The sequence below is a fragment of the Onychostoma macrolepis genome, chromosome 10, assembly GCF_012432095.1.
Source record: "Onychostoma macrolepis isolate SWU-2019 chromosome 10, ASM1243209v1, whole genome shotgun sequence".
NCBI lineage: Eukaryota > Metazoa > Chordata > Actinopteri > Cypriniformes > Cyprinidae > Onychostoma > Onychostoma macrolepis.
Genome location: NC_081164.1, coordinates 19905512 through 20140605, shown reverse-complemented (window position 1 = coordinate 20140605; position 235094 = coordinate 19905512). Strand labels below are relative to the sequence as shown.

Below are 235094 nucleotides of genomic sequence, written 5' to 3'. Positions count from 1 at the left end.
CTGATTGGAGGAGAATTGCTTGAAGGGAAAACCAAATGCACTTAACTCAGAAGCCACGCTTGTATAAACCTGCACTGCGATATGCATATTTACATGTTAGAGAAGAGTTTTTGACATTGATGAGACATCTGTGTTGTTTTGGAGAATAAAGGTTTCCTCACAGCTGTGTGGGTGTAACAGTCATCATGAAAACAGTAGATGCAGGTTTATGTTGCTCATCTTCACCTGTGCGAGTGTCTGGGGTTTCCTGGGAAACTTGGAAATCCAATCTGATAAATTGTTTAGTGGCCTATGTGAAACCTGTCACTGCAGAAATACTGAAGGAAGATGCTTTAAAGACAGCTTTGCTACATGACTCATGATTATTTCATACTGTAACATGCTCTAGGGTCATTCTGAGCATTGCTTAATACTCCAAACATCATATTCTAGGGTGTTTAAGTCAGTAAAAATCAATGATGCCATTGACCGAACAACCTGATCTTTTTGATCTTTTGCTTTAAGTACCATTAGAGAACCTGGGGAAGAACTATAAAAATGTTGTTTGGCTAAGACATATCGCCTTCAGCTTCCTTATAGCTTAATATATAATATATAAGGAATTTGGGCTTGCAGAACTCCACAGAACATTTCCACAGAAACATGTGACATTCATTCAATTCTACAAATCTGTTGCATGTTTATTTATTATGCTATATATATATATATATATATATATATATATATATATATATAGTGAATAGTTCTTAAAATAACTTTTTTTTCTTTTTTCTTTTTAGTATAAAGATCTAAAGATGCTTTTTTCACTATAAAGAACCTTTTGTGAAATGGAAAGATATATATATGTCAGCTCAATAACACTATATTGCTCTCAGCTCTATTTATTTAATCATATTTAAATCAATTTAACATAATTCCACAAATTTCCCCCAAATCAGCACAAAAACTACTAATAATGCTCTGCAAATTAAGCAGCCAGCAGACACATTTATCCAAACTGACGTGCAGCACATGTATTACAGGAAGAGTCGCCTTGGAAGGTGTTTTATAATATATGAAGAAAGCTGGCTGTTAGTGGTCACATTAATTTGCAGTTTTTCATATGGCACAGGAATTATGCAAAGTGCCTTGCTCAAAGGCTCATGATGGCTCACTCCATATGAGGCTCGAACAAACAACCTTCCAGTTGCCAGTCCTAATCTGTAGCCACACCATGGTGGAACATACGGCCAGAAGTACTATAATCCACTTAGATGCACAATTAAACCCATGTTTAACCCAACAGTGTGACCATGACCCACTGAACAAACAGACTCTCTTGGCTTGCACTGACACACACACACACACACAGACTGACCCGGAGCACATACTGACATTCACACGGGCTGAGACAAAATCTGGATTAGCTCTTGAGGAAACAACACAAGTTACAGAAACCCAACGTGTTATGGGAATGAATAATTCTTTTGAAATGGTTCTTTTGAATGATTGAGTTGAACTGATTCAAATGACTTAAATGAACGATCCAAACAAACCAAGTGAATGTGAGTCAGGCAATTTAACTGGGTGTTTTTTACTGTTATCTCGAACTGTAGTCACCAGTTTGTAGCATTGGAAACCAATTTGATTCATTCTGCACTTCCAGACATCTGATTAGAAATTAATTTGAAATCGACTTTTCCACTACGTTTTAGAAATGCTGAAGCAGTTTTGCCATTGCACAACCAATCTTTGGCATTAGACGCCAGCGGCCCAGGTAATTTCCTTTTCAAAGAATTCCGTTTCAAGACAAGAGTACATCTGTGCAGACAATGAGGAAATTCTTTCACCTCAGTCCATTAAAAAAATATAAGCCATGAACACAGCACTCATTCCTAGAAGCACTGCTCTTACCCTGGCTTTTAAAAGCTAAACCTTCATTTTAAAAGGCCTCATACCCTTTACTTTAATTAAAACCCAAAAACCCAAAGGCACAGGAGAACAGCACCTAAATCAATGGGGAATTTAAAAGGTTGAACCTTTTTATTTAGAAGATTTTTAAAAGTCAGCATGATAGAGGATCGTTCTGAGATTTGGTGCTCTGTTTTCATCATGTCGGGGAAATGCCACTCTTTTATCTGCGCAATCATTGACATCTCTGTTTCAGTCTGACGATTTCCAAATGAATCCATGTAAATCCCTCAGCTGAAATGAAACTGTAAAACACGCTCGAGAGGAACTGGATTAGGAAGAACACAGTTTTGTATGCCGCCAACGTGCAGGTCGACCCGTGCCGGCATTTTCCAAATGTCAATAAGCACACGGTGATTTATCTTTAAGTCTAGTTGCAAAGTGCCCCGTGTCAATAACAGCTGTTGATGGAGCGTCTGCTCGTGTGCTTTCTCAATGGCTGATAATTTATGTAGAACATAAAATACACAAACAGACCACAGCTGATCTGTGGGTCAGCAGAACCACAGGCCGTGTCAAAGATGTAATTGAGACCTTTGAGATTGATGTCTCATATATTTCTCCATATATAAGGCCAGTGAATTTTATAAGCCACCATATTTCTCTGCATTTGCATTGATTGTAATTTTATCATTTTGGCCAGCTGGAACAAATTATCATATTTGTACATGTCTGCACAGGACCTACATCATAGTCTGACTCTGACATACATACACCTCTCCAAAAAGTAACTTCTGATGAAAGTGGTGTGGCTGATTTCTAATGATGGAGAAACTAAGCTTTTCGAAACTCTGATTCACTGTTTCGAACTGCTCAAAACATTGCATGCTAGCAACACATGCTGGTCTAAACAATGCAACAAAAACTCAGTCCATGTATATTACACAAATATTTTCCCAAATAATTAAATAAGTTAAGTATGAAGGTTCTGTAAAATTAGTATTCTTTTATTAATGTGTAGTGATTGATTTGAGTTAACAATGAAATCTCCACAACAAAACAAAATATCCACAACGCAACAGAAACAAACCAACGGAAATAACTTGCAACAAAACGAAATTAGCACAACACAACGAGAACAAGCCACAACACAACAAAATTGGCACAACACAACAGAAACAAGTCGCAACAAAACTAAATTAGCACAATACAAAGGAAAAAAAGCAAACAAGTCGCAAAACAACAAGAACAAGCTGCAACACAAAATTAGCACAACACAATGGAAACAAGCCACAACACAATGAAATTAGTCCTGTGCGTTATGTTGTGACGATTTCATTATGTTGTGCACTACTGGGCCACCGTAGTAAATAGGTCAATTAGAAGCAATGAAATATAATTTTTTACATTAATTAAACCCATTTTACATTAATTAAAAATGAACCTACATTAGAAAACCGAGATCACTTAAAACCTTCAGATGGGTTCCATCTACACCATTTAGCGGCAAAATAAGCTAAGGTTCGAAACAGTATGACGTAACAAAGTTAGCTGAGATCACATGACTTTGATTCAAGCTCCAAACCACTGATTCAAAACAAAATGAGACTGCTTTTCCCCATAAATGAACCTAGCGATCCCAATTTGAACCTTACACTGTAAGTTGATGAGTTGATTTATCCACATTTAAATATGACTCTGATTATAGAGATTTTAGATCTATGGCTTTTTAGGTCTGGTAAAATCTGCGATCTCTCACTCAGTTCATATGCTGTCTTCCATGGATGCAGCATGCTGTGTTTCTGGCATCTGACAACCCAGGGTGATGGAATACTATTGGGTAAATTAGCAAAATTATTCCGACACATACCAAAAAAAACAGGCATTCCGACATGAAACACACATTTAAAATTAGTAGTAACTAATCTTTAATCGACCAGAAGAGGCTTGGTTGACCAAAATTGTATTAGTCGCAAAAAATTTTTTTTTTAAAAATACACACAGGCGAGGTCACGCAGTCCGTGACGAACGGATCGTTAACGGCTGCTTTTTGTGGTAATACAGTACATCAGGCTGGACATCCAAACGCTCGCCTATCATCCATCGACCTCAAATATGGCTTATCATACGAAATATGTAAGTATAGCAACTTTACATGGCCGCTCAATGTAATGTTAACCTAAAGAAATGCGCGCTGTTCAATCTGCGGGACAGATGGAGGCGCCGGTGCGTTCACTTGCTCTTAAAATACTGGTCATTTTTGGTCATACAGATAAGAGAAATACATCTTTAAAATCTGTAATGATTCTATGTTTATTTGTGTGCACTCACAATAAAAACAAGCTTTATGGTGTGCTTGAGTGCTTATTAGGCTATGTAGGCAATTAAAGGCTCATAATAATGATTTAAATGGTTTATTAATAAACGTGCGATTAGTCAACTAATGCTTAAAATGAACGACTAGTCGACCAGAAAAATCTTAGTCGAGGACAGCCCTAAAAATTTGAATAAATGTTAAATAAAAATTTTCAGAGAAACAAGTATGTTCAATATCAGTGTGTGTGTGTGTGTGTGTGTGTGTGTGTGTATTATTTATTTATATATAGCCACATAAACAAGTGTCTGCTTCTGTGAGCAACAGCGCCACTTAGCGGGTTTGACATGTAATTTCAGAACTATAAATGCAAACGTTATTTTCGGCAGCCCTGCTCAGAACACCCCAGGAACTTGTGCCATAACTTACAGGTGCATCTCAATAAATTAGAATGTCGTGGAAAAGTTCATTTATTTCAGTTATTCAACTCAAATTGTGAAACTCATGTATTAAATAAATTCAATGCACACAGACTGAAGTAGTTTAAGTCCTTGGTTCTTTTAATTGTGATGATTTTGGCTCACATTTATCAAAAACCCACCAATTCACTATCTCAACAAATTAGAATATGGTGACAATCATGGGGAAGACTGCTGATCTGACAGTTGTCCAGAAGACAATCATTGACACCCTTCACAAGGAGGGTAAGCCACAAACATTTATTGCCAAAGAAGCTGGCTGTTCACAGAGTGCTGTATCCAAGCATGTTAACAGAATGTTGAGTGGAAGGAAAAAGTGTGGAAGAAAAAGATGCACAACCAGGGCTGGACTGGTAATCGGGCATACCGGGCATTTTCCCGTGGGCCGACAGAATTATTATTTTTTTTTGCCAAGGACCATCACGCAGGGACCACGAGCATCCAGTGGCCCATTGGTTTGTCTCCTGTATTGACAGCGTAAACCACCCAATCACAATGCGCTATAGACGGAGCCATGAAGTGTTTTGCTCTGCCTATATAACGCTTCACCCCAACTTCTTCCTCGTCGGCTTTTCCCACGTTTTCACAGCAGCTTTATCAAGAACAGGCTTGCTCTGTGGTGAGTGATGCGGCGTAAAGAGCCAGGCAGGAGGAGGAGAGGAGAGCAGTTGAATCGGTAAAGTGCTTGATAGGAACTCGCAACGGAGGCAGGCATCTATCCTGTGTGCGCTCGCCATTAGTGCAGAATACGCAAACACTTTTTAATAAAACATAAATTCGTCCACCGCGATTTTTTGGCCAAGTCATGTCAAGTGTGTTCATAGAGGTTTCCATGGGCCAATGCGAATAAATTTAAATTCGAAAAGACACGATATTGTCAGACCTGACGTTTTTTTATTCAAAACAACTAGACTACCAGTCAAAAGTTATTGAACAGTAAGATTTTCAATGCTTTTTAAAAGAATTCTCTTCTGCTCACCAAGCCTGCATTTATTTATATATATATATATATATATATGTATGTATATATTGTGACGAGCGTCCCGAGGACTCATCAGCGTTGCCCTGGAGATGGACACGAATCACCTGCACCAGCTCATCACGGCTGGATCGGCCACACCTGTCGCTCGTTGCCCGCGGCTAGATAAGCCGCGTGAGGCCGGGGAATGGGGAGAGTCGAATCTCATAGATGCTGAGAACTAACGTGCTACCTCGCCTTTATTTCCAGAAACAAGCGTGTGACTGTCCCAGCCCTGCCACAGGCACAGCACCGATTCACCACGCACCGGAACTCACTTGGAGAGCACCAGAGCAGCGAGCCTACCTTCACTTCCCCACACTGCATTTGTGAATAAATCCACCCTCCGGGGTATTTATTTGAGCTCTCCTTGTCGTGTGATCCTTCCACCCTGCCACACTATATATATACATATATGTATGTATGGTGGTGGGCCACCAGGACCAAAAAATGCCAGGGCCGATTTTTTTGTCCCAGTCCAGCCCTGTGCACAACCAACCGAGAGAACCGCAGCCTTATGAGGATTGTCAAGCAAAATCGATTCAAGAATTTGGGTGAACTTCACAAGGAATGGACTGAGGCTGGGGTCAAGGCATCAAGAGCCACCACACACAGATGTGTCAAGGAATTTGGCTACAGTTGTCGTATTCTTCTTGTTAAGCCACTCCTGAACCACAGACAACGTCAGAGGCGTCTTACCTGGGCTAAGGAGAAGAAGAACTGGACTGTTGCCCAGTGGTCCAAAGTCTTCTTTTCAGATGAGAGCAAGTTTTGTATTTCATTTGGAAACCAAGGTCCTAGAGTCTGGAGGAAGGGTGGAGAAGCTCATAGCCCAAGTTGCTCGAAGTCCAGTGTTAAGTTTCCACAGTCTGTGATGTTTTGGGGTGCAATGTCATCTGCTGGTGTTGGTCCATTGTGTTTTTTTGAAAACCAAAGTCACTGCACCCGTTTACCAAGAAATTTTGAAGCACTTCATGCTTCCTTCTGCTGACCAGCTTTTTAAAGATGCTGATTTCATTTTCTGCCCACACTGCCAAAAGCACCAAAAGTTGGTTAAATGACCATGGTGTTGGTGTGCTTGACTGTCCAGCAAACTCACCAGACCTGAACCCCATAGAATCTATGGGGTATTGTCAAGAGGAAAATGAGAAACAAGAGACCAAAAAATGCAGATGAGCTGAAGGCCACTGTCAAAGAAACCTGGGCTTCCATACCACCTCAGCAGTGCCACAAACTGATCGGCTCCATGCCACGCCGAATTGAGGCAGTAATTAAAGCAAAAGGAGCCCCTACCAAGTATTGAGTACATATACAGTAAATGAACATACTTTCCAGAAGGCCAGCAATTCACTAAAAATGTTTTTTTTTTTATTGGTCTTATGAAGTATTCTAATTTGTTGAGAGCCAAATGTGAGCCAAAATCATCACAATTAAAAGAACCAAAGACTTAAACTACTTCAGTCTGTGTGCATTGAATTTATTTAATAAATGAGTTTCACAATTTGAGTTGAATTACTGAAATAAATGAACTTTTCCATAGCTTTCTAATTTATTGAGATGCACCTGTACATTAATATCATAGAGACTTTACAACACCTTAGCAACTTGCAACACAAAAGCAAAAATGTTGAAATATAGTTAGTTAAACTGCTTCTCAGTTGTTATTATGAGTCCTATAACTTCCAGAAGGTGATGAAAAAACACCCACTTATTCTCTCTCTCCGTCTCTTCTTTTTTTTTAATGCTGATAAAGTCAACCTAATTAGTCTGTGATTGTGCAATCATGAACGATTATTGGACCGTCCTCATGTGCATAATACAAATGACAATTAATTACAGATGGTAATTGTCAACGTTTGGTAAGCGAGCAGGTATCATGCCGTGAGGTATGTCAGACCTCATCAGGAGAAGGAGACGGGGATTTGCAGCTCATCGGCTTTCATCACGCGTGATCAAGCCGTCCATCAGGGGACGTGGGTGTTTGGCTGCTTGAGCTCTGTAAAGTTTGTTTTTGTTGTGTTTTTTTTCCCTCTCTGTTGACATTTTGTGGTGCTATTTAATAATAATTTATCATACTGCAACTATTTGACTCGTATGCTAGTATTAGGTTTGTCCTGAGGGAGAGAACATTTGAATTTAAATCTCATAATATGAATTATACAGTCAAATAAAGGTTTAAAAGATTTATGCTCTGCAAACAGTGCTGCAAAAATACATTTAATTTAAAGAAAACTCTTTAATTTTTCAAGATCAATTCACCACATCTGAAAGAGTGGATAACCTTAAACATCCATCTTTAAATAAATCATTATACCAGCATCAACCACGCAGGTATGAGATTGAGAGAAATTTTATTGATCACCAACAGGGCAGTTAATGCAAAGGTGTTTGTTTCCCAAACAGAAATGAAACCTGTTCCTGATTCCCCAAAAGACGTTACAGAAGGACAGACTCATTCAAAAAGCAATCAAGCTCTAAAGCAGAGCAAGCCAATTAAAACTGAAGTTTTACAAAAACATCTGTGTGTAGACCATTATGGTCATTATCTGTGAATAATGATCAATCCTCTTTCAGCTGGAACGAATGACTCCTTTATGAGTAATTTTAGCTGTGTAAAAAGGCTGGATGGGGAATATTTGTGATTCCTCAGGTCAACAGGGAGAACAACAGCAGCTAAAAAAGAAAAATTGACATGCATATTGATTTGTGAGTGTTCTTTGGAGACCTCAGAGACAAAATGTCAGAAGTTAGTTTGCCATCGACCGGTTCAGCTGCCTCTGATATTAATTACACAAGGCAAATAGTTAAAGCAATACTGAGCCTGTCCATCATCCTAAATGTCTCTCTTGAATAGGGGTAAAATCATTAGCCCATGTATGGGTTTCCTTTGTTTCCGCCAAAACCCGGATGACTGAGTGTTTGCCAAAACAGGCCCAAAACAACACACAGGAACTCACAGTGTTATGACATTTTTACGCAAAATTAGATTAAAAATGCTAAATACATTTAGTTGTGAACAGGAAGCCAGTCACTGAAAAGCCGACATGATGAACAAAGCAGTACACTGTCATCACATGACCAGTTATTTTATTTATTTATCATTTATATACGATTATAGTTTTAGTAATTTTGTGTTTAGTAAAAGTTGTGTTTTTCCTAAATTGTATTATGATTATTTAAATATTGTTATTTGCATTCTATTTTGTGTTTTAAAAAAAGTCAGATGCACTGCACCACACAATTTATTTATTTTATTTTTTTATACTGACATTTTGCCTTTTTATTAGATATTGGAAAAGTCATGGAAATTTTTTAATAGTCCATATACTTTTTTTTCTAGACAGGACATTAGATAGGACATCTAGGACATACGATAGGTCCCAAAAGAACCTGACAAGCGCAAGCACTCTGCATATGACAGGGCAATGCACACATTTCAGAAATATAACTTTTTAAATAATTAGATAGATTGCACTCACAAAAAGTCATTTCTAGCAGACTGCAAGCATAACTAGAAAAAACCCACTGACCATAGAAATTTCGAATTTCCATAACTTCTCTGTGACCTTTTAACATTTCAGAAATTTCCATGGCTTTCCCAGGAGTGAAAATAACACACTTGATATTCCCGGATATTGTAAATCCTGATTGTGGGACACAGTTTTTCACAGTCATCCAGGCATTTCAAGGATCCAGAAAACGTGCATATACTGTTCACAGTATATACAGCAAAAATAGCATAACATAACATATGGATCAATGGATCACTTTTTCCATGCGACACTCTTTGTGTGACATACAAAGACTATGCCTTGAATGTTGAAGGCAAATGATTTCTATTTTAACTGTGTGTGAACTGTGAATCTTCAGAAAGGCCCCACTTATTTGTTCATCCTTGAGTTTTCTTTGAAAGGAAATGATGAATGAACCAAGCTGAGTTCCTCTGTCACCTGATCTGTCTCTTCTTTTTTCCTGTTTTCCAAGAGCTCCACAATGTTTCTATTTGCCCTGCTCTCAAAAAGGTTAAGCAGGAAAGTCAAGCATTCTCGTTTGACAGCTCCGACACCATCAGCGGCTCAGAGGTCCCTTAACCTCGTTCAGAACAGTTTAGCGGAGAGATGATCTTGAAGAAATCACCTTATTCTGCTGTCATGTGATGCTCTGTGTTCCTGAACTCATCTCATATAAAGGTTGCATAGTGATTTCTTTCCATTTTGTGACTTCCTCTTGCCATATGTGCAGTAGAGAAATGCAATTTTGAATTGATTCGTTTTTTAATATTTTGTGTTGTGCTTCTAATTGCTTTGTGCTGTTGTTGAGCAGCAGGTTGATTCTAAATGACACTTCACTGCTTCATTACACACTCGCACAAAAAAAAGTTTTGTTTTCTATTTAATCATCAAGATGTTCTCAAGAAAAAATAATCAGTCAAAAACAGGGTTATTATTGTTTTGCAAATGTAATTTTTAAAATTAGTAAGTTTTAATTGGGCATAAATAGTTCTTATATCTTTTGTACTTTTTGAAAATTATTTATCTTGTTTTTATTTACTGTAGCGTAAGTATAGTTGTCGTGTTCATCACCAGCACCACAAACTGATCCATCTGCCTATGACATATACTAAAATATACACCAGAAACCCAAAAACGGTATATACACAGGTTTAAGTTAAAAGCTTAATTTGTCAAATTCATAATGCTTAACACTGAAAATACGCTGTAAACACGTTAGTTTTGGATCAACTAAATGGGATTGTTTTTTCAATGTTTAACGGCAGTGCTAAAACTTGCTAGAACTACTTTGTTGAACGCTTATTTATTTGGACAGAAAAAAAAAATGCTGAATTCGGAACCTCACACTAGCATACTGCTCTTACTATTTTTTAATAATTAAATAGCAGAAATAGTAAGAGTGGCATGTGGTTCTGAAATAGCGTAATGGGTCACAGCTTATGAGTCAGAGGTCAGTCAAGAAGCCGGGAACTCGATTCTCTTGCAAACGCACATACGGCCATTGCCAGAAGTTTATCATTTTAAAATTAGAAATATTTTTGTTACAAAAACCCATTGATCTGCTTCGCTTTTTGGAGCTTCAAAATAATAGCCACTATCCACCACCATTACCAAGCTTGGAAGAGCCAGGATCAATTTTAAAACAACTCCGACTGTGTTCGTCTGAAAGAAGAAAGTCATGTACACCTAGGATAGCTTGGGGGTGAGTAAATTATGGGGTAATTTTCATTTTTGGGTCAACTATTCCTTTAAAAGTGTGAAATAGACATATTTTTTCTCTGTCTTGCATGCCTTTCACAGCTCAGTGTAGATGAAAATACTTTTTTTTTTTTTTTTTAAATAGGATATGCTATTTTAGTTAACAAAATTAATTTTCACAGCGAGTTCACACTGACTTTCGCAGTTACTTCATTATTCAGAACATTTTTTTACAGCATTCATTAAGTTAAATTAGCAATGTTTATTTTTATTATAGCCTACATTAATGTTAATTTAGAACTTGAATGTTAATTTCAAACCTATTATTACAGGAATTAACATTAAAACAATAAGCACTGTAAAAGTGTGGTTTATTATCTTTCATAATGGCTTGGCTAATGATAACATATTCCTTTTTGGTCTTAACTGTAAAGTGTCTTAGTTAACCATAATAACCTTGGGACAGAAATACAATAAATCACGAGCATTCCTCATCTTCCTCTCAGATTGTTTCTGTTATGAATTTTCAGAACGGTTAAGCACCCAGATGCACCGTGTCGTTGGGGAGGATGGAGTGCAGATAAGCGCCCGGATGAAGCTCGGGTTTGTGTAGATGTTTCATCATACATTCATAGGCTCGAATCATTTTCCTGCAGGTTTCGCAGAGCACAGGATGAGGAATGACGACGTTTATTTAGGGCTTCATATGTCATATTTCCGAGGCTCGGTGCATGCTGTGATCATCAGTTTCAGAGCGTTTGGAGGGATATAAATGTGCATACTTGTATCTTAATTTACATAAACATACCAGCGTCTGCTGTAAATTTTGTCATCGCGAGCGCGCGCACAGACTCATAGGCCGCTGCACCCGTGTCCGCAACCTCACGTGGGGAGCGGCGATAAAGTTCAAGGCGCGAGCTAAGAAGTTGTGTGCAGAGTGTGGATTGAGGTAAATTGAAGCATTAAGCCGCCATCACTTCTGGCCGTGTGCAGAATCAATAGATGCATCCTGAAAGTGGCTGCAGAAGTAATTTACTCAGCGCTGGTCACAACAGATAGGCAAATTCAGCTCCAGCACTCAGGGCTCCCACACACACAGCGCGGCCTACTGAAGAATGTGCTGATGAAGGCTTTTCCAAATAGCTGCACTTACCAAGTGTGTGACTAGACTTTCGATTAAGATGACAAAGCCGGAAGCAACAAGGACTGTAATTTAATCCAGTGCAAATACGAGGCTCTGTACCTCGAGTAAGATCCTCCTTTGAAGTCCATTTAGTTTCAAGATGGATCCGTCGTGGTCGGGCCAACCTTTAAAAGCCAAGATGATGGATTAAAGCCACAGCAGAACTCATTTGTATAAAGATGTTTGGAGAGTTTATGAAATATCACTAATGCTATCGCGGAGAGATTATATCAGGTTTGCATTTCCTCAACCTTGTATCGACTTCTGCTTTATTCAAGGAGGGCTTATTCAGATCAGATGTAAATAGGATGATCTCAACAGTCCTTAGGATTTAATGTGTTGCATTTAAAGACTCTAAAGTGGGCATTTTCTACACTTATGTATGTATTAGCCGTATCATGAACTGACAATGAACAACATTGTATAGTGTTTTTTATTTTTATGTAAGGGTAGTTGAATTACAAATACAAGCTATACTTTCTACCCTTTAACTCAGTTCCAGTTTTCAGTTCCACTCGTGGTTTCAGTTACAACCCAGAAAGTCTTCAAAATAACTGAATTATTACAAGCAGGGTTTTTGATTAGGGTTATAAATAAAATCTGCTGGTCCTGGCCCTCCAGTAACCATATTGCATAGCCCTGTTAATGAAAATATCGGCTCATTAGTCATTCGCTTGGGAATCAGACAATCCTGGCCGCTCTATGGTTTTGATTCTAAAAGAACCGGTTCATGCAAGACATTCATTCAGAAATCAAACTACCCTCGCTGAGCTATATTCACTAAAAGGAACCAGAGCATGAGAGCCATTTGCTTGGGGATCAGACTTTCGTAGCTGCGCTTTATGTTGTTGATTCACTAAAAATAACTCATGAGAGTCATTTATTTGTGAATCAGCATACCCTGGCCATGTTGTATGTTTTTGACTCGCTAATAAGGACCAGGGCATGATAGTCATTTGGCTGCCCTTTATGTTGTTGATTCACTAAAAAGAACCGACTCATGAAAGTCAATCATTTGGGAATCTAACTATGCCCTGGCTGCACTGCAAGTTTTTGATTCACTAAAAAGAGTCATTTGCTCATGATTTGGACTACACTAGGTGTCAAAGGCTATGCTTCATGTTAAGCGTATAGCTTTCGAGGACAACTTAGTAGAATTTTAAGGGAATTGTAGCTAGCTGCTTTGTTATTATTCCTCATTGCACAGTCTTTTCATTGAATTTTTATTGAATTCCCTTAGTTGTGACCCTGAAGATTCAGCAGTGAGTGCAGCTCCTGGTAAGGTAGTGAGAAACATTGTTCATCAGTAATTTATGTTCATGCATAATACATCAAAAATGTATGTAGAAATGAACTTTAACCAAGATTAATGAAGGCATTAAAATCGATATTCATCATTGATATAAAATACATAATATTAGCAAAATGAACATTATAAATTGCTAGATATTTTAAAAACTCATAATTTATATAGTCATTGTCCATCCTATCACTCATTGTACTGTTACTTCTTTACATACGAAATGCAATGAAGTGAATAAAATCCATCTGTTCAAATCTAACATTGTCTTAACCAGTTGCATAGAGTGAAAAGAAATTTGGTCACTCATGCTTTTATTTCTGTGCCATTGTGGAAGCTAAATCGAGCTGCACATAACTATATATTCTTATTATTGTGTTATATCTTGCTGTGTTTTTGCAGTCAGTACTTGGTGTTGCTTAAATAGTACATCGTTTCTTTTAAAAGAGCAAGGAAAATCTGATATGTCCTCCCACTGATTAGTTATTAAAACTCCAAATTCAACATTGAAATAAGAAATAATGCATTGTATCAACTTAAAATATGTTCATGCATGACTTAAAATTATAAGTTTAGTTAACTTTAGGTAAGTTGGATATTTAACTAATTGCAGGAAGAATTAGTTAAAACTTTCATAACCTATTCATTTTACAGCATGCATATTTCAGTTGGTACATTTGAGGTGACCTGCTGTTGACATAATCCGACTTGACAGGAAGTCCCTTCTTTCATAAATAAGGTTAGATGAACCAAAAAAAAAAAAAAATAGACGCCGCCTCAGCTTTAATGACCACACAGCTTTCTCACACACTGTTTTATTAAACACTTATTTTGTAATCATGATTATTTGATCAGTATAATTGCTCTGATGCACAGCTCGAGTTAAAAGTTTCACTCTGAATGTTCTGCAGGCTCATCCGTCGACGGGAGGCACTTCCTGAACCAATTAAGCGATGTAAACGTTTACGCCAGACATTCAGGGGGGCTGCGGGAAAGAGAAGCTTACTTAAAACAGTGAGCTTAAACATATGGCAGCCTTAAAATAAACAGAACATCAGAACAAAAAGAATTCAGTCATACTCCCACCAGAATGTGGAGTTTATGCGCAATGATGTATAGAACAACAACAACAACAACTACTACAACAACACATTGTTGGAGGTATAAAAGAAGCTTCTAACAAGAGAGCGACTGAATTCACAGGACATGTACGTACGTAAACGCATTTATTATCCATGAATTGTTGAAATGATCAGCTCACATTTAATACGCATTGAGAAAATAAAGTATTGGGATTTACATTCTGGTCTCTGGCATGTAAACACTATGCTGTCCACGTTAGCAAAGCTCCTGAAGAACTCTCCACACATGCAGTTTGGCTGTGTGTGTTTTTACACATTCGCATTTGCGTTGGAAAAAAAACACAAAGCATGAAATCGTAAAGACGAGAGACCACATAAGGAGAACAGAGATGTAATTAAAAAACAGTTTAGTGCACACAAGTGAAATCTATCTTACAGAGTCCTTAGAAAAGCACAGAATGATAATTTTGAGCGACGACCTCCGGAGGATAATTCATCCTCGTTTAGATCTCTTTATCAGCAGAGAAACACTGCGGTTGGCATTGAACAGACACTTTTGTGCTTTGGGCCACAGTAGACGAACTGCTAAGCAGCCCAAGTTTGGCTTCTCGTTAAAAAAAAAAAAAAACGAACACAACCCTCAAGGTTCTCCCACAGTTCCAAGTTCCTGCATGGAACAGATTAGATCGGCTCACCGTGATAGTCAATGGTGGCTGTGTGGATGGACTCCTGATTGTCATGTTATGAAACGACGTCCAAGGGTTGGCTTCCCTCGTTTTCAGTTTTCAAACTCGCAAGTCTTCCACAAAGAACATGAGATCTAAAAAACACGTTACTTTTCAAAATATACAGAAAAATGAGCTTGAGATGTCGGTATAGTCTTTCCAAGCTTGCGACGTTTGGTTTTGTTCACAAATGATGCATGAAACACAGGTGACTCACCTTTAGTGTTCGTCCAAAAGCACGTTATGACATTCAGTCCTTTAGTTAAACGTGCGTTTGCATTCGTTTCTGTAGTGGTCGAGTCAGGTCCGAGTTCTGGGATGATGACTGTGAGTAGTGGGACGAAGACGACACCGAGGCTTTGCTAGCTTTGTCGAACTGCACGTATGCATCCTGCTTGCTGTAGCTGCTGACGCTGCTGTCGCACTGCGTGTCCTGGAACGAGCTGGAATCGCTGAGCGATCCCCTTTGAAACTCACGTTCGCACAACTCGATGGAGCTGCTGCCCATTCCCAAAACGAAACGTTGACTGTAGTCATATAGGCGGTTGGGACCGGCGCCCAGTGTGTTGTAAATGTTGGTGTAAGACATGCCGGTGGGGACGCGGTGTTTTCCGAGGGTCGCTGTGGCAGGATTTCGGACCTCTGTGTTCTGGTTGGCTGTCAGGGATATGGTCGGGGTCGGCTGTTCTTTGAAGGTGTTCACACTGTAGTAACCGTTGGTTGGATCCTAATAAAAATAAATACATTTCATCAACCTTTGAATTATTTGCACAATTCGTATGCAAGGAAAAAGAGTGACAATGACTTAATTTACATGACACAGCATTTTGCCAGCACATATAGTCTAATGGAAGCTTATTTCAACCAGGTTTTTTTTCACAATTCAGATTTTTTTCCCACAATTCTGAGAAAAAGTCTGAAATGCGACATACATTTGCAATTTAGGGAAAAAGTCTGAATTGCAAGCTATAAACTTGCAATTCTGAGAAGAAAAGTCTAAATTGTGAGATATAAACTCACACTTGCAGAAAAAAAACCTTGTTTTTTATCCACAAAAATTGTGACTTTTAGACTCGCAAATCTAAGTTTATAACTCATAATTCTGACTTTTCTCAGAATTGCAAGAAAGAAGTCAGAATCGTGAGATATAAACTGAGAATTTTAAGAAAAAAGCTTTTTTAAAAAACCTGAATTGCGAGATAAGAATTCACAATTGTCTTTTTCATTCTGTGGGGGAAACGAGACAAAACAGGCGTTTTGCACTCAAATGCCATGCTAAATAAACCATTTAATGAATTCTCGCCTCGAAGTAGTCAATGAATCATTAACACATCAAATGAATCTCCTTCTCTTTTTGTTTTTCTCATTGTTTGTGGGCATTTCGATGGATGTTTCCATGAAGCTTGTCATCAAATGAATCTATTTATCCAAAGTCTGTTAGCACAATTATTCATTTTAACAAACAATTATTTATATATTACAGGACTATTATAGTATATAATTTCAGCTTGAATTAAAAGCAAAATGAGGGAAAGAGTAAAAGGAAACTGTAATTTTCCTCTCATGTATTTGTAAGCTGTAAAAAGCCAAGGTCAAGTTCAGCTCACACTAATTATAGGCAGCGTGACATGGAAATTAGGGAACAGACTGATAACTGTCCCACGCTAAGAAGATTACATGGTTTAGTGGTGTGAAACAGTCATCTCCAGCATAAACAGTCAAATCCTGTTATCAGCTAATTAAATGGGCCTTGACGATTCATGTCGGCATTAAATATGCGAAATAATCTCCATAAAATTCACTCACATTTTATTTTTGGCCAGTTTCTATATAGATAACGTATATCTCTCGCTCTCTCTTTTTAATCCTAGCGGTCCTGTGGGAACGCTGAGGTGAAATAACTCAGGGATTCCTGGAAAAAAAAAATAGTATGGTGTGCACTTTCACTGCTGTCAGAGTCAAGGCTGAACATCTCTGAATCTCGAATGAGGGCCAATGGCTTAATCATACGGGATCGAATGGAATATTTGAAGACTGAGAGATGATGGTGGTTTTGCCATGGAGAGATTGTTAAGGCAGGTTTGGTTGTTGGGCAGAAAACAAGATGACCGAATCGATTTTTACATTTTCTGAAGAAAATCTGACTGGTGCCAGTGCAAAACTCAACTGAACTGAGCCTGTTTCCAAGTCTCTATGATATTCTAGTTTGTAAACAGGAATCGTATTTAGTTCTCTCGCACAAGTTTTGCATTCCCTAAGAAACTTTGTTCTTTTTGCAAAATGTTGTGTTTGTTTTGCAGATGTTTTGCGTTTCCCTGATAAATGTTGCATTCTGTTCACAAAAGTTTTGCATTCCCTTAAGTAACACTGCGTTCCTTTTGCATTCCCTTAAGTAACACTGCGTTCCTTTTGCGAAAGTTTTGCGTTCCCTTAAGTAACACTGCGTTCCTTTTGCGAAAGTTTTGCGTTCCCTTAAGTAACACTGCGTTCCTTTTGCGAAAGTTTTGCGTTCCCTTAAGTAACACTGCGTTCCCTTTGTCTTTGCAAAAGTTTTGTGTTCCCCTACGAAAATTAGTGCTCTCTTCGCAAAAGTTTTGTGTTCCCCTGAGAAACTTTGCGTTCTTTTTGCTAAAGTTTTGTATTCCCATGAGAAACTTTGCATTCCCTTTGGAAAAGATCTTTATTTCCCTAAGAAACTGTCATCTTTTTGCAAAAGTTCCTCCAAGGAACTGTGTGTTCAGCAAGCCCACGACTCACCATTTATGTAAATTAAATAATTTTTTTTTTTCTAAATGATGTAGATTAGTTTTACAAACCCTGTTGCAAGACAGTCCATTTCAAATATAGTATCTCAAGATATTCTTTTTATTGTAAGTCATACTTATCTAAAGGAAAGTAGATGATGTTTTGGCTTTGATAAATGTGTTTCTCTCTGTAAATGTGACTCAGTAGGCAGTCACAAAGCAAAGTTTCCATTTCTGGTTAGATAGAATTGTCTTGGCAACTGTGAGTAATGATGGATGCTTTGACTTAAATGTGCAATTTGCAAAGATCCTAACAAGTCCTTGAAATATTGAGCTTTTGAAATGGTCTGAAAGGCTGAAAAGTTCTAGACAAAATATCCAGACTGAAGTCTAGCCAAACAGCATTCATTAAACGAATTAGCATGCACATTCTACCAAAGGCCTCAGTACTTCTCAATTACCAGAGGATATAATGAAAACTTGGGCTCTGGAGATCTGACATGCAGTCAGTCAGTATGACAACACGTCCATTTGGGAACATTTCTATAATGGACTCTGTAAAGAAAAAGAACATGGCAAGGAATTCTGAAAAAGTCAGAGAGCGAGAGTTCCCACAACTCTGCTTTATTAGATTCCGTGAGATTACGCGGCTGTTCTATTAAATCTGTTTTTTATGAGTATGATGGAGAAATGACTCTCTGGGGTTCTTTAATGGTGACAGATGTGAGTCCTGCAGAGTTCTCCCCCCTTCTCTCCATCCCTCTGTTCATCACCTTAATGTGCTGTAGCTCCCTCTCCTCCTCCTGCAGGACCTCCAACTGTTTCAACACCGACTCTTGCTGAAACTCGGATCGCTCCATCTGAAAGCAGAAAGAGAGAAAGCGAGATGATGCAGTAGACATGTGCTGAAGCACCAGTGACTGGTATTGATTTCAGCCCGTAAGCATGTACACGAGAATTTCAGCATCCAGCAAGAACAGAAATTCCCTCAAAGCTCAGGTCTGATCCGAACCCGGTCAAAGTTCAAGGATGCTGCAGTGCTGCACTGTGATTTGAGTGCTGCAGGGGAAGAGGCGAAGGAAGACTGTTCATGTTCACACTTAGGGTATCACATTAGGTCCATTGTATAACAGCTCACACTACACTCACTTTAAAACAGAGCAGTATTCTGTAGTTCAAATGACCAACTTGAAAACGAGCAAAATCAGTTTGGGAAAATTTTTCGCCCCGACACAAAACTCCCTATCATGCGGATTCCTTTTGGAATGACTCAATTTCACCAAGCAAACATAAATGCGACTAAATACCTTTACAGCAATAATGTGATCGGAATTTGTCAAATGTGACAGTATACTACAGGTTGAGAAAAGTGTAGCTTTATACAAATGAGCCGTGATTCTTCATGCGAAAGATTCAGCGACTACCAATAGTAGTGAAGACATGATCCTTCCTCTTTGAGATCTAGTCAATAGGCAGGCACAAGATAAAATATGATGTGTGGGTAAGTTTCATGTATGCACCGCTAATCGTTCTTCTTGCTAGTGAGATGGTGTATTATGCACTGCTATAATTTATATGCAAACACTTCCTTTACCAGAACTAATAGTAGGAAAACATTACTTTTCAAAATAGAATTAAATCTTATTTTTATTGGCAATGCATCTCATTTGTGAGCAGTTGCATAGCTCACTAATAATGCGAGGGCATCTAGGGAACATCTACTAGCAACCAGCATTACAGCAACAAAAAATGAGGCAAACGACAGCAAGATACACTATCATATCTTGCATCTTCAAGATGAAAAGTTTGCATGCACGCAAACTCGTCTAGCTTGACTTTAAAGGGATAGTTCACCCAAAAATGAAAATTTGATGTTTATCTGCTTACCCCCAGGGTATCCAAGATGTAGGTGACTTTGTTTCTTCAGTAGAACACAAACAAAGATTTTTAACTCAAACCGTTGCAGTCTGTCAGTCCTATAATGCCCATCAATGGGCACAGAATCTTTGGGAGAAAAAAAAAAACATGCACAGACAAATTCAAATTAAACCTTGCAGCTGGTGACGATACATTGTTTTGTGTGAGAAACTGAACAGTATTTATATAATTTTTTACCTCTGATAAACCTCAATGTCCGACTGTCACAACATCTGGCGCGTGACGCATCAACCTGCTTTGGCACATAGATATATATACATAGATGCCTCATTAGCGATGGTTCCTATGGACCGCGATACGTAAGGATCAACGTATATATCTATGTATATATATATATATATCTATGTTCCTGAGTCGTTGACGCGTCACACGCCGGATGTTGTGGATGAGCTCAGGATGGTTGGACATTGCGGTGTATCAGAGGTAAAAAATTATATAAATACTGTTCAGTTTCTCGCACAAACCGATTGTTTCGTGTCTTAGGACATCAGTGTATCGTCACGAGCTGCAAGGTTTATGATCGTGTGCCCATTGACTGGCATTATAGGACTGACAGACTGCAACGGTTTGAGTTAAAAATCTTCGTTTGTGTTCTACTGAAGAAACAAAGTCACCTACATCTTGGATGCCCTGGGGGTAAGCAGATAGTTCACCCATTTTGGGTGAACTATCCCTTTAATACTCTATAGGAGCCAATTTACACTTGCAGTCAGAGCTGTTAACATCAGATTATCCGAGACGGATGCTTAAACCAGATGTAAGTCAGAAGTCAGAGAGAAGAGTGATAAGGGGGGGTTCGGAGTGCCAACTCACCATCATTTGCTTCATGTTGCCGTGGTCTTCCGGTTCTCTGGCTGCGTTATGGTCCTTATGGACAATCTCCACTCGGATGTCGTTTTTAGCAGATACAACCCCTTTGAGATCTGGCGGAAATCGTTCTGATTAGCCACGGTAATGCAAACCACACTACATCCTACAGCTTCCGCTGAGCTTTGACATGATTCTGAATAATCCTTCACACACTCGTGAACATGCAGCAATCGCTCGTGAACAACATGCATGTCTATATTTTCCCAGAACCTGGCCTCCAAGAGGTGATAAAAGGGCTTACTTTCGCTTTTTAACGTGCCGGAGAGCTCTCGCTGCCGAGAGGAGAGGGACACTGGGAGTGATGACATCACCAGGTGCATGTCCTCTGTGGTGCACGGTCACAACATACAAAGAAAGAAATATCACTTGTTAAAAACTGAGGTCTTTACAGTCCTGGCCAGATAAAGGCTGCTGCTGGTAAGGAGCAGGAGCTCACCGCTAATGGAGGCAATTTGCGAAAGGCAAGATAAGACAATAAAGACCTCAGATAGACTAAGACGTGAGTGAGGTGCAGCTGTGCTCTTATCACTCCGTGGTACAGTGTTGGAGAAGCTACTTGGAAAATGTGGCTCGCCGGGCTACAAGCTACACGGGTACCTTGATATAGTTAAACTACTGTCAAGTCTCCCTTTTGAACACATGCACACTGCTGATTTTTAATGCTTTTTAACGGAGTCCCTTATGCTCATCGAGGCTGTATTTATTTGATCAAAAATACAGAAAAAAACAGTAATATTGTGAAATATTATTGCAATTTCTAATATTGGTTTCCTATTTTAATATGCTTTAAAATATAATTTATTTCTGTGATGCAGCACTGAATTTTCATCAGTATCACATGATCCTTCAGAAATCATTCTAATATGCTGATTTATTATCAGTGTTGTGCTGCTTAATATTTTTTGGAACCTGTGTGATACTTTTTTCTTTGATTCTTTGATGAATAAAAAGTTAAGAAAACAGCATTTATTCAAAATAAAAATCTTTTCTAACAATATAAGCCTTTACTATTCCCTTTTTATCCATTTAACACATCCTTGCTGAATAAAAGTATTAATTAAAAAAATTACTGACCCCAAATTTTGGAATAGTATAGTGTATATTGTAACAAAAAAAAAATCTATTTTGAATAAACGCTGTTCTTCTTAACTTTTTATTTATCAAAGAATCCTGAAAAACGTATCACAGGTCAAAAAAATTAAGCAGCACCACTGTTTTCTACCTTGATTATAATCGGCATATTAAAATAATTTCTGAAGGATCATGTGACACTGAAGACTGGAGTAATGAAGATGAAAATTAAGCGTTGATATCACAGGAATAAATTACATTTGAAAAGATATTAAAATAGAAAACAGTTATTTTAATAACTTTAATATTTGTGTGTGTGCGTGTAAATATGTATGTACAAACTTTTTATGTAATTCTTTTGGTTAAAAATCAGATCAGAATTTATATAGCAAAATTAAAATGAGGATTCTCAGTTATGGTGACAGACAACTACTAAACAACTATTAAAACTAAAAGACTACATTATTTATATAACTGAATAAAAATACAATGATGAATGGCAAAATTGTTTTGTAATTATTTATTTAATATTTAATTAGATTTACTTTCCACCTCACTTTCCTAGAGATTTTGCTCAGCTGTAAGTGTCTGTACAATCGAATACAAAAAGAGTTATGTAGTGTTTTGTCATGCTACACTGCTAATTGTTGGAAAAAACAACTTCTTATTGGAAAAAAACACTAATTTGACAACATCTGAGTTGCCGTCATGCTACAGAGAAAAAAGCGGTTATGCGGCGCTCCTCTTAATTAGCTATACTCCAACACTTTTGTGCATGTGTGGATAAAGTCGTGCTACATTGTGCAACACAGCGTCACAAGTTGAGTCTAAAAACGGTGGGTGTCTCAGTGAACGTGCGGTGCGAGTCGCCTCTGTGTTTTGGTCTCTGTAGAAACAACGAGCTCACTTACTCCTCTGCAGTCGAGCGCAGCAGAAAGCCCCCAGGGTCCCAATGAGGACGATGAGAGCCAGGAAAGCTCCCACTGCAACCCCGATGATGACGGCCAAGCGCAAAGACCCTGAGGAGAACACAGAACCGCTGGGATCATCAGACAACCAGTGACAGAACGTAGAAGCGAAGCAACGTGCACAGTCCTGATCAGGAGCTTGTTTGTCACTTGAGGAGACATAATGAAGTCGTGTTCCAAGAGTCTTCCATTAAATCCTATGGGAATGAGCTGACCTCTTTGAATAACTCAGCTGTGCTCTTGGGAGTCGGCTTTACTAGAGGAAAATGGGCCAGTATTTGAATAAAAAATACCATCTAATTTCATTTAAATATTTCAAAGAAATCATAAAGGCGAGTAAAAAGGATTAAGGGCTGTTTAAATTAGATTACAAATGGAAGTTCTGAATATGTCAGAATTCCATTACGGAAATCCACGGATTTAAGTAGGTGACATTTACCTGAATAAACAGACTATGATCCAGTATTTGCCCTAATGCTCTGAAAAATCAAGTCGGGGTACTTAATCACTGCGAGACGTGAGTAAAACCAGACCCAACACAACATGCAATAAAAGCTATCTTTTCCAAGTTAATCAGAATTTTTGTCCTAACTAGCCATGAGGGCGATACACAATGAGCGACAAAATATATTTTAGAAACAGTTTCTATTTCTGCAATGTTGTGGCCAGAAAAAAAGCATACAAACTATGGAAATAATAATCTCAGAACTGATTATGTGCTTTGTTCAATGTTAAAAGTGTCTAATGTGAGTTTGAATATCATTTTGTGTAACCTATCCCCCTTATTCCTACGCCCCATGATGCTTTGCACAAATTATGGGTGTAACCTCCGTTAAGCTGTAAGCAATCAGTGAAAGGTTCGCTCTATGAACGCAATAATGCGTTTTTTTTTTTTTTTGGGTACAATGAGATGACATTATTCCACTCACCTTTCAACCATCAAACATTAAAATGACATTTAAAAGTGTAAAAGCATAAAAAAGGTACTTTTAACAGACCACGAATAACACCAAAAGCGTGATTCAATAAAGATTTTCAATGTTCAATTCTTTCCACAGCAATAACGGACAAGTGATATATCACTGTAGTAGTAAATCTGTATTATGTAACATACGTTGCCTTAATCAAAAATGTTCATTCACTTCCTCATTGCGTTATACTATTTCAAAGTGATTTCCGTCATTTTGACAGATAATAAATTGTATTTACCTATGAAAACAAACAAACCTGGAAAGAGACGTGAGGATTCGAGGAGAAAAACGAGAGATTCTTTGTGCATTCCAGTGAATTATTAATGGTATATATCATAAGTTAAACAGGATAACAGACCACAAATATGCGGTATATGTTGTCCTCACAGCGGAATGCAAAGGGAAAAATGAAAATCGTGAGGAAAGGAATGCAGCAACTGAAAAGAGCTCTTGCCATAGATATTCTTGTTATAACGTGATGTTAAAATACTAAGTGTTACGTTATACTCATGATGTCTGAAAAAATAAAACATGAAAAAAAAATCGACAGCTCATTCAGTCAAACAGACGGATCAGCTTTATTTGTAGGGCAACCTTATGATTTAAAATGATTTGTTTCAGTCGTTTTGAATGGAAGCTCCCCAAACCCATAATTCAAAATGCAGCAGGCTCGTCAGGAATAAGGTAGATAGCTATACGGAAAGTGACATTGAATAATTTACCTCAGATTTTCAAAAATAAATGAAAGGAAACATGAACGTTAAAACTGTGAACTCAATGTGAACGAACATCTTTGTATTCCATGACAAAGATTGCATCAGTCACTCGGTATGTACTTTTAATAATATTGAAATGGTGTAATATTAATGAATTAGATTACAGAGAGCAGAGAGAGCCCACCCATAAGCTCTTCTGATTGATTTTTGAATAATTCCGTCACGTCTCTTAGCTGTGTCATGGCTGGTCCGAACAGACAAATTGCTTGTGGCTGGAATCTGAATCTGTTGCAGTGCGATGCAGTGTAACTCGATTGTTACCTTGCTCTTTAAGGCGAATGATCTCCGTGTCAGAGCCGAAACTGTTCCATGCGGTGCAGTTGTAGATGGTTTGGAAGTCAGCAGGAACGATGTTGCTCATGGTGAGGGTGGAGATGACGCCATCCTCTGTGCTCACGGTCTCCACGGTATAACGGCCCGATGTTCCTGATTCTAGCACTGTTTCTTTCCATGACCATGCCTGCATAAAATATAAGCATAAACAATAAGTAAATAATGGGGGGAGGGGGATTACTTACCATTGCAAAGTTCAGAAACACAAGTAAAGAAACTCAGTGCTGTTTTACTATTATGACTTACTCTGTTTTTTTAAAAGTCGAACACACAAGCACAGCAGGTCAGTTGGATTAATGCACTTTTTAGTTCAAACAGGCCTAGGCTGAAAAAATGCTTTTGCGGTTCAGTCCATTCAGCCTCTTCCCAGCATGCATCGGGACATGAATAATTAATACGGTTGCACTGTCTGACGGTTTGCCAATTTGATTTACACTCGTTGTCCTGTGATGTCAGGAGGAGTTTGTTCCTCTATTTAAAGTGATGGATCATTTTATATGCCAAGTGTTGAAGGTCTGTGTGTGGTGGTATTTCACAAGAGTGAAATTTTTGCTTTGTGAGTGATCATGTGCTGTTGTCAATAGTTTAGGATAATGAGCACTTTAGTCTCCATAATGTACATTTCCCGTAGAAAACACGAGATCGGGCATATATTTGAATGAACAATTTGTAACCATGTAAATACAGGAAACAATTTCCACTGAACTCTTCTTTGAGCTGCTTGTTGTAATTATGTGAGGTAAAATTACAGCAGGAGTCATGGCAACTTGACATTTTAAGTTCAGTCAAGAAAAAAGAAAATGAATTCAACTTAAAAAAACACAATACATACCTTTATTAAAGTTTTATTTGTTATTATTATATATATATATATTTTTTTTTTTACAGTGCACACATCTACAAATTGCACACACACCCTCACATACACTGTGTGAGACAGAGTTAAGAGACTCAATTCACTCAAATAAACCCAAACACTCAAGTGATAAATCCTTTTTAATAGATCTTCAAATGCTTTAAAAGATCTGTTTAATGCACTGAAGTCTAAAAGCATTAAACCCATTTCATGGAGCCATATTTTGCACCTCTAGTGTTTATCAGCTAAACTAGGACTAGTTTTGTTCACTTATTTTGGCTCAGACCTCACCATTTAGACAAAAAGGAACCTTGTGACCAACATGTAAAGTGATCGACCACGGTTCATTTTTGACGATTAGGAACAGATAATATATAAATATAAAATGATTTTACAATGACATTATTACACCATTTATAAAATATTATAATATATTTATAAAATAGCCTACTATACAAGTAAATGGAACTGAAATACTGATTTAAATAGCACTGACATGATTCAGAATAAATGATCATGGAATATAGGTAGTTGGATGGATACATAGGACTCACAATGCGGTCTGGAGGAGGGGTGCTGCGGATGAAACACTTGATCTGGCCCTTCTCCCCGTACAGAGCCTGCTGCGTCTGTGTGCTGGAGATGGTGGGAGGTCCTGAAACAAACAACAGACTGTCAAGCTTCCTGTCTGACAGCTGAACTGCCTGCACACCACGTCAGCACACATCCTTCCTGAGAACATACGCTTCTGTTTTCATGATCTCCAATGTGGTTCTGATGATCTATCTTGGAATAACTTTTGCATGCGGTATTTTACTGCTTCTTATTCACTGACTGCTCGCAATCAAGTTTACAACCAGCCGGCGAGTTTTGAAATTAAGTCATTGTTATTCTTTTCATCACAAACATGCTTCTATTCTATGTAAATTAGGCTCATTATAGATTGTGCCTTATTCACAAAACTCAGTGCTATTTGACTGGCACAGTTTTCATCATTAAAGTAAATGCAATTTCCTTTAAAAGAGATGTTCATGTACATTTTCCCACTTTCCATTGATCACTGCAGCCGCAATTCATCAAATGACCGAAAAGAGTGTTATAACCAGGCACACATCCAGAAAAAAAACAAGATTCAGGTGTCTGAATTGTGAGATTTTGTCGCAGCATTCACAACCCAATTTGCATATTTTGTTCAGTGAATCAGGCACTTTAACAAAAAGAGAGTATGTGCAAATTAACACACAAATACAGCAGCCCCAAATTCATTCTTTGTGAACTGAATCATCAAACACTTGACACTTTACTGTTTTGTATTGTGATTTGTGTGAAACGGATTGTTGAAAAAGAAATAGGAAAAAAAAAACAAAAAAACAGGGTGTGGACTAAATGATTGGAGAAGTTTGATGTTTCACAGACAGATCATGATGATTTTTTATTAACAAACAGTTTTTCATGTCACAAGACGTTAAGTGATGGACTGGAGTGGTGTGGATTACTTGTGGATTATTGTGATGTTTTTATCAACTGTTTGGACTCTCATTCTGATGGCACCCATTCACTGCAGAGGATCCATTGGTGAGCAAGTGATGGAATGCAAAATTTCTCTAAATCTGTTCTGATGACTCATCTACATATTGGATAGCCTGAGGCCGAGTTAATTTTCAACAAATTATTCTTTAAAAATGTAATGTTAAGAATGCATGAAAAAACATATGCATGGATAAATAAGATGTTTTTAAAAAAGATAGATGGGATATTTTCATAGATATTTTGTCATAGCTACTTTTTTTCACAAATGCACCAAAGAGAGCTAAGGAGGGGCTAAGAGATTTGTTATTCACTGAATAACAACTTAAATTTCGGTCTGTTCCTCACTCGAAGCTATCATATGACTTCAAAAGACTTGAACACGGATTGTATGGACCACTTTTATGGTGCTTTTTTTGCCATTTTGGAGCTTGACAGTTCCAGTGCTCATTAAATTGAAAAGTGGCAAGATATTCTCCAACAATTTACATTTTGTGCTCCACTGAAGAAAGGCATACAAGGTTGGAATGACATGAGGGTGAGTAAACAATGACTGAATTCTCGTTTTTGGATGAGCTAGTCATTTAACTCTTCCCATTGCATCTTATTCAACAATAATGCTTAGAGTAAACTTCATAATTTCATAAATAATTAAAAGTGAAAGAGAAAAGGGAGAGATAAAATCATAATAAATACAATCATAACTTTTCCATTTTTCCTTCCACAGCAGATTGAGGTTCATTATGTGTCTCTATACGAAAACAGATTTTCATTTTAATTGGAATTCGGGTGTCTCAGTGTGCGAGTACTATCCCATCAATTACAGATCCCAGCAGCGTGCAGGAGTCTTCTGTACACACCGAAGCTCTGTCTCTCTAGAGAGAGCGAGACAATGCTCTCGCTTTCCCCGGCACCCTCTTAATCACACGCACGCTCAAAGGCTGCAGTCGGGCAGAGGGGTGGGATGCCTTTTCCGTGCTCTTCCAGCGGCAGTCTGTTCAGATCGTGTCCTCTGGGGGAGCCAAACAAATCTGACAGGGGATCATGGCCATAAATGAGGGCTGTAATTAAACAGCTTTATCTCTCGGGCTCAGACGGGAAATGAGTGGAGAAAGGAGAGAGAGCGGGATGTAAGACCGAACTGCTCGAGGAAAGCGCAGTCACACATCTCGATCCGTGCCTGGCTCTCAACGATGCTCTGCATGTATGGTGGGAGAAAAAAAGGCCTGATCATCTACTACAACTGACTCACATCACATCTCATGGAGGGTCATGCGTATAATACTGTAAAAACCAATAAATGACTGTTTAAAAAATGAAATTTATAGTCAAGAATACATATTAAATAATACAATAAATGAACAAAAACCAGGAGTGAGAGGGGTGACAGGTTGCGAGTAGTTCTCGGACACAATTTGTTTTCAGTGAGCATGAAAAATATCTTATAATGGTCCATAACAGGCTTCTGAAACTGCATTCTGATCGGTTAATCAGTGTTTGTTTTCCTGTTGATTTTAAAGAGAACAAACTGAGGTTAAAAATCATTGTTAAATTCACTCTTGCAGACAGCGAACTGATCTTTTCATTTTTAACATCACTATGAAAGCCAAGCCTGAACCAGAAGCCGTGACCCATTAGAGCAGAGTGTATTTCATTTCTTTGAATTTTTTTTGGAGATGAAGGGCGCAAAAATTGGAGTACATTTTGAAGAAGTTTAAAAGCACCTTTTTTTTCTCAGATGAGGGTCATAAGCAGCATTGATATCGATCTGTTTTCATAAGGCGTCTCATTCACGCACGTCTTTAAGGGGTCTCTTTATCAAAGACACAAAATCATCTGTGCTCTTGCAGCCTAATGGACTCTAATGTGGTTATTCATTAATGATCTATTATAATATCAGTAATCGTATTTCCCGTTCATCATCTGCCTAATCCATCTAATTTCTGGTATTTAAGCACTAATGTGTCTCCTGTTTATTAGCATATGGCTGCACATTTCTTAAAGAGACAGTTCACTCAAAAATGAAAGTTCTCTAAGGCTACGTTCACACTGCAGGCAAATGTAGCCCAAATCCGTTTTTTTTTTTGCTCACATGTGACTCAGATCTGTTTTTATCATGACAGTGTGAACAGCACAAACCACATGGAATCTGATCTTTACGATTCCAATTTGTGTCACTTCCATATGTGGTACTAAATCTGATACAGGTCAGATGTTTTGCAATGCGACTACATTGTGAACAGTCATGTCAGATTTCATACAGCCTTTACGTCACTCTAGATCACCATTCAACATTATTCCACGATGACGAGAGACACTTCAAAGATTTTACATACCCAAAGTTATCAGGAGATTTGTGAAAGGTAATCAGTGGAAGTGTGATGTGTTAGAACCAGGGCTGGACTGGGACAAAAAATCAGCCCTGGCAAGTGTCGGCCCCTTAAGTGCGTCAGCCCACCGGGAAAATGGCCGGTACGCCCGATTACCAATCCAGCCCTTCCATATGGCAGCATGCTGCACAAGTGTTGCCAAATCCACAGTTTCCCCATGGAATTAGGCTACTTTTTAGGTTGTTTTTCAACTTCGTGGGTTGACACGACCCCACTAATACGATATTTACCCCCCAGAACATAGTTGGGCTAGTTTTGGACTAGTTTTGAGAAGCAATTGGGCGGATTTTGTTGTGAAAACCTGGAAATCCTGTTCGTATCGTTCTTTTGCGCACGCAGATCAGTTCAGAACCATGATCTGTTCACACTGTAAATCTGATATTGGCCACATTTAAAACAACAATGTGAACAGCTATACAAAAAATAAATCGAGCACTAAGGCTCGCAGTGTGAACGTAGCTTTATTTACTCACTCTTATGTCATTCCAAACCTGTATAAATTTCTTTCTTCTGTAGAATGTACAATTTGAAATTCTGAAGAATGCCTTTGGCTTTTGGAGTAAACCATGACAGAATATTCATGTTGAGGTGAACTTTAGGGAAACAGCGTCAAATAAAATTCTGCCATTTACTTAACCTTGTAACCTGGTTAATCTAAAGCCAGCACAACAATCAAATGGCTTGATCATCACAGATGAACTGGTGTCTAAGAGTTGGTGCTGTTGCATTATTTGCATATTCACTTCCTAAACAAAAGGTCATTGATTATAGAATAGGAGCAGATATGGGTCTATTTCTGACAATGAGATGACTAAGCTACATTATCATATAGACTTTAACTTTTAGGATTCTTGATTTGCATCAGGAACAGAACTTCATTTACATTGTGGGCGGTTTTACAGAGTGCATAAAATATTTGGGTTTTAAATGTTCAATCTGATTGAATCCAAAGTATTTGTCAGTGCTAGATTGTGATAAAGACCTCAAGAGTAACCTTACACTCTTGTGTTATTCCAAACCTGTCTTACTTTGATTCTGTGGATCACAAAAGGCGATGTTTGGAATATTACAGTATACAATATTTTGTACTGCTTTCTCCAGTACATTTAAAAAAAAAAAAATAGTGATGATTGCTTTTCAAGTTTCAAAAAAGGCCATTGAAGGGTTAGTTCACCCAAAAATGAAAATTAGTCCATGTTTTACTCACCCTCAATGTATCCAAGGTGTATATGACTTTCTTCTTTCAGATGAATCCAGTTGGAGTTATATTAAAAATGATCCTTACTCTTCCAAGCTTTATAATGGCATCCATATTAAAATGTGCCTCACACGGCTCTGGCCTCCTGAAGCGAATCGATGTGTTTTTGTAAAAAAAATACGCACACGCAAAAATGAGTTGGGAAAGCCATTTGATTGTATTCTAGTAAAAACGAAAGAATTGCCATGCTCGGGTAAACCGCTATAGAGCTGCTGCCGCTATAGAACCGGTGAATGCGGTTTACAGGTTTCATATAAAGAGAACGATGAGCGGCAAATGAGTCGCTGTAGAAACCGAATATTTCAATGGTTGCGGACTAAGTAGCTCAAATCGAGAGCCAACGCGATGACATGTGAAATAAAATGTTCTCATGTATTAAAGAAGAGTGGCTTGATTAAGTGGTGGAAATAGCGGACGATGGGCACAGAACGGTAACAAAACTCTTGAGACCTTTACAGTCACACACAAGTGTATTGTGCAGACTGTACTTTAGGGATGTTTAGATAGCTATAGAAGAATTCACGTTCACGTTGTTTGTTTTTAGTATTTAACTTACAGATCTCAGTTTAAATGCTTCAGTTTGTTTTCTATTCTCTTCTATCAGTTTAAATGCTTAAGTTGTTTTGATATTATTAGGCCTATATTATAAACCTAATAAATAATTGACCTTGTTTTTTTTTTTAATGAAGTCACTTATGCTCATCAAGGCTGTATTTATTTGATCAAAATACAGAAAAAAAATCCCCAGTAATATTGTGAACTCTTAGGCTATTGCAATTTCTAATATTGGTTTTCTATTTTAATATATTTTAAAATATAGTGTATTCCTGTAAAGCAGAGCTGAATTTTCAGCATCATTACTCCAATCTTCAGTGTCACATGAACCTTCAGAAATCATTCTAATATTCTGATTTATTATCAGTGTTGAAACTGTTGTGCTGCTTAATATTTTTTGGAACTTTTTTTTCTTTGATTCTTTGATTAGGCTAATAAAAAGTTAAAAAGAACAGCATTAATTAAAAATATAAATATTTTCTAACAATATAAGTCTTTACTATCACTTTTGATCCATTTAACACATCCTTGCTGAATAAAAGTATTAATAAAAAATAAAAAAAATGAGAAAGAAAAAAATTTACTGACCCCAGACTTTTGAATAGTAGTGTATATTGTAACACAAAATTTCTATTTTGAATAAACACTGTTCTTTTTAACTTTTTATTTCTCAAAGAATCCTGAAAAATATCACAGGTCCCATAAAATATTAAGTAGCACAACCTTTTTAAACATTGATTATAAATTAGCACATTAGAATGATTTCTGAAGGATCATGTGACACTGAAAATTCAGCTTTGATTCACAGGAATAAATTATATTTTACAGTATATTAAAATAGAAAACTTTTATTTTAAATTGTAATAATATTTCACAATATTATTTTGTGAAATAATATTCCGTATTTTTTATCAAACAGATACAGCCTTGATGAGCCTAAGAAACTTCTTTTAAAAAAAAATTTACTGAGCCCAAACTTTTGAACGGCATGTATTGTACTGTAAAAATGTTTTCTCAGATAACCTAAAATGTGCATCATTTATAAATCAAATATAAATAGCACATTAAAGTTAAAAGTTACACACGCGCGGTATAAAGAATATTTTTGCTCAGGTGCCCGAAATGTCCGCCCAATAGAGAAAAATTTTGCTCAGCAAGAAAAAAATTAAAGGGAACATTGATCCTACGTCATCTACCGGAAAGGCTTCCACCTACGATAGTTAGGAGAAGTGAAAGAAAGGTGTTTATAACGTTTTAAATATGGATATTTTTCTTACAAAAACACATCGATTTGCTACAGAAGGCCTTTATTCACCCCCCAGAGTTGTGTGAGGCATGTTTTAATATGGATGGAAGCACTTTATTTGACTACTTTTGGACCGTTGAACAAAAACACCCGCCCACTCCATTATAAAGCTTGGAAGAGCAAAGAAAATTTTTTATATAACTCAGACTGGATTTGTCTAAAAGAAGTCAGTCATATACACCTAGGATGCCTTGAGGGTGAGTAAAACATGGACTAATTTTCATTTTTGGGTGAACTAACCCTTTAAAGTACACTGCCCTGCATCACATTTGCCAAGTAATATTCAATACTTGTTTCTAACTAATTTTTGGTGCTGATTCCAAAAATAGTGTCTGTTTTGCTCAAGCATGTCACACTCCCTCATAATAAAATTACATGCACTTAATGGCATTTTTGCTTTAGACAACTATTTATGAGGTAAAGAAAGATTTTATTATCAACAAAAAACTGCCACAAAGACATGACTATTTGTTTAATTCTTAGCCAATTTGCACATGTATTAATAATTATGAAGAAATTTTCACTTGTTCCATTTTCTGTCATTTTTAAGCTTAACATCCTTTAAACATCTCTTTTTGTGTTTAAAAAGAAAACACAAAGTCATACAGGTCTGAAACAGCATGAGGGCGAGTAATTGATGACAGATTTTTCATTTTTGGCTGAACCGTGCCTTTAAGACTGGATTAGACACAAGGAGGCCCACGGTCACACACGCTGACCCGGCCCAGATCTCAACCTTGTAACACCACAAGAGGAAAAACAGCAAAGATTAAGAATTCATAGAGCGTTGAACAGGCTTATTGCCTCACAGGAGCAGGCCGGTGTTATTGCAAAGCCCTTAGGACTTAAAAGTTTCCATCAAAACAAATGGATAAAGCATACAAAGCTCCGTAACACTTTTTCATGAGCTCCTCTGGAGAGAGAATAACCAATAAAATTATGCCTACAGCAAGACAAAGCAAAACAACCAAAACACATATGTATATGGTCTTTGCTGGTATAGTATTCGAGCTGCCCAGAATGGCCTGTGATATTTTTTTTGATTACATTTCAGGGAAAGACACTTCTTGAAGCGTGAGGTTAATCAATATGCCCGTATTGATTCAGAAACCTGGTAGAGTCCTTAAAGCAAATCACACGAGCTCATGTGCCCTGAGTCTGTCATCTATTGATGAGAGAGAAAAAATGATGAGAGCGATTCAAGATCATCTCTCCTGATTACGACGCCCATATCTCCGAGGGTCATAGAGCATGTCTCGGTTATTGCAAAGCTAAACAGTGTAGAAAACATCCCCTTTAGCCTGAGTGAAATGTGGCCTGATCCTGCTTTTGAGAGCCTCTTCCAGCTCTTGTGAGTCAAAGCAATCAAAAGTCGTAGCAAATGAGAATTCGCTGAAGGGTCTTGATCAGACCGACAGACTGAATATAAACAAACAAAGCGTTAAAAATATTTACCATTGACAGTAAGCGTGACCTCCTTCTCTCCCACTCCCACTCGCGGCACCACAGCTCGGCATACATATTTCCCAGCGTCCTCCTGTCTCACTGCCTTCAGTGTCAAGGTGTTTTCATTGCTTAGTACCTGCAAGGTAACAGATGTTTGAAAAAAAAAACAGAAAAAAAACAACGCCACAGTCTGAGTAAACTTTGTAGACATCATTAAAAAGTTCTCACTTGCTCGTCTTTTATATGAATACATGAAGCAGAACTGCATCTATAATTAGCTATCATTGTAGTCACAAATACAGCTTCTTTCTTGAGTTTTGACATCGGTTGCACGATCCTAACAGATGACGACCCAAACAAACACAATGTGCTCTACTGAGGGTCCATTAGCCCTTGAAACTCAACTGTCACAGCTGTTATCATCATCAAAAACAGATCACTCACATGTGTGTGTCTGATACATTAATCACACCCAGATGGAGAACTGAATAAAATTCTATAAGTCAGGGTTGTGTGCCATTCAGAATTTAAGTGAGAATGCATTTTAAATTTCAATAAATTCCTGAACTTGAATTGATGTAGCAAATAGAATGCAGAATTGAAATTTGAATTAAAATAGGAAGGGAGTAGATTTAAATGAACATTTTAAATTATTATATATATTTTTTAATATAACTATAATTTTTGGTTCGACAAAGCCTTGTTTGAAAGTTTTGGAAATAGTTAGAAAACTTGCAGATTTCAGAATATTTCAGGAGTTTTTTATTGTTAACTAAAAATACATTTATATATAAAATACAAATATTAGATGAAAAAATTTCTAAATGTTGCACCTGTTTAATGAGTGGGTAGATGACATGAAGTGGGCTGTGTTTAGTTGCACTGTAAATAAATGAGCGTGAGCCAATAAAAGAGAGTCAATTTTTGCAAATCCCTGGTTTATGAGCAGTGCAGAGCAAAGTACATACAACTCCATGGCCCCTTTTCATCCAGACGATGGTGAGCGAAGGGTTTCCAATCCAAGCGCAACTGAACACGGCATCAGATCCCCGATCCACCTGAAGGCTCTGGGGTTCAGCAGCCAGACGGGGCCCGACTACAACAAAAATACAAACACAAATTCATTCACTTTTGGTATATGCAAAAGAACATTCATGAAAGAAAGTCATAAGAGTTTGAAATGACAAAACATCCTTGAATTAATCATTTTTCAATAAACTATTCCTTTAAGATATCAAAAAAAAAGAAATCTATCTACGTATATGCAGCATTTAGACTCACAGTAAACATCCACATTACGGCTGATGTTGGTGCTGCCCAGGGCATTGGTCACCTCACAGGATACTGGCTCGGTGAAGAAGGAATGATCAACCAGCACCTCATAAGTATCTCCCGTTACGTCTGTGATCATGCTTCCCCCCTTCGCCCATCTAATTATCCATCAGAGACAAAAACAGAGCAAGAAAATGAACAACCCTGATGGACGTTGCCAAGGCTTTTTTCCCAGATCTCATCTAAAGATCAAAGGCGACAAGAGAGGTGTTTTTTCACAGGCAAATAACTGAGATCATGTCTTATTTGCATGGTGTACTGAAACAACAAAAGCATCCTTCAGAGAGTCTAACGTAATTTTCAGGACACCACATGTGTTTTGTTTTTTTTGTTTTTTTTCTCGAGCCTTTTCATTTTCGTGCTGTCGGCAGGCCTTGTCTTCTTTGGCGGAAGAATAACAGGAACACATTAAGAGGTTTTTAGATGCTGCCTCTCTCATTGGCACCCTTTGATGTTGCGGTCATTATAGTGAAATGTGAAGAGGAAAGTGAGAAACCACGGACTACGCAAGCGAACGCTGCTGCTCCAGATACAGACAAGAAGATCAAGCACTGAGCAGATGGACTTTTGTTTGCATCTGTGAAGCTAAAGTGGACAGTGTTACATAAATAAAAAGAATTTGGCATAATAAATGTACTCGACACATCTGTGTGTATTTTTTATCTCTTTCATTGGCAGTTGGCAGAGTGTAACAAAAAGTTTAAAAAAAATCTTGCAAACTGTCTTTGCAATATTTTCTAAATAAATGAGGTGTCAAATGCAAAGTATATCTTTATTATCATTATAATATCTTACCTAATATATATTCATGATTCTTTGATAAATATAAAGTTCAAAAGAACAGCATTTATCTGAAACAAATATTTTTTTCACTTTTGATCAATTTAATGGATCCCTGCTAAATTTTACTGTAAAAATATTACTTCTGAAGTTGTGATGTTTCCATGCAAAAATCAATAGAAAATAAGACATACATTGGTTGCCCTGACAACAGCAAATTTTAAGAATTGTATTTTAACTGCTGGTCCAATGGATGTCTTTTGCTCATTGTTTTCTCTGAGTCTCATGCAATCACCGTTTCATTTTTAAAGTGACCTGTCTAAATAAAACTAGTTCTAAAAATGCATCTCAAGATGCATTCAGTTCCATTTCGCTGCACTTCGCCTAGTTGCTTTGGAACGGAAGAACAAGTCCTTTGCGAATGCCACCTCACTCATTCACGCATCTGTTCTCACCAGCAGCTCTACATGTGCACTTAAATAGAACCAAGACTCAAACTCACACTGCCTAAATGCACACCAAGGCTCAATGTGTTTCTGTTCTGACCCGCAAACTTTCTTTTCTACAGAGTTTCCTCTGGGTTCCTTTTGGGGACGGCAGCCTCCACGTGAACTCAAACACATGAGAGAGATCCACACTCAGGACAGAGCTGATGGCTTCTCCTGTCAGTCTCAGGTGAAAACAGTCTGACCAACTGAAAATATGGCAAGAATTGGAGAGGGGGAAAAAAGAGGTCAGGAGACATATTCTATCCGCAGAGATGGACAGATATCCTTGTCATTCAAATGTATGGGAATGTAAATGTGTAGCTAATCCAGTGGCAATTGATTAACCATCAAAAGCGTCAAACATGAAGAGATTACTCCGGATCACAGCAGGTCTCACACAGATTCAAACGAACACCGGAAAAGGCTTATTACATCCTGTTAGGAAAATTCAATTTCATCAATTCCAATGGTGCCAATAGTCAGCGTAAGCTGTTTATGAAATTATTTTAATCCTGTATTTGGTGCTAAAATAGGAAAATTGCTGTGAACAATTTCCATGGATCTTTGACATTTAAGTGATTAACTGTCTTACTTTAATTTAATCAAGACCCAGAGCAGTTTGAGAAATTACAGCGTCCTCCTGCCAGGGAGACACTTTTTTGGCTCAGACGAGGGTTGAATCTTGACACATTCAAAGATAAAAACATTGTGTTATACGCAGAGCTGTGACAACTTTATCTCGGAAAGGGACATGAGAATAAAACAGTAAAGTAACCACAAATAAAACATCAGAAAAAGACGTCAAAACCTCAGCCAGAAAGACAAACCGGGCTCTCAAGCCTTCACTATACACAGATCAAATCCATGTGCTTGTTGCTTTCTTTACATTATTCAACAGCAATAGTATATGTACAAACCCTAGAATACAAAAAGAATCCTCTGAAGGTGTAAGCCGATACAACACCCGTGGAAAAGAAATTGTTTGTTTTTTAAGATTCCGCAGGAGGGCTGTCTGTGATCGGCCGCATTTTGAATTAAAACACTGGGTGGTACAAACCGTCTCCGCCAAAACAAGCAATCAGCCACGTGGACACTGATGCCCACCGATGCTAAGCTGCAAAGCCACATGTTCACATCAAACATTTGACACGCCCAACAGAGCGTCTTCCATTAGACACTTCAGAGGTGACAAATGAGGATAAGACAAGACAAATCACCTACGCCAGAACAAAGCCGCCAACACCAGCGCTGACAGAAAGCCCCCGGAGGGACACGAAGCACATACTTTATTCACAGGCAGAAAAGCGACGTGTCTGATTCCATCCATTCACGCCCCACTTTTCCGCTCTGAGAGTTCAAGAAGAAAACAAACAATCGCGGCCAGAATTAAAAGACGCATTCTCTCTTGCTCTTTTCTATAGCAAGGTTGTGGCTACACTTTTGAGCGCGGTGGCTTTTATTGAACTCTTTATGACGGCTTCACATTTCAGGGTGTTATTTGGTGGAGAGAAGTCTAGGTTTAGGATAAACGAAAGGCCACATCCTTTGAAAAGAAAGAACGGAAGTCTTAATGCGATTTCACTGTCACTGTGAATTTCACACGCACTACATCACATACAGATACACTGCATCACTGCAACAATGCGGTGCTTTCTCTACTGAGTTCAGCTTACTGGAATCATAAATGGCAGTTACAGTACTCTCAGCAATTTTATATATGTAGTGATGCTTAAGCAATATCATATGAGCAAGACAATTACAATTTATTACAACAGTTCAATAAACAAAAAGTTAATTAAAGTTACATTTCTTACAAGTTGTTCATTACTTTCTCTATTTTTGCTCCACAAATGAAATTAATTTTAATCAAAGCCACAACAGAATTGTGATCAACACACTGTTTTGAACAGTGAATGATTCAACGACTTGTTTTATTCCTGAATGAATCAGTGTTTGAATGAATAGGTTGACTGAATTATTGAATGACTCGCTCATTAAGATGATCACTTATTGCCACCTACTGGTGTAACAATGTAAATGCACATTTGTAAAATACTTTTGTTAATAAATAATAGTTATATAAATATTAAATAATATTTAAATAGTAACTACTATGTAAAACAAGTGTCCATTTAATGCCAGGATATTTATATCCATATCATCAAAAGTCTGAGTCTACACTGAAAATATGTGATTTAAAACACTGAATTTAAATATTGGAAAAAGTTGTGACTTACATGTTTTAAATAGTAGTCTACACTATTTGTAGATCACCAATCGAATCAGGAAATATACGACACTGATCATGAGTTTTTCATTGAAACACAAGATGTTCTGAAATCATTAGGTTCTACACACAAAAAAAGTGCTGTTGTCATTAAAGCAAAAGGGGGACATATTAAATGCTAAGTCATTCAAATAGGACATACAAATTCAAGTCCATTCTGTTCACTCAAATTAAGCTTATAATATAATTTAAAATGAAAAAATGGGTAAAAAGCTACTTTTGCACCCCACTGTATTGGCATCAGCCACTGAAAAATCCATACGAGCTGATCACTAGTGGAGCTGAGATCACGTCACGCCAGATTCCATTAGACATGAAAACTGCTCTGCGAAATTATGAAAAGCAATGAATGAAAAATACTCAGGGTCTTAAATGGCCATCATGACCGCCGAACATAAAGGCTTTATTTCTGCTAATTAATTTACAGCTTCACTAATCACATTTCAAATGCCACAGGAGGACAGTGATGTGTTTTATTTCTGCGAGCGGCTGGACTGGATGCCTCCAATAAGAAATGTTACATTTTGTCTTACAAAAAAACAAAACAAAACAAAGTTAAATTAATTTCCATATTTATGTAAACAAAATGAACATGAATAAAATATTGGCTAATGAAAATAATCCTTCCTCTTTCTAGTGAGGCAGCTCTAATCCTCTCAGAGGAACGGTGTAATGCCCACAGGAAATCTCCCGCAATCAGTAATGACTTTCTTCGTAATTAGTTGGGCTTCTGTGTTCCTGCAGTGTGAATTCAAATTCTGTGTTTCTCCAAGAAGCCAGTCTCCGTGTGGAGACGTTCCTCGCGCTTGATTGATGATTTCATGACATTACATTTGGCCGAGGGTTCGGTCTGTGGCACAGCGTGCGTCTGAAGCCTGCTGCAGTGGGTCAAGGGACAGGAGACACACAGTGTCCTCTGAGCTTTGGAGATTCTTTGTCCAGCTGGCTGAGGGCACAGGCACAAGAGTCTGGTGTGTGCTTCTTTAGACCTCTCTGGCATGAATAATGTATGAAACTCTGATGGGGCGGCTGGTGAGATCATCTCTCGCTCTACGCTGATTAAAAAGATGTTATGTGTGACACTGTCTCTCTCTATATGCTGAAGACTTTTCAGAGAAATCACAAAACAAAACGTAAAAAAATAAAATAAAAAACGTGTTCCTGACCAACAGATTACGTCTGAAACAGTGGAAGTTTTCAGGATGAAATGATCAAAAACAAATGAGCACTTGAATGATTCCCTTAATAATTATATCATATTATTAATAAATATAATTATTAATTTCATATATTAAAATATTAAATGATTTTTTAAAATAAATATATAACTATTAAATTGTTATAATATATTATATATAATATACAATATATTATTAAAAGTTTTTACTTTGGGGCCAGTAAGATTTTATTTTATTTTTAATTTTTTTTGATGTTTGGAAGAAGTCTGTTCAAGTAAAAATGAATTTTAATATATTTTAAAATGTATTTATTCCTTTAATCAAGCTGAAGTTTCAGCATCATTACAACAGTCTTCACACTTCAGTCTTACATGATTCTTCAGAAATCATTCTAATATGCTGATTTGCAGCTCAAAAAATATTTCTTGCTCAAGAGACATAAAAAAAACATACTGAGTCCAAACTTTTGAACAGTAGTGCATATGAAGTTTATTTGCACAAAAAGATAAACGCCACAAAAAAAAAAAAACTGAGTGTCGTGCATTATTCTCAACATATAGCGCGATCTGAACACTAAAGACTAAACACGTTTCGTCAAAAAGCCGGTATTGTCCACTTTCAAGGCATTGCGATTTCACGTTTTACTGCAGAAGCCAAGTCCAGGCCAAGTCCATAAATCAATTTTAGCGAATCAGCGCGCTGTATTCAAGTCAGGTGACAAGGCTACTTTCACTTTGAAAAGACACGCTAGCTAAGAGGAGTTTTGTCAAAGCTGACTAAAAGTGATTGAGGATGGATAATTTCGACGAATTTAATGAACCGGTGATATCTTCTTCAGGGCGTAAAGGCAAATAAAAGAAACTTTTTCACAGAACCTTGCAAAAGCAGCAAGCATACCATACAGTATATGATCACAACAACAACAACAACAACAACGTTTGTCAGGCATCTACATTGTCATCTGAAGAGATTACAAAGATTAAACAAGTGTTCTAAAACATGAAATGTGGAGTTATCTGCTTTTGCCAAAAAACGACTGTTGGAGTTATCTGCTTTTGCTATAAAATAAACTTTTAATATGTAAAAAAATCATACTTTCAATTAACTTTAATTCTGTAAATTACCTGTATTTGTTTAAGTATATTATTACTTAATCAAAACAACCCAACTGCAGTTTGATTGATATTGACTGCAGTTTGATTGATATTGATTGAAAAATAAAAAATAAAATAATAAAAAAACGTGATTTCTGAAAATAAATAAAAATGGAGTTATCGGGTTTTGCAAATTAACTCTTCATATGTATCAAAACATACGCATTCATTTAATAAAAATTGATAAAATAACTAAAAAAGTTCATTATAATCAAATAAAAATACTGGATCACAATTGAATTATTATTCATAAACTAAGCTTTCACCACATTGTGATGCTACAAACCAGAAAAGAGCCACTGCCCACACCATTTTTTTTTTTTAAACAAAGTAATGTAAAAGTAAAGTGTACAGAAACAAACAGGAATTTTAAATTACAACATTTGCATTTTTGGGCGGTTTTAGAGCACAAGCTCTCAATGTGTCACATCATGCCTCAGTTGCTATTTCCATACAATCACGTGTTTAAGCAAAAACACATTAATTTATCATGCTGCTTTGCATGCATACGTGATGAACATGTGTTCGCATGTGAAATTCATGTGGTTTTTCTGTGAAGGCATCAGGAGAAAAACATCAGGAGAGTGAAAGAATGAGGTTCCGAGAAAGAAAACCAGTTTTTGGTCTATGTGTGTGTGTGTGTGTGAGAGAGAGCTCTCACCTGTAATGAGTGACAGGGGGATTCGCTTTAGCAGCACAGTGGAACTTGACCAGATTTCCTTCCAGAACAGGCTGCGGTTCCACAGAGAGGTTCACCAGTGGGAAATCTGGAGGAGCAGAGAGGGCCGGTCAACTTCATCTTACCCACAAAACACTCATTAATAAACACTCGTCAGAAAGATTAATTGCGGATTAAAGAACAAACTAAAAATACTCTAAAAAGTGGGAACGGCTTGATTATTCTTTTTCTCGGTAATGGGAGCTACTTTGCATTAAGATTAATTGGCGCTGTAACTTGCCTTCTAATTGCTGAATTAGAATTTAAACCACTTTTAAAATGAGCATGATTAAAGAGAGTTTTCGGCGAAATGAACAAATAGATTGATTACACGAATTAAACAAACAGCGGCTAAATTCACATTAAGCAAAAGCGATATTTACCCCCAGACTTTTTATCGAGCCATTTCAGACGACAATTACATTTTATTTAGTTGAGTTTAATGCGGTGCTGGAATTCTCGTTAAAAACTGGCAGTGTCAATTAAAACTAAAGAAAGTTTGAAATATGCTTGAAATTTATAGGATGGACCAAGGCTATCCCACTTTGCTAGAGTTGGCTTCCGTTCACTCCTTCCCAATTACACACACCCAAACCCGAACAGACAGACAGGACTGACAGCAGATAGACAGGAAGTGACAGCGGACAGACAGGCGCTGACACGCTCAGAGCCGAAGGAACTGTCTGTGAAAGCAGGATTGTGCCGTGTGTTTGTTTGGACACAGGGCATGTTGGACATTAACTAGGCCAGCGGTAGAAACATCAGCGACATGCCGACAAATCACAGCGATTCCAGACAACAGTGGTTCCTCCTGCTGTTTTCCCCCCCAAAATCCTGAAACTTTAATATGGGAAAAGCTCCTACAATCTGCCCCAGTCCTGTCAAAGCGCAGTGGACAGATCTGTCACCTCCCACAGGTCTGAATGTGATTAGAGGCCTCTGGAAAGCCCAGACACAGCGCTGGGTCTGATTTCTCATTAGCAGTCTGTTCCCGTCACTCGCCCAACGTATTTGTACCTGGGACAGATGTTTCATTCATAATGCCTTATGGCGCGGGACTAGTCATTTAAAACTAACCTGCAGCTTTTCTACAAAACACTGAAAGGAAAAAGCAGCACATTCCAACGTATTAGAGAAACAATAACAGCAATATAGCGTGAGCAGTTAGCAAATGAGAAACGGACTACTTGCACAACTTCTTCCACGTTCTATTTATTACTCCTCAAGCCCGGTACAAACCAAGCCGATGGCAACAAACGAGTGGCGACGAATGTAGACTGCGGGGTCGGCTCATGTTGGTAGCGTCTGGGTCCAAAGTTGCCACCAAGCCAACGCTCAATACCCGACGGCCAAGTAGCATGTCCGTTCTGCGCCTTTCTCGCACACTGGTTCGCCAACTGAACAGCCAATCAGAATGATCAGATGGCCCGACTGACCGACGAGCTCCGACGCCGAAAAAAAGCCGACGAGGACCAACTTCAGCCGACAGCGCGGAACACACTGAGAAAACTTAGTCGGCCGACGAACAAAAACTACCCGGCTTGGTGTGTACCAAGATGTTCAGATGTTTCTGTTCGGTGCACCATGTAACTCATGAGAATGCAGATTATCACTACTTTTAAGGCCTGTCAGTTGATTAAAACAGTGAATTGTGTTCTCTGCGTTAACACAAATTACCTTGAACCAGCTGAAATGTTAAATTGTAATTTTCAACCGTTCATCACCGTAAAAAAAAGATTTTTCAAATCTATAAATAAAACAAAGAATACTGGAGCATGGTTTACAAGAAAATACTATTGCAGTCTTTCTACTGTTCTTCAAAATATCACATTTAATTCTGTGTTAGGCTACTTGCGTTTATTTGTAATTAATTGTGAAATTTATTAGTAATTTGAGTGAAAATTTTTCTACACCATTTTTTTACACTCTGTGTACATTTTGAGTGTCTATTTATAAATGAATTTTACTGATAAACAAGTTTTAAATGTGTGCATTGGTGCTTTTATTCCAGTCTATTAAAATAGCTGAATGAATGTTAAATACATGTATCTAGCTAAAAATATGTAATTAATCTTAAACAATAACATGTAGACAATGCTATTATTTAAGGCTGGAATGGACTACACAACTTTTATTATGTCACGAGTCTCAGTGCAATTAGTCCACATGAGTTTCTACGAAAGCATACCAGGTCCTCAGATGGTACAGAATCAACATTGATTTGTGGTCATTCATTTTAAATGCAGTTTGCACTGGACTGAAGAATCATTGGGATTTAGGGGGGTTTCTAGGTTTCTGTAAATCTGAAAAAGAATTGCATGCAAATATGCATCCAAAACCTCGACGTCCTCTAAACGTAGAGGCATGCATCTATTTTGGATGGAGGACTCGAGGGGGATGCGAGTGAGTATTTCCTTGAGCTTGATAAAGCACCTCTTGTCAGTTTCCTTTGTGTGGAGTGAGTGTGTTCACCCGACAGGAGCTCATGAGAGGCCTCCAGACGCGTCTCCATGTGCACATGTGGTCATTAATTATTCCTAACAAACAGCATTGTTTCAAACCCACTCTTATTTACAAGGCAATTACTTTGAGAAGCGGAGAACCACTCTCCTGGGTGCTAATTCTTAAACGAACCAGTACGCCAAGGCCCACAAGCTAACGGCGCGAAAGATCTTCACACCACGTTCGATCAAAGGGTCAGACGGCATTATCGGCAGCACTTGCTATGAAGAATATTAGCCGCCTTTACCATAAAGCCAAATCTCTTTAGAGTCATAAGAGGGAGGAAAACCGAAAGGGGATAAAGTGAAGTGTGGACACGGATTGATGTGGGTTGCTAGCTTTGAGAATGCTTTTATGAAATATGAAACATGTTGTTTAATGGGGAAGTTTTAATTACTGAATGTGGTTCAGAGGCACTGATGACCTTTAAAGAGAGAACATGTGAATGGAAGAAGGAGAGTGTTGGAGATGTGAATGTCAACACCTTGCAGATTAATTTGTGCATAGTTCTAGACTATGAAGATTGGTTGAGTCCAGAGATCCTTATCGAATGGTGTTGTGAGAAGAGGAACCACCAAGAAACTTCTCAAAATTTCCATTACTGACCATTGTCAAGTCATTTTTTTAAACGTCCGCTTCCATGGAAATAATCAATGGAATCTAGAGTAGAAGTCTCAAAGCGTGTCAGACTAATTAAAAAGTAGCACCCATATCAATGAGGAATGATACGAACCCTTAACTCTGGCACACTGGAAGACCATCTGCTCAGGGCCAAACTAATTAAATAAATGCACAGAGAAAGAAATGGTTTCCCTGCTGAACAGATTGGCTAAAACCACTCTGACTTTACAAAATGGACCTGGTTGGTTTATTCTGGTTTGATGTTGGTACAGCTGATTTCATGAAGAATTCCATCTGCACATTTAGTCCACCTGAGCATTTCTGGTGCCTGAAAGAACTTTTAGCTTTCAGTGAAGGATTAAATCCCACAAAATTTCTATATTATGTGCACTGTCCATCATATTACCACCATTGTGCTAAACTACACATCTCAATTTACATTTAATAATATATATTAGTACTGTCAAACGATTAATCGCATCCAAAATAAAAGTTTTGTTGACATACACAGTACACACACATACTGTGTAGGAGAGACAGAGACGAGGATTAAACAAATAGTCTTTATTATATTCCAGAACAAAGGGGTAATCCACAAGGAAACAGCAGAGACACACGAGCAAGACGATAGAGACCCAACAAACAGACTGAACAGAATGGGGCTTAAATGCACAGGATGGCGATGGACAGACAGATGCAGGGAATCAACTAATAATCAAACTAAACGAGGACAGGAACATGACCAAATAAAAGGACAAACAGGAAAGGGGGCTAAACACGACAAAAACAGTCCAGAATCCTGACATTACTCCCCCTCCCGGAAGGTGCATCCTCACACCATAGCTACCACAGAGGGAGGGATGGGTGGAAACTTGGGAGGAGGACGGACACGCGGGAGGGGGCCTGCTGACAGAGACCGGGGGAGGAGACAGGAGGGACCCGGAGCAGGAGGAACACAGCAGGTCCCAGGCCACAACCATAACAGCAGACCACAGTGGAGTCGACGGTGGGAGGAGCCATGGAGGAGGGATGGCCGCCGACTCCAGGGAGCCGACCAACGGCAGCAGAGCAGGTGGAGGAGGAGCCCGAGGCAGAGACGGAAAGCCAACGAGCCAAGGGGATGCCAAGGATCCGGGGGGCCAGGGTGGAGCCAAGGGTTCTAGTGACCAAGGTGGAGGTGGAGATCCGGAGATCAGCAGTGGAGCCGGAGCTACTGAGGGCCAAGGTGGAGCTGGCAGGAGGAAGGAGCCCAACGGAGCGACGATGCGCAGCCAGAGGAGAGGAATCCAGATGGCGGGTCGACGCCCGACCAAGGCGGAGCCGGAGGGACGAGGGAGCCCAGTGGAGCTGGTGGATCGACGGGTGATGGTGGAGGCGAGGGAGCTAGGAGCTGAGGTGGAGCCGCTGGGTCTACAGGCCGAGGCGGAGTCCAGGCCTTGGAGGCTGGAGGTGGGGGATACTCAAACCATGGCGACACTGGAGGATGGCAGTACCGTGGGGATCACACTGTAATGATGGTGGGCTGAGGGTGAGCAGAGGGGCTGCCAGACGACAGCAGTGGAGGAGGTAGGAGCGGGTGGGAGGGCGGGCATTTTCGAGGAGCGGGCACTGGAGGATCGGATCGGATCGCCTCAGGGCTGGACAAGGGAACCAAAGACAAAGGAGGGCTGGACAGGACCAGCGGGGACGACAGAAAGAGGAGAGGGGGCAGTTTCGATCTCCAGATCAATCTCCCGGTCTATCAGATCCCCCTCGAGGTCCAGCAATCCCAGCTGTCTATCAGCTCACCCTCAGCCACGGTGCAGGGGGCGGAGCTCCCTCCGTGCTCACTGTCCATGGCTTGCTCCCTCGTGGTGGGCACTGTCGCCAACTCTCGTACCTGGTCTGACGGGTTGGGCTCAACTTCCAGGGCTATCCTCTGCTCAGTCGCTCGGCAGATCGTGGCGGGAAATGGCTCTCCATCATCGGTGGGCTCGGGCTGATGTGCCGTACTGCGGGGAGATGGTGGGCTGGGCTCTGGGTCAGGAGTGGATCTGGCGAGATCATCCACGGGGCAGATGGTGAGTGGCGATCCTTTTCTCGCCAGAGTCCACTCCACGAAAGTGGAGAAATCCTTTCGAGGACCATCTTCGTCCAGGTAGCTGGTGGCGTTAGCTAACAAGAGGAACAGTCTGGTATGGTCCTTGAGAGATCGGTCCCCTTGCTCTTGCAGGAGGAGGAGGAATTCGGGCCAAGATGAAGGGATCCATGGGGCACAACAGAAAGAAAAACACGGAGAGAAAAACAGGACAAAAAAAAAACAGTGGGGAATAACACAGAATTAACTGTTTAGGTCAGGTCTTCTGTCACACTCTGTGTAGGAGAGACGACGGAGATGAGGATCAAACGAATAGTCTTTATTATATTCCAGAACAAAGGGGTAATCCACAAGGAAACAGCAGAGACACACAAGCAAGACAATAGAGACCCAACAAACACAGACAGAATGGGGCTTAAATGCACAGGATAACGATGGACAGACAGGTGCGGGGAATCAACTAATGATCAAACTAAACGAGGACAGGAACATGACCAAATAAGGACAAACAGGAAGAGAAACAGGGGCCAAACACGACACAAACAGTCCAGAATCCTGACAGTATATTTATTATGTATATATAAATACACACCCATGCATGTATATATTTAAGAAAAATATGTTACGTTTATATATTAAATATATTCACATATAATATAAATTATATGAATATAAGTATATACATGTAAATATTTTCAAAATATATACTGTATGTGTGTGTATTTATATATACATAATAAATATACACAGTACACACATACAGTATATATTATGTAAATAAAAACTTTTATTTTGGATGCGAGTAATCCCGATTAATCATAAATAGGGCAATGCTTTCACAGCCAAGAGCTTATACATGATTAGAAGCAAATGTTTTCTGTCTGGTCTGAAGAGAAGGGCCAGAGTATAGCAGAAATGTGAAAAGCAACACACTTATTTAGGTCACTGGTGACTCATGTACCCACAGATCAGCACTGTTTATTAGCGGTACACTTTGCAAAAACTTCAGACGAAATGAAATCTAAACATTCTCCCATTCCACTGATGAACTCTTGCAACTCCTTCATGTCGCTGTATTAGATCCGGCCAGCGCAATTTATATCTGTTGTTGTTGGGCAATTACCTACAGAGAACGATAAATGGAAAAAACAGCATGCGAGATATAATGAAAGTGTTTTCAGTAAATAATCTCTGTGAACAGTGGAAAACATCTTTTGCCAGCTCTACCACAAAACACATTTACTTCATGGCACCTCACTTAACAGCTGTCTTTTATAAATATTGATGACATGAAGCGTCAGGAAAGCGCCCCTGGTGCCGGTTGGAGCTCCCCATGGGCCGCTGTGGCCCAAAGGTTCTAGCACCTCTCTGCTCTCAGTCATCACTTATTTACCCAGCACATGTTCTTCCAGTGTGTGGCCTACAGCGGGGTCTCCACTTCACTGAACTGCTTCCTCGCGTTAGACCTGCCACATCTCAAACGCCAGAGCGCACGGGCTCAGGTTAGACATGGCGTAAATTATTCTGATAAAGATGGCTACAGGGAAGTTCAAGTGAGCCTCCATGAATCATGAGCTAAATGAATCTTGACAGCAGCAGTTAGCTTATTTATGGCAATTTCACTGACATACACATACACTACCAATCAAAAGTGTGGAATAATTAAGATTTTATGTTTTTAAATGATGTTTCTAATGCTTAAGGCAGAATTTATTTAAATACAGTAAAAACTGTAATATTGTGAAATATTATTACAAATAAATAACTGTCTTTTATTTTAATATATTTTAAAATGTAATTTATTCCTGTGATGGCAAAGCTGAATTTTCAGCCGCAATTATGCCAGTTTTCAGTCACATGAACATGTCACATGATTAGAAATCATTCTAATATGCTGATCTGGTGTTTAATTGTTAATAATTTGTTTTATTATTATTAGTGTTAACAACAGTTTTTGCTGAAAGTTTTTGCATTGATGAATAAAACTAGAACTGCATAGAACTGCATTCATCTGAAACAGAAATATTTTGTAATATTATAAATGTCTTTACTTTCACTTCTGATCAATTTAATGCATCCATGCTTTAAAAAATATATATATATATATATATATATAATAAAAGCACAAAAATAATAAGCAATAAAAAACAGTTTTCAACATTATTAATAATAAGAAATGGTTCTTCAGCAGCAAATCGGAATATTAGAATGATTTCTGAAGGATCATGTGACACTGAAAACTGGAGTAATGGCTGCTGAAAATTCAGCTTTCATCTGTATAAATTACATGTTAAAATACATTAAATTGTAATAATATTTCATAATATTACTGTTTCTGCTGGAGCCTTGGTGAACAAAAGAGATAAAAACATTAAGAAATATTAATTATTCTAAAATTTTTACTGGAAGTGTAGGAGAGCGGATATAAACGAAAATCTGACTCGTTTAACGGTCTCCAATCATGATTAATTAAACAAAGGATTTCACTGGCCCTCACAGTGGGGGCATCATCAAAACTGACCAATCAGGGGCGCCTGTGCAATCCAGAGAGGAAAGAAGCTTACAGTAAAACTCTTCTATTGTTTTGCATGACAAAACAATTTGGGCCGAGTCTGGAGGAGCAAAAAAACACAAACGTTTTCCGTTTTACGCTTTCAATTCAGAATTTGAGCTCCATTGTGCGGAGGTGCATTCCTTCTGGGCAATAAAACAGACTTTACGGACGTGAAGAAAGGAGCTGTCAGAACTTGTGGATCTTTCAATATGATATATTTTCTGCTTTATTAGTCAGACTTAATATCTTTCAACACTTGAGAGAGCTGAAAGAACGCCTTTGTTCCCTATGCATACATTGTCAGAAATATTTCATCAAAAGCTAATCTTCGCGCTGAATTAGTTAAGGCCTTTCATTTTAGCGCTTTCGGATACACTTTTGACAGCGAAGCTTATGACTGCTATAAATAAAAATAAACGAAACGCCTGTATACAGAAGAAGGATCTGGTCGTGTTCGATTCTTCTGACATTTAAAACTAACAATTAGCACTTACGTCCACAATAACCGGCTTAAAGCTTAGAAACATCCCTGTATGCTGCGTACAGACAAACTGTCACTTTCACAATTGCTTCTCCAAGACAAAAACAAGGAAAAACAAAAATTGTGTCAAGTCTTGTGTGTCTGTGGAGCGGAGTACGACATGTGCTCAGACATCAGATCGCATGCATACACAACGGCTGTTTGGATAAAGAAAATAGGACAGCACATAGCGGATTTTCACATGTGAATAATTTATCCACACAGACAGGAAAACACAAGAAATGCTCAGAACAGAATGCAGGTCGCAGGATTTGGATGAGGAACGTGAGCTTGAGCATGCCTGCCGCTAATTGTGTTTGAACAGAAGCACAGTCGGTGGAAGATTCACTCACGTTGGATGTCGATGGTGACCGTGGCCTCCTTGCCGTTGGGCGCCGCTTTGTTGGAAGCACGGCAGGTGATCTGTTGGCCGCTCTCGATATTCGAGGCAGAGATGTGGAGCGTGCTGACCGTGCTTTCTCTTCTGCCATCGCGCAACAGTGTCTGTGTGAAAACACAATCATCGGGAGCGTTAAAGTGTCATGGGGCAGCATTTTGCAGATGGTCAATGATATTCACAGAAAAAAGTATAAAAAACAAGCTAAACAATTCAAGACGGTCTATCCTTGGACTTCCTCTTGAGTGTAAGGTCAAAAACAGATTGCGGACTTGCAATCAGCTTCTCTCTGTTGGAAGTCTCAGAGCAAACCATCTACCCAACAACCCTTGAGTCTTGAGTACCATATGAACACGAAATGTTTTCTTTGTTATCAGACTAGCTCTGTATTGAGGAATCTTTCATTGGAAGTTACACACTTCATATGTCAGTCACAAAGCAGCTTATATTACCTGCACTTTTGCGCTCTGGTATTCAAGCTATTGTAGAGGAACCGTGTTTATTGAGGAAAGATTATTAAAAAATTGGTACAGATATTTGAAGGATATTGACTTCATCTAAAACACCCATCAGCCTCGCAGCTATAACAGATTCTCTCGCAGAATTAATCAAATAACGCAATAAAGAGTGTTCAGAGTGGAGCTCGATTCCTGGAGAAAAATGAAAAATTCAAATCTCTTGCGCTTTTATCATCTGACATTTCTCTAAAAGGTAATTGTGTTATGATGAGACGAGGCTCTCCAGTCATTAGACATTCACTGTGTTCAGTTATAAATCAAAGTTTTAGGCACAAAATCAAGTTAAACTTGATCCAAAATACAGACATTAGAATTTTTCACTGATTTGTGAGAGATTCCCACACTTTTACCTGCCATTCGTTGGGAAAACAACAACATTTTCACTTTGAAATAGATTAGAGTTGAAAGTTTCAGTGTTTTTTTTTTTTTTACACTTTCTTTACATTTCAACTGCTGTTCATTTTATCAGTATTATAAAACGACATCAACCACCTGTCAGTCAATGTTCATGTAGATCAAAATATATATACCGTATTGTCCCGAATATAAGACGACCCTGATTATAAGACGACCCCCCTTTTCCCAGATGTACCTGTTGGAAAAAGGCTTTTTGAAAACCAAATCTTGTTTTTTTTTTTCTCTCTGTAAAACACATTTATTCTTAAATTATTTTCATATTGCATATTTTTCCAATTCTAATTTTTGTTTTGAAAGTATGGTAAATACTTGTAAAATGTACCAGCAATGACATTGGACAATTTTGATATACCATTGAAATAACAGGTAGCCCATCTGAATTATATAACAATTAGGCTATCCATCTCATAGTAGCCTACCAAAATGTTATTATCAGCAGAAGTGAAATCTTATTGTAGTCTTCAAATCTGGGTACTGTCTTATGTTTTAAAATCACTTACAGAGGAAGTTTGGTCCCATCAGGCTAACATGACAGTCACGATCATGCTGCTGTAAGCTTTTCTTTTTCATTTGTTTTCATTCGCGATCTTTACAACACACATTACATTACATATTTCATGGCACACTCGTTTTATGCGTTTTTGGCGCCACCTATTGTTGTGGGTGTATTATTGACATGTCAAAGTCTAGACCCTGAATATAAGACGAACACGTTTTTTCAGATGTATTTCCAAGGAAAAAACATCGTCTTATATTCGGGTCAATACGGTATATTAATATAAATAAATACATAAATATAAGCATTATTAATTGTGATAATAATAATAACAAATGCTTCTTGAACACCAAATCAGCATATTTAAATGATTTCTTAAGGATCATGTGACACTGAAAACTGGATTAATGGCTACTGAAAACTTAGTTTTGTCACCAAAGGTAGAAATGTAGTAAAAGTGTAGTAAAATTTCACAATATTACTGATTTTACTGGATTTTTGATCAAATAAATAAGAGACTGTTTTCAAAACGTTTCAACAGGACTGTAAGTAAGTAAAGGGAATTTGAGATGTTTTCCACTTCTTTGATGTACATCCTATAGCGACACTAAAATAACAAAACAGCTAATGCGCACACATCGAATGAGTGTGTGATTAAATGCATTATGGATATTTTGTCAGCGCTGTTGATTTTCTGTCTGACTGTGGTGACAATTCAATAGATGAAGCTGAAAATCAGTGTGAAACCATCCTGTGATCTCAATTCATCCTTAATCGTGTTGACACACTGAGTTGCGGCAAGGAAAAACACACATTTACTGTGAAAACGGAAGAAGCAGGAGGTTGAACCAGCACCTCTGAACATGTTTAACAGATTAATCTAAAGTAATTCCTCTGTACATTCCTCTGCTCAGTTCTGCAGGCTGTTCTGTCCCAGCACTCAAGAATCAGCGGTTTATAAGACTCCTGTTTTCATTAAAACAACATCTAATATCCAGTTTACATTGGCATGACTTTTGAGACGTGAATAGCTTTGTTTTTATCCGTCTCATGGAGGCACTTGATTTCAGAAGGATTTAAAAGAGTCTCCCAAGTGTAGAACAGATTTGAAAGCAGTACTTCTGCTGGGAAAAAAAAAAAAAGAGGTAACCTGTCTAGTTTGCTTGTGTCTAAATTAGGTCTGGTTAATTAATGAAGGGACTCTCTCTGGTGGGTGCTGAGGGGTTTAGCTTACTCAAAATGAGCAGATTATGCTCTCCAATCATAGTACGAGCGGCCCTTTAAACACATTTCCTGCTCTCTCAATTTTCTCCCTAAAGCTGACAAACTGAGCAAATTGCTGAGGAACACATTCATAATGGAGTGCTGGAATGTCTTTCCATTATGACATATTTAAAGCACTGCATTACAGCTTCACTTTGCCCCAAGGATTAAATTAAAAATTAGTCCTCACTTGTCATTAATTTGACAGAGCCGAGCGTTTCGAGGACACGCAGTCAGGCGGAGTGCAGGATTTCATGAGAGACTCTTTTTTTGACATGTGAAAGAGAGGTAATATTGAAAATATCAACTGTAGGCAAAAAAAATACTGTCAAACATACAGGCTGTGTATCAAAACCTATGCAGTTATTCACCTAGACAGCATTTTTGGGTGTCGTAGAAGTGCTTGAACGTTCAAACTCAATTTAAATGTTTTTAGACAGCATTCTTGGGGAACGTATGTATGTTTAAACACTCAAATATATATTCTTGGTCATAAGCACATTCAAGTCATGGTTCAATCATCATGTTTGAATGACGACTGAACCGTGTTATTTTATGATAGGAGCGTTTGAATGTTCAAAATAAATCTAACACATTTTATACAACATTTTTGGGCATCACAGACTCGATCATTCACTTTGAAATGAATATTCGATACAGCATTTTTGGTCATTAAATGCATGTTTGAAATGAATCAAAACAATTTCAGACGTTTTTGAGCATCAGATTCAACACAAGCTGAATCTAAATCATTCAAAACAACATTTTGGGCTTGCTAGATGATTCAATTTGAAATGAAACACTCAATTCAGTTTTTGGGAAACGTTTGAACTCGCAAATCTTTTGATCACTTGATCATTCAGTTTGAAATGAAACAGCGTTTAGGGCATCGGTGCCTGTTTGAATTGAATCAAACTCTTGAGTCAGCTTTTTTTGGGGCATCACATGCACATTTTGAACCGAGTCAAAAACTTTGAGGAAAGTTTTGTGCACATCATATGCATGTTTGAATCGAATCCAAATGTTTCAGACGTATTTTTGGATGTCACATGCACATCTGAACTGAATCAAAACATTGAAAAAGATTTTTGAGGGGCATTACAGAAGCGTTCAACTTTTGGTTATTCAATTTGAAACCAAAGACTCAATAAGGCATTTTTGGGCATCAGATATGCATTTAAACAATCTAAAATGTTCAAAACAGCATTTTTTGGGGGGCATAATAGCTGGATATGAATGTTCAGTTTGAAACAAAACACTTTTTCGGGCATCATAGACGCATTTGATTGAACATTTGAACACAATTATGATGCCTAAAAATGATTTTGAGACACACTCCCTGGTTCCATCATGTTTCAGTATTGTGTTCTGTTGTTACAATAACTGCCAGCAACAGCAGGGATCTCCCATACCTTGGTGTAAGCGGCACCGTTCAGTACCTCTCCGTTACGGATCCAGATGATCGAGGCGGCTGGTTTGGCGTTGTTGGCATGGCAGGTGAGGTTTAGTGAGTCCCCTGCACGCAAGCTCACCACAGGCGCTCCGACTATCACGGGGTCATCAGGAGGAACTGGAAATAAAATCAGAGAGATGTTTATCCTCTTGTTTCACAAACAATGGCACATAGTGAAGGAGAGAGAGTGGGAGAAATGGAAGGATGAGTCAAAAAACTGATTTCTGAATAGCACTGATTGCAGTTCTCTTTTTAAACAGCTCTGATCAGCCTGCTTCTCACTCAGACTCAGGTAAATTATTGATTGGGCACTCTGCTCATTAGGGAGCATATCTGGGGCAAGTCTAAATCAAAGGCAACAAGCAGCTGCTACATCCTGAGTGCTCCATAGAGAGCACTGGAAAAAGAGAGAGGGCAGTAAGACGTGAGAAGAGGAGGGACTATTTGAAGGTGCCAGAACGGGCCGACTGGGGGGTGGTTGTTGTTGGGGGACGTCCCAGAGATGCTGAATTCATTAAGAGGGAAGCTGAGACCCCATTACTCATATCTTACTGATTAGACTTCTGCCAGCTTTTACTCTTGCCGAGATTTCAGGCCAATCAGGCGGCACTCACAAGTTTGAGCAACTGGGTACTTCAAGATGCCTTGGTAACAGCGAAGTTTAGGGTGCAAAGGGGACGTTTTGACCATGTTTCTTCATGAAATGAAAGTCTCTGAAGGAGGACGCCGGACATCTTCTCTTCAGATCTTTCTGTGTAGCACATCAGACCGTGGAGACTTGTCCCTCGCACTACGCAGCGATCTCAGAGCACGGAGTCCTGTGTGATTTGTTAGCTGGTGTTTCTTCCCTGGAACCAATCAAGTCTCCCTCCGGCTTGAAAAAATCATACGGTTCTCAGAACGAATGAATAGTTTTTCCCTTCTGCCTGCGTGTATAAAGGCCACAGCCACATCTAGTTGTCAGCACGGTTTTGAGAAGGAGAAAGATAGAGAGAGTGGGAGAGATTAGAGAAAGAGAGAGATAAAGAAGGAATGAGGAAAAATGAAAAGTAGAAAACTGATTCGGTCTGTCGTGATGGAAAAGTAAATCTGTTTAACTGTGCGCAGCCACACAGGCAGCTAGGATATTATAAATAGGTATCAAAATTATGCAAACAAAATTAATATACAGTATACAATAGACACGCATTTCTGTTTAAAAGTTTGGGGTCAGTAAGATTTTTTTTTTTTTTGAAAGAATATAAATCTTTTACTCAGCAAGGATGCAATAAATTGATCAGAAGTAAAGTAATGTAATGTAAAAGTATAATATTACAAAAGTTCCATCAGAGAAATAAATTATATTATATTATATATATTCATTACATTATATTATATATATATATTAAATTATATTATATATATATTCAAGTAGAAAAGTTTTTAAATTGCAATAATTATTAAAGTGTAATAATACTTAATATTGCAATTTTAGTCAAATAAATGCAGCCTAGATGAACAAGGTGAGATAGATAGATAGATAGATAGATAGATAGATAGATAGATAGATAGATAGATGATAGATAGATAGATAGATAGATAGATAGATAGATAGATAGATAGATAGATAGATAGATATGCAAATTGTAATAACAGTAATAGTGGTTCTTGTTTTACCACAAAAATAGTCATAGTAAATTGGAATAAAACTCCTTTGCTGCATTTAAATTAGCGTCAGATAATTCAAAGTACTTCCATCCACTCAGAATCCACTCTCATTTCCAGGAGCAATTAAAGTCAGTGTCATATTCCTTTCCCCATCTGGACATCAAAGCCATCCTTAACGGCTTGTTTTAACGCCTAAGTGCTTTGCCTGTTTAGAGCAAACTCATTTGTTTTTGTTTTTTTTCCAAGTGATACAAACACAGCTTACAATTGCATGCTGGGATTGTTTTCCGGGACTGATAGACCAGAGGCTAAGTGTATGCAAATGAGCACAACAGTTAAGTCAATCAGTCTGTCTGCTCAAGTTTCAGTTATTGATGGGGTTGAATTAGAGAGCTGGCACTGCAGTCCAACATTCAAGTCCCAGAATTCCAGAAAGCTAAGTGCCAATATATTATGGTGTGAATTCACACACTGCCATTTCCAAGCAGCTTTGGATGGCATCCCGTGACTCTCCATGTGGCTCGGATCCCAGATGGTTCATGCTCTCCTTGCGAGCACCAGAGACTGGCGTAACCATGTTAAACCTTCTCGTGACCGCCATGTTTGCAAATATGCCCTGGTGTGGCGCTTCCAAGCTGGTGCCTTAACGCAGCCAATCATCTTCTTTGTGTTGAGCCGGTCAACACGATGGATTAATCATCCTGCCGTAATTGCTGTTCAGAGTGGGGAGAAACTCTCACACGGAGCCTAACGAACAGCCAGGACCGAATTACTTCTGTCTCTGCCCTCTTGATACACCGGGCCCTTGAGACACCTCGAGTCATTCAGCATGTGGAAGGAGAAAAATGGAGCAATTTCATTTTGGAAACAAGAGAGAAGGGGCATTCTGGGAAATGTGACCTATTTTATAATGTACCTGGATTTGGTCTTACATCTGGAGATGTCTCTCTCTCCCTTTTCTCGTTCCCTCTCTCCGTCTTTCTCTCGCAGGAATTGGTAGCATGGTGGATTAATCACTTTCATCCTGAGTTCAGTTGTTGTACCACACAGCGGCACACAGCCTTTAGCAATTATCCCTCCTTTTTTGTTTTTATTTTTTCAGGTGTATTAACTAAAAATACTCACGGAGGTTCACGATAAAAGCCCTTTAAACAGGAGCAGGTGTGATCTTGTTACCAGGACACAAACATTTATTTGAATAAAAGCATTTGAAGTGAAATATTCCTCTGTGTTGTTTGAAACAGCGCTCGTGTTGATCAGATAATGATGGCGTGGTGTTTCACCTTTTGAAAGTTCCTGCTGAAGGCCAGGTTTTAACAAAGGGGGCACTTAGTTTCTGTAGGAAACTGTAGGAAATCCAATTAAAATCGAATAAACAAGGTGAAATAACATTTAAAAAAGTTGAAATGTTAACACAAGGGCAGGAAATGGTAAATCCAGGACTATTTTTAACATAATTACTGCAAACGGGATTACATGAAGCACTAACCAACCTTGAACTGCATGTCACTTTTTTTCACTTTTGTGCAGTAATGTTGACTAAACACCACAATGCCCAAAAGGCCTTGCTGCACTGAACTATCTGTTTGTTTTGTAAGAGACATCATTGTCTTACATTCTCCCGTCAGCTTATCAATGCGAGAGCATCCGGCCAACCTTGAGCCTGTTTTTCAACTGTTTCATTTGTTCAGAAAAATCTGTAGAAGAAAAGTTCTCCAGGTCTCCACAGACGCTGATCTGTTTCTATTAATACTGACAGCTCTGGTCAATGCATCACATAACTGACTATCATTAAGATTTTCTTAATTTCAGTTAACACTAGTATTGTCATTTCACATTAATGTGTCTTAATTATTATATAAAGACAGGCTGTCATGTATTGAGCTAAATCTATTGAGGAGGCGATGAATATTAAAAGTTCAATTACGCTTTAGGTTCAGTATGTTTGTGTTTTGGTTATGACATGAATAGTGAGTATAAAAAAATAAATAGATGTCAGCTTGATGAGCTTTAACTACAGGGTGCCATTATTGACACAAGCGTTGAATTGAGAGCGAACGATTTATCCCACTCCTTCTGCTCGAGTTCCCTTAAAAGCTTCTCTGGGAGGGAAGGCATGTCACTGAGATGTCTGCTGCTCAGAAACAGGAGTAATCTTTGGAGGACGCCCCCCCCAAAAAAACAATACAGCAAGTACAGGGATGACACGCATGGACAAGTGGCCCACACCAGAGAGCCCTTTGGCCTGAACAGGCCAGTGAACAGCAGCGCTTTGCTCTAATCAGAACTCTGTCTCGTGCTCCACATGCCCTGTGGGAGCTCTATAACAGGAGGAGCCTGTCACGGTGCACTTTTTGCTTTCCTGTTACTCTCTATGATATATCAGTGTGATCTTAATTGCATTGTATTTGTATAGTTTACATCTGGAAAGACAATATCTATGAATGGACAACTTTTAAACAATAATCCTTAGTAAACATGTTTAATATTGTGTGTCCTATCCAGATGTAAAATGCACAGGGGTTAGTGATTAATATTTTTAATAAGAAATTAATATTTTTATTCAGCAAAGATGCATTAAATTGACAGTAAAGAAATTTAAAATGTTTAAAATATCTATTCTTTTGAACTTTATATTCATCAGAGAATCCTCAAAAGCAAAGTGCAAAAATAGCAAGCAGTACTGTTTTTAACACTGATGACAATAATAAAGCAGCAAATCAGCATATTAGAACGATTTCTGAAGGATCATGTGACACTGAAAACTGGAGTAGCGATGCTGAAAATTATAGATTACATTTTAAATCTATTAAAATAAGTACGATTTTAAATCAATAACACTCATAAAGACAATTAATCAATAACTTATGCATCACCATTCATGAGCAATTAGCTGAATCAATGAATCAGTCATGAAAGACTTTAAGTAATCTGTGTTTATGAACAAATTGGATGAGTGTACGATTCAGTGACTCATTCACAAAGACAGACACTTGTTTTGCTCTAGAATGTATTAGTGTTTTTGAATGAATCATTTGAGTGAATGATTCAACTGACTCACTCATAGTAGAGTCACCTGTCACCACCCACTAGTGTAATGATGCAATTCGCAGAAAGAAGAAGAAAGACTCACTGAAAAAAAAATCCAACACACAAAATGGGTAATAAAAATAGTGAAACGTCTCATTGTGGAACACCGCTCAGCCATTCAAATACACAGACCAGAGCTAACTGCTGAATAAATTAAAATAAGTGGTTGCCTTTAAATTTTTAAACCATTATGTAGCTCAAAACATTGAGCATGGTACTAGCAACACCAAGGTCATGGGTTTTATTCAGGTAAAACTAGAAATGATAAAATGTGGAATGTAAGTCATTTTGGATAAAAGCGTCTGCCAAATATGTAAATGTAAAATGGGCAATTTCATTTACTTACCAAAGCATAATGTAATTCACATTTGGCATCATGCAAGTTAATTTTAGACACTGCATATATCTCAGCTGAAGTTTTGCACCTATGTCACATTGGTGAGAATTTTTATTCTGTTGTGACACAGTAGCATGATGTACCTGTCTGTGAATTCACATTTCTCAGAGATGCAGATGTTGCTGCATGCCTGCTGCCTAATCAACAAAGTGTGACGTTTGAAATGAGGACCAGCTGTTACAAACTTCAATACATTTTTAAAAATTCATATCACTTACTGCACTTGCAGACTGAGATGATAATTCTTGAATTTAAAACCAAGACAACTATGTAGTGGAGAGGGAAAAAACAGGGAACAATGGCATTTGGCTGTTATTCGGGTTGAGACCTGTATCTGTGAACTCTACATTTTCAATTTCATCACAGCATTGTTTGCTTTCTCTGTTCCCAGTCTGGCTGCGATGTGCCTTTTTGTGGCCAATGCTGGTGCTGACATTAACATGAGGCGACGGGGAGCGTATTTGGGCAGGGTTGGGTGAGTTAGCTTGCTGCGAAAGGGTGAGAAACCCATAAAAAAAGGAAAAGACAACAGGACATCTTTTCAGAGCATTTCCATTCTAGTTTTCTGAGAATCGGGTGATGATCCCTGACTGGTGTCTTATCCACGAAGAGGAGAAACTGAACAGCCTCTTTGCTTTGAAACACTACAAGTAATTGCCGTCTCCTCTCATTAGGACTGATGTTTGTCTCCCTCTGGGACGGGTTAACATGGCTTGTTCAACAAGCTCTTAAGGCAAAGGATATCATCTTGTACAAAGCTTTAATCCACTAGCTTTTTCTACTTCTAGCCTGAGAAGTTCACATGTAGACCTAATTAATGTGACATGACTGCACAATTAGATTCAAAATGAGAGTTTTGTGGTTTTTAGCACATCTGCACTATTGTTGAAAGAGGTGGTATGGGTTGGTGTTTTGAAAAAAAAAAAAGTCTCTTATGCTTATCAAGGTTGCATTTATTAAAATACAGTAAAAAAAAAATATTTGGGATATGAATACAAATTTAAAATAATTGTTTATTTTAATATATTTTAAAATGTAATTTCTTCCTTTGATCCTTCAGAAATCATACTAATATGCTAATTTGCTGCTAACCCCCACACACACACAAAAACGTGATATATTTTTTTCAATAAATAAAAAGTGCATAATATTTTAATATTATAAAACACTTAACTGTCTCACTGCTTAAATGTAATGTGTCCTAGCTGAATAAAATAATAAACCAATAAGAAAAATAATAATAAACAAACAAAATAAATAAATAAATATTACTCACCCCAAACTTTTCAACAGCATGTATATTTGTTCTTGTATTGAATTAGGGTTTACAAATCAAAATAAAGACAGAAAGAAAACTATAATTTATGTAATTTTCAATAGTAAACTGTTGCATTGGATATAATACTTTATGCATTCATTTGTTTTACTTTTTACACACAAATTTGTTCTTGTAATGTTTCCTGAATAAGGCATACTAAATATGACGTTCAGCTAAATTTTTAGAAAAAAAAAAAAAAAATTGGTCGTGAAAATTAGACATGAAGGTCATCAAACAGCGTTCATATTCATATTTAGGCTTGAACATGATTATCCATGTGAATTGATTGAATAGTGACAAATTTGCACTACATACCAGACTGGAGGTGTTTGGTAGGGAAGTTGTTGAAACACAAGAGCAACAAGTCAATTCAGAGAGAGAGAGTAAGTCATTTTCAAACTTTTCTCTTTAAAATAACCAACAGATTGTTTCTAATAAGACTAGGAAATTTTGCTTGTATGTTGACTTTAAGACAGTTTGACATATTGAACGAACTGTACTTTTGTTCCACACAGCCTTGTTTTCATTCGCATCAAATCGCGTCAAGAAGGAAAGAAAGCCTCTAATTAAGTCTGAAAGCAGCCAAATCGCACAAGCTCTTTAACTCCGAAGACAATGAGCAGAACAAATGCTGAGAGCTTACAGAAACACTGCAGTAGCTCTTTTTAAACAATGGTGACCTTTGGAAGTGGCTCGGGTTTCTCCCCACGGTTCACTGAGTGGCTGCGCCACGGCTCTCGCTCTCTCTCCAGCTCCTCGCCTTGGCTTTAGGGGAATTCCTTGGATCTAATTAGCCTCAGGGGTCCTTCTTCAGCAATGTGTACCAACCCCATCTCATGTCTTATTCAGCAGCCTGGCCACCACAAAGCAAACTGGGTTACCCCACAATTCTCCTACGGATGTTCAAAGTTCAAATGTCACTCCGGCAGGTCAGCCGCCCTCCCGCTGCCAAGTTCGCACTTGTGTAATTGCAGAAGCACACGTTTGAAACCGAGACTGATTGTTTGAGAGCCTTATTGAGAAGCCGTGCCGTTTGAAAGAGAATAAAAGAAAGTGTGAACTCGCTCTGAATTTGCATGAGGGCTCCACGGGGGACCGGAGACACCATTTAGTGGCCGATGCACACCGGCGTAGCGCGATTTGAGACCTAGGCATATTAATGCATCGCAGCAGAGCCCGGAACTCACGCCCAAACACCAGGCTTCAAAGTCAAAGTCGGGCAAAAGCCTCCATAGCCATTTTTCTCAGTAAGTGACAAAGACAGGTTTGAGACTTCACAGGCCAGGCATCCAATCAGGTTACAAAGACCACTCTGGATGCCGGCTGTCAGGAGAGAGATAGAGAAAGCGAGCGAACGAACCAAACGGCGCATCTGATTGTGGTCACGCGCTGTCGTCCCCCCCGGGAGGAGAGTGACAGGGGATTGACGGTGACGGAGTCCCTACATGAGGTTCATTACCTCGCTCAGGAGACGCTTGCGGTTTTGTATGCAACTTTTCAGAAGTAAGCCAGTTTGTGTGGGATTACATGTCAGGCTAATGGCTCTGCCCTGGGGAGCACGATGATTTGTCTCTGCTGCCACCGGACCAGCAAAAAATAAAAACAAATGAGCGGCCTCTCATCTATAATTAATCATTTTAATGGACCTAGAATCGCAGGCATCTTCGCTCGGCTTTAAGCGTCTAGACTCAGATTACTGGTTTAAAATGCTGTTACTCCAAGGCCGGCATAATGAACTTATTCCTCTGGAATATATCATAGTTTTAACAAAGGAAAGAAAGAAATCGATAATGATAATCAGGCAGAGTCGGGCTGCCTGGGAGCTAAGCTGACGCAATGCATTTGTGTCAGGGCCTCTATCGATCGCAAACATATCTAATGTGTCTTATTAAAGCTGATTAGCCCTGATTTCAGAATATCACACATTTATTTGACTCAAAGATTGACTTTGTTCTTGTCTACATTCACAGTATTGCAGAGGCGGTGCTTTTTCATGCTTTTTCGTTCTCAGGGCCTCGCTTTCTTTTACTCCTTTACTGCTCGAGTGCTATTCTAGTTAAAGCATGTATCGATTTGTCTGAATGTCTGTCAGTTCATCCATCAATCCATCTATCTGCACTCATGCAACAAAGGCTTCAGTTAAAAAAAGAGAAGCAAAAAGTGAACTTGCTTGTAATGTAGCATAATGAACATCTATCTATCCATCTATTTGTCTGTATGTCGTCTCTTTTTATGGAAGGTTCTGGTAGGTGACACTCACCCAGAACAGTGAGCCGAGCGGGTCGAGATCTGGTAGCAGCCTGGATGGCTTGACACTCAAAGCTGCCGTCATCGGTCAGTTCGGTCCTCTGGATCAGTAGGTGATATTCTCCTTTGCTGTGGTCCCCAATCACATCGTAGCGTGGATAACCTGAAACACAGGTTTAAAATGAACATAAACAGCATATTAAGTAGGGGTGTCAACGTTAACGCATTAACGCATGCGATTAATCTAAAAATTTTAAACCGTTAATATTTTTTTAACGCAAATTAATCGTTTGATAAGATTTGACCTCAACTTCTTGCAGTCATCGCAGCACGGAAGGTTATCTATCATTGTGTGATGAGGGTACAGCGAACCAGTGTTGCCAGGGTAGCGGCACAAGTGGGCTATTTTGAAAATACAGTCGTGGGAAAAATTACAGAGCCGTGGGTTGCAGATTTTTGGGCTACTTTTATAATGTACCACGGCCGCCCAAAGTGTATATAGACAAATAAAAATGAAAATAGATCCTTTTACTAATGTGTATTATACTTGGAATGTATATCTGGCAACTTAAGAACGGAGAGGCGGTTGTAACATCACAAACAACGTGAGTTTCAGCCAGAGCATACATGTCAAGGCTTTTACACAGCAGAAATAAACATGACAACAGCCACTATAGATTATATTAGATAATAAACACACGATTACGATAGGATATTTGTATGTGATTTTCTAGAGTTGAATGTGTACATCTGAAATGCTAATTTGTGCAGCGATATAAAAGGCTATAAATAGTGTATTTTAACAACAGTAAACGACCAAATTCCACATGTGATCGTAAAAGGAAGTTATTACAAACACTCGATGGTGGTTTGAAGTCAGTTCTGAGTAAAAGTGTACTATTAATCTCATAAATTGTTTTATAAAGCATGATGCTAATGTTAGCTCTTATGCAGCTGCAGAACAGGTCCAATTCTTCTTCATAATGCATTTTGACATAATACTTCACATAAGGTCGCAAGAAAATGTTTTGTTGTATTTATTTAGAAATACTTTTGATAATAGTTGGGTAAATTGAAGCGATGTGGCTTGGTAACGTTTTATTGCCAGTATAAAGGCTGAATAAAAACAAAAGAATAATGATAAAAGAATAATAAGGATTATGTCTCATACCTGGAGGAAGTGTGAAAGGTTCTGTTTCCTTAAACTAGTTTGTCATGCATTTCTTTTTTTTGCATTTCAACACATTTATCATACAGGTAAATCCTAGTATTTTAAATTTGTGATTAATCATGATTAATCACAGTCCATGACTGTGATTAACGCAATTAAATTTTTGAATCGATTGACAGCACTAATATTAAGATTAAAAAAAATCTACTTTCCAAGCACTAAAATTTGTTATCTAAAAGATCCAGTTTAATCGGTATGTTTTGTTGTATTTTACTCTTTAAGATTCTATGGAAGCTGCATGAATAGGTAAAATAATAGAAAAAAAAGAGACAACGCCTATTCCGAGTTGGCCTTGAATGATCTTCAGTCACATTTACTGTAGCCACGAAAAGAAAAACATTAAAAAAAAACACACTCTGAGGTATTACTGGAATTAAACCTCACAACATAAACATGAATCTTGACTTCTGACATAAAATGTTCACAGATCAAACTGCTACATAATACCTTATCATAAAAATGCTTTATACATATTTGAAAAGACTGATTAATAGTTAAGCGTTAATTTAAATGAAGGCAGCTGACTGAAGGTAAGAGCCTATATGCTTATTGATTTAGCATAAAATGACTTTGTCCAAGGATCCACATGCCTTTCCAGAATGATTTTTTTAAATAGTTGATATCTACAGAGCAGATATACTCATATTGTAGATATAGTCATATACACCTTTTTAAAGAAATGAATACTTATTAATCAAGAATGCTTTAAATAGACCAAAAAAAGATCAAGAATTTATATTCTTTTGAACTTTCTATTCATCATCATCATCAAAAAAAAAAGTTCTGAAAAAACTCTATTACAGTTTCCACAAACATATTAGCACTATTGTTTTCAACATTGATAATAATAAGAAATGTTTCTTGAGCAATTTCTAAAATTTCTAAGCAGATTTCATCTGACTCTGATGACTGGATTAATGACGCTGAAAATTCAGTTTGCATCACAGGAACAAATCACATTTTGAAATGTACTAAAACAGAAAAAAAAAAAAGTTATTTTAAATTGTAATAAAATTTTACAATAATACTGTATTTTTGATCAAATAAATGCAGCCTTCGTAAGAATAACTGCCATTCAAAAATAAAATAAAAAATTGTACTGACCCCAAACATTTGAATGGGAATTATGAAAAGGAAATGAAAAAATGGCTTTCAAGGAGCAATAAATCACTACAAAAGTGTAGAATATGGCCTCTTCAATAAATGATGAATGGAGCCTTTGTAGCTTGAAAAAATTGGAACAACAAAATTGCTACATGATGCTCTACTCAAGACAGATGTCTCATTTTTAGTTAATCTGCTCATATCAGAAAACAGATCGCAGCCCAGAGCACGTTTAAATCTGAACATGATCTTGTAAACAGTTATCATGGCATGTCTCTGGAACCCTGGTGATCCTTTATATTAAAGAGTGTTTGGCTGTCCTCTGCTATCTGGTAATAAGCCCCGTATTAGGAATCAATAGTGTCATTACTGCCTTCAGGTTTCCTGCCACTGGATCTTCTTTTGCCTTTTATTTAAGAGCTGTTTTCATTAGGGATTATTGAGGCATACAGGCGCCTCAATAAAGCTCTGATGAATTCCCCAATATGCTTGACTGGACGGCTTCAGACAATGGCTGTCAATTAGAAGAAACAATGTGAAATGACCCTATTAAAGGTAATGAATCCCATGAAATGGATTCGGCTTCATGTTGGATCAATAGCAGCTGCGATAGAGAGCTGGGACATGAATTTATCACACTGTGGGCATCTCACTGACACTCCAATGGATGGAAGCACGCTTGAAACTTGGCTGAAAGGAGGCAGATCAAAGCTCGGAGCGAGCGAATGTGAAAGCTGAAGGGGGAGAGATACACGGACGGGCATCCTAATCAAGCGTTATGTTAGCTTCAGCCTCGCTGACACATAATCTGTAACTTCTCAAGCTTTGAGGACACGAGCCCTGAAAAGTTATAGATATCCGCGTCGTATTGATCACAGGATGTGTCATTTCATCGGTGTGAAACTGCAGGTGATAAAACATAAGATTGTGTAAAAATACACAAATCGTTCAAGTTTGAAACAATCGGTAGGCTCAGAGCAGCTTTGAACACACTGATATCCGTTTCTGTCAGCGCTCTAGTTCATTTTACACTTTAGCGAGTGATGTTTTCACATCCACTTTGAAGCGAGACTCTGTCCGGTTGCCAGTGTCGGTTAAGTATCACAGCTCTGTACTCGATTATACTATGGTACAATGATGTCCAGGAGTCCCTGGACACTTATAAACGCTCAGAGAAAGAAAGACGCAGTGGAAAGGAAATTCAAGCCCTGAGAGGCTCAATTAAAGAGCGTCGTCCATGACTAAACGCTGCCTGGGGCCACGGCTAAAAATGACTAACTTCTGGAGAAAATGAAAATCCTTTCTTGGTATATAGTTTAGAATCACACTTCACGAGAGAACTAAATGAGGCCTCAGCTAAAGGCTCAATCTTCAGATATTAATTGCTCGTTTCTTGAAGTACATACGTGAAACTATTGTAAGCGATAATGACCTCTTGATCCAGCAATTACGTGTAACGTTAGCTAAACAGGATCGCTGTACTTTAAGTTAGATATGGAAATAAATTGAACGAATTATGCTTCGTTACACAATAAATATTTCAAAGGGCTAATAAGTTCAACTTCCAGTAAGCTGAAGCAAATTTGGAAGCAACATTCAGCAAATTGAAGCTTAAGTGATGAATGTGCAGTGAATTTGAATGAGACCAAAGTTTGTTTTACATTTTGACTTTTAATCTGACAGTCCATTTCAAATAAAACAGTCAGTAAATGTGGCGCAGTAAAGAAAGTGACTCTGGTAATCATATCTGATTTGTTTGTGATTTACAAAACTGATTTTGCAAACCTAAATCTAAAGGTTGTCCTTGCATAAGTAAGAAGTTTTCTGAAAACATTTCAATCCATTCCCAGAAATTAATTTGTAAACCTCGTCGTGTGAATGTAAAACAGCTGCACTTGCGGCGCGTCTCTCTGGGGTTCTGTGGATGATGAAGTGCTTGCCTTAATTAATGATAGAAATGTAATTAATTTTCGACTGTTGCTTTGCTTTGCTTAGTCTGACAGTGCTTTTGACAGGCACTTTCTGAACCAAACAGAAAAACCTTCACAACAATCAGGAAAAGTTAGTGCTGCAAGCTGCAAGGCTGCTAGGTAAGAAAATGTCAGGGGAAGCATTCACAAACTGACAGAATGGGCTGTTGTCCTTGTATTATAGTGTCTTACTGGAGAAAAGACGAGACAAAGAAATGACTAAGGCATTCAGCGTCTCCGTAATGATACAAACAGATCTAGCAGAGACACACAGGTGTTTTGAGCAGCAAATGTCTTGACTTTGGTTTCAGTTTGACTGTAACTTACACTGCAAAGCAGAGCAAATGCTTTACGTATGAATGTCAATTTTAAAAATCATGGTGGAAATGAACTTGGTCATACGCTAGTTTTTGAGTGCAAAACTTTTGTACGTACACATTTTGATACTTTCATGTTCGCTGGGTTCACTGTATTAATATTTGACACACTCAAGAATAGTATTGTGCAACCCACTGACTTTTGTGCTTCCCTTCTAACCTCGAAGTTGTTCCAGTCAAATAAAAGGTAAATTCTTCTGTCAGTGTGCATGCTGTTTTTGAGTAGCCTAACTCTAATCATTTGAAAAGAAACATCATGTTATTGATCATCCCATTTTTCCCAATATAACATTTTTGTATCACCCCTTTTAGCAAATTTTAGAAGATTTTTTTGTTGCTATGTCCTATCATCTCATTGTTCATTCATTTGGGAAGCCAAAACATTCCAAAAGAGTAAAAGAAAAAAGAAAAAACACACAGCAGCAACCTGTTTGAAATGTGCAGCATTGGCCATAAAACATACATGACCCAAGATTGAGTGCGGCAAACTACTACTCTACTAAAAATTGATCATAAAAAGAAATGCTTCTTGAGCACCAAATCAGCAGATTAGAATGATTTCTGAAGGATCACGTGACACTGAAAACTGAAGTAACGCCGGCTGAAAATTCGGCTTTACCATCACAGGAATAAATTACATTTTAAAATAAATTAAAATAGAAAACTGTTATTTAACAATATTACCTTTTTCACTGCATTTTTGATCTCATACTGTAAATGCAGGCCAATGTTATTTTAGTATTACTGAGACACTATTATAGTTTTTGTTAATATTTTGAATTAGTATTTCAGTTTTAGTAAATTTGCTGTTTTTTGTTATTTTTATTCGTTTTTTTTTATGGTTTTAGTGTTAGTTAACTAAAAAAATTCTGATGCAGTCTTGGCGAGAATATAAGAGACTTCTTTCAACAACAACAAAAAAAGCTTTTGAATGTTAGGGCAAATAAATTATTAACAGTTCAACAGAGTTTTCTATCTTACTCCATTACAGACATTGTTTTTGTATCAAGCTCTAAATGATTCAAGTCATCTCTTGAAAACTGAAGGCCAAGGTTTTGTTCTTCAATGAGAGAGCATGAGAAGAGAAAAGATTAGTAACAGTTTACATTTATTGTACTTTCTTATACTTTGTAGACATAAATTGCAATTATGTAATTATATTAAATTATAAATCAACTGCAACTATGCTCAAGCGTATATGCAAGCAACTGATTAACAGAAACAAGCCACGAGTGGCCGAGTTATTTCACCACAGGTTAGAATACAAAACAGACTGCAGCAAAAGCTCTTACCTGACATGTCTCGGTTGACCCCCAGAGCGAGTCCGTCTTTGACCCACAGCACCATGCCATGATATCCAGTAATGGAGCATGGCAGGGTCACAGGCTGCCCGGCCACCACCACCAGGTCATGAGGCTGCTGGATAAACACAACAGAGCTTCCTAAAACACAAAAGAGAGAGAGAAAGAATGAACGAGGGAGGTCACAATTATAAATCATCAAATACAATTTGTCAGAGCTGGCTGCCCCTGCCAGAGGATGTAAAAAAAAAAAAAAAGCCTTTTACTTGAGGATCATTATTATGACTCTAGTAAATCTACTCCAACTCCCAAAACTCACTTTGAAGAATAAATCTATAAATTTCAACGTTATGTCATTGGAATCCTTAATAAAGTGCAGTGACACACAGAAGTACGAGTAGGTGCCTCACAGTTAGGAAAGCTGAACATGACACTGCTGAGATCCACAAGACTGCAGCATCTGCACCATAAATCAGCTCGAAGCTCCTCAAACTCTGCTCTCACTCACAGAAACTCAGCTTAGCAGGCAAAATAACTTTCCCGACGACGAACCGCACCAGCGCCGGATGACAGGCTCGATGGTACTCCGGAATGGCCGCTCGCAGACGGCGGTTCACCTTGAAGTCTAATAGAATGAGGTGCAAATGAAAAAGTGCCCTGAAGGTAAGCAGTCTTCAGTACGGGAGGTGAAAAGTACATGTTACCTTTCTCATTAAACTGCAGTGTGAGACAGACCGAGTTATTTTTTGCCGTTCGGGGGAAGCGGATAAGAACGTCAATAGAAAGCGAATATGTATTTCTCTGAGAATATATTCACACAAGATTCTCTGAGAAATAAACATCTCGTCCTTTCAACAGTCACTTTCCCTCACCTTTTTTGGTCTTTTAATGTGAAAACAGTTGACACATCAGAGAAACGGAGGAGCCTTGTGCATCTCCCGAGACCACTTTGGTCGATTTTTGTCTTAAATTCAATAAAGTGCAGCTCTGCGAGGTGCATCTTTCATAAATAGCGCTTGGCCTTCCACTGATGTGGCAGGATTTCTGTGGGACGGCGCTGAGATGCCAAGCATATTTTTTTTTCTCTCTGTACGCTGCCGTCTAATTTTGCTGTTTAAGGATAACACCAATTCTAACACTTGATCTAAGTTCTGTTAAAGAAAAAAACATTAAAGCTTTGTATTAAAACTTGCCTACCCATGTTGAAGATACTGAAGGGTGTTTATAGCATAACCCACAGGATTTTTGCTCCTTTATAGTGCAGCAGACTTAATGGAGTTCTCAGTTGTGTGTCATTTGTTTTCACCTTTGTTTCTGAGGTGTTGCTTGAAATTTCTTGGGAGAAATAAAAATAGACACAGCCGAGACAGTTATTGTCACACATAGAGCTTTAAAAGAAAGGTGAATAGAATAGTATTTTATGAAAAAAAATGAAATGTGATTTTGGTTATATGGCATTTATTTATTTTTTTTAATACTTGGATGCATTAAATTGATAAAAGTGAAAGTAAAGACATTTATATTGTAAAAAAAAAAAGCTGTTACTTTGAACTTTATGGAAGAGGATTAGGGACAAACAATAATAAAAAAAAATAAAACCATCTTGAGATTAAAGTCATTATAATGTGAGATCAATGCTCGAGTTTGAGTAATGAGTTTATTCTCAACATTTTATTTAGACTTTTTTCTCAAAATTTAAATTTATTCTTGCATTATAATGACTTTAATCTCAAGATGGTTTTATTTTTTTTTATTATTGCTTGGCCCTAATCCTCTTCCGCAAAACTTTCTATTCATCAAAAAATCTCCAAAAAAAAAAAAAATTATTATGGTTTGCACAAAAATATTAAGCAGCACAACTGTTTTCCACATAGTATTTATTGAGCAGCAAATCAACATAGAATGATTTCTGAAGGATCTTGTGACAATGAAGACTGGAGTGCTGATGCTGAAAATTCACAGAAATAAATAACATTTTAAATATATTAAATGAAAAATAATAGTTCACAACGTTACTATTTTGACTGTATTTTTGACCACATAAATGTAGCCTAGGTGACTTCTTTCAAAAACATCAACCAAAACTTTGAACTGCATGTAGTGTAATGGCACTTATACATGAAAAACAAATAATTGCTATTATTTTTAGCATTTGTGCTTAATTTTGTCATTTGTTGAAGGTTTTGACATCAATATAGTTTGTGAGTGAAACCAGTTTGATTGTTGTATTCCAATAGATGAGAACATTTGAAAGTCTTATATCAAGGCATTCTTGACCCATATGATCGTTCTACCAACAAACACAAAATGGAGACATTAGGCAGAATTTTCCAAACTCCAGAAATGACAAAAGTCTTCTAAAGCCATATGAGGAACAGACAGAAATTTCATCAAAAGTCATCATTCACAGCTTATTTCCCTCAACCACAAGCTGTCAAACCTCATTTGTGTTTGTCTGAATATGGCGCATGAAGACTGATCAAGTTTGAGCAAGTACAAAAGAGATATGAGAGCTCGTATTGACTGCTTTTATGGTGATATTTTGACAGAGCTCTACCGCGTCTGTCTCATTCGCTTTTACTGTATTGAAAAGAGCAGTGTAAATATTTTACTAAAATTGTCCTTTTCTGTTCCACAGAGGCAGTAAAAAACATAGCGTAAATGATGACAAATGATGGAGAGTAAATAATGACTGCATTTTTATGAACTATTACTTCAATGAACGATGGAGTGAGAGCCAAAAGAAGAATGCAGCCTGTGATTCCCACGTTCATTCAGTGTTTTGAGTGATCTTCAGAGTTGCCCTGGCATTTCAAATACTTATGAAACTGACAGTGCACAATGATGAAATGTCACAGGCGGTCCTCCAGCATCAAAGTTATAAATACATGCAAAGTTTATGAAAACTTGCAAACTTCATTAAAAGTTTATATTAGAGAGGAGTTGGAATGTAAATATTATGCATCTGCAATAACTTCCAAAAGTGGCAGTGTTTAGAAATCTTTCTCACCACCGACCTGTCTGAATATGCGAAGGTTTTACAAAGATGTTGCCCAGACTCTCCCACATAGTGTAAAGAAAATCAAAACTAATGAACTGCACTGCACAGCTTTTGTGTTGGACTCAGGCTAATCAAACAGTTTAATAGGGAATGTTTTTCTAAAGGATATTTGTAAAGATGTGTGGTTATTCACATCATACTTTAAATGAATGAAAGGCAAGTCTACATGCATGTCAACGGTCAGTCACTCTGAACGAATGCAAGCGATTCAGTGCATGTAACTGGACTTTTGACTGGCCGAATCTAAGGGTGTTTTATACACAGTCTGAAAATCACCTTCGTTGGACAAACAGACGCAAAACGATAAATACACCTCACCATCTCCATCCAGGGCATCACAGCATCTTTTGTTTATGAGACCCAGCAGTTGTGTTTCATGAAAGCAGACCAATATCCACAGCAGGGGCTCTTGGATCCATGGACAGCTCTAATGAGAGCCACAAATAGATAAATAAATCCAATCATTACATTCGCAGGTTTGGCGCATCCCCTCGCAGTGGGCAAAGCACCCCAAGTCAAATCTAGACAAATGAATTTTGTTATTGGATTCCTGCGGTTCCATTTCCTGGACACAGATTTAAATATCACTCCCAGAAGACGTCAATTCTGAGCATAACAAAGGGAGAGAAAAACAGCATTCAGGCGGGACATTGAACGCTCTCAGAGAAAAGAAACCAAGCGAGAATGAGAGCGAGAGCAAGATGACAGGGAAGTTATTTACAAGATCAACATGTAAGATTGATTGGGTTTATTGTATTACTGCCCTTTTGAAACCTACCGCAAAAGCTACCTGGAAAATAAAAATAAAAAAACTGTTTATCTGGTAAGGACTCAAGCTTGGAGTAATAATGCAACATATATTTTGCATGAAATTGATTTCCCAGGGTATCATTACAAGAAGTGTGAATTGTCTGCCTTGTGAAAGTGAAATGGCTTTGTTCCCATGGAGCTTTCTTTTGCTAAATATATAGTAAAAAAATCTAATATAGATTATATTTAAAAAACAAAAATAATTATTTAAAAAAATACAGAATAATATTAATAACTAGAATAATAAGCACTGATGAATTGTGCACAGGCTTATTTTATTTATGAACAATTAATTATTTATATTAAATAAACATAAATCTGCTGATAAGTTTTGGATCAGTAACGTGTTTTTAATAATAAGAATATTTTCTTGATTATGTGACACTGAAGACTGGAGTAATGGCTGCTGAAAATTCAGTTTTGCCATCTCATGTATAAAATACTAAAATAGAAAACAGTTATTTTAAATTCTAATAATATTTCGCAATATTATTATTTTTAAAGTATTTTTCATAAAATAAATACAGCTTTGGTGAGCATAAGAAAACTTTTTCAAAAGATGAAAAAAAAAACCCTACTGAACCCAAACCTTTGAACAATAATGTGCATATATACTGTATATATAGTACCATACAATACATATATATTAATAATAATGAGTGCTTATGAATTTGAAACAATAAGATGGGAAACATTTATTATGAAAGTAAATATGGTCAGCTTTTATGCTCATCCTCGACGAATCGGATCCATGAACTAATCTAGACTTTATGAGGTGGATTTAGCTGCTGTCTGAATATCTTACCTGTGGAAGAGCAGAAGCAGCTTTATTTAACTGTGGCTGTGGAAGCTAAAGGGTCAGCTGAGAGGAGCAAAACGCCTGCAGTAAACAGTGTCAGCAATTTATGCCTGAGTGCTGCTGATGCTACAGCTCATTAAAAAAACGGCCCTCTAGCATCCTTACCACCTCCAGAGAGAAAGACAGAGAGAGAGAGAGAGAGGGAGAAATGGAGGAGCCTTTTGTGCAAGAGGCAATCAGCTCTGTTGTCTTGTTGTCAAAGGACTACTTTACCACTGCGCTTCAGAGGTGTTTAGAAATTGCGTGTCATAAGCCTCCTACGGTACGGTGAAATTGGTCAAAAGCCGAAGGAAACAAGATTACTTTATTGTTATTCTTCGAACATTCCCGTGCCTTAGATCAATGTGAGATGAGCGAAGCGAGCAGCTACTTCAGGTACAGAAACAGGTGGCAGATTAATGTAGCATGCAACAGAAATATTACAAATGTTTTTTTCTTCTCGGCCCACAAAAATATGTGTGTTGTTAAAATGGCTCATTACTTGGGGATAATTAAGATTTTTTAATGATTTTGAAAAATGTGCTCACCAAGGCTGCATTTATTTGATCAAAAATACAGTAGAAGTAGGAATTTTGTCAATTATTATTACAATTCAAAAGAACTTTTTTCTATTTAAATATATTAATTAATATAATTTATTAATTTAAGATCTTTTCAGCGTTATCAGGAAAATCTGCCACAAAGCATGCCGCCGTGGCCTTCGACCACAGAGGGTTAAAATGTCATTTCTGTGATGCAAAGCTGAATTTTCAGCAGCCATTACTCCGGTTTTCAGTGTCACATCATCCTTCCGAAACCATTCTAATATGCTGATTGGTGCCCAATTATTATCATTTAGCCTATTGTTGGTGCTCAATTAATAATGGTTCTTAATATCCATGTTGAAAACAGTTTTTGCAGCTTAATATTTTTGTGGAAGCCATGATACATTTTCCCCAGGACTGAATAATAGAAAGTTCAAAAGAACAATTATTTGAAATAGAAATCTTTTGTAATATTATAGTATTGTAAGTTTTAATCAATTTCGAGCATCTATGCTGAAAAAAAAAAAAGGATTTGTTTATTTATTTATTTTTAAATAAATATTTTTTTGTTTTACCCCAAACTTTTGAATGGTAGTGTATAATGGTTTCCACAAAAATACTGATATTAAAATTTATTTTATAATAATAAAATAAAAATAATAAAATAATAAATAATGTTAATAAAAATAATAAAATAAATGTTTCTTGAGCAGGAAATCAGCATATTAGAATGATTTCAGAAAGGATCACGTGATGCCGAAGACCGGAGTAACGATTCTGAAAATTAAAAATAAATCGATCACAGGAATAAATTATATTTTCAAGCATATTAAAATAGAAAACCATTATTTTAAACCGTAATAATATTTAACAATATAACAGTTTTTCTGTAGATTTGAAGAGGCTTCTTAAAAAAAGAAAAAGATTGATCCCAAACTTTTGAAGGGCAGTGTGTATATATATATATATATAGAAGCCTTTACATATACACATTGTTCTAATCCTGTACTGAAAAATATCAACAAACCATAAAAACTATTAAAGCATCATACTAAAGCATCACTTTCACTTTCAGCTGATATGTTGTCCTCGGGGCCGCGGTCAAAAACCAAACTTCAACTTGCTCCGCTAAGAAGGCCTTGAAAGATTGGGAGTAGTTTTGGAAAATGCTATGCAAAATTGCACTTGCTTTCGAGGAGCAAGAGCTGTGCCGTATCAGAAAATAGGTTCAGCTGGCCTGGTCTTTGCCACTCTAAGCAAAAGACATCGTGCACGACAGAAGTGGAACATGAATCACTTTGATTTCTGGATTGATTTCTGAACTGAGTCTTCAAAACTCACAAATTCAAAACCGAGCTGTTAGCCAAGAGAAATCAGAGGGCCTCCAATTCCACCCAGACCTCTCTGCTCTTCAAAAGACGGACATGGTCTGAATCTTTCCGCCATAAAATTCAAACACTCAAGAAGTTCAACTCCCTAGGCCTGAAAACTGCAGAAATCGCTGTTCTGTGTGTTGCACGGCTTGGATTTGCCCAATGAAATAAACATGAATCTGCACAGTGTTTATTGATCTTCATAATGTGTTTGTATGACTGCTGAAGAAGCTTCTTTCTTAACTAACATTTCCTTCAAAGTGATTACAAACCCTACAGCACAACCTTGAGATGTAAAAGGACACAAAGAATAATGGAGTCAAAGATACTTTCTTTTTGCCTGGCTCAGATTGATCGTGGCCTTGTTGGGAGGAAGACCGATATTCACTGAAAGTTCACAATAATCAGCAATCATATAGTTCTACAATGATCTACAATGTGCACACATTCTTCCGAGAAAAATAAAAATGCTTTCAGTAAGGATTGACAATCTGGATTGAAGTAATTTCTGAGGGGAGATGATATCTTATTTGGGGAACCAGATTAAGTTCTGTTGTGAAGATCATCAATACTGTCACACTGCTTTATTCCCTTCTCTCAAAAACTCACACAAAGGCCTTTAAATACCAATCTACTGCCCAGTCATGCCATCATGCTGAGAAATGCTCCATGTATATGAATATCAAACACTGTTCTAAAGGACAGAGGCATTTTCCATGAATCTGGTACATTTGAAATGAAAAATAGCTAGTTTTACACACATCAAATTCCCCCGTCCCACCTCAGAGATCTTGAATTTCTAGACTTCTAGTGTCTAAAATAAAATCATACAATAATTGCAAAAGTAATATTTATATGTGTGCCAATTTTGCATTAAACACTACTTCCTTGAATTTTTAAAAGTTAATTTTGACCCTGTTTACAAACGGTGGAAAAAAGTTAAGTAAACAAACATTACATTTTCTCACTTTTTACACAAACTTCAGAGACATTTGTACAAGGAAAAATGAATAAATATTGTAATGAAAAAATATATTTTTTTAAATTTTAAAGAGAAATATACCCAAGTTACCCCAATTTACCCATGTACACATTCTGTTTGCGATTTTAAATGTTATTAATTGAAGTTCATTTAATGAAAAATTCCATATCCCATATAAGAAATCTGCTTATATAAAATTTTTACCACCTTATAACGCAGTCTTGCACTGACCATTAAATAAACACATAAACAATTGTTTATCAAAAACTACAACATAGTAAAAATGTACCAAATTAGCTGTTTTCTTTTTAAATTGTATTACTTTTGAAGTTAATTTAATGTTTGCAAGCCCCACAGAAAATAAAATAGCTGAAATTTGAAATTCATATAAAATTTAATTTGACCTCTAGAGATTAACCACCATTCACTCACCATTAAATAAATACATGAATAAATTTAGAAATTGTGTGCCCTATTTTGTACCCAATGTATGGCTGACGAGAGTTAGTTTAACTACCATGTTAAATTCCAAATTCAACTGCTCTTCTGACAAATAAGATCAAAACAGGTGCATCTGAACATCAAAGAGTGCAAAACTAGACCAGGGTCTAAATTACAAATTGTAATCGGCAACATTATGGTAATTTGCAAAGCATTCACGTATGCAAATCACAAAGCAAACCGCTAGGCAAATGAGTCATTCCGCTCAAGGAGTTAATGATTGCGTGTTGGTGACATTTATTTCATCTTTATTTTCACATACAGCGTTTTTGTTTTTTTTTCCACTGAGAGGTTTAGCATATGTGTTTATACATTCTTTCCAGAAACCAGGCTAGGAACCAGGCCGGTGGTTTTGTTTGGCTGCGGTAGCATCTCATGGAGCTCCAGCTGCTCCTGTGTACGACGAGGGCACGGATGAATGTAAACCCAAGGCCTCCTGCACTCCTGCCTGATTCAGCCACCCCCTCTGGCCTGCAGGGCTGCCCGGGGCAATAATCCTGCTGCCTGACACTCAAAGAGCTTCTGCTCCCTTCACCACCAGCTCCACGTTCACTCACAGAACTCTAAAGCAGCCACAAGGACACATCCACACACATGTAAGCACACACACAGAAAACGAATTTAACACGCAGCCTCGAAAGCTGATTTATTCTTTACATAGCTGATAATTGTCCTTAAATTATAAAGAGGGGGAGGTGAGACGAGGATGTGTTAGAATCCTAAAGGAGTTTGTCAGACTTTCGCTGGCAATTTACTTTTTAGGGCAGAGCAAAGGCTGGCAATTGTCACACACTGTGATGACAAGCGATAATTGCAGTTTTAACATTGCCGTAAAGCCAATCCAACGGAGAAAAAAAATAAAAGAGGCAAAACGCTCCTTTCTCATTAGCGCCGGCGTTTGGGCCCAGGTCCTGCACAGGCAGGGCAGACCGAGCTCCAACACGGCTAATTACTGTGGGAACCTGGGACCACAAACTCTGAGGAACCTCGTCACCTCTTAGCAGCTGTGGAAACTTGTGCTTTTCCAGTAGACGTCCCTTGTATGGCACAGCACCTACTCATAATAAAACACCAAATTGTTTGACAAGCAATTTCTCAAAGCACCTTTATGTCCGCAATTACTCACCGTCTGACATCTCGGCCCTCATATTGCATTAGCACATGGCTTTGCATGTTGTGCGGCTCTGGGGAAAACAGAAAGGCACAGTGCAGCCTCAACTCATCATGCTGGGCTGTGTTCCGATTCGATATGTATGAACTCAGGTGCATGTTTTTGCCTCGGGAACCCACGCGTGCCCGTTGTAGCATGTGATTCGCGTTGTGACGTGTCTGACGTCCCCACCTGCCGGCCCGCCACTTAGGAAGGGCGAGTCGCAGTGAATTACTTCAGCTCTGTGAAGCGCCGCTGCCCAGAGGAGGACTTCTACTCCAGCCTGGGATCGAGTGAATTACCACACCGACAGTTTTGCTCACCACTACGTCACTCCAGCAGAACTAATGGAGCTAATCTATGGTCTAAAGGTCGAGTCGGGGAAGATTACAGTGTAGTCCTGAACTGACAGCCTGACCTTATCATGACTAATGCCCCTGTGCCTATCAACACCTGGCTGAAAAGCATGCTTTTACCTGAGTGCTATTGTGGTGGAGATGTTTGAGGTATTTATACCAGAAAGTGTGACTATCTGCTAGGAAACCCAGTTTCTGTCAGCCAAACATACTTCAGTTGTGAAGCGTATTTTTAGTGTATGCGCATGGCCAAACAAACAGCCTTTTTAACAGCTCAAATTATAGTCCATTTGTGCATGAACACAGGTGCTTGACAAATCGTTGCCACATTGTACTAATTCATTCACTCATTTTGATTTAATTAATGGGAACAATATAATGTGTCCACGATTTACTAAAACAGAGGCACAAATTCTTATTTTGTGAACATGAGTTAACCAAAACAAAGGAATGATTCAGAACAACGTGGCCATGCTTTTCTAAAAAGAAAGAACAAATTTATAGTTTCTGGTAGGGATGTAACAATTGACTCAACTCACGATTCGATTCATGATTTTAATTTCACGATTCGATATTCTCACAATCTTTTTTAACAAAATGAGATTGAAGACATTATACAGTAAATGAGAAGGTGACGTTTTATTAGGCTATTGCCGCAAATATAACAAAACTAAATTGAAATATTAAAACAAACCCCAAATCAAATAAGCAAGTTACACAAATAAAAGAAATGTATTCATATAAACAAACCAAGGCTCTGTCTGTGGTCTTTCCATTTAAAATTACAGGCAACCACTGCATTTTAATCACGATCCAAACAAAGATGCTGCATACATGTAACATGAGCAGTTTTTCATCTAAATTAGACTGTATAATTTCGAAATTTTAAGCAAAAACAGAATGGTCTGACTTTAGTTTTGTGAAACTACATAAAACATATCTGAACAAAACAGCAGACGAGCTGAATGAGACGTGAATTCACTTTCTGCCAGCAGGTGGTGCTATGAACAGCAATGATGTAGTGTTTCCTGGGTTACCGCTGTAAACGGTAGAGCGTAGATGTGCCGTTTACAGCCACGTAAACTGTTCTAAAGACAGTCAGTTCCCCTCAGAAATACATTCATATAAACTCTTACTCCAATTGTATTGCGATTTGTTTGGCATCTCAACCGATTTGAATCTTCACATATTTTAATCGATTTTCAACCTGCTCGCGGTTCATCGTTACATCCCTAGTTTCTGGCCATGGGTTAACTAAAATAATGGAACAAATTTGTAATTTTTTAATTTATTAAAACGAGTGAAGGAAGTAGTACATTGTGTGTACATTAGTTAGTACATTAGTACTAAATGTATGTCTAAATTGTGTGTCCACAATTCACTGAAAAGAGGGAACAATTCTTAATTTATTGCCATGATTTAACTGAAACAAGGGAACAAATCTGTACAATGTGTCCACAATTTACTAAAACGAGGGAACAAATTCTTAATTTTTGGCCATGATTTAATAAAATGAGAGAATGATTTAGTACAACGTGTTCAGAATTTACTAAAACAAGGAAACAAATTCTTAATTCATGACCAAAATAGATATATTCTTGTCCGCTTGTTATGTGCGGGGTTATACTATTTATTTAGCTCTTCATCAACTCACGAACCCACTGCAGTTCCCTTACAAACCTCCAGGTCTTCACAAACCCCTGTTTGGGAAATCCCATCCGTGGTAAATACTGCGCACAAACATACACCTACAAACCTCCAGGCAGTTCAGGCAACGCCATGTCTTCATTATCCATAAAGGAGAAGGGAAATTAAAGCAATGGCGATGAAACGGATTCCTTCAGTGCTGTGTTTTGTGAGTCTCGGCTCAAATGTCAGCGGGGCTGCTGTGGCAGGTTAAGTAATGTGTCCCTCGCAGCTAAAGCAGACAGGCTGTGACACTGCCATGGCTCTCCTGTACCCACCTGGCCCAGGCAGATCCATAACCCTGTGTCTAATGGAAATGTCAGAAGTAGCGTTTGAGCCGCAGTCACGCGTCCCTCCCAAGGCGCATGCACACGCGACAGGCTGTGTCATAACCAGACCACTCTCTCGTCTCTGACAGACCGCGCTTGGCAGCGGCCCTGCCTTCTCCCTCAGTAAACAATCCCCGACAATGTGGGAACAGAGACCACCCGCCGCGAAAACAACGTGGGATGGGGCCTAGTTTTATCTCGCGACTCAAAATAGCTTCTGTCTCTGAAACCACGCTCAGGTGCCCTGTCAGATTCCTGCGACAGCAAACGGCTCAGAGAGAAAGAATTAATACAACAGCGTCTGAGTGGGTCACAATCAAAGCACGCTTACAAATGCTGTTTGGGAATAAACTTCAAGTCGCGCATCCACGGTTGGAGCGGCGTTCCCCGTGGACAGATACAGAGAGGTAGCTTTCTGCTGCTGGAATTCAGAATGAGATTCATAGAAACATTTCTATTTACAAGCTCTCACTTATCCGGGATAATCTGGAGGAATCTTTCATTAACACTTACACAGTTAAAGACAAAAAAGCATTCACAGTGGAATGCAACAAGTGTAAAACATAGTATATCAGTGGGAAGTAATGCAGTGCTAGACCTAGATGTATGTCTTTTTAAAATGACCGCTAATATAGACAAAGCAGCTCTTTTGGTATCCGATATAGTCTGTGATAAAGTAGCTGTGCAAATCATCTAAATATCTGAAGGAAAAAAAGTCAGATTCACAAATGACTCTTATGAATTTGTTATTTTTATTGAATCAGATAATACTACGCCGCCAATGTAGTCAGATTCAAAGACAAATGACTCGTTTGAAAAGATTCTTTTTTGGGTGAATCAAAAATCACACAGTGCAATCAGTATAGTCCAATTCACAAACAATAAAATGACTATAAAGAATCCATTCTTTTTAGTGAATCAAAACCATTGAGTGCAACAAGTGTAGTCTGATTCACAAACAAATGACTCTTTTGAGCAGGTTCTTTTTTGTGAACCCAAAACAATACGGTGCAACAAGTGTGTCAGACACACGCGATTCTTACAAACCAATTCTTTTTAGATAATTAAATAACACAGTGCAAACAGTATAGTCAGATTTGCAAGTGAATTATTATTTTGAAAAGGTTCTCTTTTTTCCAATCAAAAACCATACAGTTCAACCAGTGTATCTGCATTCACAAACAAGTGACTCTAATTAAACAAGGAACATTTATTAATGAAGTAGAATTGGGTCAGTTTTGATGGTATGTTGCCTAAATATCAATCAAATGCACCAAATGATTCTTAGCCTGTGAGATGTGCAGATCCCTGATTTTAGGTTATGCAGGTGTCTGTGGAATTCAGTGTTGTTTGTGCAGGCTTGTGTGTCTCTTTTTTGTGAATATTTAACTATGTGTGTGTGTGTGTGTGTGTGTACATATTCTGTATGTGTCTAATGTGTGTGGAATGATAGCAGATGATTCAGAGTGAAAGAAAAAGAGCCAGCACAGAAATTATAGCTCAGAACAGCCTCCAATTGCCATCAGGGACTTTGTAAGTCAGCAATTAGAAACACACATTGCTGTGATTAGTTGAAACTCAATGGGCCAGCAATCATGTCATAGTGAATCCTGTCAGATGAACAATCTCTTCCACTCTCAGGTTAAAGAAAAGCTGCTAATCACAGCAGACCACGCACACCGCACAAGACACTTCCACTTTTTCTTTATATTGAGTTGGAAATAACTTGGCCAAAAAAAAGTGGGGGCAAAGGTTTCTTTTTCCCCTAGCCGGTTTCATTTCTCAATGTCAAACATTCGCCTTGCAAAGCTCATGGGATGTTGAGCAGCAGGTTTTCTGTAGCCCTATAGCTGCTGGATGATTTTTGAAGACAGAGATCAGTTCTTGGCATGTTGTAGCTGAACATATGTCACAATCCGTCACTGTTGTCTTAGTTAATGCTAGTCCTGCTCTGTAACCGATGTGTTACTGAGGCTGTTTTTGGCTTTACCAATTCAGAAATCTGCTGGAAGATTTGACTGGAGTCGTTCCAAGATTTACAAACACGAGGGAGAAAAAAAAACAAAAAACACTTGGATCTGAGTAATGGACTAACTGGCAGGAGGAGAAGAATCAGATGTGACAGACTAAAAGCCAGACAACTGTTTGCTGCATGTGTGTTATTAACTAATTGCGTTGTTAAAGGTGCTGTATGTAGGATTTTGACTCTACTAAAGCATAAAAATACCATAATATGTTTGCAGATATTTAAGAAACATGCTAAGTTAACATACATGTTTATCTGAAAAACAATGCTACAGTCAGTTATTCTCCTTTGAAAATGTGCATTCCGGCCCGGAATGTCTGTGTTTGTTATGGTTTGTGAAATCCGCCCACTGCCAGTTTACCCAATTGTATTTCGGCACCGCGGGTTGCCAGTTGGTGGAAAACACAGTGTATTTAATTGTATTCATCCTCATGTGCGCTCGTTCCTGTTGGTATTGTTAATCTGGCAACCTGCGTGTGCGTCAAGTCTGAGGAGGAGAGGCCGGGTGAAAATAACGTCTCCAATATTTTGAATTTGGACTGCAATACCTAGTTCAACCGCTGGGTGTCAATCCTACATACAGCACCTTTAAAACATTATGTCTTTGCGATGCGTTTAATGAAATTTCAAGCTCACGCCATATCAAATCCACACAGACTGTATGCTAAAACTTAACTGGCACTTTAATACATGAACCTTGTGAAATTGCTGTAAAATTGCAAGATTAATTTCTTTTCTGGTAGAGGGAACACATTTGTTTTTCAGACAAGTATTTTGTATGTACTGCTACCATTCAGAGACCACAACCAAAATGGAAATGGAACAGAGTTATTTTGAATTCTAACAATATTTCACAATTTTTCAGCATTTTTTGATCAAATAAATACAGCCTTGGTGAGAAATGTGTTTGAAAATATTAACAGACTCCAAATTTTGAATGGTATAGCTTATGTGTCTATTGAAATATGCTGTGTTCGACATCTATCATGGCAAATTTCTTCAAATTTTAAGTGACCAATCATGTTTGAATATGTGAAAGTGTGAGCTAGGGTGATGATTATCAGTAAAAACAACTTCGATTTCTGTATTTTCCTTCACACAATGCTGTATAACCTTCGAATACTTTAAAGTGAACAAGCTATAAGGACGACTATAATGATTTCTTCCATTTTTCAAGCTTTCGCTTTGTCATTTTTCAAGCTTAACAGCATCCATCCATCCATTCTCTACCACTGAAGGGAAAAGAAAATCTGCTAGACTTGTTATTTTGTGCTTCACGAAAGATGGTTAAGGCTGACATGAGAATGAGCCAAAAATAACGATGTTCATTTTCAATGAGTAAACTAACTTCTTTAAGCCATTGCAAAAACAGACTCTGTCCACAAAAGACATCTAAATGTGAACATGGCTCTAAATCTTCTGCTAAGGCCCTTACTAATGCAAGTGAATACACACGTACTGTACAGTACACTCACAATTGTGGCAATTTAAACCTTCTTTCCTAGGTCTTCTTCAACTTGAATGGCATCTGAAACAAGTCAAAAGGAAAACTACAGCCACTTCACTTTGGCCTGCCCCAACAATACTGACAATACATGCAGGAATCAGAAAGGTTATAATATTAGATTATCTCTCAAGAGTGTTTTAAATGGACTAAATGGAGTGTCAAAGAGGGGCCAGCCGTTGTGCTGAACAGTCTCTCCACATGTCAATCAAGCACTTGAATGGAAAAGCTTTGGACTATGGGTAATCTTTCAATACACAGAGGGAGGGAAGCACAAAATTCATTGACATGCTTTCCTAAGGCCCTCAAGTCCTCTGAAAACATGACTAAGACTCTCTCAAGGTGCTTGATGTGAAATATCAGGAGTGTTTGCTCAGGATTATGGACTTTTGATGATGGATTATTAATAGTCAGGTTAATATCACGGCTGTTTGGAGTGGTCAAGAGTGAAGTTGGATTTTGGTTACGTTCATTTATACAGGATTTTGGAGTGTTACAGTAAAAGTAAAATAAATATATTTGTATATTAACATATTAATACATTTACTTATTATAATGAGTATGTACAGTGCCCTCCAGTAATATTGGCACCCTTGGTAAATAAGAGCAAAGGTGGCTGTGAAAATAAATCTGCATCGTTGATCTTTTTGATCTTTCATTAAAAAAATTAACAAAAATTCTAACCTTCATTGAAGTAAAACAATCGGAAGTGGGGAGAAAATCTCATTTTTTCCAATGCATGTTGGCCACAATTATTGGCACACCTAGAAATTCTTTTGAGTAAAATATCTCTGAAGTATAATCCCATTCATATTTAGCCTATACATTTTTAGCACACCAGAGTGACTAGGAACATGAAATTGTCCAGCCATGACTTCCATGGGATTATAAATATGAGAAACACAAAGGCCAAATTCCCTCAATCATCCATCACAAGGAGTAAAACCAAAGAATATAGTTCTGATTTGCAGAACAAGATTGTTGTGTAAGTGACTGAAAGAAAAGAGCTAAAGCATTGAAAATCCCTATTTCCTCCATCAGGGCAATAATTAAGAGGTTCCAATCATCTAAAGATGTTACAAATCTGCCTGGAAGAGAATGTGTGTCTTAATGCATGGTGAGGAGGAGAGTTTGAGTGGCCAAAGACTCTCCAAGGATCACTACAGAAATGCGGAGATTAGTTGAGTCTTGGGGTCAGAAAGCCTAAAGAATATACATCAAACAGCCCCTACAGCACCACATGTTGTTTGGGAGGGTTTCAAGAAAAATTCTCCTCGCTCATCCAAAAACAAACTCCAGCATATTCAGTTTTCAGACACGACTGGAACTTCAAATGGCTTCTATGGTCAGATGAAACTAAAAAAGAGCTTTTTGGCAGCAAACCCACCAGATGGGTTTAGTACAACAGGAATAAAATGTATCCCAGCCCACGGTTAAATCTACTGCTGGATCTTTAATGTTGTGGGACTGTTTTTCTGCCGGAGGTCCTGGACGTCTTGTTCAGATGCATGGCATCATGGATTGAGAATATGAAATAGAAAATGAGTTGGGTGAACTGAAGAGAAGAAGGAATGAAGGAATGTTCTCTGATCTCTTGTCAGGTGTTATAGGAGAAAACTGAGAGCTGTTATCTTGGGAAAAGGACGTTGCAATAATTGGGTGCCAATAATTGTGGCCAACATGAACTAGAGAAAGCATTTATTTCACAATGAGATTTTCAGTTGTTTTACTTCAATGATAGGTTAGAATTTTGTGAATTTTTTTTAATGAAATATCAAAAGGATAAACAATGCAGATATTTTTTCACATCCGCCTTTTCTCATATTTACCAAGGGTGCCAATATTAGTAGAGGACACTGTATGCAAATAATACATATTCGGGAATTACATCAATAGAGGCAAAAAAATAAATCCTAAAACAGCAAAATGGAACATTTGACATTTAGTTTATAAAATATTTTTCATTTATATTATATGTGTTGAAAACTGGCATGAATACATGACACAGGGTGTCAACTTATTGGCGTCTCAAGTTCAGAATAAAAAACACAAACTTCATTTACTTGCTTTCTGAAAACACAGCCGAGACTCTCTCGAGGTGCCTGGTGTGAAATACCAGGAGTGTTTGCTCAGGATTATGGACTTTGATGATGGATTATTAATAGGCAGGTTAATGTCACGGCTGTTCAGAACGGTCAGGGGCGAAGCTGGATTTTGGAGTGTTGTGTGCATGAAGGTTCTGAAAATATGATTTAACTAACCTCGCAATACAGTCAACAGGGTGAAGGTAAGAGTTCTAGTGTGACAAATACAAGAACACCACAAATAGATGGACAAGAGAGAGAAATGAAGAGAAGACAAAGATATACACAATCAGATATACAAAAAGCGCTAATGATATGAAAAAGCTTTGATGTCACTAGTTAAATTAGCTTCATTACTTCTAAAAAGGACTGGTGATGCAGGTTCATTCAAGGTTATTGACTGAAATAGCTCATGCTTTAAAACCAGCGTATTCAAGTCGATCACAGCTCAAACACCCCTGCAATGAGTCCCAGAGAAGTAAAAAATAAAAGCGTGTTGCAAAAAGTGCGCTACTGTACATAAAAGAAACGGAAACAAAAACTTCAAGGCCCAAACCCATTTTCTAAATAACTCAAAGAGTCATGGGCGAATGGAGTGATTTATCCAGGCTTGAGTCAGCTGACAGTTCTGAGGGAAGCTAAATGATTCCTGCGCCCAAGTATTATTGAGGTAATCTTAGAGGTGGGGGGAATGGAGATCATCTATCAGTCAGAGGGGTGCCATTTTTAGGTCTAAGCCAACACATGTCGTTCATTTTCCTGCATGTCATGTCATATCTAGAAGATTCTGGACGTGTGAGGTAATGGATTGATTTTGGGTGAGCAAATCTGATCCCTGGAGTTCAGTCACAAACCAGCAGATGGAAGAAAAGACAGTGCTTTATTTGATTTCCTGCTAGCGGTTAGACTTCATGAAATGAACATTACTTTAGGTGTAGGATCACCTGGGATTTAGTCCTCTACACCTGTGACAGTTGAACAGTGTGACTGAAAATAGCACCATGAATGATCACCAGCACAGGCTGGATTTTGGATGCTAGTAGGGAATTATTACTAGTTTCTTACAAGTGCTGTACTTCCTTTGGTTGCAGAATTAGATTATAAAGGTATATAATGTCATAAGTATATTTTAAGAATGTTACAACTGTTTTTGTTTAAAATAACATTGACTTTTATTGTATAGACAAAAAGACATTTATCAAAATATCTTCTTTTGTCTTCCACAGATGAAAGAAAACCCCTCAGGTTTTAAAACACATGAGGGTGAGCAAATAATGGCAGAATTACTTCATAAAGTAATGTGTTGCATAATCTGACACTAACTTTTAGTGATCCCATAAGTGTTTAATGTTACAAACATATTTTTTTCTCATGTAGGCCTAACTGTCAGATGTAAATTAGATTTACACTAAAATACAACATAAAGAATCATGAATTAAAATAAATTGTAGATATACAGTATTAGTATATTTGTATTTAAAATAGATAGTATATTTATATTTAAAATAATTAGTATACACTACTGTTCAAAATATTTTTTTGATGTTTTGGAATGAAGTCTCTTAACGCTCACCATGCAGGGCTGCATTTATTTGATCTAAAATACAGTAAAAATAATACTGTGAAATACAGTTTTATTACAATTTGAAATAACTATTTTCTGCTTTAGTATATTTTAAAATGTAATTTATTCCTGTTGATGGCTAAGCTGAATTTTCAGCAGCCGTTACATCAGCCTAAAAACAGCCATGCAGCTTAATTCTTTTTTGTGGAAACCTTTTTTTTTTTTTAGGATTATTTGATGTAAAGAAAGTTCAAAAGAACAGTATTTATTTCAAATAAAAATATTTGTGAATAGTAACACGAATACTTTGCTCTAATGGTGCAACATTAAAATATTAAGCAGTGAGTAACTTAGCTCCTTTTTTACAGGTGGAAAAGTGCTGGTTTCTCCACTAGTCAAGTTAACCAGCAAGACAACCTCACCAACATAAACTCCAAAAAATGAACAAGTTCACCAACATCATCAGATGTAGGGGTGTTTACACTAGGAGTATGTGTTCCTCACTAACCTCTTTCATTATTAGATAAGAAACCCTCTGCTTCCGGCAGCAGACATGACAGTAGAGCAAATCCTTTGACGTGCCCCCTGACATATCCTGGGACCGGTGATGTTGTACTCATGTCATTTTCAGGCGACCATCAGCCTCAGTTTGATTAAAAGTCTTAAGCAAACTTGCAGGGTGATGTGGCCGTCATTTGAAAGCTGTAATTATTTCTCCTCGCAAGCCAAAGGCGGCTGTTCTTTTATTAGGTTTCTGTTTAATTACCCTCGGATCTGAATTCCACAAGGTTTCCCCATTCATTAAAGCAATTAGGATTACAGATCAGGACGAAGTGTCATCTATAGACAGAACAGATGACATATTTTCATTTAGCCATTAGTTTGCTCTCTCCTACACAACCAATCAGACAGCGGAAACTCGGTGTACACGTAACCAGCGAACCCGTGTCAGGCTACGACCGAAGACTGCCGGCGCAAACCCTTGAAAACGACAGACACGAGGAGTCACGTTAATTTGAAATTACTGATACGTGAAGAACACGGCGGCCTGCGTGTGCGATATCAGAGAGCACATGACACGCGTGTAAGCGTGCTGCCCGGGGTCCGCGGCTCACTGGAGGCAGGGAGTAACTGGTTGCTGTGCGAGTGTGTCAGAGGTCTGACGGATTCGTTTGGACAGGAGAGCATGAGCGCTGCCACACAGCATTAGACTCAGGGCAGGAGAGTACGGCACACAGGAAGCCCACACAGAGAGGCAATCACAGATATAATACCACATCCCGCTCTAGCTCTATCTGTCTCTCTCTCTCTTTCTCTCTGGGGGGGTCAGTCAGACGCTGCGGGGAGAGTCTGTCAGTACGACTCAGTCTTTGAAGCCCCTGTCGAGAGAGAGAACATACAGTGAAAGACCGACATGGAGACTTTGCAAGCGGGAAACGATTAATCGAAGCACAAGGTAATTAGTAAGGCAGCTGACATTTAGTAAGGCTGTTTATGCTTTCTATAATCCAAAGATTGTTTAAGCAAGACGCTTGTTTTTCACAAAACTGGAAAAATAATAATCTGACACACTGAAACAGTGCATTTCAACTCAGCCTACAGGTAAAAGCAAGTCCCTCGTCACTACCTGTCATCTGAATTACTGCGAGCCCTCTGCAGAAACTTCAGGTCTCAAAAAAAAAAAACAGAAGGGTAAAACAAGAAACGCAGTACTATCATCTTATATGATATTTTATCATTTTAAAAGACAGCGTATAAAAATGATATCAGATCATGGCAGAATGTAATATAATACTGTACAAAACCTTTTTATTAATCCTGTATGATTTTGTATCTACATACCTAGATAGATCCAGCGTCTTATGAGAGCATTTAGACCCAATTTATGTGTGAGCACTTTTGCTTGTTACGTACAATATTTAGCAGGAAGAAGGGATGTGCTGTACCTTCATACTTTAGAACGTTATTTAAATGCTGCCAGAGGTGAAGGGCAGAGCGATTATTCCGAACAAGACACTTAAAGCCCTTTCACATGACTAGCATTAACATTCCCAGTGCGCTAAACACTATGAAGGGAAAGCACTAATGTACTGTGAGATAACATACAAAATACAAACAATTTCAACTCTGACTCAGTTTTCTACTGACCTTTTAGCGCAAAGCCTGTAATTAATTATTGGACAATTCACACTGCGTATCATTATGTAACTTTTCAAATGGTGGTCCAAGAGATTCATGACACGAGTTTGGAGCGGGGTGGTGCCATTCAGAATTGAACTGAATTGAGAACATCTTTCAAATTCCAATTCAGTAGATCAATTTGAATAGAATTTGAATTGAGGTAACAAATGAATGTTGGGAAGTAGAATGAAAATCACTTGAAATGCATTTTAAAGACAAACTTTGAATGTTTGCTTTAAAAAGAATTTTGAAATTTTGAAAAAAGTTTGGGTTACACTTTATATTAGGTGGCCTTAACTACTATGTACTTACATCAAAAAATAAGTACAATGTACTTATTGTGTTCATATTGTATTGCAAAACACTTTTGCTGCTATTGAGGTGGGATATGGGTAAGGTTAGGGACAGCTTTGGTGGTATGGGTAGGTTTAAGGGTAGGTTTAAGGTGTAAGGGATGGGTCAACAGTGTAATTATAAATGTAATTACAGAAATTAATTACAGATGTAAGTACATATAGGTATTTTTAAAAATATAAGTACAATGTAAAAACATGTATGTACGCAATAAGTGCATTGTATCAAATGATTAATTTCAACGTAAGTACATAGTAGTTAAGGCCACCTAATATAAAGTGGGACCAAAGTTTGAAATGCCTTTAAGTTTGAAGGTTTACAGGCATTACAGACAGAATTATAGAATGACAGTATGGTAGATAGAATGATGAATAGAATGGTAGAACAAAGGACAAAACAAAAAGAACAACAGATAGATATAATGATACATATAACGATAGATAGATTGTCTGTCCATTTTTTCCTATTGCTCACTATAAAAGAAAATCTGACATCTACAAGTGTTAAACGCTCTGCTGCGGAGTAGAAGAGAACAGCGGCTCAAGATGTTTCTCTCTTGAGAGTGATGCAAGGCAGCCCAGCGCAGGAATAGGACTCTCACAGTATGGCATAGAATTGCTGAGCTTTTGTGTTGTCTTGTTTTTCTGATTAGCTCTGACTGGAGCAGCGGGACCCACAGAGATGAAAGAGGGTGAAAGGCTGTCACGGGGGACGGGGACGGAGCAGGTGAAGGAACGAAAGGTTCACTGAGCCTCCGTCTCGCATTCATCACCGTTATATTCTTACATGATCTGCCGTTCTGCAGGGGGAAAGAAATCTCAGATTCTACTCATGGTCTAAAGCCAGTTTATGCATTTTCAGTTAATTTAGAGATACTAGAATCTCTGGTATTATGCAGCGCCACAGATTTGCTGACTAAACACAGACTTTCCTGCCTTTATTAACATGGAAATGTGAGACAAACAGCCAGAGCGTGGCGCGGTTAATTGGATCGAATGCCAGAGGATCGGGAGCCCTCCTCCCTGGGGCCTCAGCAGTGCTGAGATGCACTTTCAGCCCCGGCTGAGGCACTCCAAAGCAGCAACGTCAATTTACATCACCCATCAGGTGTCACGGCAGGTTACAGCTCACGCTTGACGGACCCCTGCTGCGCTTTGGGTCTTTTAACTCTCGCTGGCAGACCAAGGGCCGGTTCCCTCCGGCGCCTGTGGCCTCTGCTCTGCGGACATGGGGGGAAATAAGGTCTGTCTGCTTTCCTGAATACAGTGAACGCTGGATAGAAACCGAACAACAGAAGCAAACTGCTGCAATAAAACAAATATTATAATAATTATAATTAAGGGATAGTTCAACCAAAATGAAAATTCATTCTTCTGAACACACAAGAAGATATTTTGAAGAATATTGATAACCTAACAGTTTTGGTTCCCATTTTTCTAAGGAGATATTTTGAAGAATGATGCTAACTAACCAGTTTCTTTCCCATTTACTAATACGATATTTTAAGGAATATTGATAACCAAAGAGTTTCGATTCCCATTGACTAAGAAGATATTTTGAAGAATATTGGTAATAAACAGTTTCATGTTCCCATTGATATCCATTGTATGGACAAAACTACAACAGAAGTAAATGGGATCCTTGATTATCAACATGCTTCAAAATATCATCTTTTGTGTTCAGCAGAACTTAGAACGACATTAGTGCAAATAAATAATAACTTAAACTATCCCATTAACAGTATAAATAAATTTTGCATTCAAGCACACACCATGTACAGCCACTATCTGGATGCAGTAATAACGACGGGATGTGTAATTTAGCAAAAACAGGGAGTATGTTTGCTGGAGAAGTTGTTAAACAGAGGAATTGCATGTGATTTGGGGGCAAACTTGCAAATGTAATTGAAACTATTAAGTACCTGCAGAGCTGAGGGGCTTTGAACTCCCACAAATACCTCAATTCCCTTTTTTAATGGTATAATCCCACCGCAGAGGATTTTCAACACAAGCAACAAAGCTTCAAAAGGCTGTAAAAAAAAAAAAAAAGTAGGCTATGAGTCACAGAGAAAGAGACGATTCATTTCAATACACAAAAATTCAAATTTTTCACTTCGGGTAGAAGATTTCAAACTATGACCAGGTTAACAGCCTGCCAAATGACATGACAAATTCAAATAAATATGATCAAGATAATTAACCCCAAGGACCCTATTTTAAAAGTACAATGCGATGCATCACGCACACAAAAGCCACTGTCAAAAAAAAAAAAAAAAAACCAAGCAACATATTAAAGTTTAATTCATTTTTGCAAAAAGCATGTGATCGGTGGTATTCAAAGCTTCATTGCGTAAGAACCATGTGACTGCTTTAGTAAATCCCAGCATGATTTTCCTTACTCTAATACTGTTTTTGTTTGTTTGATTGTTTGTTTTTTGTTTAATAGTCAAAGGACTAGTTAAAATATACAAAAATCACAGATTGTATTCATGAATGTTCTATTTATTTTACTTATTCTGTGCCAATACACCAAAACTGTATTTTGGTGCAAATATAAACAAAAGAAAGAACAATAGAACAAATGATATTGTATGACAAAAGATACAACAAACAATATAATGACAGATAAATCTACAAATAAACATTTGTTTGCTTTTATATTTTCCATTTTCATTAAAATTTTAAAGTTTTAAATTTTGATGTTTATCTATATAGTTGTTGTTAACTTTTTATTTCAGTTTAGTTTGAATCAAATCGAATTAAATAAAAAATTTTAATTACATTTTTTTAAAATAAATTTAAATACAAAAGGTTGCTTTGGCAATTAGCTGAAATACAATATTTCGTACATTTTGGATTTTTTATTATATACTGAAGAGTGCAGTGTCTAAAGAACTTATGCATGCTCAAACTTAAAGCTGCAGTCCGTAACTTTTGGCACTTGCGGAAGAACATTGTAGCTGGAGCTACTTCTCTGTTTATGACTATGACGAATCACGCAGGTACTGGGCTACTCCGCAGCGGTACCTACCCAAACCAGTCTAAATAGTCTGAATATAAACACTTATTATAGGTGTACTGTAGTGATTCAGGACATGCCAAAAACACGGTTTGGAAAATGGATTCATGGTGTACTCGCTTATTATATAAATTTTGTACATTTTGAAAAAGTTACGGACTGCGGCTTCAATGAATGCTTTTACAATATAACTGAGAGCAAAGCCTTCATGCTTTGTTTGCCATCATTACTAATTTGATGTCGTCACGGTTAAATAACAATAGAGAACATAAGCACAATTATTTATTAGTCAAATTATCATTGACACACCACAATGGCTAGTATTAAGCATAACTGTAATTTTTTTGTGATCAAAAGTACTTTCAAATTTAGAACTTTTTTAGACATCGATACTATAAAAACATCAAAATAAGTGTTGTGCTTTGTTCAGATTTTTACTTTCAACCTGTGTGTATGTTGAATTGAACACAAAAGCAATGCATTCACTCATCTGGATAACAGCTCTTTAGTTCTTGGCGAAGGTGGTTCCTGGCGTTCGCGCTCAGCATTTTGGAAACAAACAGGTTCGGCACAGTTTTCCTGATTGCTGAATATGATGATCACTGCAATCAGCCAAATAATCAGCAGACAGGTTCTGCACATCATGGAACAGTGTTTGCTCTCAATTGCACTTTTTTTGCATCTGTGAGTTATCCTGTCAAGTGGCCCAAAAAAAGCATGTCACCATGGCGACTGCCCAGCTGAGTTTATCTCCAGCCTAAAGCGAAATCTCTTAGTTGTGCAAAACAGAAGACATCCTCACCCAGTCGGATGTGTCTGGAATGAGTAGAAACACTGGGGTTTTTCCATAAAATCACAGTTGTGATCAAATGCAATTGTCAGTGCACACTGATCTGCACATTTTAATTGGATTGCAAAAAAGTGGCATAATCAAGGAGGCCTTCCTGATTAGATTTAGACTTTCTGACTTTTTCTTGACAAATATGATGATCAATGCATCAAGTGAGATGTCACGCTCCAGAGGCGGTGATTTTTCTTCCATTTGCTCATATTAATTAACTGCATAAACACACAAATTATTTTAAACAAGCGAAACCGTAAAATGGAAGACAATGGAATATAATTTTTCTGAAGCAACTGAAATGATGTAATGAGAAATGCTTTAGCTCGATGCACAAGGGCTGCGGTGCCCAACAAAAGTGATCAATGTGTTTTAGCCATGTGAAGTACAGAGCTGATAATGCAGTAGCATGAAACGTGAGATGGATCGATACTCGTGTGGAAACACATTACTGTAATGAAACAATCCTTTTATTAAACCCTGGTGCGACTCATTTACACTTATTGATTAGAGTCTTGCAATCAAGTCGTCATACACATCCATGTTAACAAAAAAAAAAAGTCTAGTATACACTAAAAAGTATGGGCGTACAAAGATACACATGGGAGATTAAACATCGTCAAACTGATGGATTACTGATATAAACATTATAATTACAAAACTAATAAAATAAATAAAAATGTAATTAAAAAAATATTCATTTTTTATTTTTTTAATTAAATGTTATTGATATTGTTTAAAAAAATATAAAAATAAGAATAAAATATAGTGTAAAAAAGATTTTTTGAAATTGTAAGTAAAACAAAGATTACTGGAGTAAGGTTTACAAGAAAATACTCTTTCTACTAAATTGTGTTTCATTCAATGTGTCACCTGCCATTTCTCCATAATTATTTGTGAAATTGACTAGTAATCTCTAGTAGAGACGGACTGATTGACCGGGCAGTGATCGGAATCGGCCGATTTTTCACATTTTCTCAGTCTCACTTCTTGCTGATTCCGAGCCGATCCTTTTATTGCCAGCGGCACAGGCAATGACGTCACAGCCACGCGCACACTCACAGTCGCGTGTAAACCATGGTGTAAACACGTCGTTTCGCGTGAGAATTATTCTAATTTTAATTGCATTCAATGTAAATAGCAACTGATAATGTATTTATGTCGTGCCAGATGAGGCTTGCACAGCCTGAGTGAGTGTTTGAGAGAGACAGCACACACACAAAGTAACTCACAGAAATTTATAGATGCATTTATAAATTTTTTTTTTTTTTTTTTTTTTACGAAATATGATTTAGAGAAGCAACATTATACGGCCATGTTTCCTCGAATATCAATATCAACACGATTGCAATGACACTGATTTTATACAATAGTATTTCAATAAACAAGAAGTTAAAATTAAGCGACTTAGATTTTAGACAAAATATTGACGGTTTTTGCTCAGTTTCGCTGACGAAAATAGTTCAGATCAAAGCCACAGCAGAACTGTTTCATGTCTCCGAGCAACACAGCAGTGTTTCGTTACTGAATGAATCCACGTTTTTGAACGAATCCAGTGAGTCAATGATTCAGTGGCCCATTCATAAGGACAGTCACTTGCCTTGCAATTTGAATGAATCAGTTGAATGAATGAATAAATGACTCACTCATTAAAACGGACACTTTCCGCCACTTACTGGTGGTTTAGTCATATTTAAAAGCATCATTTCATTTTTTCAACATTTATTTGTATGTTTAAAAAAAAAAAGGAAAACATTAACCTTATAAAATTATTTATGAATTTGAAATTGCAGTGTAAATGGCACCTCAGCTTCATCAAACTGTCTGTGTAAATGCATCTAATAACACTTCAGATGCAGCTTCTGTTTCCTCAGCAGTGGAAAGATAAGAGTTTGTTAATACTAATTTCATTTGAATGGTAACAACTCTACAGTTTCTTATTACGCTAACTGAATTAATTGAAACAAAGTAAGAATTTGATGTGAAAGATGACACATTTAATCAGGTTAGGGGGAACAAAATGACCATTTATAAACTTAGTGGCAAATTACATCTGTTTTGTTACATACAGCAACTCATTTTAAGTTAACTATTTCTTCCTCTTTCCAGTCACAGAGAACTTTATTTTGTGAGTTACTAAGTGAGAGAAAATCTGTAACTTAGTCCAGATTGGGGGAATTGTAATGTTTAATAATTTATTTTATTATGTAAATATTTTTTGCATTGAAATTTGCATAGATTTTTGTTTGTATATGCTGTCACTTATAGTTCTTAGAGAGAAAATCGGAATCGGCAAAAATCGGTATCGGCAGGTCACACTTCCAAAAAATCGGAAATTGGAATCGGCCAAGAAAATTGCAATCGGTGCATCTCTAATCTCTAGAAAAACTGATTCTAAATTGTTTGTGTATTTTTCAGCGTGTGTGTGTATGTGTGTATGTGTGTGTACAGTACACACACACACATATTTTTTAAATAAACCAAAAATAATTTTTTTTTTTTTAAATAAAACTGATATCAATAAATATATTGTATAGGCTAAGAATCTAACTGCACAAAACTATCGATCAATCTAAAAAAAACTGAAGACCTGTGGGGTATGAATAATAACAAGAACTTCCCTCAATGAAGGCCGTTGGACAGCTGACAGTAATTGTTTGATTTACTGTTGAAGGCGGTAAATTTGTTACACAAGCGCTGCTCTGATGGCTGTAGTGGCAGTTGATGAAATTACAGACACAACTTCTCAGAGAGAGAGCTTAGCATGCTGACAGTCAAACAGAACAACACGCTATCCTTGCCAAGACGTTAATTCATCACCCTTAAAGCTAAAAATAAATAAACTAGTCAACCTTCCTAATAGACTAGTTGGTCGGTGGCCAACAATTGTCCAATTCAATGCCATACCTAGAAAATATCCTGTTATATTTTTGTATCTAATGATTTTGCCTACTTAAACACACACAGAACAACTCAGATCCTAAAAGGATGTCTTTAAAATAGAGATGGAAAAGGTTTGGCTAAAAATGTACTCCATGGCCCAGATTCAAACGGAGACGCTAGATCAGTTATTTTATGAGTAGACAATTAGATGAAACTTCCGCACGGCTGCATCTGAGATTTTCTCTGTACCATCAGAGGAGAGGCATGACAGTTTGTTCATGAATCTGCGGTATTAAAGCGAAACGCGGGGAAACTTCTGTGAATAAAGCGCAGTGGAATGTTTCTCTAAATTCTTCAAGCATCCAAGTTTAAACAAACAAGTCCTTTTGAAGTTCTAACAAGAATTGCAGAGTTTTCTTTAAAAGCATCTGTAACTCTGCAAGGAAAAGTGGTCTGTAATGGTATATTATGGCATGTCATGTACAGGAGTGAAAGAAGAATCAAAGTTTTAACTTCCTAGGGAGCTGTTTTTGTACTATTCAGGTGATATCTGGCACAGATTTATATTTCATACAAAGTTTTAACTTTGCACTCACAATCACATACACTAACTGCTCATAAGTTTGGGTTCGGTAAGATATTTTTAAATGTTTTTGATTGAAGTGTCTTAGAATCACCAAGACTGCATTTATTTGATTAAAAAAATATGGTAAATATTATAACATTCTGATACATTATTACAACTTAAAATAAATGTTTTCTATTTGAATATATTTTCAAATAAATTTGTGACCACTGCTGGCAAAATGAGTCGGAAGGAGCAAATTTGAGCAAAAATTAGTTCTTTTTATTTACATATTCTCCATTAAAATACCTTCAAAATGACATATGACTTGTTGGAACTGGACAAAAAATGACTGAGTTGCCTCAGACAAATCAAGTTTTAAAGTTTTCTGAAGATTCCAAAGCAAAATCACCAAGCAACATTGCATATTTTCCTCCAATTCTTTTCTTAATAATAATTACTACATTATTAATCACAAAATAGCTATTTTTATTTTATCTCTGTTATTAAAAATAAATGCATAAACAGTTTAATTAAGAGCAGCGAGTAATTCCATCTTTACTTTTAAAGTCTGATCAACTTTGACACAGATCTATATTAAGGCCTACTGTAACGCATGGATCTAATATAATGTTACACGTCAGATTTTTCCCCAACCATTAACTAAACCTTTATGTAAGACATAACAGATTATGTTTGTGTGAATACCACCAAGTCATTTTTCGCAACTTTATAGGGAGATCGCACACAGAAAGGCGTGTCTTACGCACGTGCTTGGCAAATGTCAGTCAGCACGATCGTTTTGTTTTCATCAGCATGGGTTTGAAAATCATATTTCACTGAATTTGATAAATATCGAACCAAGTGCGCAAAAGTGATGTGCTCAGCACTGGAAACACAAGATACATTGGTCGCTAGCTGGTCTTTTCAACAATGTCACGTCTTTCTGGGCAGCCCTCACATGCTCACTTCCTGTCCGTCAAAACAAAGTATTCGCTTTCAGTCTCCTAGAATGTCCTACACTGGGCTGAAAGCAGACTTGGAATACGATCTCCCTGAGTGCCGCATGTGTCATCTTGCCATGTCATGCTGTGATGAAGACACATGTCCATTTTTCTTAAAACAAAGCAGGCTCAATATTTATAAGAATGGGCAAAGTAAAGCACAGTCTCCATAGTAACAATGAATCCAAATGGTTTAAGTAATTTTATTATGACTTGCAGGTTTTGATGACACAGAACTGAAAGTCGTTGACCATTTCAGCCAATAACCAGCCAGGAAGTAGTTCAGATGTCTAATGGGCTGAATTACTGAAGGTCTCTCAGCAGTGAATTGATGTTATAATCACAGGACTCACTGGCTTTCTAATTTCTGACTTCCTTTCCACAAAGATCTGCTCTGAGCAAGAGTTAAGCTTTTATCTGTCATTTGTGGGATGCAGTTATCCAATTCAGAGATAATCAAAGCAGTTTTGTTTTTTCTTCGGTTTTTCATTTGGACGAGGTCCTTGCAATGCTGATGAATGCATGATATTCATGGTAATTTTAAACAAAGCATAGTATGGCAAACTGTTTCATCTCAAAATAGGAGGAACAATTCAGTCTGTCTCCATGATATGTAAAGTGCACAAAAAGGTTCCTCTCCAATTTAATTAGACCATTTATGAACAACAATGAATGATGAACAACAAAGACTCTTGCATTGATACAAAAAATATATATTTCAAATAAATGCTGTTCTTTTTAACTTGTTAAATTAAGCAGTACAACTGTTTTCAACATCGATAATAGTAATAAATGCTTCTTCAGCACAAATCAGCATATTAGAATGACATCTGAAGAATCATGTGACACTGAAGACATATAGAAAACAGCTATTTTACATTGAAATAATTTTTCGCAATATTATTTTTTAATGTGTTTCTCATCAAATAAACGCACCCTTGGTGAGCATAAAAGACTTCTTTCGGAAACATTTGAACAGTAGTGTATGTACGCAATTAGTCAGTCATAATGGTCATGTACTCTACATTTTTTTAAAGGTACAGAAACAAAAATATTTTTAACAGCCCAAGAATCAAAGAGAGGGAGGGGAAACAATCCTATTTAGCCCTAATCCCTTTTTTACCCCTATACGTGAAAAAAGAAAAAGTTGTTCACAGCGAGTATGTAGATGAAGACTTTTAGGTTGCATTTGACTTATTCCCTTAATTTGAAAATAATTATCTATACTCTGCCAGTTTTGTGACCGGACACTAGAAAAACTATGTGTTTTGAGGAAGTTTTAACATGAGCTTGGTTCTGGCGGCTCAAATGAGTTTTGATCAACAGGTAATGGGCCTCTTCATTGGTCCTCCAGAGTAAGAATGAGCAAAGGAATCATGAAAGGCTTCACCTCTACAACTCTGTGATTACAGCTGTTAAAGTCTTCCAGTACATCAAGGCCTATAGGTTGCATTTGTTTTATTATTCTCTTAATTTTAAAATTATTATCCATATTATTATCCATACATAGCCAGTTTTGTAGAAAACTATGCGTTTGGAGGACATTTTGGCAATACGTAAACATTCAATTGACTGAAATGACAGTAAACAAACATTAGCATTTGTTGTGAATCAGATCTTCTCATACTCATATATTTTAGAATAGAATAGAAGTGCACTTCTGTGGTATGTGGGTTGCCAGGGTCACTTTCCCTAAATGATGATTATCTCTGGTGCAAGAAACATCCTGAATAAATATAAAAAGTAATGGCAAATCAAATAAATTAATTGCAAAAAATATGTTCCAGCAATGAAAGTATTATTCTAAGCAACTGCTCGCTGTATCACCACAAAGTAATATACTGCTGAGAGCTTTTCTAACAAAGAGTGACCTTAACCTTGAGAGAGCCATCCTTGGTTCACTTACACTGATACATATACAAAAAGGTAAAAAAGGGTTCTGCCTGAAAGCTTCCTGAGTGCTCTTCCATTTTTCAAGTCAAACCTCAGGTGTGTTGCGGATGAGTAGAGTAGAGCTTTGTGTAGACAACAGTCGGCCTCAGCATCAATAACAAGCGCGTGTCCCTCTGGCCTGCCGTCAGCACCATCTGCCCCGCCTCCTCCACCTCCACCTCCTCCTCCTCCCCAGAGAGTGACGGAAACCCCCAGCAGCCCTGTAACGTCTGACAGCTTCATCAGAGCAGCTGCACACCTGTCAGGCCGCTGAGTTTGCACACTCGCCCCCTTTCCCCATTATCACAGAGCAGCGGCATCGCACACACAAACACCTTAATGACCCAACACACACACATACACACATCCTAATTACCTCACACACACATACACCGCCTCGGCCTGGAGAAATTACTTATTGACTCCAACCTGAAGGTTATATGACGGCCTGTTGTTATGGGCGGCAGAGTTTGATACAGGGACGTGCTCTCGCACCCATGACAAGAAATTCAATACGCCTTTAATTTTATTATCTCAGATTTGCATAATGATTGCTCTGCAGTGTAATATTGCTCCGGCTGTGGAGTCTTTAAACACATAATTATTCGTTTATGTTATGTTGGGGGTCTCGTACGAATCAGCTGAAAGTTGATCTTGTTACTGAGCTTGTACTAGTGAAATTATGCAGATGTGTGAGTTTCGTCAGAAAAGTTTTCTTTGTGCAAAATGCGAACTATACAATTAGCATTTTCATTCGGTTTGCCTCATGAATATGAAATGAGCAACATGCTTCACAAGTCACGGTGATACCAAACTACTATCGTACGTTCAAACTAACCAACCGCGTAATACTATCCATTAATGCATTTGAGTGTAAAACAGGATCTCCGGTATTAAAAAAAACCAAGTAAACACGGCCTTGGTTCTGGCGGCTCAAATGAGTTTTGATGAACAGGTAATGGGCCTCTTCATTGGTCCTCCAGAGTGAAATGAGCAGAAGAATCAAGGAAGCCTTCACCTCTTTATCTCAGAGCTCTGCCTGTGATTATTCAGCTATTAAAGTCTGTGCAATTGTTGCCTGCCACGTACATTATAAATTTGTATTGAACCGTCCCTGTGGCATGAGCATGGAAGAGAGAAAACTAAATGGAGCATTCGCTGAGAGCAGGAGAAGTGTGCGTGGAATACGTGTTTAATCTTCAGGATCTAGTAAATAAAGAATAATTGACTTGTAAATGCATGTGCTTGTTTTCTGCATCTGATCTTTGCTGTGTGTCACATAGGTTCTGCCTACTTCAGTGAGCAGATACCTGTGGAGGGTGGTGTAGCTTAGGGGTTAAAGGGCTGGTTCACCCAAAAATGTACATTTTGCCAGCATTTACTCACCCTCATGTCATTCCAAACCTACAAGACATTGGTTAATCTTCGAGCAAATTAGATATTTTTAATGAAACCTGGAAGTTTTCTGTCCCTCATGTAGCCTTTTATTCAATATTGCACAGTGCAAAATAGAGCATAGTGTATGGTGAACATGGAAAGTCTCTAAAGGCAGGTTCTGGGTTCAGTTCAAGTTAAGCTCAGATGATTATTAACAACAATTGCACTTACAATGGAAGTCTATGGGGGAAAGCAGTACATTTAGCAAACTAAAAATATGCAGCTTGTATTCTTGACTAAGCTACTATATGAATTCTTCCTGAAAATATAAAACTATTTTCTTACTATTAGCAATAACAATAACACTACAAGTGAAGAGTTCATTTGAAAAAAAAAAAATTATTTTTATTTTCAGAAATCACGTTTTTTAAATTTTTTTATTTAATTGTGCATTCCAAGTAATATCACTCAAACTGCAGTTGGGTTGTTTTGATTAAGTAATAATAACTTACAAATACAGGTAATTTACAAAATTAAAGATCATTGAAGGTATGTTTTTTACATATTAAAAGTTTGTTTTATAACAAAAGCAGATAACTCCAACAGTCTTTTTTTCTTGGCAAAAGCAGATAACCACATTTCGTGTTTTAGAGTTTAAAAAAACACTTGTTTAATCTTTGTAATCTCCTCAGATGACAATGTAGATGCCTGAAAAACGTTGTTGTTGTGATCATAGACTGTATGGTTGTGATTACATGCAATACATGGAGCTTTTCCCTCACCATTGTAACATGCTGCTTTTGCAAGGTTCCTTGAAAAAGTTTCAGCTTTTATTTGCCTTTACGCCCTGAAGAAGATATCACAGGTTCATCAAGTTCATCGAAATTATCCATCCTCGATCACTTTTAGTCAGCTTTGACGGAACTCCTCTCAGCTAGCGTGTCTTTTCAAAGTGAAAGCAGCCTTGTCACCTGACCTGAATACAGCGCGCTGATTCGCTAAAATGGACTTATCGGCTTCTGTTCACAAACTACAAGGGCGCTTGTCGGCTTCTGCAAGTAAAACGTGAACTCGCGATGCCTTGAAAGTGGACAATACCGGCTTTTTTGACAAAACGTGTTTAGGGTTCAGATCGCACTATATGTGGAGAATAATGCATGACACTTAGTTCCTTTTTTTTTTAAAGTGCTGTTTATCGGTTTTTGCAAATAAACACTTTAAGTGTAATATATACTTTTAAAGATATATACACAACAATAAATCCTGTCTAAAGCAACATGCAATACAGTCATATATGTCTTATCTGTGCACTGTAAAAAAAAAAAAAAAAAAAAAAGGTTGAGCCAATTTAAAATTTTAAGGCAACCAGCTTCAGCATATTTTTGAGTTTTCTTAACTTGTTGTTTTAAGTTTATACAACAAAAATTTGACAATCTCCCTAAAAAATCTGCTGAAGCTGGTTGCCTTAAAATTTAAAATTTGTAAGTTTTTTTTTTTTTTTTTTACAGTGTGCTAATTCTAAGTAGGGCTGCTACGATTAGTCGACATTATCGACAACGTCGACAATAAAAAATTGTCGACAAATATTTTTGTTGTCGAGTAGCCGTTTGATCTCATATGACCTACGAGCCTGCAATAATGCGGGTTGACCAGTGTGGCGCTGTAGCGCAAGACTGTAATTCAGCCCTCCTGGATGCAATTCAAGAGAAGAAGACAGCGCTTCAGAGCAATTGGATGAATATCTAAATATATGCTGCGTGCTTTCCTCTCAATAACGAAATAAACACAACAAAAACTGACAGCAGTGTGAAAGCAGCAGTTAAAAACGCATCTGATTACAGCGATGTGGATGTTTGCACGAGCTCTGCAGTAAAGTCCAGTCACGTCACGTTTATTTATATAGTACTTTATGCAATAGATAGCCTTAAATCAAGCAGCTTTACAGTATTAAGCATGAAAAACCAGAATCAGTGTCGATTCCAGTTAGAATTACAACTTGATTAAAACGTCTTATCACTTACCTTTATTTTGTTTCTTATCTATTTGACTTACAAAAGGAGATGTTAGGCAGAATGATGTGTCATTCAGTTACTTTTTCATATAGCTAATTACATGGTGAATGAGAGAGTTTCTCTGTCGGCCATTTATTTTGTGTGCCAAATATATATATTTGCATAAATTAATTGTATAATAATTGTAATTACATAATATGACTTTCAAAAGCTGAAGTGATTACAGTTATATATTTGTTAGAATATGCATAACTCAACATTTTAACTAATTGCAAAATCTGAATAATCAGTCAATGTCTACTGATTTACCAGTGAAATAATTGACGATTAGTCGATTAATCGGTCTAATAATCGTTATATTAATCGATGATCAAAATAATCGTTTGTTGCTGCCCTAATTCTAAGCTCAAGTTCCACTCTTTAGTCTTCACCACAATGGTGAAGAACATAGAAAAACCTTAAATCAAACTCAAAAACACATAAAATAACTTTTCTAAGTCTTAAGTTTTAAGAAAGCATGGTGGAAGGTGGAAATCCGCATATCCAGTTTCAGACTTGAATGGTAATGTGTTTGAACTGAAGTACTTAGAATTAAACAAATAAAAAGTCACGTTCATTTGCATCAACTAAATACATTTGTTACACCAGTGACAAGTCAAAGATGTTAATTAAATGGTTCAGATCAAGTAACAAAAGTACTTAAATTACAACCTATACTAGCTTTTTAGTGGACATAAATGATCCCTCTATGGCATCCTTTATGCAAAAGTTACAGATTTCTTCAGCTTTATGCCTTGACACGAGTTGGCACACACAAGCATGTTATAAATGCTGTCGATAGCTCAACATTAACAAGTTGCTTTGCATAAAAGAAACCCGTTAAGTAGGAATATAAAGTCTGAATCTGAGATGCAATAGCTGGATGTTCCGTAAGCAACCCAGCATGATCCCAAAGACTAAATGAATATTTTTCAGTTTCACTCCTTCCTTCATTTTCACTGTCACCACTTTCCTTAAACAACATCCAATTACGCCCACCACACAACACTTCATCCACGAAAATCCATCTGGCAAACCAACACGTGTGCTTGGGCTTCAGATCCGATAATGAACATTCAGTTGGGTTCCTTCAGCTAGTCCAGATATCTCAAAACAGAAATGTCAAGCACTTATATCAAAATGAAGGGGGAACAAATTATTTATGAAAAATATGTTTAATTATGAAATATTTAAAATACTAAAACATTTTAATATATACTGTATATATATACACACACACACACACACACACAATATATATATATATATAAATAATAATATTTTAATATGTTATAACTACATAATTATACAAGGGACTTAAATGCCGACATGGATACAAGTCCTATCTCGCTGAGGTTTTGGATGCCACTCAGAATGTCTTATCAGTCCGAACAACCCTGGAAATCATTTGATATATGCAGGATTTTAAGGTCAGCTTGAACTGTGCAGGGGATTAGGCTGGATCCAACACATCCATTTTGGGTCAACAGTGCCAAAATCCTAATTAGCATCCTGTTGCTGCCAGCAGGACATTTGGACTGGGGATGAATCCAGCACTATTATTGAGGATGGAAAAACAACTACCAACCTGCCAATGTTTGTGTTGTGCTTTTTGTTTCGGTGCACCTGCTTCGGCATTGTGGGCTGCTTGGAAAGCGTCAATTCACACGTTCAAATACACACAAACGTTGGCTCTAGAAGACTGCTCCCTTTTGCTCTCCGTGCTGCGGAGGTGAAGGTGAACGTAGACAGACAGGTGACCAGCTCAAAGCAGCTGCTATCAGCCTGCAGCAGAGTCAAACGCGGACCCCCCGCCTGCCAAGCAGTCAAGAGCTCTCACCTCCCAGACAGCTGAATCCTGGCAGCCATGGCAAAGCTAGCATTACAACAGCAGCTGGGTCCATGAATGGTTGCAATTACAGCCATTAGGATGTTTAATTAACAGATTGCTGTCAGCCCAAGCTAAAGACTTGCCCCTTCCACCCCCGGCCCCTTCTGAAAGACCACAGACCCCGGCCGTGGTGTGGAGGCCGGCTTCATTGGTAAAACACGAGATGGTTGCATCAGACTGAATGTGCATTTGAGATTCAAATATTATGTTAAGCGATTCTCGCATGAAGAGTTTGCAAGACGCTCAATCTGACAAAACCTTCGCTTAGGAATGACCAAAAGTGCACATTTACCAGAGGAAGTGGCACATATTTACCAGGTAGACACAGAGTGAAACAGTTTGATGTTTCTGAAATACAAAATCCAAGGTAAAATGAATCAAATGCTTCATTAAGGAAAGGTGAATAGGGTAAAAAAGCAACTAATAGATGTCATCAACCTTCCCCAGTTGATTGATTACATTAAGAATTGCAAACATTTTTGTAGTACAAGTTTTCTGAAATGTTATGTTTAAATATGTAAATGAGGCATTATCTAATTATCCATGAAAAGATTTTAAGAACAGAAGTCTAAACATCGGATAAAGTCAGGCTCAGGCTCAGGCTTTTTTTTTCTTTTGTTGACTTCTTAGAGTTTTTACAGAGGGGATTTAGAAGCATCCCTTAGCACTCCACAAATCAGGGGAAAAAACAGCCGAAAAAAAAAACAAAAAACAGTCAGAAAATAGAAATAAAATATTGTATAAAATCAAGCAAATGTTATATGAAAAACTCCTTTGTAAACACCTTCTGAAAATAGAATAAAATTGGAATGTTTGGTGTAAGTGCTGCTAAAGTGGAGACACAAATAGACAGTTTATTAAAAAAATAAATACTTAAAGGAATAATTTACCCAAAAATCAAACTTTGCTGAACTTTTCTATCCAGTTTGCTGTTTTATCAATGCAGAAAGCAATATAATGGATAGAGGACCTGTATTTTAGTCTGAAGCAACAGTTTGAAGTAAAAAAAAAAACTCCTTATTGATGGATTTGTTTATCGATAACATGCAGCTTTTCAGTTTACAAGGCATTAATTGATGGACTGGAGTCACGTGGATCACTTGTGGATTATTGTGATGTTTTTATTAGCTGTTTGGACTCTCATTCTGACGGCACCCATTCACTGCAGAGGATCCATTCGTGAACAAGTGATGTAATGCTAAATAGCTCTCTATTCTGACTAACAAACTAACTCATCTACATCTTGGATGGCCTGAGGGTAAACTATTGCTTTAAAAGTATGTTTTGGATGTCTTCTTTCAAATAGTCTAAAACAACATCTTAGAAAATCTAAATAACCCCACAAACTCAAAATTGACCACTGCATTAAAAAGCAGTGTATTAGCCGGCAGCGTCTTGCCTAAAAATAAAAAATAATGAAAATTACCTATCTGTTCAAAAATGGTCTGTTGTTCAGAGCTGTGCTTTCAGAAAGTTAAATTCTCTGCATTTCCGAGCAAGTTCATTAATTTCTTTCAAGCCTGAATGTACAGGCAAGCTTCAGGATGTGTTCGCTGATGAACTAGAACCAAAGAGAAGTTCTGATTATCCCACAGTTTCCCTTTTACAGCTTCATTTATCCAGCGCACGCAGCCCCTGTGGACCAAAGCACTTAAAACGAAGACAATTATCATATTCTCATTTCCTTCCTTACATGCAGAACAAGAGACAGATCTGTGCTCTCAACGGGCAGTGGTCTCTTAAAATTCTGTTAAAAGATCCAGACTGGGACATAATAGCAGAGGAACAGGGAGAAAGAGTGAGAGCGCGAGAAAGCACGTTTCCCCAGCATGTGGCACTTGTCCATGGCTTATCAACCGAGCTATTTAATTGAATCTAGAATTCTAATTAGCATGCATCCACTGCGAGGCTGATCCATCGGAAGGGGGGAGGCAATGCTAACATGATTTCCCACAATGCTTCATTGGCGGACCTGCCTCAACCCCTGTTTACCCCTTTTGATAGTGACCTGCGTCTACGAGAGGCATCCAGCAGGAAGAGAGATGAGTATGTACATTGCGTGTGTCTCTCTGGTTAATTACAACACAATTTATGTGTGTCAGTATTTGTATGCTGTCCACATTGCTGGTTTGCACCGCTGACAGCGCTCAGTGGGAGCAAAGAAACCCAGTGGACTGATTCTTAATTGTGCAGATGAGACAAAAGGTGATCAAACAATGCACTTTGAAGATTTTGGACGCTCTAAATCTTTTAGCAATCAGGTTGAGAGGCTTACTTTTAATGTATTTTTAAAATGGCTGATTATATGTATAAACATCTGCTAGTGTTGCTAAAAGTAAACTATACATTTATGTTTTTTCCCCCATTAAGAAAATGATTTGTTTTGTATTAAATCAAATAGGAAAAAGATTATCTGATTAGATTTTATTTTATTTTTTTAATTCTCATCATAAAACATAATTTCATAATTAGATGAGTATAAAGCCAAATGTTCACAAATGTTTTACTATTTCCCCTTGACAAAAGTCAGTTCTCCATTCAAAAGTCAGATAAACAAGTTCTGTCTTTAAATAAACAGAATTATAATTATTTTTCTGAAGGATAAAAATCTACCTTAGCTAATGCTGTAAACTATAGGGAGCTCTATTACTTGCACATTACTATAATATTAAAGGTTACACTTAACAACAGAGTGTAAACTATTAAATTCACTTGCTGTTTATTTTTAATCAACACTGAGATAAGAAAAAATGTACGCAAACATGTAAATCGCATATAAGGCAGTTTTTACATTCATTTTTAAATCTAATTATAAAATATATAATCATTTAGCACAGTGGTTGTCACTGTCACTTGTTTTCATGGCAGCTTTGTTTAAATATTAAATAAAACACCATTAACAGGTTAAGCAAAAATAATAAATATATTTAGCTAAATGTTCTTCTTTAGACTTAATTTCTCTACTTGAATGCCTTGCCTGAGGTAAATATAATGCGGTGTGACATTTTGTTTACAAACTCTTTTCTTGACGTCTTTGTGGTTGAAACACTGATTGAGCAATTAATTGAAACAACGCTCACAGATGTTTATTTCATGTTATAACTAGTAGTAAAGCAGAAGCGATGACTGTGTTCACTCGCCTTCTGCGCTCCTTTTTTTAGTGAGACGATCTATACAGCAATCTGTCATGCCACATCAAAGAGCATCAAAACTGCATTTATTGTTTGAATATCCTGATAAAACGGACATAATTTGACTTAATAACTTTGTTTCTTTTCGAAAGTAACAATATATAAAACTCAAAAGTTTTAAATTAAGTTCCGCATGTGCAGTGGTTAAAACAACTTTGTATTTGTTCCATACATGTGTACCGAACCGAAATGCTCATTCAGAAAATGTTCAGTATGAATACATGTACAGTTACACCCCGAATATTTATATTACTGAAACGATTATCTTTAATCATTTTATTAGACCTTTTATTTTCTATATTTTCTATCTATTTTCTAGCTTCTTCTATCTTTTCTATCAGCCTTTTGTTTTTTGTTTTGTTATTCAGTCACATTAAATTAATCAAAAGTGACAGTAAAGACATGTATAACGTGAGAAAACATTTCTATTTCAAATAAATTCTGTTCTTTTGAACTTTCAATTCATCAAAGAATCCTGAAAAAAAAAAAAAAAATGCATCACGGTTGTCACAAAAACATTAAGCAGCAACTGTTTTTAACATTGATAATAATACAAATTGTTTCTTGAGCTCCAGATCAGCATATAAGAATGATTTCTGAAGGATCATGTGACACTAAAGACTGGAGTAATGGCTATAAAATAAAATATAATTTAAAAATATATTAAAATATATATATTTCAGAAGTTTTCCATTTTTACTGTATTTTTCAAATCAAAAATGTAAAATCTGTCAAATAAATTGTGCTCTGGTGAGCATAAACTTTTTAAAAAAATTTTAAATAATTTTTGCAAAAAATAATAATTAAATAATTAAAATAATTATTTAAAAAATATATATATATTTTTTTAATAAAAAGTCTTACAGACTTTTTGAATGGCATATGAAATGAAATAGTCAATGGTAAATGAAATAGAAAAACAAAAATGATCATAAAAATAAATATTCCCTTCAGTAATCAAATTGTTTTGGCCTATATCTGTATTGTGTTACTCCCCAACTCTGAATACACACTACAGCAGGGTTCTGGTGCACATGTTCCCTTTGTGAACAGCATCCTGACGTTTAAAAAATAAATAAAATAAAAAAACCTAACAAGAGAACTGTTTCTGCACAGTGCGAAGAGAATGACAATTCACATCTGTTGTGTGCATCCTGCAGTGGGCTTGAACGGATCAGTGTGGCTTCCACTGCCACCCTGCAAACACATTCAGTCCTGCAAACATCAAATCTCCAAGACGCACGCACCAACACATCCATTCACATGCTCACAATCAGCATCTGGCCACCACATAGCGAGGAGTGATGGCAAGTAGCGAGGTTCAAAAACTCTCCTCGCTCAAGCCACAGCTCAGACGACTGCAACGGGGTTCTTTCCCCCACAATTCGCAGTGTTTATTAATGCCCGTGAAGCTTTGCCACATGAGTGACAGTGATTGCTCCCACTCATTTCTGTTTTAATGAGGAGATGGAGAAACAGGGAGACCGCAGCACAACTGTCAGTCAATGACCCGTCAGTGTGACATGATCACACTCCCGCTGGTTGGCAGCTGACGGCGGCGGTGGCGGAGGGGAGGGCATGTTAGTTCTCCTGGCGCTGTCCTGGGTGGAAGGTTTTCTTTGCTTGGGTCATGGTCCCCACATCACCACGGCTCATTAATAAATCCCTCCTTCCCTGTCAGGCTCATCACTGCCGGCTGCTCTATGCACTAGAAAGGTGATGCCCCAAACGTCAGATTGTACGTCAGAATGAGACCCTGTGAACCTGGCCAATGCTCAAAGGACTCTCTAATGAAGGACTCTTCAAAAACATTGTGCTATAATTGAGACACTCTTAATAATAGAGCTGGATTTCTAATTAAATGTTCTAAATATTTAATCAACCAACATTAAAATGAATAATCATCTCGTTCCGCACTGGGTTTGACCAAACAAACAGTTCCAAAGCCCACTGAAACCCAGGAGCTGTCAGGATGGCATTTGGAGGAAAATCTCGGCCTGCTTTTTATATCTCTCTCACCTGGTTCCCTCAAAGCATCTCAGAGCAGAGCTGTTCTACAGATAAAACACTCTTACTTATAAAGTTTTGATTATATGGGGGAGCCTGGAGAGGGAAAAACTCAAAGTTTCAAGGCTTGGATGATATAGATACTTTGAAAGCAACAAATTATGCATTAGATCTTAAACGAAAGAAAATCTCGAAATTAAGAATTTTTATATCTCTATTGTTTCTCCTAAGCAGTATGAGGATAGATGGAGAACAAAAGCTCTCCTGCAGTTCAGATTTTTCTATGAAGAAAAATATATTTTAATTTCACAAGTGCCTCCTTAAACAGGTCTCAAAAATGTCTCAAACTGTGCTCAGATTTGCTTTAGTGTGCAATCAACTTGAAATTCAGTAAGAACTCAAACCTATAAGACCAAATTATCTGAATTGTGCTATTACTAATGAAATCAACATGAAATGGCTTTCACAACTCGTTAAAATTATGCATTTCAATGAAACATGTACAATGGGACTTCAATGTTTCAAAGTTTCTTATGCTCACCAAGGGTGCATTTATTTAATAAAAAATACAGTAAAAATAGAAATATTATCACAATTTAAAACAAATGTTTTCTACTTGAATATATAAAGTCCTTTTCTGAACTTTTCTGATTATTATCAGTGTTGAATATAAAGTTCAAAAGATATCATTTATTTTAAATAGAGATTGACATTATAAATGTCTTTATTGTCACCATTGATTAGTTCATCTTTAGGTTAAAGCTGAATAACAGTCTTTATTTCTTTCCAAAAAAAAAAAAAACAGCAACAAAAAAACAGTAGTGTATATTTTGAGTCTTGCTGTTTACCACCTGAGGGTACCCCATGTTGTTTGAGAACCACTGTCCTAAGCAATTTTAGAGGGAAACATCTGAAACAAAGATGCTTGAACGAAACATAGCTGGAAACTCTATTCAGCCTCCTGAGATATAAATGAGCAACTTCATATCTTCTGAGTTCGTCAGTTTTCTTCTGGGTTCATCAGATGGACGAATCTGACCAAACTAAAAACTTCCTAAAAGTTTTCCAAATGCAAACATTTTAGCAAGCAAATGGAAAAAATGACAAAATATCTCACTTCTGAAAAATTAGAAACCAAAGCCCTCAGATCAGCACAAAGCACACAAATGTACCTGCGAGACTGTTTAGACACACTGTGCATTGTGTGGCGCAGGCACTGTTCATTAGGAAACTCTTGTAAAATGTTCTCATCCTACCCAAGTGCTCTCATGCAGAAAATGAATCTATGTAGCAACTGCAGAGAATCATAAACACATCAGGGTAGTCCTTCCTCCCGCTCCCTCCCGCTAGTAAACAGAATCACGCACGCATACGCGCACACACACACACACACACACACACACACACCTGGACAGGCTGCAGGGTAGCGTGTGGTTCTCAATGTTGCATCTGTGCATAATTAAGGGCCAGACGTAATTAACTAGCACCACTTTAGCCACAAAACAGTCAATAACAGCTAATTCCGTTCATCGTTCCTGTCTAAGGAGCGTACGGTTTTAATAACGGAGAGTGGCTGTGAGAGTGGACAAACTCGGATCATTTGAATTGGGAAAAAGAGAAGGAGTAGGGAAAAAAACAGTGAGGCAGAAAGACTCAGCGGGGTGGGTGGAATCGGTTCCATTCCAGCCCTTTGTTTGTGCATTCATCTGCATTCTGGAGACAAACTCCTATTAAGTCCATCAGATGCAAATGAGCAGGGAGACAGACACGCTGCCACGGCGTTGCCTGCAATACAATCAGAGCAGCCTTTGGCTCCTGCTCTGTGCATTTAACCTGCTTCAGTGCATTTTCATTAGCAGACGGGGCTCAGCTCTACCTCCCCCCACTAGAAACAGCACCCGGCAGAATTAGAAAACTCCGAAATGAGCTGGAACATTACGCTCTCCTGTTACTTTTGTTTGTCTTTGATCAGATGCGAGGCTCTTTTAAAAGAAGCTGGAGGCTGGTCATATTGTAATAGACTGAGCAGAACTCGGGCACTGTATGGCAAAAGAAATATGTGGTACATATTTTTTTAATAAGTGTGATCAGTCGCATGCAGGTGAGCTGGTCAAGTGAGAACGTATAATGACATATTCAAGGCTCTTTCCTGCTAGCTGTGTTCTGTTCTATAAGGTTATTTGTGCAAAATCCAGCAGAGGAAAATGAGCTTTTTACGATGTGTTAGTGTGTAAATGTGTGCGGACAACGAATAGTGAGATATGTGTCACGTAAAATGACTAACCTCCAAATTGAGTGCCTGCTTACCAGTTGGAGAAGTTTTAAGGAAACTTTGCTTAGTTGACTTGATGGCCGTATTTGCAACAGGCAGCTATTTTGGGGCATGTAGGACTACTATGTACTGAACTACGTCTGAAACTCATATTTAAATAACATATTTTGTTAAAAAAGAATATATCTGTAAGATACTTGAATGACAGAAGGAGACTGTTGCAATGTGGAAACTTTTACTGAATTCGATGCAACGCAGAACAAAACATACATCTTCAGCCAGCACTTAGAACCAACCGGAAAACCCCGGGGGAAAACTAGTAAGGCCCCTCCCAGTCTTTTGTCCTCTTAAAGGAACCTCACTATTCCAATATCTTTAGCCAATACACTACAACATCTCAGCTTGCTCCAGCTGTACATGTGCAGTCCCGAGCGTGCATTTTAAGGTGCCGTCACATTTACTGTTTTTCGGCAATTTTCTTGGGTGAAATCCAGTAATTTCAATAGGAAACGGCAAAAGATTTCACCACAGGTTTCCCAACGAATTCGCCATGTTGACAAACAGGAAGCATACTTGGCATGAATGTATAACCACACATTCAGAACACTAAATGTTTTTGTGTGTCATGATGACTTTGGCACTTTTATTTGAAAAAAAAAAACTTGATTTATTCCGTCATATTGCACGTTGTACTTTCTTAGTTCATAGTATTATGAGTGAACCATCTTGGTATACGTATACATTGTTAGGAACTATTCAGCATTCTGCGTCAGTGAAATCTGCCATGACACTTTCACATGGCGTATCTGAAAGCAAATTAAATCAGTCATTAAAATTTTGTCTTTTCCTTACACAAACCACAAAGGCATTCTACAATGAATTCAGAACATTTACAAACAAGTCATACCGAGTACTATGGATACTCTACAGCATTTTTTGTCCAGTTTTACAGCCTCTGTTCACCATATGCTTTCATTGTATGCATAATTATACAGAATTTCACCTTCTGTGATCCCTGGAGAAAAAAAAAGTCATTAAAAAGACATGAGGGTGAGTAAATGATGACAGAATAATTTTTGAGTGGAAAAAAAATTGCTGCCGCCATTAAGTCAGACTGGAATTACGGGGAATTTGTGGTTTCAATTAAGAGAAAGAAAGACAGAGAGAGAGACAGGGAACAGACAGACAGATGTCAAATACAGCTGATAAAGAAAACGTGTGAAAATCAAGAACATCCTGTGGAAGTGTTAGAGAGAAAATGTGTTATTTTACTCATCATAAGGCAAAAATAGCCTGTCTTGGTTTACACAAGTCAGTGAGCAAAAATAAGTAAATGCAAAGAGAAGATGAAAAGGGATCATTAATCTAACCCTACCTCCAGCCTTTGTGATACAATCGAGTTCTCATTAGGCCGTGATTGAACAAACCTTAGTTAACGAGCTCCAACTCACTGCCTCTTAGAAAAGCAAACGGCAACAAAAAAAGTAGCTGAATTACTGCAAGTAACAAGGCTGTTTTATGTGCAAAGAGCAACTGTCTGAAATGAAAAATGGCAGGAATTGCTGCCACTTTACTGCAGCTGTTTGTTAATGATGTAGAAGATAACAGTCTCAGAAAACATAATCACACTTTAAAAAAACATAATAATAATTAATTAATAAAAAAAACAGAGAGGCATTCAACCAATCATCTTAAAGCCAAACATAAACGCCATGATGCTAACCAGAAGACAAATGTCTAAAAGTTTTTTAAAAAACTCACTATTTTTTTCCTAATGCTTTTAACCCATGAAAAATCCCTGAAATTATTAACTGAATCATATAATGGGGTCATACTCTTAACTCAACATATTTAAAATACTCTCATGTAGGCATGGGACGATAACCGGTTTCAAGGTATACCGCGGTTTGGAAAATTCACGGTTTCAAAACCACTAAAATTTTCCGTTATACCGTTCCTGCGGTATGCGCAGTTTTTTTTACGTGTCGTCAAAGACGGAAAGTGCAGGACTCCCTCAGTTGTGAGCAGCGAAGAGCGTAACGAGTCACACGACCCCTCCTCCTCCGGATAGCGGTCAGTGAGAGTAACCTGTGTGTAGGATGATGGCCGCATGAGGTGAATCCCTGGAACTTTTTCCCCCGTCGAAAAAGGCGAAGTCTGCCATATGGGAATTTCTCGGGTAACGTAGACCAATCATGTTCCGTACACAACGATGTTCCGTACAGATGACGTTTTGGCGCCGATCGCTAAATAAATACTTCCAGGTCGTACACAAACGATATATCTGTGTCGTCTTCATTTCTCCCTCTTTCACCCTCAATCAAGACAGAGACCCATTCGCCGGGTTGTTTCAGTGTTGAAATAAATAATATTCGGCTTGCTACCGAGGCAGATAACATGGCTAATTAACTAGCTAACGTCAACTAGTTTCCTCCCTCACGTTACTTCACAGAGCGGGAAATAGCAGACTAAAGTACTACGTTTCTGCAGTTTAGTACAATAAATTTAGCTGGTATCACGTCTATAATTTTAAGCCTCCTGCCATTGTTTACATCTGTTCAAAATCACGTCATTTAAAAAAGAAACAAACTGCTGGCTCAGGTGTCTTTGCCACTGTTTGAGTGTAATATGGAGAGAGACCGTGTGTGTGTGTGTGTGTGTGTGTGTGTGTTTGAGTGTGAGAGTGAGAGTGTGTGTGTGTGTGTGTATGAGACACAATCGCGCGCTCTCCTTATATGTATGTGCACACATCTTTGTACCTCACCGCTCATAACTTGGACTGAAAGATGAATGTGTAGAAAGTGAGCATATCTCCAAAAACCTTGTTGAGCTGCAGGTTTAATGACTGCATTTTTTATTTTTTACAGAAATTGTTCTGATTTATGTTCTTGATTATTGAGCTGTATGTTTAGGTTAAGTGACTGCATTTTAATTTTTTTTCATTTAGAAGGATTTTTTTTTTTTTTTTACAGAAAATAATTTATTTATGTTCTGATTATTGTTGATCTGCAGGTTGAGGCTCACTTAAGTGACTGCACGTAATTTAATTAACAAGAATTCAATTATTTATTTTAATTATTTAGCCTGACATGTTTACTGCTCCAAAATGTTCTATATGTTTCTTAAAAATAAAATGTATTGTGTTCAGTGGAAAAAACATTGTTGTTTTTTACCCAAACATTTAAAAATGACATATTTTAGAGCTGTAATCACAATACCGTGATACCGTGAAACCGTGATATTTTTATCTAAGGTTATCATACCGTCAGAATCTCAAGTATGCCTACTCTCATGTTAGATCTTAGATACAAGATGGAAAAATGGGCAACCGAAGAGGAAGATAGGGAAGACTAAACGTAAACAAAACTCTTGACTATGCCTGAATCACTTTATTAGAATGCATTTCCTGTCCTTGCATTTGGGGAATAAGCGGTTAAAGCAGCTCTACGGTGTCGCCCATGGACAGGCATAGCGAACGGCCACCCACACACCTCGGCACACACTCTATGAAGTGTTCCGATGCGGCAGGGCTGGGGGTTGGGTGATGCTTTCCACATGCGTTACTGACTCTGTCAAGACGTTTTGTCTTGATTCTCCTTTTATCTGCTGACCTTCACAAGTCAGATTCCAAACCCATCCAAAAAAAAAGAAAGCAAAGAAAGAAAGAAAGAAAAAAAAATCATCTTTCTTTTACATTGACGTTACAGGTTTACTGAAGCCAGCTGGAAAAGAGCCGGGAGAGAAAAGCAGTTTGATGGGCGAGTTGCTGCCTCTTTCTGAAGCAGCGAGTTTCCTGTGGGTTTGCGACGGCAACAAAGAACGTGTTTTCAAAAGGTGGCTCAAATTTAAAGCATTACGCCACACAACCTACTGTCATGTACGACTGCTTGAAAACCATTGATTTTTCCCTCTTTCCTCATCTTCGTTGTTCGCTCGATCTGCTCAGAAATACATAAACATCGTAACTAGGCCTGCGTTAAAGCAAATGACAGGTCGCAATACATGCGGCTGGAATAAAAAATAAACCAACAACAGATGACAGATTGTTTACAGACTGCTGGAAGCTAAATAACACGTGTTATTGGCTGTCAGCAACATAACCAAAATCAATAGAAGTCAGCTATAAATTGCTTTTACAAAAAGGTCTACTAAATTATGTCGTCTTCAGGAAATTGAAACAACGGATTGTGAGTCAAAAGTCACATTCAAGAAAAACAAACATGCAATAAGTGTGTTGTTCACACATGCCAAATGGCTCTTCGCTGCTTCGGATTTGTGAAATGTTGGACTGAAGTTTATTTTCATTAGTATGCAAGTCAGAATAATCTACCATGTGTGACCGCGGGAGACTTCAGGCCCACCAGTGCTACGCCGTGGCATAATGATCAGCATTATAAATTCTCCAGTGTTGCTGAGAGGAGAGCCGTCTGGTGCAAAATGAGATGCGTATTTTTGTGGCGATGACCTCAGAAGAGCACCAAATCATGTAGCTACCGAAACAAAAACAGCCAAAAGACCATCTCTCATTTCGACGGGGATCCTGGATTAATCAAAACGAGTTATTGTATGAAGATGGGCACCTTATTTCTGTGAGCCGGAAAAAGCCAATCAGAAGGCAGTGAGCTGTGGGCTTCATCCATTTCGTGGAGACTGACATGTTAGCGGCAGTCAGGCAGAAGGCCTCACTTCATAAATCAAACCTGACAACTCCCTCTGCCCGGACGTCAAGCACAACTTTTATTTCCCCATTTCCACACAACACGAAAACATCATCATCTCAGATAGACCGCAGGACCCGCGTCTAGACTTCTGCATTGGTTCTAAGGGCTGGACATTTCCCTGAACTTCATTATTAGCATGACTTAAAATAGATTAGATGGAGATCTTAGCCCCTATCAACTATTTAGACGGTATCGTAATTTTGTACACACACATTCTGCACCTAATCTCACTTACTTGGAGTTGTTTCAAGCATGTATTGATTTCTACATATCTCATATGGTCTTATTTGTGGATGCATGGTGCAGTGCGCATTATTAGAATTCCAACAATCAAACGGTGTTGTTATTCCCCAGGTTCATGTATCAAACGAGGAGGGCACTGTGGGGAGAGACGATGAAATCAGCCAAGCAATTACCCGCACAGATGTTTAACTGCAGAAAATTAAAGCAATGTTAATCAAGCGTTAAACGTTTACAAATTCTCCCTCCCTGTACAGCCGAATCTTTCCGTTTAGCTTTGGAAAGAAACAGGTTTTTATTTCAGTGAGATTGTTTAACTTAAATGCTTTAACCCTTCGAGGTGTTACAGTTTCTTTTCTTTAGCGACTATTTTTAGGACAACACTGATTATAGTAATGATGACCAGTACAGTAAACAAATGAGTTTTATGAGCCAGTTCTTTTAGAAAATCAGTCAAAAAGACTCTTGAAATATTAGCCTAACAAATCACTTTATTTACTTTATAGTTAGTTGTTTCTAAGAAAAATAGGTTTGTTAAGTGGATTGGTTAACACACAGTTCAGATATGACTGGCTGTTATTGATTGGCTGATTCTTTTATTCATTATTGTTTCCCTACACCATTCCTTTAAAATTTTACAAGAAAAAGAAAAGTCATTTTATGTTGCCTTCATAAAAACTACTTCACATCATCGTCCGGTGATATTGATGCAGGTTGTTTTGTCTGAAGACATTCAGAGCCAGTCTAGGAATTGCTCACGTTTCATTTAGATCAGTGTAGCTTTGGCAGCACTTTAGAAAATAATGCTTCTCCATTCCAGCTCTTCACTGATTCACAGCTACTGCGCTGCATTATAGAGCACAACAGAAACCATCAGAATAGATAATAGACCATGAAAATATTCTTTCATCTTAATGTGAACGAAGGAAAACGTACAAGAGTGTGATTTTCTCTAATGTTCCTGTGATACTTGCGTTCACTTAGAGAAATATACCCAATGATTCATAGGTCTATCAGTCGGGGACAAAAACAGCTGCTTCTGAGAAACAAACTGCATCGGAAATATGCACCAAAAAAGGATGCTGCAAAGGATAGGATAGGCAAAATGTACACAATTTAGCTGTCAAAGCAAGCTAAAATAAAAGTATATTCTTTTCATGCGTCATATATCATTGTCAACAATGGTTCCTGCTAGGATCAAGCAAACTGAACTTAAGTCAACAAACAAAACAAACTGAAAAATACTTGCTAGAACAAATGTAATTAATCTCATTTTCTTGTTTGAGCTGCGTGACAAACATAATTGCACTTAAAAGGAAAAACGCAGTGTGAATTTTAAATGCTCTGCAGTTAAATGTCTTATGCATTACAAACACTATCTATCAATCTATCTATCTATCTATCTATCTGTCTATCGCTTTCGGGGTTCAGATTTCATTGCTTTCTTCAGTTCTTTTGAACAAACAGCTACTCAAAACCTCTCACATTAGGGTGTCTGCTATGATCTCGGCTCCCTGGAATACTCATGGTATTTGGTCAAACGCTCGTCACCATAATTAACAGCAAAATCCCCACTCATGCTACACAAATATAACATTTCTGGTTTCCAGCAACGAAATGCTTCATTATTGAGGAAAGGCTTCTTTCTGATCCGACACGTTTTCCTTTTTCCAAGTCAGAGCTTTGGCTCTTGCTAATTGATATCCCGTTGAGACTAAGTGCCTAAAAAGGTCAGCCTTTCTTTCTGTGGACAAATTGTCCAATCCATCCGCAAAGGTCAAACTACCTAGCTAGAATCTCAGCTTGAATGTTTTTAACTGAAAATTGAGATTAAGTAAGGCCTATATCCTTGCGTATTCGGTTTCCTTGTCATTTCATGATCATATATCTGCCCCGAGTCATTATGTGCATGTACTTGCATCTGCAGTTCAATATGGAGGCAGAAAACTCTAGCGATGAAAATGTAATTGTTGGTTGTCTTTTGTCTGTTTCATCTGAAGCCCTTGAGAAACAAAGATGTGACGTAATGACAGCCTAAATAGTCTGATTCAGAAATGAAATAATTGAACAGTGCTGCTCCTCTCCCTTATAATGAGTGTAAGGCATATTAAAATCCATAATAATTGTATGCCATCAGATCAGACCTCTCATAAAACTCTGAACAGCCAGCTGCTCGCCACATCTGTCCATCCAAAACTGTCAACAATTACTCCCCAGGAAGGTAGGAGTGTGGTTGAGTAATTATCAGCATCTTTTTTCAGTTGTGAACACAGTTTCTCACACAATCACTCCAATCCTAAGGTTAATTAATAAACGGCTTCATCTGCTTTGATCAGCAGAAAGGTGAGGATGGAAAATCAGCATTGTTCAGACACTCAAGAACGTTTTCTGCTGTAGGGGGTCTGTTTCCATGGAGAATAATGAACTCACGTATACCTTTTAACTGATGAGTCCTGTGCTTACAAAGTCGCACTGTGACTATTTGTCAACCAAATTTCATCGGGGAAAAAGCCTCAAAAAAAAAAAAAATTAATAGAATGAAACCATGCAGAGGCAGTTAAAACCCTTCACAGGAGACATCAACTTTCAAACACTTGCCTTCTAAAGCTTCTTTAGAACCACAATCACATTACCTTTTAAAAAACAAATGTCAGCTACACTACAAGCGGCACCCGGTGAGTTCTAAGAAAAAGTATCTAATTATGTTATTAAAATAGCTATTAAAAGGATCCGATGTTTTTTTGCTACATTGCCACAGCAGCAAAATATGGTCAATAGTCCTGTTTAAAGTGCTAAATATGGTTAATAGTGCACACTTTGGTCATTTACAAGAGTAATAACCACATTTACCAACCAAGAGACTCCTTTAAAGGGATGGCATACCCAAAAAATCAAATTGTTATCATTAACTTCTCCACATGTCATTCCAAACCTGCATGACTGACTTTCTTCTGCAGAACATAAAGGAGTTATTTCAGGAAAAATTAAAAATAAAATAACTTAATTTTGTTCACATAATGAAAGTCAGTGGGATCCAGTGTTATTTTGGTTCAATATATGGACATCTTTTGCACTTTGTGTTTTCATTTTTGGGTGAAAATAGCCAAAAGACAATAATGAGCAATAATAATTCTCCACACTGCATAGAATGATGCTATGACAAATTCAAGCGCACAGCTTCACCTAGGCCCAATTATTAATTTGTTTAGTTATATCATTTATAATTTGAATAAGAGAACAACAACAATAAACTTCGGGTAATCAAAAAAATAATAATTCATTACATCATAGATCAGATTTTTTTTCTTCTTCAGGAAATGGCCAGACTAGAATAAATAGCAGCACCGTACGTAGCGAACAATAAACGATATGGCAAGACAAAAATTAAATAATAAAACCAAAGTTTGACCAATTATGAGTAACGTTAGGCTAAAACATCTAAATATGATGTCTGGATCACTGTCAGATGAGCCGTCAGACGCTGAGCTGACCCAGGACGCATAACTTACCATCAGACTCTCCATCACTCATGGCATTTAGTGTTTCTAATACATACCTTCCATAAATCGCCTTCTTTTAGTCATTTTGACTTTATTTAAGAAACTGATAACCGCTAAATCAGTGAGGGAAAGGCGTTGCCTAGAAATGTACAATGTTAAAACACAAGCGGCAAGAAAATGACAGCGTGAAAATACATGCATTTTATAGCGGGTAAATTTGACCCGCGTGGCGCTTATACTGTAGGTAAAATGCTTCGTTTTTTGATCTGGTTTTATCTAAATAATTTTTAACAATATTGGGTTGTAAATTACATAATTTTAGTAAAAGTCAATGACTGGGAGATTTGAATGTTTTGTTGAAAATCTGTTATGTAGCCTACATTTGAAAAACAGCTACGGGTAAAATTTACCCCGTGGCGGTTCTAGTGTTAATCTTGACTTCTGGTCGTGAGTGACAGTGTTGGGGGAAATCTGTTGATTGTCGAGAGCCAAATAAAGAGTGTTTATTATGTATATAGAGTATATTTATTTAAGTTCTGATAACTTATACTGTTTTGTGCAGAATTGTGTTTTTCAAATGTTCTGTTGAAGGATTTGTGCAATTGAGAAATATAAGCTTGTCTTACACTTATATTGTTATAGTAAAACATGGCTGTTTGTGCAAAATATTTTTTTTTTTTTACAAATTTTTTTTTTTTTTCTCGGATGGGGGGGGGGGGCGCTCAGGGGGGGTCTCGCCTGGAGAGTAATTCAATGTAGAACCGCCACTGCTCTCAGGCAGTGCAGCTCCTATTTCTTTGAATGGGGAAACATCAAATTCTCCAAATCTGTTCGCCAAACTTACAATTAAATTTCATATTTGAAATCATCAGTGAAATCTGACAACAACTGCATCATAAATGTTGTTTATTTTGCTCAAATAGCGTTAAAAAAAGCTTATTTGTGACCCTGGACCACAAAACCAGTCGTAAGTCGCTGGGGTATATTTGTAGCAATAGCCAAAAATACATTGTATGGGTCAAAATTATCCATTTTTCTTTTATGCCAAAAGTCATTAGGATATTAAGTAAAGATAATGTTCCATGAAGATATTTAGTAAATTTCTTACCGTAAATGTATCAAAACTTAATTTTTCGATTAGTAGTATGCATTGCTAAGAACTTCATTTGGACAACTTTAAAGGCGTTTTTCTCAATTTTTTGATTTTTTTGCACCTTCAGATTCCAGATATTCAAATAGTTGTATCTCAGCCAAATATTGTCCGATCCTAACAAACCACACATCAACGGAAAGCTTATTTATTCAGCTTTCAGGTGATGTATAAATCTCAATTTCGAAAAATTGACACTTAAGACTGGTTTTGTGGTCCAGGGTCACATATCTGAGGTTAGACCAGTCAGTGCACATGCGCAGTCCTAAGCACATGTCTCAGAATGCTGACTGTTTCTATAGCAAACGGGACTTCTAACGGCAGCGATGCGCTGACTTTACCAATTAGCGATTGGCTCTATTGCTCAGAAGGCAGGGCTTTGTTTGATAGAGCGGCCATATTGAGCATTGCATTTTTCCCCATTCAAAACTATATGAGTGACACGTCTTGGGTATTCTATAGGTTGCGATTTTCACAGAGTTGGTGTGTCATCTAAAAGTTTTACATCTATCCACATCCAGTCTTTCTACTGAAGCTGCTGCCATCCGTCTGTGCATTAATGTAAAGCTGTAATTGTTCATTAAAATTTGATTGGAGTTATTAAATAACGCTGTGTCAACTGTGATAAGACTTTCCATCGTTATGAATTTTGCCATCTTCAATATCTTCTTTAGTTACTGTCACTATGCTTACAAAGATTATTTTCTATCACAAAAAGTTACTTGACTTTAGAAGTTTTCAATGTTTCTGTAAACGGTTGTACTCAACTCAACTCTGTTCACATCATGAAATCACTAATGTTGTCATTCCCAAACATTGACTGTGACTGAATGAACTGATTCAAATGAACTGATTCATTAAAAATGAATCAAACGTCCCTGGTTGGATTTGCTGGTGTTGTTTTTCTGGAAAAAACATTTTGAAAATGCAGCGCTACTGCAAAATGTTAGTATGTTTGTAGTGTTGCTATTTGTAATTAGTTACTCCCCACTGGTCTTTGCACAAAATTGGTATTCATCCCAAAACAAATTGTAACAACAATATCTAAACAACACAGAAACTTCCACTCTGAAAGTACGGAGACATTCCTCTCTGTCTAGTAATTACCATCAGCATAATTTATTATGCCACATTGCAGTGTAATTAGGCTAAATTCTAAAGAGGGGGTGGAGAATTCTCACAACCCATCAAGGTCTTGCATTGTGAATTTTTCTCGCATGTTTGAAAGTCGATACAGAAGAGCGGTAGTGTGTAACGTTTTTTTTCACAGAGTGGGTTGTGTTTGTTGCTAAGAATGTTAATGTGAATCGTCTAACAAGCCTGTCGTTGCCAGGGTGTGCGGTACGTGTCAGGCCAGCCAGCAGAGGTTAACATAGCTTGGCTAATGAGCCTCGACCAACATTAGCACAAATGAAGGGGCAGATTCTATCGAATTCATGATGGAGTTATTGAACGGCACACAGTGGCAGAACGTCACGTCTGAGAGACTCGAGCAGTCAGGGTAAATTGAACTGATGTCACATCTACTCTGAAAACAGAACAACAAACTTGTGGAAAGCCAAAGAGGCAATATTATGGTTTGCAAAAGTTTTCCACTTATCTGGAACATTGATTATGGCAGACATTACAGGACATTAGAGAACAACATTTGTATTGCAGTAGGCAAAACACTGGGAGAGCACAACCGCTCATGTCTCACTATTGACTCCTGATCTAGCATTACCAATTCACGTGTTTCAAGCTGTTCAACACAAGTGATTACGGAGATGTATTCTACATTTCAATTGCATTTTATCCACTTATAACACTAATAAAACTTGCATGTAGGCTTCATATGTTAATGTGCTCATGATTGGAACAGGAACATGAAAACTGTAAAAATAGTACAAACAATACTGAATTATAAACTTATTTTTTAAAGTGACTTGCAAATCAGGTTCAGCTACTGAAATGTCATTCCTGTGTTTAATTAGGCCTATGATTCACAATTTGATTTGATTCTGATTCATAGAGAGAGAGGTTCCATTTTGGTGTCCACATCAAATTAAATTTACAAAAGTGATTTTACATATAGAAAGCATATTAAATGCAAGTGAAGTGTCTAATGGGTAACACGTAGAATAGGGAATACTTATTCACTATTAACTACAACTTTTCCCTCAATAAATTCCTAATTTGCTGCTTAATTAATAGTTAGTAAGGTTGTTGTTAGGGATGTAGAATAAGGTCATGTAGAATAAGGCATTAATATGTGCTAAATTACTTCTAATAAATGGCTAATATTCTAGTAATATGCATGCTAATAAGCAACAAGTTAAGAGACCCTAAAATAAAGTGTTACCGTCTAATGTTTTAAATAAGTTTTGTGTAAAATCTCAAAATGTGTGAACTGATGTTCCATCATTCAGCTTAACATATATTTATGCAACAATGTAACAACATCAAATTTAAGTGATCGTAGTAAATGTTATTATATTTTAAATTATTAAAAACTTAACATCTGGAGTAAAACTTTGTGGTTTGAAGGACAGTGGCAAACATTTAAAATTACAGTTAATTAGTTTTGAGAGCTGCACTGTGATCTTTAAATAGAGCCTTTTAATGTCAGCTAATGATTCTTATTTTAAATATGCCTGACAAGTTTTTTTTTTTTTTTTTCTTCTGGTATATGAACTACTGTTACACTGAATGACATTTTAGTGGGTGAAATGAAATTGATAAAGTAAGATAATCATTATTAAAAATAAATAAATAAACAAAAATGAATTAAACAGGACACATTCTTCAGTACACTTTAAACTTTTATTGTTTTGATGCTTTAAAACCTGTTTTCGTCTTTGACACATATAGTGTTCATAAATCAATACTTTAACCCAGCCCTATAGCAAATTGATTGTTATTTAGAACAATGCATGCACTGAATATAATCCTTGAAAATGAAATACTGTTGCAATTGCTTAAATTCTCCTTTACATTCCTGAGTGAATTCATTAAAGTCAATTTTCTGTTACCAATCCTGAGGAGCTGCATCACATAAGCAAAAGACAGCTGACATAAGCACTGAGCTGATGAAGTCTTTGATATACACTTTTAACACGACAAAAGTTCAGCGTTGAAATATTCTCTTTTAAGCTGATTTTTCAGAGCGGTGAGGATCAAAGTGAGACGAGCTTCATGTTCATTGTAATTAGTGGAGCTCTCTGTCACCTGTGACTAATGAAACAGCCCTTAAAGGGGAGCAAAGCACGGGACTAATTTCGTGGGCGGCCGACTATGACCCCGTAACTGCTTCACTCGCTGTGAAATAAGAAGCAGATCCCATAAAACTAAGATGTTCTTTTTGCCTGGCTGAAGTAATGTAAGGTGGTTTGTCTCTGTAATCGGAAATGTGACCTTCTGTGCCCTTCAGTGTTTCTCTCCTTTAAGGAACTTGTTGGGTTTTGGATGCCCATGCAGCATGTAGTGATTCTTCTCAAAGATAGAAGCTCTGGAAAGTTTTCTTCAGCTTACTATTGTGTATTACTTTTTTTTAAGTATATTCATTATTAATACACTTAAGGAATATGCTTAAGTGCAAACTGAATGTAATGTTTTCAGACAATTAAAATAAAATTAAAATTTCTTATACTTTTAAATTTATATGAAATCCAATTAACTACATGAAATCCAATTTATTACAGTGTTTTTTGACCCATTAAAGGGATAGTTCACACAAAAATGAAAATTACACCATGATTTACTCACCCTCAAGCTAGGTGTATATGACTGTCTTCTTTCAGTCAAACACAATCAGAGTTGCATTAAAAAATGTCCTGGCTCTTTCAAGCTTTATAATGACAGCGAAATTTTGAAGCCCAAAACAAGTGCATCCATCCATCCCTCATAAAAATATTCCACACGGGGGTTAATAAAGGCCTTCTGAAGCAAAGTGATGCATTTGTGTAAGAAAAATATCCATATTTAAAACTTTATAAACAGTGATCTCTAGCTTATGGCAAACTAAAATATACTTCAATGTAATTTCTATTGAAATTTGTAATGATGAAGTTGCAATTTAGTGTTTTAAAATTCATTTAGGCTAACACTACTGTTGCAATTGTAATCAGTTAGCTACTTTACACAGGCTTTAGTAAGTTAAATCAACACATGAAAATAAGTGCAATTTTTAAAAGTGTACAATTATATTATCTGTAAGTATATATATTTTTTTATTATATACTTTTAAGATTCAAAGCACACTTACAGGTGTACAGTCAGTACAATTAAGTATAGCTCTTTTTCACAAGGGTAGCGCAACTGTGTATTTTTTCATTACAAGTTTTTGTCCTTTTAATGTTTCAAAAAGGCCACATGAAGCAAAATATAGTCAATACATGTAAAGCTCAAACTGTGTCAAATCAGAATATACATACTGGAGGCTCAAACACCATTAATTAGCTGTTTTTAAAGTGTTCTAAATTTCTCAAATTAAATCCATTTTCCACATAGATGTGGCCGTGTTTTGCCAAAACATTCACAGTATTTCAGAAAAAAAAAAAAAAAAAAAGAGAGAGAGAGAAGAAATTAATGGACAGATGATGTAGGACGAGTCGGAGTAAGTGGTGCATGCTTTCATCACATGTAAATGAGAAGATGAAGAGCCTCCTAGAGCAGAACAAACTAGGACAGTCTCAAAATTCATTCGAAGAGGGTCACTTACTTATGCAAGCCGCACTACGATAAAAGCTTCCACAGGAGGACAAGATGCATCAAAAGATGCAAGAAGATTTGATGTGCGGGGCTCAAGGGGCCAGAGGAACACGGAACAAGATTAACCTGATACGAGGAATAAAAGTTGGCAAAATAAATGACTGGTACAGTGTTTCGAGGCACACTTATTATGCTATTTATGCGCTTACTGCATTTATTTATTTGTCTGCTTGCTTTTGTTTGCTGCAAACACACAATTCCCCGCTCAAAAGAAAGATGTTTTTCTTAAGCTTTCAAAGACTTGCTCAGTTGCACACAGTACGTTACCTCAACACTAACTGCTATTTGTGCATGCTAATTATTTGAGCTGACACCCCCCGGCAATAAGCCACTGCTAATATTACGATCCGCTGGTGCTAATTCAAATTCAATTGCAGTTTTGTTCGTGTGCCTCTTACGAATTTTACGTCTGGCCTCCCCTGACCTCTCAGTCAGTGGCCTTGGGCAAGCCGTGACATGTGTCAACGTTAGTTTAATTTAAAATAAATAAATAAAGAAATAATCAAAATAGATTCATTGAACGTGAACAACACTGATGCTAATAAAATCAGTCTCATGGGGACAGTAATTGGAAGGTTCTGGAAGGCGGCGGATGACTGTCCTCGACCAAAGAGCGCCCCCATAAAGCAGACTCTGCTCCCACGCTGCCTGTTTACCATATACATTTTTACTGGAGCCCACTTTATGTCGAAGAACGAGATATCATCCTCGTGCTTTATTATATCTCTGAGGTACAAATTTCTGCATCTCTTATTCAAGCAACTGCAGGATCCGAATATCCCCCTATTCACAGGAGAGGGAAGCTTCACAACAGCTCTACATTCTGCCAGCGGGCGAAGCCAGAAGCTGCTTTACAAACAGGCAGCATGTTTAATATTCATCGCTCTTGGGAAGCTCTGGGAAAAGATAAAGTGAAATGTCAAAGGGTAATGAATGCCCCGAACAGGACTACAAAGGGGTGTGGAGTCTCAGGGAACTTTTGCATATACCTCCAACTTTATGGAGTCCGACTTTCTGTTTTGGTCAAGATCCGAGAATCCGAGAATGGTCTAGCCTTGAGTTGATGGATCAATGAAATGTTTCTATTTTACAAATAAGCCTTGTGAAAGTGATGCAGGTGATCGGATGGTTGTGTTTAGAGATATATAAAATGAATCAGGCCTTTAATCCATCAGTGGTGAGCACCGATTTCTCACCTTATGCCCTCACAATGTGCTCAAAGCAGGTAACAAAAAGCAAACGAGTCTCAAAAGTCTGAGGAAAACAGATATTACTCCATTTCTTCAGGTCCCCTGGTCCTGAGCATTTTCTAACTTAATAGGGTTATTATTGTATGTCAGCATGTGTCTAAGAAACTAACACAGGCAATGCTATCAGGTTCATAGGGTTTTGAAATAAACACCCCAGAATACTCTCAGAATGAGCAATATAAACAGTGATGCTTGCCTTATCAAAAACACTAAGAAATATCTGGAAAAAGCAGAAACATCAAAACACAGTTCACTTGGAAAGATTTTAAAGACTAGCAAGCAGATCTGCAGAGGTCAACATCAGACTATGGCTTATTTCTGTAAGAGAATTCTAGATGGATTTTCTTGGAAAAAGGACAATTCTGTCATTATTTACTCAATGTCATGTTGGAACACAACGTCTCAGTGGTCGTCTTTTCTTTTTTTTTGCCAACAATGAAAAAAACATTGGGGTCAAAATATGTTTGAAAGGAAAAAAGTTAATCAGGTTCAGAACAACACGAGGGTGAGAAAATGTCAGAATTTTCATTTGGAGGTCAACTATCGCTTTAAGCTTTAAATTTTTAAGGCTTGTTTCGTTTTTAAAGAGTACTGAAGGAACACAAGGGTCAGCTAATTGTCCAACAATCAACTAGTCGACTATTTCAGTGATTACATATTTTACAGGCTTAACAAATATCATTCCTCCTACCTAAAAGTACTCCCTACCTGGAAAGATTTTGCTTTATTAAAATGATTAAATTGAAATTAGAATTGAATTGGATTGCATTTTTAAATTTGTTGTGCTATTCTCAAGAAAGTTTCTTCATAATTATAAATAGAAACATTAAAAACAAACAGGCTCAGGTGTTAGGGTAAACGTACCTATTAAGCACACTTCCATGTTTGAGATCAGATTATAAAAAAAAAAAATTATTTATTATTCTACTTGATGTCTTAACCAATTGATGTGTTTGTTACTACATACCTCCTGTAATTTCAAGTCAATCAGACCCTTGCACACTGAGATATGGGTCTCCATGTGTTCACTCTGTGTGGTGGCCATTTTTAAAGCTGTCTAAAAACATTCACCAAAAGAGGAGCCCCGTAAATGTGCATTTATTAGTTGTTTAAGCCTTTATTTTGGGTAAGTTTCACTACTTACTGTAAAATTAAGAGATTAATGTTCAGACTTTTGCATATTATAACCTGGAACTTGGATGTGGAAAATAATTACATTAGATTCAAAAGACAGTTTTAGCAACACAGCGCAGATGCTACAGAATACAGTTATCTGACTAGCTGTATAAGATTGTGTGCTACACTAACATATTACTTCACAGGCATTACTGGCTTGTACTTTTACATCCATAATATTATAAATTGACAGTTTATTGCTGGTCTGTGGTTTTACAGTGCTGTAATATTTAAAGACTTCATATTATTGTAAGGTGAGCTTAAAGGGTGCACTACTATGAAAATCACACAGCTTCAGTGTGACATCAATAAGAAAAAGTACAATTTCATAGATATTGTTAACAATAGTTGTTCATATTAAAATATGTATGAACTCAATACACTATTTATTTAGCAAAATCCTGTCATTTTAATAAATATTGCTCCATTTAAGCTCAGTGTGCTCTCTTTAAGCTCTTCCACATTGAACATCTACAGTATGTAAATACTTCATAAACAGACTTTATATATTAACTTATGGTTGTCACTTTAAGTTAAGTTAATCGATTTTCTATGGATTCCGTCAACTCAAATCCGCAGACTGGCTCTGATCTTTGGTAACTAGCATCAACTCCAGACTGTAAATCGGTGGACAATCGGGGCAAAAATCGTGTAGTGTATTCCAGCCTTAAGAGATTATAGATAAGTTGACATCCATTTAATAAGAGGCTTCATAATGAGGCTAGTTTATGTGTTCATCCCCATGAATGAAATGTTTTATTGGTTTGTTTTATTTGATTTTTGAATGTATTACTTAGCTGAACGTGGACTAGTCCCAAAAATGTACCCATTAAGCACAGCCAGACTTTTTGAATTTAATGAGGTATATATTGAAATGCTTTTGTCATTTAAAATAAAATTAAATATTTTTGTGTGAGAGATTAATATTTTATTTTAACATAACATTTTGTACTGTAACCAATATCTTGTGCGCTAAAATGCCTCAATGTAGATTTTGGTGAGCTTAATAGGTACGTTTACCCTATTTGTTATTCATTTGTCAAGTAATTTGGTGAGTCTTTAACCTACAGTAGTACTGTTTTTTTTTTTTTTTTTGTGAAAAAGTATGATAATGGCCACTTAAGGGATAATCCTGAATTATATTCAGTTAAGAAACATCCTGAATAATATCCGTTAAGAACACCACTTTTCAAGCACATTATCATTCAAAAATTCAGCTTTGACATTTTAAAATACATTAAAATAGAAAAATGAATTTGTAATAATATTTCACAATGTTACTGTTTTTACTGTATTTTGTTCAAATAAATGTAGCCCAACTTTTGAACTTTTGTTATTTTTCTCAATATTATATTATATTATATTATATTATATTATATTATATTATATTATATTATATTATATTATATTATAATTGTTTAGGCAACCTATCAACAACCACAAATTTTCAATTTATTTTCAGTTAATTTTCACAATTAACACTTATCTAGCCTTATGTCTGACTTGCAATGTCATGCCACATCTGGAGCATCATTTAGTACATCCAGAGCACCAGAAGACCTAACAGTGAGTCCCTCCAGTGACAGGGTTTAACAAAGAAACCCTAAAGAGACAAAAGAGAAACAAATAAAATCCTGGAATACAAAGAGTGAGGCAGCTCAGAACAGGAACACGAAACAAGGATGAACTGAAGCATTCTGACCATGGAGGACATTGTTCTGTAGTCATCTTGGCTAACCTGTATGAATTCCTCCGTGAGTACATGCTTAACATGGTTGTTGGACAAAACGGTTTTGTCTTTATCTGTCCTTGTTAAGTCCAGCTGGAATCAATACCCCTCTGTTCGTCTTGAATGAGCAATAACAACAATTCCTCAAGCTTTTCTGCACAGGTTAGATAGAACATTCCTCAGGCGATTGGAGAGACACGTGAATCATCAGAAAAAGCTGGTAATGAGAGAAGAGAAGAGAAGAGAAGAGAAGAGAAGAGAAGAGAAGAGAAGAGAAGAGAAGAGAAGAGAAGAGAAGAGAAGAGAAGAGAAGAGAAGAGAAGAGAAGAGAAGGAGGCATAAATAGATCGAAGGAGATGAAAAGAAGAAAAGAGACTGAAGAAGAGGAGGTCAAATGAGATAAGAGACTGATGGAGACGAGACAAGAGGGGATTCAAGGAGATGAGGGGAAAGAGATTGAAGGAAAAGAAGAGATTGGAGACAAGAACAGATCGATCGATCGATTGATTGATCGATCGATCGGAAAAGAAAAGAAGTGATCAATCGATAGGAAAACAAAATGAAGCTGAAAAGAAGAGATCAAAGGAGACGGGAAGAGATCGAAGGCAAAGAGAAGAGATCGAAGGAGATGAGAAGAGATCGAAGGCAAAGAGAAGAGATCGAAGGAGATGAGATGGGAAGAGATTGAAAGAGAAGAGATCGGACAAAGCGAGAGGAAAGAGAGACAGCAGAGGAGAGGAGAGGGTGATGGCAGTCACATCAGAAGAGCGTGTGGCAGATTGTGAGGATTTAAGGATTTCAGAGGAAGGATTGCAAGCTGTGCGTGGGGATCTGTGAGGAGACTGAGACCAGATGGTTGTGATTCTGGCACAATTATCCCCCTCTATTGTTACTGATCTCCATCATTCTGTCTCTCCCCGCTCATCTCTGCCTCTGCCAACAGCCCAGAGTCACTAAATGGAAAAATCTTTAGAGTGACTTAAAAAATGTTAAAGGATGAACTGCACGTGAGCGTGTGTGTGCACGCATGACCTTTAATATATTAATATTCAATAGTGGCGTAACAACAAAACGAATGTGTGAATGCATTGCTTATTTACTGCACATTAATATTTGCTTCTCATGAAAAGAATTAAGTGTTTAAATACAAAACAGCAATGTGACGTTCAAAGCGAAGCAGAGTAAGTCTCATTGGGAATTGAGTGGATTGCAACATGCTGCGATATTATTGGTTAACATTATTTTTCCCCACCCACACAGTCTTGATTACACAAGCAGAAATGCAATTTCACAGGCAGAAAAAGTTATTGCATTTCCATGAAACAATTCGCTACAAACAAGTTTATCTTCGGAATAAAGTGCACTGATGAATCATCCTCAGAACAACCTGGGACTTTTATTAAAAACTAGATAGTGTCAATTTTGAATTCATGTTGACTTACAGAGCTCTCAGCAGAATGATGCAAGCACGAGCAGATGGCCGAACGCAGATCCCGCTAAACCTAAGAGACATTGCGTTTCCTGTGAAAAGATTTTTCTCTGTGTCGACATTCGTTGCTCCTGCGAGAGACGGGCCTAAGGATGGAAACGTGTCAAGAAATATGCTGAAGCGAATGGGTCCGATGCTAGTAGAAACAGCACCTCTGTGTCGCCTGCAGACTTCAGTTTCTCTGTGAAGTTTGTGTGACCTCTCGTTACCGCCTTTAATGTCATCATCTACTTTTACAGCTGCCATCATCTGGTGTTATTTCAGTTTTTCAGGTAAAGCAGACATCATTTCGGTGTTTTCATTCAGAGAGTAACCTTCTAGCATCCAGCGCCGCTGTTCCCAAGAGCTTTGATGAAATATCACAATAACACATAACACAGGGGGCAACGGGATTATGCGACGTGTAAACAGGCAGTTTTCAGCAGGAGCCGAAGTCAATGTAAAAATAGAGCATGACAGCATGAAGGTTTTTTTTCTCCGTCAAATATAAGTTGTGCTCTTTGAAGTGCTCTGGTTTAGAGGAACCTGAGGCAGTTTATTGTAATTATTTAACACTTAGGCCCACCAGACTGACGCCGACAATGTATTTTTCATGTTTTCACGACAAATTACGCCGCAGACTCAGTGGATAAAAAAGACACAGAAAGACTCATTTATTTCAGTATCTTTTCTTTCCTTTTGTTACGGCTTAATTCAACATGTTTATTCTTCAAAGTCAAAGTAATTATTTGTTTTTGCATAGTCTAAAAGCAAAGCGTGCTTTGGATTTTTGGTATCTGCCTCTTGTTGGAGTCTTTTCTAAATCAACAAGTCGCAATGAAAATATTTACAGACTTAATAACATCCACCTTTTAGGGCAAGTAAACACGTTTTGTTGCAAAGTATCATATTTTGCTGTGGTATAATGTATAATATGCAAATATGCAGTACACAGCGAGAACTGTGTCTTCACAAGATCTCGAGCCCAAAAATTCTTATTCAAAATGTTTGTTGGCATGCAGCATCCTGCCAGTTTTACACTTCACACTTTTGCTGACTCGCTTTCACGCCCCAGCAATCAAAGCCAAAGTTCAAAACAGCACATGTCCAGCATGTCTGACACAGCTATAGGAATGACACGGCTTGTCTCGTCCAACTGGCCAGAAAACAGAGCCCAAGAGAAAAGGCGAGAGCTTTTGAGTGTTTTAGAGAAGCCCGTGCCAAGGAAACTGTGAGTCCTTCTGAAGGCCAAAACCTTCCTATCTACACCTGATCTGCAAAGACTGCTCATATGTGTGATGGAAAAATTTCAGTCTTCTACAAATAGCACAAAATACACACAGTCAGTTCCAGCTCTAAAATCTGATGCGATGACATAGTCACACACCTGTGATGACACATCAACTAATTTCTAGAGTACAGCGTTGGCTACAAATGATTAAAAGCATTCAAACACATGGCCTTGAGTGGCTTATAGCTTTAGTAAAAACTAAAATAACACATCTTGTGCTGTGTTTTCAATGACAAGTTGGGTGCTAAGGCAAAGTGCCTTCTCCTTCTTGCTGAGATAATTATCACAAGCTCAACATACAGTATGTATCTCCTTATAAGTCATTTGGTAAGAAACTGTCAAGAATTACAAGAAGAGAACAGTAAATGCAAAAAGACTTAAGGCAATCCTGTGTCATAAAGCACTGAAGTAAAGTCAAACGCTGGGGTTTGCCCTGTAGCATTAAGAGCTCTGGGGAAATCTCAGTGTATTTGACAGCTCAACAATCCCCTCCTCTCTCATCTTACACAGTGCATTTACAGACACAATCTTTCACCGATTCTACTTAATAAACCCAATAAGGTTATGTAAACTCCTTAAACTATGTTCTTTTATTGATGAAATGTTATGAAAGAGTTATTAGTTGAAAATTCAAAGAGTAATGGCTCTTGAATAAAAAAAGTATTTGCAGCCTTCATATGGAAGAAAAATGGACATTATGATTGAAATATAGCCAAATGAATCATAAGCAGATGACAGACAAATCATGAAGCAGAATCGAATCGAATCTGGGAAACCTGGAACCAGTGTTCATTTCGTTGATTAATAATTTCCGTCATAATTTTCGTCAACACCATTTTTTTCACAGACGAAAACGAGACAATAAACTAAAACTCTTTTTGAATGCCAAAAACTATGATGAAAACCTATTGACATTTTCGTCAACAAATAAAAATGAGATGAAAATGTTAGGGAGGGAAGAGATTTAGGAGGAGATTCATTCAGAATGAATCTGCTGCGTGGTTAGGAGGTTATATCATGCGTACATACATATGAACTGGCGGGACATAAGCTAACATACACTTGCTGCACGTCTCATAAAACGTTAAAAATGGCAATATGTGGGCATAAGAGAAGAGCAGACATATGGATCAATTTGACGACGCAAGAGAGAACTCAATTCGGTCCGTTTTCTGAGCACCAACACATATACACACAGAATGCGCAAGTAGCCTACTCTTTTGCGTTGCATGAACGGAGAAATACACACAAAATTATGCTGAATTGTCCGTTTTGACAGGTATTCACATAAACACGGTCGATTACGTCTTAAGTGAACGTAAACAGTAGGGAGAATGTGTCAGTACATTGCATCCATTGCATCCGTGCATTCGGTTTTAAAGGGATAGCAGCCTAATTTAATTGCTATTGTCCGAGTCATTGATGTTAATCAAGCAACAAAAGAAAGATAGAAAATCACTCACTGCTCTTGACTGAATCACTTTAATAGCCCAAAAGATTTACCTAAATTTATAAATATTTATAAATTAATACAATGAATATTTCTGCTTGAAAAAAATGAAGAATATGGTAAACAAGTTGTTATAAAGAATGCATAATCAGCCTATTTGGTATTTCACTGAAATAAGACCATGTTCTTGTTCTTTATGAGAACTGGTTTTATTTCATTTAAACATAAAGGCATATTGTCTGTCACTGCAGTAAAATCGGTGTATATCATGATAAAACCTTAATATCAAACCTATATAATAAGTTTGGAAATTTTAGAGAAATGCTTAATAAATGCATTACACTGTAACTAAACCCATTAGATTTTAGCCGACTACATTTACTGTAGATTTAGTCGACTAAAATCTTATGATATTCTGATGACTAAAATATGACTAAAACTAAACGGCATTTTAGTCAAAAGACTATGACTAAAACTAAATCAGAATTTGCTGTCAAAATTAACACTGCATGGAACAATAATCAGATGTTAAAATGGAATAAAACAATTTTTAATCTAGGTTTTCTTGGACTGTCAGGATTTTGAATTAGTCATTTGTCATCATGATGTCAAAGAAAATAAAAACCATCCTCTATAAGGCCAAATATTTTAATTAGTGCTGTCAATCGATGAAAAAATGTAATCGCGTTAATCACAGTCATGGACTGTGATTAATCATGATTAATCACAAATTTAAAATACTATGATTTAGCTGTAAATGTGTTGAAATAAAGAAATGCATGACAAATTAGTTCAAAGAAACAGAACCTTTCACACTTCCGCCAGGTATGAGACATAATCCTTATTATTCTTTTATCATTATTCTTTTGTTTTTATTCAGCCATTATCAGCCTTTATACTTGCAATAAAACGTTTACCAAGCCACATCGCTTCAATCCCAGTATACATTTACCCAACTATTATCAAACGTATTTCTAAATAAATACAACAAAACATTTTCTTGCGACCTTATATGAAGTATTATGACAAAATGCATTATGAAGAAGAATTGGACCTGTTCTGCAGCTGCATTAGAGCTAATATTAGCATCATGCTTCATAAGACAATTTATGAGATTAATAGTACACTTTTACTCAGAACTCACTTTAAACCACCATCGAGTGTTTGTAATAACTTCCTTTTGCTATCACATGTGGAATTTGGTCGTTAACTGTTGTTAAAATATTCTATTTATAACCTTTTATATCGCTGCACAAATTAGCATAGATGTACACATTCAACTCAAGAAAATCACATACAAATATCCTATCGTAATCGTGCATTTATTATCTTATATGATCTATAGTGGCTGTTGTCATGTATATTTCTGCTGTGTAAAAGCCTTAACATGTATGCTCTGGCTGAAACTCACGTTGTTTGTGATCCGTTCCTAAGTTGCCAGGTATACATTCCAAGTATAATACACATTAGTAAAAGGATCTATTTTAATTTTTGTCTATATACACTTTGGGCGGCCGCGGTACATGATAAAAGTAGCCCAAAAAAACGTAACCCATAGCTCTAATTTTTCCCGCGTCTGTATTTTCAAAATAGCCCACTTGTGCCGTTACGCTGGCAAAACTGGTTCGCTGTACCCTCATCACACAATGATAGATAACCTTCCGCGCTGCGATGACGGGAAGAAGTTGGGGTCAAACCTTTTAATTAACGATTAATTTGCGTAAAAAATATATAAATGCGTTAAAATTTTTAGATTAATCGCATGCGTTAACGCGTTAAAGTTGATACCCCTAATTTTAATACAACAGCATTATGAATAAAGGTGCAATTACATTTACCATTGTTCCACGAATTTTCATAATTTTCACACTCCACGTATTTTTTAAAAACATATTTCCACATACTACATACTACAGCAGGGGTGCCCAATTCTGTTCCTGGAGATCTGCCTACCTGCATAGTTTAGTTCCAACCCTGATCAAACACACCTGTCTGTAGCCTAATTATCAAGTGCCCTTTAATATCTTTATTAGTTGTTTCAGTTGTGTTTGATCAGGATTGTAGCTGAACTTTGCAGGAAGGTAGATCTCCAGGAACAGGGCTGGGCACCTATGACATACAGAATGTAAAAATATACAATCTACTACACTTTACTGCAATTCTGCAATTAAAATACTTGTGTTCTTTCATTTAGGAAGTGACGGCGTGACATACTGATCTATTGGTCACACGCGATACAAATCAGAGAACACAACAAAATTAGCATGAGCTTTTCTGGTCCTCCACATTTGCATATGTATGAATGGAAGTCAATGGAATGAAAAGCGTAGTGTGACCTGCCCTTAAAACTTTCCAACACTGCCAAAGCCATGGCCTGGTGATTCAAAAATGAATCGCACCATTTTCTGACCCCTTTCCCCATTACCCTTCCACTCTCCACTACTGAATCAATAAAAGTGTAGAAAAAAATACAACTGAAAAGAAAACTAACACATTAATCCAACCCTCCTATCTCAAAAGCATGTCAGGAATGTGTGAGTGTTTGTGTGTGGAAGAGAAATTGTGTGGCTAATGACCATCCTGCCCTATAATTCTGCAATGAAGACATTCTCTCTGGCCATTGAGAGGGAGGAGTTCAGGGCAGATGGGTTAAAGAAAGAGCAGTAGCACCGTCAATACGGAGTCAATGCTTCATCCCAGCGCTCCTCTTCAATCTGCCAAACACACAGCAAGTCAATGTGCAGCACGGCCCCATAAGGACAGATTAGAAAAGTACGAATTGCGAGGGAAGGGGTAATGCAGAGACGTCTTGAGACAGTCTCTGAACTGTGTGAGTCTTGCAGAGGAAGAAATTTTCTAATCATCGAGTACTAGAAGTCCTGAATGACATGTGATTCTCAAAGACATTTGTCTGTCAATGATTCCAAAGGAAGCATATGTCTGAGCCTTTCTGTCACGTCAAATTGGTTCACATTTAAATGTCTTGACAGGTTCTGTAATTCCACGGGGACAAGTGAGGCTATCTGTTGTAGGTCTAAGGCACTGCTCAGTGGTCAAAAGACCGAGTGTGAGGGTGAGTTTGACAACTTGAGCTTTAACTATATGTTTTTTCTGAAGCATTTTTTCCATCGTAATGCACATTTTTCCCAGTCAACACATGGATGGATGCTTTCTACTCACATCAGCTCTCTTAGTCACAGGAGATGTTTTCCCTTCAGCTTGACCCGTGACAACTGACAAGCTAAATTAAATGTTGTCTCCACTCTTTTTCGCACCTATGCCAACATTCGTACTCTTTCACGCCCCTAAAAGCCAGGAGTAAGCATGTGAGCACACACTCACGGGTCTCTGGAGTCCTCTTGCTATCTGGCATTAAAGACCCATCACAGCAGCATGTCATATCTCCTTGTTTGCCCTCTGCAGAAGCTGTAACTCTATCACTGGCTTGCGTCTCTTGGACCCTCTGGACACTAGCGGTATTAAAACGACAGAGATCTTCTGAGGGACCCTGGGTTTGTCCTACTTACATCACAGGCAACTGAAGGAAACCTCACTGCGGTCCAAAACAACCTTGCCATGGGCTCGAGTCCCATGCATCTGCCTCAGAGACTGAGCTGTGACCTTCTCATTTCAGTCCTGAACCACGTTTTTATGTTTGTAAAAAGGAACAGATGAAAATCCCAGTTGGAAAGTAAATTTACAACAGAGATCTTTTTAATATCTCAACTGCTTTTCCTAGATTGAAATGAGAGTCAAATCACATGTTTACTTGAAAGAATAGTTCACCCAAATATTTAAATTCATCATTTACTCACTTTTATGTCATTTTAAATGTGCATGACTTTCTACTCGGACTGGGTGATAAATCGATAACTATTGTGATATTTTTCTCGATAAAACAATAACAAGAGTTTGATAAATGTTCGATATTATGTTTATGCGCCAAAAGCGGAACAAAAGAGCACTATTTTTTTGAAGTGCGCTACACAAACTGTTTATCCATGATTTATTTTTGTGATTAAGCCATAGCGTTTGTGCATTTATACTAAATGTATTTAGACTATTGTTTTTCATACAAATACCTAGAAACCACATAGTTATATTTTTACCATGGTATTGAGGTACTACATGTGCGATTTTAACTGTGGTTGTCATGATCTAAATGTATGCTACTATGGAAGACCAATGGTTAATAAAAAAAAAATAACAGTCAGAATAAATACATTTCACCATATAAAAATGGGGTTGCTACAGTTTTTACAGTTGTTACAGATTTTAACAATAAATGTAAATTTACATCTGCATCCTAACTCAAGCTACTACTCCTATTAAGTGTGCATTTCTAAGAGACAAAAATTTTATATTATTATTAATATTATCAAAACCTGTTTCTTAATTTTAAATAATATTACTCATTTGAACATGCAGAAACTAAGAAATCAATTTTTCTAAGATATTTATTTTGTTAAGGAAAAATGACTGGAAAACGTGAAGTGTTTGTCATGTTCTGACCATAACACTGTGTCTACATCGGACTACACCGCAACAGCTAAAGTCTGTCTACACTGGACGCGACAAACCAACCGTTAAAAATCATTAGAAATTTGTGTCAATGTGTCTAAATAGAACACAGCAGCAATTTACTGTTGGGGATTTGTCATGTCGTGCCGCATCCAGTGCAGACAGCATCACTGATTATAATGAGTTCTATAGTATTCTGTCACGCCGCTCGCATCCAGTATAGACACGGTGTAAAGAGTAGTTTAAAACCAAATACATTTTTGGCCATATCGCCCAGCGCTACTTTCTACTATGTAATACAAAAGAATATATTTTTCAAGGATCAAGATAAGGGTGAGTACATAATGACTGAATTTTCATTTTTGGCTGAATCATACTTTTAAATTTATTTTCTCTTTTTTCCCTTCTGAGATATAGACCCTTTAGACCCAAGACATGCCTTCTTTAGAGTTTCAAAAGAGATGTCATCAGCAATGTTAAAAACTGCTGAAATCTGCAAAGATTCCAAAAACATACAAGAAAGAAAGGTCAGATTTGAAAAAGAACTGAAACATTTCCCACCAATTTTGTCCCAAGGCACGGTATCTGCAATTAATTAGAGTTCATAATTCTGTAGATACAAGCTGTGTCCCAATTCGAAGGTTGAATACATTGAAGGATGCAGACTTCAAAGGCCATGCCTTTGAAGGCCGCAAAGGTTAGACTGAGCATTGTTAAATAGGATGATGTAGATTACAGAGGATTGATCTTGTCTCCTGGTGACTGTGACAGCTGCCGTTGACAATTCACAGCCTGTCTAAATATGCTCACCTTGGTCCATTTATGTACATAATAAAAAGTAGAAACTATGTATAAAAATTACATCTTAGTAAGATATGTCAACATTGAAATATTTTAGTTTTTCATATATATTTGTATCATTGATAGTCAAGCAAGATACCCAGTACTGGCATTTTAAGGTGTAATCCACCATTTTCTCTCAAAAATCGTCAATGAATCTCAGGATTGTCTGGGCCCCAAAGAATCCATCAGTTGTATTCTTTGTTGCCTGGGAAACAAAGGATGCATTTCGAAGCCGCATTTGAAGGAGCCTTCGAATTGAGACAGCCTTCGTCGTGCCACTGTGACACAGTCTTTGAATGCCGCCTTAGAAGGACGCAGCCTCTGAATTGGGACACAGCAATAGTCAGCAAGGAGGCTCCACCCAACCACATAAAAAGTACTAATTAATTTATATAGCGACACTAAACACAACAGCTACACAAAAGTAACCATTATATTTGCCTATTTTCTAGAACTTCAAATAAAGCCAAGAACTCAAAATCCAGAAGTGGATAAAAATAATGATAATAACCTAGCACATAGAATGTGAACAACATGTTTGATGTATCTCTCTTTACTTCTCCCAAGATATTTTTAAGAAAAAAACTACAGACAAATCATAATTATTTGTATAAGATTTAAAAGTGTCATACGATATGTGTTAAGGTCACTGCAGAATACTTTCATTAAAGTAAAAATATTCACTTTTCATTATTCACTAGCTGAGTCTTGGCAGAAATGACATTCAAAAGTATTATTGTGCGATATTAGTATTTCTGAAAATTAAGTGAGCACTAGATGATGGCAAAAGTAATCTACTATAAAAATAAATAAATAAGCATGAACAACTAAATATCCAATATCGACCTACCCAGTATCTATTATTTAAAAATTGTACTGATATATCATACATCCCTAATTCAAAATGTGGCTTTAAATGAACTATAATTAAAACCTGGGTACATATGCAACACTACTAATGATTTTCAAATGAACAGTAACTTCAATGGAATTATTGAAGAAAGTACGATGAAAAAAAATCAGCTCAGGTCAATCCATTTTTGCAGCTAAGCGTCTTTTTCTGGAAGAAAATTCTAAGATCTAAAAGTTACCATGTGCTTTTATAGTACTTAGAAGGAAAAATGAGATTTCTCATAATGACCCCTCTAAAAGAAACTCTCCTGAGCTACAGAAGAGCAGCCTCTGAGAAATGAAAACTTTTACTGAGCCTAACAGGATATTCAAACTCTTTAAAGACTGTTTGCACCTCAAAAGAATATTTTTTTGTAATAATGGAGCAAAATAATGAGTGAGAGAAGATGAGAGAAGGTGTAAATCTTAATACGCTCAGCAAGGAACGTGTTTCTGTGTTTCTCAGCTCAATATGACACCAGGAGTGACGGCAGATATATGATAATGTCTTCACGGAGAGAAGATGCATGAAATGAAAGTCCAAAACTGTGAAAGATATTCTAATGGACTCTCGGGGTTTTATTTGTTGTTCAGAATGTTTTCACACCTTTAGTCCCATTTAAAGGAAACATGCAAGTACGGAATACCATCAGTCTTGTATCCCTCTTTTCCCATCTGCTGTCGTCTTTACTTCCCAGATGATAATTTGCACCAGAGTCCCATTAGGGATGTTTGAACACAGCAGTCCGTCTTTGCTATTTACCAAACCTGCTTCCATCATCTAACGCACAGCAGAGGCTGGAGCTGGACCATTAGCACGAGGACGGGGGAACCCCAAGGGCCAGAAACAGGACCACATGCCTGGTACAACCACCAGCTCAGCAATACGCGCCATATAGCCGACCTACAAATGAATTCAGAGAGAGCACATTTATGGGCTGCAAGCAATCAGGAGCTGCAGGGGTTCAGGAGAATGCAGCACCAAGTTAAAACACCCTCCTCGAAACTTTCCCAGCCAGAAAAAGGCTTCCGATTAGCCAGAGTGTGTCCAGCTGAAATTCTCTTCTACCTGAAAAATGCACTTCAGGATGATCGTGCTTCAAAGCCAAAGATGATTTAGCTGGACTCCCAACCTTCGCACTGATGCATGTCCCTGAAAAGGAGCTTTGCGGATGTTCCTAAAAAGTGCTAGGGCTGTAGAAACGACAATAAATGAAAAAAACATCTACAGATATATAGAGCATTGCCTCTGATTTAGAAAGTGGTAAGTGCTGGAAGGCCACCTACATTAGTCACATCCTCTGGGACCTTGATCTTTAATAAGTGTAGATGGTGTCACATCATTCCGTACGCTTAGAGCATTAAATAGCGTTCATGTGAGGACCTCTGACGGAGAGCCTATTAATTATGTATTTATGCTTTATCAGTGCCTATGGGACAAACCTGGCTCCCTAGTTTTGTTTTCTAAAATGTTTATTTGTGCAAAAGCACTTAAGTTGTCTGAAAATGGCCCTCTTTTGTTCTCCTCCATAATAAATTCATACCTTAAACGGAAGATAAACAACCACATACAGTCAAGGCTCATGATAGTGAATTCGGGGTAATGTATCATTTCATGCAGATTTTCTGCCGAGACCCTCCGAGACGCACAATAATTCATAGCAAAGTGCATTTTATTCTCTTTTTTTTTTTTTTTGTTGGAAATTGTTGATGCAAGTATAAACATTCGAAGTTACAACATATTCCTCTCCCAGTCCTTTGGAGAAATGGCTTCAGCAGAGGAGTTAGAGAAGGTTTTAGCAGCCTGAAGGGAAATATTTCGCCAGTATGAAAATACAAGCACCATTCTGCTGTATATGGACCTCTGAAGAAATAATTTTCTTTCCATTTAGCAGAGGTCAGCTGGACTCTGTGGTTGTCAATAAATATCGATGTTTCAAAATTACAACTGCACTCTTCGGCTCTCTGTTGTCTTTGTTATTTCTGCTGAATAACTATCAATACATGTAAAGTTGAGTTATTGTTAATGTTCTCCTGGAAAAAATATCTGTTATCAAAATGCTGCAGAAGCCTTTTGTCTCACAAAAGAATCAAACTCTGCCTGTCAAAGTTGAGGAGTGCCTGTCGACTCCTTCTCAACCTCGTTTCATCTTTCTGCAGCAATCTAAAAAAAAAAGCAGCTTTCAAACAGGAAATGGAGCTTTCAGTCCTGAAAAGCTGTCAGGCAAGAACACATAGTCGCACCTTTACTTCAGTCTCACCTGCTTTGCTGAACCTCAAGCGATGTCATTCGACAGATGCATCATTTTCAAAGGGCACTTAAGATGGGGTTCAGCCTACTGGCTACTTTTTTAAAAACTCTGTGCTCTCTAGATCTGTCTGTGTGCTATCTGATCTGACTTCATGGCTTTTATAAGATTACTGACCAGCCGTTCTTCATTACAGACCATTATCAGTATTGATAAGGTGAAAATAAACTGCACTTAGCTCAGATTTTCTGTTTATCAGCCCATACTCGGCTCAAGCCGCAGAGAACTGACAGGATCTTAACAGAATCTTGCTTTGGCTCCAGCATCCTGCATCGCTTCGTTCCTTCGCGGGATGTATCTGATATTAAAAGAAGCTGGTTTCGTGTTTTTTGGCTCACTCGAAACAGGAGGAGTCAATTCACTCAAGCTGCACCATTTAGCTTTGGTCGGCGGCCAAGCAGGCGTGCCGGACGGATGCGTCCGCGCATCATGTGTGATTTTCTGCGGATGTTTCAGAGCTACTGATTGAATAAGAGTTCTCCTTTATTAAATCATGGCACCACAGCAATTGAGGCAGCCATTCAAAACGAGCTCTCCTTAATGTACAGATGGCCTCGTTTACTGTGCTGAAAAAGGCACGGCTGTACTGCGCTCAACAGAAGTTGCGCAGTTGTTCTGAGGTAGTCTAGGGGTTTAGACGTAAGTCAAAGACAAACACTCAGACAGCTGAGTCTCGGACAACTTTTTTTGATTTCTGAGTGAAGGAATGATTCAATTTCAAGATTTAATAAAAGCACAGTCTCACAGGCTTTGCCAGATGCATCTTTATCTTACTTGATTTCACAAGATAGAACGCCAGGGAACCAGTCTGATAAAACATCTAAGGTTTATACAAGACTCCAACAAACAATTACATCTATTTCAAGAGTTGCCACAAGGCTTCTTGATTTCAGACTAGCGGGAAATAACTTATTGTTAGTGAAACATTTCACATGCTTTACCAAAGGCTGGGACACACCAAGCCGACTTCAAAGAACTAGCGGCAACGAAAGCCGACGGTGTTGTCGCCTCGCGTCGCAGCGTCGGACCAAAAAGCTGCGCTCGAACACACCGAACAGACTACAGCCGACAGCAAACTAACATGTGCGTTCTGCGCATTAGCTGTCTATTTCAGCAGCTATCAATAGTATATATTCGTCATTCAAAAGGAGAAACCGAAACAAAGATATACAAGAAAAACGCAGATATACAAAACGTAAACAAAGCAGCACTTGCTTACCATTTTGAATATCATTAACGTTGATAACTTTAATCATTTTAAGCGGCTGATGTTGTTATGAAAACATTTGCGTATGATTGGGAAAGATCACGTAACATTTAAACAGCCTTCTGTCTGTACCGCCTTCATTTACATGCTCGTTTTCATCATTTTCGCTTTAATTCTCGGGCACTGACTCGTTCGCTAAACTGAACATCCAATCAGAGTTCACCGACGCCGATTCAACACGTCGAATCGGGCAAACTGCTGCCGACGTGAGCCTGATGAGAGCTGATGAGTGGAACACACCAAACAAACTAGCCCGACCGTCACTCACGGTCGGCCAACCGTCGGCTTGGTGTGGCCCAGCCTTAAGATCGGACCACTCGCAGACGTCACCAAACACAAGATAACGAGGTTCCACCAGTCGCTCAAGTCTCCAGAGAGTAAACTTGGGTGTTAGGCCTGTTTCAAGAAGAACATTATTAGAGGTTCTTTATGGGAAATGCTTTAAGGCTTTCAAATCTGCCTCAAACAAAGAGAGACAACACAGAGACGCATGCTGAGAACAATTATTATAAGCTCCCGTGGCGACTACTTGCAGTTCCCATCAAAAGATGCCATCAAAGCATTCGGTTTACTAGCACAAAATAATGAAGAAGTATTAACCGCGCCTCACGGGGTTCAGATCACACAACACTCCCGATAGAAGCCTTCCTCTGCAGCAAAGCATCTTGTGTTGTGAAATTGGTCACTCTGAAGCGCACCGTCAGCCTCTTATCGGAAATGTGACCACAAAGCAATCCAGGGATTTGGAAGGTGAAGTTACAAAGGCGGCTGTTAAGGATGCATTGTTACCCCAGAAAAACATACACAGAATTATCTAAAGGTAAGAGGACAGTAAACCCGCCCTCAATCGCTGTTGTGTAGTCAAAAGATTGATTTGCATTTAAATAAGCCAGGTTTATGCTTGTATTGTGGCACTCATCCGTGCTGCAGTAAACAGGCTCGCTATGTAATGCCATCAGACTCCAAGCTCCAAACCTGTCAATCCAGGTGTGCGATTGTCCGTGGCACAAACTTCCTGCAGACACAGAAACCCTTATCAGATCAAGCGTTTCACATTCAACAACATAAATCCAAGCGGAATTTACCAGACCTACTTAAGTCTATCTCTCAAAGTCTGTCAGGACAACAACCAAACAACTGCTTGCAATGCAACACAAATATGTGGCATATTGTGTCACATTGATTCATAGCTGCAATATAGTGCGAGAATAAAATGATGCTGATGTTTTTTTAAACTACCCCCTTCAGCAAATTAGAGAGAGAAATAAATGATCAAATGATTGATTGTGCAGAGTGAGGAAAAATAAGCTCATATACACACAGTCGAATTGCCACCCACACACACAGCAGGGACCCTCACACACACTCACACACGGGGTTGCTCATATACAAACATGTCAAGAAATGACTTTGTTATTACCTGCTTAGATCCCATTAGGCCTGTCAATGCTTCAGTGTGGGTGAGGAGGAAGAAACTTTGATGGAAAGTGTTAAGTGACATTTAAGAAAATCTGACGGTCTTCGAGCTTTAATGTGATCTAATTAACCTGGAGACAAGTAGAGCAGTGCATCTACACGCCCAACTGTCATTTTGCGAGATGTACGGCGGACAGAAACACTGATAAAATGTAAAAGTCTCAGTAACAAATAGCCTTTCCGTTTTCTTTTATTTTACGAGTGTTGTCCATGCATCTCGAATGGCATCTGTGGAAATGCTCTCGGAATGATGGCAAGCCAGCGAAAATAACACCGAGCTCTTTCTATCTCTGCCGTCTCTCTGAGTTGTGATTTTCTCTTCACTTATTTATGGGCTAATCCATCTCTGTCTGCCTCAAATCAAATTACATAAAAAACAAATAGAGGAGAGAGCACATAGAGGCTGACCCCCATCCGCATGGGCCGAGTCGAAGTCAGGAACGCACTCCGCCTCATTCCCAGACTGACCCGGCCCGAGTCGAGCCATCACGCTCAACCGGACAGCAAGAGGGATGAGACCAGCTGGGAGAAAATTGGTGTTTACCTGGGTGCTTCACAGAGCAGATTACACTTAAATACCACATTGCAGACTGAAGCTTAAATGCAGCTTTGAGGCAGTGGAAAGTTCACAGATGTGTGAAATAAAAGAAAGAGGTGGGAGAAAATTTAAGCTTCTACCAACAGAAAGAGATATACAGCCTTGCATCTGTAATGCCTGGACAAGCTGTCCTTGGAAAGCACAAATGAACATACCGCTTTATGAACATCAATGGAGACTTTCAGAATCTTCAACATGAACAGACAAGTCTTTTAGAGATGATCTTATTATTCCTTCTACGTTTAGGACATGACAATAAAGACTGCCCAGTGACCTAGGGTCAGCATGAAAGATGTTTGGGACAAGTCTTGCCAAATGTAAACATTCAAGCTTAGGCTAATTCAGTACTCAAGCACTGTCTGAGATGGTTTTCTGTGCACACACACACCTAAATTACGTACATAAAGCCACCTCTCAAACAACGTGCGGGTACCAAATTGAGTTCTCTTTTGCATTTTATCACACTAGAACAGACAAATAAACATACAATTATGCCAAAATGTCCACCTTGGTGAGTATCCTCTTAAACACAGTCAACTATGAATGTAAGAAGTTGGGATAAAATAGGATGCGTGTTAATATATTGAATCTGTGCATTAGGTCTTAAGGTGACTGCAGCCTAATATACCTTCTGCTGTCTTTGTCCTTAAAGTTATTCATATAATAAAGAAAAAGAAAAAAGAAAAAAAACACACTGCTCTTGACTGAAGCAAATTTGTAGCTTTAATAAAAATCAGTGCATTTTTAATTTATAAATAATAAATCTTTTTAAAAAATCTTTATTTTATCTTTGTACTATTGTATTTATTTGTGCTATTGTTTGCAATTTGTTAATTTGTTCTTATTTTATTAATGACTGTTCACTTGTCTTGAATGTTTGTGAACTTTATATTAGTTAAGTTAATAGTTTTTGCTGTGGTGCCAAAACTGGAATTGAGAATTGTGAAATTTCACTGGAATCTATAATTTGTAAAGTTGTAACAAGCTTATTTATTAAAATACAAGGTTACATGGGTCAACTTTTTTCCAGTGAAAATTTTGGCATGGCAAGCAAAAAAAAATCTGAACCACTGGGCCAACCAAGCCAACAGAAAAGCGGGAAGTTTACTCATCAATATCTACAATTTTAGTGTTGTAACAACCGTATTTACTAAAATACAAGGTTACATGGATCAACAATAATGTGAACAATAACTTTTTCTTTTTCTCCAATGAAAATTTTGGCAGGGCATGTGAACAATATGAACCACTGGTCCGACCAGGCCAATAGAAAAGGTCTGAGAATGCTGAGCCCTCATGAACTAGTATAATCGAGGCAAAAACAACCATCAAATATACATAAAGGCACTCAGTTTCCAGCATTATCAGAGTGCCACAGCTGTAGAAATCTAGCCTACATAATACAACCCAAGCCGCTTACAGACAAAAGGCCAAGGTAGCTTGTCAAACAACAGCCGAGATGCCCCCACAGTCCATGTTTTATGAAAGACAAGCTCTGATTACAATATAATTGTTAGCAAGCGTTGACAGCATCTTGTATGGCAGCATGTGGGCTGCACAAAACCATGCAGTGCTCCACTGCCCCCACGGCTGCAAGCCACTGCTGACAATGCTGATGGTGTTTATGACACTTAAAGAGGAAACATGATGCCTTCTGCAGCAATCAGGAAGTTGTGGAGTGCGGTGGGCGGGATCTGGGAAATTCAATATTTGCTTAGTTCAACATGCTGCGACTTTCTGTAACGGAGTTTAAAATAAAACATTTTTAAGAGTTGCACTTATTTTGGCGACCGCTCTTGAGTCTCTTTGAGCTGGTCTGCCCGAGGGTCCGTTTCACGGGGTCCTTGGCTGCTCCTTGTTCGGTGAGAGCTATAAGTGGAGTCTGGGCCAAGCGTGAATGAGATTGTCCCTGTCGCTGCGGGGGAAAGATCTGCCGCTCCCCCTCACTGCTGGGGAGGCAGCGGGGCCGCGGCGCAGATAAAGGGATCAGATGAAGGGTGTCAGATCGCATCGACTTTTGCTCTCCTTCTGTTTCCCTGGCCACAGCACCGTGATTCAACTGTCAAGAGATGCTAAATAAACCCAGCGTTCATTTGTAACACAAGAGTTGGCCATGGTTAACAAAGCGTCCCCAGGGACTGGTACAAACACAAGTCTCACCTGATAGCATCTCGGCTCACCAGAGGAACAGCTTCTTTGACAGCAAGTATAAATAACCGTTACTCAGATTAATCCGTCGCGTAGACGATTTGAAGAAGGTGATCGTTCATTTTATGTATAGTTTCGAAACTGTCCATGAAATGTTTCTTGGTTTGCTGAGATGCTGTCAGGTAACACAAACTTGATGGGAGCAGAAGGTGGGCTGCAGTATATCATCAGTGTGTAAACTCAAAGTTCTGAGCCGATGAAGTGCAACACCGTGTGCATATGGCGTAAACACAACTCTGCAGCAAAAATCCTGTCAGTGTTTCCTCTCAGGTCATAAAAAATGATTTTCAGACTGATGGCAAAGCACTCCCTCTCAAGGCTCACACGAGGGAGGTACAAAAAAAAGAAGAGAAAAAAGAAACAGCCCTGTGAGGCTTAACATCTCGGCACACAGACTCATAAAAAGCAGTAATAAACCAGAAAGCCTCTTGAGATTTGATGTTCATTCGCTCAAGTGTGCATGCGGGAGCCATACCGGAGGCTTTATTGCCGGTTTCAGATTCAAATGAGGGGTTTGGCCCATGCTGGACCTTAAATGTGAGCGTTCAGGGGTTCGTCTTCGGGTTATTTCAAGCTCACACAATCAAACAACACAGAATCTCAAATGAGGGCTGAAGGGAGCAGTAGTCATGGCACTTTAAATGAAAACGAGTGCCGGGCTGTGATCCTGCCGTTATATATACCCCAAAAGCTTAAATCACCAAGTAAAAATGGAAATGGTTAAGAATGGATTCTAACCTCAACAAAACCACTCAAACATTTACACATACACATCTCATTTTCTCTTATATTTTTAGGTAGAAAATATTTGAAAACTGAATAGTGCACAGTATTCGAGTTATACACTGACTTTTTAGTGAGGGGGTGTCAACTTATGAATTTTAGCAGAACAAATTTCAATGCAATAATTTGTGCATAAATTAAGAATTTTTTTTTATTATTATTATAGCCTAGTGGGCCTATTTTTTTATGGCTTGCTGCTCAGCCGATTTCTGTTCGTGAACATTTATCATTTATCTTAAGGTAAAAATATAAACTTGTAAACTTTTCTGGTTAACGTGAAAATTAAACTCATGTGAAAACATATATGCAGAAAAGTTACGATCTTTAAAGACCCCGACTTTTTGCTGACTTCTCCTAAAGGGTGCGAGTCTTAATTAGGGAGGTCGGAACCCCCAAACCATCGCACACTGCTAATTTATGTCTGATTAAATGCACATTTCTAAATCAAGTTACAATGATCACTACACATGAAACAGATAGAAAAGTTCTAAGGTGATGACACTGATAGAACATTGTGGTTGCCATGTCCGTAACGCAACCGATGCGCGCGAACCTGTGCAGCACAAACCTAAAATAAAACAAACGCCGGTAACGGCGAACCACCACAAACAAATAACATATCATGCGAAACACACAAAACAAGTAATACTACAAATCATATATTTTTTTTAGTAAATGAGAGCTGGATATCGTGTGGGCAGGCACTCTGCGCACTTTCCCCTACGTCTAAAGTAACTGACAGGTGAATATGATTCGTAGAGAATAAAAACTCCATTCACATACCGAACCCGAGCAGCCCGGAGATCAGAAGCAGCAGCAGCAGCAGCAGCAGGAGCACACCGGAACGCATTGCTGAAGTCGGTGAGGATCTCTTCAGCGTGATGGTTACCGAGGCAGTGATGCGCGCTCACTGCGGTCCTTCAAAGTTAGGAGCGCTGATTTTTTTCCAAACGATCGATCTGTTCTTTCTGGAGGTTCTGTCCTGCTCCTTTTCTGCGATTTTTCTTCTTGCTTGGACTTATATTAGTGCTTAAATGCAGCCTATAGGCGCTGTTCTCGTGCGCTGCGTCTCGAACCCGGTGTGCGTTCTCTCACTCTGCCGCTCAGAGCGCATCAATGTCCGGCTCACTCACAGTTAGCTCCATACTCTCTCACTCTCTCCTTCACTCAGTGGAGGATGAGGCAGCCGTGGAGAGGAGAGCGCCGGCTCCTCCTTCCCCCGTCTCCTCCTCCCACCTCCTCACAGAGTATCTCTGACACAAGTAAGCAGCACACAATATGAATTAACGAGTTAAAGTATCACCATTTTCAGCTTAGGAAAGCGAGCTGGATGGTTTGTGAACAACGTAGTCAAAACGAAGCACGTTCTGAGGTAATTGTTTTTTATTTTGGGGGTTTCAGTGTCTTACCATTGCAATAATGTTGAGGGATGGGATGGTAAATCATACTAACTGCAATAAATAAATAAAATGAATAATAGTTGGGTAACAAACAGGCTAACTAAACCAAACAGACAAACATCTTCCTCTAGTAGTGTCTGACCTTTACTACCGTTGCTTTTCAAATTGTCCTCCTGAGATGCACACATTCAAACTTGCTGAGTTGTAAAAAGAAGGTAAAACTGCAAAAAATAGTTGGGTTAAAGATAACATCACTAGTAGCCTTGCCCAAATTTACATAATAAAGGACATTCCCATTTTCATTCTGTTCCAATGAAAATGAAAAGCTGCAAAATAAAGAACTGAAATCGTAGGGTTAGCTGGGCTAAAAATAAGATAACTAGTAACCAAACATTGGTAGCACTAATCTGTCCCACTATATCTGTATACTTGAAAAATAAGAAACCCCTTACCGAATAAAAACCAGTCTAGTTAAAAGTAATCCAACTGTGGATAGAAATAGCAGCTTGAAAACTTTTTGCCAACAATTGAAATTTAGACAAACTAAAGAGCTTCTATACAAGTCTTGACATTTTAAATTGCTGTCAGAGTTCAATAAAGCACAGGCTAGAGAAAAAGGCTTTTTCTTATTTCAGGTTTTATGACGACAGCTGCAAATTCTCTTACAGAATGATATGACAGAACATGTAGCTATCGATTGTATACAAATGCAATACATTGCCCAGAGGCATTTTGTATTTCTCACAAACATTCTGGATTCATCTTTCCTTCTTGAAATCAAAGCAGCTGACTGACAGATTGTAGGTTGTGCTACCTACCTCCTGTCAGGACATATCAGTAAAACTAGCAGAAACGCGACGCCTTAAACTCACGTCTTCTCACAGTTCTACCGACTACTCATTATAGTTGTGCTACTTTTCTTTCTATATATCTTACTGGTTCACTTTCTACTTATGTAGGTCTTTTTGTGGGTTTCTAAAACTTTTGGTTTCCAAAACTCAGACTCCATCCTATGACGACTGATGATAGAAGCAATGCTTTCACGTGTTTTAACTGCACTCCTCAGTCTTTTCATGAACTTAGACCCAACCCGTTTGCACACTGCTGTTAATTAAACACCTCTGGACTGGGCTAATGGTCATCTGAAGCTCAATTAACAGCCTAGATTAAGATATTTGCTTCTCTTAAGCGGTTTTATTAAATTAACATGCTGCATATTTGAGTCGAGGCACAACTTAAATAGCTTAATATATATATTTATATATATATAGGCTGGTCCTTCCCTATAATGCTAACATTGCACCTAACTGTGTTTTATGCACCTATAAAAACTACATTACACTGAGATCATTTTAAAGCAATAACAATTTGGTCAGGTATACTTTACATATATGGGTCTCGCTTACATACACCAAAACCAAATTCACATTCCAGACATCATTCGTGCTTAGTCTGACTTTACTTTGAATGAATGAGTTCCCATCAGACACAAACTCATCTCTTGTCTTGCTTCATTTATTTGTTGTCATTCTGTAGAAACTGTGGTGCATTAGACGTCTGTTGTGACAGACTGTATGTGACTACATGTTCACCTCTGACTGTGTCTAAATCTCAGTTTAATAACCATGTCATCATGACATACTACGTTTGTTATAGCATTATCCTCAGTGAATATGTCATCATTTTCGCAACATAATGTACAAGCTAATGAATTTCTAAACATCACATTATCACAACATAGCAAGTAAGCTAGAGAAACATAGGCTTCCTTATTCATAGCATATTTTTATTTAGTACTGTAATAGTTCCAAAAAAATACATCCAGTATTTGTGAGACCTACATGTTTTCACAGCTTTATCGCAATCTATCATCAACAGTACTAAAAAACATCACCAACCATTCAGTTAAGACAACATGAAATGATGTTCACAACATTATTTTCGTAATCTGACATATTTAAAAGTGAAACAAGACAAGATGAGTAAAACTGTAGGGTGGGATATAATTTTGTCCATTGGAAACTGACTGGATCGTAAAAATTGAAGTGAGGAGTTGAAAAAAAAATACAAGGAACTGGTGATGTCAAGTTATTTCTTTAACATAGAAAGTTACATTTTAATGAAAGATTATGAAGACAAACAACCTTTGCCTTCGGATAAAATGTTAATGAATTGTACCAGAATGAAGACCAGGGTCAATCGGGTCAGTTACTAGTCGATGTTGATTTTAATAGCTTATTTTGCTTCCCCATATTGTTTCCAGTTTCAAATGCATGAATAAATGGTTTCTGCTTTTACAGGGTTTATGCAGGCCTTAAAAAGCCTTAATTCAACCTTTTGCAAAATAAGGGCTTAATAAGATCTTAAATCTAAAAGTCTTCAATTCATGGTATTAAATATTGTATGCACTGCAAAAAACATTTCCACTATATTTTTGCCTTGTTTTCCAGTACAAATATCTGAACATCCTTAAATCAAGATACATTTGCTTGAGATGCAAAATGATGATATGAAGTCTTGCTTTCTAAGAAATTGAACAGTAGTAGTAGTATATATTTATTTAATGCCATGCCAGTATTTTAGGCTTAAGAAATTGAACAAAATTAAGTGAGTTTATGCTTAAAATAAGAACAACTGACTGTCAAGGGGGTATAAGAAATTTTTCCCTCTGAATTAAGTCGAATTAATTTCTGAAGTAATTTCTCAGAAAACAAGACTTCCTATGTCATCATGCATTGATCTTGATTTAAGAATCTTTAGACACTGGAAAACAAGAAAGAAAGACGCTTAGACCCTTGACGCTTATCTTTTTCCCAAGGAGCACAAGTGCTCCTAAGTTAAAATATTTAGGAGTACATTCAAAAAATTTAGGGGCGCAACGAAAATCTTTACAATTGTGTGCTTTAGCTTAATAAGCTAAATCGCTCATATCTATTTTTAGTCGCAAATGCGAATGAAATGCTCGCACTGTCGAGCCCTAGAGTTATTTCCATATTATAGTTGAGGGTTTTTTTCTAGATGAATAATAAAGTAATGGAAATCTTGGATGTTGTATTTCAAACCTGAAACTATTCCGAAACATTTACATTTAGAAAACATACTGACATATTATGTACCCTAAAATGTATTCCTTAAATTTTCTTTGATTGGTCTTAAAAAGGTCTTGAAAAAGTCTTACACTTACTGTACCTTCGGAAAATCTGCAGAAACTCTGTTTTAAAATCACACACAGTTTTATAATTTAATATGACATCCTTTCAACATCAAAAGACGACCTACGAATGCCTGAACTTCAACCTCAACTTTTTCATTGGTATTTTTAGACATCAGTCACTCCTATTTTCAATTACCAAGTGACTCTATGAATAGAAACTACTCAAACATACTCATTTCAGTTGCAGAATTTCTTTTAAACTTCTTTTGAATTAGCAGGCCTTCTGTGTCAAGTGAAAATGTTTCAAATATTCAGAGGAAAATGTTTCATCGCAGTCAGGCTAACTGGGCTTTTGTATATACATCATATCATTTTCTGTCTAAAAGAAACAAGATACCAAATGTGAAATATGAGGCTTCAGCAAGTGTTTCTAAAAATCATTAAACACATTTGACTCATGTTTAGGTCGCCTGGCAGAAGACTATAAATGTTCTTTCTGTGCCATCTGACACTGGAAATGCATCACTTGGACGTGACATGGAACAGCTGCCTAAAAATTCTGCATAAAACATTAAAAGTGTTGATAAAAGCTTCAAGAAACTGAAGTTATTCATAGCTTCAGTTTTAGATACTGTGGCCAAAACTGGTCTGCATTATCATCTAAGCCTGCCATATTCCTCCAGAAAACAGACCTTTCCCACAAAGGGTGACAGATAGTGATTGTGTAAAACTATTTCAGAACGATGTGGCCTAACATTATATTGAATAATTTAACAGATTATGAATATAGTTTTATTCTCTAATGGCTCATGTACTTTACTTGTCTCATTTTCTGTGTTTCATTTATTTATCTTCAGTTCGATATTCATAAATATGTATTTGAATTGCCACAGTGTACGCATGGAACAATATCAAACAAATGTTCATCAGTCAGAGAAATTTTAATCTCCAGAGTCTGACTTCATGGGTCCTGAAATCCTCGAAATCGATGAATAACTTACTCAGGTCTCAGTCGGGTCTTCTGGGAAGATTATACGAAGAGAGAAATCACAGAAAAAGTTGATATTTTCAGGTCAAAGTGCTTAAAATGCCAAAGTAGTTCATATTTTCCTGTTAGTCGTGTTTGCATGCGAATTCAATTATGTAAACAGCTCGTAGGCTTACCTCTATAAAACAACGAAGGCATAATTTATGTAAGCAGAGGTTTTGGGAGGTTGCAGTGCCAAGTGCTCGTGAATGATAATCAGCTGGTTTTATGGTTCATTTAGATCCCAGTGGAATATGTGTGGCCAGATCCACCACACAGCGAGAATCATCCACATGAAGAACACCCCTTTTGTATGATATTTAGCATAGAATATAAAACATGTTAATTGAACATTAATTTTATGCAATTAATAAAACATGAATAATGCAATTAAAAATGTATTCATGACTATGGACCTTTACCTCAAACATACATTTTAAAGTGTGCTTTAACCTTCATGTTGTGTTCCAGTCATTTTAACCCAGAAAGGATTTTTTAAGGGGACATAACACACACTTTCACCCAATCTCATGTTAAATGTGCACAAAGTGATTTTTGCCAAACAATGTTGATATTTGAAAGCACCAAAACAAACATGCCCACATCCCAACAGGAACTCGCCCATATTTTGAAATCTTCGTCCCACACATACGTACACAACCATGGCAACGACGATCGCGGAAACAAGCGAAGATGACACACAAGTATATTCAAACAAAAGCCAACACGGATAAGTTGTGTGAAACGAAGCAAAATCAACATTACTCGCCTATCAAGAAGAAACAACACAACCACGGTGTCCGATTTGAGTCCTTCACTATAAAAAAAAAAAAATAGCTGTTTCAACTTAAAATATTTTGTTACCCCGCTGACTTAAAATTTTTAGTTTATTCAACTAAAATATTCCAGTTGTCCCTTAAATTAACATTGAGTAACTTAAAATTTCAAGTTGAATAAACTAAAAAGTTTAAGTCAGCGGGGTAACAAATTATTTTAAGTTGAAACAACTTTTTGGGAAAAATTTTTTTTACAGTGTTTTGTACAGCTGCTTCCGATATTTACACGGGTCCTACCTCTTGCCTGATCGTAACCCTTCTTTTTAATGTTTTGTTTCTCTGATATTTTCCTCTTTTTTTATCTGCCATCTCTCTCTCTATCTATAGTCGATCTGCTATCCGTCTTATGCACTCAAATTGAGCGCTCTCTTCTCTCCCCTTACTGCTGATTGGCTACAAGTGTGTTTTGGGACTCGGTCTGACGCTGAGGTCAAAAGAGTTTTTCCTTGATTACCTATAGAGTAGTATTGCATCCTTAATATCTCCATCTTTCAGTATCAAACAATGTGCAAATCCAGCGTTGAACTGGGCCTTGTTTATTAAGTCACCGAAATGACAGAAACAAAACAAACACTTGTATTGCTTCCCGGGGAAAAAAAACTGCATCCACTGTTAAAGTAACGCTGAGTTCTTTGGGAAGCTGAATAAGGTCATCTTTCCCTCACAACCAAAAACAAACTTCTTTGGAGACATTCTTCACGAGTAAGTCCTGCGCAGTGCTGCCGACAACATTGATGGGCGTGCTCTTGCTCTGGTTGCGCACACTCGCTCTTCCAGGAGAAGTGCCCATACAAGGAATTCCGCCCTTCATGACGTCATAAAGGACCATGCTGGAAAATTTTTCTGAAATTTATGCAAATCCGGAAGGAGTGTATTTGGCTCAGAAATAATCCATCATACGTCCAAATCGTTTTTTGAAAATCTGGCCATGTTTAGCATGAAAATCCAACACTGTAAAAAATTTACATTTTGAAAAATTGTGGAAACTGACAAATAAACATTGACTCAACAAATTGCTTCCCAAAAATTACCCCCAAATAAAAAATACATTGTACTAATTTTAGCTGAAGGTCTGAAGTTAACATTAAAAATATATATTCACTGAACATATTAAATTGTGCTCAGCCAGTCTATCAAGCAGAAGTGAAAAATCTGTGTTGGCCCAAAAAACACATGTACGCATGCGACTGAAAGAAACAGTTGGTGGATTCAAATTCCTGTGCGCGAGAGAGCGGAGCCGATGCTGAGGAGCGACAAACATCATTTCCAAATGGATTTTCCATCAAGTTATGGTGAGTACTAAACTTTGTCTTTATCAAGTCATGTTTAAGTTAAACAGAGTGTATTTTGCAGAATAACTGTGAATTCACGCCTGTACTCATGTCATGTTGGCGTTATAATAACCTAAATGCCACTTCAGATGCAGCTTATGTTTCCTCTGCATTGCAAAGATGAATTTTGTTGATACTGATTTCATTTGCTTGGTAACAGCACAAATGTATTATTCTAATTTACTTCTAAAATGTAAGAATTTGACTCAAAAGATGATGCACATTTTTAGAAAAATGGCTTTATGAAGGTAAAAATGCCCATAAAAACTCAATTTAAACGTATTGGAAAAGATTAATTTCTATGACTGCTGTGGAGTGACCACCACACAGAATATGCAGAATATCAAAATTTTAGGAGTCCACGGTAGTCCTTAAAATATAAGCACAAAAACACACTCAGCAAAATATTGTCCGTCTAATTGTTGTTATCGATAAAACCCCAGAAAATATTGAGATATAATTTTCGTCAATATCGCACACCCCTATCTCTCAGTTACCTAAATAAGTGTAAAAAAGGAACCACTATGAATTTCACAGTGAGTATTTAACTCAGTTCTTATTGAATATGTTAATTCCATATTAGTGTCAAATATTATGAGCTCGTAGATGTAATTTGTGTAACGTGGCTCTGTGTAATGCAGGCTGCATAAGTTATTGAAGTTATATGTAGACTTATATTGACATTGCTATTTTATATTTTTTACAGAGCCATTGGAGAACCACACAACTGCAATGAAAATTGGAATAGTAAGCAGCAGCAGTTGCACTTCAAGAGCCCTGTCAAGTGTGCTAAATGTCTCCATTGTCCTGGAAGAGACTTGACAACTTAGGAGACTTTGTAAATGTGTTTATTGTACTCTTTGGATTATTGTATGCACTCAACATGGAGTACAACAATGATTTACAGTAAAAGGTTAGTTCACCCAAAAATGGAAATTGTCATTAATTACTCACCCTCATGTCGTACCCAAACCCGTAAACCATCAATCATCTTCAGAACACATTAAGATATTTTTGATAAATCCGAGAGCTCTCTGACCCTCCATAGGAAGCTATGCAACTTACACATTCATGTTCCAGAACAGTAGGAAAGACATCATTAAACTATTCAGTGTGAGTCCAGTGGTTTAACCTAAACTTTATGAAGCAACGCAAGAGTTTTGTTTGCAGAAAAAAAAAACTCAAAAAAACGATTTACTACTTTATTTACAAAATAATATACAAAGTGTGGTGGTGCTTCCCCTATTGGGTTGCAGATCAATGTTTTAGTAAATAAGGTGGTTATTTATTTATTTATTTTGCGCAAACAAAGCACTCGCGTTGCTTCCTAAAATTGAGGTTTAAACCACTGGAGTCACGTTGATTACTCTAATGATGTCTTTCCTACTGTTCTGGACCTTGAATGTGTAAGCTGCATAGCCTTCTATGGAGGAGCTGAAAGCTCTCAGATCTCATCAAAAATATCTTAATTTGTGTTCTGAAGATGAACAAAGGTCTTACAGATGTGGAATGGCATGAGGGTAATTAATGACAGAATTTTCATTTTTTAGGTGAACTAACCCTTCAAGTTCAAAGTACCTCTTATGAGATTATTATTATTTTTAATTTTTTTGACAAACATTTGAAGTGTAAGTTTCTTGAGCTCAGAGTACCTTTTGTGAGAATGGTAATATTCAGGTGACATTACACTAAACATTGTAACCTCAGATAAATTATTACATTTTATGGTGTTTTTGATATTTTTGCATGTTTGTGAATGTATTAATCCTATGTATCCTCCTTCATCAACTCTTACAGCTGATGACTTTGCAATTTTCTTTACAAATAAAACAAGAACCATCAGTGACCAATTCCTCTCACCACAAACTGATAGCTTCTTACCGACAAATACACACTCTCTCACCTCCTTCTCTCCTCTCTCGGAGGCGGAGGTCTCCAGACTCATCCTTTCCAATCATCCCACTACCTGTCCGTTAGATCCTATCCCCACTCACCTCCTTCAGGCCATTTCTTCAGTCATACCTGCGCTTACTCACATTATCAACACCTCTCTTCACACTGGTACATTTCCCACAGCATTTAAGCAGGCTTGTGTAACCCCACTGCTTAAAAAACCCTCTCTAAATCCAGCACTTTTAGAACACTACAGACCAGTATCCCTTCTTCCATTCATTGCAAAGACACTTGAGCGAGTTGTGTTCAACCATCTCTCTTTGTTTCTTGCACAGAACAGTCTTCTGGACGACAACCAATCTGGCTTCAGAAGCGGCCACTCTACTGAGACTGCCCTAGTCTCGGTTACAGAAGCCCTAAGACTGGCAAGAGCGGCTTCCAAATCCTCTGTACTCATCTTACTGGACCTGTCTGCTGCTTTTGACACAGTTAACCATCAGATCCTCCTGTCCACTCTCAGAAAGATGGGCATCTCAGGAACCGCGCTCCTGTGGTTCGAGTCTTACCTCTCAGATAGGTCCTTCAGGGTGTCTTGGAGGGGTTAGGTTTCAAAGTCACAACTTCTGGCTACTGGGGTTCCTCAAGGCTCAGTGCTTGGACCACTTCTCTTCTCCATCTACATATCGTCATTAGGATCGGTCATTCAGAAGCATGGCTTTTCTTATCACTGCTATGCTGATGACACTCAACTCTACCTCTCATTCCTACCAGATGATCCGACGGTAGCTGCTCGCATTGCAGCTTGTCTGAGTGACATCTCTAGCTGGATGAAAGACCATCACCTTCAGCTCAACCTTGCCAAGACAGAACTGCTCGTGGTTTCAGCCAACCCATCACTCCACCACAACTTCTCTATACAGCTGGGTTCGTCAACCATAACTCCTTCCAGGACAGCCAGGAACCGTGGAGTTGTGATAGATGATCAGTTAAGCTTCACAGACCATATTGCTACAACGGCCCGGTCCTGCAGATTTGCCTTATACAACATTAGGAAGATTAGACCCTTCCTGTCTGAGCAAGCTGCACAACTCCTTGTTCAAGCTCTTGTTCTGTCCAGACTGGACTATTGTAACGCGCTCTTGGCAGGCCTTCCCGCAAGTATTATCAAGCCTTTACAACTGATCCAGAATGCAGCAGCCAGAGTGGTCTTTAATGAACCGAGGAAAGCTCACGTTACCCCTCTCTTCATCAGGTTGCACTGGCTACCAATAGCCGCTTGCGTCAAATTCAAGGTACTGATGTTTGCCTACAAGACGACAACTAGCACTGCACCAATATATCTAAACTCACTAGTTTAAACTTATGCACCCTCCAGAAGCTTGCATTCTGCAAGTGAACGACGCCTTGTGGTTCCATCACAAAGAGGTACCAAATCTCTCTCACCAACACTAACACTTACCTATTATGTCTGTCTGTTTAAAAAAAAAAAAAAACTAGCTACGTCTACTGTGCTGGACTAACTGAGACTTGTCATGGCACTTGTATACTGCTGCACTCTCGATGGTCTGATTGCTTCTATTGTTCTCATTTGTGCGTCGCTTTGGATAAAAGCGTCTGCTAAATGATTAAATGTAAATGTAAATTAATGTTTAAAGTGCAATTCATCGGCTTTGTGTATCTTATGAGAATTAAAATGCATGATTTTGTAAGGTTTACTGTGTAGAAAATTTCAATGTATTTATCATTGTAAGGTATTTTTACAATATTGTTGTAGATTTTATTAAAATATGTATTAAAATGTGTCAGTGTTCAGTGTATCATCATTTAATGTTTTTGTTTTTTATCATTTTCTTTTGGGACAACAGGGAATAAACAATTCAATAAGGTTGCTTTAGCTATATAAATTTGCCAATATACATTTTTAGATTAGATAAAACAAAAAATGTATGCTACTACTATTTAAAATATTTAATTAGGCCAATAACATGCTTTTGTAGATGTAATGTTTTTTTCAATTGGCTCAACATATTATTTCTCATTGAGCCAATGTTAACAGACTGTTGACTGCAGAAATTAAATTGGGCCAATGGGAAAATTTAGATGTAATCAGTCACTAGAAAATTTTGAGTTGGGGAGATCTGAATTTTTTTTACAGTGAACTCTTTAACAGTGTAAATAACTCCGAATGTATGAAATAGCATTACCCCACTCCCCTTTAATGTTATAACAAAGGGTATAACACATTTCTCAAATTTCCGTACTTTTCAGGATTTTCAGGGCCTATCAAAAATTGCTTATATATTTTTCATAATGGTATGTTATTACCTAATACTGGTTTCTAGAATATTGGAAATGCAAAACATGTTGATTCCAACATTTGGTGATAATATAGTGTAGCATAATGAAAAATTTACAAACAATTTTTAAAAGGGTGGTCATTTTTGACTGGGATCACCAAATTAAAGGATTTTCAGCACAGCACAAAGGTTAAAAAATAAATCCTTAACAAGCTGCAACACAAAGACTACATTTCTAAAGCAATAGTTATGTTAAAATCCATAATTACCATGTCATAACGTATAACAGTGCATGATGTATATTTTAGAACAAAATTGTAAGGTTTACTGCACATCTTATTTTACTAAAACTGCTATTCTTAAAATTCATTAGAAATTCCTAAGGGAACCAATAGTATAGAAGCTTGTTTTCAACTCTGAGGATATTTGTGGGAAAGTTTAAAATAAGAAATAGTCTCACTGTATATAAACTCAGAATTGTGATATATAAGTCACAAATATGAATAAAAATCCCAATTACAATATATAGCGATTAGGAGAATTAACCCCTTAATAAAGAGATATAAAGTCGCAATTATGAGAAAAAAAGTTCCCAAAAACATACATATCTTATAAGACATGTTATTGCAGTCAAAGACGCCATTTTTACCTTGTCACAGCATCTTAAAATGTGTTTGTGTCTGTGTCTTATATAAATTTGATATAAATAAACTTTCTGTCCTGTTTCATTGTGTTTTCCCCTCATCTTTTTCATGCATGTTTTTGTGCCCATGGTTATGGCTTAAATCGCCTCTGGAGAACTAGCCGTACTGCATATAAAACACCTGCCAAATTCAGATCTGATTTGAAAGAGTAGTTTTAAAGGTTTATGATCAAAATTTTAGTGAAATATTTCATTCTGAGAGATGAGGCTGTTGACAGGTGTCTTCCTCAATATATCTCTCAGGATGGGCAAATCTCTCGCCATTTGGATCCTGTCTGCTAGAGATAAATAAAATATCAGCGGATGTTTAAAGCGTTGGTAGGCCAGCAGTAATATTTCATCGGCAGAGTCGAAACAGATGACTGGTGCTGCGTTCACAGAAAAGCGAGGGTGCTGACAGGTCCATGGGAACTGTGGTGGAATGACGGCAGTGGGTTGCCGTCTTTGACTTTATTCTGGCGGTATGTGAGAAAAAAAAAAAACTGTTGTCATTCCATTGCTTTTTGCAATGTGACATTTTGTATCAGTCAGTGGGCGAAAGAAGTTCTGGACTGCGAGGTGGTACGCTCACATACACAGCAAAGAAGAGGCTACAGGAAATTATGTTTCTCTATGAAACGCAGCTAATCATGTGGTCTATTTTTGACCAGTCGCCTTACATTCAAATCCAATGATGAAGCCGTGAGTCACCTCATCTTGTGACAGCAAATTTAATTACATCGAATGAATAGATTGTTGCACCTTGTGCAAATTGTCTTTTCACGTTTCACCCTGACACATCAACCTGGAGAAATGATTTTATAAGTAAGAAAGCTGCGAGACCGGTATGAAAGAAATGACACATTAAGTGCACACGAAAACAGACTGAAATGTAGTACTGCCAGTGTTTACCACAAGATCAGAAGATCCGTTTTGCAGTGGGTGTTCACATCATGGAAAATATAATTATCAGACTGTGAACACTTTAAGTTACAGATAGAATTGTTTTATGAAGACATAGCAACCTTCTATCCTTCTAAGTCCTGATTACAACTGAAGTCATGCGGATATAATGGCAAATCCATCAACTCTTCTAAGAAATTTCCTAAAATATATTTGTCAGAGTTAAAAAAGATGCATTTTTCCTAGTTAAAAAGTTGGCACACTTTACAGAAAAAGGTACATTTATTTAACTACATGAGCTGACAAACTAACAATAAACAATTCAACAAAAAACTAATAAAAGTTTTTTTCAACTAACAAAAAACAACAGTTACAAATGTATGTTGTAACTATGTTGTTATGCAATCTCGGCTGCCTATCTTGGCCAGGACACTCCTGAAAAAGAGATTTTAAAAAAGAGATGCTGTTGGATAAAGATGTTGAGTATGAGTCCTTCCTAAAGATCCGAACATTAGAAATGCATGGTTGAAGATTATTTTAATCACATGCCTGAGTGACTGAGAGTTTTCATTTGTCCCTCACATTTAACAATGGGCTTCTTTCTGAATTATTCTAAACATGCTGCATTTAAAAAAAATAAAAAAATATCCACAGCAATGCCTCGTATTTTTTCCTTGGGGCAATACATTTATATTTAATCTCAAAATGGGATTGTAATAAACATCAAACAATGGACCTTTCTTCACATTTCAGAGTTTCTCAGCAGCAGAAGTCGTCACAGTTAACTTGAAAAGCAGTGAATGGGAGAGTACCACAAATATATTTTTTGCATTGCCATTTGCTAAAATAGCAAAAGAAGAACTCCACGATAGTGTATTCATTTAAAAAAAATGGAAAAAAAAATGAGAGAGACTGATTAAAGCAGTCAGAAGAGAGAGCGATGTCAAATTTACCGCCCTAGCATTGTCAGTCCTCTGTCGTGTGCGTCATGTGTTCCCGCCTCTTGTTTCCTTATTTGGTCTTGTTCCTGTCCTTGTTAAGTGTGATTATTAGTTTATTCAGTTCAGGTGTGTCTATTTATCAGTAATTGTCATGTGTATTTAGTTCCTGCTTGTTTAGTTAGTTTTCATCTGGTCTACTCGTTATTCCCCAGTGTTCCTGTCTGTGTTAACCAAGCGGCAACCTCCCGCTCGCTCTCGTGAAGCCAACACGGAAGTGACTAAAACTGCAGTTCATCGACTGGCCGCTGGAGGCTGGTTGCAAAAGGGAGTCAATCCCATTGACTCTCCATGTTAAAATGCCCAACTTTACAGCAGAAAAAAACATGTTTACAGCCTGGTGCAAAAAAAATTATTTTGATCTATATAGCTAATTTTGCCCTTCATGACAACTGTGAGGGGGGTGAATTTTTTTATAACTCATCCGTTTAAATTATATTAACCCTTAAAATTCTGCATAATTAAGGGCGTGGCCACTTGAGTGACAGGTGGATTGCCGCTCTGCTGCAGAGTGTGAAACTCGCTAGTGCGAAACTTAGAAAAATGGCTTTAAAGATTTGTATTTGTACAGAAAAAAATAATTATAGGTAGGACACTGGGAATCTGGCAATTGGATGTTTTAATGAAAATGATCTCAAACTTGATTTTTACCGCTATATTGATATTGTACTCTGCTTTTGCACTGTCTGCAGTGAGATGTCACACCAAGGCAAAAGGCAGTAACTTCCACATCATATAGGGTGCTGATCACCATTTACAGAATCATTTTAGTAACATCTGGATAAAATCTAGTGATCATTGGCTAGGCTATAACATCTAGAAATGTGATTCTTTTTTTTTTTCTGACCATAACAACCAGACAAATAGTTAAACGTGAGTGGATACCGTTTTGCAACCAATTTATTTGCAATGTTCGTTAACATTAAAGGATGCAAGTCATACTTAGCCTATTGTTTTTACATCGAACTGAATTAAAATAGCTTAAGGACGACTTGTGGATTGATGTGAACGCCAGCAGGGATAATGCTCCGAATGATTGTGAATTAAACATCTCCGGTGGCGTTCATTGCAATGGATTTTGTCGACTCACAAGAAAAGGAAGGAAAATGATTAAATTGGGAACAGTTATTGATTTTATGTGTGATATGCTGTCACGGCATTTGAGGACCACGTACAGAAGTGTGCAGCCCCAGACTGACACGGAGTGAATAATCTGCATTATAAAAAAAAAAACACTTTAAAGATTATTTACGATTAATTATTGTTGCCAAGTTATCGAATCGTTATTGCTTACAGTGCTTTGTTATATGGAGCAGTTTGTTAGATCGCGGTCTAATTTGTTTGTCTAATGAAGTGCCGACAGATGTATAAAAGTAGCTACACAAGTTACACCAATTTAAAATGGCAGACTTTATTGGAAAGTAGAACAAAGTCAGAATACCGTCTAGCTCCAGGCTGTCACAGTACAGACGAACGAATGCAAACAAATGCAGAGCTCCGTAACTTCATTTGAGCGTTCAAAAACAAAATCAAAGAGCTGTAACTGATGTTATACTGTATTCTGCCTTGGTTTCTCCGGGGCTTTTATCCATGATACTTAAACACATGATAAAGGTCATAATGTCCCAAAATGATCAATAACTCATTCTCCACCAAAAACGAAGTTGTTTTGTCTTTGCACGGCAGCACTGCTGTCACTATAGGGGCGTGGTTTCAGCTCAGCTTCACCCACGTCCAGCCTTTTTGCCCATTTTCGATTATCCGGGAGTGACGCGCGGTGACGCGTTTCCAAGATGGCGGCGGTCGGCTCCGCCCACTTTAATGCTCTTCAGAAACCTACGAGTGACGTCACGGACACTACGTCCATTTTTTTCTTACAGTCTATGGCGTTAACCTTGCCTTGTCTTGCCCTGGTGTCATCATTAAAGACTATTATTTTGAAGTTTATCCTCGTTCCTCCCTGCTGTGTACACCGTGACAGAAGACCAGACCTACAAAGTAAGCGGCGCCCCTTCACCATGTTTTGTTTTCCGTTTTTTTTTTTTAAGTCTTTTGTTTTGGTTTCCCTGTTTGTCCTGTCTGTTCCGCGGCAAGTGGGCGTGGGAGTTCGACGGGATCGCCGCGAGCCCCTCCGGTCTTTCCCGCAGTTCGCGGGAAAAGCGACGCCGCCGTCCACGGCTCTCTCTAGCCCGCTGTTCGCGGGGATTTCATCGCCGTGGTCCGCCGGCTGTGGCTGTGGCTGAGCCTAGCCCGCCGGCCGCCGCTGACACCAGTCCTGTTCCTGTCCCCGGTGTTCCTGTCTGTGTTAACCTTGCCTTGTCTTGCCCTGCCCTGCTGTCGTCATTAAAGACTATTATTTTGAAGATTAGCATGAACTAGTTTTTTTTGTAATTTGATGCAAATGTGATGTAATACAAAGCATAGTGTTATAATTGTACATTTAAAAAAAAAATTCCAAATATAAAAAAACTTGAGGACTTATGATGCTGATGGCTGTTAAACACTTCACAGTCTTGCGAAAAGGGTCCATCAGCGTTCAACACTAAGACACTAAGCTTATCATTGTTTGAATGTTGCTAATCAGTACATACCCACGTACATGCAGAGTCTTTTGTGATAAGACAAAACTTTATACCAAAATTAAGCAAGCAAAAGCAATAAACATGCTAAAATAAACCGTTTCAATCAGTTGAATTGCGTAGTTCCGTTGTTTCAATTTCCTCTGCCTTGGGCTCAAACATATGACTCTATCCACTCTATCAGTGCTTGCCATCTCGAGAATCAAAACACATGACAAGCTGTAAAGGAGGGTGTAAATATTGTGCGATAATGTTAACTGATCACAGTAGTGGTTGTTTGCTACCATTATTGAAGGAGGTAACCCTTGAAATTTAGCATTTTTCACAAAGAGTGAAAATTAGGATTGAAGATATTGGATCTTTTTGGTGCAAAAACCTTTGTAACCTAACCTTGAGAAACTTAAAAAAATTAAATCTGAAACTGCATTTCACAATCCCTTTAACATACTGTAAATATGAGTGACCAATTGAGATTAAAAATAAATAAAAGGCACATTTGTATGATCACGAATGCATTTCTTTGTAATCATTCATCATGTTTAAATACCTTCAAATTTTCAAACAGATTCATAGGTGCTATTATTTGTTGCGATTTGTGTTTTTGTTGTTTTCATTCCAAACCCATTTAGCCCTGATCTTACTTTTCACTCAGTACAATTCATTTAATGTCTCTAAAAGAGAAAATCTCTTTCAATGACACCCACAGTCTTCTCATCTCATTCATATCCTCATCGAAAGAACTCAGAGTGTTGCCTTCATTTGAATATATTTATTATACATTTTCTTGTGATTTTGTATAATGATATTCACATTCAGACTTCAGCACTTTTGTCATGCATACGACTCCACGGAGTATCCTCCAAGCTTGCAGAAGGAAACACAAAGACTTAATGTTCAAGTGGATTCAGCGCAGAGTGACACTTAAATTAGTCCCCAATCTACCTCTACACTAATAGTGCAATTGTGAGCGCAGTGGGTACAAGGCAGGTCATTAAAACATCTTTAAAAAGTGTAAGGTTTACTCAAGGCCGGTGTTCAAGAGTCTCGGCCCTGACAGGTAGTCTGAGGTGCAATCAGCATTTCCAGGAACTAAAAGAGTAAGGAAAATGAAGTCTAATTGCAAAACAACCATTAGGAACCATGCAGAGGAGCTAAAGGCCGCTGCCCTCGTGCTGCTTGCCACTTCCAAACAGATTAGCAGTTCAAACTTGGATCACTCTCGGGTTTTTCCACTTCTTGGCAGCATCAAATACCAACAGCCCTCCATTTTTTTTTACCTCAGCTCTTTTATGTAGCTTTTAAAAGACCTCCACAGCGTATTTGAAGAAGTCACTGCATTCTCTACAGTGGATCTCTGAGAGCTCAACTCAGCGTTTGATGTTCTAACGTCTCTCTTTTCAAATCCACAGGGGGTCTGTCAGTGCTTGACAATGCAGACCAGGAGGGTAAAATTCCCCATTGTGCAGGTGAGATGATATTCGGTAATGAAACAGACTGCCTCAGAGCATGCACACGAGCATCTATCATCACTCTGAACCCTCCAAAAACAATCTAACAGGCCCTCCGGGCTAAATGACACACGGTAAACCCTAATGTCACAGTTAATAAAAATGCATCAAGTTGTCCTAATTAAACGTTACTTGAAATGTCACATTTCCTAGAACTTCTGGATAAAAATTTTTTTTCACAAATTTAAGGTTAATATCTCTAAGTGATCAATTACGAAATACCACACTGTCTCTTTGATCTGACTGAATCCATATGTTTTCACTGCAGCTAATTATGCAGAATGATAAATCGTTAATTAAGCTAAAGCTTAGCAATGAACTATAATATCGTCTGTGATACTGAGCTATGTAGCTTGGGGGAATACCCATAAGCCCTTGCACTTGAATTAGTTCAAAAGAGGAATGTGCAAATAGAGTGCTGCAGTGATGACATATTTTTGTAGGCCAAACCGAAAGTTTGCATCACCCTGGTTTCCTCAACAAAAAGCCCAATGGGATATTTCCATCGACTTTTAGATTGTTGTGACCAACAAAAGTTTGCGATTCTGATACATTTGGTTCATCATGATAATCTTCAGAAATTAACACAAATACATATTTTGAAGCCTAAATACAGCTGCCAGAAGTAAAAAGCTAAACAAAACTAAAACGTCACCATCACTAAGTTTTAAACAACTCTTTTAGTCTTCATTCAGTTTACTTCATTCAGTCAACTGCCTTTTTCAAGACAAGTAAAAGCTTTACAGAAAAGGTGACAAGGGGGCATTACTAATGTATTTTATGTCATAGAATAAAATGTGAAAACCATTTTGAACTTTTGTTAACCACAGACCTTATTTCAGGCATTTAAAGCCATTTGAAAGCCCTCGACTTTGGGACAATGGAACCGGAAGTGCTAAAATTCTAATGTGTTTCCAAGTTTTGGCCTGCAAGACATCTTATCAGCACTCTATTTCTAGTTTTAGATGTTTTGTGTGCATTCACAGTTAGATTGGTTAGCATTACCTTCGATGACCTTAAAGGGTTAGCTCACTCAGAAATGAAAATTAGCCTGTTATTTACTCACCCTCAAGCCTCGAGTTATATTAATAATTGTCCTGGCACTTCTGGGCTCTATCATTGCAGTCGGCGAGTATTTCTGCTCAACAGTCCAAAACACGTTAAATAAAGCACGTGCATTCATAATAAAACATGGGGGTGAATAAAGGCCTCCTGTAGCGAATCCATGCATTTTTGTAAGAAACATATCCATATTTGATGCTTGGCAGTGCTTTCTCTTTGATGTACGTGACTGTATAAAGGAGTGACTTTTATGTTTTTCTTGTCCTTCCCTCTCTCCCTTCCTCTGACTGGACTTTGAGATATTGAGTATGTGTCTGTTGTTGTCTTTTTGGATGTTATGTGTGGAAAAAATAAAAAAATTATAAAAATGTTGATTACAAAAAAAAAAGAAACATATCCATATTTCAGATGTAATAAACACTTGTCTTTCACTTCATCTAACTGTGGTACGTGGAAGCCGTTCTGGCGGATGACGTAGGACGTCGGCGTAGCATGATTAGTGACGAAACAAAAAAACATACTGCCAGTCATGAATTAGAAGTACAAACCGAGGATTTGTAAAGAAAAATGTCTGAGGATTTCGATATAAGCCATGAGGAGACTGGTTTTACTTTTCTAAGTAAGGAAACTTTGCTTCCTTTGCTCCTGTAAACAAACTCATGAGACTAGCATATATCAGAGGCACGCACGCGCAACGCATACATCCTACGTCACAAATTTGTTAGTTAATAAAGCAGTTAAATGAGTAGTGTTTCCGGGCAATCAGAATTTACTTTTACAACCTATTGGCCAACACGAATGTTGCCAGGACTAGCAAGTGTGTTGTTCCAGTAACATGGCATTTAAAATTCAGTAAATTTTAAATATCAAATAAGCATAAGCATTTTTTAATTTTATTTTATTTTAGGCTTGAGGGTGAGTAAATAACAGGCTAATTTTTATTTCTGAGTGAAAGGCTTCCACGTGTGACAGTCAGCAGAAGTTTTTTTCTTACAAAAAAAACAAAAACGCATGGATTCGCTACAGCAGGCCTTTATTCATGCCCCGGAGTCATGGAAGGCACATTTTATGGATGTGCGTGCTTTATTTAACGTGTTTTGGACTGTTAAACAAACGCCTATCCACTGCAATAATAATGCTTGGAATAGCCGGGACAATTTTTTATATAACTCCAATTGGATTCGTCTGAAAGAAGAAAGTCATATACACATAGGATGCCTTGAGGGCGAGTAAAACACAGGCTAATTTTCACTTCTGGGTGAACTAACCCTTTAATAAAAGCCATTTTGCTTCACACCGATAAGCTTAATGCAAATAGGCCTACCAAGGAGCCAAATGACGACAGTATAATTAATGACTATAATTTAGATAATACGAGCCAATCAAAGGAAATTACTGAGTAGAAACAATTAAATCAACTTGCAATCGATTGAACTTCACTTAAAGGGTTAAGTAACATTTTTGAGAAGACTGCATTAGATTAACAAAACTTTTTAAGAGACACTATTTGTAACAGGGCTGACGAGACGTGAGACATGCGGATCCAAGTGCAAGCTTTTATTTACAGGCATGGTCATAAATACAGGCAGGGTCGAGCAATGGCAAACAGGTATGGCAGGGACAAGACAAAGAGTAATCCTAGGGCAAGCAAAGGTCGGTCGACAGCAAACAGTATCCAAAGGGGCTTGACGAGGGAGGTTATCTGAAAACGAAGCAATAGTCCAGGCAGGGGGAAAAAAACACAGTCCAGTCCAGGCAGGGGGGAAAAAAAACACAGTCCAGTCCAGTCCAGGCAGGGGGGAAAAAAAACACAGTCCAGTCCAGGCAGGGGGGAAAAAAAACACAGTCCAGTCCAGGCAGGGGGGAAAAAAAAACACAGTCCAGTCCAGTCCAGTCCAGTCCAGTCCAGTCCAGTCCAGTCCAGTCCAGTCCGGGCTCTGTAGAGTAGCTACAGCTAGGGGAGCGGTAAACGCATACAATACTCGGCAGTGAGGGAAACAAAGTCCAGGGTTTAAATAGAGTGTGTGATTAGTGATAGCTGTGTGATCAGTGCCTTCAGCTGTGTGTGCAATCAATGCAATGGATGATGGGAAATTGAGTCCAGTGTGATGTGTGCTGTGAGAGTCAATGTGGTGAGCGAGTGACCTCTGGTGGTGAATGAACAGAAGTGCAGGGACAGGATTCGTGACACTATTACACTTACAAAGAATGTTTCTTCAATCTGAGTGTTCATTTGCAAGAACAAATATTTTTTTTGTAAAAATAAAATAAAAAAATGCTTATGTATATTTGATATTTAAAATTTACTGAATTTTAAATGCCATGTTACTGGAACAACACACTTGCTAGTCCTGGAAACATTCGTGTTGCCCAATAGGTTGTAAAAGTAAATTCTGATTGCCCGGAAACACTACTCATTTAACTGCTTTATTAACTAACAGATTTATGCAATCAAATTATACTACGCATCATTCTCTGTAGCAACACATTGAATGATAAAATACAAAACTAAAGCATCAAATACATACTTCCTGTGTATCATTTGCTTTTTATTTTGTTGCACTACTGCAAAAATCACTCCCTGTTGTTGTTAGTAAGTGAAAAAGAGAAATATGAAATTGCCCAGCAGTTGAATTCTGATCAAAATCACTTGAACGCACATCACATCGTAACTGAAATTTCCAAACTGGAATTGAACGCAGCATTAGACCTTGAACAGCATTCTTATAACCCATAATTTTCCTCAGATTTAAGAGTTTTAAGGCTAGAGTTTGGATATGGCCTATGATTTGTTGGTAAAAAAAATGCTGTTGCAGAACCAATAAAGACTGTTAATGCAGGAACACATCCTATTTAGCTAAATCACATTGTGTGCAAACTGCATCAGTGCACAGTGGACAGAAAGAAACATGGTTTTCAGAGGAAGACGTGCGGCAATCCATGAAATGGACTGTGCTAGAGATGAATCAAATAAAGAAACAAATGAACTGACGCGGTATCTGGAGTTTATGAGTAAATTTATGAGCCGTGCAGTTCCACCGTTTGAATTTTTTATTAGTTTTGCCCAGGCATTTATTTTTATTAGATTTGCCTGGGCTTTAGCTCTCATGTCAGTTTGAATAGAACACAGTGCATACATAAAATCTCAAAAGACCGCCAAAACTAGCCTCAGCAAAAACATATTCCTCTTTCTTGTTCACATATTGCTTCTTATTTTTACAATAAAATCCTAATTGATAATGAATCATGCTTACATTTTTGCCGGTGCCTGGGGCATAAATACAGCTATGTTTTAACAAAAGAGCGTGGATGCGTATCATTTGCTGTGATTACGATTTGATATTCAAAGCACAAAGTTACTTTCAGTGCACAATAATCAAAGCCGCACAATTCACAAATGGCTGATTTGATCACTGACGTTTGTTTAGATCCCAGAGACATCAGAACGCTTCAAAGACAAGCTCACGCCATAAAACATTTATGAATCGCACAATTTGTTAATTGCGGAAAGACTGGTTAAGTACGTGCTTGTATTTTACATGTGGATTAGCCACAAGGGACTTCCACACCCTCTGCCTACTTCCTGCTGCTTAAAGGATATTGATTGTTCCTCGGAGCACAATCTGTCTAACCTGCAAACAATCTCGCAGCACAACAGAGAATATCACTGTCACTGCAGACACAGAGATCCATTAACATGTTACAAAGTTTAAGAGGAAAATGGAGGGTTAGGGGGAGTTTTAAAGACCCATCTATAACCCTCGTCTAAAAAGCTAAATACAGACCATATGAAAAAGAGCAAGGGTGACTCTGATGATACTGTAGTCATTATTTTTGTCATGCTGATGATGTACAGCATATGTCTGCATAAACAGTCCATTAAATGCCAAAAGAGGTAAAATCTGTTCTTTCTCTTGAAGTGTCAGTCACAATTAGACAGTTGTGAAATTCAGTGACCTGCGGAGTGACTTTTTTTTATACTCCATCTGAATACATTTTGAACAACATTCTTCTAATTTGTTACAAAAAATAAGAATTCACTTACATGACGTTATATTGGTGAACATATCATACTTTTTTCTGATGCAATTTTTTTTTTCTTGCCCAAAAAATTCTGACCGATACAGATAAGCCGATAATTGTTATGTAATGACCAACAGCTGATAAATGCCTTTTTATTTTATTTTATTCTATTCACTATATACTAATTTGTATAAAATATCAAATAAAAAAACTTTTTTTAAAAAAAGCACTACAAGTGATTTGAGTCATCACAATTATAATGTTGGCTACAGTATGAAAAATCATATTTTAGAATTTGGGTAAAACTTCACAGTAACATTTTACTTAAAGCCTTTATATATAATGCATTATAAAGGGTTATTAAAGGTATATTGCATTATAATTATTCATAATGTGCGTTGTAATACATTATAACTTGTCGTAAATAATTATAACCGTATTTAAAATGCATAGTTTAATTAACAATGAATTGATAAGTGTTATAATGTATTAACAGTGGTTACAATTATTCATTAGATTGTACAATGCAATATAAGGTGCATTAATTAATGCATTAAAACTTCTTATATAAAGCATTATACATAAAGGCTTTAAGTAAAGTGTTATCAACTTCACAATAAGTTTCCTATTGTTAACATTAAAGTATTTTTCATTTTTCGTCCATATTAAATAAATAATGTATTATTCTTTGTGTGCTAATACATTATTAAAATCAAAAGTTGTATCTGTATTTGACCTGAGCTAACATTAACAAACAATGAATAGTCATATTTATATTAGCGTTTATATTAAATTATTAGGGTTTTTAAAAATTAGGTGAGCGTTAGATGATGGCAAAGGTAAATCTAAATGGAAAAATAATGAAAATAAGCAAGCACAACTGAATATCCAATCTCAACGATACCGATTCATAACAAATCCCCAATTGACTGATAACCAATATAGTACCGATATATATCATGCATCAATTAAAACACACATGCACACACACACACACACTTATAATTTAGTTCTTCTGGCAATAGCATAAGATTTGACAGAATTTCACATATTTCACTCTCAAGTTCCACAAGCGCACAATAAACTCAAGACTGCATGGAATATTTACTTCAGAAAATGTCACACTGCAGGACCATTTAAATAAACTGCAAAAAGGTCAAGGCATCTAAACTATACTTTCCCTCATTAGGTCTACAAAATTGAACCTAAAAGGTTGGGGGGGTGGGGGGAGTAAGTTTATATCGATTTTGGGCTTCATAACTGTACATAACTACCCAACTGTTAAAGTGGAATATTCTATTAATGAATGAATCTCTCATTCTCTCTTCCAGCACCTCTTCTGCTGTCTGTCTCTCTCTCTCGTCCTCAGTTAGTGGCAGTGCTTGTTATAGGAGTAGAGTGACTGCCAGATTGTGTCGCGCCAACTTTCCAGCTCATGGGATCCGGTGAACGAGTTTTTATCTCCCCCAAACAGACACATCCGACTGCCTCCTGAGGGCTTTTATGAAGAGGTATGTGGGTGTGTGTCTACAGAGGAGATTTGAGTTTGAGGTTTTATTTGCAAATTACCCAAATGCTTTCTTTACAACGTCAAGGTCCTGTTACCGAACTGACTTTATTCAAATTGATCACTCACTCACAATATATTACATGTATTCAGATGCTTCAATTCAACTTATTTGCTTATCCCCCAAATGATTCATTATAATGCACTTATTTATCATAAAAATGTCTTTGTAATCATTCACAACATCATCGATGCTGAATGGGCTATATGATATGGTGCATTCCATTTGTACTCTGAAGTCAGAAATTCCGAGTTCCCAGTGGGAACTTTTAACTGGGAACTCAGAATTCTATTCATTTTTGCCCATGGGAGATAAGTTAAGCTGCCAGGTTGTTTTGAGCCAGTCAGCTGAGCTGTAAATGCCATGTGACTAACAACTCATGAGCCACAGGACATCAGGGCAACACTGACTGTTATGCTGTCTTCAGCTTCAATGGATTTATCATAAATACGAGTTTCTTAGTCTGAATTGGACATGAATGGGAAACTCAGTAATTTAGATACCCAAGTTTCTGAGTTGGGCAGGCCATGTCGGTGAAGAGAGACATAACTGTGGTCGTTTTATGAAGTTTTATACATTTTTTCCTGAACATCTACATTGCTTTCTCCTGAAGTTACAATCATGTATATTTACATATATAAATAACCATTTGATATTACTTGAAATTTAGGAATTGTCAGCAAACTGAATATATGCCAAATACAATGATGATATCTTTTCGACAACAATGCGCTTGAACATGACAAACTCAATTACAACATCAGAAATGGTAAGTAGCAGAAGATGGTACCACAAGAACTTAGTTTTAAACCCATCATGAACAACTATGGGGTGCATTTCCCAAAAGGATCGCTAACCAACTATGATTCTGCATCTCACAAAACCAACAAACATTCACAAACCTCATCGCAAAATTAGTAAATTCAGCATTTGACCTGTGGTTATAAGTAGTTTGTTGTATGTCGTGTGGACTTACTATATATACATATTGCATGTAAACGATACAAAAAAATGTACACGTGAAATAACGTGGCTATGTGTGACTACAGTTTTGGGAAACAGTTCCAACTAGCTTAATTTCTCCAACGATGCATCATGCTATGGTAGTTAAGCAGCGGATTGTTAAGCAATGTCATTGTACAGGAAATGTACCACTGAGGTGTGACAAGAACAAATAGAGATTTCACATCCAGAACCCTCCAAAAGAAATCAGGCACTGGCAACATACCCTCTATAATTAAATGAAATAATTGCGATTTAAATGCTAAAAATTTTGTCAGAATGGCAGTCAATAGAGAAACATGCCTTTTGCTGCCAGATGGTGTAGTTACACATTCCGGCTAACAGGGCCATGCAAACCAAAAAAAAATCCTTTCTGGCATTTTTTCAGGACTACAAACTCTCATCCAGGTCTGGTATAGAATGCTCACTTTTTACAATCCAATTCCCTATGGATAAAATCAATCCAAACCTAGACTAACTTTAAAAAAAAAGGGTTGCGAATATCACTTTGTGTTGACTGTAAATGGTTGGGATGTTTGCTATGTGTCAAAACCCAGAGCAAACAGTGCGTATGTTCCTTCATGTCCCATCTCACGCAGAGTTTAATTGAGATTATTTCTACATATCAAGCCAATACCGGCTGATCACAGTGAGTGTTTCAACCTTGAGATGTCCTCGCTGACAGAGCGTTTCAATCCAACTGATCATTACTAAAGCATAAAGACGAGCACAAGGATAAGAACACAAAGGTTTAAAAGTGTTCACAAAACATTTCTTTTGAAAGACGTATCATGCGGCACTCATTCATTTTTGTTTACATGTTTTAAAAAAGGTATACCGCCAATTACCAGCATGAAAGGAAATCAAATGGAGGATCAAACTGAAAACCCAAGTCATGGGAGTTCAAGGTGAATAAACAGCTGTTTGTATGTTTTGCTAACCTATATAATGTGTTTAATAAGTAGAACTAAAGACTCCTTTATAGCATTCAACCATTTTCAGACGAATTCAGAGGCAAATTCTTTTCTTCTTTTTTAAATTACCTGTGACCTGCTATAGTAACGAGAACATAGAAAATATAACGCAGTATATCATTAAATAAAAGCATTGTCCACTGGTAAAAGCTTATGCTTATAGATTAAATCTGATTATATCTTACATGATGTGCATGACTGAAATAAAGGCCCACCTTAAGAAAAACTGTGCGCCTAAAATGTATAATTGCAGAAAAAAATATATACGTTGTATTGAACATTAATGGAGCAACAGATTTTGTGTGAAAATAAATCATTCAAATTGATTATTTTGTTCAAAAATCTTATAAATGTATTAGGTGGCAAGAGGGGCTTTTTACCCCCCACACAGGGTAAAAGGCCCACCTGCATGGGATAAAAGGCACACGGTACACTGTAAAATAAAAAGTCCGTAAAAATACAGTACAATATACCTTAATAATTTGAAGGAATTTTCCCTATTTGGTTTTTACAAGTGTTTTTCCGTATGTTTTAAATTACGCTTTGCATTGTGGGAACAAGAAGCTCAGTCGATTATCAGCGTGAAAACAGTGCTAGAGCAGGCGCCATTATTCACGGAGATAGTATCGGTCAAAATTTCATTTTAAAGTCGGATTTCGGGTTTGGGGAACTGTTCTTACACTTCCGTGGTAAATTAGTTTTTGTTAAATGTAACTTTAACTTAGTTGCTGTCTAGCTTGTTTGGCAAATGAATGTCGGAGCCGTCATATTCAACATTTTCAGCACACCGTCACATCTTACTCGACGACGTGGAGGTAAGTTACTTACAGTGTTCTCACTTTTAGTTTTATAATTAAAAGTTAATTAACATTTTAATTGTTGTTGCGGTGTGTATTTGTTACTGAGCGTGTAGTAGTGATGGGTCGTTTTTGAACGAATCTTTAATGTGACTCGGGAAGAACAAGTCGTCTCAGGGAGTGATTCGTTCAGTCGCGCATGCGCAACATCCTATAGGTTCTGTACTGGAATTAGTTCACCTGTTTCGAGTCATCGGGTTTGAGTCGTTCGTTCTTTTGTCACGTGACCACTTGCCGGATCAGTAAAATACTATAAAGTAAAACTGTATTTTTTTGTATGTTGGATCATATTTATCAAAATATGTGTAATAAGCATTTTCCTAGAAATAAAAATGGTCTGTTCATTTCTGTCACTATGTTTTTGTTACTCTTTCTTGAGGATCTGTGTTATTTTATAAATAAATAAAACCCTGTTATAAATAAAATATTGATTGATTTGTCCTTTCACTCTCTTTGTCTATCAATAAACATATAATATAACTATATAATAAAAAAATCCAAGCCTAAAATGACAAAGCACTTATAGTTTGTACATTTTTACTCCAATTTTGACTTTGCTGGTATAATTGTTTTTCCTAGGCAGACTTGACATATTGGTCTAATGTTTGTATAAGAAGATTGGTCAAAAAGGACACAATGACATAAAGTGAAAGCAAATAACATTTTGAATATGAATGATTAATGTTAGTTTAAAATATTAAGGTTATGATCTGGCTCTGTGGCTTTAGTATATTTTAATTTTCTTGTATTTTTTATTTAAATTGTTTTAATTCATTTTGGAATAGTTATCCTCTTTGCTAAAGCTTTTTCTGGCACAAAAATAAACAATAAAAAAACAATTCAAGAGTGTGTACACAGTGTTAATGTCTAAAGTGTCATATGTTACAAAAGTATAACACTATAGTCTAATCTAAAGGGTTAACTCAAAAGACATAAATACACCAAGGTATTGTATTTTATGAAGATTAGACTCCAAAAAAAAAATAAAAAAATTAAATTAAAGCATAACCAACTCTTTATTATCTTTATTACTACATTCAGTATTATGGAAAAGAACCATTGTGACAGAGATTAAAAGCAATAATTTGAGACCAGAAATGCATCACATAACTGTACGAGTAAATAATAATAATGACTATGCACCCGTTTGTAAGGAAGGTTGTAAATTAACTAATTTCTCTGCCCAAAGCGGTCACATCACGTGACAAAAGAACGAACGACTCAAACCCGATGACTCGAAACAGGTGAACTAATCAATTCTCTTTCCGGCTCTGACTGCATAGGTTAGTGTATGAGGCTGTCACGTGATGAACGAACGACTCAAACCCGATGACTCGGTAGGTGAACTAATCAATTCTCTTTCCGGCTCTGACTGCATTGGTTTAGCTTATGGGGCTGTCACGTGATGAACGAACGACTCAAACCCGATGACTCGGGAGGTGAACGAATCAATTCTCTTTCCGGCTTTGACTGCATTGGTTAGTGTACGAGGCTGTCACGTGATGAATGAACGACTCAAACCCGAATGCTTGTCAGATAAGAGGTGAGGTGAGCTAATCAAGACCCAGGTAAACGATGAATTAATCTTTTCTGTTTCTTATAGCATTATAGTTTGTAGTGTGATCAACGTTTGCATAAGTAGTAGATGTGTTAGGGAAGTAGCACGTAACATTTTAATTATATTTTGCTAAAATGAACGAAATGACTCGAAAAAAGATTCGTTCATTTTGCTGAACGAGACTCAAAGGTCCGAGTCAGTAAAATGATCCGAACTTCCCATCACTAGCGTGTAGTAAAGCATCGGCATATAACGTTACTGAGGTGATGTTAAGCAGCTGTAAGAACGTTAAATCTGAGGTAACAACTGTGTTTAGAGCGTTTTATGCCTTCAACAGGAGCTGGCAGAGTAATTGCCAAGAAAAGAAGACACCATTTACGACTTTTTTCTTTTTCTTTTTTTAAAGAGATTAAGATGACTAGGTGAAGATCTGACATCGCAGAATTCTTCAAGGATAACGCCTTTTCTGCCAAACGAGGTAGGTTTAGACTTTTTATTGTCTTGTTTATGTTAAACACACACACCAGAAGTTAATTCGTTAACGTTACTGGCACTCTATGTGAACACGCATGTCGTGCACGCGCAGAGAATGCCGCTTTATTATTATTATTATTTTTTTTTTTTTCAGACAGCGCGTCAGTAGCGCACCGCGTTCTCTCTCGCACTTACACGGACAAAAGTACACAAAATAATGTAAAAATGACCATTTTTGGCGAGTGACAGTCTTAAATAAGTTAATGTCTTGACTGATGTAAAGAGTTGGGATGTGTCAGGTGTGAGTCATGTTTTAAAGGGACAGCAGTTCATGAGAAACATGGTGTTTCTTTTGTTTTCTTTTCTAATGACAGGTCTAATTGCTGCTGGTGCTGTACTGTGCACCCCCTGCATTCTTATCATGGGTTTGTATTCTGTTTTATTTATTAACTGTTTTTATTTTATTTACCATTAGGCCTGTTCAATACTGACAAAAAAATTAGTCATTGAGTCATTTATTCAGTTTACTTTTGTTTGTGTAGGAAAGATTTAATCAATGTTTGGAGTGGTTTTCTGAATTCACCATGTGTTTTTTATAATTTCTTATTTGTTACTGGTGATTCCAGATTGCTGTCATTCAAGAAGTTATAATTTCCTCCCATTGTGGCTGAGCTACACATTCCCTTTGTTTTATTTTAAACACAAAACATCCAGAGGAGATGGCACCTACGCTGGAATCCATACAAATGTAAGGAATTTGTGTAATGAGACTGTGTATAAAGCAATTTATTGTGTTGCTGTTTAGTTGAAAATAATCAAAGGGTTAGTTCACCCAAAAATGAAAATTCTGTCATTAATCACTCACCCTCATGTCATTCCAAACCCATAAGACCTTCGTTCATTTTTGCAACACAAATTAAGATATTTTTTATGAAATCTGAGAGCTTTCTGACCCTCCATAGACAGCAAGGGTCCTTACACAATCAAGGCACAGAAATAAACAGTATAAGGACATCGTTAAAATGATCCATGCTACATCAGTGGTTCAACTGTAATTTTACGAAGCTATGAGAATACTTTTTGTGCGCAAAGAAAACAAAAATAACTTTATTCAATGATTTCTTCTCTCCTGGGAGAGTCTGCTGCCATTAACGAAAGTACCACAACGCATGTGTGTGTGCGTTCATTTGCCAGTAAACAAAGTGCAGCGTCAGCACCACCGTGGGTCAGAGAGCTCTCGGGTTTCATCAGAAATATCTTAATTTGTGTTCTGAAGTTGAACGAAGGTCTTACGGTTTTGGAACGACATGAGGGTGAATAATTAATGATAGAATTATCATTTTTGGGTGAACTATCTCTTTAAGTATATCGTAAAACATTGTTGACAAGATCACATGACAGATGCAATTGGAGACCACTGGAAATGCAAGTTTAGCATTTTATAAACAATGTTTGAACTGGAAAGTATTTGGAATAGCAGCTGATAATTTAATCTCAACCTGTTCTGTATGTTACTCTGTACTTCACTTTCATTCATTTAGTTTCTTGTCATTTCCAGTCTTCCTGCGAAGAAATCCTGAACGAGGGTCAAAGGTTGAGGTGATGGGAACCTACGCTTCCAAGACTTTGAGAATCCAGGTACAATTTGAGCTTTTTTCAAATCTCAACATGGAACTTGGACTGAACATGCAGAAAAAAAAAAAAAAGTAGTTTTTATACTAAAAGCACACAAGTTTAGTATAGTTGTATAGTATAGTTTCACATTGAAATGTGAGGCATGAGTGCATGAATCTTTGTTTTTTTTATTTTCAAATGCTGTAAAAGAAAGTATTTTTTGCAGTACCATGTCAATTGTAGATGCAGATAATTTAGCATGAATTAGAGGTTAGTAATCTAACTTAAAGGGTTAGTTCACCCAAAATGTTATATGAAAAATCTTGTTCCAATCCTGTTAGACTTTTGTTCATTTTTGGAACACTAATGAAGATCCTTTTTAATGAAATCTGACAGCTATACCTTATTGGACCTTGAAATGGTAGTTGTATATGGTAGTTGTCAGTGGAGGGACAGAAAGCACAGAGATTTAATTAAAAATGTTTGTGTTCCAAAGATGAATGAAAATCTTATGGATTTGGAACGGTATGAGGGTGAGTAACTGATGACAGAATTCACATTTTTGGGTGAACTGTCCTTTTAAATAATATTGTGTTCTCCTATAGGTTAAACGGTGTAAACACTGGAACATTTCACTTGACTATTGACTGTAAGTCTATAGCAATTGTTATTAATGACAGCCCTGTCTTTTGTATAAATTTTTTTTCCCCATGTATTTGAAAATATTTTGAATCTTGACTGTTTCACAATGAAGTTTATCTTTTATATTTTACAAGTCAAGTACCTGCTCATGTTTTCTTTTTTCTGCATGTTGCTGTTTAAAACTAAAATGTGTTCCAGAATACAAGCATTTTCAGTGGTGCTTTACACATTGTTAAATTAATTGATGTAATAATATTTGTCTTCACCTGTTTAAGGCAAATAAAATCTACTGAACACACTTTTAAGAATGTTTACATGAGGTAAAAATAAACCATGTTCAATTTGTATATATTGTGCTGGATTTATTTGCTACTAAAGATAGGCCTATGCTATAATCTTTTTATAAATTTCTGCATTAAGGATTGTCCGTTTATGGTACAGAGGAAAATGTAAATCTACAGAATTTTCTGTTTTAATGTTGAAGGAAATGTCTGTAAATTTAACAGAAAATGTCCTGGTAATTTTCTGCCAGTGCATTATCCGTTTTTTTTTATGGAATTTTTTTTTTTTTACAGTGTATTTATACAAATACTTCAGCTAAAATAATGTTTTGTTTAATAATGTCTAAGTTAATACTTGTTTAATACAATCACTAAAGTTTGTACTGTTTTCTGCTTAATTTGAAAAATATTTTTTTTTATTTTTGTTCAATAAATATACTGTCATTAAAATGTTAATATAAAAAATATATATTTTAAAATACAGGAAAAAAAATCATTTTAATAAGTAAACATTCTGAAAGTATTGAAGGAGATCCAATAATAATTGAATATATATTTACAGTAGTAACAAATTATATTTTATTATATGATATGATTAATATCATGTTTTTAAATATGATAGTTTCATTCTAAACATGGTGATTATCTCTAATATGGACACCCAACAAAATATATGATATTTACCATCTGAATCTAACCATGTCATGTCAACAAATGGAAAAGTCAGCCATCTATTAATTATCATGTTAATTACTGTGCGCCTTTAGCCCCAACAGCAGGGGCGCTTTTTACCCCAAATACCATACTTTTATATATTCTATTGTTATTTAAAAACTGTTGCTTTAATTATCTTAAAAAAAACAGAAAATCATAAAGAAGACCTTTGTCTCAAAATGTATGCATTAATTTTAGCGATTCTCATTTTCTGCTTAAATCACAACATTTTAAAAAACATAAAATATTAGATCAAGTAAGCACAGAATCAACTTTGGACTGCTGCGCACGATCGCTTCAAGGATCAGACAAATTTACACGTGCATGTTGAAAAGCGAATGTTTTTCAAAGTGCTACGCCATGTTTTTGTGCCATCTAGTGGTGAAAATAATATCAAAGGTGCCTTTTATCCCGGGGTGCCTTTATCCCCGTTGTATCCTACTACACATCAGACATTTAATTTCTAAACTGCCACGATACATACAACAACCAATGTAATAAAATGTTGCCATATTCACATTCCGAACGCAATTTTGGCACCACTTACTGGAAATTTCACTTAGAAACTGTCACAAAACGTGCAAGAATCAATGTAATATTGTTTTTCAGAGATGTCACCACAGGCACAGTTTTCCCAATGATCCTGGGTTGGTCTATTTGGCAGCTGAGAGATCATTTTCAAATAGACCCTTTATTAAGTCCCACCATAGTTAGGGTTGGGTATCGTTTGGGTTTTTGATACCGGTGCCAAATCGATACTTTTAAAACGGTGCCGGTGCCTGAACCGATACTTGTTATATATATATATATATATATATATATATATATACAGGTATATATATATATAAACACTTTATTTATGCAATTCATGAAGCTCCAGGAAATCCCCAATATGGACAAAGGCATTGCTATTGCTGTAACTGAGTAAACAGAAGATATAAACGTTTTGAATGATAAAACAAATTTATCAAATTAAACACTCGACTACAACAATATATAGTTTATCTGTGTTATTCAAGCCATCGCTGGTATTTTCATAATAATTAAGTATATTTAGAAGCTACATCAGATCACAAAAGGAAGCATTTAACTGCTGTGGACTAAAAAGGTTATAATGTTCTCTTTTGTTGGACAACAGGTTTAAAAACGTGAATACAAGATAATTTTAGTTTTAGGCATTTTAATTTAAGCTAGGGCTGGGCGGTATATTGAGTTACTATGATATATCGATATATTCTTTACAAGCTTGATACGAGTGCAGCTGAAAAGATATCTAGGGAGGACACAGACTGAACTGCTGCAGAGAAAGTGCATACTACAATTTGTTCTAAACGTGACAAGCTTTATATGAAGGGCTTTAAAAAAAAACTCGTAAGATATACTAGCCTATAGTTTATAGTTTCAGTTTAAAGCGGCTCTGACAGAAAGGTTGCGTGTGCCGCTGATAGAGACGTGCTGTTTAATGTGTTTGAGACGTGCTGTTTTCCCTTAATGCATACTTACATTTCACAGGTAATGTGAACTTACATATTCTCCATCTGTAAATGTTAGAAAGCCATGGAAATATTTCCATTTTGCTGTCAGAAGTGCGTGAGCTTTTGCTTTGCGATTCTCCGCTAAACTTCACAGACTTCATTTAGAACGAGCGCCGCCGCGCGCACGCGCTCCAAACAGACGGAGCGCAATAACTCTGACTAAAATATACATTTTGCTGAAATATTTGTAGTTGGACAATAAATGTGATTATATGCAGAATTTTAAACCTACAAGTAAGTGTATTTGTATGATAGCACTAACTGTAAAGTAATGGGGTAATCAAAACAGCCATTTCTACTCGGTCTGTGCTTTATTTTCATTTTTAGTTTAGTAAATTTAACTTCTGCTTTAAAAGCATTATTTTTGTTTTTAGATTGAAATGTTACAATGTTAGAATGTAATGTGATTTTAACCCTTTTTGCATATAATATATGCCTACATGCTTACATTCACTTTATTTGTTTAATCCAAATACAAAATACCGAGATATACCATATACAACACATCAGCCAAAAGATACCGAGATATGAATTTTTGCTCATATCGCCCAGCCCTAATTTATGCATGTTTAGCTTAGCTAGTTAATGGAACGCTACCTGCTGCCGTCAGAGCAAGTGTAATTTCTGCATTCACGCGCTCCTCGGATGCTCTCATTTCCCGAGTTGTGCTTTTAAGTAGGAATGTGAAAACAGCACACTTGCGTTACTACTACAAAGATTTGTTGGACTAGTATTATTTGAGCTTTCCGACGTGAGTTCACATGCATTTTCTCAGTTGGGAAATTATTTTTCACGTGTGGTGCCGGTGATGATGCTTCTTACGTTCGTTTCGGAGAAACAAAGGAAAAATATTTTAATCGATCGCTCAGGCACCGAAATGAGGCACCAAAATCTCTGTTCTGATTCGGTTCTAGTACATACCGGTTACTTAGGTACCGGTGCCATATTGGTACCGGGTTTCGGTACCCAACCCTAACCATAGTATTAATGGTCAATGCTACTATGGCATTTCTTGCCATCTGCGATTTACCCAGACAAGCTTGGAGGAAAAAAAGTTAGTTTTTACAGATATTGTTACAGAAATTGTCCAAAAGAACTGAAGGAAATGAAGTGAAGGAAGGAAGGAAGTCGCTTATAGTGACACAAGGTACCAAAGGAGGATTTCAGTAGTATTTTTGTTCTTTTTCAAATCTTTGAACACACACAAAAAAAACTAAACTAAACATGTAACTTAACATTTACAGTATCTCACAAAAGTGAGTACAACCCTCACATTTTTGTAAATATTTTATTATATCTTATATATATATTATATATTATATCTATTATACCACCTTCCATTTGAGGATGCCCCACAGATGCTCAACAGGGTTTAGGTCTGGAGACATGCTTGGCCAGTCCATCACCTTCACCCTCAGCTTCTTTAGCAAGGCAGTGGTCGTCTTGGAGGTGTGTTTGGGGTCGTTATCATGTTGGAATACTGCCCTGCGGCCCAGCCTCCGAAGGGAGGGGATCATGCTCTGCTTTAGTATGTCACAGCACATGTTGGCATTCATGGTTCCCTCAATGAACTGTAGCTCCCCAGTGCCGGCAGCACTCATGCAGCCCCAGACCATGACACTCCCACCACCGTGCTTGACTGTAGGCAAGACACACTTTTCTTTGTACTCCTCACCTGGTTGCAGAACCAGATAAGTTTATCTTGGTCTCATCAGACCACAGGACATGGTGCTGCAGCTCAGTTTCAGGGTCTTGGCAATCTTCTTATAAGCCATCTTTATGTAGAGCAACAATTCTTTTTTTCAGATCCTCAGAGAGTTCTTTGCCATGAGGTGCCATATTGAACTTCCAGTGACCAGTATGAGAGAGTGATAGCGATAACACCAAATTTAACACACCTGCTCCCCATTCATACCTGAGACCTTGTAACACTGAGTCACATGACACATGAAAGAAAATGGCTAATTTGGCCCAATTTGGACATTTTCACTTAGGGGTGTACTCACTTTTGTGGCCAGCGGTTTAGACATTAATGGCTGTGTGTTGAGTTATTTTTAGGGGACAGAAAATGTACACTGTTATACAAGCTGTACACTCACTACTTTACATTGTAGCAAAGTGCCATTTCTTCAGTGTTGTCACAAGAAAAGATATAATAAAATATTTACAAAAATGTGAGGGGTGTACTCACTTCTGTGTTTTGGGTAAGAAACAAAACATTTGGGCACATGTATAGATGGATGAGCTTATCTGAGTGAGAAAACAGTAACCAAGGAGGGGCGGAGCTTAGCGAAGGGGTCAATTAGACAAAATATTTAATAAACCAGGTTTTTCTTTCCACAGCCACAGGTTCCATCTAGCCCTACCAACAACTCTATCTGACCTGCTCGAACATCTTTATTGCTGGGTTTATAGTAGTTCTCTGCTCCAGCAGCCAAGTGATGATCAACATACCAACATCGTACAGAAACAAATCGTTAATCACGGTATTTTACCCTCCCACCTCTTTGAGCGTGAGTGCGTGTTATTCAGCTCAGTGTTAAGCCTCTCCTGCTTCTTTACGGCTTGCTGGCTTCTTATACATTTAACTGAATGTTCTATTAGTCATAGTCAAAGTGCAGAATCCATTTCCCCCTCTTTCTAAATAACTAGGCGATGAATGAGCTCCACCATCCGTAACAGTTTCGGATCTGCTCTACGGAGAAACCGGTCCAGAAGTAGAAGTGTTTAATCTCTTTATTATCTTTGCTGAAGATTATTTGATGTAAGGAAAGCCATGTCATCTGATAAATTTAAGTGTGTGCGGGTTTACTCACTCTCTGTGTGATGTCTTCCTCTAGAGATAAAGCCGGCACGCTGACGAGAGCTGACGGATGAAGAAAATGTGACTCTGGCGTGCTAGAATTCGATTACTGCGCCATTATTGCAATGTCATATGTGTCTGATCTCAAGTTTTCGAACACATGATTGGCATAACCAAAGATCCCAACATCTTAACCTGAAATTGAAATGACGGGCGCTCTTCTAAGAGGCTTAGAGCACCTCTCCAGCCCCGAATCTTTACCATTTTTATTGGTGTTGAGATTAATTCTCAGATAGCTTGATGCAGCTATTGCTCTTCTTTGATAGCTTGACAAGCCTCACTGACATGACTGTTCATCTCTGTGGACAGCTGAACTGTTCCTGCCTGCCAAATCATCTCCCCTCTCTCAGGCTGAAAAAAAAAACTGAAAAAAAACATGTCTTAAAAATATACAACTTCTGTTCCAAAACCTAAACTTCCTACCTAGAGAGCATTCTAAGACATGCAACCATGCTGCCAGCTAAGATACTTTGTTCTGGACAAATTCTAAGCTCTACAAAACAACATTCAAGATGGTGCCTTTCAATATTTTTTCATTCAATAATGAAGGGACAATAAAAACAGTACAGTCTAATATAATGCAATGTATTGCATCGTTAGCTTAGCAACCAGCTAATACTACAGGGAAATATATACAGCTCAAATGTAGTGATTCCTCAGGAGTGCTTTGGATAAATTTAAATAATAAAGTAATCCAATTAAGCTATTCATAATGTAGTCATAAAAACCAGAAGATAATTAGCAATTCCAAGTCTTGGGTTCCCTTGGTAATTGGTTTCTAGGAGGCTTTTAGAATAGCACTGTAAAACAAGGTCTGTGGTTAACATTCCTTTATAGAATAAAAAGTGAAAGTCTGTTTAACATATTACATCTAGTCATACCTCAAAACCATCAATTGAAACCACTCTGTGCCACCATATCTTGCCTTAGAAGGTGGCAATAGATAACAATGACATCTCTGAATTCAATAATGAAATTCCTTTAACTGAAAATTGAGTGTTTAATCTTATTATACATTACTGACACTCTGTCCTCCAGTTTTGATATTGTTAAGTGCTTTGACACAATCTGTATTGTTAAAAGCGCTATATAAATAAAGGTGACTTGACAACAAGGCCGTTCACTGGGTTTTGAAACATGAAATTTTATCACAAAGAAGAACGATATATGTTAGCATTTAGCATTCTTTACACATTTGTTTCTGAAGGTAAAGATGATTTTTTGATTTGTAGCAGTTCTGCACACTGAATGTACATCCAGACTTTTTCTCTTTGCTAAAACACTGAAATACTTTAGGACACTTGGAAAGCCAATACAACAGGTAAATAGATTCCTCTTTGCAACTTTTCCCCAGAGGATGGAGGTGGCAGAGGGTAAGATATTCTTGTCTTTCCTTGTGTTTCTGATTTGTCATGTGATTACATTCATATGTCATCAGGACACTGCAGCACTTTTGGGTTGGCTGATCTGGCTTTGAAATTCCAGGCTGAAGGGTTTTAAATGAGATTTCTCACCATATTTGGGCTGCTTTGAGTGATCTGTCTATTACGAACAGAGAGGAAATGTAGTGTCCATTGGGCTGGAAAACTAGAGATTGCAGATGTCTCAGCCTAGAAGTGATTGCATGACTTTTAAAAAACGAATGAATGAATCATACGACTCCTGCATGTTTTTATCTGCTCTTTATTGTACCAGCATATGTAGCATTCATTATTTAAGATTGTATCCTTGGATGTAACATACATATACATGCTCACACATACAAAAAGTCCCCTTGAAATTGCTAGTTCACCAGCATTATCGATAATTGCCAATGCTTTATATGGCAACATCCATATAATTCTGAATGATGATGGTAATTGCATGAGACACTGGTCTTTAACAAGTGGATGTGAGTGCTCATCCAAGACTCCCTGTCTTTGAAGATGGTGTATTTCAAATAAACTTAAAGGCACCAATTAGAAACAAAAAGGTTACACAGCCTGATGCAACACTGAGGAACATTTTAAAGATCTACAAATAACTTCTGTATTCTATAATAGGACTTTAAAGAGAAATATGATTTTCCGAATGCAAATTCTCTCTGGAATCGATTCTGAGCTTAGTTTTTAACAGCATGCTGCGTGCTTTAGAAACAGCTGTACTCTGCTCGCTTCCAGTTCTTTACACATACACACACCACTTGAATCTAAAATAAACATTCATAAAGTTATTGAAGGTTGAAGCAAATTACAAGAGTGTTCACAGTGGGCTGTGTTTACATTAATCTTGCATCATAAAAGCTGAGGTGCATTTAACCACTTACATTCCTGATAATCGCGATGCATTCGGAGAATCGCAGAATCGCACCCCTAGTGACCACTGCTTTTAAATCACTAGTAAGATCACATAAAAATAGCCCATAAAACTGACACCACCAACAACTTTTTTTAACCTTCAGAATAAAGCCAATTGAAATTTATCTGGCTAACGTAAAGAAAAATAATTTACCATCAATATTTCAATGTTAGTATTAAGCGTAGACAAGTTAGAGAAAAAAGTGTTTTTTAAGCCACAAAGAACCTTTATTTTTAAGACCGCTGTATTTTCCTATTTAAAACCACTTCAAAATGGACATGTTTCCTGGGCCACCGAAAGATGCTGGTCTCAATAAAGGATTTTATTCGATTTTCCCATTTTTTTGTTGCAAGGAGGATACGGAAAGGTTTGAATAATTCAGAAGGTGTTACGTCCGTTGCTTATGGTTTGCAAATCTGCTGACCTCTTGTACTTAAGCTAGAATTACTCAAACCTCTCGCTGGAGCAGCACAGAGACTTTTCCACCAATCTATATAAAACCCTCTGAACCTACAAGCGCACATCTTTCTCTCTCGAGTTCCAGCGCCTTGCACATGAGTGAAAATGATTGCTGAAAAATCCCATCCAAGAGGCGCAAACAGGGGATGTTAATAACCCCATTCAGATATCGAGTACGGATGCACTGGCCTTCGGCAATAAACGGCTCTGTCTGCTCCAATCCCATTCACTTCCCGTGCAACATAAACATCAAGGAGAGCCCCAGGCGATTTCGTTGGGGCTGCGTGCCGTCGCCTTTTGAAAAGGAGGAATAAAACAAAGGCAAACAAACAAGCCATTAAAAGGCATCGGGCTGCAGGGAACAGCGGCGTCTGTGAGGTGTGAGGCCTCTCAAGCTTCATTATGACACTGCGGGACAGAGACGGACAGGCAGGCGATGATGCATTCAGAGTCTCGTTAGCGGGCAGACGGGGCAAGGAACAGGCAGGCATCAGAGACTTGGGGGCTCATTACCACGTGGCGCAGAGTCTCCCGTGCGTCGAGTCCGTGTTAGCACCCGTCTCCTCACATCAGTGCTGCATATCTGATAATCTGAAAATTATTCAACCTGTATGTGCTAACTGCAGGCCAAACTCAGCCCAGGCATATTGATTGATGCAAAGCAGAGCAACAGCACGCTGACCGGACACTTGCGGTTAGTGCTTTCCTGTCAGAGACGTGCGTCAGGAACCGAGAAAAATAAATAAATAATTAAACGCCTCTCCATTTCATAATGAGACACTGACGAGAGGAATCAGATCTGTTGGCGGGTACGTCACACCGGAGGCGGCTTATGATGTTTTGATCGATTCGCTTAGAGGTGCGCTGGGTATTTTTGGACACTTTTGAAAGTTTTTATGCCTAAAGAAATTAATAGCGTTTGTCAACAAATTCAATGTTTGTGAGTCACATCAGTGGCCTAGACAAAGCTTTTTAATTTCACAAAAAAAAAAAAAAAATGGTCACCATATTTAGTTTTGCATATACTTCACAGTATTCTAGGTATCTAGTTAAGGAACGAGTCAATCATGATAAACAGATTAATTCACATTAATTCGCAATTTCTACAATGAATGTGTCTCCAAAAACATTTCTGTGCAATGCTGGATCCACAGCACTAGGTGTCAGTACAAATGAAGACCACTTTTGTATCCATAATCCAACAAAGAAGTATAAGCTATTTCCGATTCATTAGCTGCTACTATGAAAGAATTTCAGGGTAGGATTTACTTGAAAAAAGGAAGCTAGGAAACTATTTTCACTCAGAAATTGCTAGGAAATTTCTTAAATAATTAGAAAGAAATGCCACACTGAATTGTACATTTTGAAGCAGAAATACTGAAATAGTATTTTCTTGTAAAACGTTCTCCAATAATTTTCGTCGTCTTATTTACAACTTCAAAAAAATTATTTTTAAAATTGTATATGTAAATTACTACAAGAATAGCAAAGTGTAGTAAATGTTAAAATTATTTGTGCTACGAACTAGTGTGTTTATGATTACGATAACAAATTAAAATAATGTGATAACATCAAACAGCATAAAACACTGTTCAGTACAGCTAAAATAACTGTAAGCAATTGACACCGGAAGCCATGCACATTCAAGTAAAAAATATCAGCGCTCACTCTTACATTACATTGCATCTAAAACAACTTTCTCGCAGCTTTTGAATTAAGCTCTCTTATTTTCCAATCTTTCCCTCCTACCACCCCACTTTTCTTGGTTAAAAATAAAATCAAACCCCATCAATATCAAACCCCACCATAAAACATCCTGTTTTATCAGAAATATATCATTACATATTTACATTATGAAATCAAAATGAGTTGCAAATACCATTTCATATTGATTTTAAGCTAAATTATTAAAAACACATTTACTCTAATCTATTCTGTTCAAGAGGTGTAGCCTTAGATGCGAGACTCTAATGACAGTTTTTATTCATTTGTGCCATTGCCTATATGAAATCGACTGTTCTAACAACACAAGAGTGACAACATCTCAGTCTCACCTCAGAATTTTGTTTCACACGGCTTCCATTTCCCAGATGCACCTCTCGTACTAACAAGCCAGGCTTTTAGCAAAAGGTTATTGATTTTGAAACCCCAAAATTAGATTTAGGCATTCTCTATGCGGGGAGAAAACAGCCCTGTATATTACATTTAAATGTGCGTGTGTGTATAGCATCGAGCTCAGGGAGGCTTTATATAATATCTAGACTCTTTCAGCCCTCTAATTAGTGTCTCTCTCTCATCTAATGACACACGGTTCTGATAGAGGAAGCCACTCTGGGGCTTCTTTTGTCCTCAGGGATGTTATGATCTACTAATTAACTAATGGCCTCAAATTCAGCATCATTCGTCATCAGCAAATCGCTAACGGTTTCTGAAAGAGATAGAGGGCTTTTAAACAGGTACTTCTGTAAGAAATGGAATAGAGGTGTTTGTAACAGCACCATTGGAATAGATTTTATACACCTGCCTGAGGATGTTTCTCAAAGAAGAGAGCCGAGCACTAATGGGGATTATTCTCCACGCTGTCTGATGTGTTTATGAGAAACCTTGTGGGCCAAATATGGTTAAAGGTGAAGTAAGCAATATTTTCTATGCTCCTGTCAGAGCATAATATGCAGAGACACTTATAAGGAAGACATTAGTATGCTGATTCCCTTTGGAATCATTTTGTAAACACTGCAGCAACATTGACTTTGGGACAGAGCTAATTGTTTTACAATCAATGGCAGATTGGACGAGAATTTGGGAAACCTGTATGAAAACAGTCATTATTATTATTATTATTATTATTATTTCTCTGTTTTGAGATGCAAGTTGAACGTTCATCAGGGACATGTGATCTCAAAATGGAGGCGACCCTTTTAAAATAAACCAGCCTCCTATGACTGGGACTCATCTCATCTGAGTGTACATCATTTTAAACATGTTTTTCAAGCTTGCTATTAATTTCTTTTGAAGTAAACTTTAATTAGTAAGTCAAAAAAGTGCATTTAAATTTTTATTTCGCCACCTTGTTCATAAGGATAGGTAGATCTGGATTTAAATTTCCATCGAGACGTTCCCAGAAAGTTCTTAGTAAACATGTATTGCGTTTTATTTATGAATAGCTTTCTCTAATCATCAAAGATGAGGAGGAATCTATATTTTATAATGAAATAAAAGCAGTCTTCATGTTGTTATAGGCTGCATTCATGCCACAAACATTTATCACGTAATTATCGGATTAGCCGAGCGTTCATTTTAATATTAACGACAGCCACAAAATGTAAAAAGAATAATTTAGAAAAGCCAAGTTGAATGTATGACCCCTGAGTACAAAATGCATAATGCATAAACATGATTTTGCATGGGGGGGGGGGGGGGATCGCAAAAATATTCACCTCTGCAGATGAATAAACTCAGTGCAGTTTTCTGGAACATCATTAGAGGATGCAACCTGGGGTGTTTAGACTTTCATCATCAGAAATGATCATGAGGTGCCCTGATCAGATCTCTGCTTGTCTTGATGGCATGGTGCCACTGGCTATGAATCACACCTACAGTTTCCTTTCAACCACCAGCACTGCAAGTCACCTGTGAACTCCTTGCCTTATCGGCTGCAAGTTGGTCTTGTAAACTAAGGGCCTATTTCAATGACAACAAGCCCATAGAAATGAATATCTAGATGCCACATTAAAGTCACGTTGAACAGGAAGTGGTTCGTATTGTGACATACATCTCAGTGTATGGAGGCAGATGAGTGTGAGCTTGCAGGGGCTTGTCATTGCATTCACCCTTTAAAGAGACCAACACAGATTTGCATTTTATTTGTGCACGACACTACGACTTATCCTGGACTAATATGAAACAAAGATAAAGCAAATTTGTCAAGATAAGATTTAAAATGATAATTTTTTTTCTGCATCTTTACTGTTCGTTTTATATGCATTACACTGTATTTATATACTGTCCAAGTTTTTTTTACATTAAAGTTTCATTCTCGTTGATGGCATTTGAGTTCTGGTGGAAACAAACTAAATTCTCTACTTCACAATATTATATAAGATTTCCGATAATTCATTTGTTGCAATCTTGTCACAATGCTTTAAAACCAATCCAACAAGCTTCTAAGCCCAATCAGAGTTCAAGATACAACAGTCATGCTGCAGACAAATCAGGAACATATGCTAATGCGGAGTTTAGTTATTCATATCAATCTAGTTTGCAATGATTAGGTGAAATCAGCTGCAAATCCTCACTGCAAGTCAGTTCCTGCACATTTAATAACATTTCTAAACAATTTAAATCATTTGCAAATTTACCTACACACGAGGTGGACTCATTATGGTATCATTTCAGAATCATTTCATTGGAATATATGCTTGAAATTGCTTTCCTTTTAGATGTGCAAGTCAGTGTTTTAGAATCACATCTATTGAGTTTTGCTTTTTGTTAAAGTATCAGCGAAGCATTACTAATTCTGGATATATTTACACCAGTCTCTTATTTGAAACAAATTGGTTTAGAAAAAAAATATAATGATTTCAATAGAAAGAAAATCTTGCATAGGTCTTTTTCGTGGATATTTCATGCTGTTTTTCTACCTTTTCTAAGCTGTTATTTTTAGTGTCTTGTTTGTAGAATGTGAGTCAGTGGGGAAGACGGCCTCAGGCAAGCATTTGGGCGATGGTGTCCTGGTGACAGACCCCTCTCTCCAGTGGAATGAAGCTTGTCAGAAGACATCAGTGTGATTCTCCTCAAGAGAACACACTGGCCCAATCTGCATCACTGGGGTGGATGGCTGACTGTGTCTCGAATCGCACGAGTTTGGAATATCATTATTGCATTTATTAACACGCAAATCCAGAGTCTGATGTTTTTAATCTAATATATACCCAGGTCCTTTCCACTAGATCGTCTTCAAAGTGTCTACAGGCAGACGCCCACACCGTAGGAACAAGGCTCTCTGAACTACAGTCTAATTTACATGTGAATTCCAGGACAGACTCTTTGTGTGCATGTGTGTGTGTCTGTATGTTCCACCGGGTCTATAAATGTGGTCTGGACTGAATTGGCTAATTAGACACAGTGGAATATGAAGAGGGATGGTGATTTGAGCATGCAGCTGAAGTCTCCAGGGCAGCAGCTCTGTGTTTGTGTTGTTCCGAGGAGATAAATGCCTCCTCGCTGTCCATGTGTACCGTTGTTCAAAACCCCTGATGAATGATCTTCCCTGTGCCATCTGAACATGTGCATTCATTCTAAACACAGCCGGAAACAGATCCACAGATCCCTTATGTAAAAGCCGCCATCGCAGAAAACATGCTGATGAACATGCTCATGGGTAAACGAGCTTTGATACTAATGAACAACGGGTAAATCAACTAAAAAACTGGCTATTTAATACCCCACAATTGTGCGGCTCTTTGAAATATGTGATTCTGATTGGTCAGTCACTATATCACGCCACAGTGTTTCTTCTTATATAAGTTCATATTGATTTATTTATTAGCCATGCAATAAGTGAGTTAATTCTACACTCTGTCGGTCATTATTGCTAAATAACCCCCTTCAGGGTAAAACAAAACCCCTGCATTTCACATCTGAGTCGTGATCACCCTGTCAGGCTTGTAATGATTGACCTCAGCTCGCAAACTGTCTCTCTCAATTTAATGACACTCTCAACGTCAATTTGCAAAATAAATTAATTTGACAATAATTGCATCATCAAAACTTTGAATAGCAGGAAAGACAGACAGATAGTTAGATTTTTACTATTTAAAACAACTGCTTTCTATTTGAATATTTTAAAATGCAATTTATTCTTATCTAAAGCTAAATTTTCAGCATAACTACTCCAGTCTTCAGAGTAAAATTATCCTTCAGAAATCATTCTTATATGCTGATTTGCTGTTCAAGAAACATTATTATTATTATTATTATTATTATTATTATCATCAGCTGAGTACATTTTTTCAGGATTCTTTGATGAATAGAAAGATCTAAAGATCAGCATTTATCTAAAATAAAAAGCTTTTGTAGCATTATACACTATACCATACATAAGCTTTGAGTCATTATGATAATTATTTATGTTATTTATTTATTTATTTTTATTTTTTTTGGGGGGGGGTGATTATAGACATTAATACTTTTATTTAGCATGGTTGCTTTAAATTGATCAGAAGTGATGATAAAGATATTTATAATGTTACAAAATGATTTCTATTTCAGATCCAATGCTGTTCTTCTGAGCTTTCTATCCATCAAAGAAACCTGACAACATAACATAATGACAAATGTTTTTTTGAGCAGCAAATTAGAATATTAGAATGATTTCTGAAGGACCATGTGACTGGAGTAATGATTCTAAAAATTCAGCTTTGAAATCGCAGGAATAAATTACATTTTAACTGAATTTTACTATTTATTTTAAATAGTAAAAAAAAAAAAGATTCCAAAATTGCACTGTTTTTGCTGTGCTTTGGAACAAATAAATGCAGGTTTGGTGAGCAGAAGTGATTTCTTTAAAAAAAAAACATGAAAAATCTTACTGTTCAAAAACTTTTGACTGATAGTGTAGATCAGTAGCGTAGCTACGGGTGACTTTTATCTGTGGCCCACTCAATGAGATGTATATATACATAAGTGCAAATTAAATGTTATTTTTGACGCTTAAATGCATTGTATTTGTAATTAACTTCAAATGTATCACATTTTAAAGTGATATTAAATGCAATTAGTTAAACTTTTGAGCGATTTTTTTTTAAACCACTTAAGTGGGACTTTTTAGTATATCTTTATATGTACTTTCATAATTGCTTCTAGTGTCTTTAAAATATGGTTATAGTGTACTACTAATATACTGACAAGCAATTAATGTTAACTAAAATATACTTTAATGTCAGTTAACAATACACTTAAGCGTGAATTAAATGTAATGTTTTCGATCACCTAAATGCATGTTATTTGTAACTGATTTCAAATGTATCACATTTTAAAGTGATATTAAATGCAATTAGTTGAACTTTTGAGTGATATTTTTGAACCACTTAAGTGGGACTTTAGTATATTTTATATGTACTTTGAAATATGGTAAATATTTACTTCTGAACAAGCAATTCATGTGAACTAATATGCTTCAATGTTATTTCAATGTATTAATTACCTAGTTAAAATCAACACAAACACAAAATGGAAAACCCTCTACATTTATTGACAAAACAATCTCTAAAACAAATACACAAAAATGCTTTTTGCTGATGCACAAGAAAAACCCAACACTATACACAGTTGCAACACTTTAACTCACTTATTAGAAAGAGTCTGGAGAACAATGCAAAATCACTTACATACTTAAATACAAAAGTACCTAATCTCGCCATCGTAGAAAACATCATTCTGTATGATGTATAAGCCTGTTTCCTCATTGGGGACCTAAAAATGTCCACAAGGTCCAAATTTACTGGTATTACTATCCTTGTGGAGTCATTTGGTCTCCATAACATATAGGATAACTAACACAAACGCTTAATACAAAAAAAAAAAAATCAAGAAAATTATCATTCCATGTACAACAAATGAGACCTTATTGTAAAACATTACCAAACTGTGTTAATGGTACCCCCGGTTTCACAGACAAGACTTAAGACCAGCCCCAGACTAAAATGTAATTCTATAATTATGCTTTGGCAATACTGTGCAAGTCATGCCAATAAAGCTCATTTGAACTGAATTGAATGTAATTCTGAGCTGTTTCAACTGAAAGAAACTTGCACTGACTGATCTTTAAAAATATCAGTGCCTTTGTTTTGTTTCAAGATGCACACCAATGTTTTTTCTAGGGCATGTTAATGAAAATGACTTAAATGTCCTAATTGAACTATGGCCTAATCTTGGCTTAGTTTAAGACTTGTCTGTGAAACCAGACCAAACATTCTCAAACCTTTACTAGCACCGACATTAAACAGAACTGAAAGGTTTCTTCTAAAATCTTACTTCAGCATTAGTGAATGCAAGTTTGACTAAATGAATAAATTAATTAATAGTAAATAAAATTAAAAAAGAACTCCAAATGAACTTGCTGGGAAGTGCTGTTTGTCAGTGTCCCAGAAGCTCTCCATCGGCAGTAAACTTTACATGTCATGAAGCTGCACACCATCTCTCCACAGTCTCTGTGAACGGAAAATGTTCCAAAGAGGCAGGAAAGTCAGAAAAAAATTCCTTGAGGAAAGAAAGAAGAGCAATTGTTATAAAACATATCCAGTCATTATAAGTGGTTCAGTTGAGTGAAAGCAATAGACACAGTTGCAGTTCAAAGTTTATATACACCTTGCAGTCTCTGCAAAATGTTAATAATTTAAGCAGTAAGAGGATAGAGGGGTAGTTGCAATTTCTGCTATGATGAAGCAGTTTATTCTGCAAGGTGTATGTAAACTTTTGACCACATGTGCATCACCTAAGTGGTGAATTACCTCAATCATCAGGGCAACATCGTAGTAGAATACTGGGAGATGTTCCTTCAGATTTCCTACAAACACCAGATTTCCTGATCACACCATCTTCACTGGCACTGGCCTTTAAAAATAGATAACATTTTTACAAACATTTTTTATTGCCTGCTTTACAGGGAATAAAACATAACTTCATCAATTACCCAAATATAGATAAATATCCCAAAATCTATGAAAATGAAGAAAGGTACCTTTAATTTTTTTCCCTCGTCTTGCCTTGCAAGCTTCTCTCGCACATCTTCAAGAAGAATGTTCCGGTATTTACCAGTCCCTCCAGGATTTCACGATTTTTTTGTGTGATTTTTGCGATCAAAATGACTGATTTTGTGGTGGTAATTTCCATAAATTTGGGACAAATTTGCAATTTTTTTTTTTTTTTTTTTTTTCTTTTAAATTATGATATCACATTTACCAAATTAACTCAAGTGAAGTCACCTTTATTTATATAGTGCTTTTAACAATACAGATTGTATCAAAGCAGCTTTACAGTGTCAAATAGGAAAATAGTGTGTCAAATAGTGTGTCGGTAGTGCAGAAGGACAACAGTAAACACTCAATTTTCAGTTAAAGGTATTTCATTATTGAATTCAGTGACGTCATCATCCAGCTCAGTACAGTTCTAATAGTATTTGTGCAATCAAGTCGACGATATCGCTGGAAATTAAGTGTCCCCAATAGGGCTGCACAATTAATCCCATGCGATTTTTGAGCCAGCTGGAGTTTATTAAACGTGCAGATTATGTATTATGTTAGATGCACAATATTCACAAATAACAAACAAAATGGTTTATTTTGGTCTCTTAGTCAATTCTGAAACATTTTAACTTTTAAAACAACCTTAGGACCCTTTTTCCACCTTACCTATGTAAACATTAACAAAGAAGTATTGTAGCTGTACATACTTCTTGTAAATCCAATTCATACATTTGGTATTTTGGTCTCTTAATAAATTCTGATATATTGATATATATATTATATATTGATATATAAAAAATAGAAGGGGAAAAAATTTAATAATTAAACAACACTGAGTCGTCAGCGTTGGTACTGTATCAGACTTTACTGATCAGCGTGCACTTAATGCACTTAACATTATATGAAATTCAAGTTCAAATGGAGTTAAAGTTTTTGACCAGCGAATGACGGAGATGGAGTGTCATTAGAACGGCTGTGACTGTTGTCTGAGGCAGCAAGTGCATCGCAATATATGCTTTCATCAACTTTTACAGGTTATATAACGTTTATTGTAGCTATATGGACGCTTAGTTTTTCTTGTTATTTAATAAACTTGGTCAAAATCTCAAATTAAGCGCTTATGCACATGATATTTAAAACGTAGTAGGCTATATTGTCTAGACGGCAAATAAACTTCTTCTCCGCTCTTCAAGCACACAAAAACATTAGCCTTTACAGACATAGTGTTTGAGTAAAGAAAACGCTGTACTATTCAAACATCAATTATTTATTTACCCTTTCATTGCGAAAAAGCAGAGATCTGTCTCCTCCAGGCTGTGCGCGGCGCGTAAATCTGAATGGAGGCGGCTGAAGTTACGAGGTTTCGCTGAGAGATGCATTACGAAGTTTTACTGACAAGCTCTTTTTAATGCTTATCATTGGTTAAACATTTTTAAAACCCTCTGATTTAAAATAATAATAACGAATTATAATAGAGATATGAAGTTTGGATAATTTTCCACAGCACACCTGACTGGGCTAGGTCTATGGCAACTGCATACTCTGCCATACGGAAACGGCGCCCCTGCTCGTGCAGTATATCGGGATATTGCTTAGCCCGGTCCTTGGCACTGATGTGATGTGAGGAGGCTGTCACGGATCAGCCAGGCTCCTCCACCAATCCCATGCCAAGATCACATTCACCTGAATACTAATCACACCACCTGCACCTCATTATCACTCAGCCCAAGCCACACTACTTAAGCACACACCTCAGTCCAGTCAGCGTCCGATCTCGTACATACGAAGTGGACTCGCTCCTTACCTGTTGGATATACTTACCTCGCCACTTAACTCCTCGTTCTGGATCGTCTGTGTTCCCTGGTGTCTCCATTCGTCTGTCCTTGTCCGTCCTCCCTGCCTGGAATCCACCATCCCTCAAGGTGTGTGCGCCTCCCGTCTGCCACGAGCTCCTGGCATCCTCACCTCGGCAAGATATCCTTCATCAATCATTATCATCAGACAGTATCAGTATTCATCCCTCTACATTACTCACCCGTTTACTCATCTCAATAAACCTGTGACATTTACTATCCTCTGTGTCTGGTCTACATTACGTAACAGAAGATCGGACCAACTACAGTTTCTCAAGATGAGTAGGGCGGACCCCTTCCAGGAGCTCGTGGACAATCTTCGCCGTGTTCTCACCGTTGCTCATCCACCACCATCACCCGTCACGATAGCAACCGCCATTACCACTTCATCTCCGCCTGTAACCGCCAGTCCCATGGCCACACCAGCGCTGTTCTCAGGCGTGGCGGAGGAGTGCAACGGTTTCCTACTTCAATGCTCGCTATACATAGAGAACCAGCCTCACCTTTACCCCACGGAAATTTAAAAAAATTCATTTCTGATTTCCTTTCTACAGGGCAAAGCCCTGCAATGGGCGGAGACCATTTGGGCGCAAGCCAGCAATGTTACCCAATCTTTCAATAACTTTGTATCTCATTTCAGAGAAGTGTTTGGACGACCACAAGGAGATCCCACCGCCAGCGATCAACTCTACTGCCTCCGACAGGGATCTCAGCCCATAAAGGAGTACGCCCTACGTTTTCGCACACTCGCCGCGGCGAGCGTTTGAAACGAACGCTCATTAATCACCGCCTATCGTCAAGGGTTGGAACCGAAACTTCGCCTGCAGCTGGCGAGCTATGACGACAGTTTTGGCTTGGAGAAAATGATCCAACACTCTATTCGATGCTCATCTCGCATGCAGGCCTGCATGGAGGATCTCACATACTGGAACCGTTGCACTCCCTCCTCTCGCCACCCAGACAATCAGTTTCCTCCAGAACCAGAATCAGAACCCATGCAAACAGACAACATGCGGCTGACCTTCGCTGAGCGGCAGAGGCGATTAACCAAGGGACTTTGCTTGTACTGTGGAGGCGGAGGGCATGTGAGGTCTACATGCCCCATTCGTCCACCTCGATTATTGGTGAGTTCCATCCACTCTATTCCCCAGAAGATGTCTCCATTAACCATGTCCGTGATGTTGATCACTCCATGTACTTCCATTCCAGTCCTTGCCCTCCTCGACTCGGGATCAGCTGGGAACTTCATTTCCCGCCGCCTCTGCCGCCAGCTCAAGATCCCCACTACGATCAACACCAAGACTTACCAGATCCAATCCATAACCGGAAAGACTCTCAGCCACCATCAAGTAAAGCATCTGGCAGGACCATTAACTCTCCGTGTGGGTCTCTTCCATGAAGAAACCATCCGACTTCTGGTTCTGGAGGAGACCAACATGGACATCATTCTGGGTCATCCCTGGCTCGCCTTACATGAACCCCAAATAGCCTGGAATATCGGACACGTCCTGAAGTGGGGAAATCAATGCTTCCCAGACTATATACTTCCCGAATATACCCACTTCAGAGATGTCTTCTGTCCGAAGAAGGCCTCACAACTGCCTCCTCACCGGCCATGGGACTGCGCGATAGATCTGCTTCCCGGTGAACCAGTGCCCAAAGGAAAGATTTATCCTCTGTCTATCCCGGAACAGAAGGCCATGGAGGAGTATATAGAAGAGGCTCTCCAACAGGGCTACATTCGATCGTCCACCTCCCCTGCTGCCTCTAGTTTCTTCTTTGTGGCCAAAAAGGACGGAGGCTTGCGGCCCTGTATTGATTATCGATCACTCAACAACATCACCGTTTCAACAATTCAGATACCCACTTCCCCTCGTCCCTGCTGCTCTGGAACATCTCCGTGGAGCGACTATCTTCACCAAGTTGGACCTCCGCAGCGCGTACAACCTCATCAGTATACGTGAGGGGGACGAGTGGAAGACCGCCTTCATCACACCTACCGGACACTACGAGTACTTGGTTATGCCGTATGGCCTGGTCAACGCCCCCTCCGTATTCCAAGACTTTATGCATGAGGTGCTCCGAGAGTTCCTCCACCGCTCCGTCCTGGTATATATTGATGACATCCTCATCTACTCTCGGAGCCCGGCCGACCATCGCCACCACGTTGCGGAGGTCCTTCAGCGCCTCAGACAGTATAATCTCTTCCTCAAAGCCGAGAAATGCTCATTCCACAAATCATCAGTACAGTTCCTGGGTTATCATATTGACAAAAATGGCGTTCGGATGGACGAGGGGAAAGTGGAGGCTATCAAGACCTGGCCACAACCCACCACCATTAAAGAACTCCAGCGCTTCCTCGGCTTCTCCAATTTCTACCGCAGGTTCATCAAGAACTACAGTACCATAACCAGTCCACTCACAAACCTCCTCCGAAATAAGCCCAAGTCTCTGTCCTGGTCCAGAACAGCCCAAGAATCATTCGAAAAACTCAAGACCTCCTTCACCCAGGCCCCCATCCTTGTTCATCCAGATCCTGAAAGACCCTTCGTCGTCGAAGTGGATGCTTCCACCACGGGTGTGGGGGCTGTCCTTTCCCAGCAGCAGGGGAATCCTTCTAAACTCCATCCATGCATCTTCTTATCCCGCAAACTCAGCCTGGCGGAACGAAACTATGACATCGGCGACAGGGAACTTTTAGCTATCAAACTGGCCCTCGAGGAGTGAAGACACTGGCTTGAGGGAGCCAAACACCCTTTCACAGTACTCACAGACCATAAAAATCTACAATATCTCAAAGACGCAAAAAGACTCAATCCCCGCCAAGCCCGTTGGGCATTATTCTTCACTCGGTTCTATTTCAAGGTCACATACAACCCTGGTCCCAAGAATGTCAAAGCCGACGCCTTATCCAGATTATACTCGCCAGAAGAGACAGAAGACAAACCCGATCCCATCCTTCCCGAAGACATGTTTTTAAACCCCATCCAGTGGAACCCGGACTCTACTCCCTCTTCCAATGTCTCCACGGCCACTCTGCCGGGCTGCCCCCCGAATCGACAGTACGTCCCCAGACTTCAACGCACCCAACTCATCCAAACAACGCATTCCTCACTGGGCACTGGTCACCCTGGGGCCAACGCTACCCTCTCGCTACTAAAAGACCGTTACTGGTGGCCGAATATGGCCAGGGAAGTGAGAAGGTTCGTCCAGGGCTGTGAAGAGTGTGCCATGTCAAAGAGTCCTCGCCACCTTCCAGCCGGCAAACTTCTCCCGCTGCCCGTACCCAATCGACCATGGTCACACCTAGGAGTAGACTTTATCACCGACCTACCCGAATCCGAAGGTAACACCTGTATCCTGGTCATAGTGGACAGATTCTCCAAATCTTGCCGTCTAATTCCCCTAAGGAACCTACCCACAGCCATGGAAACGGCAGAAATCATGTTCAACCACGTGTTCAGATATTTTGGCATCCCGGAGGACATCGTTTCGGACCGTGGCCCTCAATTCATCTCCCGAGTTTGGAAGAATTTCCTAAAACTCCTAGGTGTGACCGTCAGTCTCTCATCCGGTTACCACCCACAGACCAACGGGCAGACGGAGAGAAAGATCCAGGAAATCGGACGCTTTCTACGAACCTTCTGCCACGGCCACCAGCACTCTTGGAACCAGTTTATTGGCTGGGCCGAGTACGCCCAGAACTCCCTTCGCCAACAAACTACTGGACTCACTCCCTTCCAGTGCGTACTCGGTTTCCAGCCTCCCCTATTCCCTGGGACGGGAACCCTCTGAAGTACCGGCGGTGGATCACTGGTTCCGAGAGAGCGAGAGGGTCTGGGACGAAGCACACCACCATCTTCGACGAGCCTTGAGTAGACGCAAGTTGACAGCAGACCTTCGACGCTCCGACTCTCCCCCCTACCAACCCGGTCAGAAGGTCTGGCTGTCCACAAGGGACATCAGACTGCGTCTACCCAGTAAGAAGCTCGCTCCCAGATACGTTGGCCCCTTTGTCATCCAGAAGCAGATCAACCCGGTCACATTCCAACTCAAACTCCCACCTCAGTACAGAATTCATCCCACCTTTCACATATCATTGCTAAAACCTTACCATACTCCTGTTCCTTCCTCCACAGAGCCTGGCCAGACCACCGAACCCCCTCTCCCACTGATTCTGGAGGACGGAGCGGTCTATGAAGTAAGAACCATCCTGGACACCCAACGCCGTGGTGGCAGAATGGAATATCTCGTCGATTGGGAGGGGTACGGACCAGAAGAGAGATCATGGATCCCCAAAGACGACATTCTAGATCCCGCTCTAATAGAGGAATTCCACACAAGCTGCCCCAACCGTCCAGCACCTAGAGCCAGAGGCAGACCACCACGGCGCCGGGTCCCTCGGCCCCCAGGAGCAGGCCGTGGAGAGGGGGGTAATGTCACGGATCAGCCAGGCTCCTCCACCAATCCCATGCCAAGATCACATTCACCTGAATACTAATCACACCACCTGAATACTAATCACACCACCTGCACCTCATTATCACTCAGCCCAAGCCACACTACTTAAGCACACACCTCACTCCAGTCAGCGTCCGATCTCGTACATACGAAGTGGACTCGCTCCTTACCTGTTGGATATACTTACCTCGCCACTCTTAACTCCTCGTTCTGGATCGTCTGTGTTCCCTGGTGTCTCCATTCGTCTGTCCTTGTCCGTCCTCCCTGCCTGGAATCCACCATCCCTCAAGGTGTGTGCGCCTCCCGTCTGCCACGAGCTCCTGGCATCCTCACCTCGGCAAGATATCCTTCATCAATCATTATCATCAGACAGTATCAGTATTCATCCCTCTACATTACTCACCCGTTTACTCATCTCAATAAACCTGTGACATTTACTATCCTCTGTGTCTGGTCTACATTACGTAACAGAGGCAGGTGAGACAATTTTGCCGCCATTGTTTCTTGACTGACCGCTCACATACACAGACTTCATCACGTGAACAACATCTGAATCCACGTAACGTAAAATAATTCAGTTAGATGAATATAATTTTGTGTTATGTGAGGTCTTTCATTTATTTTTTTGCGATTATTTTGCGGTTAAATGACGAATTATGCAGGATCACAAAAAAATGCGACATTTTGTTTATTTTGCATTGTATTCAGCGATCGCTGAATCGCGAAAAACTGGAGGGACTGATTTACTATGACTGACACAGCAAAGCTGCTGTCCTCTTCCTTTACTGGTGGTTATAATATCGATTATATATACGATGCAGGAATGGTAAAACTAAATTAAGAATAAAGAAAGCTTATATCAAGATATACTTACTTGATTCATTACCTGCAGTACATAAAGTCTCATAATCATCCAAACACGCCGCTCCTCTGTTCTTGTTTGATCAGCGAAGCTCCAACTCGTCGCGACTCCAGAAACATTTTTCAAACTCTGCTGAAGTAGTGCGCCATCATGACATAGTATTTTTGGTAGGGGTGTGCGATACTGCAAATTTTGGTACCGATCCGATACCAAGTAAATACAGGGCAAGTATTGTCGATACTGATACCGATACCGATACTTTTTCCTTTTTAATAACATACATTTAAATGACCAATTACACTTTGAAAATTAACAATAACTTATGTTGATATGACTAAAATATTACATTCACCTTAAAGCTATGTGGATATTATTTGCCTTTCTGAAAGGAGTTTGCAAGCAGAGGAGCCCAGAATATGAAAGCAATGCGTAAAGTTTAGTGTAAAGCATTTTCCTTCTATAGAAAAGAGTTATAAAGAAAAAAAAAAAAACATAACATGGCCTAATGCATTAAGAAAGCAATATTGAAAGGCCAAGTCAGTATACTGATGATGCAAACTATATGCAGGCAAGCAGCCCAGGATATGAACGCAAAGTGCATACATGTTAAATGTTTTCCTCTGATAGAAAACCTTTATATAAAAAAACAAAAAAAAAAACAACTTGGCTTAATGGTTGAAGACAGGAATACTGTATACAAAAGCCAAATTCGGTAAATTTAATGGGTCTAGCTTCCAGTCTCATCCGCTTTCAGCAATTTTTAACTCTACAAAACAGCTCGTTTTGCTGCTTTCTTGGTATTGCAAACTGGTGTTTCTTACCGTATTATTTAAATGAATTTTAATTATAAACACACACGGTGGATAGCACAAACAATTTTAATTTATTTTTCTCATGATTTCCCTACCGTGCCTAAGGAAGTGGAAGTCTCGCACATTTAGTCTATGAAAAAAGCTCACTTCCACATTGAAAAAGGTGAATAAATTTGGTGCTGTTGCCACAGTAGCAAATTTCTACAGTTCCATCTCTCGCTGTAGCCAATAATATCCGCTTGCGCTTGGAGCCGCTGAGTCACGTAAAGGCAAAACACTAAAGTAGGGGAGGAGCAGTAATGTTTGCATACGAGACGTGAAAAGAGCGGTATATAAACACACAGACATGTCTATTCTTTGTTGAATGTATTAAGCAATATATTAAGTGTAGAGGAGAGAAAATTTACCTAAAGTATCGATCTAATCAGGCTAGTATCGATCCGATACCGATACCAATGTAGGCATCAATACTATCGATATTAGGATCGATTCGCCCACCCCTAATTTTTGGCTAATGCGCATAAAACAAAACAGATACTTGCATACTTGCGTGGTTGCATGTTATTTCAGGCTTTTCATTTCTGTTCAAGTTCAAGTTGTCCTAATTCATTGTGTAGTTAGACCAAAGACTATTGTTAGACTCATTCATGACTCACTGACATAACTAAAAGTCAAGTCATTTTTTACAGTGCAGTGTAGCCTATAGTCTAATTAAAATCAAATGTATTTGAATGCAAATTAATTTTGTTTAGATCTGTTAAACTTTTGCTTGCAATTAATGCAATTAAATGTTTTTAAGTGACTTAGAACAACATATTGAACGTATTCTGTACACAGATGTAAAGTACAGTACTACATACAAATACAGTACTCTCATAAATGACACTGTATGTTAAATATTATGTTGAAAATTAAACTTCATAGCGTTCAAAGTGCAAGAGCTGGTGATGAAAATTTCAACAATACGTTTTATTAGAGTATACTGTATAAGAAAGTGTATTTAAGTTTAGAAGAAATATACACTTCAAGTGCATTAATGCACATAGTATATATTATAGACTAAATACATTTCAAATATATTAACAAATGTAATTTTGGAGAACACACTTAAGTTGAAATTAAAATCTATTATTTTGCATGTGCTTTAGTATACTGATAAATATATAAAAATAAGTGTACTTATTTAAAACACAATAAAATCATAATTATGTAAAATGTATGTTTAAATAATACTTAATTAGACATTATTATAAAGTGCATTTTTAAAAAGTGCACTTAAGTACGTTAAGACCTATTGTCATTAAAGTGTACTCTCTTTAAGTACATTTAAGTGGCCTTTAATTTAAATTATATTATATTATCTGCAAGTGCACTTTTTAAAAAGTATACTTTTAATAATTAAAGTACACAAAAAGTACACTTTTACTGCAATTAAGCACACTTATTTTTCACAAGGGTAGGTTCAATGTTTGATCCGCTAAACAGATGCATCCTTTGTAGAAAGAAACACATAAACGTTGTGCTAGATCCTAGTCGCCACAACAAACTGCATAATTTGCAGCTGCGCACATTTCTGCGGTCCTCAATGTGCGTGAACTGACAGAGACGTTTGATTATGAAATCATCAGCGAAGCCCCGTTGTTTCAGACTGAGGTTATGCTTTACAATAATCTTCCTTTAGTTAACTTTAGTTAATGCATTAACTAAGATTAGCAAGATTAGTCTTTGTTAACCTTAGCTCAGGCAAATGTTAACAGAAACCACTTTTAATTTTAATAATGTCCTATTAGTAAATTTTGAAATGAACATTAACATAACAAATTACTAATGTTAATGCATGCTTTAGAAGTACTGTGTAATGAACCTTGGTGCTGTATTTTTTGATTGCAATTTGACATGCAGTTTTCATATGCTACACACCTGGCCCACCCAGTTTTATGTAGGCCCACCCACTTAAACATTTCTGGCTACTCTAGTGGTGTAGGTAGATAGATAGATAGATAGGCAGGCAGGCACATTTAGGCTACTGTACATAGCCCACACACACACACTAGGCTAATACATAAAATAGGCTAAGTTTGCCAAATATGCAAAAACACAAATGTGTCAGCATACATTTCTGAAGCACAGCGAGCTTAACAAAATGCACAAAGATGTACATATTTCAATAGGCCTATTATATTCACGCTTAAATCATGAGACCTACAGCAGCAGAAATCTCAACGGACAAAACTCGCACGCAAGTGTCAACATTAAACATGTCTACACAGATCATTATGAAACCCAGAATATCCGTAAAATTACTGACAGGAAGAAAAAACTAATTAATTTCCATATTTTAGCACCATTCCTTCTATCAGTCTGAAACGAAATATGACTTAATCTCTCGTATTTCTTAACTGTCGTGCACACCGCCGTGAAAACATACCTGCCTCAAGTTCAGCCTACTTTGAGAGAGATCCATCCCGTGAGTCCGCCATGTTGGAAACATCAAGATCTGCCCATTGCACGTAAACACATGAGGTTGAATTGAGAGGCGAGATCTATTTAAGCCTTCTGTATACGGCATATGATATTATGATATCAGATGTAGAAGTAAAACACAGCATTGTTAAAAGGCCATATGAACATAAGTGTCTAATACATTTTTTTTTTTTCCCTCAATTTAGCCTCTAGCTATTTAACATTACAACCTAGTAGCTATATTGCATTAGCCTAATCATTTCTATGGTAATTTCTTTCAAGATAAACCATGGACTTAAAATGACCTGAAATTACATGTTGTGGCTTAATTTACATTTTAATTTTAACTTCTTTCTTTCTTTCTTTTTTACTATAAACTGAGATTGTGCAAAGGAATGAGTAGGCTATAGTAACTTAATTTATGGTGAGCCAATTATCTCTCATGAGTTCAACTACATGGGAAGTTTAAAGAGAATAAATAAATAATTTCTGCCACAACTTCTGCTCTCTTGAAATTAAACAGATTTTATGTTAAACAGATTTCTCACAAAAACGTGTATTCTTCTCTATTGACTGATAGAGAAACAGGTCTCCCTGTGTATCTTGTCGTTCTTAAATAACATAAAAATAAATCAGATATTTAAAAAAAAAAAAAAGATTTGGATGAATGTATTTGAATCCCACAGAAATTATGAAAGTGCATTTTCAAGATTTCTCAGCAAAATCTACACAGCCGACTTGTCCAATAATTGTCCAATTATGGGTTGATCGTTGATCTGTCATTAAAGCATCAAACAAACCAGAACGCTTATGAGCTAATGCGTCAAGCTGCCACATCATGTGGAAGCATGTGTCTTGCTTCACTGTAATAAGGAACAGATGTAGGCAATGCAACAGCAGGTGCGGTTAATGGTTCTTTTCCACCCCAGGACTCCACGCAATATCAAAAGTTCCTAAAGCATGGGGTAATCAATCTTTTCTTATCATAGTGCCTCTTATTTTATGTGAAGTAGAGCCTCATTGACACTATATCTTTTTGACAGTATCTTTGTAAAATGTATTACATGATGAGGGATCTTTAACTACGACCACAGCAAAGCCATTTTAAATTGCTTTGAATCAAGTGTTCCCTCACAAAGACGTTATCTTATTACAGTGTTAATTGCTTCATGTCACAGAATAGCTTTGCCCTAGAATAGATATGACAAATAAATAAATAATCCCAGTGGATAGTCTTTAGCGTGTACGGTCGCATTAAGCATTGTCAATAGATCTATCCCTAAGCTTATCCTATTTCATATTCAATATTTACCCATATGCTAACAGCTCTGGTTACCCTTCCTGACCCTGTTTGTGGTTAATGCATGACCTTAGCATGCTACAGTTTGTCCAGTCATTAACCTTCATGTGAGTATTGGATACAGTGGGAATCAGATCCATAAAACAGGAGGTACAGATGGGTTTCCAGATGGAGGGCTGAACAGCAGAGAATCATTTTTACAGTGTCATTTAGAAGATTAGAAGCACCTTTCAACGACGAACGTCCCTCAATATTTATCTGAATGAAAATTTTATTGGATTCACAGGTTACGTGGCGTCGGCTAATGAAAATGTCTCCTTAGCCAATAATATTTCGATTTCAAAAACATAATTTTCTACTGCTGTGAATCTCAGAGCGGCCCACATGGGGCCTTCAGTAAAACAGATGGACCTCTTTATCAGATGCTGAATTGACCAATTTGTTAATGAGCCCTTAAACCCATGTTGCTAAATATTTTAGAGCAAAGTGGTATAATTCAGACTAGTAATGAGCGGAGTGGAGTTATTAAATGCACAGCTTTATCCAGACCAACAAAAATCAAAGAAAAAGATTAGAACGTGATATAATCATGTTCTAAATGCAATTTAACCTATATATTGTTGATATTTTCATTTTCAGAGTGGTAATCAATCAGAAATGTATTAGTTCAAGAAAAATCTTAAAGGGATACTTCACCCAAAAATAAATTGTGTCATCATTTAATTGTCATTACCCTCAAATTCTTTCAAACCTATAATCTTCTTTCTTTTTAACACAAAAGATATTTAGAAGAATGCATGTAACTATTCCCAGCAGCCATATTGTATGGAAAACAATACTATGCAAGTTAATGGCAACCAGCAACTGTTCTGATACCAACTTTCATCAAAAATATCTTCTTTTGTGTTTCAGCAACAAAAAGGAAGAAACTTATACAGGTTTGGAACAACTTAAAGTGAAGTGACATACGGCCAAGTATGGTGACCCATACTCGGAATTCGTGCTCTGCATTTAACCCATCCAACATGCACACACACAGCAGTGAACACACACACACCTGGAGCAGTGGGCAGCCATTCATGCTGCAGCGCCCAGGGAGCAGTTGGGGGTTCTGTGCCTTGCTCAGTCGTGGTATTGAGGTGGCGAGAGCGCTGTACATTCACTCCCCCCACCAACAATCCCTGCCGGCCCGAGACTCACAACCTTTGGATTACAAGTCCGACTCTCTGACCATTAGGCCACGACTTTCCCTGAGGGTGAGTAAATGATGTGGTCCAGGACACAAATGATCTGCGTTCTTAAACACCAATGTTAACAATTGTATTTTTGTTTAAATTTTATTCTCATAAATGATTTCAGTAGAAACACCTCCATTGAGTCTCCCGAGCCAAAGCAATGGCTTTTTCCTCTGTGCCACCTGTCCTTTTTGAATAGCATGAGAGCTGCTATATTGGCTGCGTGGGAGATATTGATCTGCGCTCATATCTCTATAGTACCGGACTGAGCATCATCTCTCTTTTAAAAAGGTTCATTCACAGGCCATGTCTGCTCAGCGTCTCAGCCTGCAGCCGCCGCAAACGTCGTCCTTTGTGGAGTCCGATGGCGCGAATGCAGATAGATTAGCCCATTCCTTCCCATCTAGGTTTGTGTAACAGGATCTCCAATATGTTTGCCGTGAGATTAGTTTCAGTATCACTGCATTGCATGGAGGAAGTGCGCTGTGACAGAGCCGCGCGGATTTCTAATCTTGTCTGTGCATAAATCCTCGCCTTATCTGGAACCTGCCTTCTCCTGCCAAAAACACTGAACCTTTACGATTAGAACCGGCCCTCTGCGAAACTATCCGTGGCCGTGCTGATAGAGCCGCTGTTGGGTTTTGAAAACAGGAGTTGTTCATTTTAAAGTGCCAGTCTGCTACAGCTGTCAGACTGAAAAGGTTCGGGTAATTTTAGAGGTGTCAGACTCAATTTTATAACATTGTCACTGATGCGTATTTTCAGAGTGCTCCTCTATCTTTTTACACTCCTGGCTGATTTGGAATAAAAATATATTTTCCCTCACTATAATTCGAGAGTGTTTACATTGGGCTGGCTTGAGTTAATATCATTTTAGAGGGCTATTTTACACATTTTATGAGCACTGGCTTTGAGAAAAAGATATTCAAAGACATGGAGCACTGTGTGTCAGCGTCAGAATGCATACACCAACATTCCCGCCGTTTGCCAAGGCTCTTCTTCTTTGTCACCAATCAAGAGGTCTCCATTTTCCAAAGGCGTTTCACTAATTGAACGTGACATAATAAGGACACGTTCACAAGTGGGATAAATGGAGAGAGCAGACAGGAAGAGGAGATGACATGAGCCATGTTTATCATCGGAATGATTGATGTGTTTTCAAACCTTCTTGTCATGTAAACTGTTCCTGACAGTGCGTTCTCATAAAAGATCAAAAAATCTCAAGGCTTGATGAAAAATGACAAGACCCGATACACTATTTTCCTATCAGACGCCGAAAGTGCACTGAAGGTTCAGTTTCAATGGAGCTTGAAATAGTATCATGCAAATTGCGCGTGTCTCATTTGAAACTAAACAAATCATTTTCTCAGAAGTATTGCGGTGAGCGCTGTGATAGTCTCTTCCCGCGCTGAACTGCTCGATCGTACCCCACGTGCGTGATGCGAATTCAGCCGGGGGATGTTCGACAGAATACGCCAGTTAACGCAAAATGACTGGAGACAGAAAATATGATGAAGATATGATTCTCAACTCTTGATTCTCATTCATTGGATTTCTCAGTGTGACTTCCAGACAATTTTGCATCAGAAAGAAATGCTATTTTCTCCCTGAAAGAAATCCCATTTTCAAAACACAGAAGTGCAAATGCAAATATAAATGGCACTGCCAAAATGCCAGAAGATTACATGTCATAATTTTTGCTTTTTGCTCATTTATTCATAGTCGTAAGTGAAACAGACAGAGCTGGAAGCACATCAGTAGGGATCAGACCACAATAGTCCGATGATTGAAAGCCAATTAGAGACACGCAACATCATCTAGATTCTAGTCTACCTTTAGCCACAGTGTAAGCAGTACTATCCTCGAACACAGCTGACAATTTTCCGACAAGGACCTAAAGTTGTTGTCTTTGATCTGAACTTATTTAAAAAGCATTTTCTGAGAAATCTGCAGGCGGCTGGGGAGAAATAAACAACCACCTGTGGCTCTTGATGAGAGTACCTTCACTAGCAATTACTCTCTAAATATAGCCAAAGCAAATTGCATGAATTAGACCATTTCTCTGCACAGCTCAAAAATAACCAAACTATTATGAAGGCCACTGAATCCAAAGTGAAAATTAATTGCTGTTCAGGGTCAAACCGACCACATTGTACCGATTGTACTGTACCGTTTAGTGATATTCTTAGCTTTAATATCTCAACCTCTTAGCAGTAGGTATGTGTATATTGCCTTCGGTGGAGAGGCGTGTATAGCAGAAGACAGCATTCACCTAGCGATATATAGAATTTAGCTTTTATTTCCACACAACCATGGTCAGTAGAAATTTCTAAGTGACATACTTTGTCCCTATGGAGTAACCTGGGGTTAAGTGCTTTGATTGAGGGTAGGGTACAAGGGGCTAAAGGCCCCCTGAGGTAAAGGGCACTTTTGATTTTTATTTTCTCCCAAAACACTTCATATAGCAGCAGCACAGCAAAATGTTTCAGATCCATGAGGTCATGAAGTGCAGTGACAAAAGACTGATTGTCACATAATTTGATCTATATTGCAGTTTTATGAAGCTCTAGATGACAATACTGTATGTTATGAAAAACTAAAAGAATACACTTTGTTCCTTAAAAGTGTTCCCTGGAGAAAGCAATATAATGGATAGAGGACTTGTATTTTAGCCAGAAGCTTCAGTTTGAAGTTAAAAACATCTTAATTAATGAATTTGTTTCTTACATACATGCAGGTTTTCACTTCATAAGACGTTAATTGATGGACTAATTACTTGTGGATTATTGCGATGTTTTTATCATCTGTTTGGATTCTGACGGCACCCATTCACTGCAGAGGATCCATTGGTGGGCAAATGATGTCATGCTAAATTGCTCCAAATCTGTTCCCATGAAGAAACAAACTCATCTTGGATGGCCTGAGGGTGAGCTCATTTTTGCGTGAACTACTCCTATAAGTAGGACTTTTAGCTTATTGCACCCCATTAAAGCACATTGATCATCCTTTGCAAAATAAACTGTGAAAATTATGATTGCAGCATTTATTCTTGAGAGAGAGATGAGCAGCTAAATGTCATAGTGAGATCTTTACAGTATGAGTTCTCTCAAAATAGCGCAAATAAACGCTGGGTGCACGACTCACACATAACATAACATAAAAGACAAATATGTTCGAGAAAATGGAGCTTTGTTGAAGAAAATATCTTGCCAAGAGCCTGTGAAATAAACCCCCAGACACAGCTTGCTTGCAAAAGTTGCTTTATTTAAAGATATTTTTATCAAGTTGATGCAAACTATTGTGTTAGGTTAGTAAAATAAGACTTTCTGTTCAGTTTCTTCATCTGGGTTTCTGACTGTGGGGTGCGAAGCCGCGTAGTTCAGGAACAAAAGCCTTTCCTCAGTACAAACAGCAGTTCATTTGTCTCTGAAAAGTCTCTGTTCCCGCGATCCCTTCTCAAAAGGTGCGTATCAATAATGTGAACGCGGCTAATGGAACCGCTCTCTTCCACATCAAAACGCACCCAGGTGGAGCGGCTCAACCAGCACTGATGTGAGAAAAGTGTTCCCAGTCTTTCAAAACATAATCTACATAATTTACCCGACTCACTAGATCTGTTTAATATTGATGTGGTTTGGAATTTTGTGGGAAAGGTTGTATTGATGTGTGCGTCAATGAGACAGAAACTGTGAAGAGCACAGTGAAGTAAACACAAAGGTTTGGAGTTAAACATCAATACCGCCTTCGAATTTCAGAGAAGGTATCATGGTGACATCTTTATGTTTTTAACTTATGCTTTCTAAAATTGTTTCCAGACAATTTTTGCCTGTCTTAGGCAAGAAACAGAGTTCACAATGATACACAGAAGTGAATACGTAGACCGTACATAGTTCTGTCTTGTGCTACTCTGGTTGTAATCTCAGTACTCTAGGGGTCGAGTTACCTTCAAATGTCTTTTAAAGATAGTTCAGCCAAAAATGAAAATTCTGTCATCATTTTCTCAACTTCATGTCATTTCAAAATGCATGAATGACTTTCTTTTGTGAAACATAAAATGAAATATTTTGAGAAATACCTCAGTGGGTGTTTTTTGGGCAATACAATTTAAGTCAATGGGCTTTAGTGTTGTTTGGTTCCCGATATTCCTTACAATTTTTCGTGTTCTGAAGAAAAAAGAAAGTTTTGAAAAAACAGTTTTGAAGAAAAAAGAAATACAGATTTGGAATGATACGAGGGTAAATAAATTGTGACAATTTTTGCCTGAACTATCAACTTGCACTGTCTCACCAAGCAGCTGACAGGGTTGTGCACCATTCACGAATTGAGGAAGCAAAAAGAATTGTAAGTGGAATTTAAATGCAGGGAAGTTTGAATTTAAAAAAAAAAGTTGTTTGAAACTGTGTTTAAAAGTTCTGAAAAATGATTAAAAAACAACTGAAGGCTTATAGGAAAGAGAATGATTTCTCTTCCTGTCATTCCAGTTCAATTCATATTCTGAGGGCCTTTCCCAGTACCCATAGTCTTGGCCACTTGAGAGCGCATGCACATGACAAAAAGTGTTGCAAAAGTTGAAGACTGTCCCAGGTCTGAAAAATCACTAGCGATATAGTAATATTTCAACAAAATTTCACAGCCAAAAGTCCTACTGTCAATAGTTTTTATCAAGTTAATACCAACTATACCGTCAACGTCGTTGTTTACATCTGGGCACTTAATACGTTTTCTCTGATTGGATATCTATCTGGGGTCCATTCTTCGTACCTCGCTTAATTGACCTGAGATGATTTGAAAGATGCCAGATCTTCTAATCATGATAACTGATCTCTGGCTAATTTGGTTCTTCAAATGAATTTGGGGATTTGATTAAAATATCTGGATTAAGTTGTCTAAAATTAGTGCACGTTCTTATGTTTCCTGAAAAGGGCAGATACTCGAAATCACAATCAGCAATGCAGAAATTGGCTGGTGTCCAGACAGCAGCATAATGACATCATATAATTAAAAAAGACACTGAAAAACTTGACAAATTTCTGAACCTTTATAAGGAAACTACCAAACTACATAAATATTATAATAGATAAATGAAATATGCACTGTTTTTCTTACATGATTCTCAATTATTTATTTATATATATCAATGTTGGGTAGCACTTTATTTTGATGGTCCCTTTTGAACATTCTGTTGACTCTAAGTAATGTTGCAACTACATGTCAACAAACTCTCATAAGAGTATTAGTAGACTCTCTGCTTCATATCTACTAACTCCTTATTGTGTTGGTCTGTCAACAGATATTCTACTGACTATAAGTAACTTTGCAAGAACGTGTCAACTTAATATAACCCTAACCCTACCAGTCAACTAATACACTACTAACACTCTAATGAGAGTTAGTAGAAATGTAGGTGCAACATTACTTATAGTCAATAGAATGTGTTAAAGGGACCGTCAAAATAAAGTGAAACCCAATGTTGTAATTAGCAGTTCATCTAATTTTATCTTTGAAGCAGATTTGTTATGTGAGAGCATTAAGTAAAGTCTCTTAAAAGTGCACTAAGCGATTTTTGCCAAACAATGTTGATATTCGAAAGCACCAAAACAAACACGCCCACACCCCAACAGGACCTGCCCTTATTGAAATCTCCGCCCCACACGTATGTACACAACCATGGCAATGACGATCGCGGAAACAAGCGAAGATGACACACAGGCATATTCAAACAAAAGCCAACACGGCTAAATTGTGTGAAACGAGGCAAAATCAATGTTACTCACCTATCAAGAAGAAACAACGCAATCACTGCGTCCGATTCGAGTCCTTCCCGCTCCTTGAGTTTCTCTCTACCGCTGAAAAGCTGCTCCGATATTTACGCTGGTTCTACCTCTTGCCTGATTGTAACCCTTCTTTTTAATGTTTTGTTTCTCTGATATTTTCCTCTTTTTTTTTATCTGCCATCTCTCTCTCTATCTATAGTCGATCTGCTATCCGTCCTATGCACTCAAATTGAGCGCTCTCTTCTCTCACTATCATTACAAGACACACCCCCTTACTGCTGATTGGCTACAAGTGTATTTTGGGATTCGATCCGATGCTGTGGTCAAAAGCGTTTTTCAAAAATCACTTAGTGCACCTTTAAGGGTCAAGATCAAGTTATCTGCATCATCTGCGCTCCATTAAGCCACTCCCATAAAAGCATTCTACAATCAAATAATGCACGGCTCAGATTAACTGTATAGCATGTGTGTAAGACTCCAATACAATTAAAAAAATATTATATTATCACGAATACATCTTTCCATGAGCGAAACTGGCTGTGTCGTATTATAGACTATACAAAATTATTATATTATTTTCAAATTCATTTTTAAATTATTATAATTTTTAATTATTTTCCCTGGATCAGTAGGGTACTTTTGTAATAAAGTAGCCGTGGCTGGAACAGATTTTAAGTATCAATTCCACCTAAAAAGATGTAATCTAATCCTGTTTCCATGAAATAAGCCTGCTCCCGAGCAGGTTTAAGATTACGGACCTGTTGCTATGACAGCAACTCCGGGATGAGCTTTGAAGAACCTAGCAATCCAAGATCATGCCAAATCGTCAACAATTAAATTCAGCTAACGAGCTGGCGACATATGAAGAACGGACCCCAGATTTGTTAAACGATTCCATTTACACTTGGCCACATAAATGTGTCTCCGTAAAATGGATATATATATATCCGATCTTCAATTCCCGCGCTATATGCAAATTTAACGTAGTTTACGTCAATGAAAGCAACAGACATGTGATACATTTTATTCATCATTCAAGCTAATTTCAAGATGAAAGACTGCAACAAGGAGAGAGAGTGGCATCAGCACTGGAAAGATAAGTTAGTCATACTACTTTTAATAAAGACGATTGTGAGTTACTTCCAGTTTTATTTACGGCAGTTTCCACGTCGGCTTGCTGAAGAGATGCTCAGCTACTCATCTGCGGCTATGCGTGTGGCATTAGCGCTGTCATATCTGGCTATGACATGTCATACAGCCTATAACACACTCTCACACGTTTATTATTTTAACATTTTGGGAGGAGTAAAATTTATATATGTGGTTTCAACAACCAGATGCATTTACACTTGTCCAGTTTCGTTTTGAATGCAGCCCAGACCACCTCCTGAAGTGATTTGAGCGATTGGATTTAAATCCGTCTTGAAACCGTTTCAGAGGGCATTTACACCCGGTCCTTTCATGATCGGATAGCTACCGGATCAGAGAAAATGCATTAAGTGACCAGGTGTAAACAGACCCTTTGCCTATAGCAGGGGTCTCCAACATGTCGCTCACAAGCTACCAGTAGCTCGTGGCCTAACTGGAGGTAGCTCGCCAGGACATACTTTTTATTCAGTGAGCTAATATAGACAGGTGTCCCACCCCTCCAATGCAAGTTAATTATTCGTGTTCACGGTTATCATTAAACCGTATTTGATTATCGCAATTTGGAAAAACTTGCCGTAAATAGTGCTCAGGGTTAAGCGATGTTATTAAGTTTCACGCAGGCGCATCATGCAGAGTAGGTTTAATTTTGTTTGAAAACATGACTGAATTAAGGCAGACTGCTGAGACAAATTATATGAAGGAATGTATGATTGAATAAATTGTATTAATTCATAAGTGGGAACCGTCTGTATTCGGAAAAGTTTTGATGGCATCTACTTTAAATATTCCCTCTATGCAGCTGCTTTGTTTACAGCAGTAACCAGGAAATAGCTCTATTTCTACTGTTCCATAAGCACCACCTGCTGGCAGAGAGTGGATTTACATTTTCATTCAGCTTGTCTGCAGTTTGTTCTCAGACAAATGCAAAATTAGATCAAATTTTTGTTTTAAATCTTAACCGGTCAATGGAAAATAGTCTAAAGTGTTGAGAAATTTTAAAATATTTAAAGGCTGAAATGTGAAGTTTATCATTTTATAAAACTTTTTTTAAAAACTTTATTTGAACATATATCAATAGATAACACATTTTGAATATGTTTTGTTATCTGGCCCTCATTTTTAACGTTTTTATTTCAATGTTTATGAAAACAAAAAGTGCATAGTGCTACTAATTTTATTTGTTGGTGAAATGTTTCAGTGTGCGTATCAGTACATTTTGAACATTTCCAGCACATTTTAACAACATTGTGTTTAATAGTTTCGATCGATACATACAGTACTTAAGAGATTTAAGTTTTGTATAGAACGAGTAGCTCTCAGCCACTTTCATTTTTAAAAAGTAGCTCTCAAATGAAATAAAGTTAGAGACCACTAGTCTATAGCAAAAAAAAAAAAAAAAAACGTAAGAAGATGTTTTTGGCAGACTTAAAATATAAAAATATACAGTTATGACTTTTTTCATTTCATTTAATTGCGTTAGATTTGCATCAAATACAATAAGATTTTCCGTAATCAAAATATAACAGCAACAGCGCATTTTTACGCTCGGGCAAGAAATTCACAGACATTTATTCTTGCTCATGCCAATAAACCAATGAGAACCCACAACAGTAATGTTAATTCACAGCAATAGAGCACAGGCACCAAAGCTCTTGTGGATCCACTCACGCGAACCCCTCTGTAACTGGCACAGATTGGCAGAAAATTAATGTATGTGGCAAATATATAATATGGACAGTTACATACGTATTCCCAACATTTTATCATGCAAGTCTTATGCTACACCTTAAATGATAAGGAAATTAGAAGTAATGTTAATATTTAGCCAGTCCCTGAACTCATTCTCTCAAATTATTTGGGTATGCAGAGCATTCCCAGCTTATTTAGACAGAAAGCTCCTTGGAAGTAGACAAGTGGTCAAGCGCAAAAACAGCAAGTGTGGATATTGGGACAGACACTTTCATAATTCTTTCTTCTTTATACTATAGCACCCCTTGTGGTGGTCTGACACGCTCCAGATCTTAACAAGTCACAAATTCGAGCTCGCCTTTCTCACATACCTTTCTCACATCCTTGCGTAGATTATGTTTCAGGCCTTAACTGTCGAAAAGCCTGTTAATGCTGTTTAAGGTGACCGAGGGAGTAATTATCACTCTAAACAGCCATTGAGCGTTCATGCAGAGCCGCGTGCGCATCGCACCCGCCTCGGTGTGATCTTCATCTCAATTAACTCCTCCCCTGTCATCAGTGCTCTAATTATGACAACCAGGTGCAAACAGCATGTAATCCTGTTTGTCACTCCCTGATCGGGGTTTTCAAACCTCTCGTATTTATCATGTGAGCTGGAAGGGGAGGTGAGTTTTTGTAAGCCTCTGTGCCTGGGGCAAACGCAGGTGGGAAGGAGAGAAACATAGAGTTTGTGTGCTGAAAAGAATCACACACATGTGCGCCGATGCCCTTTTCCCCGGTGGGCTACGTCCCCTGAATTATTCTTCTGTGTGACGACTGTCATGAGCCACGCGGCGGTGACAAGGGCCAGCTTTTGATCCCTGTGACGTGCATCTGGAGAGATCTGCCGAGACGGGCCCATGACTGTCAGCTCTCCGGCATGAGTTGTGTTTTTGGGGTTTGTGCGGTGCTCAGGATGGGAGGAAGGGCTGACAGTGGCCTCTTTTCCCTGCAGCCTCGGGCCTGGTTGCAAAACATACATGAATAAATCAACATGCTCTAAAAGAGGACACGCGCACAACTTCAAATCAAGCTTCTAAAGTTTGACACATTTTTTCGATCTGCAGTGCATGTTTGCTTCCTTCTCATTTCATTGAGTTGTCATTTTCTGGTGTTACTAATGCAATTAAGGACTAGCTAAACATACTTTTACAAGCTAGCATACATCCATACAGCCATTGGCTAAAAAGTTAGCTAGCTAATATGATGTTGATTTGTGTCTTCAAAATGTTAAAAAGATTTACAACACCTTACCTTTCATTATGAAAATCTAGGTATCAATTCCATACCGAGGAAAGACATAATTCATATTAATTCATAAAGACATTCATTAGCATTGCTGCTGTATATTTACTGTTGTTACTGTGCCTTTCATTCTCTCTCCTGTGAGTAATTTAGCCGCAACATGATCACTGAGCAAATCTGTTGTTCTGAAGAAAACCAAACAGAGAAAATAATATCTTTTGTATCAGTTGTATCAGTAGTTTTCTCAGCAGTCTGCACTGCTTTACAAAAGTATTTTGCTGCCTTCAATGTATAAATTATTTTGATGGTATACAATGATGTTAGACATTTGTTCTCTCCCTTTTTTAAATGTTTAACCAGGACAAGATTGTCTAGGACTCCAAAATGATTATGATTGATTATGATCAACACCAATTAACTTCCAACTTGATTCTTAAATTGACATGCTGCCAGCAATTCCTACTGATTTCCTGCTGGTAATCACAAGATTGTGATGGTGTTCACGTGTTTGCATTCTGTAAAAACAATCATTCATGGCACAAAAATAAAACTCTTGAAGGATGTAGCCTCCGTTCTAATAATATTCAACTTGATGTATTGCAACAAATCAGATTCCTCTCGGTTTGGATGATAATAAAAAGCTTCTCATATTTTTTCTCCAACTTCTGATTGAAGAAGATGATACTGGTTTCACCAAAAGCAAGGGGTTTAAATTTGAGGCCTATGCTTATTTGCAGCAGTTTGAGGTTTTCTGTATTGTTCTATTGTTGGCTTTAATTGGCTCTGTGCTCCTATGGCTGCTTGTCCTTTTACCGCTCACATTTAGGAACTCTATCCTCTGTGTGAGAGAGGCACCCACATTGTTGCTAGTACTGGCGGGGTAACAAGCCCCTTTCCCATCTGAAGAAAATGTTCCTGTGTGTCTAGACCCTGGAGAGCAGAGACCGAGACAACAAGCTTTTGTACCAGGATCATGCCGCTGTGGTGGCTTTCTCATTTGAACAGAGGTGGATTCCGTTTGGAACTTGCCTGCAATTTACCTGGAACAGCCTGTTATAAATAGGTTGTGGCTTACCTTCCTATTCTCTTGTTTTACCCGCTGCCAGTTTATTAATCTAAAAGAGTAAAACTTGTTAACTTCATGTATATCATCAATGATTAATAACTATTTTAATGTTTTTTTCTGTTTTGTTTTTTGAAATAAAGATGGAATTAAAGTACAAACATTAGATGAAAAAATTCAACATATTTCAGTTAGTTGCCATTTCTAATTTGTGTAGTTTAAGTTACTAACTGGAAATAAAATAAATAAAAACTAAAACTTAAAGAAATTAAACCTAAATAGTAATATTTAAAATAAACAAAAACTGATAAAACCACTGATAAAACTTTTAAAAATAAAAGCTAATTCAAAATATTCAAAAAAGTTCTATTTTAAAATATGATGCCAAATGTTATAGTCTCTCATATAAAACCATTTTAAAGGGAAGTTCACCCAAAAATGAAAATTCTGTCATTAATTACTCACCCTTGTGTCGTTCCAAACCTGTTCATCTTCAGAACTCAAATGAAGATATTTTTGATGCATTCCGAGAGCTCCCATAGACAGCAAGGATCCTTACACGATCAAGGATCAGAAACGTAGCAAGGCGATCGTTAACGTAATCCATGTGACATCAGTGGTTCAAATGTAATTTTACAAAGCTACGAGAATACTTTTTGTGTGCAAAGAAAACAAAAAGACAACTTTATTCAACAATTCGTCTCCTCCGCATCACCCTATAGCACCATTTTGGAGAGTATCACATACGTAAACAATGTATGCAACGTATGTATGCAGATACGTTGTTTACATTCAGATCAAAGTGTAAACGGCGTATCCGCGTACGGTGCTGCTGACACAGAACACAATATGTTGTTTTTGTATGTGATACTCTCCAAAATGGCGCTATAGGGTTACGCAGAAGAGACAAATTGTTGAATAAAGTTATTTTTGTTTTCTTTGCGCACAAAAAGTATTCTCGTAGCTTCGTACAATTACAGTTGAACCACTGATATCACATGGATTACTTTAACGATCTCTACATTTCTGAGCCTTGATCGTGTAAGGATCCTTGCTGTCTATGGGAGGGTCAGAGAGCTCTCGGAATGCATCAAAAATATCTTAATTTGTGTTCCGAAGATTAACGAAGGTCTTACGGGTTTAGAACAACATGAGGGTGAATAACTACTCATAACAACTCATAGAATAAAAAAGTCGACCTATGTTGTCAGAATAGTCAGAATGTGGACCTCGCATGATAAACAAAACCTTTAGCACTGAATTAAAATATTTTTTTTTTTGTTTATACGACTATTAATTGAGATTTATACGACTACTACGTTTTTAAGAAGTGTTGTTTTTTTGGATTTATCGCCACCTAGTGTACCAAGTGACCCCAGAACTTTTTCCCAGAAAATGGTGTATGATGGCCCTGCATAGAAAATTCTAATTTGAAATCTAGTTAATCTGACAGAAAAACACAGGCCCCATAACTGACAGTCAGACAGACAGGTGAATAACGGACATTTGAGTCTAAACTCTCATATTTAAGGTTGAATTTCAAACAGGCGATGAGAGGAACAGCACGGATAGAGATGAAGGGAGGCCCTAGGAACAGAAAATGCCACAAGGCTTTCAAATGGGGTTTTCTTTTCCCCGTTCAGGTTTTTCTAAGGGCTGCCGGCTTCTGTGTATATCTGAAACGGGGATATGGTTTTATTCTTCCTATCGACTCACCCTGGTCCCCGCAGTCTTTCTCTGTCTTTAATTATTAATTTCATGGAATTTGTTATTGTATTCATTCAGAGGTTTCAGGCTTCTCTTCAGCTCCATGGAAATTGAATCTCTTCTCGGCTGGAGCTGAGGCAGCTGCTTCAGTTCCTAATGGATTGACTGAGTATTGAATACTTCAGTGCCTCCTCAGGGTAGGTGCAGCTTAGTGAAGGAATTAGCTGAAAGCTGAGAGGAGAGCGGAGTTGGAATTGAAGAGCCGCTCCATCTCTGCAGCCCTTCGGAAAGGCTCAGATGTGATCGAAAAGTCAGACGGCGGCCGATTCCATGACGCAGGCTTCTGTTGTTGTGTTGACGCTGAAAGCTCTGAAAAACCCTGAATAATGCACCAGCGTCACTCTATTACGCAGATGAAGTGCATCATTTCTGCCAAATGGAATCACAAAAATAATGACTGTTATCAAACAGGTGTCCTCCCGTCTACCACTGGTCGGTCAAAAAACATAGATCTGCCCCAAACTCACACCACTGGTTGTTGCCGTGCAGTTTTCAGTTTACCGTTTTTGTGGGAATCAAGCTACGTATGTCTTGTTTGCATGCACGAGAAAGTATTTAAGACCAAATCTTATGCTTCATTTTAGGGACAACGCTAAAATGGTTGCTAAACAAAAATGGCATCTTGTTCATACTTAATAAAGTGATTTTAGCTTAGTTGGACTGACCAAATTTAAAATGGACAAATGAATGATTTCTGCCCAGGGATATTGTAGTTAGCTAAAACTAAAACAGAAACTAAAATTAAAACTTTGAAAAATATTTTCGCTACATGAAATAAGAGTAAAAAGTAAAATTACATTTAAAAAAGTTTTTATTGCTCATTTTAATTTAATTTAGTTTAATTTGATGAATTAAAATATCTAAAGCTAACACAGAAATAAAAATAAAAACTATGTATATAGTAAAGATGACAAAAAGTAGGCTACAGAATTATTAAAAATATAGATAAAATTAAAACAATTAAAAATTAATACTAAAATACCACTGTTTATGCAACACTAATGTAGAAAACAACATAAACATAAAACATGATTATGATATGATTATTATTACAATAATTTATATTACAATAATCATGATAATTGTGTCTGAGATAAAAAATACATCCATTCCAAGTTGGGCCTGACACTTATGGTTATTACTAATAATTAAAATAAACAATCCTTATAATTGAGTAGGACATACAGGGGTGTATTCCAGAAAGCACGGTTAACTTACCGTCAGCTAAACCCTGAACTTTCGGTTGATTAACCCAAAACCTGCTTACTCGAGGTATGCTGGTTCTAAAAACGCATCCGGGAGCAAGTTCATTCAACACAGAGTATGTTCCTGGTTAAAACTCAAGACATTCTCAACAGAGCAACGACTCGACGAGTCACTATGGAAACGGATTCTAAGAAAAAGCGCGCCATGTTGTTTCTTTCTTATTCTTTTGTTCAATGGTCATTTACATGCTTAGTGCGTATAGCCACCTAATTGATGCCTGTGCAATCATTTTTCAATTTTTTTCCATTTAATCTTTAATCCTTGAGAATAAGAATTATATTGTTTGTTTGATGATAAATATATATTGTCATATCAGATATGTATTTTTATTAAAGAAATACATTATAGAAAATGCAGATCCTTGTGTGAGATGATAATATGAAATGTAATAAATATATATAAAATAATAAATTAAACATTACCTTGTCATAAGTGTTCTATAATTTATACAGACAACTGTTATTTATGCCAATACAATAAATGTAATAACCATATTAGAATAATATATTACCTTATTTATTACTTATATTAGCACTTTATCATTAACATATCATACAACAATATATATATATATATATATATATATATATATGAACCTACTCCGGAGCAGGTTATCTTCAGAGAGCAAGTTGCTATGGTTACCTTGAAAGTTACCTCCGATTTTGGAACCGAAAGCTGAGGTTATCCACTCACTTATCCTCAAACATTCCCAGGTATGTCACATAACCTGCTTTCTGGAATACCCCCCAGGTGTGTAGATATTGGTCATTTTACAATGGGTTTAAATGTGGCCCATCCAATCAGATTTTGTAACTCACAATTCTAGTTGTCCACCCTGTTAAAAGTAATTGGAATGAAGTGTCCATATAAATTGGCCAACCTCTTCCAGCATACTTTCCTGTTTGTCAGTCATTCTGTTGTTCTGTGTGTGCAGATCTATGGAATCAAAGCATGATAAGCAGGGCTGTGGCTAGCCGGAGTTAAATGCTGTGGATCACTTTATATACACTGACTCACTGTGCGTCACTCACAGTAGGGCGATTTCTAATGAGAGCAGAGCAGCCTGTGGTATAGCACAGAGAACAGATGCAAATCACAGAACCTGGCAAAACTACCATGGCAAGAAAACCCACCAAAGAAAGTGAGAGGGAGAAAGTTCATTAGCAAGAAAGGTGTTAGACGGAGCAGATGGACAGGTTTTTTTTTTTTTTGTCTCCAGATTAACCTGTTAACTGTCACTGGCCCTAGTCATTAGTGTGCAAGAGTGCACCGGAAAAATCTACATCACAACAGGAGTTCTGACCTTTGTCACAAAAAGTCTTCTTCGTTGCCTTTTTCTCTATCACACTTTAGAAATCATGAGAAATTATATATCAATTGAAACCTTAAAATCTCAAAATTCATCCTTTGAAAAGCATTTTAAAATCAGACATTACCATGAAAATGGAACATCAAAATCATGTTAGAAAATGTTTTCGTTCATGAATTATAAACAAATTAAGTTTGGATAGTTCACTTTCACGTCTATGTTCAAAAATGTGAGTGACAGTTAAGAGATTGACTGATGTTGGTATGTCATTAGTTGAGCTGGAGAAAATGTTCTGAGACAGGTTGCACTTACTCATTTAAAAAAAAAAAAAAAAGTTATTTTAGTTTATTACTTAGGTGGCCTTGAAAACTATTTGGGCACTTAAACCACATTTGCAATCAAATTCTGTTTGCAAAACTTTGTTTAGTTCATTTTATTTTGTTTTTTAAAACAAACTTTACTCTTCTGAATGTTTTTTTTCTAGTAACTTCTTATTTAGCAGAGTAACAGGTGACACAAAATCTTGAAATACTCTGCTAACTTTTTAACCATGACATTCGAACAATATACTGTATAATTTGGTAGTTTAAAACTGTGGTTTTCACAATGAGTCACAGAGTGAAAAATAACATTTCTCAGAGATGCAATAATTGTGAATTGTGATTATTGTACGTCAGAAATAAATTTTAAAAAATGTTCTTAGATTCAGGTAAAAAGGTGGTGGGTAGAACTTTTAATTACATATATCGAACATGATAACCAAGTGTGTGCAGATCCCATGTTCAAAGAACAAAGCATGTCCTGTGCAGTCCAATTCATGAACAAATAACACTAATGAGTCAGTTTTACTGAATAAGTCAAAAAAGGAACTCTGCAGTTATGTATTTGAATTAATCTGATGAATCTTTACTGAATGAACCCACTGAATCCTTCACTGTCAGAGAGGCTACTGAATAAAACTTACTTGCTGAACTGTTGTCAATACATCATTATTTATATATAATATACACACTTGCTGTGCTAGGAAAGCAAGATTCATGCTTTATACACTCATCTCTTTGTTTATGGTTTTTACAGCTTAGACCTCAATGGTAATTGCCTACCCAATGTAGTATGGCAAGGAAAATACAGAATGTTAAATAAATAAATGTTTTATTTTTTCACCTCATATTTCACTCTAAAAAAGATTCTGTTGATTTCCAGATAGACTATACCTCTCTGCCTGGTTCCATACATGAAAACGTTACAAAATAATGTTTTAAAGTAGAGGTGGTGACAATGTGCAATGCAATGAGGTGATTATAAAGAATTGTGTGAGTCACTGAATCACTCACTTTTGCTTGAAAAGGTTCAACTAAAAATGATATTATATTCATATATTTTTAAGTCTGACTTTGTGTCTAAACACTTTTTGAGTCTTGGTTTGCCCAATTATTGTTAAGATTTAATCTACCATTATGGAAGACAAATTGTGTTCTATGACGTTCAAACCACTTTACCTTGATCTTATTTTTCAGATGCCAGCTGGATAGTCTGGATAAAGCGCTATTACGTGACAGGCAGCGGATGAAAACTAAATGCTAATAGGGATGTGCACACATGATAACCTTGAAAATAAACACAGCAAATATTTTCAAAGGCCTCTCAAATCAACTTGATCCAAGACACAACACGTGGACCCACAGAGCAACAACAGATTTAATCATGCCTTTGGTCTTTAGACACCAGATATAGTGTTAGATGCACAATGCATAAGCAACACCCGAGACTGACGTAGAACTAAATTGAATCTTAAAAGCCACTGCATGCACTACTGCATTCCAAATGTTCTGACAGTATAATCAGCTATAGTTTTTAGATAGGCCCAACACATAAAATCAAAATTTTGACTTTGCATTCATTAGAAAATCTAAAATTTTGATGCTTGTATGCATCGATCATATGGGCAAATCATGTATGACATTCCACGAACGAGAACTGTCTTTGGTGAAAGTGCTTTTAAAGTTTTTGCACCTTTATCTTGGTATAAATTACAGAATCAGCTAAAATTGGACTATTTACCAACAATGACACAGTTTAAAATTAGGATAAGGACTATCTGAGTACTAAATGCACATGTGCTGTTACTGAGCAATGCTGGTAATTATGTTGAGATGATGTTGAATTGCCAACTGTCCTTTTCTGTTAAATGTCGTTGTTGTTGTTTTCACTGTATATATATATATATATATATATATATATATATATATATTTCTTTTTTAATTTTGATTTTTTTATATGGAACTATTATTCTGCTGTCTTGGCCAGGACTCCTTTGAAAAAGAGATTCTGAATCTCAATGGCATTATTTTCTGGTACAATAAAGGTTAATAATAAAAAAAAAAAATGCATGATATATATCCATGCAACCCAGAACTGTTCTCCTGCCATTATCTCTCCCATTCTGTCAAGCCTCAAAAATACATGAGTATTATTTTAAGCAAGGCAGTGAAGAGCTTTCTGGACCAAAACCAATTATTACATTTGCTGAAACACACAGGGCACAGGCACTCAGGGGTACAGGTGAGATTTCTCAAATGTGTTATTACTGAAAGACCTTTTAATCTACCTTTTTTTTTTTTTTACTCTGGAAGTTTCCATCAGATTACTCTCTACTTTTTCAGTTCTGTCCACTCAAATGGTTCAGAGTTTCTAGCCTTTGTATTTAAAAGCTCAACTAGAAAGCAAGAAAAAAGCCACGGATGATCAGTCACGGAAGAATAAAGAAACGAAGCGTAACACAAGCGCATTCTAAACAGTTCACCCAGCGTAGAGAAACCAACCGTCATAACCAGCTTCTGTCTCTTGATCTCGATGTTCTTGATCTTTGCCTGTCTTTAATGCTATAATTTCATAGACAGTAAAAAAAAAAATCCATATCCCATCATAAACGCGTGCGCACGCGCGTGTAATGATGGTTGCTGCGTGCTGATGTTCTCTTTGTGCAGGAAAGTATTAAAGAGACTAATGAGGTAAAACCATTTCTCTTTTTTTATATTCAGACTATTATTCAAACACAGCCTATTAACTTGATGAATTGCGATAATTAATGGATATTTCTCTATGTGGCTTTTGTGCTGTCAGGTGTGCGGTGAATATTTAACTGTTTACTTCACAGGTTCCTTCGAGCGCTTCGCCAGGGGCTCCTGGAGGGCCGACGAGAGCAGAATTTACAGCTGTTTATTTCCATTCTCATAAGCGGCGCTATGAATCCATACTCGCGCTCATGATTTAATTATGAGTCACACATTTGAATGAATAAAGTTCACTATTAGCCAGCTGGCTGCAGACCAGCAGGGTTCAGTTAGCGAGAAGCCATGCGATTTTCAGAGAGAATGGAGTCTCGCTGGAAGCCCAGGCACTCGACTACAGAAGCCTTTGGTCTCCTCAGGCGATGACCTCCAAGCCGCTGCAAAAACTGAAGCCGCCTTCCAGCGGTACCGTCGGACAGCAGAGAGCATATTTGTTCTGTTTGTTATATGCCTGACAATAACGAGCTGGCGATCATTTCCGGCGCCGTACGCGCTCTTAAGGGTTTGGGGGCCGCGGTCTCGGTTGGGAACAGTGTGACGCGGGCATTAGTTGAGAATGAAACGACTAGATCATGTCAGAGCCGCAGCTTCAAGCTGTTTGCCAGCGAGTCCTTTATCTGACAGCGCCGCCGAGCAAATACTGATCAGAACAAGATAGCTCATAAGTATGGCAGAGCTATAAAATCTCCCAACACGTTAAAAGAGAACCGGGCCGGGGGGCGTGAGATTACTCTTTCGAGATGACCAATTATTTCGAGAGGTGCTCGTTGAGTTTTCCGCAGGCCTTTTTGGAGCCTTCTCGGGGAGATGTGAACATTATGCTCTCAAATTGTTCCGGCGTCATTATCGGTCTCGTGGCTTTCATTCACCTGCGTATTATTTGAAAACCGCGTGAATACGGGCCGAACGAGAGCGGCGCGGGAAATTAACCTGCGAGAGGGAAACAGATTATCACCATTCATGCTTCTGAAATATCTGAAGCACAAACCGAAGGGAAGCAAGAACCTCCCGTTGGCTTTATGAATGCAGTTTAATGCACACAAAGCCAGTGGCCATGTTAACCAACATTCGTGTTGTTCTGATGCCCGCCGCCAATCAAAAACCCCCTTTTCTCTACTCCGCCGGGCCTCAGAGGTCTCGCGCAAACCACAAATGAGTCTGATTTGATTTGGCAAACAAATGAACTCCCATCGATGGCAAATAGATCCAGCACGTGTGTCTGCGAGTGTGTGAGGTGTACTGAAAGTAATGAATTTGTAAAGCTCATTCCCTTCCTTCAATTAAAAGAGAGCAAGAGCAGACGAGAGTACAACAGGTAATCACACATTTCCATTCGCACTTTCATTTTCTTCCGTTTCATTCTTCATTAAACTGCAGTTGATTTGTTTTCCTTCTTTCCACGTCTGATTGATAGAGTGTATCATTTCACAATCTGTCTTTGTTATCGTGACATCTCTCCTCTGCACAAATGAACCCGAGCCCCTCGGTGCTGGAACTGATGAATAGAGTCCATCTGTCAGAGCCTCCCGGACCTTTACTGACACCTAGTGGAAGAAAATAAAGAGATTCTGTTGGTGGCAAGTGTGTTATTTCTTCTTTATTGATTTGTTTTTTGTAGTGTTGCTTGCAAAGGAGGGCTGTGCTACAACTTTTCGAAGTAATCAGACGATGTATTTGCCTTTGTAAATGCAAAAACAATCATGAAAGAAACATTCAGACTTACAACAAAGAATCTGAACCATATATAGAGAACAGAATATCATAGAAACCATATTATATTATATTGAATTTTGCACTACATAAATATGTTATTTATGGTCACTAGATGTGATGAGAGTAGACAGACATGACTTAAAAAAAAAAAAAAAAAAAGGGTCTGCCAAATACATTCATATAAATGTAAACTTTAGGATTAGGACCCACATTCAGCAGTTACTAGGTGAAACTGAAAAGATACAAAAATTCTGAAACAAGAATAACCACAAACTAAATCTCACCACATATTACAGCTCAGAATAGACAAAAAAACCCATGGGCAACAGGAGAGCTTTATAAACAAAAACAAAAAAAATAAGACTAATTAAAAAGACGCACCTGAGACCAATCAAGGAGTAAACAGGAACCAACAGCAAATGAGACTTTACACTTCAAAACACGGCAGAAAATATCAAATTTCACAAATACCACAAAACACTCCCAAACGCCTCATGCATGGAGAAATGTTTCTGATCAGATCAATGTTAACAAAACAAATGTAACGTGCTTTTTTTTCTCCACAACATGGGACATTTGAAAACATGGCAGCCCCTTTATAAAAAGAATAGTTAAAAATGTACTCCATCCAAGATATGAATGAGTTTGTTTCTTCATCAGAACAGATTTGGAAAAAACAGCATTATCACTTGCTCACCAATGGATCATCTGCATAAAAACAACAAATTATTTATTATTTATTAATAAATCCATCAAGATTTAAGATTTTTTTTTACTCAAATCTTGATGGATAATGGACTCGCACTTTGGCCAGAAGCAACGTTTTAAGTTTAAAGTACCTTATTGATGGATTTGTTTCTTACAAACAAGCAGATTTTCGTATCATAAAATATTAATTGATGGAGTGGTGTGGATTACTTGTAGATTATTGTGATGTTTTTATCAGCTGTTTGAATTCATTCTGACGGCACCCATTCACTGCATTGGTGAGCAAGCAATGCCATGATAAATTTGAACAAATCTGTTCCAATGAAGAAACTAACTCATCTACATGTTATATGACGT

General features: G+C 37.6%; 1 protein-coding gene and 1 long non-coding RNA gene across 10 annotated transcripts; one reads left to right on the top strand and one right to left on the bottom strand.

The window, feature by feature from the left end:
- Positions 1-14193: 14193 nt before the first annotated feature.
- On the bottom strand, positions 14194-152720 carry kirrel3a (kirre like nephrin family adhesion molecule 3a). 5 transcript variants are annotated; one of them, XR_009273160.1, is made up of 17 exons: positions 152427-152719; positions 69639-69788; positions 63678-63827; positions 54925-55082; positions 50775-50925; positions 42091-42196; positions 35492-35640; positions 35179-35306; positions 34220-34346; positions 26283-26383; positions 24801-24999; positions 22736-22843; positions 20995-21078; positions 20697-20806; positions 18719-18805; positions 15172-15928; positions 14194-14379 (listed from the first exon to the last, which is right to left on the bottom strand). XR_009273160.1 is itself a non-coding variant. In XM_058789758.1 (17 exons), the coding sequence occupies exons 1-16, from the start codon at positions 152491-152493 to the stop codon at positions 15464-15466; spliced, it is 2340 nt and encodes a 779-aa protein (XP_058645741.1). In that variant the 5' UTR covers positions 152494-152720; the 3' UTR covers positions 14194-14379; positions 15419-15463. The 5 variants fall into 5 exon arrangements, 4 of the variants coding, with proteins under 4 accessions (XP_058645741.1, XP_058645740.1, XP_058645742.1 ...); XM_058789758.1 differs by having other exon boundaries at positions 15419-15928; positions 152427-152720; XM_058789757.1 differs by having other exon boundaries at positions 14194-15928.
- Positions 152721-179395: 26675 nt separating this feature from the next.
- Positions 179396-184355, top strand: LOC131548372 (uncharacterized). 5 transcript variants are annotated; one of them, XR_009273135.1, is made up of 7 exons: positions 179396-179695; positions 181021-181074; positions 181124-181280; positions 181702-181773; positions 182144-182194; positions 182396-182517; positions 183328-184355. It is a non-coding gene; the product is annotated as an uncharacterized LOC131548372 (long non-coding RNA). The 5 variants fall into 5 exon arrangements; XR_009273134.1 differs by having other exon boundaries at positions 181021-181280; XR_009273136.1 differs by lacking the exon at positions 181021-181074 and having other exon boundaries at positions 179398-179695.
- The last annotated feature ends 50739 nt before the right edge of the window (positions 184356-235094 follow it).

What these genes read in the sequence shown, in the direction of transcription:
- kirrel3a (XM_058789758.1), bottom strand. Translation starts at nt 152,493, where the DNA reads ATGCGTTCCGGTGTGCTCCTGCTGCTGCTGCTGCTGCTGCTTCTGATC. An exon ending in CATTCGCCTTAAAGAGCAAG is followed by an intron (nt 22,844 to 24,800) that starts GTAACAATCGAG and finishes TGTTCTCCTCAG; the next exon opens with GGTCTTTGCGCTTGGCCGTC. An exon ending in GCAACATGAAGCAAATGATG is followed by an intron (nt 18,806 to 20,696) that starts GTGAGTTGGCAC and finishes TTCTGCTTTCAG; the next exon opens with ATGGAGCGATCCGAGTTTCA.